The sequence below is a fragment of the Danio aesculapii genome, chromosome 20 (genome assembly GCF_903798145.1).
Source record: "Danio aesculapii chromosome 20, fDanAes4.1, whole genome shotgun sequence".
In the NCBI taxonomy this organism is placed as follows: domain Eukaryota; kingdom Metazoa; phylum Chordata; class Actinopteri; order Cypriniformes; family Danionidae; genus Danio; species Danio aesculapii.
This window is the reverse complement of record NC_079454.1, coordinates 38,195,989-38,484,346: the sequence shown is the minus strand read 5'-3', so window position 1 is coordinate 38,484,346 and position 288,358 is coordinate 38,195,989. Positions and strand designations below refer to the sequence as shown.

Genomic DNA, 288,358 nt, shown 5'->3' with positions numbered 1-288,358 from the left:
CTTGCTTGTTCTTTACATGTAATATCTCCAGTTTTACTCTGATTTCGCAGCTCCACAAATGTCCAAAGCCACTTGAAAAATGTTGGAAAAATATGTCCCCAATGAGGTCACACTTGTGGACAGATTTAGACATAGAATGAGAATTTACTGTTGTCTGACACTTGTGTTTTCAACGTCTGAAACTTGATTCCTTTCAACTATATTTTGTCTTAAGATTCATGCCTTAGATTTTTTTTATATCAATTGTAAAATAATGACTTGACTTCTAGTTGATCATTTGGAAAAGGTGCACAAGGTATTGGAACCCGCATGGACCCAAGATTCTCATAGATATCAGTCAAGTTTGGTGAAGGAAAAAATATGGTTTGGGGTAACATTCAGTATAGGGGCGTGCAAGAGATCTGCAGAGTTGATGGCAACATAAACAGCCTGCGGTATCAAGACATTTGTGCTGCCCATTCCATTATAAACCACAGGAGAGGGCATATTCTTTAAAAGCAAGCAAAGAAGGTCAAAGTGCTCCAGTATTGGCCAGCCCAGTCACCAGACATGAACATATTGAGCATGTTTGGGGTAAAATGAAGGATATGCCTTTCATATAAGCCACTTCTGATACCAAACGATCAACTAGAAGTCAAGTTATTTGTTGTTCCTAAAACTTGGATAGGTGACAAGACTTTTGTCAGGTAGTGTTTGTCTTATTTTCAAAATCTAAATTTATCTCATATTTGCTTGTTTTAATTTGAAAATAGGGCTTCAATAAATCCCTATTTCTGAGTCATTGAACATTGTTGTACCTGCTCGGTCAAAAGATCAAAAGATGAATAATAATCATTTTAACCACCTCTTACATGCAAAAAATGCCTGTATCAGTTGATTGTAATTATCAGTATACAATTAAAATAATTTTCTGGTGAAAGTCTGAACAAAAATTAACATCAGAAATAAACAAGACTAAAAAAAAGTATCTGAAAAGGCAAAAAAAACTCATCCAGCTTTGGCCAGCCGATGCGTTAAAGGCACAAAGCCAGGGGTAAAGAGCAGCCATGTAGAGGAAATGGAGATGCTGTTATTTTACTGAAGATGCCATAATTATGATGCCACAGTGGCTTCCTCTCCTTCTTCACACAGCTGTGACAGTTCCACCCTCTACGCTTGAGCCAGACACTAAAGACGCTTTGTCTCTCCATCAGATTCCTGGAAGTAAAGGCTTTAATTGCATTACACAGATAGGCTCAATTTATGAAAAAGGCCTTGCTTTGATAAAGATCTTAGCATCAAGAATTGTTTGCAGTTGGTGTCTTTAGAGAGAAACTCTGCCTGTGTTCCTCCTATGGGAAATGGGAATTCTATTTCAGGGAAAGTTGGCACCTAGGCCGCACAATTTTTTGTGTGTGGGACACAAGCTACTTTACAAGCTCTTCCAACAAGCAAAGCGTAAAGACAGGGTCCTGTTTTTGGAAATGCGACTATGTCCTTAAGACTCAAGTGGCTTAAATTTTCTCCCTCCCTCTCCGTTTCCACAGGATTATGTGGCCTGGGCTGCCAGACTTGAGTGTAGTGGGCCACTTTAGTCCTGCACTTCAATATTAATACATCAGGAGGCTTGTGGAGGGGGCTGTTATTATCTCCTGCGCATGTTTCTCTCCAGCAGAGTGACAGTTAAAGGGACAGGCGCCACAGAGCAAACAGGCTTGTGTTCTCTATGATGTGGGCCAGCCAGCAGAGCCCAGAGAAACACTGCGGGGCGACTGATTGATATTCTTGGCCCCCAGGATTGTTCCCCTGTGGACTGTATTCACTCTTAATTACTGGAGTGGTTGGAGGGCAGGACAATCTCTCTCCAGTAATAATATTATTCTATCGGGTCTTAGGGGAGAGCCGCAAAATGTCAAACTTTCTGCACTATTAATGGTTTGGTGATGCACTCTGATCATAGGTAAAATCCTCCTGTGTAGTTGGAAATAGAGCATGGTCGTGGTTGAATCAGCATATTGTCCTGCTTGCTTCACTTTTGCAGTGTGTGAGTGACTCATTTTTACGTTAACCACTGTTAGTTCTTCTCAGGAAACTCTTTGTCTTGATGTAAGGCTTTCAGTAGCGGCACCTTGACGTTGGTGTTGGTTTAAAAACAGCCCAGTGCAGACACAGCAGAGTGGATATCAAAAGGCCAAAGAATTGTATGACCGCGGCACTGTTATCCCTGCAGTGGTGAATCAGCACTTCACCCCCTCGAAACAGCTTTTTTCAGTGTTTATGGTATAGCAACTCTAGACCCACTCTTCAGCATGACAACAGGACATCAGATACACAGTTTTTTGTTTGTTTGTTTCTTAAAGTACAGTACTGTAGAAGTAGACAAATAATTATTTCACTTACTTTTAACTGCTGTCATACTCCCTTTCCTGGAAGTGTGACCATGAGCAATGAATGTGAGAGGAACTCTTGCATTAATTCCTGGACTCAAGTGTCATCTTTGACCGAGACTGAAGCATACATTTGTGTCACTGAATGTGGTTTGCTCATTGAAAATGTAATTAGGGTTATGGAAAAACAACTACTCTTTAGTTTGAAACTCCTTGACTCCTTGAAGTTGCTTGTCACACATTGAGTTTTGCAAAATTCCAAAATAAGGCCCAATTCCAATTCTACCCCTTAGCCACTCCCCTTACCCCTCATATTGCGCGTTCACATAAACAAACAAGCATATGTTTTACCGTCATGCTTTTAAAAAAATGCTAAAATAAAAAAAAAACGCTAAATTTCGCCATCTATAATTTATAATAGTAATGTATTATAGTCCTGTATAGTAGTCCTGTATTAGTAGTCCCACAACATACTGACACTCTATGACACGTTTCAGAAAGTCTAGTGGCTGGTAATGACATTACAGTGTCTGGTATAATGTTAATGTTGTTTTTTTTGTGTGTTTACATCGATGAATATGGCAAGGGTGTAAATGCACAGTACAGTTACAATCTTATTGCCACATTATATCATTATGATAACTTAATATATGCCTGAAGAGATTTCCTGAAGAGAAATACCAAAAAAATAACGCAACTGTAATAGCTACAGCAGTCTCATATGAAGCAAGAGATTGCGATGACATATGATGATGTATACAGGTGTTGTAGTGGTGTCCCATTTCTTAGGGGTAAATTTTGAAACCCTTCCCCTTCACACTCTGTTTTAAGGGCCAAGGGGAAGGTGAAGGGGTACAAAAATAGAAATGTGATTGGGCCTAAATCTATTTTCCCATTCATCCAGTACATGTTACAGATTTAACTTTATAACTTTTTTAGATACAGCCTGGATAACAGTAGAATCCCTTCTGGACATTACTGAAAAATTACAGAAATTTTTGCTTTGAGAATTTGTCCCATAAAGCTGCATTTAAATGTGGACACCCTAAATGAGCTCATGCTGATCTGCAGAAAGAAATGTTATATACTCATTCTTCGCTTGTGAATTGTGTAGTGCACATTTCATAAAATTTCATCATAAATCAAGACTGAAAGTAAGGTTTGCAGGGGTGGAAGGAGTGATGAGGTGTTACAAGACTGCTGCACAGGAAGTGCTGTTTACCACCCCAGGAAAAAGCAATAGGTTATTGGTTAGAGGATACTGGTGAAAGCAGCGGGTTCCTCACTAAATTTCTACCAAAGACCATTACATGGAGACACTCTTTCAGTTGCACTCTTCCTTTCTTCAGTTAAACAAAGAGAAAACTGAAGTCATTGCATTTGGGAACAGAGATGAGGTTCTCAATGTGAGTGTGTACCTTGGCTCTAAGGGTTAAACAACAAAAAAATAAGGTCAAGAATTGATGTTATTGTAGTGTCAGATATGGGTTTCAGTAGTCATGTCAAAGCAGTAACTAAATCAGCATACTATGATCTCAAAAACTTTGCAAGAATTAGATGCTTTGTTTCCAGTGAAGACTTGAAAAAACTTGTTCATGCTTTTATCACCAGCAGGCCAGATTACTGTAATGGCCTCCTCACTGGCCTTCTTAAAAAGACAGTCAGACAGTTGCAGTTCATCCAGAACGCTGCTGCCGGGATTCTGACCAGAACCAGAAAATACGAGAACATCACACCTGTCCTCAGGTCTTTACACTGGCTCCCAGTTACATTCAGAATAGATTTTAAAATATTATTAATGGTCTATAAATCACTAAATGGACCTCAATACATTACAGATATGCTGCCTGAATACAAACCTAACAGATCACTCAGATCTTTAGGACCAAATAAACTAGAAATTCCAAGGATTCAGTTAAAGCAGGGTGAATCCGTCTTCAGCTACTATGCCCCCCGCTTCTGGAACCAGCTTCCAGAAATGATCAGATGTGCTCCAACATTAGGCACATTCAAATCAAGTCTTAAAACACACCTGTTTAGCTGTGCCTTTACTGAATGAGCACTGTGCTACGTCCGACAGATCACACTATTATGTCTTTCTTTTTTTTTATTCTTTTAAAATCTGTTTTAACCCATTTTAATGCTTTAATCATTTTTAATCTTTGTTTTTATTTTCTTATACCTGTCTCTTTTATTCCTGTTTATGTAAACCACTTTGAATTACCATAAGTGTATGAAATGTGCTTTATAAATAAATTGCCTTGCATTACCTAGTATTCAGGAAATTTTTTAATCTTTTTTGTGATGCTCAACAGTGTGCATTATTCCAGTACTCTCTAGCCAACCATCTGGAATTTGAGTGAAGACCAAAAAGGTGGTAAATGTGTTATTTTAGGTTTCATTCTGACTGAGGCCATTGCTGATTGGGTGTTAATAGCCATTGCTGTCTGAAGACTCCTCAACCTTGAGTTGGTATGTTTATATATGGTGGGCTTCTATAAAAGGAGTGCATGTCTCTAGCATTGTAATGGCACTGCGCGGTGGTTGTGCTGTCTGAGCCCATCAATTACACAGCTGTAAAGCTCTCATTTCAGCCCAAATAGCTGCCATTGCTGTGTCAAAGTCCCCACCAAACTGCCTGGGTACTTTTAACAACCACCCTCCCCCTCGGCTGAAGTAAATTGGTGAAAAGGCATGTTAGAGAGAAAATGAGTGAAAACTGGACAGACGGGCCTGGATGTGTTTTGCAGACTGACTCAGACACCAGCTAAGCGCCAGCTTCTTGACTTGTATAACAGTGCGGAGATTGGAACAGATAGAGCGAGCTTGACTCATGGTGCTATCATGGAGAATCTGCTCTTGTTTTTCTTTAGCAGAGGAAAGAGAGAGAACAGAAGGACAAGTAGGCGGACTTGCCTTACAATGCAAAAGACAGCTGAACTCAGTGACCTCGCCGTGGCCCTCAAGGAAGAGGTTCATCTTCGGTTCCAGGCCAGCAGAGTGAAGGCTGGGATGGGGTGTTCTACAAACAGGTCCCTCAAGCCATTCTTCATGGATGCATGCAAGCATGCTTGTTACGGTTCTGTGTTACTATCATGCCCGTTTCAATGTGCTCGGCTTGTGCGATATAAGTCACACTTCCCCCATTTCAATCTCAGGGGAGGATTCTATTGGCAGCTCATGCGCTGAGGCTGGCAGAGTTCCTTTTCTACAGCCTGCCTCTGATCTGAAAAGAGTGCCTCTTGTGAAAGGGGTGACAGGGATGGTAACTGGTCCACTCATCCCCCAATGACGTAAATGTCACTTCCCCCTTTCAGTCTAGGCCTTGGGAGTCAGATGCAAAGAGAAGGGAATCGTTGGAGAAGATGACACTGATTACTTCGTTTGGGGGCGACTGTCGTGGCTTGTGCAGGATGGTCATGGCACTGTATGATTAATGCCCATTAAACACCATGTGGCTTCAATTTGTTGCAACCCAAATCCTGTCTCCCAATGCGCTGATTACAGTGTGAGAGGCCTGCTCTTCTACACCTGCTGGATTGAGGAGAAGTACATTGTGCCTAATTCTTGCCCATGTGATTCCACTGACTCTTTAGACAAACAAGCAACCAGGAGACAGCACTCCTTCTGGAGCTTTGCCTAATCATCATTGTGTGATCAGGGCTTTATAGTTCACAATAAACCATGAAACTTAAATATTTTTGTTTCAGCAGTTCTGTTTGACTAGAAAAACTCTTGAGGTATTCGCCTCATGATGTTTCAAATTAGTCGTGAGCAATGAATCAATTTCTTGCCTTTTAAGACTGGACAACTTGTAAATGACAGAATACCTAACATAATTTTCCACAGGGGTATCTGGCTGGATCTATTGTAAGTGTCTTTCATTATTGTGAAGGTCTTGCAAGGCATTTAAAACAATTGACATTGGAGCCATGCTATAAAGCGAATATATAGTTTCAAGATTTAAATATATACTAATTTACAATCTTACAATAATGTACTTTCATGTTTTTCTCTCTAAATACAAAGTATTGCCAACCCACTAACCAGAAGAGAACCTGGTCTGCTACAAAGATCAGACATATTAGTTAAAAGCATTCATTCTTGCAACCTTTATACCAGATATATCTGACATTGGAGCTGATCTGAGTACAAGTTAGCATGTGCCTTCAGGAAATCCACTTAACCCGGTTTCCCAGCTCTGGTGAGGAGTAACATAACACTGGACCCCGGCTGTCAGGGGAACACTCACCGCCCAACAATAAAATGTGTGACTCTGATGTCATGACCACAACTATGCGCCGAATTCCTCACTGAAGCACACATCTATCAGAGGTGCTCTTTCCATAAGAACGCCCTGTCATGAACTGACATGGGAATCAAAGGGTGGAAGGAGATAAAGATGGAAGGGAGGATTCGGAGGGGGATTGTGTGCAGCTGGGGCTGGAGGAGAACAACAGAGCCTACTGATTTGTTTGTTTGCACTGGGAGACATGTGATGGTTTGGCGGTATCCTTTCTTTTTTCTGCCTTCTCTTTTAAGACTACGCTGAAGGAGTAAGCTATCACCTTTGTTGGTTGTGTCATTTGTCAAATGTACTTTCCAGTTTCCTTCCATAAATTTTTAAGTCGCCCCATTAAATATAAGGTAATTGCATTGTCTCTATATGGCGCCTGGAGCTACAAGTTCTATTAAAAAGACACAATGGCAGTGAGCGTTAAGAGTATTTATTAAAAAGAATGATATTAATTATGGAGGAGAAATAAAGAGTGCGAGATGAGAATTTTTGATGCTGCAGAGGTCATGGACGCTATTTTAATGTAGTTTCAATATTGTACATACTGACGATTTGACTGGTGCTCATGGGGCAATCTATTCTGGGCGGTGACAGTTCCTACTCAGCCTATTATTTGTCCCCAGCTGGGTTTCATTAAACCAACTTCCTCAAGTAAGAAGAGGCTTGGTTTTGGAAATGATGGCATCATGGTTTGTGAGACATGGAAGAGAATGCAAAATTATGCATGGGCAAGAGAGAATGACTAAAAGAGGAAATGAGAGAGAGAGAGTGCAATAGAGGTGTCAGGCTGGGGCAGGTGCACCTGACAGAGAGCTCATTGGTTCCCATGGTTGCAGGACCAGTACAATGAGTTGAGAGTGTGATGACAGCTCCGCTGGCCCCAGGGTCCTTCCTCCTCTGTGATACATTTAGCTACCTAATGCCACCTCAAATGATCTTGCTAACTTTCCTGTATTATTCTGCATCAATTTTTTATCACCCTGAATAATGTTGTGGAAGTGAGGCAAGCAGGAAGGCTTGTTGCCATGACCATTTTTACTCGAAGGATGTGGTGGCTAACCACGTGCAACATTAGAGCCGGGTCAATGTAAATAAGACTAAATGCACTGAGGTACACTTAGCAGCTTGGTTGTAGGGCAGGATGTGCCCATTAAAGTGCCTGTATAAATGGATATCTGAAATTCTATGACTCATGCTGCGGATATTTAAAGAAAATAAGAAATAAGGCATGACATCATAGTATGCAGCAAACATTAAAAATAGAATTGGAATGGTTTAGTAGTTTGGATATTACATAAGATCCGTCTGAACAACTAGGACTTCCTCCTGGTTCACCAGGCTGCACAATCCAATTTTTATGAGGAGTTTGTGTTCTCCCGCTGAAGTAAATGAAAATAAATCAGGGTAGAAAAAGCTTCATAATAATATATTTCCTGAAATCCTATTCACGTTAAGACAAAGAGGCAGAAAACGGTGTGAGGATGTTGTGAAGGGGGTTGGAAATGCATTTATGGCTTGACATTTGGCGCATTTTCCCACTGAAATCATTTTGCAGAAATTAGTCGGGCGATTGAAATATGCATTCACTTGTCACTCTTTACATTTTAATTCATACACTGTGGAGTGGCACAGAGCATAGTTTATGAGAGCTTTGACAAATGTGCCACATGTCCTCAAGTACTTTCAAATGATAATTTGCAGGGGAAAATGTGGAGGCATATAATTACAGGCAGTTATTTATACCCTGTATATCTCCAATTCATCGCCTGTTCATTTAGCTAACAGCCTTATGTTGGGTCTCTACTTTGGATGCTTTTTTTTTAAAGATTAAGCTCTCATCATTGCCCCATCACAGAGAATGTCCGTGATAAGAATAGTTTCTCTTGTGAATTAACCCACAACAGGACTTGTTGTTGGTGATCTTCTTGCCTGAGGGTTTTGAGCTAGGTTGTGTTTGCCAAGAGTATTATAATCCTAAAGTATCATACGAGCTATTGTCCTCTAGTATTTACAGGGCTTTTGGAAAATGTACCTTGTTACTTGCCTTTAACCACAGTGCTTCTTCAGTTAATGTGCATATGGATGTTAGAACTATTTTTGAATGAATTGTCATTCTTATAATTTGTTTGTTGCTGGCAGCTATCTCTCTCCAACTCTCACATGGTCACCCACTGAGGCTAAGCAGGACTGTGCCCGGACAAGCTAGGTTGCTGCCGGAAGTGGTGTTAATGAGAACAGCGGGGGGTACCCAACCTGTGGTCTGTGTGGGTCCTAATGCCCCAGTATTGTCACAGGGGCCTCTATACTGCTCAGTGAGCGGCGTCTTTCCGATGAGACGTTAAACCGAGGTCCTAACTCTCTGGTCATTAAACCCTCTGGTGTGTAACCCTGGCATCCTGGCCAAATCTGCCCACTGGCCTCTGTCTATCATGGCCTCCTAACATCCCTATACCATAATTGGCTTCATCACTCTGTCTCTTCTCCACCAATCAGCTGGTGTGTCGTGTGCAGTCTGGCGCAATATGGCTGTCATCGTGTCATCCAGGTGGATGCTGCACATTGGTGGTGGATGAGGAGATTCCCCCCAATGTGTAAAGCACTTTGAGTGTCCAGAAAAGCGCTATATAAAATGTAAGGAATTATTATTACGGTTTAATTTAAAGAGATTGTTATGGAGTTGTTAACAATTGGAATTATGTCAGAATGATGGGAGGAACATTTCAAATAGTCTCTGTCCAACATATTCACTGCTAATAATAGACTCTGGGGCCTGTTGTGGGTTTACTGGCACCAAAATCCTGAAACACATTTAATCAAACAAAATATGCTGCACTCTATGGATAATCAAGCAAGTTGATGATTTGTACCTTTCAATTTCCTTATAACATTGTAATAGCATCTTTAAAACATTGTAAAAGTATGATGTCTTATTTGGTGTGAGGTATTTGTGAGCCCTTTTTTTCTGTTGTTGCGGGTGAGAGGAAGTGTTTACCCTGGGTGAGCTCCACTGCAGATTGTGATGCAACCACACAGAAATGTCTTGTTTTTCTGGGTTAGCTGAGCTTGTCTTAGTACAGCAGAGCAGCATAATGGTGTTTGTAATATCTCCAGCCCTGGGGCACATTTTAGATTGTGAGGCTGAAGAGCAAAGCTTGGCTACATTCACTCCAAGGCAGGGAGCATGAAAACAGTGAAGCATGTCTCTCTAGATGGGTTTTTTGAGAGAAGGCCTCAGTAGCAATGCAAAGGCCAAGCAAATTGTTCAACTACTGTAACACTATAAGGCTGGGGCCTTTGTCTTATTTTCTCAGTGTTGAATAAAAAGATAGATGTGTTTTTAATGAGATATGGATCAAAGGTGACAAGGGGTTTTCAAGCCCATCTTGTATATCATAATATTGTCAGGCATATTTACAACAAAATTGATTACATATTATAAGGATGGCAGTGTAGTAGTTACTTTGATACTATCATTCAAACCATTACTTTTAAGATATGCGTCAACAAGATGTATTTAATTATTAAAAATCTAATAAAATATACTTTGATGACTTCTTTTATATAATTTAATGAGTACAGGTTAGAATATGGCATTGTTTTTACCAACAGTATATGTATGTTACACTAAATTACATCATCTCAACCATATGTCATATTTAAAGTACAATATCATTAAGAAATGTATTTAATTTGTAGTCGTTTTCTATTATAATGATTTATGTTTTAGAACTGATATCACAAGAGATCTTTATAAAGCAATATTACAGCAAATGTCTTTCTACATCATAGACTGTTGGCTGAGTTTCAATCTTGTCCAGGCACAAACAATGGAGCCCTGTGGCCGTCGTCTGGGTTCATTGCTTTTTTAATATCTCAAGGGCATTTTTTTACCATTTAATTTTAGTCTGTTTATGACATGAAAACCTCTCAGTGTTAAGATTACCAAAATAATTATGTCATGTTTTGAACATGGCTTATATGTATTCTTGTCATTTGTGAAATGAAAGAAGTCCTAGAATAAACTAAGAATAATCTGCAAAATACTCTATAGTGTCGTGTGTACTTGCATACACTTTGCATATATTATCCTATTGACATGCTCTTTATTGCAATATGGTTAGTGCATAAACACAGGGCATTCCTATTAATAGAGCTGGATTGCCCCAATTGTAAATACTGTTCTGGCAATTACTCAGATTCAGGTTATTTATTTGATATCAAGAACTTTCAGCCCATAGTACATACACTGTACAGTCTAACATCACACATTATTAATTTAACTGGTTTCCTTTCATTGTTTCTACAGTGGTCTGCATAATCTCAGCACCCTGGCCAGGGGAACTTACTTGTCACCCCATCGCCAAGTCTTCGCCTGCCTAACTTAACTCCCATCAAGGAAGCAACACCAGGACTTTACCCTGAAAACCAAACAGATCCCCGACTTACAGAAAACTTTCGGGTGAGTTCACAATGTGACACCACACAAGGGCAAAGACAGCAGGATGTGGAATATGTAGAAGCTCATGAAGAAACCAGGTGTTTAATATGGAAAAAGCGAGGTTAGGGAGACACATGTTCTGCGGGCTGTGCATCTGGCAGGACTGCGTGCTGAGGTAGCATGCATCACAGATGCAGTAGAAAGATAAAAGTGCATCGATGATTACATGTGATTTACCACGGCTGATAAAACTCTTGATTAGCATGTAAGTGTAATCATATAAGCTCATCGATATTTACCAAGTTTTAAAATTATTTAAGCTTATTTTTAATTGTTCAAGGTCCATCTTTGACAGTAGTGTACACTTGGTACTAAAATAAAATATTAAAGATATTTTAAAACAATAGGCATCATATATGTGACGACTAAACGGTTACAAAGAAAATCTGTCGTTTCTAGGACATTCTTTAAAAACAACACTGTTTAAAATACGTTGAATTGTCTCTGAGCTGATGGAATCAATGACAGTGTTTACATGCACATGGATAATGTGGCTAAATAATGTGATGTGAATAAAGGGCTTAACTGCAGTGATTTTTACATGTCATGAGCAAAACACTTATTTTCATTTACCTGCAATTTTTAGCAATGATATTATTCCCTAAGAATTTTGGTTGTTTTCCTTATGGCTGGAAGGGCATTCGCTGCATAAAACAAATGCCAGAATAGTTGGTGGTTCATTCTGCTGTGGCGACCCCTCAAATACAAGGGACTAAGCTAAAGGAAAATGAATGACTGATTGAATTTTGGGTATTTTTCCGACCGCTGCTATTAACATGCTTCACTCCACAGCACATATGATGGACTAGACTATGTGTTACTGACCGCTGTTCTGTATAATTATTGTTTAGGGGTTTTTAACCTTTATTTTATAAGACAGTAGAGTGGAGACAGAAAAATCACAGTGAGCAGAGAGAATCAAACTAGGGTGACCATGAGCACCTCAGTGCTATTTGTGCTATTGTCGACACACTAACCACTAGGCTATTGCCACCAACCTGACCACTATTCTAATGCAAAACACTTTTTGTATGGTTGTATTCCCTGCTTTTTCAGTGCCACTGAAATAGAATGTCAATGCAACTTCAGCTAGGTTTGTCTGCACTTCAGTCATGTTCTATGCGCTGTTTGTTGATGAGGGAGCAGAGGTGGCAGGAAGTTGTTTAACAGAGTTCATCGATTCTGAGTGAAGGGAAAGTTTCAGAATATGATGGATATCATTCATAAAGCAATGTGAACTTGTTTGTCTCTGAATGAGTCCACAAGAGTTTTTCATTCCTGCACCTGACTTTTGAAAGGACATTCCACAGATGGCACACCATACCTCCAACCTCATGTACACATTGGTCAGAACAGCAATAATACAATTAAGGTGTTTACATGCCTGTATACTCGGATTAAAATCAGTGTCCAACACCTATGTTAATGCAATTATGTTTACTGCAATTTTGAGATTAATTTCATTATTTAGATGACATTTTTAAATGTACATGAAATAAATCGCAATATCTCATTATAAGTATAATCTTTAGCCTCCTTGTTACAGCAACCGAGTCCCATGCGGAAAGTCGCCGGTGAAGGTGCTGTAGGACCGGTTACATTGATACCGTGACCCTGATAGGAGTGAGGTTTAGGGGGTGAGCGTAACGGAGGCCAGCTAGTGAAGTGCTGTGCAGGTAAACTTCACTCCTCTGACCTCTAAAAGGGGCTCTAGCGACAGACGCTAGAGGCCATGGTCTTTAGGATGGATAGGAGTGAGGTTTAGGGGGTGAGTGTAACGGAGGCCAACTAGTGAAGTGCTGTGCAGGTAAACCTCACTCCTTTGACCTCTAAAAGGGGCTCTAGTGACAGCTAGAGGCCATGGTCATTAGCCTTCTTGTTAGAGCAACCGACTCCCATGCGGAAGGTCACCGGTTCCACGCTGTAGGACTGGCGGGGTTACATAGGTGCCGTGACCCGGATGGGAGTGAAGTTTAGGGGGGTAAGTGTAACAGAGGTCAGCTAGTGATGTGCTGTGCAGGTAAACCTCACTCCTCAGACCTCTAAAAGGGGCTCTAGTGACAGCTAGAGGCCATGGTCATTAGCCTTCTTGTTAGAGCAACCGACTCCCATGCGGAAGGTCGCCGGTTCGATCCCAGCTCAGAGTGGGTTGGGTGCCAGAAATAACGCAGTGTATATGTAATGGGCAGGGTTACATATTCACTGCGTTATTTTCTGTTAACTCCAAGTAAATAAAAATAAGGGTAAAGCTTATGTACTGTATTGTAGCCTTGTTTCCCCTTCAAAAGAACGAAGGCCTAACCAATGAATCTTTAAATTATTATTTTTCTTTTTACAGTTCTGTCATGTGTATGCAGACACCGCAAATGTTAGTGCTTCAGAGCTTGCACAGAGAGCAGTGACAGGGTTTATTTTCAATGGTTCTCAGGCTAGTGGCGGCCAAACATCCCACTCATCCATATTTGGCCACCAGTGCTTTAATCTTCTAATCTTGGACAGTGACTATGGAGTCATTTATTTGTTCTTCTCCAGGAGACCAGGGCACACTTGAGGCAGATGTTTCAACTCTTCCACTCGAGATCACAGCCACCACATGCTCTCCTTTTTTTTGCACCTAGTTATCTTTATAGAACTTTGGCAGTGGAAATACTTATGAGGTATACTGCTCTACTTGCTTTGGCTAGTCCTGTTCAACACCACCTTTTTTATGTACTTGCACCTAGTATGCGTCAAGGAGACCTTGTGATTGAAGGATTGACATTAGTCTTTATTATCCAAGGTGTGTCCAACAGCCTTTTAAGGTAGAACTAAGCTAAGATCTGCTATTAGAGCTGTAATTTCTCCTTGGGCTCTGTTATATTTAAATGGTCACAGGTTTTATGTGACACGACTTAACGGGGTTCTAAAGTAGGTGAGAGGAAGTGCAAAAACAAGATAAAAATTCAATAAAGCATAATGTTGTAAGTGGGAAACCAGTAAGAAGACAATTAATCAGTGCCTCCACAGCTGCTTCCTGACATTTCTGCAAAATGTTGTGGAAAATTTAATGAAGGCTAGCCTTGTAATGGTTTCAAGCTTACTTGGTGGAAAATATGACAGCCTTCCCATAGACAATTAAGACCAACATGAAGCCCTGTTTTTCACTTTTTTTTTATCCTTGTCTTTCTTTGCATAGGGCAGTGCTCTGTGTATAAGCCAAGGCTAAATGGAAACATGTACATTAAAACAGATACAGCTGTGGAGTCTGAAAAACCCTTAGGATTGTTGGCGGTTTGCTAAGCATTCTAAGCAAAGGCACCTACAGGAAGATTTAGTGTCAAATCACACGTTCACTCCCACAGTCCACAAGGCGGGTATGTTTTTAAACACCACCTCCAGGAATGTGTCATAAATCCATCTAATGACCTATACATGGTGCTGATCTTTTCCCCATTTACTTCCATGACGTTTTCCTGCATTGCACCAGTCCACAAATATGCAGCTCTTGTTTTGAGAATGGGTTATTCACAGAGAATGTTTTCATCTGTGCCGTTTTCAATTATCAAGCCATCCTGCAATTACGCTGCTCTGTCCCATGTTGGAGAGCTGGTGTGCCAGAGCCCCTGGCCAGCCCTCTATCCCAGACCAGGGTACATTTTTCCTTCTAAGCCTCGCTTTTTTCTAGTGGCAGGTTTGGTCAGTTATTCGATTGGTAATTGTATCTTGTGCTTAGGGGAGTGACAGTTAAATTAAACATGACCTCATGCTGAAAAGGATTTATTCTCTCCTTAATAGCTGTTGTATTTTCTGTCAGCAAGCACTGCCTTTTGACCCGATACCTGTGTTCCAGTGTAGACATCTTCCACTCTTCCGTGGCAAAGAGAAACAACTGAGAGACAACCTGTTTGACTATGACAGGGTACTTAGGTTTACTTAGGGCTTCTGATCAGTCCCCCCCCGAATAGTTGTTGGATTGTAGCAAATGGATATCGGTAGCTTTTTCAATATTAAGACATAAACGCCGGACATGATAACTGGGCACTTTCTTAACTGCGGTTACTGTTCATATAGATAAATCTCAACATTTCCTAAACCAAGGCAGTGCTAATGTCTTATTTAATGGCTGATGTCAAGGCCCAGTCAAATTTTAGTGCGTAGCAATTTGTTGAGAGAGCAGCCGCCTGGACAGATGATGTTATTTAAATAATCACCACTGATATGATTATAATGACAAGCTAATGGATAATGTGTCCTTTCCGCTGCCGTATCGCAAAACTAATCAGAGTAAGCGAGCGTTTTTCTCCCTCTTCTTTATGCCATGATATTGTCCTTATGAAAGAATTGCCCATCATTTCTATGAATGTCAGTGTGTTGATGTTTGATTTTTCCGGTACATTCACTCTCTCGCTCTCACTGAGTCGCTGGCATCACAGCTGCTGGATAATTACGCATTCGACCAAATTTCTTGAAGGGTTGTATGCATCTCGTTTCCGGCTGCGCACGGATTGCGGCAGCTCTGCCATCCCTCTCGGCCCACACAGGCAGAGAATTGGATGGGCTGGGTTGTGTAACTGAAGCCCCTTTCATAACGCAATTCATCAACACTATAACCCTGCATGGTATTCATGCCTTCTCCACCCACACAGGAACAGTCACCCACTCTCCTCACCCCGTCTCGAGATGGCTGTAGATACTTCCCACGCATGCTTTCTCTCTTCAGTGCACACATAAACGCTCAGGCTCTCCTGTACAGTGTTAAAAATACTTCCCCTTTGCTTTAATGGCTTTTTCCTCTCCTCCGTATAGCTTGAAAGACTGGTTTATCTGTCTGAACAACAAGTAAGGCTGTCTTTTCATGATCTCCTATCGATCCTATTTCCTCTTTCCAGAAGGCGTTCCAAGGTAACTATTGTCGAGTAGCAAGTTATGGGAGTCCTGTGTCCTTGGAATGTGATCTATAATATTGCCGATGTGTAGAACTCCCCTACACTGACCATCTGGACATGATTTTAGCAGGCCTGTGTCTCTGTGCTGGCCTCTCACCCGGCTGCATGTGGAGCTGGATGAGTCGCCTGCCCAAGATTCAACTTTGGAGTCCTAATGAGGAGTCGGTATGACACTCAAGGGGGCTGACTCACACACATTTTGGGTGATACATCCTCCAGTCCTGCTAACACAGAGCAAAATCACACCGTAAAAGTTGCTGGATGAGCAAAAGGTGAATCTTGTGGGGAGCTGAGATAAACTGCAAAGAAAAAAGTCCTGAGCGAGTGGAGTGAAGGAAAAGGTAATGTGAGGATAGCATTTGTGGGCCATAATTCAGGATTGTCTCCTTTATTTGAGCAGCTTTTTCAGTTATAGGAAGTTAAATAAAAGAACAGCAATTGAGATCCTTCCCACATTCAGTCAAGGCTGCTTAAATAATTGCTTTGAATAGACATGTGCCAGTTCCCCTAAAACAGAAGACTTTATTGTGGTATCCTAACATTAATCTATTTTCAGAATCTATTTCGTCTGTTCTGTGCCAGATGATAAAGCCAGTTGGAGTAGTTAAAGTTGCCTCCATCACTAATGAGTTGGGATAGCTGGAACAAGGTCCATGGAAAATCAACTCAGCAACCTCTCCTCTGCAAGAATAGTGGTATTTGTGCACACTTTAAATTCCCTTATGGCAGTAAACTTCCTCTTGAGACATGCAAGCAAGGTGCAAGCAAAATTAAGAAAAGCACGACAACAAGAAAAGTACAAATAAGCACCAAAATAAAGTTTGAGGGATTGACCATTTTTGTTTTAGATTAGAGATTTGTCACTATAACCTCTAGAACCACTGAAACAATTAGCAGCCTGTTACATTATTTAGTGTCTGTCCTACAAGGGACAAAAAAGTGCCACTTGGACTCAAGGGAAACGAGATCTGGCTTGTGCACCTCCCAAGCATCATGACCGTGATGTCATAGGGGAGCAGACAAAAGATGGAACCCAATCTCTGGAACATACTGCCTGGTGTTTCCAGGTACACCTCAGTGAACTACATGATCTAGTAACACTGTCTGATTCCAAAAAGTCCATTAGCTTAAGTATGCTAACTTCAGTCACATGCATTTATATACACACACACACCCACACACACACACACCCACACACACAAGTCATTTACACTACTGAAGTTGCAGATATGTGTACTCAAAACCAAAGATCACACCATAGGCGGCTTTGAACTGCAATTCCATCTCTTCAAAAACTGGAGAGCGGTAAACGGACAAGCTTGACTGAATTACCCAAGTTGTTTATTGCTATAACCCTGTAACTTTGGCAGGAGTTATCTATCAGCTAGGCAGCTGATAATCACAGTGTTAAAGAGCATGACTTAGAATATTTCAAGAACATACTTTGGCAAAAGATATTTTTTTCCAGGTCTGCTTCCATTTTATTCTTTATTTAGTAGCTCATTATATGTATTTGTTTGCATTCTCACAGTGTCCCGCTGTGAACTTCAGGGAGATTAGGCATTTCCACTGCATAATGGCTTTAAATGTGATAGAACTTAAAAAAGACAGAGAGTCTCCCTTCAAGTGAAAAGGATATCCAAATAGCTTAGAATGTGACATAATGCCTTTCTAAATCCTTTTAGGACTGCTGCACCATGCAGTATTCATTGACAAACAGACTTTGAGAAGACTGCTGTTAATCCTCTCACTGAAATCTGACGGCAGAACTGTAAAATGCATAATCCTTGCGTTAGATTAGGTGGTGTATTTATATTTATGAGCAAGTGTTCACATACAAGTGTTTATGTTTTTTATTATACTGGTATTGTGCATACAGCGTGGAGGCCTTGCTGTGCCCCCAGGGTAGGAACCTCCTACACTTTGTATGGTGAAATGGGGCAGAAAGATGAGTGGGACAGCAGGCAGCAGCATACTGATCTCAGCCAGGATCACAATAATCTTTGGACATAAACAAGTTTCATAATCATCTAGCAAAACAAGATGGTTTGAGCTATGTGCCTCGAATAGTGCATACTGTAGATTCACAGGACAACCGTGGCAAAGAGCACAGGGACTTGTGTCAAATAAGATTTTTATAACCTCTTTGATTTATGTAATATGACTTAGTCATGCTGTTCTGAATTCTGACGGATTTGCTGTGAATGGAGGCACAGCTCTTATCCTCTTCACAGTGTGCGTGTGTCCCACACATGTGGACTCAGAATGTAAGCACATTCATTTGCCTCTTCAATACTCAAAGTATTTTTAACCTCCTTTAAAAACACATATAATATAATTCATTCAGCAAGACCTAAAAACCCATCATGTAATAATGTTTTAGAAAAAAAAAATGGGGAGAACCAGAATTAAAAGGCTGGATTATGTGACCACATGTATCATGGTGATGATTTGCCTATCGATAGAGATTTTTCTATATTGTTAATACTGTGGTAGAGTAAATATATTTGCAGAATAGTACTTCTTGAATATACCAAAACATGAGTAATAGAGTAACTTTGGTGCAGTGGAAGATCTGTAATATATTCCATATTACTTGTCACTGTTATTTCAAATTACCTTTCCTTACAATACTACAGTCTTGCTAGTGTAATGCATTACACAATCATGTGTTAATTGAGTTACTTTCACCAAAATAGCTATAGAAGTAAAACTTAAAAGGCACAGTATGTGAGATGTTTTATCAAAATATAACACAAATCAATGCTAGATACTTCACTCACTTGTGTATTAACACTATCCCACATTATTGTGCACATTGTCTTTAAGCAAAGACCTATTCTGAGCAGGTTAATAAAGAGGGAAAATGTAGGTCCCATAGCCAAACAAGTCCTGTCTCTTTCTATATATATATATATATATATATATATATATATATATATATATATATATATATATATATATATATATATCTATGTATTTTTTATGTCAGACACAGAATTTCACACACATTTTATATATTTGTATTAATACCTGGCTAACTGACTCACAATTTACACTCACGCACACTTCATGCTTATGAAAGCGGCAGGACAAATCTTTTCTAATTGAACGGCAAATTTAAATATTTATTTTTAATTCTACAGGCTATACCACATATTTCATGATCTGAATCACAATAATAAATATGATTTTTTTTTATACAAGACAACACATGATGTTTCTATCTCTGTCAATGACTCTGACAGTTAAAATGAGTACATTCACTAAGTGGTTCTGTCACTGTTTTTAATCCTTTCTGTGTTTTATCTTGGTAGTTAATTTTGAAATTAAAATAGCGAATGCTCGATAATAGCTACTTTTTCGAAGAAACAGCTGCGATTATGAGATGAGCACCGAAGAAACAGTAGATGGAAACCCTGCTCCTCCATGACATTAGGGTACAAGTGATACAAGTGTATCTGTAGCACAGAACTGCAAATAAGCAGATATTATAACAATCTATCGATGAACGCACACCTTGTTCTCTCACTCTGCACAGCTGTGGTTTGCTGATCAAATCAAAAACAAAAGATGAGGAGGAGCCAAATTCTTCTGCTGTTTTCATATCAAATTTAAAGGAGACTGAGATGATAATTTAGTCTACAGTTTATGAGCTAATTGCAGACGTTTTAGAGGGGGCTGAGTAGAAATATAGGGGGGCTACAGCCTCCCTAAAATAGGCCTGGCAAAGGCCATGGTATGGAGTAACACATTTATCAATTTTAATCATTTTTATTCTTCTTGTAGTATTTTATGTTTCTTTTATGCTTTTATCATCAATATTACCACGGTGTATGAAATGTGCTATATAAATAAACTTGCCTTGCCTAAAATATTAGCGAACATTAATTAGTAATACCTTACACAATGTTACAACAATAAGTAATCCGCTACTGTAATGCATTACATTTCTAACAAGTTACTTGCATCAATGAGAAAATAAAATGTTTGATGTTAATATTTAATAAGTTAATAAAGTCCAATAAGCAACAGAAAGAACTCCATTCAGTACTTCCAGTGTCTTTATGTGACAGCAGCCTAATATAGCTTCTGTAGTCACTAATTAACTGAAAGTCAGATTGTTGTATTTACAGTTGTATCAGCTGTATCTTGACACAACCTTTCTACAATTTCTGTTGTTGCATCCCAAAGGATTTACTAATTTACATAAAATTTTGTTGTACATATTGCCGTTGGAAACTTTGCCTATCAAGTCTGCTATAAGTTCAAAACTGCTGCTTTAGTGTAACAACAACTAGGGACAGTTCGTCTTGGTTTGTGAACACATACTTTCCTGTGTCAAGCATGGAAGAATTATGAAAACAAAATGAACCAAAAGTTAATGTTTCAAGTGCTATAAATACCAGTGGTTTTTCTGCTCAGCTATTTTTAGTGCTTACATCGCCTCCCAGACACCAGCGTCACACAGTTTCCTCACTCATACTCAGGCAGTGCTGTCTGTTGCAATCAAAATAAGTCTGAGATTTAGATACACTTTTCACAGTGTGTTCAGCATCTCTGCTCTACAAACACATTCATGTTCTGTTTGCTGGTTTGAGTACATACTGTACCTTGAGGCTGTATTTTGGTAGTGTAATGTTATCACTTTTGTCCTTATGTGTTCAGTGTTATTATTTTTAAGCAAAAAAGAAACTCTTAAGGAAGAAAATGCTTAGAGTTTGCCCTTTAAACACCCACACACACACACTACGTCGAATGTCATTTGCATTTCTTAGGCTATTTTTATATGTTTGTGTCTCTTTAGGAAATGAGTGGGCAAGGTTGTTAATGATGACTCATGAGCAGGAGGTGGTAGCTCCTCTGCATCAGTTCATTGAAAACTCTTGACACACTAGGTGAGAAGAACACAGCTGTGCAGCTGCCTAGATATTAAACTGAAAGAGTATGAGAAAGCAAGCTGTAATTGAAGTATGATGAGCAACAGATCACATGATCAACTGGCATGCTTTGTTTAGACAGCTGAGTATTTTCCCCCAGCTTTTTTACATCAGCTTACAAAATCTTAGGGTAGTAGCGTTATGTCGTATTTTCATTAATTCAGCAGATTTCTTGCATTGTTTCAACTTTCTCATAACTCATGATTTTGTTTTCTTTTTCTCTCTTGTAGATTGTGAAACTTGAGGACATTAATCAGAAGAACAAGGTTGGATAAAATAATAAGTGAATGGACTGCTGAAATGAGTGACGGAAAGATACTTCCTTGATTGTCACAGGGGAACATTATTTGTATTTTAAAGTGGAGCAACACTTGAACTATGGAGGTGGAAGGACCTTTCATTTAGGAGTAACTTAGTACCTTATCTGGCATGACAGCTTTCATGAATGAAATTTAGCAAACACCCATCCTAAGAAACCCCACTGGAGTATTAAGAAAAATGGAGCCACATGAACCTACTGTTGGCCAAAAATGCACCAAGGAGCAACGGGAAAAGAACCCCTTACAAAGAAAATGGGTCTCTGAGCCATCTGCTGGAACGAAAAGAAATACCTTTGCAGATACAGATATTAAAAGGCATTCACATCGTGAACAAAGTCTTACAAGTGGTACAAACCTTTCTAGTTCAACTCAAAAGTATAGTTCAGGAAATCTGATGTCATCTACAGTGACACACTCGTCACAAGAAGGTCAATTTCAACAGGTCTTTCCTCGGCCTTACCCCTACCAGCTGCCACATTCATACCCACAGGAACCTTTCCTTGGTGGTACAAAGCCACAACCAGAGTTACAGGCCCATGCCTGGTCTTTCTCTGGTCAACTGCAATCTCTGCCTCCAGATGATATGTATCCGGTACACTCCCGCTCTCATGGAGTATTTCCTCGTCATAAGTCTCCAGCTGGTTTTGGCCAATTTTCACAATCTGGACCTGAGCAGCCAGATGAAAGTCATAAGAAGGAACAAAAACCCAAGAAGCCAGGAAAGTACATATGTCACTATTGTGGAAGAGCATGTGCTAAACCCAGTGTGCTGAAAAAACACATTCGATCCCACACAGGGGAGCGTCCTTATCCTTGTGTTCCATGTGGTTTCTCATTCAAAACCAAGAGCAATTTGTATAAACATAGAAAGTCGCATGCTCATGCCATCAAAGCAGGACTTGTTCCATTCTCTGAGCTAGCAACTCGAACAGACACTGATCAAGCATCATCAGTTGGGGAAGCAGAGGCACACTCTGATGGTGAACAAAGCACTGACACTGATGAAGAAACTGCAGAAGGTGCAATGTTCCCTGAAAAATGTAGCCCGCAGATATCATTTGAGTCAGAAAAGAGCCCAATGGAAAGGGGACCAGCATATGCAGATCCAGCAGAGGAATTGTCAGTGGCATCTATGAAAGTGCCTATCTTAATTGTTCCAAAACAAGGGCTGCCATCACCTGCTACAGAGTGCCCCCCATTTACAGACATTAAAGGGTCAGTTATTGGTGGACAAATGGGCAGAGGAGATGAGTCTCATACGGTTAAACAGAGACTTGCCTTAAGACTCACTGAGAAGAAAGACCTGGATTCAGAGCAGTCTCAAAATCTACTGAGCCCCCACAGCAAAGGTAGCACTGATTCTGGTTATTTTTCTCGCTCCGAGAGTGCTGAACAGCAGATAAGTCCACCCAACACCAATGTAAAGACTTATGAAGAGATAATGTTTGGAAGAACTTGGTACCATAGAACCAACTCAAGATCTAGACAATCAGTCACAGTTGGGATGGTAGCAATTGCTAGTCAAGACACTAATATCAACAAGTCTAGTGCCATGCAGGAGTTGGCAATGGGAAAGATATCAGAGGGTCATGTGTTTTATCAAAGTGATTGTGCAGAATCCCATTTAATCCCTGGATGTGACCCGAAGCATTATCATGCTGGCCCTTGCCAAACCAGCACAGGTCTTCTAGAAGCACCCTCTGATTCAGGGCCACTTATACGAAGTAATTCAATGCCAACACCTTCCCCAACCAACCTCAATGTACCACCAAATCTAAGAGGGAGTCACTCATTTGATGAGATGATGACTCAAGATGACGTCTTTTACACAGGAGCTGCAGGTCTAAAAAGATTGAGGAGACAGAGCGCATTTGAACACTCTGTTCAGGAAGGGCATGGAGAGTCCGAAACCTATGGGAAGATCACTGGTCCAAACTCAAGTTTGAGGGGGCATTTGATGCCAGAATTGAAAGGTTCTGGCTCAGAGATGGCTTGTCCGGAAGTACGCACAGCTTACACTTCATATGGTACAAAGGTGGGAATGACAGAGTTTACCACAAGAAAACGTCGGATGAAAAAGAGTGTCGGTGAAGAGGAAGACTGCCTTGGACAAGATGATGGCAGCCGTAGTGGTTCTACTGAAATGGCAGAGGACTATGACTTAAGGCAAGGAAGTCAAGATTCTTCCAAGGCTGTTCCACCTAATAAGGGGTCCGTTTTTAGAGCACATAGCCCTTCAGACAGTTTTGATAGAAGTTCATGTATGACACCAGAGGATGTGGTCCATGTTCAAGATTCAGACACAAAGACTGGTGGAAATGTAATTTCTGTCATTCAACATACTAATTCGTTGAGCAGGCCAAACTCATTTGAGAAGACTGAATCAATAGAACACCCATTTTATCAGCCAGATAAGCATGCTGGACATCTTTCTGAGCAATCAGACACAGAAAATATTGATGATGTGCAGAGCCCTGATTCTCATCATAGATCAGAAAGCATGGAACATCAGCAGCAGGGTGACAATGAACAGGGATCTTTCTCTTCTAACACACTTTATCATATGCCCCACAAACTTGTACGTCAACCAAACATTCAAGTGCCTGAAATAAGAGTTACAGAAGAGCCTGACAAACCAGAAAAAGAACCTGAAGTCCCAGCAAAAGAACCAGAGAAACATGTTGAAGAATTTCAGTGGCCACAACGAAGTGAAACATTGTCCCAGCTCCCTGCAGAAAAGCTACCTCCAAAGAAGAAACGTCTGCGTCTTGCAGATATGGAGCACTCTTCTGGGGAGTCCAGCTTTGAGTCCACTTGTACTAGTCTGTCAAGAAGCCCTAGTCAAGAAAGTAACTTATCTCATAGTTCAAGCTTTTCAATGTCATTTGACAGAGAGGAAAGCATCAAATCTGTATCCCCAACTAAACAAGATGAATTTGCTAAGCAGTCTGAGTTCTTAACTGTTCCAGGAAGTGGCCATTCTCTGTCAATACCAGGCCATCATCAAAGAGAAATGCGACGTTCTTCATCAGAGCAGGCACCCTGTGCTTTGCCCACTGAAGTACCAGAAATACGTAGTAAGTCATTTGACTATGGAAGTCTTTCAACTGGGTCGAGACAAGGAGAAGTATATGCAAGTGCTTCAGCTATGAAAGAGCGAAGACGAGGTTACCTTGTTAGGCAAGCATCACTCAGTGTTTATCCTGAATTAGTGGTTCAAGAGCCAATTTCAGAGTTGTCTATCAAACAAGAGCATTCTGACCATGTTTCTCAAGCTGGTTTAACTGGTACATCCTATTGTGTGGCTAATGACTTGCCAAGACCCAGAAGAGGTACACAGTCGGTTCTCGGATCACATATCTTGCTGCAACAAAGCATCAGCGAGGACAGTCAATCTGAGGATCATTTCCAGAACACTCCTCGCTTGCCTGCACAGCTTTCTTCAGATAGTGAACATTCAGTGCATGAGCACATGACCCAAGATTTATTTCAGCATTCTTCACATCAGAGCAGCCTGGCATCCTCACCTTTCTTGCCATTTCAACCGATGCTCTGGCATCCTGAATCAACACAAAGAAACAAGCAACACCTTGCATTCCAGCCACATAATTTACAAAAGCTACATATCAAACAGCCAAATCTACAGCCTTTTCTTCAAAAACCATACCAACCTCCTCACCAAATTCAAGTGCAAACAGACTCAAAAACTGATGGGGCAAGTCACAACTATCCATATCCCTCAAGAGCCTCCCCACAGCAGCTTGGGGTATTGTCATCTAAAGTACTGACTACAAGCTTCCTACAACAAGTTCAGCCTACTTTTGCAACTCAAAACGTAGGTTCACAACAATCACTCCCTGGAATGCTGGTCCCAGTCAGGATCCAGACAAATGTGCCATCTTATGGTAGTGTTATGTATACAAGTGTTTCACAAATCCTTGTCACTCATGCTCAGAGCACAACTTCTGTCAGAGTTATATGCACAGATAATGTGTCGACTGCATCAATAACAGGCACTGCATCAAAGCACCATGTAGGCATCAATTTATCAAAAATATTAGGACATTCAGGAGGGTCTATAAATTTTCCAATGTGGAAAGTTCCTGAATATTTACCCGGAAGCCTTAATACAGGAATTCCTTTGTCTTTGACATCAGGGACTATCTCTACTACAGATGCTTCCTCTAATATTGGGGGGAGTAAGAGAATGTTGTCGCCAGCAAGCAGTCTTGAGCTTTTTATTGAAACCAAACAACAGAAACGGGTCAAGGAAGAGAAGATGTATGGCCAGATTGTGAAGGAGCTTAGTGCAGTTGAACTGAGCAATTCCAGTGCCCCAAAAGACGAGTCCACTAAAGCTGAATTTTCAAAGAGAGATGACTCCATAGATGAGCAAGAGAGGATGTCCTCGTCTCCACCATCTGACTTTTTGTCATCCAAATATCTTGGGTACCCGTCTGCACCTCATTTACCTGATGTGCCACCAAAAGACAACTTCATTCCACCCTTGCAAATCATTACAAATGTGACTAGCAGAGCAGATTCCCCAGAGGAGCTTGATGTTGATGAATCTACACCAGAGGCAAGCTCAAGCCCACAATCAGTAATGTCTTCAAGTGATACTCAAGAAGAATCCAAACAGAGCATGGGTAACAAGTTTCCAGTAAACATGCTTGTGCAGCTAGCTGCCAATCAAGGCGGTGGAGTTGTTGGTAGCACACTTATGCTGACTGACTTGGCAGATGTCCATCAGTTTTTTCAATTCCCAAGTCTTCGCACACCAACCAGTGTCAGCTGGTGCTTCTTAAATTATACCAAACCAAATTATGCCCATACAACTCCCCTAACCTCTGTGTATGGTTCTTGGTGCATCAGCTCCTACAACCCCAATCCACTGAACCTCAGCACCAAGGCAACTCTGGCACTTCTTCGATCAAAACAGAGGAAGAATACAGAGATGTACACAATGGCTGCTATGCACCAACCTGGCACTGGAAAATTGGTTTCATCCTTGCGGTGGAAACAGAAGTTTGAGCAGGTAATCCAAACTATTCATTAGAATATTCAGCAGTTTAAATTAACAATATTCATTTCATTCCTCACATTTTTTTTTGTCAGAACATGAAGTTGCAGGCTGCTTATTTCTGAAGTTCTCAAATAATAATAAACAATGAATTACAAGAAAATGTAGTTTAAGAATCAACGATTCAATCCATTTTCTGTTTACATTTCCAGTTGAAGCCAGAGCATATACAGTTGGATGTTGGAAAGTTTGCTAAGAAAATGAAGGGAATTAGCTCAAGAGACAGGGGGAAAGAGGACCATGGAGAAAAAGATGCTTGTTCAAAACAGGCTGAACCCACTCGCATCAAAATCTTTGAAGGAGGGTATGTGACAATATGTGGTTATTTTTTAGAAACTGACTAAATGTTTTATATAGAAAATATATATTATATAGAAAAGTGTTTAATACTCCTGGTAACGAAACATTTGGAGTAAAGTAATCCAACATTAATCATCATACGCAATACCTAATTTGGTTGAATTGCGTATGACTATTACATGGTAATTATTTTTAATTCATAGTAATTTTTGTTTTGTAAACAACACATACTGCACATGCATGTGACAGTAGTAAAAAAACTAATACTATATATATATATATATATATATATATATATATATATATATATATATATATATATATATATATATATATATATATATGTACAAAGACTCATGTCTTCCAAATATATAGTGTGATCTTTTTGATACGCGTTTTATTCCCCATCAACATTTGACAATATATTTAATACCCTCTGAAATTATTTTAAACACATTTTATTTCAGGTACAAATCCAATGAAGACTATGTTTATGTGCGTGGCCGAGGCCGAGGAAAGTACATCTGCGAAGAGTGCGGGATCCGCTGTAAAAAACCAAGCATGCTGAAAAAACACATTCGCACACACACAGATGTCAGGCCATATGTCTGCAAGTTCTGCAACTTTGCTTTTAAAACAAAAGGTTGGTTTTCTCATATATTTCCAGTAACTACACTCAAAACATCTTGGATACAACATTTTATAGTTTGAATAAAACCAGAATTTGTATATTTATTGTTGACTTCTGTAACACACTGAGGTACAGAAGATCTCAGTACTATGTAAACAGAATAAATTGAGGGTTAGAGATAATTTTTAATGCTAGTGCAAGCAATTTAATCATTTTAAAATCTCTTTTCAGGAAATCTTACAAAACACATGAAGTCAAAAGCTCACATGAAAAAGTGCTTAGAGCTTGGAGTATCAGTGACTTCGGTGGATGAAACAGAGGCAGAAGAACTAGGTATGATTCAAACTCTGGTCACATTATTGAAAATATATGCTGGCAGCTGGACAGGTATACTAGTGCAAAAAAAAAAAAAAAACAAGTAGGCTGCTGTTGCAAATGTTTAAAAAGTATGCTGTAACCTTTTTTTAGCAAAACCGAGAGTTTTACAATATTGTTAAAAATGTGTAATTTGCTATTAAATAATTATTGATTAACCTGACTTATGTTAAAATGTTCTTGTTCTTCTTTTCCCAGACACTACTGAGGAGGTCCAAAGAGGATCAGAGAAGAAGGGCATGTCAGAGATAATGGCAGAGCACCAGTTCTCTGATGCTGATGATTCAGAGGGTGCTGAAGAGGATGGTGATGAAGTTGATGAAGACGAGGATGATGATGAGGAGTATGAGGGTGATTCAACACCGAAAACACGCTCTCGAAGCACAAGCCCACAGCCATGTTCCATCCCCTCACTCGCCATCACTGCAATTGCCGCTTCACAGGAATCTATCCCAGAGGGTTTGGCCATCTCCAAACAGCCAATTTTCACTTACTTCACTAGTTTGCCCAGTATTCAGATCACTCAGCTCATGGCACCCAGTGAGAAAGCTGGAGAAATCCAGATGGCTGAATACCAGAAGCTCCTTCAAGGGGCTCTGGGTGAAGATCACAAAAACAGACTGGATGTGCCTAGCTCTATGGATGAAGACCTGGCTCTCTCTCCAGAACACAGCTCATCCTCCTTTGAATTCTCATGCTCCCGGCTGTCTTCACCAGGCTGTGATTCCTCCCCCCTTCGAGAAAGCTCACCTTCCTCTAGGCGGTATCTGTCCCCTCGAAGGGACCTCTCCCCACGTGGCCGTTTGTCACCAAGGCGAGAAGCATCTCCCCTTAGGCATATCTCCCCCAGGCGGGATGTTTATAGAAGAGATCTGTCACCAAGGAGGGACCTTTCTCCAAGAGGACATCTCTCTCCCATCTCCCAAACAGGACGGCCAACATCCCCAGGAAGGGATCTCTCTGGCAGACTTTCTCCCAGAAGCCGCAGGGGGATGATCAGGCCTGTGTCGCCCAGAAGGGGTCTCCATTATCAAAGTGGCCCATGGGCGCTCAGCCCCAGTCCACATGCAGAGATGATATCATTAAGCCAAAAGACCAAGGGCCATGCAGAACCAGAGATGGTAAGTTATTGTTTTTGCCTCATAAGCAGTAGCTCCAGTTGTTAGTGAGTAGTAATATAGCTGTAAATAGTGCACTAGCTAGGAAACCACATCGAGTCGATATCAAAGTTTTGCAGTGCAAATGATTGCATACTTGACATGCTTGGAAAGTTTGGTAAGCTTTCACTTACATTTAAGTGTGAACAAAAATAACTTTTTATCCCTGAAGAATAAGAAAACAGTATGAATTGGAGATATATGAAGTATATCAAGCTGAATTGGGGATATGTTGACCTTTTAGTATACAAAGTTGTAATTGCAAGACAAGTGTGGACAAGCAGTGATACTCAGATTTGGGTCTACCAGGGTCCAAATAGCTAACTGCCATCATACAAAATGATGAAGCATTTCTATTTTTACTCTATACTAGTTGATTAAGAGTTCTCTGGAGGAAATTGGAAACTGCAGTGCTTGTACAGTATGTGCAGTATAGTAATTCATTTCAGTGCTACCTGGCTTGTTACCATGGAGCTAGGGGGATAATATGATAAATGAGCAATGTCCATTATGTAAGCTTGGACCTCTTTACTGGCAACTGTTATTTTTCTTCTTTGTGGTCTTGTTAAATTCTCCAAACTTTCCAATAGATCTTAAATAACTGTGAAACAGGTCTTAGCATTATTTGCTAATCATCGCTTTCAGCACAAGATTTTTCTGTAATATTTAAAAAAATGTAAATCATCCATCTCTTCCAACTGTTTAGGATCAGCGAAAGACATCTCATCTTCAAGAGGATCCTTGCAACACAGATGCTCCCAGCATCAACCAGGGATTATTTAGCCACCTTCCTCTGCACTCCCAGCAACAGATCCGCACTCCATTCTCTATGATCCCCATCGGCGGCATCCAGATGGTCCATTCTGTGCCCACTTCTGTCACAGGTCGTGCCCACCCCACACGCCTTCCACTACAGAAGAGCACCTCAGAGGAGTCCAGCACCAGTGAGGTGTCCTTCCACCTCTCTGAGGGTAAAGGGCCCACCAGCAAAGGCTCAGACGACTCACCCCAACACCAGGAAAAACCCACGTCCCACAAGGCTCCATCACTTTCCTCACAAAAGTCACAAGAGGACAGCGCCGAAATGTCAGACAAGGAGAGCAAGCAAGAAGAGTGCATCCAAACATGCACTAACGCAATAGCGTCACTGTGCATCGCCTCGGAAGAAACGACGGACAGACCGCCACTTCCCATTGATCCTTACCATCAGCGCACTTTATTTCAGTCACCCGCAGCTCAGCAAGACTGTGCGGTGAGAGCGCAGCACTACTGCAGCTCAGAGATCAGCCACCCCCTACACTCCAGAGCAGAGAGCAGTGTGTCTGCCACATCAAAGACTCCCACAGCAAGCCATCCCACTCTCTACAACACAGAGACAGCAGAGCGAGTGTCTGGCCAACAGAGTCGTGGAGAGAGGCCAGCAACCATAAAGAAGAGCAAAGATTCAAAAGACAATAGGTGAACAAGGTCAAATGAGAGTGGTATCACAGGTTTTATATTTACACATGTATATCCATGCAAACAAGATCAGTCTAAAACACAAGTGAACTGATTCAGTGGTTTCGATGTACATTTATAGCATGCCTTTTATAAGATGGTTTGCTATCTTAACTATAAGGACTTTCTTATTTAAAGTTTCAAAGAATATATATATATATATATATATATATATATATATATATATATATATATATATATATATATATAAAAACCGTTAACTTATATATGAGCCTGACCAAAATTGCTAATGGACTTTGTCTGGTACTTTTCAAATGTACAGATGTGTGTGCCTTTTCTTTACTTTTTGCTTATATTCTTATAAGCATTAAACAGGAAGTCATGTAAATATATATATCAAGTTTTGTGTATCCCGCTTTGTAATAAATGCAATTTACCGTCTTTTTGGACACTTTCGGTCTGAATGATGTGAAGTATCAATACATGTAAGGTTGCACTAAAACATATTTTTATATGTGTGAAATTAAATGGCTTTTGTGTACAGCAGCAATTCTATAATACTATTTATTGTATCATGTTTCATAAATTGTACATTTTTCTTAATGTTGTGGATGCCTTTTCTATGTAAAGCATGGGTTTTGCTATTGCATAATTAGAGCAAAAATTATGTACATGTAATATGGCTTTATATATTAGAAGTATGTGTGCATATACTTCCCAGTAAACTCGCTTTATTTAGAATAATTCTATATAATTTAAGTAAATGTTTATATACCTAGTATACAGAAAAACGATATATATATCTGCACATGTTTTAGATTGACAACCACATACTCTACGGTAGTTGGTTCTAAGTGCTTGTATCCTTCTCTTTCCTACTGGCTGATAGGCTACACTAGTTGTGATTTCACCCGTTCACATTTGAAATGTAGAACTGTTAAGCATTAAGTGAATCAACTTTCGCACTTCTGCATTACCTCCACCACTTACTGAGGTAAATGTGAAAGGTATTTGGATCTTCTGTGAAAATTATGTTGCTTGAAGTACTTGACTTGATGATTAGTATGGGGAACATTCCAACAGATGTAAATAATGGATGCCTACGCTCATAGCCATACATATTCATACATTGAAGGAGTTCGTCGTGGGCCACGCCATCAGTCCGCAAAACACATTTATAACTGTATATATGAAAACTCCAGTACTGAGAACTCCTAAAATGCACCTTATGTTTCTTAAACCTTCCTAAAGAATCCCAAATTATATCACTTTTACGACTGGGATTGGAAATAAATACAGAGTTTTGTTTTGAGTTGAAGCAACCTAACTGAACTGGAGAATGGAGCCAGTGCACTCTTGTGTGTATATCTGTATTTTGTATTGTGTGTATATGATCTATGTAATTGACTCCTTTGACATTTTTGTCAGTAGTCCCTGCTATCCACTTAACTGTATTAACATGTCTTTAAAACCTAAGGTATCAAAAGCACAAATCATTGTATTGACAGAAAAAGAATAAAAGACAAACATAATTAAAAATACAAAATCAAAATAAAAGGGGAACTTTGTGATTTTCTGTGGAAAAACAATATGTACGATATTGGTTTTGACGAATCACAGCACAGGTGAAAAAAAATATACAGATTGCTGTTTTGAAATAAATACAACTATGATAACTTTGCATGTCCGTGATGTCTTAATGCTTCTCTCTCTTTTTTGCCAGGAAACTGGAACAAAAATGTGAACGTAAAAGAAAGCTGATTGAAAAGAGACTGGGTGCATGTTCAGATTGAATAAATCAGTGCAGAGCGATGCATGTTGCTAAATTTATTACACTCAGAAACGTACTTTTGCTGCTTGTTCATACTACTTGTTTAAAGCAAGCCAAAGCAACACAATTCTTGAGATTTCTTTGGGACAACTTATGTTCAATCCACTTAAATGTGAAAGAACAAACATGAGCAATTGTTTTGGTTTACCAGTGAACCCAGCATGTTTGACAGCGTAGTTGTGTTTGACTACATGACAAACTGCAGCACCAAAACCTAAACAACACAAAAAGGTGGATGTGACATGTTTTCTGCATTTACCTTGTCTGGGACACAATCCTTTATTAAGAGGTTTTGTATAGGCTGCACACTACATTCTTTCAGCATTGACATTACAGGATATGCAATGTCAAGTAGCAGACCCCGACAGTTCAGAAAGCATGTGATTAATTGCAAAGTTGAACCATAATAGAGTGAAATAAAGGTATAATTTGCCTAGGTCTTTTTCTGTGTAAACATACAAGCTGAGTTTCAAGTGCAATAAACAATTAGGTTTGTAGCTTTAAAAGAATTTGACCATTTTTTTTAATTCATTCAGCCGATCTCCATGTCTGACACTTTTAACTTAGCTTAGCACAGATCATCTTGCTCAAAAACAATTGCTATTTTCTAGACTGAAACGTCTAGGAACTCATTCCGGCATAATAGTCAAGGAACTTTGCTGCCATACCAATGAACAGTACATGTTCCTTGTCGTTATGTTAACGGAAGTAAAATTTTCACTTTTTTTTATTCAATTTTACAGTTGTTTATTCAATTTACGTGCCTGAATACTGTTGGACTCACCAGAAAAACAAAGCACAGCTTATTTAGTTGAATCTTTGTTCTACTGTATTTAAATTCTTTTTTTCCATTTCGTCCTTCAAGAATTTTAAAGGGACATTCTTTTATTTGAATTTTTATATTTGCAATCTAAAAAGTGACAGTTTTCTGGTAACTTATGCCATTATTTGCTTCAGTTCTTGTGTTTGTGTTAGGTTAATCATTCCAAAAATAAGACATTTTCTATTTATGATCAACTACACAGTCTCATATGACGCATCAATTACTGTTAAACTGTTCCTTCCTGAACAATCAGAGGAAAAATGTGACATGGTCTCCTCCTCATTCTACATAATGAACCATTTCCCAGGCCTCCCTCTCTAACAATTTCTATTTTCTAGGCTGAAATGTCTAGGATCTCATTTCAGCATAATAGTCAAGGAACATTGCTGCCAAGCCAATGACCAGTACATTCTCCTGATGAAAATGTCTCACATTACTTAAATTAACAGAAGTTAGGCGATTTTTATTTTACACTTGTTTATTCTAACTGAATTGTATTTATCTTTTTTTTCCATTTGTGCATTCATTCAAATTAGGGCTGCACAATAAATCATTTGAACATCGATATCGCAATGTGTGTATCTGCAATAGTCAAGTCGCAATACATGCAATGTTGAGTTGGGATTACAGATAACCAGGAACCACAGGTCAAAACACATGCGATTTGACTCTGCTAAATTTAGGCATAACAGGGTGATTATCTGCATGTGTTAAGGCCTGTGACTATGTAAGCATTTTAAGAGAGTCCAAATGATTTCAGTAGAGCTTAAAGACATTTAATAAAGATTCACTTCATTTAACAATTTATATGACGACTATGCATTGTTCATTTACATTTGATCATTCAATTTCTGTAACCGAATACTGTTAGACTCTCCATAAATCACTTTTGTTTATTTCACTTTAATAGTTGTTCCATTATTTATTGTTCAGTCATTGTTTATTTATGACTGTATTTTGTTTTTATATACAGTGCTCAGCACAATTGAGTAGACCCCATTTTTATCAATTTCTCAGTGAATATAGGAAATGCATTTTGGTGCATTAAAACAAAACAGATCTATTAAACAGATATATTTATTAAAATAATATTTTAGTCACCAAACATATTTAGAAATTGAAAGATAATACAAATAAATTCAAGCAAAATATTGCAAAAACAAATTACAACTTACAAAATAAAAAAATCTATTTTTTTTGCTTCTCTTGATTTTTCCTCTTTTTTTAAATTGGTATTTAATATTTTTCTATAACCAGGGTTTCTGCAGGTTTTACAGAGTTAAATTTAAAACTTTAAGACATTTTTAAGACCATTATGAATTAAATTTTAGACTCATAAAGGGCTAAAGTCTAAGAAATTTTTCAAATGGCCCAGATGGAAAAGATTTTTTATTTGCCCTACTAAAAAAGGTATTATAATTTAATACATTTAATAATACAATAATACATTTATAATAATAATAATTTAATATTTTGTCATTCTAATATTTCTTAGCAAAATATTTTAAATATTGTGTAAAAACAAGCAAGCTCTACTTGTATCCATACACTTTTTCCAACATAAACTTTCTTTAAAATAAAAATATCAACAAATGTTTTAAAAACTAAAATAAACTAAATCTGCACAACAATCTGTCCAGGTCGGTGTCCTCAGCAGTAAATACATGGAGCACTTTTAAACAGATGTTATTGTAAGAAAAATAATGAACCATTATGATAGAGTTAAAAAAGACCTTTTTATTGGGATGGATTGTTGGTGATTGTATGGAATTTGGCCAGAAATACATGAACTAAGGAAAATTAAGACCCATTTAAAAAAGACCCAAGACCTACAACACAATATTTCAGTAAATTTAAGACTTTTTACGGATTTAAGAAATTAAGACTTTTTAAGACCCCGCAGAGACCCTGTGTAACATATAGATTTGGGTGTAGTTTTTGGACTGTTATCGTAAGTTATTTTGTTAGATAAGCTCCAGATTTGTTTTCAGTACTGAATAATCTAATGTGTTTGCACAAATATAATACTGTCACGCTTCCTATAAAAAATATGAATTTAAAAGATTTGTGAGGGGTGTACTTGTAGATACTGAGCACGGTGTATATAATAAATTACAGAAAAAGAAATTTATATTTCACTCCCCTATAAAAACATCCTAATCAATCTAAAGTCAAAATTTTCCAATATCGTGCAGCCCTAATAGAAATGATCTTTTTTTCAGATACACTCCCCCACAAAATCACCTCAATAAATCTAAAAACTTCCTTTCCTCAAATAGAGCTATTCAAGTTATCCGGTTAATTTATTTTTATATCACAATACATAACCCATCCTTCTAGGATTGTAGAGGGACATTCTTTGATTTGAATATTTTTATATTTGCGATCTAAAAGTGACAGCTTTTCTGTAAAACTATGCCATTATTTGGATCAGTTCTTGTGTTTTTGGTTTGGGTTAGGTTAATCATTCCAAAAAAAAAGACATTATCTATTTATGATCAACTAACCAGTCTCATATGACGCATCAATTACTGTTAAACTGATGAAAAAAAATTGTCCTTCCCGAACAATCCGAGGAACTCCGAGGAAAAATGTGACAAGGTCTCCTCCTCATTCTACATAATGAACCATTTCCCACGCCTCCCTCTATAGCATGATTGCACAATATAGTCTTATGCAACTGAATCATTTTATTGGGCAAGCAGAAACTCGACTGCCATCATAAAATGTGCAAGTGCATGAATACTATTGGCAATACCACCCATAATGGCACTCTTTAAAATAATAGAGCCTTGTTCAAACTGATGGTGATTAGAACTAACTGGGACACACAAGCTACAATAAATGTTTGTGATCTATTTAACCAGGACATATCTTCCTCTGCTGTTTTATTTATAAACATTTTCTGTACAGATTGAATGCGGGGGACAATAATGGATAATTAAAGTTTAAGGTCTACACATAGGTTGGGGTCCAACCCGTAGCGCTGCCCCCTTCCATGGGAACATATGTTTGGAATGGTTACTGTTTTTCCATTTTATTTTTTTCAGTCTCTTGCCAAGATGAGAAGAAAACCACAGCCCACATTTTCCATGTGTAGTCAATGTTCCTACATAGCTATATTCACGGGCGAAAATAGGCCCTGCTGGAGGTATCCGAATGTCATCTCTGATAGACCCTGAGAATAAGATCATCTCGTATCTGGAGATCATGATGGAAAAAAAAGTATGGAGAGATTTCAAGCTAAATTTGGTGTAATTTCCGACTTCTCACATTGGCAGTATGTCATAAGCACATGCTGTACTGTTACAGTGAGTTCAAACCGAAGCCAGTGTCCTGGTCTTTTCTTTAAGACATACTGCCATCTGTTGGCTAAGAGTGTCATTGCGTTTTCCCTGTCCATGAAGCCCATCAATGAAAAACACAGGCCATCTGTGCACTACAATCTATCACAATTTTGTATAATTCCCACTTCTCGGTTCATTTTGAATTTGATTCATTTTGACTTTGATTGTATTTCCATTATTATGTGCATTTTGGATGCTTCATTATTGTTTTTGTTAAATCAAATGAACTTTTTTGTAGTCACATCTCATCTTACATTAGTCAAGTTTGTATACTGTAGCTAAAATAAATTAATTGAAACCTGATTTAAGTAACAAACAAGTTTAAGTAACAAAAACATTCGTTGACATGACATCTCTTTTTTTTAAGTGTGGATGCATTAAATTGATCAATAGTGACAAGACATTTACAAATGTTTTCTTTCAAGATGAATCTCAATGTCCAAAATGTATCAAGGTTTCCACAAAACCAAACATAAATAAATAAATCATGGCTACTGCAAATTCTGATTTGTCGTCACACTATTAAATACATTTTAAAATGTATTAAAATACTATAGTTAATTAAAATTAATAATAATAAATAGTAATCTAAGAACATCTTATTTCAAGTAAATAATTGTTGAAGTTTAACAGTTTTACACAAAAACAAACATAAAAAAATAAATACATACATATATAAACAAACAAATAATAAATAAATCATTGCTTCTGCAAATTCTGATTTGTCTTAACAGGATTAAATCCTAGGGATGTCCAGATCCGATCATGTGATCATATATCGGGGTCGATTACATGGATTTTAGACTCTCTCTGAATCGAATATATATATATAAAATAAAATTAAATAAAATTGATGACGACAACATTGCCATAGAGATACGTAAACTTGGGAATTCAGGAGGTGAAGAATTTATTTTATTTATTACTTTACATAAAAAGATTAAATATAAAATATAAATATAGAATTATCTGATTGGGTTTCGGTACATGTACTCAAATTCAAATGACTCAGACTCGAGGGCAAAAAAAAAACCCTGATCAGGACATCCCTTTTAAAAACATTTTAAAATGTATTAAAATACAATAGCTAATTTAAATTTTATTAATAAATAGATCTAAGAGCATCTTCTTATTTATTTCAAGTAAATAATTATTGAAGTTTAATAGTTTTCCATAAAAACAAACAAAAAAATATGTAATAAATAAACACATTCATACATACATAAACAAACAAACAAACAAATCAATCACAGCTACTGCAAATTCTGATTCGTCATAAAAGGATTAAATACATTTAAAAATACATTAAAATATAAGAGTTATTTAAATGTTTAATAATATCTATACAGGATAAATAACATTTTCCACTTTTTTCAGAGATGAAATACTTCTGAAAACATTTTTTTTTAATAATCTTTTGAACAATATTTCTCCAAAAAGGGCTGCAAACTACACAGGGAAACTTTTTGGTATAAAAAACAACTTGGGTCACCCCAAGCTCACACTCTGGTAATGACACTGAAAACTGCTGTTTATTTAACAGATATAATAATCATCACATCCCAAAACAGCTTCTAGATGCATGCACTTTTCAATACAAAGGATTGCATTTATTTATGTTAATAGGATCACTAAACTCAATCATGTCAGCAAAACAACAGGCCAGGTCCATGTTGATCAATGTCATTATTAATTCCAACAGTCTGATGGTTTATTTAGTCTTACTGCTTTTGAGAAACACAGCATTGAACTATAAATCAAGGTAGACTACTAGGTGTGAAACAGGCCATATCAAGTTATAAAGCATTGAGCAATCCACGTTTTAAACCGGCAGTCAATAAAGGTGCATACAGCAATAAGATTTATAAGTGCTAAAGGAGTGGTCCATCAGGTGATGTGGTTGACTTTACTGCCCTTGTTTGGCTAGTCTGTCTGTATATTTAAAGGGACAGACGTATATGGCCTGGCTGGAACTTCTAAGTCATAATAAGAAGCAGATGTAAAGGAGACAGCGACGGTCTCAAAGTCAGACTTATAGCGCTGTTTATGGTCTGTTCTAGCTGTTATGGTCCCTCTAGCGTTCCTGTATTCTGAAGGCAGGGCTTCTGTTAAACTTTCCAAAATCAATTAGGCAATGATCTTTCCCCTCATATCTTGAACGCATTCACCCCAAATTCTCTTTCTCTGCTAATAAATAATAATTGTCTACTGCTGATATACATTTAAAAGTAAAATTTAAGCCCTCCTGTGATTTTTATTTATTTATTTTTTAGATATTTCCCAAATGATGTTTAACAGAGCAAGGAGTTTTTTCACAGTATGTCTGATATTTTTTTCCTCAGGAGAAAGTCTTATTTGTTTTATTTTGGCTAGAATAAAAGCAGTTTTTAATTTTTTAGACCATTTTAGGGTCAATATTATTAGCCCCTTTGTTATACACCAACAAACCATTGTTATACAATAACTTGCCCAATTACCCTATCCTGTGTAGTTGACCTAATTAACCTTGTTAAGCCTTTAAATGTCACTTTAAGCTGTATAGAGGTGTCTTGGAAAAATATCTAGTCAAATATTATTTACTGTCATCATGGCAAAGATAAAAGAAATCATGCCATAAGGACAAAAACCTTCTTTTACATTTATTTTCAATAAGTTATAGTTAATTAAACTTTTACTATTTTCGCACAACACATACAACTAAAATAATTCTCAAGGCTCATCAATAAAAAAAATTCCTATCAAGTAAACATCTACTCTAAATACTATTATGGAATACAATGAAAGTGTATCTTTAACATATCTTTAATCTGAGGTTTTGATGTGGCAGTTTCCCGACAAAAGTACAAAAAAAATCTCACAAAGAAGGATAAGACAGAGGAAAGCTGATCCAGCTGTCTAGTCAGAGGAGCTTAAACTGTGCCACTTTTAAAAGTGATTCATTTGGAAACACTTGGGGAAAGAACAACATCAGTTTTGCTTTGGTGGCTTGTGGAAAAGCTGAAGGCGTGCAGGTACATACAGTTTACTTTCCATCCACAGACGAGGGCCAAGGAGAAGGAGCAGGAGTCCAGCCAAGCGGAGGAGAACCTTTCCATTAATGCACAACTAAATCAATCCACTCATGGCCTCAAAGGCGCCATGTTTTTGCAGGGCAAGAGCCAGGAGAGGATGTTTAGCGATGCTTAATCTTCTCCTGGAAGTTTGAATTTGATCATATCTTGTACGTTATGATTCTACAGCCGAGTGGAATGGAGACATGTAATGCACAGTGGCAGAGAGGAAGTGATCAGGCAGGCAGACAAGCAGTGGAATTGAAGGGGAAGATGTGAGCCCAGCAAGACCTACATGGCATATGGTGAAAAATCTGTTCTTCGCTGTTATTAAATGGCTCTCTGGCTGCCTTCAGCCAAGGCATACCCAGTAAGTCATGGCAAACACGGGTTCTGTTCTTGTAGCACTGACGCATTTTGATCAAGTGGAGCTCTGCAGGGCTTCCCACCCTCTGATAGTCCAGTATTATTAGAAAGCTCTGTCGTCATCTTGATAAACACTGATGAATTGCATGGTACTGAATGTTTAGCATTCTGTTTACATATATAGTACAACTTGTTCTAACAGTGTACGGTATTGTGCAAAGGCATTTCATGTATGGCTCAGACTACACTGTTTAAAACTATCTGTAAATGAGCAGTTTTCCATATTTTGTGATTCATGTTTTTATTTTTCTACATTATTTATGCTTTTAAATTGAATCATGGGACCTTGTTCTTTCTTTTAATCTTAAAAAGTTAGAAAAAGTGACTTTAATTAACATTTTTATTAGTTTAAAGTGATATATTGTCTGTTTTGGTGGTGTATATTATGCTACAAATACCTTGTAATAAACCGCCAGTACATTTTCTGTTATTTTACAAACTTATTTCTCTCTATATAGTATTTATTATACATTAAATTCTTTTAATTAAACTAATTAAACTGCTAAAATATCGATAAAAGTCACTTTGTTAAACTGTAGAGTTGAATTTTCCACATCAAAAGCCGACAGAGCAGAGATCAACATCCCATAATGCAACTTACAACTATAAATAAACAGAAAACAAAATATACGAAATCTGTTAATTAACAGACACACAGTTTACAATGCGTGTATGAGATTTTGATGTCACAGTTCTCGTGTCCAGGACAATAAACATGTCAGACCAACCAATCATCACTTGTCATGTTTAACATTGTGCATTATGTCATCAAGAAGGCAAACTACTGCTGAAACACACACATATTACATACTGTATATATACTACATTGTAAAAAATATCTGCAAATAAACAGTTTTCCATATTTTGTGATTCATTTTTTTTTTTTTTTTTGCTTTTGAATTGCATTATGGGACCTTGGTTTTTCCTTAAACAACATTTGATGTTGAAACATTTTTTTTATTGACATTTTTAATAGTTTGAAGTGATTTGTTTCCTGAATTGGCATTAGTGAATTACCGTACCAAAACCTAGTAACAAACTGCCCGTACTTTTACTTGTATTTTTAGAGACCTAATTCTCTATATATTATTCTTTATACAATATATTGCTTTACACCAGGGGTGCCCAAACTTTTTCATATGAAGGGCCAAAAACCAAATATCACTGATAGCCATGGGCCGAAGGTAAATATACCAAACTACAGTTTATTACATTAAAGGTTCCATGGTTCAATTGTTAAAAGTTATTTAATATTTCAAAATAAACAGAAAACCTTACTTTAAATGGTATTAACTAATGCAGAATAACTTTTTTAATGATAACTCATTGCAATAAAAACAATCACATTAATAAAATAGATGAGTTCAATGCTGAATATATTAGTCAAGCAGAATCTGCCTTTCACTTGATTTGCTCACCAAAGTCTCTGGATTATCAGGTGACAGTATGTACATTTCAACAAAATCAGATTCATTTACACCATTTAATTGAAACATTTAATTTTAGTTAGCTTTTAACAATAAAACAAACCAACAAAAAAGGGTTACATTAAATTTGAATTCCCAATCTCGAAACCATCCCCACTGTTCTCCGTCTCTTCTCAGATGAGATGGCGGGTTAAGTTAATATGAGCCAACTTTGGCCCCGGGCTCTAGTTTGTGTATCTCTACTTTACACTATAAAATGACAACTTTATTAAAGTGCAGAGTTAAATTTTCAGCATAAAAATTTAATATAGCAGAAATAAAGGTCCCATAATACAATTCATTAAAATAAATAAATGTAAAAAAACAACATGTGAATTAGAAAATATGGAACTAATTAATTAACGGATATTTTTATAGTGAATCTATTTAATTATCAATCATTAATTCAATTTATTTCCAGTAAAAACACTTTCCTTTGGGTGAGGATGCTTGCATTTTGAGTGTCATTTGCCCATCCTGTCATCCCATTATTAAGGTTAAACATTGTTTCAAATTTCAATAATAAAAACGTATGTAAAATAGAAAGTTTTTCAAACACAATATTGGACATTTACATTTAATGCCATATCTTGAAAAACAAATGTAAATTATCTTTGTAAAAAAAGGAATTACCAGAAAAAAAACAAAAATCCAAAAACTGCAATTTGACTAACAACCTGAACAAGGTTTTGGAGTATTTAATGTGCCAGTAGGAACTATTTAAACCCACTTTTTTTTTTTTTTTTTAAAGAAATGTGCATCTAATTTGCCTACAATTTTAGCACAGTATTCAATGTATGCTAAAACATATATAGCTAAATGTGCACACACAGGGAAAGAAATCCACAGAGGTAAGTCATCAGACAAAATTTGCATTTGTAACCACTACTCTCAATGTTTGCCTCCGAGAAATTGCCCAATAACTCTTAAAGACCTTTGCCTGAGCCCAATTATCCAAATATAGCCTCAAAATCTGTTCAGTATTTCAAGTTGCAGTAGACCAACGTGTGTTTTTCTGGTTGCATAATTACTGTGATTGGGCACAAAAATAACATCATTATCTTTTGCTTAACCTTTAATTAGTTTTGTTGTCTTATCTAATTCATTTCCTCCATATGCGGCCCTTGGATTTATCAGGACCATTGCAATACTAATGCACACACGCATGTGTGACAAAGAAACTATGTAGCCGCATCAGTCACAAAATCAGTCACTCAGGAATTACTGGTAAATGTAATAAAGTACAACAAAATGGAAAAAACACACAGAATTCAACAAGAATTTTTAAAGTAGAATGACTGTATAAAATTGCACTCTAAAGATCCATTTACAACTTAAAAAAATTCAAGTCCTACAAAACAAGGATAATAAATCCAGAAATTAAATTCTCAAATCACATCTTTGTAAATATGTGTTTTAATTCATTCCCTAAATTAACCCACACGTTTAGCAAATAAGAAAAAAAAAAAAAAACAAGCAAACAAAAAAACTTTTCTTACAATAAAATGCTTCTTGAAAATCAAATTTCAGTCTGAATACTTAATTATTGCACAATAGTTATGGATCTCTACAGTACTTTTGTTGTGTTTTGTGACATTCTTGGCACTTAACAGCCTCTGATCATCATCATCCAGTTTAATTGCACAATTGTGTACCAAACAACTCTTTTTGTGATCTATAAAGAAATTTAGTCATACACACTTAAAAATAAAAGCTGTTTATAGGCTCCTTTTCATCCTTAAATCTTTATTCTAAATTCAATTCTATAAACAGTTCCTCATACTGAGAAAATCATTATTATTAGTATTATTAGTAGTAACACTAAAGGGCAACTATGATGAAAATCAACTTTAGTAAGCTGTTTTGACAGAACTGTGTGTACAGTAGGTATAGTGTGTCTACTGTCATATTGGTGTGATATAAACACAACAAGTCTCATTTATAAAATTTGCTAACGTTAAAACAGGATGCAAATCCCAGTGATTTTAAGGCCCACTGCAACGTGACATAGGAGTGCGGTTTTACCCACCCACCAAATTGATTGACAGGTTTACAAATTGAGTGACATTTTTTGCAAAGAAACTGGAATTAAAACACATGTTTGTAATAAAGAGAGTAAAATTGCTGTGTAATTCTTAGCAGCTATGATCACCACGGCCGCATGGTGTCAGTAAACGTGCATGTGTGTGTGCGTGTGTGTACTGCAAATGGCATTTGGGTGTGATTCACCATTTCACAAAGGTTTGACTAAACTCCACCACAAATACATCAAACAAACTTGATTGGTATTTTTGACTCGTTCAGCTTCATCCGTGTCTGTTTCTATCACTGACGGTTGTTTAACTGACATAACGCATGAAAAGCAGACACACACGTCAGAAACGGCGGGCATGGAGAACCAGCACATTTGGATTTAAAGCTACAGTGTACAAAAACAGCTACATTGTCATCAGACACCAAAATGGGCAGATTCTACATTATATAATAATTAATCTGATGGGTATTTTGAGCTGAAACTTTACAGAAACATTCTGAAGACATCAGAAAGGGTTAAAGGGTAAAATAAGTGACTTTTAAAATGTTCTTCACGTCATGAAAAAATAGTCACTTGAAAAACATCTCTTTAACAGAATATTTGAAGCAGCAAGAATGGCTCTTTTATGGCATCACCCCCCCAAAAAAAGTTTTGGAAGCTTTATTAAGAATGTATTCATCAATCCATTCTCCAAACCTGTTTTGTCGATGGAAAGCTGAAGCTTATGCAAGCATCTTAGGTTGAAGAATGTCAGTAATAATAAAGATCAGGGCTTGACATTAACTTTTTTGATCACCAGATACTGCGGCTAGTTGTTTTCCCACTTTACTAGCCACTTGCCATTTTCAATAGCCACAAATTTGTTCATGGGAAAATATGCTTTACATGCATAAATTTGACTTTGGTTATGTTCACATGCTCCTGGTTAATTTAAGTTTTCTGTGTGTTGTGTATGAGCTTGCTTAATGAGCATGAGCAATTGGGTTCTGGTTCCATAGTGTTGCATTGCAATTAGTTTTATTTAACATGACTTTTTAGGGCTCAACATTAAGGATTTACCTATTTTTTTCTCTGGCCACACCAAACAAATTTCTTCTTATCACAAATTTTGAATTATGCATCAAAACAAGCTAAATATAACTTTTATTTAACAAAAAAAATGTTTTTACAAAACAATTGACAATTAAAATAATTATTCTCATATATCTTAAACTATACACAGCGGTCTGTCCAGGCTAAAGGTCCCAGATCACCAGTTAACTATAAAAAATGGAGAGTTAATCTCCTATTAGAGCAATGTTATTGTAAAGGACGATAATGCAACGTGGGATTGCTATTGAAGGAGCAGCAGGGACTATGGGACTTTGTCAGACTTTGACAGGGACTTTGTCTGTAACTTTTACAGTTCAAATGGACCGGTTTCTTCTTCCTCCGGATCATAACATGTAAGTGTAATTAAAATTGTTGCTTCATTTGGTGTAGTTTGCAAAATATGTGTTCAATTGTGCGTTATAAGTAGTAATCACCCCATGCAGCTTGTAATCACGTATCGATTATAGATCAGTGCTTGTACTGTATCTCTCAGGTTAAATCTGTATGGGGCTGTTCACATATTGTGTCCAAAAGCACTTCTTCCTTTACCGATTATTTAAATGCGTTTCTGAACTGGCGATCTTCAGCTGTTTGTCTTTACTTTGGCCACCATCAGCTGTTCCTACACACGCGCAGCGCAGTCAATTTTCAAAATAGTTCAACTTTTGCCACTGTCTGTATTAATACTGAATGTGTGTCATTGGTATTACTTGGGGTTAGGGTTAAGAGTAGAGTAATATGCTGGTGTTTAACTGCATTCCTTTATTGCATTCCTGCATTGGGCTCTCACATACTTTGTGCTACTTCATACTGTAGCTGTGGTGGGCATTTCTCTATGTCTCATGCTGAACACAGTCGAAAAATAAATGCATATTATAAAACAATGAAAGAGTTTTTTGACCTTGCACGCCTATCAGCATGTTGTTGGAGACCCCTAAAACTAAAATATGACCTTTTTAAATGAAAACTTCTCTCCAAACTGGACTATTGCAACTCTCTGCTAGCCGGGCTACCAGCTAGTTCTATCAAACCTCTTCAGCTGCTTCAGAACGCAGCAGCACGAGTGGTCTTTGATGAACCCAAAAGAGCACATGTCACTCCGCTACTCACCCATTTGCACTGGCTGCCTGTTGCTTTCCGCATCAAATTCAAAGCTCTGATGTTTGCTTACAAAGTGACCTCTAGCTTTGCTCCTTCGTATCTGCTCTCACTTCTGCAGATATATGTGCCCTCCAGAAACTTGCGTTCTGTGAATGAACGTCGCCTCGTTGTTCCATCCCAAAGAGGGAAGAAATCACTTTTCCGAACTCTCACATTCAATCTGCCCAGTTGGTGGAATGAACTCCCTAACTACATCAGAACAGCAGAGTCACTTGCTGTCTTCAAGAAACAACTAAAAACGCAACTGTTTAGTCTCCACTTTCCTTCCTAATCTGCAACTGCCTCTCTGGCTATACCACTAACTGTGCCCTCTCTCTCTCTCGAGCTCTTGAAAGCAGCAGGACAAGCCAGCACTGAAAATTATTTTCAACCAGGCTAGTGGGGGTGTCTGTGTAACCCGCCACAGGTGAAATCTACCCACATTTGGCAGGGGTTAATGTCAAGCCCTAGATTGTTCATATTTAGGTTGAAGATATAATTTAAGCACGAGGTTTGGTGAAATGCACAGCAAAATATTGGACTCCAGGATTTCAATAACTTAGTTGCAGTAGTTTTTTAAGAGTTAAGCAGAAGACAAAATCAGTACCTGACAAGCTCTCCGCTGAACTTGAAATGATGGCTGACACCCTCAGTAGTGAATTCTTGTAAATGCCACCGCTGCTCCATTAGATGTCTGAAACAGTCACCCAACAGGTTCTTGTGGAACAGCATTTACTCTGAAATCAAAGAGAAAATGTATGGTTTTCTGTAAGAAAGTGTCTCAGATTGAATTTTTTTAAATAAAAATGACACTAAGCTTATTTCATTTTTTACATCCTGCTCCCTGGTTCCCTGCTGGGATAATCAGTAATAAATCACACTTAATTTTTTTCTGTGAATGCGTGTCCAAGCCCAGAGCTTGAATATGAGACAGGATGTGGTGGACTTGTGTTAGCAAGACTTTCTGCAACATTACCCTGTGCCTGAACATTATGATGCTTCAGTCTAGAAAGATGAAAGCATTAGCACTTTTTAAAATAATGTTACATGGTTGATTGTGACAAAATAGTACAGAATGTTTAGTACAGAAAATGTTTGATTACTTTAAAACAGGTCTAATGATTCAGACATTTTTGGTATGGCCCTTTTTGTTTTGTTTTCTTAAATCAACTCATGGATTACACTGAAATAAAACTGGACAAAAGTTGCATAAAACTGAAATCCTCAAATCCAGCACAAAGAATCTAAACCCAGGAAGTGACAGCAGAGTTAGGAAATGTTTGTAATGTATTACATGTGTACTGCTTATTGTTCATATGCAATAGGCTATGTGAAGTATACATGTATACATATACATGTACATATATACATGTGTGTGTGTGTGCGTGTGTATATATATACACACACACACACACACACACACACACACACACACACACACGTATATATGTGTGTGTGTGTGTATATATATATATATATATATATATATATATATATATATATATATATATATATATATATATATGCTCCTTTTTAGAATTTGTAAACTTGTAAAAAACAATATAAATTTAATAACAAATTTATAACAATATCCTTTTGTAAAAAGAAAGAAAAAAAACTCATAATACAGATATGACAAAAGGTTTGTAGTAAGTGCTGCTTAAGTAGAAAACCTATTCTGAAAAACACTGAAATCTTCCATACACCAATTGCTAGGTTAAATATAATTGTTTTGTTGTTGAAAAGCCAAAATAATAATAATAACAAGTAGCAACAGCAATAATACAAAACTCACAAAGTAATTTTGCCGATAAAAAGCCACACAGTAACAATAAAAATCTCAAAATTGTTTTAAAACGTGTGCTATAGCTAAGCGTAAAAAACACAGTACGGAAATCGGATACAGACCTAAATAACTCTACAACTCATACTGATTGCAAACAGACTGCAGCATAACGATAACAATACGGTGCAGATACCTTAGTAAATATTCAGACTTTCCTACATTAATTTAATCCAAAATGTGCATAAACCATGTGGGCATTAATGCAAGGTTTAGCCAAATGTGGGATTGCCAAATGGTTCATGCTTTAGCACTTTGAGCAGGAATATTTGAGCGGGGATATCTTACCTAGTAAATATTCAAACAAACCAAACGGGAAACAGCCTTATCTTCTCATTATCCTGGCCAGTAAGTGAAACATGATTGTAGCCAACTTATTTTTTTTTTTTGTAAAAAAAAAAAAGGCTGTTACCTGAATACCTACCTGTACAAACGGGCCTAGTAAACAGTACTTCCTGTGATTCCATCTGAACAATGAACACTAGGTGGAGTTAAAGTGCACTTTTTTTTGTGAACCTGCTCAGTTGCCCATTGAGGTATGTTGTCAACTTCATTGTATGGATAGATGGATGGATGGATGGATGGATGGATGGATGGATGGATGGATGGATGGATAGATGGATGGATGGATAGATGGATAGATAGATAGATAGATAGATAGATAGATAGATAGATAGATAGATAGATAGATAGATAGATAGATAGATAGATAGATAGATAGATAGATAGATAGATAGATAGATAGATAGATAGATAGAGCTATTTTTAAAGCTTTGGTGATGCCTTTTTATATATAAGTCTTAACTAATACAAAAATACTTTCAACATGGAAAGACTTTACTTAAGGCATCTGGGAAGAAACTACAGTAATACAGTTAACTAGATGATTTAATATCCTTTTTGCATGTATTATTAAATGTTTAAAAGGGGAAGTGCAGCTGAGGGTCAGTGAGATTCCAGGGGACTGTGTGTAAAACACTGCAACTGTGAACATGAGTCAAAGAAGAGAGCAGGAGACTGTGTGCTGCTTTTTAAGAGTGAGAGATAGTCTAGCTTTATCCTCATATTCTCTCATTAATTATGATTTTTTAATGTATTTGCTGGTTCAAGGATGGATAATCATGGACTAATTGTTTCACTGTATGCTAGGTTCCAATGATAATTCTGTTGAGTTTATAAGGCTTTCTTCTTCTACAGAGGTCAGTGTTCTGAGAAAAAAGAAAAGTTATTGATTTACTGATTGATTCGGTGAGCGATTCTGCAACCCTTCTTATTGTCATTAGACACTTTGGTCAATTAGCTGAACTCTCACTGCTTCATTACATTAATAAACACTTGCATAACACATAAACATCTACAAAAAATATATTTTTTCTCAAATACAACATAACGTGCTATAGATATGATGTAAAATTCCATACAGCAAAGATTGGAACAAAGAATTCAACCTGGTTAAACTTTATTATGACGGTCTTCTTTAGACAGTCTGTTGGCTATATAAGTAACTTTGCAACTACATATCAACTAACACTAATTAAAATTTTAGTAGAGTATTAATAGATTGATAGTTTAGAGTTCGGGCTAGTATAACATGTCGATATGTCCTTGCAAAGTTAGTGGTCAATAGAATTCCTTTTGAAGGCCATCTAAACAACCTATTAGCACATTTAAAGCAAAAAGTCTACTAATACCAACACAGCCTCATTGGAAATCCATGCTTCAGTCTAGGGCTGGGCAATACAGCAAAACAAATTGTCACATAATGTTTCATATAATTCAGTATCAAAAATTATTTAATATTTTTTAACGATCCATTTAGAAATAAAGTCCAGTATTATTTATTTTTTTATTTTTTATTATCATTTAACAACTTTATTTTAATCGACTAACAGTAAAAAAAAGTAGTGCACTCCATGGAAATAATAAACTTGCATGTTTCCAAAGCTTATTGGCATTCCTTCCAAGGTGTGTGCTCATACCGAACTTTTAGAAAAATCCCTATGGACAATGGTGAACTGTCAATAAATACTGTTACCGTTTTATTGCACAGTCCTGTCACACTTTATTTTGATGATTTGTTTGTTTAATTTAAGTTACATTGGATCTACATGCCAACCAATTCTCATTAGATTATAAGTAGACTATTAGGTTGGGGTTAGGGTTAGGGTTAGTGTGTTGACATGTACTTGCTAAGTTTCTTATAGTCAGTTAAATGTCTCTTGAAGGAGCAGTATCAACAGATGTTAAGCAGACAGTTTACTAATACTCAAATGAACCATCAAAATAAAAGTTACCCACAGGCTGTTCTGGTGCGCAGTGCTCTGTAGCGTCGACCAGAAGGTAAAAGTTCAAAGAGGCAGTGTGCTGGGTGTGAGGGGTCCAGAGTGATTTTGGCAGCCCTTCTGCACGCTCTGGATAAGTACATAATGACAGGTAGTTAACACAATGTTTAAAGGGGGCCATCAAAATGTTTTGAAGTTTCTCGTCAAAGATTTTCCAAAAAACTAGGCTACGAGACAACAACAAGAGTTTGATTCACATTTTAACCTGCATTTAGTGGCACAGTGTCCCTAGTTCACAAATTTCAGGAGCCTGAGCAGTTTTTTTTCATTAAGTCTGTCAAACTGTTCATTGTCATTATTTCTTTAATGTTTGCATTGAAAACTGTAGGGAAGTGTTTACTTGTGAACGTGTCTAAGAAGGATGCATAGCTGAAACACACAACAAAATACACACTAACTAACGCATTTCAGATTCCCAAATATGAACAAAGCATCCTCTAGTAGATTTGTCATCAGAAACGAGCATCAAAACATTTCACAATAATCTAGGCGAAGGTATACTTATAATTAACCTGGGCTCACTAATACTTTAATGATAGGTAGTTAACGATGTTTGAAGGGGGCCATCAAAATAAGTTTTGAAGTTTCTCATCAAAGATTTAAAAAAAAAAAAAACTAGGCAACAAGACAACAACAATAGTTCAATTCACATCTTAACTTGCATTTAGTGGCACACTGTCCCTAGTTCACAAATTTCAGGAGCCTGAGCATTTTTTTTCATCCAGTCTGTCAAACTGTTCATTAAGTCTCTCCCACAGCTGCAGGAAGAAACCGTTTGGAGCTGTGAAGTTCTCCTTCCTCCTCCACAGCTCCTCACCTCACATATCTAATTGCTGTAGCCAGGGGCTCTGTGACCAAATATGTTGTTTTGTGTTGCGCCCAGCCTTTAATTATCTCTCCTGAATGCAAAACTAAGCCTAATCTGGACTAATGAGAAGTCAAAAGTGAGCTAAATAGAACTACGGGTGGGAAAAAATAACCCCTGTGGTGCTGCACAGAATACATCAGTTTGCCCCTACTGTGATTAAATGACAGGCACCATTGAGGACCATTCTCGACAACTTTCACGCCACCGTTCATATCACGTATGAATGTTCACAAAGTTTGAAACGATCACTGGAGCAATCGCTTCCAAAAATGGCAGCAAGAACTGTTTTTGAACTAGAGTCTGGCACGCAGATGCTTATATTGAGATGTTTCAATTGACTTTTTATTGTTTTAATTAAGATGGAGGTTTACCACAATGGGCTTCCCTTGGTTTGGGAAAAAGACTTGGTCTGTCTAGGCTTTCCACTTTGAAAAAAAATGGGTTTCCTCTTCAGGCTGCAGTTTAGACTTTGTTCTTCAAACCTCCAATCCAAATACAGTGCATAATTTAGATCAAAATAAATTCATCAATTAGATTTAAAGCATCTTTCCAAACAGTTCTTTCTCCCTCTATTTCCCAGCGACATTCACTTTGGATGATCTCAAACAGCACCTGTATATAGCATTGGGAAGAGCAGCTTGGCAAACTGATCCAGGGAGAGTGATGGGGGTGTGGTGGAGGGCTGGAGGTGTGTAGAGAGTGGCAGGAGTTTTCTGAGAGACTCCACAACCTGCTCTCTTTCAACACAGCTTTCCTCTCTGCTTGTGGATAGACGACCAAGCGAGACTGGCTTGCCAATTAAAGAACTGTGCATCATGGATTTTTCCTTCTTATTCTTAATAAGTGCTCTTGTGTTCATACTGGAACAAGGTAAACGACTCCTGTTTTCCTTATATTTATATTCTTAAGTCTTGCTTTAAAGGTGAAAATTTCAATTGTTCATCTAGTTTCCTCTAGATTGTTCTTACGTGTCATTATAAGATTCAGTCTGCTTTGTTACTTTTTCTACTTTGAATGCATTGTAGTGTATAAGCTCTGCATACCCAGTACTGAGACTGTGACACATTCTTTAAATTTCAAGGTCCGTACTGGCCCAATACCCCCATAAGTGGTTCTGTTCTCTCATCAGTTGGAATCGAATAACTTTTGCATAGTTTATGATAGAAACATTTTTCTTTTTGTCATATGATTACTGACATGTGCAGAAATTACAGCAGCTACGACAACACAGAACCTAAAAGGTACACTTTCAAATTTTTCAAACCCCTTTTTTGGAGGGGGTTATTATAACATAGACAACATATACAATTACTTTAATCACTTTCTCACAGCACTGTAAAAAATGCAGGGTAAGTTAACGTAACACTTTTAACAAATTTATGTGTATTGAACATGAAAAATTTAAGTTGTCCCAATGAAATATCAATATATATATGGGCGAGGCAGTGGTGCAGTAGGTAGTGCTGTTGCCTCACAGCAAGAAGGTCACTGGTTCGAGTCTCGGCTAGGTCAGTTCCCGTTTCTGTGTGGAGTTTGCATGTTCTCCCTGTGTTCGTGTGGGTTTCCTCCGGGTGCTCTGGTTTCCCCCACAGTCCAAAGACATGTGGTACAGGTGAATTGTCTAGGCTAAATTGTCTGTGGTGTATGTGTGTGTGAATGGGTGTGTATGGGTTTCCCAGTGATGGGTTGCAGCTGCAAGGGCATCCGCTGCATAAAACAAATGCTGCATGGATGGCAGTTCGTTCCGTTGTGGCAACCCCAGATTAATAAAGGGACTAAGCCAATAAGAAAATGAATGAATGAATATATATATATATATATATATATATATATATATATATATATATATATATATATATATATATATATATATATATATATATATATATATATATATCAGAGAATGTCTTCTATAGGTGGTCTGTCAAGCCTACTTACCTACATGAAGTACACTAAGAATTGCATGATGCTGGAAAAAAAGTGTCTTGTGCATACACTGTAAAAAGTGATAATAAAGTGTAAAAAAATTAACCCATCGCCTTAAAAATGACAAGCTGATTTTACTTTAAAATTTTAAGTCTTTCTGTTATAACTTAGAACTATTATGTTCACTTAACCTAACTTTTATAATTATGCACTTACTTTATTTACTTAATAGTTTTTCCAAGCTTAGTTTCTGATTTATCAGAGTTTGCCACAGCAGAATGAACCCCCAACTATTTCAGCATATGTTTTACACAGCAGATGCCCTTCCAGCCACAACCCAGTCCTGGGAAACACCCATGTACTCTCACAGTCACGCATTTATACAATTCACCTGTACCACATGTCTTTGGACTGTGGGGGAAACCGGAGCACCTGGAAGAAACCCACGCAAACATGGGGAGAACATGCAAACTGTCACCCATATGTAAAAATTCTGTCATCATTTACTCGTTCTCCACTTGTTTCAGTTTGCTTTTTATTCGTCTGTTAAACACTAAAGAAGATATTTTAAAGAATGTTATTTTAAAGAACTGACTTCCATAGTATTTCCATAGTAGTAAGGAATAGTATATGTTTTTCCATATTTTTGGATCCATTTCCTCTATTAGTAACTATTTTACTAACTACTACTATAATACTACTACTGAACTACTTAAACAAATTGCTGTCAGATTGCGTTCAATAGCCATTTCACACCCAAAAAAAAAGCCTTATTTCTTTCCTCTGTAGGCTTTATAATCGTAAGGCACAATTTGGCCTTCGGCGACACGGTGGCTCAGTGATTAGCACTGTCACCTCACAGCAAGAAGGTCGCTGGTTCGAGTCCCGGCTGTGTCAGTTGGCATTTCAGTATGGAGTTTGCATGTTCTCCCCGTGTTCACATGGGTTTCCTCCAGGTGCTCATCACAGTCCAAAGACATGCGGTATAGGTGAATTAAATAAACTAAATTGCCTGTAGTGTATGTGTGTGAATGAGTGTGTAATAATGTTTCCCATTATAAAGTTGCAGCTGGAAGGGCATCCACTGTGTAAAACATATGCTGGTTAAGTTGGCGGTTCATTTCTCTGTGGTAACCGCCTGATGAATAAAGAAACTAAGCTGAAGGAAAATGAATGAAATTGACCCTCTTTTGAGTTTCATAGAGGAATGTTCTTCTTTTTTGGGGTTAAAATATCTGTTTTATATTATATTTGATAATATGTTAATTAGCTGTGTAGATTTCGAATGTTGTTTGAGCAAGTTACAATATGGAGTTAGTTGAATTAGGCTTCAATTTGGCGTAAAATACAACTTAATCCGTCTGGTTTGAGCATGGAAAGGGGTAAACTCCCCATGTGTACGCCATCTTCTATGGACCACAGAACATATAACTTCTCTCACACTGGAGCAAAAGTTGCCTCCAAATGGTCTGGGTGGAGGAAACGAGGCTTTTGCCCTGTGGGTATAGGCTTTTTTAATAGTGTGTTGAGTTCACAGCCAGTGCAAGTTTTCTCTGCAAACATTCATTCAAGCTGTGATACATTCGAAATTTAGATTGTGATCATTTTCTGTTTTAAAAGGGATACTTTCTTGAATCGATTACCATGGTTGCAAGTTGGCTTTTGTATCTTTCATTTCAGAAGTAGTGCAAAAGTCTTGGGTTTTAGGCTAGGAATAATATACTTTATTGCACAGTAATGTTTTTGCGGTTAATTACTGAAACTACAGCGCAATTTCTACTCTAGTTTTGAGTTTCTATGTCTACATTGCATTGCTACAGTAACAACAGGAGATGAGATGTTCTGGTTCAACGCTGGTGGTTATGAATTTATGGTAATCCCTTTACAATTCTATGCTGATCCACCTGGGCAGTCCTCTCTCTCTCTTCAGGGCACGGGCCACTAAATTAAATTCTTCTTGGTAAAACAAACTGTGCTAAGGAGTGTTACGGAGCTTGTCTTGAATTTCACATATAGTCTCGCTTTGGTATGGAGTAAGAGCAGTCTAGCCTTAAAATATTGCACGGATGAAGAAAACGTTTCCTGAATGTCTTTCTCATGATTTAGGATTGGATGGTATAAAGTCAGTTGAATGTGAATGATGTCAGGAATTTTAAGCAGACATTCCAATGGATTTGTAACAAATTCCAAGCTCCAAATCTGAGCTACGCATGATGATTCATTATGCTTATCTGATATATGACTATGAATCCCAGCGCTTCATCCCAACTGACGCCTCGAGGACATGAATGACAACTGGTTTCCAGCATCTAAACAAAAGTCAGTTCATGTGTTGCGTATTCCATAGTTAGTCCCTTATAGTATTGTGATGGATCACTGTGATCACTCCCAGATCACTTTCAGCCAGACCTGGGCATTCAGTTTCATGTTTCTATAAGGCCCCGGAAGCCTCAGGCCCCGCTCACTTGATTGAGCACCTCAGGAGTCATTCTGGTTACTGGGTTCCTCCGGTTAAAACAACTCAATATATCCTGAACAAAACACCTTCCTGAAGCTGAGCCTTCGAGAGGGCAAGACCTTTATCCGTCTTCATCTCACTTTGCTTTAAAAACTTTTTGATACGTATTTATTGGGTTTTACTGTGTCCAAAATGCTTTATTTACTCATGGATTAAGTTCACTGTACTCATTAGGATTAGTTTCTGAACTTAAATGGTTTGTTGCAATCGGTTTCCTCGAATGGTTTGAGTTCCTCAAATGGTTTTACAGTGTATAATGGAATTTGAATCAGAAAAATTAGCAAAAACAAATTTACTTTGAATTAATTGCATGTGCATTTTGTTTAAAAACAACTAAATAAATAAATGTTTTAACTTTAAATGAAATCTGGGAAAAACAGAACTGAATATATTTAAAAACTTAATAAAACGGATTTCACGGGTCTCTGCTTGTTGTTTGGTCTTCTCCTCTGAGATTTATTTGTCTGTTGAAGATTAACCATGCTCCCAATGAGTAAGTGATCTGTTTTTGATTCAGCTTTTAAAACCCCAGCCATCGGAAGCTGTAGTGGTGGTTTGCTTTGTAGCATCTACATGCGCTGCTGGAATTCTACAGGCATAAAATGTGGTTGGCCACAGATTCGTATTTGCTGTCTTCTTTAAACATGCTCCACATGGCTTTTTATTCACCACAACCTTAAGGAAGCCCAACCAGAAGTATTTTGTTTTTAGATTTGCTTTCAATTGTATAATATTCTCTGACAACCTATATTGAATTACATGAAATCTGGATCTGTATAAGAAAACGTTGCTGAAATGCAAGTGAAGATGTCAAACTGACAAATATTTTGACAAGTTTTGTATTAATTTAGACCTGGTCTGATGGGAAAATAGTGTTTGTGTATTTGTAAACTAGATTTCATTCTGAATTATGAGTATTGATTGTATTGATATTATTTGCTATTAAGAAGGTCTCTAGTTTGAGTCCCGACTGTGTGGAGTTTGCATGTTCTATTCGTGTTCATGGTTTCCTTCGGGTGCTCCAGTTTCCCCCACAGTCCAAAGACCTGCGCCGTAAGTTAATTGGATTAATTAAATTGGCCGTAGTGTATTAGTGTTTGCATGAACGTGAGAGTGTATGGGGGTTTCCCAGTACTTGGTTGCCACTGGAAGGGCATCAGCTGCTTAAAAAATATGCCGGAATAGTTGGCAGTTCATTTTATTGTGGAAGCCCCTGATAAATCAAGGACTAAGCTGAAGGAAAATGAATGAATGAATAGTATTTGCCTGCAATATCAAGTAAAATAAAGACAGTTATATTGTGAAATATAATCTCATGTATTCATTTGGCAGATCAGTACAAGGGATGGATAAAAATCATTTCAAATCGCCAGAGAGCAGCAATGTATAGTAAATGCTATGATAAGTCCAAGTTTAAAAAAAACCCAAACATTTCATTTGTTACACTGTAAAACCTAACAGTGAAAATCACTAAATAAAATAAGTCGGTTTAACTTATAATTTAAAAATAAAAGTTACTTTGACTTAATGAAAAAGACTTATGGGAACTCATAAACTGATTATATTAAGCAGAACTTAATATATAATGAATTTTATTTGTCATATTAACTTAACTCTAATGCTAGAAGCCATTTGAGATACCAAACCTTTGTTGCTATATAGTTATTTGGAATTTGTTTTGTTCTAACTGAACTGATACCAATTTGATAACTGAACTTAAAATGTTTAAATTACTACTATACATATTGGATGTCATCAACACAAATAATATATGTGTATATTACTCATTATATATAGCATAAGTTTACAGTACTCAAACCATTTTGTGTCAAAACGTAAATAGCTTAACGCAATCAGTTTCCTCAAACAGTTTGAGTTGAGTTAACTTAACATTGGGTTTTACAGTGTAGTTTTAAGATATTTTTTTCTCAAAGGATTACAGAGAATGTTCTACAGGTGGTTTGTCAACCCCACTCACCTGTGTGAAGCACACTCAGAATTGTACAATGTTTTCCAAGAAGTATACAGGGAGCTTTTAAGAAAGTGTCTGGTGCTGATGGAGATGAACAGAGTGTCTACAGGTGGTTTGTCAAGCCCACTCACCTGCATGAAGTAGACTAAAAATTGCATGATGCTGGCGCATAAACTGAAACAAAATGATGTCTGCAAAACTGTTGTAAACAATTTATATGGGTTGAATTTAAACAAATTAAATTTAGTAATGTTCAACTTAATTTGTTTCTTTAAATTTAGCTCAGATAAATTGTTTACAACCACTTAACTTAAAATATTTTAGTAAATCCAATAAATCATCTTTGATCAATTTTTTTCAGTGTACACTGTAAAAAGTGATTTAAACCCCTTGCCTTAGAAATGACAACTTGATTTTACTTAAAAAAAAAAAAGTATTTTTGTTGTAACTTAGAACTGTTAAGTTCACTTAACTTAATTTTTATAATTATGCATTAAGTTAATTTACTTAATGATAATTATAATTTGAAAGGAATGAGTTAACTCAATTTTCCATTCATTCTTTTATTCACTCATTTTCCTTCGGCTTGGTCTCTGATTTATCTCTGAGTTTGCACAGCAGCATGAACCGCTAACTATTTCAGCATATGTTTTACACAGCGGATCTACAGTATGGCAGTATGGCATCATTGTGAAAATTTACATTTCGGAAGTTCCAGTCTTCAAATATTGTGTTGTTAATATTATAGTAAATGTCTATTGATTTTGCAAGTGTCCTTGTTTACCTGTTCCTCAAACTTCTTTTGTTTGTCAGTCTCAGGGTCCCACACAAACAGAAGTCCATCTGCGAGTGCTGCTCCACAAATTCACCGGCGTGAAAGGCGCTGCTCCTGTGAAAACCTGAAGGACAAGGAATGCGTGTACTTTTGCCACATAGGAATTGTGTGGGTCGATACACCCAGGTACATCAGTCAAGCATTGATTTATCTGTGCTTCTTCATAGATCTCTATTGAGCAACACACTGAGTGAAGAGAGAGCAGTTGTGTGGGGGACTGATGTCGGTAACCTGTACACACTGAAAGCACGTGTCTGGTTGTGTTTAAGTGTGTGGTCTCATTAATGTGGCCCACGCATGGAGACCTGAGGACAGGCAGACTGCCTTTGGTGAAAAACAACCCAGAAATCCAAGATTGAGGGTCTGGCTCTTGGGAAGTGAATTGAGTGTGAAGGCTTTTTTATCTGAAACAAACATTCACTGTACATTCAGAGGCACACAACCTTCGAATCAGAATCGGCACAAAACTAAAAGGTCAGATTTTTAATGCCATAACACTTGACACATTTAATAAAATTGACTTAATTGTGGGAAAACCCTGTATGTTATTGGCATTCTAACAATGTTATAACAATAATCAGTGTTAAAGGGATAGTTCACCCCCCCCCCAAAAAAAAATACTCACCCAAAAGAAGACATTTTCAAGAATGTTGGAATCCTGTAATCATTGACTTCCAAGGGAAAAACAAATACTGTGGAGTTCAGTGGTTACAAGTTTCCAACATTCTTCAAAATGCCTTCTTTTGTGTTCAACAGAACAAAAAAACTCAAATTGGTTTGCAACAAGTTGAGGGTGAGTATTTTTGGGGGTGAACTATCTCTTTAACACTAATTATTGTTAAAGCATTGTTATAACGCAAATAACATATGCTATCTACCTTAAAGTGCAGAGTTTTCCAACAAATAAGTCAATTTTATTAAATGTGTCAAGTGTCTTGGCATTGAAAATCTGACCTTTTATTTTTGTGCCGATTCTGATTCGAAGGTTGTGTGCCTCTGAATTTACAGTGAATGTTTGTTTCAGAAAAAAAAAAAGCCTTCACACTCAATTCACTTACAAAGAGCCAGACCCTCAATCTTGGGTTTCTGGGTTGTTTCATATTCATATTTGGGTGAACTATCCTTTTAAAGAGCGCAAAAACTGCAGTAGCGATAGATGCAGATAGCATAGTTATGCTAATAGGTTAAAGCAAGAGGCGTATGCTCAGGAGATTAAATTAAATTGGTGATAACAAGATGTTTTTAGTGGATTTTGTGGCAAAATAATATGGAGCACATGGTCATTTTTTGTAAAAAATAAAAGCAAAAATAGTAGCGAATGAGAAATTAACTTTATGATAAAAATCAACTCAACTCCAAACACAAACCACACAGCAGCAACAACAGTAAATGGTGACAAACAACCATTTCATTGATTTATGTTATATACATATACATATACATATACATATACATATACATATACATATACACATACATATACATATACATATACAAATACAAATACATATACATATACAAATGCTAGACTGTTAGAAAATCAGAAATCTGAAGATTCAAAAAAGAAAATTATTAAAGCTGCTAAAATTAAGTTCTTAGTAATCCTTATTACTAACCAAAATTTTGTTTCAATATTATTACAGAATGAAATTTACAAAATGTCTTCAATCCATGAATTCAATTCTTTACTTAAAATTCCAATTATTTTTGGCATTAATCCTATATATATATGTTAGTTAATTAGGTTAACTAGGCAGGTTAGGGTAATTAGGCAAGTTATTGTATAATGATGGTTTGTTCTGTAGACTATCAAAAAATATATGTAGCTTAAAGGGGCTAAGAAATTTGACCTTAAAATGATTTTTTAAAAATTAAAACTGCTTTTATTCTAGCCGAAATAAAACAAATAAGACATTTCTTTACAAAACAGCATTGGCGTATACTGGCCTTGCATACATAATACATACCAATTTTTTCTACATTTATTTTAAAAGGGTAAATCATTGGACAACAGTGGTTTGATCTGAAGCCAATCGAGAAAAAAAAAAAAAAATCTTAAGGGGCTAATAATACTGACCTTAGCAGCTTCTAAATTTCTTTTATTGTTTTTTTATTCCAGCCAAATAAAAAAATAAGACTTTCCCTGAAGAAAAATAACTGAAAAAATATCTTTGCTCTGTTAAACAGCTTGGGAAATATTTGAAAAATAATAAAAAATGCAATAACTGGGGCTAATAAATGAAATGAAATGCACTTTAAAATATAAGCTGTTCTCTTTCAGTCAGGTCATTCCCTATGGCATGGGCTCGCGCCTGAGACGGGATGTTGAACGATGTCATTGCATCAACAGGAAAGATTCAAAGTGTTTGCGGTTTTGCTCCTACTTGTCTCTCCAGAAAAAGTGAGTGTCCTTTTTGAATTCACCCTGTTGAATTCACACGTGTCAGTTCATTACATTCTACTGATGCACTACTTTGTAACTTTTGCAGAGATGAAATTAGCACATTCAGACGGTACCAGCCAAGAAACTACAAAGAACGGTACAAGTTTAGCTTCCTCCAGATGTTGAGGAGACGCAATTCAACACAAACAACCTGAGTGGGATGAAAAAACCTAGTAACTTACTGTACATTATTCTGTTTGGGTGGCAAGCCTGGCCATATGTCTGAATACGAGTGCTGTGAAGGGATTACAAAGTGCAGAAATCATTTCTATGTCATGAAAAGCTAGCCTCTCATTAGTGACAGTAGATGAAGCAAATAGGAGGGATCTGACAGCATATCTGTTAAAACCATAGTGCTTCTAATTGACGTGTATTGTACAATTTGGAAGAAATGAAGAGCCCACTTCAAGATTATTATTGGTTATATGCATTTGCCATCAACTGGTTAAGTCTCTTTCAAAATATTGAGCAAAAAATTCTAAATACAAATCTTAGATATATCCAAATACAGAACTTTCTTTTTCTTTAATATTTAGAGCTACCATTGAGTGCATTGATTCAACATGAAATATTGTCCCATGATATCTACACAGTGGGTAAAGTTATCTAGAAATGATTTTATATGCTCAATGTGCTATATGCACAGCTAGTGTTTTTCAGCCAATGATTCCGAATGACTTCCGGTTACGGTGAAAGCTGTATGTGACTATTTTCATTTTCGTAAGGATCCTTTTACAGCATCAGCAGTAAGTCAAAAATAATCAGTTAAATAGACTCAAGCATGTTTGGTTATTAAAGCGTAAAACAAGAGATGAAAAACGATTTAAACGCATATCTGTCAAATAACAGTTTCTGTATTTTGTGTTTTCTGTTTATTTAGAGAATTGCATTATGGGAGCTTGATCTCTGCTCTGTTGACTTTTGATGTTGAAACTTCAACTCTATACTTGAATAAATTAACTTTTATTGAGATTTCAGTAGTTTGAGTTAATATATTGTACATGAAATAATATATAAGTCTGTAAAATAACAGAGAATTTACTGGCAGTTTATTACAAGATTTTTGTACCAAACACCGACACAGACAATATATCACTTTAAACTATTAAAAAATGTTAATAAAAGTTCCATTCAAACTCTTCAATGTTGAAAGTTGTTGGAAGAAAGATCAAGGTCCCATAATGCAGTTCAAAGCATAAATAAAAATGAAAAAAAAAAAAACACAAAAATGGAAAACTGCTATTTATATTTTTACAACGCACGGAATGAGTGATATGACATGATGCATAAACATGCATCAAACACTTATATTCAGCAGGCATGTGTTGCCTCATTAATTTTCTGAATATACGTTAAAGTAAGACGAAGTTAAACTGGCATTATGCCTCTTGGGAGTCCGCTAAATACATTTCTAATCCACATATCCCACATTTTGCATTCTGACAGGCTATCATGAGATTCATGGTTGCATTGCATTACATTTTTTATAACGCCAGTCTCATTTTCAAAATAAGAGTCCCACATACTGAACATAGTATGTATAATACAAGTTTAAATAAACACATAAATAAGGGAAATAATCATAATTATAAACGTTATGGCCAATCAAACACTGCTGTGGGTGTGCATATTAATTATGCTGTGTAGATCGTCAGAGTCTGTCTTTTGTTCTTATTTTATACTCTTATTTTATATATTAGATTTACATAAGAACAAGGAAACAATGATGTCACAGTATGCCATTCCATTAAACAGTTATTATCAAGCTCTGCTTAGGCATATCCAGAGTTTCATTCTATGGCACATTTAAGGTCTAAAAACGTGGGGTATTATGAATTCGTCTTCAAATTTTGAAAACACATTATCTACATACATTTTAGTTAAGACACATATATTACTGGCAAATCCAGAGAATCAATAATGGTTTCTGAAGTCGTCTCTTCATTTTTTCCCCGAGAGCTGTATATATATCCTCTGTTGTTTTCAGTTTTGTTTCTTTATAATGACTGTGTTTAACTATTTATTGAGGACCATAGCGACTTATGGGCACTTTATTCATGACATTAAACATGTTAGTTGCCTTTGCTAAAAATGATTCTTGAATCCAGTTTGTATTAAGAGTCACAATGAGATTTTTTTCAGGGTTTTAACTGAATTTCAGAATTTCTGTAAATTAAGTAGTATTTATTATTATTATTATTTTTAAATAAAGAGTAATTTTTACCACAGCCATAACACACTGCAGCCCAAGACCGGTTACTCACTGAAGCTAAATAGGGCTGAGCCTGGTCAGTACATGGGAAACACATGGGAAAACTAGGTTGCTGTTAGAAGTGGTGTTAGTGAGGCCAGCAGGGGGTACTCAACCTGCAGTCTGTGAGTCCTAATGCCCCGGTATAGTGAATGGGACAGTCCAGGGCTTTTAACTGGCCATACCGGGCCGTGCCAATAGCCTGGGAGCATGAGCAGTAAGGCTGAAATCATGTCGTGTTTCCACTGTTGGGCTAGTAGCTCACAGCCCGTCATGCAAACGCTGACCCCAGAACGTCCCCCGAATCAAACATCACACAACCCGCCCAGTTCAGCGGGAATCAGGCAGGCAGATGCAGCACACCATCGCAACATCATGAAACTATTAAAATGAAGACAACCGAAACAAACAAATGACACGTTACTGTACAGCATTTCATTATACTGTAAGTCCATACGCACAGGCCTATGTATTCTCATTCATTAAATTTCTTTACTCGCCGACCAACTGTTGGCATCGTGCATCGAGTGGTCTTACCACTAATGGAGAGATGACCCAGCGCACCATCCATATTATAAAACCACAGAAATTTTCCGGTAATAACTCAGTATAAAATGTATTTTATTAAATTTTGCTTAGATAAATGCCGCAAACATTCTGCCCAAATGCAGAGCGACCTAAAACATATACATTTTTGCCTAAGCTATATGACACTTAATAGGTAATTCCCCTTTATTTAAGAGAATAATTTAAAGGTGTTGGATATTATTCGGTTATCTTAAGTAAAGGAAACTGTTAAGTGTTTCTGGACATAAGAGCAAGTAATAAAACATAGGCTATAGCCTCTATTTCGTTGCGCTCAGCAGCTATACACTAATAAAGCTCTACAATTAAAATTTAATTTTTACATTTCCACATCATATAAAAACATAAACACTTGTTTGAGGACATAGAACACCTTTTTTACCTGCAGTTTTTTCCAATGTTTGTAAAGCAGCGCTGCAGGACTGAATGACAGAAAAGAAGGTAGTCTCTAATGGTTTCGCTCACCCCAACAAAAGCTCTGTTTGCACGATTTGATTATTGTCATCATATCCAAATACTTTATCAATAATATTTCAAACCTCCTCCGTTGTTTATTGTTTTTAGAAAATATCTCAAATCTTTTTTTTCAAATAGGCCTTTGAAAGTTTAAAATGGCTTGAAACGGTTTAATTTATGTATATGTAGAGCTTTTGTTTGTTTTATATTGGTTTATTTATTTAATGTGATTTTATTATATCTGATATTTTTATTTGTTAAATGATTTCAATATAGCTTATTTTATCTAGATATGACACTATTGTTTTGAGTCTACAAAAGTGGACACGTAATTTGTAAAGTTTTATGTCTTTCTGTTGTATTCATATTTTGAAATGTCTCCAAAATGAATAAAGAAAAAAGAAAACCAGCTCGCATAGCTGTCAAGTGAGCGCTTTTTCAGCCGGTCTCACATGCATCCAAACGCGCACGTTTCAGGCACAAACACATGATTTAAACTTGATAAAAACTCTTGACAACTGTTACTGGCTGCGGTGTCTTTAATATGGTGTAAAGATTACTATGCGTTATTAAAACATCGAGGAGGATGCAGCAAAGAAATATCACTTATTAAATTCAAACTGCTTTATTATTTTATGCAACACCCTTACATTTAAAAGGGAAACGAAAGGGCGATCTTAGGCAAAAAAAGGACCCCTATCCTATAAGGTGTTTTATGGAATAGCCTATCTTAAACTGACCAGCTATATGTTTTTCTTTTTCTTTTATTTATTTATTTGTTTGGCGCATGTACTCGTGTGCGATTGGAAAACTAGTGTAATGGCAGCATGCCATCTTTACCAGACTCGGGCAAACTTCGCCTCTTACTTCATCCCAAAGCCCCAGGCCCTCTTTGGCCCATGGTATTCGGTGAGCTGAAAAAGGTTGGCCGCTGCCCCGAGAAAGCCCCGCTTTGGCCCAATCAGGCCCCGGAAGTGACAGTGGAAATGCGACTGGCCCTGGCTCAACATAGCACGCTCGCTTTAGGCGCGAAAGTGGAAATGCACCTATTAAAAATATGGCACTAACCCCGATGTGTTGGCCAAATTCCCTCCATCGGCCCTTACCAAAACACACTATGCGGAGAATAACAACAGATCATGATTTATCAGTAGTGGAAAGTTGGAATTTACGATCTAATGACTGAACTGAATATTTACTGTAATGTGAAAAAACAATTAATATTAATAATAAAAATAAACATTATTAAGTCAATGTTTATGAAAATAATGACCAAAAAAATTATATTTTGAGAAAGACTGTGCACATATGCCATAATTGTGCACAGTCTTTCTCAAAATATACAATTTTTGGTCATTATTTTCATGATTTTATACTGTGATTCAGACTTAAAACAAGACAAAAATACTTTTAACGTTAGTGTCAGTGAGGTTAAATATATAGAGAAAGAGTGGCAGACATACACTTACAAGTTAAGCAGAAAATAACATCAGAGCAGTATAGTGTGAGAGAAACCGATAAAACTGTCATCGAGCCTGGAGATCAAACAGGAGTCTCATCATGGGAGAATCTAATGGCAAAGCTAAATGTTTCCACTGTGCTAGAGGCTAGCAATTTTCTGAATAGCTGCACTCACTCTTTCTTTTGCTGTTGTTGTTTTCCATGATGTGATGTGTAAAACCTTTCTGGCAAAAAAACCCAATATTGTTGGTTGGTCTGCCCTCTGAGAGATCATATATTGAAGGATCGACCATATAGTTAAGGTGAATAGTAGTCGGAATCTTTAAACGAGGCTTGCTATTTATCTCCATTCATTTTTGGCATCATCAGGAATGCTGGTTTACCTCACAGGAAGGCTTTCACAAGAAACTTCTGGAAGGAATTTGTGGCGCTCTCATTTACTACTGGGACAAAGGAACAAACACTCTCTATTCCTGTCGCCCTGTTTCAGTCAGACGCACCGAGGCAGCCACTGACCGCATTGTTAGGTTCCTGGAAACACCCCGACAAAACCCAACAAAAGATTAAAAGTGAGCTAAAAATGGACCATTAAGATTATCCAGGTACGGTGACATCACACACTGAAAAACAATGATTTATATATTATGATTTATTATAAACAATTTATATGGGCTAAATTTAAACACACAAATTAAATTTAGCAATGTTTACCTTCATTTGGTTGTTTAAATTTTTGATACAGTCCAAGCGTGTGCAAGCTCTTTTAGTACAAGATTAATTCAACCCCGGTGTTACAGCGAAGGATACAGGAAGTCTTTTTTTCCAACAGTAATCAGATTGTATAACCAAAATCATACCAGATAAATTGTGCTGAACTGAATTGGATATTAGATATGGACAAGTGTTTACTCGTTTCTGGAACTAAGGTGTGCAGTATGAAATGTAATTTTATTATTGTTTTTTATATATATATATATATATATATATATATATATATATATATATATATATATATATATATATATATATATATATATATATATATATATATATATATATGTAACTTATTTATTTTTAGTATGGAGAGCTCTGCTGTGACATGTGAATTTCCCTTTGGGGATTAATAAAGTCAAAGTCAAATTCAGCCCATACACATTGTTTGCAATCATTTACCATAATAAGATGTAGTAAATCTAACGAATCCCATTTTTTATGGTATAATCCGGTTTTATCATGATGGCTAATTATGCAACCTTGTACATTTTCTTTTTTTAACTATATAGCAAGTTAAAGAACAGCATATTGTCTCAAATTTATTTACTCACTCACTCGCTTATCTATGACTACGTTTACATGGACATCAGTAATCAAATGATTTGACCTAATCTGAATAAGACAATAATATGATGAAGGTGTTTACATGAGTTTCTTTTTGAATGTTCCTTTCATGATCCCGTTTTACATGTTATCGCATTTAATTCGATAAACATCATTGCGTCACCACACTATCCACATTTCCGTCCGGAGTTTCATGTAATTTCGGGTGTTTCATTTTAAATTGGTCGACTTTAACTGCAGTTCAGCACTTTTACTTTCATTTAGGAACATTTCATGCATGCCCCCCATGACAATTGAGATATTGGATGCAAATATGAACGGCTGCAAGAGTGTAGTTTTACCTAAAAGGTCCATATTAATACCTCAAAGGTAAATATTAGTGCCTAAATGTACAAAAGTGTTTCTCCTAAATTTTTAAGGTACTAATATACACTTTTGAGGTACCAATATGGACCCTTCAAGTGCAAATGTGTACTTTTTGAAAAGGTACCACCCCAGTGACAGCTCGCATACCTTTATTTCTGAGAGTGTACCGTACATCCTGGATGGCTTGTATTTTTGGGTGATAAAAAACCTTTAATTCTTGGCCATAATCTACTTTTCCAATTCTTTTGTAGTGACCTACTGTATATTATCATGTTAAAATTACAGCCATAAAAGCAGATTGTGCCGAATGTCCAGACACAATGCAGACACTTCAGTAGGAAATTATGTTACTGTTAAAAAAAATAAGAAAGACACCATCTGGTTTAAGTGCATTTAATATGCAGGATGTCACATTTTCATCAAACATCCATCCACGCTAAACAACGATGATCTACACTGATAACCAGAGCAACACAAAACAACCCTTGGTGAGCATAGAAATCTCTTAAAAGCATTTAAAATAAATACCAAGTCAGAACAGCATCATTAATCTACAGCAATACGAATGTCTGAATGTGTTAGATTTGGTGTATAGCTGTTGCTTTCCGTTTCATTTTGCCTTCTTGTATAGCAAGTGTATTGAACTGAACAATGCTCACACTGTAAAAAAACTGTAAAGTTAATCAGTAGTAGATCATGTAAAGACTAAAATAGAGAGCATTTAAATAATTACAAAATTAAAGTATTAAAGTTTCACTAATTTACAATGTACTGCTTAAGGTGAGGAAAGCTAAACCAAGGCTAAATTCACAAGCAGGAAAAATGCAAGCTCCAAACCATTCTTGTTCTTTGAGCCCCCAACAGAGGAACTAACTAGTATTCCTCAAGTTCGCTAGTGAGTCTTTGGTTGTAAAATGGTCCCATTTCTGTTTTTTACTTTTACTTTTTACTGCCGCAGCAACAATTTAGGCATTTTTACTGTCGCAGCAACAATTTAGGCATTTATATATACAAAAGTCTCAAAAAACAATGTGCAAAAAGAGAAATTATGCAAAACAGAAATTAGAAAAAGCACGAATAGTAAAATATATTATGAATATTTACAGATCACATAGTCAGTATAAGCTGAAAATCACAGTTTGTAAAATCCTCTTTCATAGCTTGCCCTCTCTATAGGGTTATGCGTTTCTCAACTCCAGTCAGGGAAGGTGGAAGGGCTTGGAGGGTTAAACTCAGTATAATATCCATCCCGGCCTTCTTGCTTTAGAATTTAGTGCTGTTGCTAAAGCTGTCTGACATGATAATGTTCTTGTAGAAGTTGTCCGAGCGCACAGAGCAATAGCCCTTTACCTTGTCCAGGACCTGGTGCACGGGAAGAATGGACGAGGAAGGCTCTCCGTCAGAAGGGCTGCATTTGGGACTGCTCTGATTGGAGGAGCTTTTACCTGCAAATATGCCACAATGCTTGAGTGAGGGACTGAATATACCTTTATGCTACGTGCAATTGAGTATTGATGCCAAAGTATCGATACAAGATAAATACAAATGAAATGATTTTCAAAAATGTTTGCTGCCTCAATGGAAAAAAAGACTGGAATTTACAGTTTATTCAACTTATGGTCACACACACACACACAAAAAAAAGGGTGAGTCATTATTTGTCCATGCCATTCTGTTGGTTTTCCATGCCTTTATGCAGAGTTTAGGCAAAACATTCCAATACACATGCACCTTCGATCCCATTCTATAAGAGTATGCATTCATCTGAACAAGTTAAAGAGATCAGTTCATCCCAAAATATAAATTTAGTGTTAATTTACCCATGCTCATGCCATCCAAGAGTCTTTTTTTTTTTTTTTAGTTTTAAAAAGACTCTCAAAGACACTTGTATGTTACAAATAACCAAGGACCAGAGTTTTCAATAAATGTATTTTAATGTTCTACTGATTAATAAATATCTCCTAAATCTTGAATGGCTTAAAGGTAAATTAACAACAATGTTTTTCATTTTTTGGTCAACGATCACTATAAGATTAAACCTCATTGGTTCTTGCAAAAACTTAAATGTGCCAGATGACACACAAGAATAAACCTCATTGGTTCTCACTCATCAAGCAAGTATTCTTGAGCTTTTGAGACCAAGTATTAGTGCTGAGTTTCTGCAGGTTTCGTCAGATCAAATTTTACACTTTTTAGGACACTTTTAAGACCATTATGGATGAAAATGTATACTATTACAGGGCTAAACACACAAAGACTTTTTAAGGCCTAAAATAAGACTTTAAGACACTGCAGCCACCCGGAAATGATGAAAACACTTAGCTTATCATATGTGAATAAAACACTAGATTAAATCTGTGCATCACGCTTCATTTGTTGAAAATCACGTTATTTTTTCATATATCTTTAAATATATACAGCTACTCAGCTAACACGAAAACAACAGTCATATTTTTCTAGTTCCTCCGAAGGCCCGCCCTTAAGAGGCTCTGATTGGTCTGCTAACATCTTGTGCTGTGATTCGTAGATCAGCTCCCTGTCACCAGGAAGCATCTCTGTTATAACATTACAGCACATCTGGCCATGCTCCTTCACTGCACAGGGTGAATGCACGTAACTTGAAGGGTTTATGACATCATTAACCCAGATGTATTTTTATTTTTTTTTGTAGTTCCCAAACTTCGTTCACTGTAGGCTTTGCAAAGCTAACTCTGCAAAAGCCAATGTCTCACTTTGCATTGAACTATGAGTGTATTACATTGAGAGATGTTGTTCATGTTTACACATCTACATTAGACATCAAGTTTAAAATATGATATCATTGTGGACCACCCCTTTAAGTGATCATGTCTATTCTAAAGCTAGATCACACTGCTTCATTCATATAGATTTATTTTTTATCTTATGAATATTTTGTTTTGTCAAAGTTTGGGTGAACAGACTTTCAACGGAAGGACAAAAATCCCTCAGAATTTGCTAAAAATATCTTCATTTCTGTTTTGAAGATGAAAAAAAGATTTCACTTCACAGGGGTTCAGAAAGACATGAGGGCAAGTGAATTACAAGAGAACTTTCAGTTTTTCTGCAATATATATTGTGTGAATATAATAGGTGAATATAACTATAATAGCATAACTATAATAGGTAAATATATAAATACAGTTTCACCAATGACTTAAAAAGCTCTATTTAATATAATATTACAATAAATTACAATTTTACACTCGATAAATTGTGGGTTGTTGTAACCCAACGTTGGCTCAACCAATGTTTGGGCTATTTTTTTACTCAATGGTACTAAATGTTTTGGTTTTTCCATATTTGACCAAACGTTGGAATTGAACAATCCAGCATTTTTAAATGTTTAAAGTTTAAAGTTTAAAATGGAATACATTCTGGGGACTCTAAAAGTACAGATATTAAATGAGTAAATGTAAGGAGCTGTATGGTTTAAACTGGTTTGAATCGCTTAAACAGTTACAGGCTCAAAAAACATGTTTAACCCTTTAACTGCCCCACCAAAAAATAATGTCGCTAGATAACACACTCAATGCATTTTTTTTCAACACATTCCATAAATTCTAAAACAGCAACCTCTACCAAATGGTTGATTTGTCGGTTTATGGTAAAAGTACCGAAATTACTATGAAAATCAGAAAATATGAAGTTTAAGACCAATTTATTTAAAAACATTATCAAAATAAAACATTTATGAATACCAAATCAAGTATACCATAAAATATTTCAGATTCTCATTTAACATGTTTTCTTGAACCAAAATAAAACCAAAAACCAAAATCAAGTGTAGTAGAACAACAGAATTATGTTTGTTTGATTTTTAGTAAACAAATAATTCTGTGTAGTGTAAACCATTATTAAAAACAGTCATTCTTTTAATGACTTTAACAGTCAAAACATGGTCAACCATTTTGTAGAGCAGGCAGCTAAAGGGATATGGTAATATTTGGTTAAATTTTGCAATGACTCCACAAATCAAGTGTTCTGAATTGTGGTACCTGATAAACTATGTTACTATAAATCCTGTGACTATTGCGGATGAACAAAATGCAATTCCTATGCTAAAACAATATGTGCAGCCCTCCCTGCAAGATCAAATAAAGAATAAATCTCTATTTAACACACAATCTTTCTCACTATTCTTTGCAACTACTGTAAAAAGTTCTTTGTCTTTTATTTTTTGCTAGATATGCAAAATACAGAACTAAAAAAAGTGAAAGGGACGTGTATTTTTAATATTAAAGGGAAAGTTCAACAATAAATAAAACATTGACTCACCCTCATGGGGTTTCAAATCTTTGAGTTTCTTTCTTTCTTTTGCTGAACACAAAAGACGACGTTTTGAAGAATGCTGTAAACCAGTAACCACTGACACATTCATAGTAGGAAAAACAAATTTCACCATTTCACCATTCCTCAAAATATCTTCTTTTGATATTTGGCATGTTTGGCAGAAGAAAGACACTCAAAGAGGTATGTGACGTGCGAATGGTGAGGAAATAATGGGTGAACCATCCCTTCAAATGCGTCAATGTCTTCCAGTGACAAACTATCAACCAGATGACCCCAAGTAATGAGCAGCACCAATTACACAATTAAAAATCGAATCTGACAGTGTTTTTAATCTGTGATGTTAGGTGCATTATTAGTGTCAAACAGCATGTGCATATCATCCATCATCTGCATGGCCAGCATGTAGAGTGATCCTGCTGCGATGATGAGGTTTTACTGTTTATGGTTTTACATATTTTAGTGGCAGTCGGTGCAAGCTGGGTATTTTTTCCCAGTGGGAGCATTAACACTGCCACACAAAAAGAAAAAAGAACAAAGGAGACAAATAACAACAGCCCACCGTGCTGAAAATTAGTGTCAAACAGAGTGCAAATGACATTCAGAACTCCTAAAAGACACTAAAGCTTATCAGTGTCCAGTCAAAAATGTGTGGGAATCTAAACTGTTAAGATTTTACAATTATTTATTCAGAATTGCAGTGTTTTTTTTGTATCACTATATATCATTGTGCTAGCAACATTATTAAATGTCACATGTCATCATTTCTGGGTCCAAACTCTCTGTCAGATACCAAAAGTGAACAACAGATGGCACTAATATGTGATATGACTAAACAGTGGGTCATAAACGTTCATTAGAAGAGTTCTCGATTTAAATGAACAGAGGTTTAGACCAGAAAACAGTATTTTATCCCAGCAAGCCTTTTTTGTGTGTCTAATAGATGTTTAAACAAAGATAACTCGGCTAAAACAAGACTGCATTTAGGATGTCAGTGAAAATCTAATAGATGTCTAACAATAATCAAAAGACAAAGTCATCAAATAGGACTACACATGAAGAGTGCCTTGGTTAGTTTAATTTTGGACTATTTTTACAGTAGACATTTATTAAAATTTCACTGACAGCCTTAATTTAGCCTTGTTTTAGCCAAGATGTCTATGTTTACATGCCTTTTAAACACAAAATTGCTTGTAATATGTGATATGACTAAACAGTGGTCATAAACGTTTATTAGAAGAGTTCTCAATTCAAATGAACAGAGATTTAAACTAGAAAACAGTATTTCATCCCAGCAAGCATTTTTTTGTGTGTCTAACAGATGTTTAAACATAGATAACTTGGCTAAAACAAAACAAAATTTAGGCTGTCAGTGAAAATCTGATAGATGTTTATTTAACAATACACTGTAAAACCCAAAAAGTTAAAGTAACTCAAACCATTTGAGGAAACCAATTGCAACAAACCATTTAAGTTCAAAAACTAATCCTAATGAGTACTGTGAACTTAATCCATTTGAGTAAACGCAGCAATTTGAGCACAGTAAAAGCCAACAAATAAAGAGAACTCAAACCAACTTGTACTGTAAAACTCAATAAGTTAAGGCAACTCAAACCGTTTGAGGAAACCGATTGCAACAAACCATTTGAGTTAAAAAAAAACGAATCTATATGAGTACAGTGAACTTACTTCATTTAAGTTGAAGTAATTAGGTATTTAACTAACTCATTACCTTCAACGCTGATTCCAAAACTCTTTTCAAATGAGTAGAATTAACTTTCAGTCAATTTTGAGTTAACTACACTCATTTAATTTGATAGAATTAACTGTTGGGTTTTACAGTGTAGATAAACTAGTCATCAACTAGAAAGAAATGAATGACTGCACATGTGAAGTCTATGTCTTCTATGTCCATGTCTAATTTTGGGCTTTTGTTACAGTATAGACATCTATTAGAATTTCACTCACAGCACAAATTTAGCTTTGCTTTAGCTTAGATGTCTATTAAAGAAAAAAAATGCTTGGTGGGATACATTAAAACTTATAGGGGTCGTTAACCCAAAATTGAACTACTCACCCCCATGTCATTCTATGCCTGAGACCTTCATTCGTCTTTGGCACAGAATTAAGATATTTTGAACGAAAACCGAGAGCTCCCTCTATAGAATGCAACAATCCAGACTTGTTCAAAGTCCAAGAAAGGTACTAAAAAACATTTGCTGTATCCCAATTCTCATACTATCTGTCCTAAATAGTATTCGAAAATACCATTTGTTATGTCCCAAAACAGTATGTTGAAAAGACTATGCCAAAGGTTACCAGATGGTCTGCTTCTTCTGGTAGAAATCAAAAGTGTAGAACTGTCTATACTCCAACCGTTAAAATTGTCCACAATACATTGCGGATATGTAAGACTAATCGTCAAGAAAGGCTTTGGTAGACTGCAAAAATCTTTTCTTATTTAGATTTTTCTTCTTTCTACTTCAAATATCTAAGAATTCTTATATGAATGAAGAAGCATTTTCTAGGCAAGCAAAACATATCGTCTTGTTTTTTAGAAATAATATGCCAATATTAAGTTTTATTATTAAGAAATAATCTGTCAATGGAGTAAACAAAATAATCTTGTTTTTCCTTTAGACATAAGATTATTTTGCTTACCGCTTTGGAAGATATTTTGCTTGTTTTAAGGAAAAACTCACCTAATTTTGGCATATTATTTCTTAAAACATGACAATATGTTTTGCTTATCTAGAAAATTCTTCTTGATTTAAGTAAAGAGATTTCTTACTTAAAATGTAAATGAAATGTAAAGAGATTTCTCTGCATGAATGAGTCGCGAATGGGAGATTAACCTGCTGCTTAAATCTCCAAAAAGGTAGGTGATTAAATATGAAAGAATTGTGGATGATTAACGGCATGTAACTAAGCAACATAATGGTTCGTTAATGACAGTGTTGGGGTAACGCATTACAAGTAACGTGAGTTACGTACTGTAATAACACTTTTCTAAGTAGCAAGTAAAGTAACGCATTAATATAATAATAAATAGTAATAAGTTACTTTTTTAAAAATGCAACTCGAGTTACTTCTAGATTAATTAATATGCTTTTACAATTTTTTTCCTAAATTAAAATTAGTGTAATCACGTTGAATCACACTCAATGAGAAAATGAGCTTCCCGCGAGAACAGACAAAAACCAAGATGGTGGCTTTTCTCATTATTTTGAACACATGGAGGAAAAGGGAATTGTCTCAATGGACAGTGATTTTACTGAAGTAATAAGGCAAAAATACAAAAGTAGCAAACACATTTCTTTAAACTTTCATTAATCTGTATATACGGGATGTATAGTGTCAGGAAGTTTTCAGAAGGTAACGTTTTTTAATTATTTTTTCATTCGTTTTTTTAAGGTAAATGAAGGTGTAGGTTATACACTGCAGAGCTCCTCTATTTAAAAAAAGAAAGAAAAATACCCTGCAAGTTCTGAAAGAGATCAAGCCTCAGGCAGGTATGAAAAAATAACTCAAAAGTAACATAACACATTACTTACCATAAAAAGTAACTAAGTAATGCAACTGTAGTTACTTTTTTGGGAGTAACTCAATATCAGAATACATTACTAAGTAACGTTCCCCAACACTGGTTAATGAGGTAGCAGGGTGTCCCAACCTTGCATATGCTTCACAAAATATACTTTTAGGATGTAGTATAAGTGAATTGAGACACAGCAATTGTCAAAATAGACCATGTCTTTCAATAGTAATATTATGAGGCTATACAAGAATAATTTTGTATGCACATAAAACAAAAATAACGCCTTTATTCAACAGCCTCTTCTCTTTAGTGTCAGTATAGGGAGCGCATTTACAAGAGCGAGGAGCACTCCCTGTATCACCCGCACATGACTTCTTGTTTGAAACACAGCATCCAAGCTAATATGTCAACAGTGTGACATGCATAGAGAACTGCGCTCTCATGAAAACAAAAGAAACTGTTGAATAAAGTCGTTGCATTTGTTTTATGAGTGCACAAAAGTACTATTTCAACTTCATAATATTCTAATTGAACAACTTAAGGCATATGGTTTGTTTTTAAGGATTTTTTTAGTATTTTGTTGCAGTCTATGGAGCTCTTGGATTTCACTTAAAATACCTTAATTTGTGTCCGAAAGATAAACAAAAGTTTGAGGGGTTTGGGTGAGTAATTAACAGTTCAGTTTTTATTTTTGAGTGAACTAATCCTTGAACAAGCAGATAGTTCTGACAGTGATAACCAGCAGCAGTGTGTTTTCTTGTTCTTGAATGTCACTCCACAGCTTGGATTCAATCCAACGGGCAACTATTCCATCACAACAGACACCTAATTAATTTTTAGGGGGTCAAAAAAGCATTCATGTGTTAGGAGTTAGACTAGGTATTAAGTCTAGGGCCGCTGGATTGAATTCAGTCTCTCCCAACAGGGGAAGCTGATCACATGAATAGAGGAAAGCAGTGTAAACTTAAGCTGGCTTGTGTGGTTTTACCTCAGGAAGTCTCTCCATGGCATTATTGCAGGGTACTATCTATACCACAAACATAAATACAGACACACAGCACCACTGAGTCCAGGCGTACAGTCACACAACAAGTAACATAGTATAGCAAAGCACACAAGGCATGAAGGGCAATACCATTACTAAAAATAGACAAGCATTACACATAAAAGCAATGTATTACTGAGAGCATGCTAATGAAAGCTTTCAAGCACTACTGGAATCAAATAAAAGTTTTAATTTTAACCCTTTATCGAGCAAGGTTTGGTACATATGACCGATGGAAAAAATAAAATATGTAGTCCTTCATACACTCACCGGCCACTTTATTAGGTACACCTGTCTAACTGCTCGTTGACGCAAATTTCTAATCAGCCAATCACATGGCTGCAACTCAATGCTTTTAGACATGTAGACATGGTTAAGACGGTCTGCTGCAGTTCAAACCAAGCATCAAAATAGGGAAGAAAGGTGATTTAAGTGACTCTGAACATGGCATGGTTGTTGGTGCCAGACGGGCTGGTCTGAGTATTTCAGAAACTGCTGATCTACTTTTTCACACACAACCATCCCTAAGGTTTACAGAGAATGGTTCGAAAAAGAGAAAATGTCCAGTGAGCGCAGTTATGTGGGCATAAATGCCTTGTTGATGCCACATCGAACCTTGAGGCAGATGGGCTACAGCAGCAGACGACCACACCGGGTGCCACTCCTGTCAGCTAAGAACAGGAAACTGAGGCTACAATTCGCACAGGCTCACCAAAATTGGACAATAGAAGATTTGAAAAACGTTGCCTGGTCTGATGAGTCTCGATTTCTGCTGTGATAATCGGATAGTAGGGTCAGAATTTGGCATCATCTACATGAAAGCATGGATCCATCCTGCCTTGTATCAATGGTTCAGGCTGCTGGTGGTGGTGTAATGGTGTGGGGGATATTTTCTAGCCATACTTTGGGCCCATTAGTATCAATTGAGCATCGTTTCAACGACACAGCCTACCTGAGTATTGTTGCTGACCATGTCCATCCCTTTATAACCACACTGTACCCATCTTCTGATGGCTACTTCCAGCAGGATAACACGCCATGTCATAAAGCGCAAATCATCTCAGTCTGGTTTCTTGAACATGAAAATGAGTTCACTGTACTCAAATGGCCTCAACAGTCACCAGAACTCAATCCAATAGAGCACCTTTGGGATGTGATGAAACTGGAGATTTGCATCATGAATGTGCAGCTGATAAATCTCTGTCACTGCATGATGCTATCAGGTCAATATGAACCAAAATCTCTGTGGAATATTTCCAGTACCTTGTTGAATCTATGCCACGAAGGCAGTTCTGAAGGCAAAAGTGGGTCTAACCCGGGACTAGTAAGATGTACCTAATAAAGTGGCCGGTGAGTGTATATACTAATATGTACTAATTTGGGGTCGGTAAGACAAAAGGTTTCTAGGAAAACATCTGAATTAAAAGTTAAAACAGCAATATTTTGAAATTAATCTTATTAAACATAACTTAGTTCAGAATGAAAAATAATACAATATTAGTTTTGTAATGTTTTTCTAGGCACCATTCTCAATACATATTTCTTATTATTACTAAAAATTGTAATAAAGTTTAATTCTTTCTGAATAAACATTATTTTAATCCAAAAAGAATAAAAAAATTTAACAAATCAAACTTTTGAATAATTCTGTGCAATGTGTCTTTTCTTTATTCATGACAGCAAAAATGTGAATTGTGTTAGCAGTTAGGAGTATATTTTTGCTGAATGCGATGTTTAATTACAAATAAATGTATAAGTAAGTGTATATTTACGAAATAAATCAAATATAAATCCAGTGTTGCCAGATTGGGGGGGGGGGTCCCGCCTAATTGGGCCATTTTGAATTTGATTTTGCGGGTAAAAAATAGCATTGGCAGGATGACAAAATTTGGGCAGTTTTGAACATAAAATTTTTATATGCAACTTTTTTAACAAAACATAACTGTGTGCTCCTATTCCATTCAGTTAGTAGTGATCAGTGCATAGTGCAAACCGCGTGGGCAGTTAAATACACAGTGGTTTATTATAACACTTTTATCAATAATTTTTTCCCCACAATTGACAGCAAGAACATACATAAAAGCGGTGTCTGATTGACAAGCAGCACCTAACAATGTTCAAAAGAATTTAAAATTCCAAATGGATGAATTTATACCCCATTTAGAAAGTAAAACATACTCTAATAGTAGTAGTGTAATCTACACAACATAAAGTGCAGTGTGGGTGAGAGGGGGTCAGCGTTGTGTTGTGATCCACTTATGTTGTAGGGCTATGACTGCTGGTGTTGGTTGCTGTGTGGTTAAAAATTATAACAGCTAAAGTAACCAGGTTAAACTCAATTTAAACAAATTAAAACTAAATAAAATATTAATTCATATTTTGAGCATTTTTTTGAGCAATTGGGTGGGTTTTGAACAGCTTTTGGGCTGGAAAAAGTCTGCTATATCTGGCAACACTGCATAAATCAAATATTAATGTGTGATGTGCAAAATATTTCATTTTAAAGTAAACATTCTCATTTTAAATTAATGAAAGCATTTGTTTCTCTCTTAAATTGACTAATTCATGCATCATAGGATTAATGAAAGCCGAATAATCTAACCCAAACAGTCCACATCATTACATCTATGCTTACCTGCATTACTGTGCCTGGCAAATGGATTTAGTGTGGCTTTGGCTTTGGACGTCCAGTTGGCTGTAGTGGAGCCAAAGGAACTGGAGGAGAGGGACTTTCCCAGGTTATCAGAACTCACTTTCTTTGTATTATTAGTGGCAGTCTTACTCCAGTCTGCAAAAAAATGGTTAAATGTTATCTAGAACTACCAGCCAGCTTTTATCACACAGGTGTATCCCATGCATTAAGATACGGCACAAGAAAATCCAGGAATATTAGGTAAAATACTGCAATTCCATCATCTGGAATACAGGACAGATAACTTTGTAAAAGGAAAGTTATGAGGTACTGGCATTCAATAAATAGCACTGCTGACAATTTTTTATTCTGGTTTAATTGGATGTGAAAGTACAGCTAAGTCTCCTCTGGTCCAACATTTTATTAACAGTAATTCTGTGATACTTGGGGCAAAAGAAAGTCTCCAAATCTGGGCTTTACTGAAACACATTTTGAGCGCAAGTAAATGTCTGAGGATTTCAGCACCTAAAACAATAAACACATGAGAAACGAAATCACTAAGAAAGGTTGCAAGTTTAACAATGATAATATTAAATGCATATACCCAACATGTCTTTGGGAAGATGACTGTAATTAAAATTCAATATAATAATGTTTATTATTATTATTATTATTATTATTATTATTATTATTATTATTATTATATATGCACACATATTGGTCAATCTAAATGTTTTATAGTATTGTATTTTATTTAATTAATAATAATTTATTTTAAATGTTATTTCTGTTTAACAAATGTTGGGGTAGGAAAGCACATTCTCAAATATTATAAGTTAATATTCTGTATTGTTTGCTGGGTTTTGTAATATAATTAAAATCAATAAAAACAAAGTTGAAAAAATGCATATACACAAATACAACATTGGAATAGAAATGTTCCTGCATTCAAATAGCTAATTTAAACTAATTAATTTAACAAAAGGTCATCATGAAATGTGCTCAATCTCTTTAAACAGCTCTCTGACATATGCTAGTTGACAAAATTCAAGAAAAAAATCGTAATACAATACAATCAGTTAAGATCAATGAAAAACCCAACAACAACTAGATTTACCTGAATTATCTGCCAAACGTAACTTTCCACAGCACAAATATCTCCTCCATTGTTTCTGTACGTTTTCTTTGAGGGCACAGTGGAACACAAATATGAATAATCCTGTTGAAACAAACGAATAAAACTTATTAATCTTCAATGAACATAAACCCACAGGCTATTTTCAATGCTCTAATGCTACACCGTTTACAAGTCTACTTGTAATTCCGAAGCGACCTCTAGTGGAACTACACGTTTTTACCCCAACCGCCTACAGGCCGAAATAGCTCAGTTGGGAGAGCGTTAGACTGAAGATCTAAAGGTCCCTGGTTCGATCCCGGGTTTCGGCAATTTATTATTAAATGTGACAGGACTAGCTAAATTTTGTTGTAAAAAGCATCTACATATATGAAAACACGACATTTTATAAAAGGATACTTTTAAATATCAAATTAACAAAAATTTCATGAAGTCAACATGACAGATTTGTCTTAGAATAGATTTACTCTTAACAGCATGCATTTACAGTACTAACTTGCATTATGTTCAAAATGTAGGTACAAATTTTATCTTGTGATTACAATTGACCTACATTGTATTCAGTGCAAAAAAACAGTAAACATTTAATAAATAAAATACTTCATTGTTTTATATCACACCAATAAATAAATATATTATAAATATTATATAAAATATTATTATACTATTACACAAGCTATTAAATGCAATATTTTAAAGAGGAAAACTAAGAGAAACTAAAAGTATATAAATTTTAGCTTAGATTTTGTTATTTTGATTTTCAATATTTAGCTTGGATTTTTGTATTATATATCTATTCCTAACGATGTTTGGTAATAAAAATGTTCTTTTAATAAATATATCTTTTTAATGAATCTGTTTTGTACAAATGCACTACAAATATTAACATCACTGATGGGCTGTACTCATTTATGCTGTGCACTGTATGCATGCATGTTTGTATGTATATATATATATATATATATATATATATATATATATATATATATATATATATATATATATATATATATATATATATATATATATATATATATATATATATATATATGTATGTATGTTTTTTTGAATGTTTTAGAATAGATTCACTTAACAGTAAGCATTTACTAATTTGTTTTATGTAAAAAATGTGGGTACAGATTTTATTTTGTGGCTAAGATTGAGCCGCATTGTATTCAGTGCTAAAAACACACAGTAAAAATAGTAACATTTAAAATACTTCATTGTTTTATGTTTTATCCCACTCCAAAAAAATAAATACACACACACACACACACACATGACTATTACCTATTAAATTAAATAGAAAATAGGAAAAATCAAGAGAAACTAAAAATATATACATTTTTGTTGAATTTTGTAGTTTGTAATATTTTTTAATCAATATTTAGCTTAACTATTCTAACTATTAAATAAAATAAAAAAGAAGATTTCAAACGCTCTACAAATATTACCCATCCTGGAAATGGATAAATATATATTCGTTTTTAAAATGGGGTGAACTCATAAAGTGATTCCATGGTGTTTTTTTATTAACAAGAAATATAGTGTGCAAACAGTGTACTAACCCTGCAGTGAGTTGAAAATGGTGAAGAGGTACATGAAGGCCAGACTGACTGGACCCCAGGCGAAAAATGCAAAGCCCCAGGTCATACCCAACAGGAACGTCAGGCTGACCACGCTGCGCAGGTTACGTAAGATATCCTCTCGTAGTGTTCGGTTGCTGCGCTTGCCGTTACGTCCACAGATCTGGATCATTACCACAATGAACATGGCAACATTCATTAGGAAAATCATGGAGAAGTAGGCCACACACGTCACGTAGAATACCACTGGGCTGAGAATCCAACAACTGCAGAAATAAAGATCAGAAATACCAATAGAATGATAATACTAAACAATGCAGTAAAACTTCATTCCAAAGGAAATTTCAGAATTGAAAATACTACAAATTTGTTGTGGTAATTAACTGTGAAATATAAAACAGCTTGACCTTTTGACATAAGACATCATGGTCATGTTTTAGTTTGTCACAATTTATGCTATTAATTACTGTCTTATTACCTGCCTATCATTAAGATATCATTAAGATATTAACTTGGTTTTCTACTGCTGGTGCTGGGCCGCCCCCTAGATGGCGCTCTTGATTTGAGCTTAACTGTTCCCTTATGTGCGAAGGTTGGAGTGCATTACAGGTAGGAATGGGCAAAAATACATTGAAATGTATTTTGAAACAAAATACCAAATACCTCAGTTTACGTGCATCAAAAAAAAAAAAAAAAACTACAAAATACAGCGGCCACAAATATATCAAAATAAAATACTGTATTTTGTATTTAGAAATTACTACAAAATATTTTTACACATATTTTTCATATTTTTTATATAGGCCTATAGGATCAATCTCTTCACCATGACTTAACTTAAACTGACTTAATGAAGTAAACAATGATTGATAACAACAGCCTTTTTCTGAGCAAGTTTTTAGTCATCTTCTCAACACCTCATCACCTCTACTGTAAGAATAAAAAAATGTAAGTTTTATTCATAAAACTTGTTTTTCTCTTTGATTTTAGTATAGATTTTGTACAAATTTCAAACAGAAAGTCCTGTTTTGTAGATAATCTCTTAATTCACTTTAATAACCATTTAATGCAGATAACGAGATAACTACATTAGTACTATATCAAGTACACACTTGATTGTGAAAACTGCCATTATCTCTTAAAAGTCTTACTTTAAGACATTTTTGCAATTGAAATCTTCAATACTCAAATGTAAAATCACGATTTCTGAAAACTACAAAATTTCCACGTTTAGTCATTTACATAAATTATGTTTTTTTTTTTTGCAATTGTACTCTTCAATACACAATATAAAACATGATATCTCACAAAATTGAGGAGTTTTAGACCAGTAGACTGGAATATTATTTAATATTTTTGTTTCATACTAATTAACTTTGTCAAAGTTTGTAATTAACTATAAAGAGCACCTACAGATCAGCTACTGGCATTTGAAACAGCCAATTTATTTCTGTAGGTATCGCCACTGTAGGACTTTATTTGTGTTGTTTGTCTTATTTTCCTATCTGATTTTGACCTGCCCCTGCTATTTGTCTGTTACTTTGTTACTACGTGATGCATAATTTCCATCCACACTTCAATCATTGATCAACATCTTCAATGTTAATCAATTTTCTGTTCAGATCTCAAGCCTTGGCAAATAACTGAGAAAGCACCAATAAAAGGCCACATTTTTATGATGTCATCATGTAGACTTTACATAATTGAACCTCAGAGAACACTACAAAATAAACCAAAAGCACAGTTCATGTCGCATTTAACTTTCTGCAAATGGTCAGTTTGAACTTTATGAGCAATACTTACAATTCCGATGTTCCCTGTCCATCCTTTCCTTTTCCATAATAATTTTTCCCATATGAATCTTTGCTCACAGCCAACACAATTCCAACAATAGCCGCAGGGACACCTGAAAAACAACCAAATCTTGTAACTACTTTGTTCAGTGACTCCTTCACAGAAATCGCTCACCAAATTGAATCGTAGAACAAGAAATATATAAACAAAACATATTAGTGTGGTATTTACCCCATCCCACAATGCAAAACTTGAGAATGTATCTCCGAATATAGGTGTTGAAGACCTTGACCAGGGCAATGTACATGTGGATGGACTCTAATCCCATCCAGGTGAAGGAAGTGAGAAGGAAAAAGTGCAGAAACACAGCCACGGTCACACACAGCTCCTTAATTTCATAAGAGGCTAACCAGCCATCCAGAAGAAACACCATGTTGAGGAAGAGCAACGATGTGCTGAGATTCATCAAGATCTTGGAGGGATAATCTCGCCGCAGCTTCCTACAGATTTATGTCAAAGAAAACAAAGAGGTTTGCAAATTATATTGGAGTGTTTTCCAGGTACACTATTATTCCAAAGTTTGGGGCTTGTTGTATTTTGCATGTATACTGTTTTAAACTTTAATATTTTGTTTTGCAGGATTCGATGATAACGGATTTTCAAAAGAACAACATTTATTTAAAATATAGCAATTCAAAGCTTTTACTGTCATTCTTTATCACATGAATATTTGCAGAATAGAAATATACATTACTTTACAATACATTTGAAATACATGGACAATAAAAAATAGCAACAATGTGTTTTAATGGTAAATAAGTATAGTTTAAAGAGTAAGGGTGTATGCTAAAAACACAATCCTGGAATCGTGAGCAAGCAGAACTGAACAGAGTGTCAGAACAGAGATTCTTGTAAAGCCCTGAGTAAGAAAATAAAAAATAGCTTGACCTTTTGGCATCAGAGGTCATTGAAACATAAAAACCTCATTTAACTTTCGAAATTCTTTGAGGTAATTGAACACCCAGTCAGAAATACAAACACCCAGATTTACAGCTACAGATTTATGACGAAGAAAACATTAAGTTTGCAATTTTAACGGTCTGTTTGCTATGTACATTATTGTTCCAAAATTTGGGGCTTGTCGTATTTTGCATGTACACAATTTTAAATGTTCATTCATTCATTCATTTTCTTTTCGGCTTAGTCCCTTTATTAATCTGGGGTCGTCACAGCAGAATGAACCGCCAACTTATGCAGCATGTGTTTTACGCAGCGGATGCCCTTCCAGCCACAACCCATCACTAGGAAACATCCACACACACTCATTCACTCACACACTATAGTCAATTTTAGCATACCCAATTCACCTGTACCACATGTCTTTGGACTGTGGGGGTAACCGCAGCACCCGGAGGAAACCCACGTGAACACCGGGAGAACATGCAAACTGCAAACAGAAATGCCAACTGACCAAGCGGAGACTCGAACCAGCGACATTCTTGCTGTGAGCCGAATGTGCTATCCACATTTTAAATGTTTATATTTTTATTAGTATTATTATTCAATTAGCTATTTATCAGGATTCTGTGATAGTATATTTTTAAAAGGACAATATTTATTTAAAATATAACAATTCAAAGTCTTCTTTCTTTATCACATTCATACTTGCAGAATAGAAATATACATTTGTTAGAATACATTTTTTAAAAATCAGGACCATTGAAAAACTAGCAAAAAGGTATTTTTATGGTAAAGAGTAAGGGTGTATGCTAAAAACAATCCAGGAATTGTGAGCGAGCAGAACTGAACTGAGTGTCAGAAATGTGATTCTTGGAAAGCCCTGAGTGAGAAAATAAAAAATAGCTTGACCTTTTGGCATAAAAGGTCATTGTAATATAAAAACCTCATTTAACTTTAAAAATTCTTTAAGGTAATTGAACACCCAGTCAGAAATACAAATCTTTCTCTTTAAGGTAATTGAACACCCAGATTTACAGTTACAGATTTATGACAAAGAAAACAATGAGTTTGCAATTATAAAGGTCTGTTTGCCATGTACATTACTGTTTCAAAATTTGGAGCTTGTTGTATTTTGCATGTATACTATTACATTATAAAAATCAGGACCATAAAAAAGCAACAATGTGTTCTTATGGTAAATTAGTATGGCTTAAAGAGTAAGGGTGTTTGCTGAAAGCACAATCTGGGAATCTTGAGTGAGCAGAACTGAACAGTGTCAGAATAGTGATTCTTGGAAAGCCCTGAGTAAGACTACACTTTGTTTTCCCTAGTGGGTTAGTAAAAGTAAGTTATTCTAATCAGTGGCGGCCCATCCAACTGGCAATATGGGTGGTCGTTACGGACTGCCCTTCATGAAGGGCCCCATGGATGCCTACCTCAACTTATTTATCATGACCGTTTCTCAGTATGTGTTCTTATCTGTTCTTGGATACCCATGAAACATCATCACTTGTCACTGAGGTACTTTTGCATACCCAAGTTCACATCTTGCCAAGTACTGCTTAAATCCCAGATGTGTCTTAAATCCCTCCCTGTGCTGACGCCTTTATTAAATATGCATTAAAAGGTGACTTGATGTGAACCTGTGAAAGACAGGTGGAGTAAACTGCAGAAGAGAAAAGCCACAAAATATGAAAAATAAATAGGTTTTTGAGGTGAATTTAAACTTAAATTGGCTTCTCAGACATGTCACAGGATCTCACCTCATTATACAGTTGAAGTTAGAATTATTAGCCCCCCTGTTTATTTTTTTCCCCGATTTCTGTTTAACGGAGAGAAAAACAAAATTCAGCACACTTATAAACATAATAGTTTTAATAACTCACTTCTAATAACTGATTTATTTTATCTTTGCCATGATGACACTAAATAATATTCTACTAGATATTTTCCAAGACACTTCTATACTGCTTAAAGTGACATTTAAAGGCTTAACTAGGTTAATTAGGACAACTAGGCAGGTTAGGGTATTTAGGCAAGTTATTGTATTACGATGGTTTGTTTTTTACTATTGAAAAAAATAGCTTAAAGGGGCTATTCATTTTGACCTTAAAATGTTTTTAAAAAAATTAAAAACTGCTTTTATTCTAGCCAAAATAAAACAAATAAGACTCCAGAATTTTTTTTTTATCAGACATCCTGTGAAAATTTCCTTGCTCTGTTAAACATAATTTGGGAAATATTTAAAAAAGAAAAACAAATTCAAAGGGGGGCTAATAATTCTGACTTCAACTGTAGTTGTTAAACTGATTTACAGTTAATTGTGTAGAATATATATCTGTAATTTCAAATGTAAACCATGCACATTGATGCTATTTTAAATTTTAAATGAATCAACCCAAATATATAGTAGGCTATACATGCGCAATGTATTCATTTAATGTAGATTCTACTTATATAATATTTATTTATTGTGATTCATGTATATTTATTTAATTTAATGTCTCCAACATTCACTCTCATTTGCAATATTTTACAATACATTGCAGTACTACTCGCAAAACTATTTGTGCAAATACGACACAAAAGTTTCATACAGGTATTGTATGTTGAATATACCTTACAATTACTATAATACACATTTATACACTTCAAAAAAGAACAATTGTCTTTTTTGGGCTCTCCCCACTGTTTTTAGACAATCTGGCCCAATTTTCATGATCTCGCTTAGGGTGCCGCAACCCTACAGGGCGGGTTTTATCTGCTCTACTCAGAAAAGTGCTGAAAGACACTCACTCAAAAGCGATGTACGTAAGCAGTGTTGCCGCTGAAAAAATGGCTGAGATCCCACAGCCGATGTAGGTAATGAAGGTAAGTATCTTGTTGTTCTTCTCATCTATCCGCCCAGCAGCACTAGACATGTCCTAAAACACAAAAGTAAGAGTTATCTAATAATGCCATTTATCAGACTGCTTTAGTAGTATTTAATACACACTCTCTGCATAGTTCATTCTCATTGGTCAGTCAGTAGGGTTTTGATATCCCTTGATAAAAGCTGATAACGCCAGCTCAAGTGAAGTCAGCACTCTACACTTTACATTTGATGAACTAGTAAAATAATATTATAAGTATTTTTTCGAAAAAAAAATTGTTCAAATGAAGCTGCTGCAGTCGTGCGTCTCTGTTAAAGTTAGTAATTATCAAATTATGGATTACTTCAATGCTGTTTTTCTGATTTCTGTGACCATGTTTGCACACTTAAATGTACTATAAGATGACAAACATGTAAGATTTTAAAACTGTTTAATCTGAAATCACAATATCTTGTCCTCTAATAATTTATATGGTGAAAATCTATGCAAAATGGTGATACTATCATATCCCTTACATGAGCATATAGTTAACACTTGTTAGCGCTTTGGGTTTTACAAAAGCGCATTATAAATAAAATGTATTTTTACATTATTATTACTGTTAGTAACTTCTTTCATCATGGAAGCTTTGATTTCATTGATATATGAATACAGCAGTATGACTCAATTGAATACTTTCCATCCAATTATTTTACAAATGTCAGAAGCAGCATTGTAAAAACAGCATAATGAACATCTATCTGGTTGATACAAAAAAAAAGTATTTCCCCACTAAACAGATTTTGCACAATGACATTAATAGTACATCTAACCAAATAAAAACAAAAAAAAAAAAACTGCTATATTATGACTACCTGTGAATATAAAAGATATTACATAATATTAGTATTAATATATTAAATTAATATTAGTGACTTATATTATAAATCACACAACTGCTATATAAAGTAGCACAAAATTAAACAAGTACACATTTAACATTACCAGAATATAAACATTTTCCGAGGGGAAATCCTGTTTTGAAACTAGTTGAAACAAATTTTCACAATGCAATCAACATCAGACATGCAAAACATTCGCAATGTATGCATAAATTTGGATTCCTGAATTAAAGACTTGTGTTATCTGTATAGCGCAGTTCACATGCTGTTGTTTTTAGTTTTGCTTGATGTCTATAATATAATGCCATGGTAATTTTGGCTGTTACTCATACTGTATACACTTACTGGCCACTTTATTAGGTACACCTGTCCAACTTCTTGTTAATGCAAATTTCTAATTAGCCGATAACATGGCAACAACTCGATGCATTTAGGCATGTAGACATGATCAAGACAATCTGCTACAGTTCAAACTGAGCATCAGAATGGGAAAGAAAGGTGATTTAAGTAACTTTGAACGTGGCATGGTTTTTGGTGCCAGACGGGCTGGTCTGAGTATTTTAGAAACTGCTGATCTACTGGAATTTTCACGCACAACCATCTCTAGGGTTTACAGAGAATGGTCCTGAAAAGTGAAAATATCCAGTGAGCGGTAGTTTGATGCCAGAGGTCAGAGGAGAATGGCCAGACTGGTTCGAGCTGATAGAAAGGCAACAGTAACTCAAATAACCATTTATTACAACCAAGGTATGCAGAAGAGCATCTATGAACAGCATCTATGAAACCTTGAGGCGAATGGGTTACAGCAGCAGAAGACCACACCTGGCGGCACTCCTGTCAGCTAAGAACAGAAAACTGAGGCTACAATTCGCACAGGCTCACCAAAATTGGACAATAAAAGATTGGAAAAACCTTGCCTGGTCTGATGAGTTTCGATTTGTGCTCCAACATTCAGATGGTAGGGTCAGAATTAGGGGTCAACAACATGAAGGGATTTATACATCCTGCCTTGTATCAACGGTTCAGGCTGGTGGTGGTGGTGTAATGGTGTGGGGGATATTTTCTTGGCACACTTTGGGCCTATTAGTACTAATTGAGCATCGTGTCAACGCCCCAGCCTGAGTATTGTTGCTGACCATGTCAATCCCTTTATGACCACAGCGTACCCATCTTCTGATGGCTACTTCCAGCAGGATTAGGCACCATGTCATCAAGTATGAATCATCTCAGACTGGTTTATTGAACATGACAGTGAGTTCACTGTACTCAAATGGCCACCACAGTCACCAGATCTCAATCCAATAGAGATTGAGATTCGCATCATGGATGTACAGCTGACAAATCTGCAGCAACTGCGTGATGCTATCATGTCAATATGGACCAAAATCTCTGAGCAATATTTCCAGTACCCTGTTAGTTCTATGTCATGAAAGATTAAGGCTGTTCTGAAGGCAAAAGTGGGTCCAATCCGGTACTAGTAAGGTGTACCTAATAAAGTGGCCGGTGAGTGTAGATCTATTATAGAGATGACTTTACATTATTTCTGAAGTAAATTATCAAATATGACATATTGTAGACCTACACAGTAGAACTTATCCATGTTTATGTCTAACATCTGTTTATTCCCATTATTGAAATTTGGCCCAGTGCAACCTTTTCCCGGAAAATAATGTATAAGTGTAAGAAGTCTTGATAGTTTCAGTTCTACACAATTGTATAGTGAAGCCCCAAAGTATTGGCCCTGTCTGTTTCAGAAGTGGTTGACATATACCGTAAGACACACACTAGCATTGCTACAGCCTGTCATATTGGCTTATGCATGAAACCACTGTTGGGTCATTCTGCTGCCAATCCCACAAATCTCACCATTAGAATGCCAAAGTGTGTGAGGTGATTACACAAGCAGACTGTCCTGTTGCTGTTGGAGTCCGGACCGACCTCGCAGCCGTCACTGTTCCAGCCCCCTGAGTAATCTAATGGAGACCAATGGATATTACATGATTACTGTAAGCCTGCATGCACAGCGTCCTATGGGACTATTTTAATGTTACAGAGTGACTAAACATATCATTTCTCTTTCTCTTACTTTGGAGGTCAAAATCCCAAAACACACAACGAGGCATCGGATCTTTCTGAAGAGACAGATACATTAAGATATGTTAGATATAATAAATGATTTGTCCACGCTACAAAAGTTATTAAAGAAAATGTCTGCTTTAAAGTTTCATTGATGAGAAGGTCAAACAAAATGAGTATTTACTATAATTAAAATGTACTGCTTTCTGTCAAAACTCTTCAGTTTAAACTTTGAAAGGCAATTTTTTAACAGACCATGACACTTTAACACATCCATATTTTGTGCAATACCGTATTAAACACTTTCTCTTCATATTCAATCACTGTGTAGTATTGTAGCAATACTTCATTCATATTTCACATTTTGTGTAATTATATTCTTATGCATATGAAAACTCACCAGTCAATTACTGTGCAACGATTTATGCCAATTATTTTTCTTTTTGGCACTGTAATGATTGCACTAAATTCGCTGTACTAAGTACTTGAATATTACTAAGTATTGAATATTGATAAAACTGCGCACAATCTTAGAAATAAAGGTATCAGAATGGACCAAACAGGGTTTTTTGTACAGTTTTTAAATGCTTTAAATTTTTTTCATTTATAAAATACATTTTGAGGAATGTAAAGATGCTTTATTGGTGTTAAAGGATCATAATGGAACCATCAAGCTCAATAAAGAATCTGTACTCTGTACCTTTGCTGACAAAATATGAATACCTTATACTCCAAATGTGCAATCTCTATCCTGACAGGATCCTGCAGGTTTTTGATGGTGAAGTTGCCAACACTGCTGGCCACAACATAGCTGTTCAATGTCATGCCTTTGTTTTGATGATCCTAAAAAGAAATTAAACAGTGTCAAGACAAACCTACTTGTGTTTTAGGTTGAGTAAGACACATGTAAAATGATTCCTCAATCTTTTTATGTTGTATAAATCTGTCATTTCTGTAAGTGTGGGCAGATTATATTACTTTTGTTAGCAGTAAGTAATTTTAAAAATGGTGCTTTTGGGTAAAGAACATATAATGAAATAGATATGTTAATCAAATTAATATTACACCATTCAAAAGTCTGGAGGAGGGAAACCTCTTTTGTACTATCGATGATGAAAAAAGTTGCTTAATATTTTTTTGACGAGCAGAAGTGACCTTATACGTTTTATTAAATAAAAGGGCTGAAGGAACGTAAATTATCATATGCATTTGTTTTTATGGCAAAACAAATTTTTGGCCCTTACAGATTCCAAAGACAGATACTGATAAGATCAGGGCCTGGTTAATGTGTGTTGACTTTGTGGGTTTTACAATGTAGTCACATATTGATTGGTCAGTTTCATAGGTCATGTCTATGACCACATGGAATCTGCGCGTGCAGAATTCTGCAGATTTCCGCAGATTTTTAGCCCATCATTGATTCTGTTTATTTACTTGAGTAAATGTGTGTAAATTTATATTTATTCAGTTTTAAATTAATTTCAGTATAATTATTGACTAATATTAAAATGTTCATATGATTTATTTATAACAGAGTTTGTAGAGTAATATTTTCTCGTCTTTTAGAAGATATATTAAATGAGAAACTTTCTTTGTTTACCAAATAAAGTGGATCTAATTGGATTTGCATTGTAAACATTAAATACAAGTTAAAAATGTGTTATTTTTTATTTCATATATTAAGTTTTTAGTTATGATACTCCCAAAATCATTCTGAATAAATCCGCAGATTTTTAAGAAAATTCTCAGCAGAAATAGCAAAAAATGTCTGCAGATTCTGTCTGGCTCTAGTCATGTCTGAGTATTAGGGCTTTGGTCACATGGTCAAGAAAAAGATACAAAATATGTGGTAAATTTTGCCCTGTCTCTTTTACTGCCACTCTCTCTCCCGCTGTCTCTCCCTCTCCCTCTCTCTCTCAGGTAACTTTATTTTACATTTAAGCTGGGTACATTTTATTTCATATGTTTTTAGAATTTCATGTTTAATCATTTTATACAGTTATTTTGCAAGTTATTGTCATTAAATCATTTCATTTTCAAGTATTTGTGAATTACTTTTGATTAAACATCAACCCTTAATTGCTCCATATTGCAATACAATACAATCACATAATATCAACGCTCTCCCACATTTTTAGCTATTAATGCTGCCCTTATTTTTGTTTTTGGTATAAGAATGCAGAGGGATGGTTTGACTAGAAATGTACAGTTTTTTACCATCATACTGTACTGATAACTTAAGCCATTTGGCTGATTTACAGTTGAACTACGCTGTAGATAAAATCCTATTCTTACAGGGCCAAAAATCAAGCTTGATTGAAAGCCATTGCCCTAAAGTATATGATGCATTATATGCATCAATATTGTATTAAAATGATCAAATTAAACGTATAGATTTAAATACAAAAGGGCAAAAAGGCTAACAAGGAAATGAGGGGGAGGAGATATATTATTATTATTATTATGGCAAATAACAAGGGTAATCATGGTGATAAATGAGTTGTGGCACTGAGAACAGGGAGGTGTACCAATGTGAAACAATGCAAAACACAACACAAAGGGCAATATGTTTACATACTGTAGGCAGTATGTTTACATGGACAACAATATTCTGATATTAACACAAGTAAGACTATGAATAATATTAAGACTGATCAAGAATCTACCATGTAAACAGTGATCTCTGGTAACTTTAATCCAGTTTAGCGTAAATCATGCTAGAAGTAAACAGAAATCGAATTAAGATGTGAAGTTTTGCTATTTTAGGTGCATTACTGAATTGCAGTGTAAAAACCTATACGCACATTAATCACTATATTAGTGTTGTGTAAGACTTTGTCAAATTCTTCAAGAGGGAAAATTACTAATTTAACACCCAAAACCCTATATGGTACCATAACAAACTGTTGATATGGATGGTGAAACATGCACTGTAAATATAAGTTTGTTAAGTGTTCTTACTGAATTGTACGAACTCAATAATTCATTAATTAATTCACTTAATTCAATGAAGTAATTTGAACTTTATTGTACAGTGTGAATCAAAATGCATTAATGAGTTGATGTCACTCGAGTGTCTGGAGGTGGTCATATTGAACATCTTTGAACTTTTTTCTACTGAAAAACTTTAAGTACACTTCACATTAATTAATTACCCAAGGTTCCATTAAGTTTTTTTTTTATTAAATACAGATTTTCAAAGTTGAGATATTCTTTTTGAATAATTAAGTATTAATTTCTTAGTAATATATGAAAAATATTCCTCACTTATACTAAGTGTCATTTACTTAGTCCTTTTAAGTTTTGTTGACTTAAATGAAACTGTAATCTGATTTAGTACCGTTTTACAACTATATTTTTACAGAAACCTCTGTAAACTTCAACATAACACAACATTAAAGTCTAAATCATATCTCCCTATGTTAACTGTGTTAAAGAAATACACAATACTTTTTACATTTATTTTTTAGTCTGAAACAAAGCATGGTAGAAATCTGCATGATTAACCCATGCAGTTTAAGTTGTCTAATACAAATTTTTTTGAGTTCACATAACTTGTTTTTATTAAGGTCAGAGGAATTAATTTCATTGAATTAATTTCACTGGATTTCACAGTGTGGGAACATAAGGACATGCCATTAATCGATCTACAAACTATAATATGTAAAAACAAATCACGTAAACAACCCTTGTTATAATATTGTCTTATTCAATAAAAGGAAAATAATTAGATTACTGAAGTCCATGTAAACGTAGCCTGTGTTAACAGAATTTTAATGTTGACTACATTCTGGGAAGTTAGTTTATTCAGTACTGACAGAAAACATCCAGACATAAATTAACATACCATCAATGATCCAAAGAGCTAGTGACAAAAAATATCAATCAGAACTGTCAATTTTATTTTGTTCTTCAGCCCCCCATACGGCCATTTTTAAGTGAAGGAACCATAAAATACATCAAAAATGGTGTTTAGAGAGAAAGAAAAAACTTGATGCTCACTTGAAAGAGCCCCGTCCTGCCAAAGAACATGAAGTTGATTCTGGACACTTTCTCAATTTGTGAAAGACTCAGGTTTTGCAGCAGCGTGGGAGGCAGAGTGACCACAGCCAATGCATTATGCGCCTCTGAGTCAAAATCAATCTGTGGAGAAAACAATACTTGATGTCATGATAATATTTGTCAAAATAGTTAAATAAATGATCACGCATGGAATGGGGGAGCAGTTCATGAGTAACAAACACAGCCATGTACTCAGTTTCTGTAACAAGTTTCTGTAACAATGATAACATCTCCTTGGTGTGTTTTCCAAGCTATAAGAGCTACATGGACGTAAACAAAAAAGCAGAGGAGAGTTGACTGCATCTGAAGAACTTAATGCGCCCTCTGCCAGAATCAATCAAAAGACCTCAAGGTAAAAAAAATAGACTGAAAAAGCATCTGGCTGTAAAAATATTATGTTTCCCTAAAGAAATAATAAGAAAAGGCTTCCCAAAAACCTTCAGGTGATATTTAAATTGTTGTTATGCTTGCACATTTATTAAATCATTCATTTTTCCTTCGGCTTAGTCATTTTATTTATCAGGGGTCACCACAGTGGAATGAACCGCCAACTTATTCAGCATATGTTTTACGCAGTGGATGCCCTTCCATCCGCAACCCAATACTGGGAAACACCCATACACTCTCACATTCACACACATACACTATTTAGTGTATTCAGTTCACCTATACCTCATGTCTTTGGACCGCTTGCATATTTAATTCTTTAAAAACACCTTAAAATTTTAATGACTGATTTAAAACTCTAAGTGCATACAAAAACATCCCTAAATACAACAATTTAGTGTTGAAATCATGAAATCACAGACAATTCTCTTTAAAAATATACATTCTCATTGGAGTATCTGAGAATAGAGAAAATGTGTCACTTTCTGAGTCACTCTACAATGTTGCTTTTTCCTCCCACAGACTTTCCAGGAACTGCTGGCTCTTAATCAATGGGTGGGCACAGTCCATACATGTCACCTCTCATTACACTGCTTTAATCGCTGAAAATCACTTTAAAACTTTACATGTAACATGTTTGGGCAGCAAAAAGACAGCTAAAATGTTTGGGCAGCCCACTTAAGGAAGTCTTAAGCAACATTTATCCCTAATGCATATTTACATATAAACCAAAAATGCACCCAATTGAGCAGGAACACACTCACAAATGTGTGTGAGAGGCATTTACCTGAGGGTCTGTTGTGTTTGTGGCTATAAAGGCACTTAAAGTGCTGCCGTTAAAATTGCTTGTGTCGAGAGCAGAAACTCCTACAACCAGATTTTTGGACGAGATGGTCAGTGAGGGTCCATCAAACTCAATCTTCTGCACCAGTTCATCCACTGCTTTGAGAGCTCTGTACCAAGACACATGATGATTATATTTTAATCAGTTAAATATTGAAAACTTTTTGATTGAAAATACAAGACTCAGATTAATATGATACAGACATTTCAGATTGAGTCAGACAATATAATATAATAAGGATATAATAAAAGAAGCACCCTAAAAGAGCCAGGAAGTAGCAACAAGTTGCTGTCTTAAATGGATAGTTTACTCAAAACTGAAAGTTCTGTCATCATTTACTCATCATTTACTAGTTCCAAATCTCTACGAGTTTCTTTATTTTGTTGAATTAGTTGAGTAAATGATGACAGAATATTCAGTTTAGTGTGAACTATGTCTTTTATAAGTGATTTGCTGAAACATTAACTTAAACAATTCATTTAATAGGCTGAAATAAAGCAATTGAGCCATATGAATGGCTAATTAAATCATTGCCTCAGTCAGTTTGTTAAAAATAGATATTGACTGAGAAATGAAACACTAGTGATGTGACATTGTGCACGGAGGCTTCGAAGCATGTATCAAAAAATGATACATCTCGCAGTGAAGCAGTGTACCGGAGCTTAATTTGTATTGCCAGAATCATGTGATCTGTCCGAAGCATCATTTTCGCCTATGCCCACATGACTGCTTCGAATTTTGATTCAAAGGTTTAAACACCGTTGTGGGTTAGTAAAGTATATAGCACGAGATTAGGCGTCGATTACATACATTTCTGCTGTTTCAAAGCACTGCACCGGTCCCACGCACCAGTAATTCAACTAAATTACAATGCAAATTTAAGCTTCTGAACCATACTAAAGTGTATTAGGGTTATATTTACAACTATTTTTTTTAAAAGGCCACTGCATGCTGTAGTATGTCGGAGGCCAGCTGGCAAGTGCAGAGCAAAAAGCCTCACTCCCATAGCCCCTCTCTAGAGCGTTCCCATCCCATGCAGGAATCACCAGAATCAGCTGGAATATAATTAACGTAAATACCTTGGATTTTACAGTTGTCTGTGCTGTAATGTAACATACCTTATATGTTCAAAAAACTACAGTAATTTGTTTATATTAGTATTGTTGTATTACTACATGAAAGAGTTGGTCAGATGTGAACGTTTTACATTTTTGCAACACAGTGCTTTCCCAATACTTTATAAAGCAGAGCTCTGAGTCCTCATCGAGCTCTGATTTGGAAAGCTTTAAGTAGCGAACATTTTTCCGATAAAATTGAGTCGAACGGTCCCACTGGTTCAGAAAGCTTCATTTCCCCATCACTATGCACAAATGTTCTCCTCTGGCTTTCTTCTGAAATATTTTTAGAACTACTAAATTATAATTAAAGATCTGCGGTAGTAAGCCATAACAACAACATCCTTCAGAAAAACAAGTAATATAGCAATTTTCTAATATGATAAACACTTGTTTTAAACTGAGACCAAAGAGTGACATAAAAAATGTGATATACCAAAATAAACCAGCTAGCAAAATAAACATCTAAAACCAAAAATAAAGGAATAATTGGACAGACCTTTTTGTTTTTATGGCTCCCTTTAGACCAGGGGTAACCAACCCCGTTCCTAGAGATCTCCCTTCCTGCAGATTTCAGCTCCAACCCTGATCAAACTCACCTGCCTGTAATTATCAAGTACTGTTTAGGTCCTAATTACTTAGTTCAGGTGTGTTTGATCAGGGTTGGAGCTGAAATCTGCAGGATGGTAGATCTCTAGGAACCCCAGCTTTAGATATAATATTACCATTATTTCAACTCCCATGAGAATTTAGTACATTGTCAGGGTTAGAAGAATATATTGATGTACTTGCATCAGTTGAACGGCCATTGAGAGTCCATAAAAAAGTCTGCCAGTCAACACAATTTCTAAAGGAGACCATCAAAATAAAGTGTTCTTGAATAATTTGCATAGAAGATGATAGGAAACCCAAGGCTTACTTCTACCCCTTAGCCGTTTCCCTTACCTATCATTTTGCATGTTCACATGAAGGGGTAGGGGTGTCCCAATTCTCTTTAGCTTGAAGGCGTATGGCTAAGGGGAAGGTCTAGATAGCCCTTGAAATGTATATTTTTCAGGACCACACTTGAAACCAAGGGGTACAAAAATTCCTCAGAATACACCATCTACAATGGCAAGTCCTACAAATTTAAACATACGTTTCTGAGGCATCCTTCTGGGCATCCTCTGAGCTGACCATGACGTTAGAAATGATGGTGACCACAGTGCTGGCCAGGGTGGCGTTGATTTTGGCTATGTTCACCAGCTCCATCACTTTGGTAACAACTTGTGTCAGTTCCTCCTTGGACAGCCCATTATTGCTGATATCCGCAAGCTGCACAGCCACATCCATCGCATTCTCTGTTGGATTTAAACTAAGCATTAATAAGGTCAGTTTTGATTTCAGAGCCATGTGTAAAATGTGCATTCAGATCCAACCTTGTGAAACAGTAATGCTGGTTATATTAGTGCAGTTTCCACGGTCAGGCAGGGCCCAAAATGATGTATAATTATCCTGGTTAATCATGCTTAAGAGAGAAAAAAACCAATACAAAATATTGAACTGATTACTGGAGCACAGCTGCTAAAACATAATAACTGAATGTAATGCTTCAGTTAGTAGATTATTCCTATTTACATCTACATGAGAATATATCAACATCTACTCACCAAGTTCTGGATGCGTTTCGATCTTTGTAAGGGAAACAGGGGACATACTGGGTGACGGTGGGTCTGCTCTCTGGCCATCTATAGTGGACTGGGAACTCATCTGCCTGGCAATTTTCTGAGGAAAAGCCGAAACTGCATTTAGTTAGAAATGTTGTTGGCCCATTGTGACATTTTAGCACTTTTAAGGTTTGATCATTTAGGCTACAACCCACTTTTTGAATTCAGACTTGAACATGATATGCTGTATGATGCAGTCTATATATATATGATGTATTTAAGTTTGGTAAGATAAGTCCAGGCTTAGTCCCTTTATTCATCAGGGGTCACTTATCCACCAACTTATCCAGTATATGTTTTACAAAGCGGATACCTTTTTAGGAGAAACCCAGTACTGGGAAACATCCATACACACTCATTCATTACCCTAATTAGCCAAGTTAACCTAATTAACTTAGTTAAGCCTTTAAATGTCCTAAGTTGTATAGAAGTGTCTTGAAAAATATCTAGTAAAATATTATGTACTGTCATCATGGCAAAGATAAAATAAATCAGTTATTAGAAATGAGTTATTAAAACTATTATGTTTAGAAATGTGTTAAAAAAATCTTCTCTCTGTTAAACAGAAATTGGGGAAAAATAAACAGGGGAGCTAATAATTCAGGAGGGCTATATATATATATATATATATATATATATATATATATATATATATATATATATATATATATATATATATATATATATATATGTATGTATATATATATATATATATATATATATATATATATATATATATATATATATATGTATATGTATATATATATATATATATATATATATATATATATATATATATATATATATATATATGTATATGTATATATATATATATATATATATATATATATATATATATATATATATATATATATATATATATATATATATATATATATATATATATATATATATACACCCCTCACAAATCCATCTATAAAATTCATATTTTTAATAGGAAGCTATACAATATTATAATTGTGCATACACATTAGATTAGTTAGTACTGAAGCCAAATCCGGAGTTAATCTAACAAGATAACTTATGATAACACCCAAAAACTAGTACACCCAAATTTATGTAAAAGAAAAATATTACATACAAATTTTATGAAAAGAGGAAAAAACAGGAAAAGCCAAAAAAATTGAAACATTTTGTTGGTTGTCAGTTGTTTTTTGATATTTTGCTTGAATTTAACTGTATTATCTTTCAATTTCTAAATATGCTCGGTGACTAACACATTATTTTAATAAATATATCTGTAATAAATCTGTTTTGTTTAAATGCACCAAAATACATTGCTTATATTCACTGAGAAATGGATAGAAATATTCATCTTCACAATGGGTTATACTCATTTATGCTGAGCACTGTATATTTCAGCTTTAATGACTAGAAAATTCACCCTGATAGGTATCAAGACAAATACAACATCACCTATATTTAAGAAGAATATTATTATTTCCTTTTTTTATTTCCTTGTATTTGTATTTAAACGTACATGTACAATTGCATATTTGTTTATTTTTGGCTAAAGTGAGCGCTATCCCGCTGTTGGGTTGGTATGGGTATGGGGTTTGTATTGTTGTTGTTTCTCATTTGAAAATTGAAAATCAATAAAAAATATCTAAACCAAGAAGAGATCAGTAATATTCACTTGTATTCAATAATATTGATTAAAACATTAAAAATATCACTTTTTTTAAACAATATGCAAGCGATAACACATAACATTCATGGTTACTGAATTGTCACTGTAAAGCATGCCATACCCATTAAGTTCACGGTAACACTGTCTAAAGTCAAGCCATTTCCAATTGCAGGGGCACTTCTCAGCATGCTCTCAATCTCCACCTCAGCCAGATTCACATCAGTGGTATTCTTATACACCAGCAGCGCCAGGTAGGTTTGTCTGTGAAAAATGCAATTTCATATCAACAACAAAAAAATCAATTAGGAGGCCCATAGATTAGTAAAAATAAATGAATGTGCATATAAATAGGCGGTCACACTTTATTTTGATGTTCTGTTTATTGAATTTAAGTTACATTGCATCTACATGCCAACTAATTCTCATTAGATTACAAGTAGACTGTTAGGTTGGGGTTAGGGTTAGTGTGAGTTGACATGTACTTCAAATAAGTTTCTTATAGTCAGTTAAATGTCTTTTGAAGGAGCAGTACCAACAGATATTAAGCAGACAGTCTACTAACACTCAAATGGACCATCAAAATAATGTGTTACCAAATGGGCTAATGAAATATATTTTTTAGTAAAAATAAAAATAAATAGTCTGAAATGTTTTACCGTGTGGTTGCGGTCCTTGACGGAACAGTGCTAAGCTGAAGACTAAAAAATCAAATTGTAAAAATCATTAGTTAAAGGAAAAATTAATGTTTACTGATATAATTTAATTTAAAAAACAACAATACCTGACACCATCAACATAAACTCTGTACATCCAGTTCTGAAATGTCTGATTGAGCTGTAAAACATTAGAAAACAAGTTAATGAATGCATTTTACAAAGTGTATAATAATTTTCATTAGCTTTATAACACCCATTTAAAATGCATTTAACAGTAAAGGCAAACAAATAGATAACAAAAGTATAAAAAATATACCCATTGAGATAACATTGCTGTAACATCTCTATCTGGAGTTTGTTCATCAGTAACCACAAGGGATGATCTGTAGAAAATATCCTCTGTAATAGGAGATGAAGGTATTTTTAATTACACATCAAAAACAGTATTTATTTCATTTGCTTTATTTCTGTGATGCATAGCAGTAGTCTATTTCTTGGTAATTACCAAAAAAAATGTAATCTTCAAATCAATCTTCTAAATCGAATCAACCCAAAGTCTTATAAAAACAAGTTCAGTATAGAGGATTTGCCATTAATTACATTCTTGGTACATGAAGCAATGCATTTTGAGAGCTACTGCTATGCTGCACTTCTATCACAAGATGGCTCTCACGTATCTTGAGTTGTTAGTGCTGGACTACTTTATGATGCAGTACTACACCATGCCAAGGCTTTCTTAGGAGACTCCAGATATAATAACATTTCAAAAACTAACTTCACAAATTGAAAATATGAGACAGCTTCTTAAGATAGCACACTGTACTCAATCCACACAAGGAGTCTCTCGTAAAATTGTCAGAGAGCAAATCCTTCTTGAAGTAAAACTAAAATGGTCAACGTGAAATAAATGATTAAATATGGCAGTCTCCTAAGAAGGAAGAATGATATAAATCTGGATAATTACAAGAGAGCTATGCACTCGATCTGAGTGAGCAAATCAGTACATTAAGAGGGCTGAAAATCAATGATTGTTAGAACTGGCTATGGTTAAAATACTCTAGTAAATCAAATAGAATCAAAAATTAAAATCTGCACAGCAAGAAGACCCCAATTTTCCCCCAGAATTGGGTAACCATCATTCTACGATTCATTCACTTGCTCAGAAAGTCAGGATTCAGTAATAAAAGAAACTATTTCTCTTTCTAAGGTCTAGATCGTTATTGGAAAACATACTGTTCCCGGCTGAAAGTCCACACAGACATGTAATATGAAAGGGAGCTTTACATGGACATGGGGCCAGTTCATGGGGGTCTGTAGTGGTCCCATTGGTGGCACCAGCGTGCACCGAGCCAAAACTTGGGATGACTCCGTTTGCTGGGGTGTCGGCTGTGCCATTTGTTGGGACAAAAGGCTGGTCGTCAATAGCTGGAGTCGGATGCGTCTTGGTATCTGTGGTGGCGGGTTGAACAACGAGCACATTGTGGCTGTGGCTGGAGGGGTTTGCTGATTCATTCTTGGCCCAAAATGGCCACTTTGTTGTTGAAGAGTGGACATGTTTAGCGTCCAGCAGGTCTTCACTGTAGCTGCTTGAGATGTCTATTGATTTGGATGGTTGAAAGACTGAAATGGAGGCAGTCAATTCAAGTACTGATGGGATGCTGCTTATAGAGGTGTGAAATTGATGAAGAGGAGTGTTTGGTTGTGTATGAGATGACAGATCTGCATAAGTCATGGTTATTTGCAAAGGAGGTTGAGTGTGGAATGATTCAAATGTGTGCATATCTGTTCTAAACATTTCATAGTCTTGAATAGTGTTTGAAATCTGCTTTTTCTTAAATGACTTAGAGACATCTGGGTTATTCAGAGTTGTTTTCAAGGGCTGTGTGGTAGGGGTGGCTTCAATGTTTTTGTGGGTTGTACTTCTTATTCGACTGTTTGCGTTAGAAATAATAAATCTATCATGGTAAACCTCCTCTTTAGACTGAGAAGGAAAGATATTGCCTGGTTCTATGAAGTTAGAAATGTCCATTGTCTCTGACTGATATCTGAATTTGGTTTCATAAGGTGAGGCCTCATCTGGTCTATGGTTTCTTATTGAATTGAGGAAATGTGAGGGAAATATTTCAGTTGATGAAATTTGGGAACTTTCCCTGTCAGCTGTGGTGTTGGCTGACCATGTCGATGTGACCATGCTATGTTCTGTGTCCAAAATGTCAAGGGAGGGCAAACTGGGAGATATATCAATCCTCTCTGCTTTCTTTTGGGCATCTGAAGTAACGGGCCAAGACTGAGAGCCTCTCTGTTCATCTGTCAGGGCCACTGCAGAACTGTTTGGTAATTCGGAACTAGCACTGACAGAAATATGAGTCATATGTGACAAGTCCCTCAGATCAACCTCTGAAGGATTAACATCGCCTTGCCTGCTTAAGCCTCTGAAAAGGGTCTCTGGCAATCTGTGTATAAGCGACGGCTCCAGCACCAAAGGTGAATTTAATTTGGACCAGCTGCCGTCTACTGACGTAGATATGCCACCTGCGATGCTCGGATACAAAGTGAAAACCCTAGAATTTGGGAATTGGCTAGAGTGAACGACTTGAGGGTTTTCAGAGAGGATAAACTGATTGTTCATTGAGGGTAAAACCAGGTCAGTGTTGTTTTTGGGATCCGAGATAAAGAGAGTTTGGGCTGAGCCAGGTGTCAGAGATGGGAAAACATCAGTGTGCGGCAAAGAAGACAACGGACTGGGTCTGATGGCCTGTGTCATTAAGGAGTCACTTTGAACCCCTTCAGTAGGCATTGAACTCTGAGGCTCAATAAGAGTGGCAGCGCTGTGGGTTGAATCCATAAGCAGTTCAGCCACTGGTTCAACAATATGAGAGGGGGAGAGAGAGGAGATAACAAGTGTCTCTGTTGTGAGGGTATAGCTGCCTTGAGGAGTGAGAGGGCTCGCTGCCAAAGGCTCTATGAGTAAAATAGTATGATTGGGGAGATAGTCGAAAGAGCTCTGTTGGGAGGCTGATGAAAAAAGAGAAGGGGTGGTATCGGTGAGACTATAATCAGTTTCTGACAAGTTTGTCCTGCTGTAACCTTTTGCTGAAGTTTCCATCTGGTCATGTGTAACCATTGTGGACTTTTTCTGATCATGTTGCACATCTTTTAAGGTGTCCTTGGTGGCAGTTTCCTTCAACAGGCCCCAGGACAAAGTGCTTGTTAACTTTATATCCACAAGGTGTGTGGGCGACCACTCTGGCGGTGCTGCTGTTTGGCCAGGGAGACTCTTGAGCTCAGACTGGATCATTTGCACACCTGTTACTCCCGGACTCATGGCGGAAGAAGGGATAAGTGTCCAGCTGCTGTCTGTCTCCTGCTGCTCTGAGACCTGTGCCAACTCTGACATAGCCCAGGGTAAACTAAGGTCTGAGTGACTTTCTAAATGTTCCTGTTTGCTAACAGCCTGTCTCACCGGTCCAAAACTTGTAGTGTTGACAGTAGGCACACTTTCTATTTCTAGGAAAGACATGTTGTGGGGGGTGGCAGGGGCCAAGCTTTCATCCAGGGAGTAGGTTGAATCAAAGTCAAACAGGCTGAAGACATCATCATCATCCAAGTCGATGTCATAAAAAAACGCCTCTGGGCCAAAACCAGATGGGTAATCGAGTATCTCTGTGAGGTTTTTGTCACTGTCACTCACAACCACTTGGGGAGCTAGTGGCTTATTCTTACGATTACTGAGTGATGCCACCTGGAAAGACTCAAAGTCTTCAGTCTGATTGTGAGCGTCTGGTTGCCATGGAGGGTTCACCTGGGAATAGGCCGGCCTCATGATTGTAGAGTCTGTTTTCTTGGCAACGGAGGTCATTGTGGATGTTTTCAGCCAGTGGGATTCATTAGTCATGCTTATTGTCGGTTGGGAAGGCGGCTTGGTCAGATGGATGACGGGACGTTTGTGTGGCCGAGTGACGGCAGCTTCTACTTTCTTCCTCACGGGCCAGATGAGGGGTGTGGAGATGAAGCCGAGTGATGTTTTGGGCCCCCGGGGTGCAGGAGCAACAAGAGGCCTAGCGAGGGGAGAGCTAGTGGATGGAGTCTCAGCGTGAGGAGTAAACCGCAGTAGTGACCACAAAAATGCAGCCCTCTCTTTTTCTGCCCCAGCTCAAGTATTTAGCAGAGGATCCCGGATTTGGTAAAAATGAAGAGGTCAGAGCAGGCTATTATTTATCTTTGCAGATATAAAAAATGAAGAGGTCAGAGCAGGCTATTACTTATCTTTGCAGACACACAACATTACAAAACACAACAGTATACAGGAAAATTAATTGCAGACACAATACAGAAGTTAACACAGGGATTGTTTGAAATAGATAACGCACAAACATAATCCAAAGGGTAACACCTAAGTGAGGACTAGTGTAAATAAAGAAATAAGAAAGGTTTACAGCAGAAACATAGGTTAAGGATTTCAGGAAGTCTGTCTGGAAGCAATATTGATGTTGAAACATAAGGGAATGTAGAAAGATAATATTACAATCATAAATGAGCCATTAATTCATTGCTCTAAATGAACTGGCAGTGAAGGTAAGGGACTATGAATATAAATGATAAATTATATTAAATAATGCACTGCCAGGAACGATTTTGAACTGAATAGATTTAGAAAATTTAATAATATGCAATGAAAGAGAAGAGAGTAGTTCTGACTTGAAACAAGAAAAAAACAGATACATGCTACGATAGATTTATTATAGTATCCATAGTATTTATACATCCAGTTAATTCTTAACATCCTTTTAGGTAAGTACTGTATATAAAACCTAATTAAGTAAAAGTACAGTATGGCTCCTTTCATTTGCACCCGGAAAATTTCCAAGCAATAAACCAATTGTTTAATTCCTTTTCCCCTTCAGAAAAAGCAACAGTAGCATCCCCTGGTAAGCAGAAGCAGGCCATGTGTAACGTGAGATAACAGGTTTGGCTTACCATTGGTTTTGCGGATGGACAGAGGTGAGTTAGTAGCAGCAGCTGCAGATGAGGGAATGGATTAAGTGAATGGTGGATGGTTTGGGTAATCAAACAAACACAGTAAAAGCTTGAGATACACGAAACAAGACCCATATAACAGCATGCAATTATTCTTCTATTTATATTTGTTTAATTGTATACTTCTTTTTTGACCTATTAAATATATCTGTCAAGCCTGTTTCCCTATTTCATCCAGTTCAATATTCTAAATGCTACAAAGATTTTTCATATATTTGTCACCCTGGAGGACAAAACTTAAGTCTTAAGTTGCAATGTACATGTCAAATCTACACTGTATAGGTCATAATTATTAGGTATATAATTATTTCCAAAATAATTAGAATATCAAGTTAAAGTTATTTTAATAAAATATATTTTGTGAATTATATCACTGTGGATATATCGAAACAATTTAAAGGCTTTTTTCTCAGTGTTGTTGTTTTTTTTAACCCTCAAGATTTCAGATTTTCAATAGCCAAATATTATCATGTTCTAACAAACCATGCATCAATGTAAAGCCTATATATACAGCTTTCAGGTGATGTATCCCAGCAGGCACAGGGCATCTACATGATTGACGTTGTACCCCAACGTCTTGGGATGTTGCATTTTGATTGGAAAAGAAAATCGTGTTGACGTCAGAACATCAGGCCAACATCAATGGACATCGGACAGACATTACATTTTATTTACATTCCGACGCAACCTAAAAACAACAAAATATCAACGTCTAAGCTTGACGTTGTGTGGACATTACCAATATGACGTCTATCAGACATTGGATTTTGGTTGCCAGACCTGACAAATAAATGTCAGCATCTCTAAAACAGTGTGTATGTTCATTTCTAAGAATGATAGGTTAAGTGTAGTACCAGATGTATTTGTATCAGGGGAAAGATTACAAGTTGTATCTGAGTACAAGAACCTTGGTGTTTTGATAAATTCAAAACTATCATTTAAGTCACAGGTTAAAAAGGTTTGTAACCGGGTCAGATTCAGTTTAGCAAATTTTAGATTTATTCGTGATCAGATGTCATGTGAGGCTGCCCTAATCTATTATCACTCCATGATCATTTCTCATATCACTTATTGTTTAACCACTTGGTCTCAAGCTAGCATTACTACTTTGAAGCCACTTTAATTATTATACAAACAATCCTTAAAAACCATTGATAAGAAATCAGTTCAATTTCACCATTGTTCAATATTAAAGAAATACAATCTGCTTAGTTGGGAAAATGTTATTAAATATGTACATATTTGTTTAACGTTTAAGACCTTACATAACCAGACTTCACCACTAAATTAGTTTGTGAAAGTTAAAATCACTGCTCAGTAAACTACTAGAGGTGGTGTAAGAGGGGATTCAGTGAGTTCCAGCTTCCAGCCTCCGGGGCTTGGACTACAGCTCTGCACAAAACGTTTGGCCAGTGATAAAATGGTTGTGCCCGTCTTAGCCTGGTTATCTTGAAGTTTTTTTCTTCACCTTCGCCAATTGGTGAAGTTTTTTCCTCGCCACTAGCTTGCACGGTTTGGGATCTGTGGAGCTGTGCATCGATGGATTGCCTTTCAGTGTTTGAACTCTCAGTAGTGATTATGAAACCACACTGAACTGAGCTGAACTGAACTGAACTTAAACTTTGGAAAATGAACTACACTGTTTCAATTTACTATGATCTTTTATGTGAAGCTGCTTTGACACAATCTACATTGTAAAAGCGCTATACAAATAAAGGTGAAATGAATTGAATTGTATTATTGCTCTCAAAAAAAGTAAATTCAGTCAGTTGGTACTGTCAGTAAAGGCTGGTAGGGAATGGAACTCCATCCCACCAACAATTAGAAGATCATTTACTTTTCCGTCTTTTCAGTTTAATGTTAAAAATTGGTTATTGACAAATCAGCATTGTCAGCATTAGTACTGTATTGTTGACACTTATTTGTTCTGTTTGTCTTTGGCTTTTTGTCCTCTTCTGCTGCCATCAATCTGTTTTTGATTTTATTGTATTTTATAAATGATATGTGTATTCTATGTTATTATGCTGTGCTTCTATTTTAGTTGTGACTTTTTAACCTTCTGTAAGGGGACTACAGATGAAAAATAGCCATTCTTGGCTAATTCTGGCCCATTTTCAGTAATGTTTATTAATGTGCATTGACCCTGTAAACAACTAAACTAAACTAAACTAAACAGTATTTGACATCAATATGACATTGGTTTAAGATGTTGGCTCGACGTTGGATTTTGGTCACTTTCCAACACAACCTGAAATCAACAAAACATCAACGTCATTTCACATCTTTATGAATTATGACATTGTGTGTCTGCTGGGATAAATCTCAATTTCTGAAATTGACATTTCTGATTGTTTTTGTGGTCCAGGGTCACATCAAGTATGACAGAGCAATAAATAAAGGTAAATACATTAAAATAATCAGATCTTGGAAGCATAATGGCAAATTCTAGACAAGATTAAGCATTTTGCATAATAAAATTGGTTTGATAATAAATCTTCTGCAGAACAGATATCTTACCAGGGTGGATGGGTGGCAGGTTAGATGTAGTTGGTACTACTGATAGTACACACAGACATGTTTAAAGTTTGGTTAGTAGGTAAATAAAAAACAGCACGAACGCACATTAATGGCTAAATGAAAAGGAGTTTGTTACTCAATAAGTGTTAGCTTACCAGTGGTTGTTTTACCAATAGCAGTAGTAGTTGTTGCTTTAGCACTAGTAGCTGTTGGTGTTTCTGTATGAGCACTAGTAGTTGTTGTTTTAACAGTGGTAGTTGGTGTGAGTAGAGCTAAAGAGGCAGAGCCGTGCACACGTATTAGGGCATTTATCATACCTCATTAAATGAGAATATAAAACAGTAGGAAACCTAGAAATGTGCTTACCAGTTGAGGTTAGAGGCATGCTAAAAGTAGATGGGTGTGAAATAGTAGTAGTAAGAGCTGATAAAAAAAATCAGACAGATAATAAGTTTTTATACATCCATCTCTAAAGTTAAGATAGCTAAATAAAGTTTAGCTTATTTAATCTACTTTTTGAAAATATTTGGCTTGGAATATGATGGGGGGGAAATAATAAGGAAGAAAAGTGTTTAACAGATGGCATAACTTAACATAAGGATGGATAATTTGATTTTGGATACACTATTCCTCACTTAACTAGCATCTGTTTAAATGAAGACACTGTCCCGACATTATTAGATGCCAGAACAGAAGAAATAAAAGAGGAAAATACAGAAAAAAGACTTTAAAAAGTAATGAATACAGCCTACAAACTTTTAATATAATGGTAAAAAAATGACACAACAGACAATAGCTTTTCAACCAAACAAACCATATATATATATATATATATATATATATATATATATATATATATATATGTGTGTGTGTGTGTGTGTGTGTGTGTGTGTGTGTGTGTGTGTGTGTGTGTGTGTGTGTGTGTGTGTGTGTTTGTGTGTGTGTGTGTGTGTGTGTGTGTGTCTGTGTGTGTGTATATATAAAATAAAATTATGCTGATTCACCATACAGAGCAACCACTGATATTGGCATTTTTTCAAATCTACTTTCGAAAGTCTCTGAACATTCTGGAATATGGCCACTGCCGTTAATATAACATCCTCCGATTTTAATGGAACCTTACTTTCGCAGTTCTCCAAATGAGTTGACCACCACCTGTTTTGCATTATAGGCAAATTGCATTTCTCCCATAAAAACAAAAGGAACACAATGATGAAAAGGCAGAGGTGAATGCTTACCGTGGGTTGTTGCATTAGTAGGAATGATGTTAGTGGTGGCAATGGATGTGATGGTAACAGTTAATGTTGCTGGTGGCAGGGATGGAAGAAGGGCACACTGGCATTAAATGAAGGTTAGAGGGAAACCAAAAATGCAAGAAAAAATGATGGAGCAACTAAACAGCATAGCGTGGGGTGAGATGGATATGGAAACAAGCGATTAACCAAAAATGAGAATGACTTGAAACTATTTTATGACAAGAAAAATTCACCTTGCAAAGTTAATGATCCCTTGAAAACAAGGATGATTTGTGGGAGCTTGATAGTTTCAATGCGGTTAACAAATTCACACAATGTATTGATAAGAGAGGTGTTCCCTTACTAGACAGAATCTGCGGACATTTTTAAATATTTGTGCGCAGAATTTTGTTAAAAATCTGTGGATTTATGTGGAATGTTTTTGGGAGAATCATTACCAAAATCTTGATATATAAAGTGAAAAATATTACCTTTTTAACTTTTATTTAATGGTTACAATGCAAATCCAATTAGATCCACTTAATTGGTAAATAAAGCAAGTCTCTCATAAAATATTTCAACCAAAAGAGAGAAAATATTACTTTACAAACTGTATTGTAAACAAATCATGTGAACATTTTCATATTTGTTAATAATAATGCTGAAATTAATTTAAAAACTGCATAAATTTAAGTTTACACACGTTTACACAAGTAAATATATAGACTCAATGATGGGCTAAAAATTTGTGAAAATCTGCAGTTCTGTCTATACCTTCATCTATACCTTTATCCTCTCTCAAATATGACAATCAGACAGATGTATACAACGTGGAATTTCAAGGAGGCAATTACGAGAGCCTCATCAAACTTTAGAGATAGAAACGTTATATTTTAGAAGGCATTTTCAGACTCTGTCTTCAACTAAAAACAGCAAACTATGCTGCATTTTGACTGTTGCATTATTCATAACAATTTGCTTTTGTATCATTATTAGCAGTATTATTTATTATATGCATATTTATATTTGTTTTATTAAAAACAAGCTTAGATTTGCCCACCTGTCAGGTTTTACACCATATGGGGTATAACATGTGTATTTGGATATAACACTTCGTTATTATTGTTCATTTATTCGTTTGCTGGAAATTAGAACTGAATTTAGAAAAAGTTTTGAAACAAATCTTTGTGCTTAACAAACAAAATAATTATTTATAGGCTAATTGATGTCTGTTCTTACAAGAAGTTTCCCTATCCACTAGAGTGAAATCGAAAGTAAACAATGAGGGGGCTCATCTCTCATTCTCACGCTGTAGATGCTCTATTTAACTGTTTTCTCTCTAGTGAAGGGTTCAATTTTTACACTTACAAAGACCGCCATGTAAATAGCAAATGCGCTATGGCGCGACGCAACTGACTCTTAAAGGGAATGGGTGATGAGACACTGATTGGTATACTCTCAAAACACACCTATAACTCATTAAGAAAATAAGCTCAACCCTTTTAGACCAAACGCCATGGCGCAATGCGTACTTTTCCATCCTTATATTAGCAAAAGTGGATTGTGATACGCCCTTCATGCGTTTGCGCCCTGCGCGCTTTGCACCTTGCGCATGGATCGTCAAAGTAGAGCCCCTTGACTTCAACTATAAATGGCAACTGCATTTTATGGTCTAAACACACACTTTTGAACAGGATACAGTTATTGTTGTCTCCATTAAATTTACAAAAACACACTTTTGTAACATCTGTTACAACATATGCAGGCGTTTGACATGTTCAGTTTATGAGCGAGTATTTGACAAAAACTAAAATAGCAAACGTTTTTTTAAATCAGGAAAACTAACTTCACTGAAACGATCTACAGGCATGAATGTGCCATTTTTGTACTACATGGTAAGAAATATCATGCAATAAACTAACCGGTGGGAAAGAAGCAAAACTGTTCAAATGGGACGATGTCCTTTAATGGACATTACTAAAGACAGGAGGCCTGAGGATTCTCATGGTTGCCAGCTGATGATGGATGTTTATTGGCCATCAGTTCAGTTTAGTGGTGTCTTAATGAGAGGAAGGCAAGCTGTTTTTGTTTTGCATGCTCACCAACAAGTGTTGCAAGTGTCTAAGTGTTGCAAATTAATTATAGTTTTTCATGTATTCCTGTTTAAGTTGCAACAATAAGAATCAAAGGAATAATGTAACAAGTGAGGGGTGGGTTTTCATTTTTGGGAATTCAAAATTCTGTCATTATTTACCCACCCTCCACTTCTTACAAATTTATTTGAGTTTCTTTCTTCTGTTGAATACAAAAGGAGATATTTTGAAGAATGTTGGAGACATTTGACTACGGATATCAACAGTATTGGGGGTAATGCATTACAAGTAATGTGAGTTATGTAATAATATTACTTTTCTAAGTAACAAGTAAAGTAACATTTTACTTTAAAAAAATATGTAATAATATTTGAGTTACTATTTTGAAAATGTAGTGCGAGTTACTTTAGTAGTTAGTTTAATTAATTTGCTTTTAAAAAATAAGTTGCTGAATTAAAATGAAAGTAGTCACAATAAATCATACAGTCAATGAGAGAATGGGTTCATTGTTCTGAACACACCGAAGAAAAGGAAAAGGGGATTGCCTCAATGGACAGTGATTTTAATTCAAACAAATAGTAGAAAAGTAGTAACACATTGTTTTAACTTTCAATAATCTGTAAATGCGGCATGTATAGCTCTGGGGTCAGGAAGTTCTCAGACAACATTATCCTAAAATATTTTTTAATGTGTTTTTTATAAAGGTAAATGAAGGTGTAGGTTATACAGTGTGTTGTTATTTGCAAAGCTCCCTGATTAAAAAAGAAAGAAAGAAAAAAAAGAAGTTCTAAAAAGAGGTAAAGCCTCAGTCAGGTAATAGAAAGTAACGCAAAAGTAACTGAAAAGTAATGTAACAACTAACTTCCATAAAAAGTAACTAAGTAACGCAACAAGTTACTTTTTTGAGGAGGAACTCAATATTGCAATGCATTACTTTTAAAAGTAACTTTTCCCAACACTGGATATCAATGGGTAACGGTAACCAACAAAAACAAAAATTTCTTATTTTGTGTTCAGCAGAATGAAAAAAATAAAAATAAAACCATTGAGTGTGAGTTAATAGTGAGAAAATATCATCTTTAATTAGCAAAGTCACAAAATACCACAAAAGAGGTACTTTGATGTAACCAAAACTTTTATAATGGATCAACTAATTATCCAGGAAACAAACACATGTTTTCAGCATGAAAAAATATAATATAGATATTTCTTCCTACCTGGGCAGCCAAGTCCAGGAGAAGCACAACCTGCAGTTCCTGGTGAAAGAGTTGTTATGGCAGTACCTATGAAAGATTTACACATTTGACATTTTTAAATCAATGTTTTAAAAAAGAAACTGAAAAATGTTTAGCATGAAAATGACTCATGAAATGAGAAAACACACATAGCATTTTAACATTTAAAGGCAAAACGTATGGAAACATACTTATACATTTCTAGAAATATAATGCTTTAAAATATCTATAAATATTTCAACTGAACCAGGTTTAAGATGGTCAGGTAAACTTTCCCAAAGCATCATAAAAAACGTTCAGTTTTTTATGAGTTCATTCTCTCTCGTTTAGATCCACAAATAGCAATTCAAGTCTAACTTAGGACAAGAGCTGGATTGCAAAAAGTGTCATAGATTTCCCATCACTCCTCTGGGCTTTGACAAAGGAATGTGACCTCAAAATGTCCATGCAGAAACTTGAACATCAGCCACGACTCAAAGGTGGAATTTAATAATTTGCCACAGCTGAATGACAGAAATGTTTTGCCAGCTGATTTGATCGAGGCCCAGGAATGCCACCTTTTCTCAACACAAATCCATTAGGGATGTGTGAAATACCAAATTGCATCTTATGTTGCTCCTCAGATCGGTCTGATTCATCCGCTAGTTTCTGACATGAGGCTTAAGCTGTGTCTAAACAACATGCTTGAATTCATGAAGTGACACCAAACCTTAAACACAATTTGAAAGCCAAACATTCTATAAAAAGGAAAACTTTGCGATGCAAATTTATTAGTTAAGCTTTAGTCAATGAAATCCTCATCAAAGCATGTCTGAGCATTCGGGACAGACCAAAAGTTTGCCTTTCCCAAACAATGTTCCCAAATTTGCATATTTTTGAAGGTTTTTAATTTCAAAACGTAAAGCAAACCTCAACTTGTTCCAGCAGAAGAAGATTATTTTTCAAACACAATATAACTGGCTTACGCTCTGAGTTATTTGGGTAACACTTTATAATAACAGTACATGAATAATGATGTATTAATGATGTAATACTCCTGTTTAAACTGTTAATGTAGACAGAACACTTTTCTATTGTTATTGAGTGTAAACGCATTAGATGGACATGCATACGCAGTTCATGAGTAGTTAAAAATAGGTTAATGATGATGTACCCCTTCAAGTAAAGTCATGATATAATTATACAGTTCCAGCAGATTGAAGATTATTTTTCAAACACAATATAACTCTGGCTTGAGCTTTGGAAACAAGTTGTTTGGCTAACACTTTACAATAACAGAACATGAATAATGATGTATTCAATATGTAATAATTAACTCTTGTGTTTAAACTGGATGTTGATGTTGACAGAACACTTTTCTATTGTTATTGAGTGTAAACGCACTAGACGGACGTGCATACGCAGTTCGTGTTAAAAATGGGTTAATGATGATGTGCCCCTTCAAGTAACGTCATGATATAATTATATAGTTCCAGCATAAGAAGATTATTTTTCAAACACAATATAACTCTGGCTTATGCTTTGAGGATAAGCTTTTTGGGTAACACTTTACAATAACAGTACATGAATAATGAAGTATTAATTAACTCGTGTGTTTAAACTGTGGATGCTGACAGAACACATTTCTATTGTTATTCAGTGTAAATGGACTAGATGGAGGTACATACGCAGTTCATGAGTAGTTAAAAATGGGTTAATGATGTTGTGCCCCTTCAAGTAAAGTCATGATATAATTATACAGTTCCAGCAGATTGAAGATTATTTTTCAAACACAACATAACTCTGGCTTATGCTTTGAGGACAAGTTATTTGGCTAACACTTTACAATAACAGTACATGAATAATGAAGTAATAATGTATTAATTAACTCCTGTGTTTAAACTGTTGATGCTGACAGAACACATTTCTATTGTTATTGAGTGTAAACGCACTAGCAACTGTGCATACGCAGTTCATGAGTAGTTAAAAATGGGTTAATGATGATGAGCCCCTTCAAGTAAAGTCATGATATAATTATACATTAGCATATTATGAGTTCATGATGGTTAAATTAAGCATAAACTAATGTGGTAATTAATACAATAATGTACTAATTAAGCATGTACTAATTAAGGTAGCCATTTATTCACACATGAACTCATGTGACTCATGTTGTAGTTAAAGTTAGTTCATGATTAGCGCATGCATTAACTCATCATTAGTTCATAATAAAGTAATGTTTAGTTCACATATAAACACATCATCATGTACTTTTATTGTAAAGTGTTACCGTTATTTGTGAAAAACTCGACACAGAGGAACTAATCCATAGCACGTCACAGAAAAGAAGTAGCAGAAGAAGTCTTAATTATATTAACAGAGACATCACATTGTGGCAACTGTCTAGCATGATACAGTAGCAGAGTCTCTGATCTTCTTGAAGTTCTCCGCTAAAAGGCAGGTCTAGGAAAAAAACACTGTGCTGATCTAAGGAGAGTTTCTTCCGTTGTGTTTTCATGCAAGGTGGGATCACCGTCTCCCACAGCTCTTGTCAAAGGATGAGAGGGAAGCACACGAGTAGCCAATGGAAAGAAGGGAGGGTAGCATTTTAAAAGCATGCTTATTAGTGACAGCATTAGTTTTGCTCTGGGCTCAACTTCACGGGCCTCTTGACTTCATGCCAACATCACAAGCACAGCTGGTTTTAACTGAGTGAAGGAAATAGTTATGTGTCATAGGTTCCAGCGTCTAACTGTCTGCAGTGGGCTGAGGGGGTCTTACACTGCTTCTGTTAAGGTCAAGGCAAGCTAGCTAAAAGCAAAATTGGTCAGGAACTGGTCTTGTACTGAAATAGTAAGGATTTTTAATGAATGAATGGAAATGAGAATGAAGTTCGAATAAGAAAAGAGCATTCATTGATTATTTCTTGAGCCTAATGCCGCTCTGGAACAAAAAGGTGAACTTCTAAAAATATACCCATCCTTCTTTTCGAAATATTAAAAAGACACACAATTAAAAAGAGATCTTGAACCACAAAACCAGTCAAATTTTGCATTGGTATTCTCAAAATGTAAAGAATTTAGAGTCAAAATTATAGATTTTTTCGTTTTAATTATTGAATTAATGATTTTCGACCAAAATAATTAAACAATTACGATCACGTTCCATTAAGATATTTTGTAAAGTTACTTCAATACATTAAACTAAATTTTTATTAGTAATATGCATTTCTGAGAACTTAATTTGGACTATTTAAACCCAATTTTATCAGGTAAAAATAGGTGGCTCTCAGTCAAGTTTTGTACTACCCTAACAAAATATACTGCAGTGAAAATCTTATTTATTCAACTTTCCGATACTGCACAAATGTCAATTTCCAAAAATTGACACTTATTGACAGGGGCGTCACTAGACCCAATTTACTGGGGCACGTGCCCAGTAAAAATCTCCAGTGCCCCAGTACATGCACTGAGAGATGATTTACTTCATATGCAAGTGTATTTATTAAGAGTGGTAATTCAGAAATAAAGACGTTATTCTCTATGTGCAACTGAACCAACGCTGATGAAAGCAGTGTAATCAAAAAGCAAACTGACGCATCTCTGTATGTGCGAAGAGAATCTGCGCACCTCTCGCACGCACTGCTTTTCTGTGCGCCAAAAAAGCAGGCTACTTGCTGCTCACACGCCGCTCATGCGTTGTAAAACCGGCATAACAGACTTTTTTGTTTTGCAAGTCGATAAAACTAAAGTTTAAACAATATGGTGGTGATCTTACTAAGCATGCCACCTGATAGATTTATTTGTATGAAGCAAAAAGGAGGGATGACGAGTCAGGGAGGTAGGACTTAATAAATCTAACGTTAATTCTCTGCCATGTGTCAAGTCTAAGACAACAGATAATTCTATAACACATCTTTTTTGTATTTTATTGAATTTTCTATAGAATTTCATTCAAATGAAAATAATATTTATGCAAAAGATTTCTTAAATGATCTTTGCATACCACTCCAGTTGTGTAACATTGTTTTCCAGTTACATTTAAGATTATTTAGAATAATTGTATAACAACAATACTTTTATTTATAATAAAAAAAATAAATAAATAAATTAAAAAAAATATATATATATATTTTTTTTTAAATAATTATTTTTTTTTTTTCAAGGGAGGTGGGGTAAGGGGTGCGTGCCCCAGTAGAGCTTTATGTCTAGCAACGTCCCTGCTTATTGACTTATGTGGTGCAGGGTCACAAATATCTAGTCAAATTCTAGTTTATGAATGAATCTTTCTTTAAAGTTAGACCTCAGTGAATCACTTTCATATATTGGGGAAAAAATGTAATGGTTTTAATTTATAGTAGCTTTGGCTATTTACTGTTATTAAGTAGGATATTTTTTTATTTATTAATAGATAGCAAAAAAAAAATTTAAACCATTAACGTGAAAATTTATATATGATATTAGAATACGTGTTCGCTTTTTGTAAGTGGTTTTATGTTTTAGAATAGAATATGGAACATTCTCAATAATATTTGTAAAGGAAACATAGGCCCTATATGTGCTGTTTACAAATATTTCAATTAATATGGAAAATGTGTGCATGTTTTTACTAAAACTAATATTGGATTAAAATCTTTTTTAAAAAGTGTGTGCGTGTAAAACAATTTGCGCAAAAAAATTATGGGGATTTTTTCTAAAGAAGTTGTTACTTCACCCTGTTCAGAGCATCATTATGGGCGTTTTACGTTATAACTAACGGTTCAAAAGATGGATCTGCTACAGAGAAACTATGGTTTTGGGAAACTCGTCACTACATTGATTTTTTTCCAAACGATGGATCGTACTATAATAGTTCAGCCACAAGTTATGTCGTTATTTGGGAAATGCACCCCATATCACAAGTGAATGAACCTAAATACATATGCTAATGGGGTATAACATATTTTAGGCTTGTCAACTTCAAACCACTTTCTGAAACTGTTGAAAATGTGCTTGATTTTGTGAAAGTGATGCCCAATGTATTGGTGGGCATATTGGTATAAAAATTTGAAAACTCAAAACTCTACAAGTACACTGGAAAAAACAAATTTACAAAAAACATGACTATTAAACGCATCTGCAGGTACAGGAAAACATTGAATTATATGTTTCTTCATGCATGACCTTCACAGAGCAAAGCTAGCAATTACACACATACTGTATTAGGCATGTTAGCAGTAAACTCACCACTAGTTGAAGCTTTTAAGTGAATGCAATTTGGGAAACAGACTGCAAAAGAAGATGAGAAATTAGTTGCTTTTTTAAAAAGGACAGTTAGTAAAGGCAATTTACTCAATTTAAGTTAGGGAACGGCAGTGATATGTAAGTAGCATCTGGTGAAGAAACACAACACTTCTCTTTTAAATGAATAGATAATCAAAAAAAATAAACCTCGGAAAACATGAATCACACTTTATGCATTTATACAGCAGGACTCCACATTGGAAGTCAATATCCAGTTAAAATTACGAATGAATAAACAAAATTTTGTATAGCCTAAAGATTTTAGAAAAACAGTCGGAATGTCATGTCGCAATTACCTTTTCCTTTAATCAAATAAGACATTCAACACTCAGACGTCTTTAAATGGGTCCTATTATGCTTTTTAGACTTTCTTTTTATTATTTGAATGTAAAGCTAGTCTACTCCAAAGAGGGTTACTTTCAAGCAAGCAGTGTTTCTGAAATCCTTCTAATAAATGATTTGCTGTAACAGTTTACATTCAGAGACACAAAAAACTAATAGGTTTAATGTAACATGTCATCTGAAATACTACTTTGTGTACTATTGCTTTGTGTTTGTACACTCAGAAAACTGCCTAGAAGGAGTTTAAATTGACAAGACTTCATTTTCAAACACGACGTGTCCATTAGCAACACTTTTTTGAGTTATGGCTATTTGAACACATCTTTTGTAATTTTAAATGATTAAGAAAGAAAAAGTGAAAAAACTACACAGTGTGCTCAACACAATTTGTATTATTAAGTATCATCCAGATTGCTGCTTACGTCACTCCGAAATGCTGAGCAAGTTGGCGCCTTTTTTTCATCAGTGCGTAGCTACATGTCAGGTATTTGGAGTAATATTTTTAATATTATGAACTCTCTAAATATATGTTGTTATTGTGAATTATTTAGACAGTCAATAGCTATGTTTTCATCCACCTATTTTACTGTTCTGTTCAAAATTTATGTTAATCTTGCCATTTCCGTCAACCATTTTGTGTGCGCATATCCAAAATGGCCATAAAGAATGTATGTGCATAACTGAGTAGAATAAACATTTTATTCGATTAAAAAATTCACATAAACTATGATGGAAACACTTTTACCGAACAAATTAAAGTACGCACATTAAAAAAAGTCATGTGATTTTGTTATTTGAGATCACGTGATGATAAAAATGTGTGTGAATGGACAAACCAGCAGGCTGAGCATATTGTAAAACATCTGAAATGTTGTTTTGGTCATTCTAAAACACCTTAACCATTTCTGTATTATTGTTATTACATTATTAATGACCTCCAGAACTGCGTCTGTGCTCTGCATTTCATGCCTTCAAATGCCACCACACGTTAATTGCGTGTCGGTATTGTCTTCTGAGGTGCAGGTCATTTATTAAATGAAGAAAAGATTCATGCAGCTTCTACCACAGCAAATTTCATTTTTACTGTTGATATTTGGTGTCAGTTAATCAGGAAGTCATGACTTTGTTCTCTTAGACTCGTTGGATGGAAACGCTGCTTTTTCTCTCGCCTTTCATGCAATATTCCAGTTTTGCGCATACATGTAATTCACATCTTTGGATGGAAACAGCTATTGTGCATTCATGTAGCACCATTGTAGCAGTGTTAAACAAATTGTTTAAAAATGTCTTTATGATAATTATTCAGAAGAAATGTACTGCAAATGCTGCAGTCATGTAATAAAGGTATATGTATTAAAAAAATTGCTTTTTGTATGGCATTAACCATGTTATTTTATATGGAAGTATATCCCTGACAATTTACAAATGCAATTGCAAATAGGATTTGAGGATACCTCTCACATTACTCGTTGTTTTACGTATAATGTCCTTTCTTGAACAGCAAATCAGAATAGTCAGCTGGGCAGCACCTCTAGTTTCATTTTCAAAGCTCCAATCAGGCCAAAGAAAGAAATAAATGTGCTCAGTGGGGAGCAACAGTTGGACATTTTCATTTTCCTGCAGTGGAGGGGGACTTTAAATGTATTTTATTTTATTCTACCCGCTTGTTAGGTGTGATGTTGCGCGAAGCAGCTTTCGGATCCAAGCGCTCTATCAAATTATATGGTGTTACGTCCTGTGATTTGTTTATTTTGGTTTCTATATTGCAGTGTTCTTTTTTTCTGTTGTTTGCTGATGTCTTTTGTTTGCAGATTGCTGCCACCTGATTCCACTCTGCCCAGCTAATTTTCCGAGCTATATAGACTGGTTGCAGCCGACCCGAAGCCATGAGAGAGATATCTCAATTGAGCTGCTATAGTAGCAGACACAGTGGCTTGTGACTTGTGCGCTACTTTTTTTTGTATATATATATATTGTGAATTAGTTTATGACGGTATGAGTAAGGCGTAGGGTATCCTTTTTTAATTTAAAACCCTTTTCTCCTGTTTTGGTGGGTAGGCAGGGAGAAAGGGAAGTAAGTTGTATTATTTCATTCTTTCGCGAATGTTTATTTTGTTAGGGAAGTTAGTTTGTCTTTAAATTAGTTGTTGGATTTTTTTGTTTGTCATTTTGAACTCTCATATCCTGAGGTATTATTTTTGTTTTGTATTATGTTCTTTAAATTTCAAGATACATATATTTTTATCTGATAGCAAAATAAACCAATGATTGCCTGATGGTGATCAGAAATTTGACTAAGAATGTGTTGTCTGGAGGCAGTACTCTCCCCCCTTTATTCATTTGTTCGTTCCTGTTTATATTATTTTACCCCTAGTTTTTTTGTAGGAACGTAGAAGTTGGAGACTTGACGAATAGTATTGATGAATGTTTACAAAGTGATGTATTTTCGAAAATCACGATCTCAATATATATATATATATATCCATGACTAATGTCCAATGGCCAGAATGTGATCAGTTATTTATAAATTGTTAAAATATTGATGTCTGAGATGCAGCAAGTCCAAAGACTGTGTACACCGTGATTTTATATAAAATTTACTTTAATGTGTGGTATGACTTAAAAGTGGTCATAACGAATATTTTCTCAATTCAAATGAGTAGCTGCCGGATGGTCTTTAACTACGTCGACTGTGAGTGACGCACCCAATGAAGTAGTTCCATCCCTGTTGTTTGATTGACAGGTTTCAGTGTAAACATCGGAAATTCAAATGCAAAACTATTTGCGATTCTATTTGAGTTTTGGCAGGTTACATGCAATTAGAATTGCTATTTAGATATGTCAAACTCACAGATCATAAGACATAGGAAATGCATTTGCAAATGGATTTTCATTTGAAATGTGGCAGTCACTGCGCGTCCGCGAAAGTAGAACTGCAAACGATAATGCAATTGAATTTGGATTATGTCAAAATTTATGCAAACCAGGCTCATTCTGAAAACGTAGTCCCATGGACGTTTCTGGAGATAGCGAAATACATCCCAGAAGGTGTGTATTTTTGCAGTTTTTGTTTTCGCGAATCCGCGAGAGGCCGTTGTGTGCGCTGTTTCATATCTCAAATTTCTCTTGCGAGTGCCGTTCGCGCCCGCTGTTCTCGCGTAAACCAACCAGAGGCCGCTGTCGACCGACTGAATGACTGGATGACTGACTGGCCGGCCGACCAATCGACTAACCCACCCTCCTCCTTTCCTAAACCCAACCAATTTTATCAATTGACCAGTCCACCCACTTACCTCACTAAACCAAACCTATTATTTACAAAAGACGTCCAAAAAAAGATAAGCCCTCGTCTGATTATTTCCCACATCTTGGGATTTTTACCACATTCTCACCCTGTTATTCACTTGTTCGTTTTATTTTTTTGCATTCTGTTTTTGTCTTACCTGATTTCTGGAACCTCTCTTCCCTGGACTCAAACCCTATCGTCGTCGTGGTCAACTCCTCTCTGTATCTCAAGTCCGCCAACGTACACAACGACTGCACAAACTGGTTACCGCGGGAAAACCATCCACACAGAGGTATGCGATCAGCTTGTAAGCGCGAAACGGAACGGCATCATACCGCCCAGTAACGTTCGTTTAAAAAATGAAATGCAGCCATACGTACCCCCGGCTATATAATTCGCGGTCTCCAGAAACGTTTTCAGAATGAGCCTGTGTTGAATTTATGCATACACATACTGAAAATACAATTGTAAATCCTATTTAAAATCAGCAAATCCTATTTGCAACTGCTTTTGAAAAAATGTCCAGGATATACTGCCACAATTTTATATAAAAGTACAAACCATAAATATATTTGAGCTGAAACTTCATTCAGAAGATGCCTGACACTGAAATGAATTCTTATGAACATAATAGGACCCAATTAACATAAAAAGATAATGTGTCACGATTTGCAAATGATCTGTTATCTAAAGGATGAGGAATCAGTGCTCTCTCTGTTCTTTAGACAAGGAGCCTTTAACAGGGATATAAACTATTGAGTAGGTTATGAGGGGAAAATAATTCCAACTGAACTTCCAAGACTAACACGGACCAAATGTTCACACAGGACGTATAGCTTTATCTGTCTTAGGAAACAGAAAGTTACTGAGCGAGTTAATGCTTTTGATCTGAGGCACCGTAGTTTAAAGTGATGCTTTTTTCCATGGGCTTCTGACCCAAGCTGTGCTGGGCATCTAGAGTTTCAGGAACCTAGCAAAGTGGAAGAAAGCAGTCCCTGGTGAGGCTTGTTATGCATGTGAGTCATGACTGCTTCTGCTATATTCCACCCAAAAGTTGGAGAGTTGGAGGGCATTTGAAGGACTTTAAAAGTGCTGTCTTAAGTGGGAGGAAATTTGGTTCTCAAGACTTTCTGTGCATATTTTTATTTTTTATCAGAAACAGAACAAGTAGCGGACAAAGTAAAATCCCATATAAATCTAGTTTAAATATTAATTTGTTTCTGAAAGTATATGCAAATACTTTAGTTGGATTTTATTGACACCTTGGATTCCAATACATTTCCAGCGGGAAAAGAACACTGAAGAACTGTATCCAGAGCACTTATATTATTTGCAGGGTTACAAATACACATAAATACACAGAGTTTAATATAGTTTTGTTGCAACTTGGTGCATTTAAACATCTACCGTTAATAAAACTGCAGCAACTAAAAGTTATGCCAACTGTGCGCTAGCTTGAAGTTAAAGATTTTCAGGATAATTTTTTACTATGAAGTTAATTTAAAATTATATATTTTACATAAATTACATCAACTTACTCAAATTGCATGATTGTGTAATTAATGCATAATGCCACTTATAAAGGTAAAGTGATTAATGATTATACTTGTGCTTAAAGATTCATGCAGGACAATCATCTACAAATAAAATGCAATCATTCATGAATGATTTTTTTTTTTTTTATGGTGACATGTTTACAGTATTGTCAGTAAATTAGTCTATCTATCTATCTATCTATCTATCTATCTATCTATCTATCTATCTATCTATCTATCTATCTATCTATCTATCTATCTATCTATCTATCTATCTATCTATCTATCTATCTATCTATCTATCTATCTATCTATCTATCTATCTATCTATCTAGTTAGATATCTAACTGTTTATCTAAGAAACATTAATTGTTCAGTCTATCTATCTACAGTGCATACGGAAAGTATTCATAGCGCTTCACTTTTTCCACTTTTTTTATGTTACAGCCTTATTCCAAAATGGATAAATTAATTTTTTTCCCCAAAATTCTACACACAATACCCCATAATGACAATGTGAAACAGGATTCTTTGAAATTGTTGCAAATTTATTAAAAATAAAAAACCTAAAAGGTCACATGTACATAAGTATTCACAACCCTTTGCTCAATACTTTGTTGATGCACCTTTGGCAGCAATTACAACCTCAAGTCTTTTTGAATATGATGCCACAAGCTTGACACACCCATCTTTGAGAATTTTTGCCCATTCCTCTTTGCAGTACCTCTCAAGATCTATCAGGTTGGATGGGAAGTGACGGTGTACAGCCATTTTCAGATCTCTTCAGATATGTTAAATAGGATTATGTCTGGGCTTTGGCTGGGCCACTCAAGGACAATTACCGAGTTGTTGTAAAGCCAGTCCATTTCTTGTCATTGTCCTGCTGGAAGATAACAGTCGCCCCAGTCTGAGGTCAAGAGCACTCTGAAGTAGATTTTCATTCATGATGTCTCTGTACATTGCTGCATTCATATTTCCCTCTATCCCGACTAGTCTTCAAGTTCCTGCTTCAGAAAAACATCACCACAGCATGATGCTGCCACCACCATGCTTCACTGTAGGGATGGTATTAGCCTGGTGATGAGCGGTGCCTGGTTTTCTCCAAACGTAAAGCCTGGCATTTACTTCAAAGAGTTCAATTTTAGCCGCATCAGACCAGAGAATTTCGTTTCTTATGGTCTGAGAGTCCTTCAGATGCCTTTTGGCAAATTCCAGGCTGGGAGTGACTTCCGTCTGGCCACTCTACAATACAGGACTGATTGGTTGTTTGCTGCACAGATGGTTGTCCTTCTGTAAGGTTCTCCTCTCTCCACAGAGGAATGCTGGAGCTCAGACAGAGTGACCATCGGGTTATTGATCACCTCCCTGACTAAGGCCCTTCACCCCCGATCACTCTGCTTAGATGGTCGGCCAGCTCTAGGAAGAGTCCTGGTGGTTCCAAACATCTTCCACTTACGGATGACGGAGGCCACTGTGCTCAATGGAACTTTCAGAGCAGCAGAAAATCCAATTAAGCTGCTGAAACATCTCAAAAATGATCAGTGGAAACAGAATGTACCTGAGCTCAATTTAGAGCTTCATAGCAAAGGCTGTCCATACTTTTCAGATTTTTTTTTTTTTAATGAATTTGCAACAATTTCAAAGAATCTTTTTTTCACATTGTCATTATGTAGAATTTTGAGGAAATAAATGAATTTAATCCATTTTGGAATAAGGCTGTAACATAAAAAATGTGGAAAAAGTAAAGCGCTATGAATACTTTCCGGAATGATGGATGGATGGATAGATGGATCTACGTACCTACCTACCTACCTACCTTCCTGTCTGTCTGTCTGTCTGTCTGTCTGTCTGTCTGTCTGTCTGTCTGTCTGTCTGTCTGTCTGTCTGTCTGTCTATCTATCTATCTATCTATCTATCTACAAACACATCATATATATTTCCTAAATTCTCATATATTTATCAAATATTCTATTACTGCTGTGCAAAACTCTCCAAAATAATATCTTTTGAATATGAATCCAATATAAACCAGAATACATTTGATTCGGTATACTCACTGCAGCTGAGTGTGCTGTCGGTCTGCGTGCTAGAGCCTGGGATAGTCCAGTAGGAATGATCCCAGTCAACGACATTACCCACAGTATCACAGGTGAGCGCGGACAGCTCGCTGCTGAGCATGGCATGGTCCCACAAGCGGAAGTTATAAATGAAGCCATCCAAATTCTGATCATCCACACTGACCGAGCTTGACCCTTTTCCAGCAATTTGGAGCAATCCGCCACTCTGCAGTGTGTAAGTCTGAGAGGCCGAGCAGATGCTAGAGAAATAGTGGCCTCCAAAATACACTCCTATGAGGCCAGAAGACTTGGTCCAGGTGAGGCAGAGCGGTTTCATAGTGGCCGTAAGGTCTGAGCTGGTGAGAAAGTTATTTACTGAGCAGTAGGAAGTGCCAATGAACAACTCCATACCGTTTGATGTCTTTTCAAATGCCAAAATAGACGTCCCGGCAGCATCACTTAGGGTAAATATGGTCTCCGTGGCCTTCTGTGCAGTGCGGGCAATCTCAAAGCACACCGTGAAGGCAGTCAGAACAGGAATGGTGATTGAATTGGACACTCTCAGTATAGTCTTGCTGCTTTTTGGCATCGTGACCTTCTGGTTCCTCAGTGTCACTGCCACTGCAAAAGTAAAGAAGACATGTTAGATTTTGGGATATATAACACAAATGGACGTATTTAGTTATTGTGGAATGAATAAAATTCAAACCACTTGATGATCTGGGCTTGAAATTTGCCGATTACGCAATAATTCAGTCCAACTTTAAATTAAGTGGCTTTAACTAATAAGTACTGAAATAATTAATTTGTTACAGTGTACTTATTGTGTAAATACATTGTACTTATGATTGAATAAATACATGCAATTACATCTGTAATTAATTTCAGTAATTACATGTACATCTTTAATTACAGTACACTGTTGACCATCTCTTACACCTTTATCCACCCTTAAACCTACTATTACCACCAAACATGTTTCTAACCTTATCCATATTCCACCTCAAGAGCACCAGAAGTGCTCTGCAATACATTACGCACACAATAAGTACATTGTATTTATTCTTTGATGCAAGTACATAGTAGTTAAGGCCACTTTTTATAAAGTGGGACCAATAATTCAATACATCATTATGATGAACATGAATAATATTAATATCGCGGACACTTCTAAAGTAGCATAAATAATTATCTATTATTTAAACTTTGAGTGTTTTTTTTCTTCAGATTGTTGTATTAGCAGTAGCTGTTCATCACAAAACCAAAGGTTTTAATACTTATAAGGCCATTTATTTTCAAACATTAACATTTTCACATGTTAATCTTGCCTACGACCTTGAAATATCTGTGATTATTTCTATGCTTTTTGTTCGTTAACTCTGTACAGAAAGGTTTCATTCACTCAAAAAATGACTTTTGTTGCTTGTTCAAATTCTTGAAACAACTACAAAAATGAAAATCCATCAACAGTTCTTACGTTTTTTTGGGGGGCAACTTAATTATTTTATGTTCAATCCACTTAAATTTGTAAAAACCATTCAACTTAATCGATTTGTGATGTGACAGCACGGAACTGTGTGGAACCCAGCACTTTTATTGCAGTGCTTATTAACATCAGTTAATTCAACTAAAGTCAATGTAATGAAAAATACAAAAGCATTTATAAGTCTTAGCTAATGTTAATTTAGGCCTACATGGAATCTGCACACGCAGAAACCCGCAGATTTCCACAGATTTTTACCCAACCATTTATTTACCTGTGTAAATGTGTGTAAATTTATTATTATTTATTTTTTAAATTAATTACAGTAATATTATTGACTAATATGAAAATGCTCATATGATTTATTTACAATACAGCTTGTAAAGTAATATTTTCTGTCTTTTAGCAGATATATTAGATAAGAGACTTGCTTTGTTTAACAAATAAGTGGATCTAATGAATTTGCATTGTAAACATTAAATAAAAGTTTAAAAGTTTTTTTTATTTTCTATAATATTTTTAGTTAAGATACTCAAATATCATTCCACATAAATCAGCAGATTTTTTTTTTTAAACATCAAAAAATGTCTGGCCTTAATGGCTAAAAACCAGGCCCACACGGAATCTGTACGTGCAGAAATCCGCAGATTTTTAGCCCATCATTGAGTCTATTTATTTACTTGTGTAAAAGCGTGCAAATTTATAATTATTTAGTTTTTAAATTAATTACAGTAATATTATTGACTACTATGAAAATTTTCATTTATTTACAATACAGTTCGTAAAGTCATATTTTCTGTCTTTTAGTAGATATATTATATGATAGACTTGCTTTGATTACCAAATAAGTAGATCTAATTGGGATTGAGTTGTAAACATTAAATAAAAGTTAAAAAGGTATTATTTTTATTGAATATTTTATTTCATTTTTAGTTACAAAATTCCAAAAATCATTCCGCATAAATGTGCAGAAGTTTTACAAATTCTGTGCAGAAATAGCAAAAAAAAAAAACACACATTAAAACTACTTATAACACATAAAAAATTTGCAATACCTAATAAAATCCAGTTGTGTTTTTTATTTACTTTATCATATAACTATAATATGGCTATTTCTCTGCTGATTTTAAAGCATTAGCTAACATTCACTAATGAGACTGTATTGCATGTGTTAAATATTGTACTTTATTATCCTTTTGCAATTTAACTTGTCTAAAACATTAGTTTACTCTGAATATGTATATACAATAAAGAAATACACTAAGCAAGTAGTATTTTTTAAATATTGTGATAAAACCATATATCATGATAATAGTTTCTTTTATACATTGCAAGTAGAAAACGTAATACCGATGATCTGTCGATTTGTCCTTCTTCAAAAAGTAGGTAGCATGTTTTGATAACGCAATATGCTACCCATCAGATTTTGCTACCAGTGTAAATTTTAATGTGGATTAGATTGATATGAAGCTGTAATATCACCCTAACCTACCCAATCCCTAAATCCAACCTCAGAACCATTCAAATACAGTGTTGGTAGCATAATCTGATGGGTAGGATAAAATGTCAGGACACCGGCAGAACATTTGCTAACTCAGACTAAATTCAAAAGTGAATCAACTGTTTCATAATATGTTTCGTCAAATGAGACATTAATGTCTAAAATCATCCAAGTTTGTCAGGAACATTATATTAAGTATTCACTCTTAAGACAAGAATATTAAGCGTCTTCCAAACCAGACAGTCATATTCCTTTGCCCACGTTAAAACACCGCTGTTGAGGCCTATTTGCTGACATACTTTATTTAAATTGGCGGATGTTTGTGTCTGTTGGCCGTCTCAATATAAAAACCACAACCAATTTGGAATGGAAAAATACACCTCCAGTTGCACTATTAGATCCCTGTGCTTTATATTTGTGATGCTTTCTGACATGACCAGATGTCTGACGCTGACGAAGCATCAAAGGCTTTGCTGAATGCTAAGCATTAATGAGCATGGTCTCAGAGGTGTTTCATTTTCAGACTTGTTTCACTAGGAAGATATGTAATATGCTGCTGTCTACATCTGTAAAAAAGAAGGTTGGGTAATGATGGATACTTTCACACCTGTCTGTCTTAATTACAGAAGGTTGTTTATTGTGAGTTTCATTTGGAGGTGTTTTTTTTAATTGCAAGAGAACATACCTGTTTCTGTCAATTTATCCAGGCACTCTTGTTTCTGGATTATACGGTTGAAATCAGAAATATTAGCCCCCCATTGAATTTTTTTTATCTTTTCCCAAATTATGTTTAACAGAGCAAGGAAGTTTTAACAGTATGTCTGATAATGTGTTTTTATTTTGGAGAAAGTCGTATTTGTTTTATCTTGGCTAGAATAAATGCAGTTCTTAAATTTTTAAACATTTTAAGGTCAAAATGATTAGCCTCTTTAAGCTATATATTTTTTTCGATAGTCTAAAGAACAAACCACCGTTATGCAACAACTTTCATAATTATCCTGAATTGGGGTGTGTTTCCCAAAACCATCGTTAGCCAACTAAGGTCGCAAGTTCTGTCTTTACAAACATAGTTCGTTGATTTGCAATTTCCCAAATCCATCATTCCAACGAACATTCACAAACTGCGTCGCAAACTTGTGCACTTGCAACTACACCTATGGAGCTGTAGTTGGAAACATAGGTCCTGGCTGTGTTCTATTCCCACTTATCCCCCCTATGCCCTATTCATTTAGAACATTCTAACATTCAAAGTTGGAATGACTAAAAATAAAAAAGCATTAAAGTCATCTCTCTTAGGTGTAATTATCTTTCAAACTATTTTTACAGTTCAGTTTTAGCGATCTTCATGTTTACAATTGTGCTCCCTTAGCAGTGCACTTTGAAAACATTGATGTCATTTTGAACATCTAAAGGTGACCTATTATTTAAAAACGGAATTTATGTTTCGTCTCCAAAGCTTGTGAAAACAAAAAACATAGCATACGTTAATTCTTTCAATTTATAGTGGGTTATTTATTAAGTATCTGTACTGTATATGACATGGGCCTGTTGGTTAGAACTTTCTGCTGTGGTTTACATGTGTCAAATTGTAAAAGTAGACTTTTCAAAAAAAAAAACAAAAAAAAAAACAAAACGATATCCTACTTAATAATAATAATCATCATAATCATCATCATCATCATCATCATCATTAATATTATTATTATTATAATTACAGTAGGATTTTTTACATTTCTTAATAAATAATAAATATTAAATTCCATTTTATAATAAATAGCCTCATTATTTATTTTTTATTTATTTATTTATATGATATATAAATGATATTAGAATACGTGTTAGCTTTTGTAAGAGGTTTTATGTTTTAGAATAGAATATGTAATGTTCAACTTCTCAAAAATATGAGTAAAGCAAACATAGGTCCTATATGTGCCGTTTACATATATTTCAATTGGTATGGCAAACAAGTGCATGTTTTTACCATAACTAATAATGGATTTCATTTTAAATGCCTGTTTGTGTAAAACAATATAACTTGCACAAAGAAATGATGGGGTTCTTCTTTAAAGAAGTTGTTCCTCCACCTTATTTAGAGCATAATTATGGGCATTTTACGCTATAACTAACGTGGTTCAAGCGATGGATCTGCGACAGAAAAACTAGGGGTTTTGGGAAACACTCGTCACTACATCGTTCTTTTCCCAAACGATGCATCGTACTATGATAGTTCAGCCGCGAGTTCTGTCATTGTTTGGGAAACGCACCCCAGCCCAGTTAACCTAATTAACCTAGTTAAGCCTTTAAATGTCACTTTAAGCTGTATAGAAGTGTATTAAAAAATATCTAGTCAAATATTATTTACTGTCATCATGGTAAAGATAAAATAAATCAGTTATTAGAAATGAGTTATTAAAACTATTATGTTTAGAAATGTGTTGAAAAAGTCTTCTCTCTGTTAAACAGAAATTGGGGAAAAAATAAACAGGGGGGCTAATAATTCAGGGGCTAATAATTCTGACTTCAACTGTATATGAAAGTGTATAGTGTCACATATGTTCTCTTCAAGTTTTCCTTTTGCCTCTGTGCTTCTGCAGTTTAGTTCCAACCCCAATCAGACACACCTGGGCTAGCTATTCAAGCTCTTATTCTGCAAGAGTTTGAGCATTTGAAATTCTGTTGTACGGCACTGCGAAAGGGGGCGGTATAAAATGGGATAATTCGACATTAAAAAAAAAGCAAACGATTGGTCCATATTTTACATTTCTGTTCAGAGAGGTCATGTTTTGATCTTCGATTATGTGATCTTATGTGATCATGCGATGCGATTTCGCAGGTCAGAGTTCACCAAGCTTGAACTTTGCAATGCAGCAAACTGTGAAACTTGTCGCATGAGCTTGCGTTTCCGGTCTGTCGTATTCGCTTGTGTGTGAATGGAAGTGTACAGCTATGTTTCTATCCAAAAATGCTAATTAAATTTATGCGCAAAACTGAAATATTGAGTAAAAGACGTGCGAATAAAGCAACGTTTCCATCCAAAGAGTCAAAGAGAACAAAATCGTCACTTCCTGATTAAATTTCGCCAAATATCAACAGTAAGAACTGAATTTGCAGCGGTAGGAGAAGCTGCGTGAATCTTTTCTTCATTTAATAAATAACTTGCTTCTCAAAAGATGATGTCGACACACAATGCCCCCATGGTGGCGTTTGAAGCCATGAGACGCAGAGTGCGGACGTTCTTAACAGTTCTGGAGGTCATTAATAATATGATAACACTAATACTGAAAGGGTTAAGGCATTTTAGAATGACCAAAACAACATTTCAGATGTTTTACAATGTGCTCAGCCTGCTGATTTGTCCATTTTCATACATTTTTATCATCACATGATCTCTTACGACAAAGTCACATGACTTTTTTTAATTCGCATGTTGGAATTTGTTCGGTAAAAGTGTTTCTATCGCAGTTTACGCACATATTTTCTTATATTAAATAAAACATTTATCCTACTCAGTTATTCGCATACATTTTTTATGCGCATTTTCAAAATTGATGCGCATCTTGACGTTTTCATCAATAATTTTGTTATGCACATATCCAAAATGCACATAAAAAGGTGGATGGAAATGTAGCTTATGGGGCGAAAAGTGCAGTGTGACTGCAGCTTTAGGCTTTCTAGAAACATTTTTGTAGGGGTGTTGAGGCAAGTTGGAACTAATATCTGCAGACCAGCCCTCTCCAGGACCAAATTTGTTGGACACCCTTGGTTTAAGCTGACCGAGTTTGCTTTTTTTCAATTACCGAAGGTAGATTTTTGGATGTAACAATTCACCTGACTCACAATTCACGATATTAATCAATAATCAATAGGTCCTCTGCTCCAGGCAATTGGCCACTGGCATAATAAAACTTTCTACATATAGTAGAATAGAGACAGGAGTTAAACATGATTATGAAGGTGAATAATTACTATTACTTGTATAGTTAATTAGTATAAGTATCAGTGTGATACATTTAAGAAGAGATAATCTTGAACGTTTTTTAAATATTCAATAAAAATAAGCAAATTATTAAACTATGCATAAACTAATTTAAAAAGGAAAGGGTAAAAACAATCTAATACCTGGTTCTGTTACAGAACAACTTACTCTTCAGTCAGAAAAACATCTTCATCTTCACTTTCGCTATGAAAACACTGATGTACCGTGTGATCTCTGTAGCACTCGTCAGAGCAAGCAGTGCTGGAAATCACCCGGTCCACTTGGTTTGGCTTATAAAATTATTTTTTGTATATAGATGTCTGTGACTGCAGTTTTTCACCGTGCTTACGGTTTATGTGCATCATATACGCTGTTCTGTTAGTGTAAGTAAACGTCTTTCGCAGTATTTGCACAGTTTGTGTTTTGTCTGGCGCACCTTACTACTGTCATTTTACTCTGCCGCCCCACCTCTTGCTCGCCGCTGATGTGCAGGTAAAGCGGGTTTGTGCCTGCAAACACAGCGCCCCCTCTGTTCAAAACATGTATCATGATTCGTTCAACATTTTTACCCATTTCAATCGTCACACATTTGAACCGATTTTCAACCGGCTCACGGTGAATCGTTACATACCTAATTTTTGGATTTATTTACTCTAAATTACTGATGCTTCAGTAGTACACAAAAGTAACATGAACTGACTTTCTGTGGTAAAATAAATAAATAAATAAATAAATAAATAAATAAATAAATAAATATTACTCACAAAGTTCTGCCATAATTTTGCAAAATTGCCAGTTTAAACATTTAGATTTTGGTATATTTTTTCAACTTTTAGATTAAAAAAATTTATTACTCAAATCTGCTTTTTTATTTAATTTTTATAAACAATCAAAATAAAATCTCCTTTTTTCCATTTAAAAACAAGACAAAAATACTGATTAAAAAATTATTTTCAGGATGAAAGTAAGAGAATGGTGGAAGGCCTTAATAAATAACTGGATAGTTCAAATGAACTAAATGTTTGAGGTTGTGGTCATAAGAACACAATGAGATGATGCTGATGATAGAGAAGATACTAGCGTGAAAGGCAAAGTAAAAATTGTGAGCAGCTGTGAAATGAATCAGCACGGTAGAGTTTAGCTATGCTATCTCCATCATACTGTCAGTGAGGTTGTATAATATGTTTATTAAAACTCATCTTGAAAGATTATCAGGATTTTTTTCCCTCCCAGCTACAATTCCAAAGCAGAGCATAATTAAATGGCATCCCGTGAATGACAAAGGGGCACAATCATAAATTAATAAATATGACAAAAAAAATTATAATCATAAATGATTAAACACCAGTCAATAAAATATTCATAAACATAAAAAAATGAATGAATTAATAAAAGAATAGGTAAATAAACATGTTGTGCTAAAGCGCACCAAATCATAAACATACCTTGCTTGTAACTGATATGGAAGCCTTTCTTTTGGACACTAAAGTCGGAGTTAAAGAAAACCTCCATCACATTTCCAGTGGAGTTGAGAGTTAGTCCATTGGCCGTTAAGCCACAAAATTTGGCATCATTGGTGCCGGTCTTGACGACAACGCGGTCATAGATGCAGCCTTGTGCTTCCTCGAGCTCAAAATCAAGGAAGGTGATTTGTACTATAAAGCCAGCCGGGGCCTGTATGGTCCAATTGCAGGACTGGCTGGGTGGGTAGTCATTGGGGTAGCAGGGGGACGTAAAAGAGCCCTGGGAGTCGGTGAGCACCACATTGCAGCTGGTGCTACTCTGGCAGCTTTGTGCCACTGCAAGCAAACAGGGCACATGTCACTTTACCTTGCATTGGTGAAGGATAAGAGGTTTTTAGCAGAGGCTGAGGACAGGAGAGGAATCAGCCGACAGGAAGATGCGTTTAGACAACCGCTTGGTTAGTGCATTGACAGAGACAAAGACAGAACCAGAGGAAAACAGATGTCAAGCCTGGTCGAGATCTTGGTTGAATTGGCTTTCAGTGATTATATCAGACCTGAGCGCAAATACCTAAATCCAAGAGCTGTATGAATACATTATGTCTATGATGGTTTCGTTTTTTGTAGGATACTAGTGCTAAATTGACAGTTTCAAAATCAGCACCAGTGCCAGAATAAATGTACATGAATAAAAGCCTAAATGATATTTGTTAATCATATAAAAGCTTTCTATGCTTTTTATACACAAATAAAAGCCGAAATGAAGCTACCATGTCTCCTCAGAAGACTAAAAAAAGTGTTTTGGGTGAATAGAGTTTCAATTGAAGGACAGAATTGTCTCACGTTGCATTGAAAATATCATTTGCAATCCAATGATCAATTTACTCATAAATTTAGAACACAGTGAGGGTGAGAAAATGATGACTTCATTTATATTTTGGGGGTGAACTAATCCTTTAATGGCTATGATTAGTTATTCACCTACTCTGAGCAAAATGGCAGTTAGTAAAGCTACAGTATCTTCATGTTACAACCTGCTGGACAAAATGCAGCTCTTGCTTCCTTACTAATGCCAGTGTAAGAGTGCACCCCGATCACAACAGGTTCCATAATATAGGCCAGAGAAGAACTGGAAGACAGAGTCTAGTTTCGCACAAGGTTATTTTTATTTCATTTCATCATTCATTCATTCATTTTCTTTTTGGCTTACTCCCTTTTTTAATCTGTAGTCGCCACAGCAGAATGAACCGGCAACTTATCCAGCATATGTTTTACGCAGCGGATGCCCTTCCAGCTGCAACCCATCACTGGGAAACACCCATACACACTCATTCACGGTCAATTTAACTTACCCAATTCACCTATAGTGCATGTCTTTGGACTTGTGGGGGAAACCGGAACACCCGGAGGAAACGCAAACACAGGGAGAACATACCAACTGACCCAGCCGGGGCTTGAACCAGCGTCCTTCTTGCTGTGAGGCGATTGTGCTACCCACTGCGCCACTGTGCTGCCCTGCTCTTATTTCATTTTATTTTATGTTATTTTATTTTTCATGAAGTTTGTCAGAGTTTGGGTTTCTTGTTACAGTAGTCATTAGCTTGCTTATGCATGGTCATATATTCAGTAATAACATCAGTTTAATGCTACTGAAGTTGTTGTTGATCTGTACATGAAATAGTTTATTATGAATAAACCAAACTGAATCAACAGCGAACTGAACTGAGTAAAGGCAGGATCTTATTACAGCAGAATTTAGAATAGTTCAATGCTTAAATTTGCATCACTGTTTACTTTTATTTTGATACAGTGAAGTTGCTTTTCTCTATTAGGGCTGCACAATACTGGAAAAAATAAATCATGAGTTGAACAGGTCTATCTGGAAAGACATTATGATTCTATATAAGAAAGCATCAGTATGAAATATAAATAAAAACTTAAAATCTTAGAATAATAAACTGATCAAAGAAAAATGAAATAAAAACAGTGCTTAATGTTTGTATTGATTTATGGAGAGCGTATTTAGGTGCAGAAATCAAATAGCAAAATAAGAACAGTGCTTTATGTTTTGTTTTTATGGGCAGTGTATTAGTATTTAGGAACAGAAATCAAATAATCAAACAGTAACAGGCCTTAAAAACTTTTACTTAATTAAAGCTAAACTTTACCATTAATCCACAAATCATATTCTATAACTATGACTTGTACTTGAATTTACACATCCTGTAATGTGATTCTTGCATTTGTTGCTGCTAAAACAACACATTGTGCACCTCTAAAATTTAAGTTATATAGACTATATAAATACAGGAATCCCGAAGCCATTTGTAAACTGTCATTCAGCCATTTGATAGAAATGTGAACCAGTAACCAACCACATCCTTTAAACTTCCTCAAGGCAACACTCGCACATGAAGACTTCAATATAGTGAGAAAAAAAAGAGATCTGACTTAGAGACAATAGCGTTTGTTCATGCAGTCCTGAACAGCACATAAGAAGAAAAAAACACAACACAATTTGGCAAACTGAGCAGTTCAACTTTCTCAAGACGCAGTGGCTTCCCCCGGACAAATCTTGTGCATGTAAACAAACATTACTGAGGGTTATATTTCATAACCAATTCCAACTGTCAAAGGACAAACTCATTTCAGTGATTTACAATATGTTCTCCATGTTAATATTACTTCATATGTCTCTCTCTGTCTCTCTCTCTCTCTGTCTCTCTCTCTGTCTCTGTCTCTCTCTCTCTCTCTCTCTCTCTCTCTCTCTCTCTCTCTCTCTCTCGAACAACAAATTGAATTTTCATCCATGAAATTGTAAAAGTTTTTGCATGAAGGATTTCCAAGCATTGTGGTCTATTAGTAACCATAAAACAGAGAACTGACTATTCACATCTACAGTGACAGTTCCTCTGGAGAAACAGGAAATTTGGGATTTGATGGCTTTATACAGATTTCAGGTGGGGGACAATAAAGTTAGTATATTTTAATCATGGGAACTGCTCTTTAATAGAACCATAAAGGGCATCCACCAGAGAAAGGGAAAATGATCTCTTGTTTAAGGGGACAGAACCTAAACCACAGACTACGCAGTCTTCAGAGAGTCATTACATGCCTTGTGTTCACCAGAGTGGACAGTTGATACTGAGGCTGGATTTCAAACCACTTACAATTCGATCCAGCCTGCCAACGAGCCAAAACTGCAAACTTTTTCTCCTTTTTTATTCTGCTTAGAAGCGGTCGGACATTTAAAAGCATGCACAGAATTAAAACAAGTCTAATTACAGAAAGCCATGGTTATTAGCATGACTTTTGAACATTCAAAAAGGTTTCAATACAGGTCTTTCATTTCAAACAATTCAAACAATAAAATCTGTTTTGATGCTTTAGAGAACATTTCTTAATATTTGCACTGTATTAGCCTAAACGTGTATTAGATTTTACTTACACTCTTAGGGCTCTATTTTAATGATCTAGGCACAAAGTCTAAAGTGCATGGCGCAAAAGCATCAAGGGCATGTCTGAATCCACTTTTGCTATTTTAAGGACAGAAAAATATGCTCTGCACCTCAGTGCATGATCTAACATGGTTGTGCTTATTCTCTTAATGAGTTATGGGTGTGTTTTGAGTATAACGTGGATTAAACCAATTAGAGTTTCATCTCAAGTTCCCTTTAAGAGTCACACAAGTTGTGTCACACCATGGCACATTTGCTATTTACATGGCGGAATTTGTAAGTGGAAAAATGAATGGACAAACTGAATGCTTCACTAGCAAGAAAACAGTTTAACACACTATCTGTGCAAGCATAAAGAATAAGCCTCCTCCATCCGGCCTCTTTACTTTCTCTTTACTTCATTTCTTTACTTGAGGAAAGAAAACGGTGTTGTACGCACTCCACTGAAGACAGCCATTAGCCTACATATTTAATTTTGTTTGTTAAGCTCAAAGATTAGTTTCAAAACTATTTCTAAATTCAGTTCTAATTACCAGCAAAGCAATAAATGAACGGTAATAACGAAGTGTGGTCAAAAAAGCTATATCCAAACACACATGTCCTATTCTTATGCTCCATATGGTGATGCATACATCTTTAAAACCTGACAGGTGGACAAATCTAAACTTATTTTTATTAAAACAAATATAAATATGCCTATAATAAATAATACTGCTACTATTAATAACGTTATTCTAATGCAAAGTGTCATGAATAAACTGAAAAAGTCCCCATTTACATTTTAATCTTTTATTTTTTTCATATGTAAAGATATTTGTGTATTGCTGTACATCTTGTGTGTATTAAACGTTTGAACCTGCATAGGCGCATAACTAACACACTCTATGCTGGACTTTAGACCAGCTTTTACTTGGTCAATGGCACGGTCTAGTTCAGTTTCTCAAAAAAGCATCGCACCAACAACACACCTTAACACACGTCCTTTTTAGATCAGCACACCCATGAGTCCACAAAGTAGTGCAAAAGGATTTGCTTTTGAAACAACGTGGCACAAAACGTGAAAAGTAGAGTTGTGCTGGTCTGAAAAACGCAACAAATTGCATCATGCACATCTTGCACCTTATTGCACTAGGTGTATGATAGGGCCCTTAGTGTGTCTTAATTATTGTCATGAAAATGTACATTTCTTCAAGAAACTAGACTACAACTATAATTTGAATGATCAGATTTTTAATACAGGCAAATGTTTTTGTTAGCTTGGCATTGATAATAGACAACATGTAATGTTGCTGGCTTTTTCAAATATTTGACTCTTTGGGATATTTTTGAGATTGTTTTGAAAGCACAATGAGCCTCTGGCTCTTTTTTAATAATTAGATTTAGACACATTAAAACCTGCTTTGTGTGCAGTTAACATTTTCCCATGCATTGTGTTTTATTTGACTGTTGATTATTATTTCTGAAAATAATTATCAGCTTAATTTAATAGTTTGGGGTCTGTTGTTAATTGTAGCCATTACTATTATAATAATGTGCTAGTAATAGAGCTCCCTGCATAGTTTACAGCGTTAGTTGAGCTTTTTTTTTTACCCTTAAGCAAATTTACTGTATGTTTCATCCCCTGCTATATCTAAAACATACTTGAAAACCAAAGTATACTTTACTGTAAGATACATTTTGTATACCATTACACACTCCGAATGTTTAGCCATCTTAAGCCAAGTATATTTATGACTTTAATTCAATCAAATTACTTCAAAAAAAGAAAAAGGTTTGGAGCGATGCCACAGAAGAACCATTTTGGTTCCCTTAAAGCAATTTAGTGAACAGTCCTGGTGAACCATGTTTTTGAAAAACATGTTACTAATCTAAAAAACTTTTTATTATTATAAAGAACCTTTGAGGAATGAATGGATGTTTAGGGTTCTTCATTGTGCCAATATTGATCCTTCATTTTTCACAGTGTATAGGAAGTAAAACTTGACAAAACGTCCATAAAGAAACGATCAGCAACAGATGCACAATTCTTACAAACGAGTGACTATGTGTTAAAACTAACAGATTACTTTTGAATGGAATAACACTAAAACAATCTAGAGTTTGCTTCTCATAGCCTGTGCCAGCTTTCAAGCCAAATTTAAAACTAAATAAGTCAGGAAAAGGCAAAATATGTAATAAAAAAGTGACTTTTTGGACAGCAACTCTGAATTTAATAAAGTATTCCACATTGAGTGTTACGACTACAAGGCAAAACGATCTTTGGCTGTATTGCTGCAAGTAGTAAACTGTAAAACAATTAAACTAAATAGATTTTAGCTCACGCTTGATTTTATGTTAATGATAAATAGCTAGCAGACATTCTACAAAACATCACTGTGTAATATAAATGTACAGCAAGCAGTCCCATTTAATTGGAGCGTTCTTACACATCTGCATTCTCATTCACCCTTCTGGGAGATCAAATACACCACAGAAAAATCACAACGTTAGACCAGGCCAAACTGGGTCACTACAAACCCACCACAACAAGACCCCATCGGCACACCTGGGACTGAAAACGCTGGAAAATTCATAACGCTTGTCCAGCAAAAACAAGGAAAGAGGTGAGAGGGAGAAAGATCACACTTTCCGCCAACATGCCTGGGGTTTAAACAAGCAAGGAATGGGATCAGCTTTTGACAAGTGGCCTGTGAGGCTGAAATCACTATTGGCTGGAATCACGCTACTGGAATATCCTACTGTTTTATAGATGTCGGACCGGGCTGCAGTAAAAAGCAGCATGACCAGCTGAGCTACTGAAGCCACAGCTACGGCCTGGCAGATTGAAGACAGGGTTCATCTCAATACTGCATCAAGGGGACCAAACACGTCACCTGCCTTTTTTAATGAATCAAGTGTATGAAATAAGACACGGATCACTCCACTCAAAGGTCAGTTACTCTCCAGTGATGTCATGCTAGAAAACAGTAACAGTTTGTCTATTTTATATACAGTTGAAGTTAAAACTATTAGCCCTCCTGTGAATTTCTTTCCTCTTCCCAAATGATGTTTAACAGTGCAAGGAATTTTTCACAATAATTCCTATAATATTTTTTCTTCTGAAGAAAGTCGTATTTGTTTTATTCTGGCTAGGATAAATGCAGTTTTAGTTTTTTAAGGTCAATATTATTAGCCCCCTTAAGCAATATTTTAGTTTGATAGTCTACAGAACAAACCATCGTTATACAATAACTTGCCTAATTATGCTAACTTGCCTAGTTAACCTAATTAGTTAAGCCTTTAAATTAAACTTTAAGCTGAATATTAGTATCTTGCAAAAAAAATAAAAAATCATCATGGCAAGTTTAAAAAAACATCAGTTATTAGAAATGAGTTATTAATACTGTTATGCCAATAATGATCCGTTAATTTTACAGTGTATAAACATCCATCAAGAAACGATCTGCAACAGATGCACAATTCTTACAAATGAGCGATTGTGTGCTAAAATTTAGCACATTCGGATCCCTTCTGAATGGAATAACACTAAAACAATCTACAGTTTGCTTCTCATAGCCTGCGTCAGCTTTAAAGCCAAATTTAAAACTAAATAAGTCAGGAAAAGGCAAAATATGTAATATAAAAGTGACTTTTTGGACAGCAACTCTGAATAAAGTATTCCATTTTGAGTGTTACGACTTCAAGGCGAATTGATCTTTGGCTGTATTGCTGCAAGTTGTAAACCATACACAATTAAACTAAATAGATTAAACTAAATTAAAAACTCATCATGACAAATATAAAAGAAATCAGTTATTAGAAATTAGTTATTAATACTATTATGCTTAGGAATGTGTTGAAAAAAAAAACTTCTTTCCTTTAAACAGAAATTGGGGGAAAATATACAGGGGGCTAATAATTCAGGAGGATTAATAATTAATTATGACTTATACAACTGTATAAATATATGAATGATTTTTTAAAATTGTTTTATTACACTGCTCCGTGGAATACTTGATTGTGATTGGTCTGTCATGACTTCCCAAGGTATGTTAAGTTTAGTTCACACTATAAGTTCATAAGTTCAATTTAGCCTTATATAAGTTCTAAGTATTGTGAATTACCTTGATTGTTCACACACATATATAAATATATATATACAGTGTATATCTGTCATGGCACTGTTTGGCACCATCTTTCGAACGAACAATAATTTAAGCAGGTTAATGTAGGATGAGTTCGCCCATTTTTTTTTTCTGCAAGCTATAAGCTTAATTTAAGAGTTGGTAAATTGTTGCAACTGAGGGTTTATCAATGTTTTGCATACAAGTTCTTTATTTTTGTGGCAACTAGATATGTAATTTTGCAGGTCATCTCAAAATAAAGTTAATTGCACACTGAATCTTAAATTTTTGACTGAAATTTAGCAAGTTAACAAAAATACAACTTCACGTTGTAATAATAATAAAAAATAAAAATTGTATTTAAAGTCATACATATTTTACACATGTGCTAAATATATATTAATGACATAGCACAGAGGGATTTATTGATTAATTATGGCATATGTGTCATATTTGAATACCAAAAAAGGCACGGGATACCCAAACATACTTAAAACAAAAATTGCTAAAACAGATGATAAAACAAAAATAACAACACCTATGAGCCCATTCCAAGTAAATAAAAAATAAATAAATGAATAAATAAATGGGACATTCAAGGGCAAAATAATAAACAAAAAGTAAGAGACATTCAAGAGCAAAATAAAACAACAAACAACAAAAACCTAATAATAAAATATAACAAAATCTGTCAGAGAACGACAATTTAAGCCCATAGTAGACAAGTAAATAAATAAATAAAAAATAAAATAAATTAAATAAACAAGTAAATTAATTAATTAATTAATTAATAAACAAACAAATAAACAAACAAACAAACAAATAAATAAATAAATAAATGAGACATTGAAGGACAATATAAACAAACAACAAAAACATTAATAAAATCTGTGAGAGAAAGACCATAGTAAGTAAATATATAAAATCAACAAATAAATAAAATAAATAAATAAAAATTAAAAACAACAACAACAAAAAATAAATAAAACAAAATAAAATTAAATTAAATTAAATTTAAAAAAAATACAAAATTAAAAAATAAAATAAAATAAAATAAAATAAAATAAAATAAAATAAAATAAAATAAAATAAAATAAAATAAAATAAAATAAAATAAAATAAAATGCTGTGATTTGAGCAGTGTTGTGAAGTGGCTGCTGATGAAGTGAAGGTCAATGAATGAATGCCTGGCTAAACAGCAGAAAAGAGCAGCTTTGATCTCAGAATGTCCTTTTAGCAGAAGGAAAGATGCCAAAAGATGCAATGCCAGATACACGGATCTCAGACTAAGAAGAGCTGGAGATTATAAATAGCGCTTTCAGCAGCATCACATTCTGTGAAAGCTTTAATCCTCAAGTGTCTCATTTCTCTCACTCTCTGCAGTTCCCCTGTCTTTGTACTTCAGGTGTGCTGTATTAATCTGCCAAGAGTCAGTTAACAGTTCACTCAAAAATGTAATCCTTGTCAACATTTATTCACTTCTCTGGTATTCCAGGTCCCTGTATTATAATTTTTTTCTTTCATGAAGTGTTCAGTGTTTGAGCTATATTTTTCATACAAGTATTGAAAAGAAAAGAAAATTATCAAATAAAATAAAATAAAATAAAAAATAAAATAAAATACATTAAAAAATCATAAAAAAGGTCAGATACAGAGAGTTTTAAGCCCATGCTAAATAATCAAAAAAACAATAAATTACATTTAATAATAATTATAAAAAAATTAAATAAAATAAATTAATTAAATTAAAAAAATTAAATAAATAAAATAAAATCAAATAAAATAAATTAAAATATAATAAAATACATTTAAATAAATAAATAAATAAATAAATAAATAAAATAGGTCAGGCACAGAGATCTGTAAGCCCATACTAAATAAACAAACAAACAAACAAACAAAAAAAATATATAAAAAATAAAATAAAATAAAAAAATAGGTTAGATACAGAAATCTTTAAGCCCATACTAAATATACAAACAAACAAAAATAAATACATACATAAATAAATAAATAAATAAATAAATAAATGAATAAATAAATAAATAAATAAAATAGGTCAGACACAGAGATCTTTAAGCCCATACTAAAAAAACAAAAAAATTAAATAAAATTAAATAAAATAAAAAATAAATAAATAAATAAAATAGGTTAGATACAGAGATCTTTAAGTCCATACTAAATATACAAACAAACAAAAATAAATAAATAAATAAAATAAAATAACAAATAAAACAAAATAGGTCAGATACAGAGATCTTTAAACCCATACTAAACAAACAAACAAACAAATAAAAATAAAATAAAATAAAATAAAATAAAATAAATCAGACAGAGATCCTTAAACCCATACTAAAAAAACAAACAAAAAAAAATATATATAAATAAAAAAAATAAATTAATAAATAAATAAAATAAATTAATAAAATAGTTCAGATACAGAGATCTTTAAACTCATACTAAATAAACAACAAAAAAAAAAAAATAAATATAAATATTTAATAAAATATATTTGTATTCCATGACTAACACATAATTTTTATTCTGCTTCTCATACAAAGCTTTAAATTTGACTACTGTCATGACAGATTTATGAGTCTTTTTATCATTTTAAACCCATAAACATTCACTGTATGGAAAAAACTGCTCAGATTCTTTGCCCAGCATCACATTTTATGCTTTATGAGAGGAGAACAAAAAAGACCTGGAACGACATGAGGGTGAGTAAACAATATCATATTCAATTTGGGTGAACTATCCCTTAATTAAGTCCATCACTTCAGCATGTATTTTCTGTATTTCTCTTGATCAACACAGCGCATCTGATCTATAAGGACCCAGAGAGTTTCAAAGTAAAGTATGGGTATCCAAGCTGTGTGTACATTTGCGGTTTTAATACAAACACAAACAACAAAAGCATATTGTGTACGTAAGCACAAAATGGTGTTCCCTCGACAGCCCATATTCACATCTGGTTTTAATGACACGCTCTCACACGAAGACAGTAAAGAAGAGTCCCAAATCTGTTTACAGAACGTGACAAATCACATCTAATCAACAAGTTATTTCATCACCAATTTTCCAAGTTTGAGCAACATCTGATTTAGGCGTGATATAAATGAGGTTAGGAATGCCTTCCAGAGGCGTATCGTCCAATAAAATGATGTGCGAAATTACTCCTGGCTCTCTCCGCACAACATTATTCCGCTATTTGTTTTAGCCACGGCTTAAATGAATAGAATTTTATTGTTTCGAAAGAGTATTAGCTCTCGGTTGTCTGTTGTTTAAACGATTAAAGCGCTTAAGAAAAATTCCCTGATGCCGATTCCCAGCATTAAATCTGATCTTTGCTCGAAACCATTTCTGACAGGCATCCAAGGACTGTAAACGTTCCTACTTGGACCAATATAACAGTACGAACAAATCAGGCGAGCTGTGGTATGCTACTAATATTAAAAAGACACATGCTTTTCATATGCAGTTCATAGGCAACTTCAATTCAGCAACAGAAGAGCGATTAAAGTTTAGAGCACATCCATGTGTTTCTTTGGTGCTGAAATCATGAATACTTAGTCTGTCTCTGTCGTGACAAAGATTAGGTCAGTTTCACAAAAAATTGCTACAAATGTAGGACGTAAGGACTGGCCTACAAACAGAAGCAGGCACGGTAAACAGTTTAGTCGGCTAATGCACACTGTTAGACCACTGAGGGAGCTGGCAAAATCTCACATCTCACCCCGGGGTACTGTTTCTTTTTCATAGGTAAAAGAACATGAAGGATATTTCCACACAACTGATTGTGGCATCCCAGGCTGTATGAAAAAACCCATGTATAAAAAATACATGCCTTTGGCGACACTTTGTCAAAAAGGATATGACTTTGTGGATGTTTAAAAGGAAAATGTCCAAAGAACAGGTGAGTAAAGTGTGAACAGTTTTCTTATTCATTTTCTTTTCAGCTTAGTTCCTTTATTAATCTGGGGTCGCCACAGCAGAATGAACCGCCAAGCCATCCAGCATACGTTCCACGCAGCGGATGCCCTTCCAGCCGCAACCCATCACTGGGAAACATCCACACACACTCATTCACACACACACACACACTCATATACTACAGTCAATTTTAGCATACCCACATTTCATATTTAGGAAACCCACACGAATACGGGTAGAACATGCAAACTCCACACAGAAACGCCAACTAACCCAGCCGAGGCTCGATCCAGCAACCTTCTTGCTGTGAGGCAAATGTGCTACCCACTGCACCAACCGCTCATCAACTGTTCATCAGTACCTAACTGAACTAAACTGAACCCAGTCCAGCCCAACCCAACCCAAGTGAACTTAACTTAAGCCAACCCAAGTGAACTCAACTTACCTCAACTCAACTGAAGTGAATTCAACTAAACTTAACTCAAGTGAACTCAACTAAATTCAACTCAAGTGAACTCAACTAAACTCAACTAAACTAAACTCAACTCACGTGAACTCAACTAAACTAAAGTGAACTCACCTCAACACAAGTTAACTCAACTAAAGTGAAGTCAAGTCAACACAACTAAACTCAAATGAACTCAACTCAACTCAAGTCAACTAAAGTGAACTAAACTCAACTGAAGTGAACACAACTTGACTAAAGCGAACTCAACTCAACTAAAGTAAACTCAACTCAACACAACTAAAGTGAACTTAACTCAACTAAGGTGAACTCAACTCAACACAACTAAAGGGAACTCAACTCAACACAACTAATGTGAACTCAACTCAACTAAAGTAAACTCAACTCAACACAACTAAAGTGAACTTAACTCAACTAAAGTAAACTCAACTCAACACAACTAAAGTGAACTCAACTCAACTAAAGGGAACTCAACTCAACACAACTAAAGGGAACTCAACTCAACAACTCAACTAAAGTGAACTTAACTCAACAACTCAACTAAAGTGAACTCAACTCAACTTAACTAAAGTGAACTCAACTCAACAACTCAACTAAAGTGAACTCAACTCAACTAAAGTGAACTCAACTCAACTAAAGTGAACTCAACTCAACTCAACTAAAGTGAACTCAACTCAACTCAACTAAAGTGAACTCAACTCAACAACTCAACTAAAGTGAACTCAACTCAACAACTCAACTAAAGTGAACTCAACTCAACTAAAGTGAACTCAACTCAACTCAACTAAAGTGAACTCAACTCAACTCAACTAAAGTGAACTCAACTCAACTCAACTAAAGTGAACTTAACTCAACAACTCAACTAAAGTGAACTCAACTCAACTTAACTAAAGTGAACTCAACTCAACAACTCAACTAAAGTGAACTCAACTCAACTCAACTAAAGTGAACTCAACTCAACTCAACTAAAGTGAACTCAACTCAACACAACTAAAGGGAACTCAACTAAAGTGAACTCAACAGCTCAACTAAAGTGAACTCAACTCAACAACTCAACAACTCAGCCTAGCTTAGCTTAATAATAATGCATAATAATGATACATTAAGGGCTAATTCATTACACAATAATTTAAAATTATATATAGTAAATTGCTAAAAGCTGAATGTATCTCTTCAGTTTTCAATTCAATGCTTTGTTTTCTTTGCAAAAACACAACATTAATACGCTTTATTTAAATTGAGATCAATCAGTATTCTTTCCATTAAACCTGTACATATTAGTACTTATACTCTATATCTTAGTGTATTTTAACTGTACACATTAGAATGCACATGGATGCAAATTACTGTAGATTATTTTTTTAAACTCAAATGGTTTGTAGCAATTGGTTTCTTCAAACAGTTGGAGTTGCCTTAACTTATTTGGTTTTACAGTACTCAGTTGGCTTGATTTCTCTTCATTTATTGGGTTTTACTGTGCTTCAATTTATTTACTCAAATGTATTAAGTTCACAGTACTCATTAGGATTAGTTTTTAAACTGAAATGGGTTGTTGCAATCGGTTTCCTCAAATAGTTTGAGTTACCTTAATTTTTGGGGTTTTACGGTGTACATTTACCTGTATGTAAAAGGATGGGGACAATAATATTGTGAGAACAATAAATTGCATCAGTTTACTAATCATGCACAATAGTAAACGTGCTTGACAGGGTTGAAAAGAATCTTTCCGAAATAAGCCTTCATTAAGTCAGTATCTGCCTCCTCAATTTGCGCACAAAAAGGAATACAAGTTGTTGTTTCAGTGTCTCTAGTGGTTTGCAAAAATCTTACTTGCCACATTTTTCAAATGAGTCTGGGCAGGACTGTAGCATTACTTAATTAATAAAGCATTTATTATGCCTTTGAGATATTTTTCATGGACAACTGTTGTGACTTCTAAGCGAACAGAATGCAAGGACAAGGACAACAAAAGCATGTTAATGGTGGTAAAAAAGCATAACACGAATGCAACAATGCAGACATAAGAATGCTGAGAGAAAGAAAAACTTCACTACATTCATTAAATGAAAGGGAGATTACTGAAGCAGTAGAAAATATGAAATGAGAAATTAGGAGTGGAAAAAGAAGCATTAATGAAATGAAAGCAATGTTGATGAGAAATATACATATAATATCAGATCAGAACTTAAATATGGATTTACAGAGAACACACTATTGGCATCATAACATTTTACACTTCAAACTGAAGAGCTCCTTTACCTGAGGTGGAAAGGCAGATCAGCAGCAGAAAAACTGCAAGAGTATTCTGGAACTTCCATCTCCACCACCGACCACTGATGAACGAAATCCTGCCAATCAGATTTAGCAAATTAGATTTCAAAACAAAACCACAACTCAATTTATTACTTACATGCCATTTTAGCATAGTGTAAATATACAAATACCGTAATGACATTAGAGGTTTGATTAAATGGACCACAGGACATATTTTAATGCAAGCGATGCTTTAAAAATGTACTTGATTTGAAAAATAAATGCAAATATCATCTTGAACTGTTGTTGCATCTGGTTTTCTTAGTCACTGACTCAAAACACTTTAACTGGCATAAACTTCACGCATGAGCTTTTTTCACTTTGCCTCACACACAAGAGCACAATATCTTTATTCATGCATCTATAATTTGAGAGAACTTTGAAGGTTTAAATGATGTATTTGTGGCATGGAACAATTTTATTATTTTTTTTTCATGTCAGAAGAGTGACCACAGCCATGTGAAAAACTGCCCTTACATAATGACTAATCACTCTCCCACGTCAGCCATAATAGGTTTGCTGAAAAAGATCACGGACGATGAGGTTTACAAAGGGTTTGCAAAGGACAGCTAAAAATGACAGGAAACCAGAGTCTGAAAAAGTGCATAAGAGACTTTGACATTCAGTGTGTTATCTAAAGTAGACTGTTGCACTTATATACTTTGGGTACCGTTCATGCTAAAATTATACCTTAAACATGCATTGAAAAGCAAGCACTGCAAAAAGAAATATGTGTTACTGAACATAAAAAGTGAGTGAACAAGCTGCCCTAAAAATTAAGTTGACTTTACTTCAAATAATTGAGTACACCCTTTATAACTTGGAGCTGTTAAGTTTATTACTGTTAGGTACATCTGCACATGGTTAATTTACTTAATAATTTCAAAGCAATTGTTTTACTCACTTTAGGTAGAGTGAACTAATCACTTTAAAAGCAACAGGTTTACACACAAATCAATTAATTACTGAGACCTGGAAGGGACGTGATAGTAGGGAAAAAAATGGGTGGAAGAAAAAAAACTAGGTGGGAGAAAAAAAATGGATGGGAGGAAAGAAAAACTGCGTGACAGGATAATATATTCATTTTTAAGTTTTTGCGTTCCCTCGCAAAGATGATGTTTGGCGAACACTTCCTGTTCACTTCATACTGTACGTGACAACCCTCCCATTTTTGCCGGGATTCTCCCGAGTTTTTCTATTCTTATCCCGCTATCATTCCATAATTTTCCCATATTTCTCCTATATTTTAATCTTGAAAGCACGTTGAAATTAATATAAAAATGTCTGAATTCACTTTCTTTCCATTAAAGCTGTGCGTCGATCGCCCTTCATATGCAATCTCTGAATCAGCGAATAAACTGAACCCAGATCAGCTTCTGTACACGCCATTCAAAGTGACACCTCTGTTATCAAACAAGTGAAGAGCAGCAAATGAATCTCTCGTTTTGTTTTGTTTGATAACAGAGGTGTCACTCTAAGAATGCACAGATCTACAATGAAAGATTTTTTGCATTTAATTACTTTAGTAACTGTTTGTGCTCATTTAAGAGAAAATTAGTTGTGTTTAAAATAAAACATGCAGGACGGACATGTTTACTTATTATTAAGTGTATTTGTCTGTTTAAACACACACCTGAATCCTAAAGTGTCGCTCCTTTTTAAATGGCGTGTACAGAAGCTGATCTGGGATGAGTTTATCATACAGAGCACATCCGTTGGTCAGCGCTTATACATGTATTCACTGATTCAGAGGTTGCATAGCAAGAGTGATGATCGATGAACTGATTTGATGAATAGATAGGGAATGCAGACATTTTAATATTAATTTCAGCGTGCTTTCAAAATATATCAGAAATATGGGAAAATACTTAATGATAGGTCGATAGCAGGATAGAATGGTAAAATACGGAAGAATCTCAGCAAAAACGGGAGGGTTGACATGTATGAAGTGAACAGGAAGTGTTTGTGGAACAACAGTTTTGAGAGGGAACGCAAAAACAAAAAAAAAATCTTTCTATCACTCCTATTTTTTCTCCCATCTATTTTTTTTCCTCCCACCTAGTTTTTTTTCTTCCACCCATTTTTCCCCCATCATAACATCCCTTTCGGGTCTCCATAAGTAATCACTGTTTACAGTACAAAAAGCAGTATCAACATCATTAAAAAATCCGTAACATTTATGGTAAAATAAACAGCAGCTTTTTTTGCCAGAATTTTTGTATCAAAATATGGTCTAAACATAAAATTAATAAAAGAAATATCAACCCATCGTTCTTTGGTTACACAGACAAAAAAACACAACCAAAATCAGATCAGCTGGTCAAAAGCATATCTGCTAGGATAAACAAATACCAATAGAAAGAAGGAGCTCAGTGTCGTTCATATCTTTAATACCATCATGATAATAAACTTGATATTAAGTATTTGAATAAAACATTAGATGCAACATAAAACTCTAATGAACAAAGCAGATGAGAAAAAATAGTATTGCCAGAACTTTTGTATTAAAATATAGCCTGAACGTAAAACTGATTTGAAAATTTACAGTAAATTACCGTATTTCATTGATTTCAATTCATACAGTGTTGAAGAAACATCAACCCATTGTACTTTGGTTACACAGACAAAAAACACAACCACAAGCAGGTGGTCAACAGCATATCCGCAAGCATGGAAAAATACTAATAGATAGAAGGTGGCTTCATGGAAAGGCTTTATGGAAAGGTCATTCACGTTTATTCACTGTTTAAGTTTTTACTGTAGTGTTTTTACAGTTGTAATTACCAATTTTTACAGTATAAAAGAAATGCTTTTACCAACTCATTCCCAGTGCCATTTAAAGGGATAATTCATCAAAAAAGTAGCGTATAGCTTCAATCACTTAGCTTCATATCTTATGACTGTGTAATTTTAAAAGTGAATAGGGTGCAATTGTGTGCATTTTGTCTATGCAGTGAATTACATGAACAAAAATAAAATGTTTTAAGCTTTAGAAAAGTACAAGTTTGAGTGCATTGCACCTTTTTAAACTTACAACACACAAAAGCTTTTCATACTTGAAGTAGTTAACTCTGGGTCAGAATAAATCATGTGTTTCTTTAGCCTTGTAAATCCCAAACCCATGAGTTAGCATCTTTATTTGCAACACTTGTTCAAATTGCATGTTGCTGACTGCTATTGATTGATTTTTTTTTCCTAAACAGACTTTTCAGATTATTAGGGGAAGAATAAAACACTGTCTTAACTCCAATTGTTATATTTTCCATCAGTATTTTCCTTCCAAACACTGAAATAACTGATTTTAACACTCAAAACTTCTTTGAGATTTGAATAGGAAGCACGAAATGCATTGATTCATAAACATCTATTCATAACATAAATTTAGCATAAAAATCACTTAAAAAAGTCACTTAATCCCTAGTTTAAAAATGGTGTCCAGAATGACAATAACGCCGGGTTAAGCTCAGTGTGAAAAGCCATATAGTGTCCTTATATGTCCAAAGAGAGGTCACAAAATATATACATAGGAACATACTCCGCAGCACCTTAAAAGCAATGACCGCACTCTAAAACCTGTTCAGAATGGATCACTTTGTTGGTGCTTCAGATCTACAATAATGGATTGTATGGAGCATTGCCCAGGTGTCCCTTGCTCTCATTCCTTCATAAAAAAAGACTGCGTTGTTCTAGCAAAAGTTAGTGATGGTATCAGCCTCAGTCTTCAACTTTGTTCTGAAAAGCAGCCAAAGCAGAACGAAACACTGGCTACTTGCTTGAAATGCTCGGCACACGGACCATTTATCGGCTCAGTTCAAGAGAAAGCTTTTAGCGTGAATGCATTTTTCTAGAACACTTATTTACATGACCACTAAACAGTGCTGTTTAAGTTTGTAATGGAGCTCTTCAATATGAGCGACAAATTTATCTGGTTTTATAACAATATTATCCTTCTCTATAACAATGAAGATGATAACGGCTGAAAGATTACACAAAAGATCAGGTTAGAAGACTTTTAATTCCACAAATCACCACCTATTATCATAGTTTTACTGTAATAACAATGACAACTGGCATACACTTGGAAATTCATGTTAAAATTAGATTATGTTATTAATAGAGATGCACAAAGTTATCAAAAATTATATGCAGAAAAGGCATTTTTGTATTTCGTCCAAAAGAGAAAAAAGGATGTAAATATGAGACAAAATAAAATTAAACCATTTAAAATAAATACAATTATTTAAATTTCGGTGCATCCCTAGTTATTAATGTATTAAATATATGAAATGAGTAATGCAATATAATTAGTGTGTTTTTATTATTAAGCATTATTAAGCTACTCATATCTATTTGTATAAAATGCAGTACAATTTTTGATTTCCATAAGATAATTAAAGCTACTTTTTACTATTGTGGTGGTGTTGATATACTTGTAGTTATCATGATTTACGAATGTACAAAATTTGAGGCTACTATAAATTCTGCAATTTTTTTCTCAATAAGAATCTAAAGTACTGAATTCCAACTAAATCAGGTGTTGGTGCAACCAACTGTAGAACTTAGTGCTAACAGTGTTCTCAAATGTTATCAGGAGCTGTTGCTATAGATTGCTTGCTTGCTTATTGCAAAAACAACACAAAATTAAAGGGACAGTTAACCTAAAATGAAAACTATATCATCATGTACACTTCTTTATTTGTTTTTTTGGGTAACAAATGTGGAAGTAAAACAAGTCCAAATGCAGTGCTCAGCATAATTGAGAACACTGAGTACAAAATGAATATTTTTATTCATTTCTGTGAATATAGGTCATTTATTTTAGTGCATTTAAAGAAAGCAGATTTATTAAACAGATATATTTATTCAAATAATATTATTGCTACCAAACATATTTAAAAATTGAAAGATAATACAATTAAATTCAAGCAAAAATATATAAAAAAAAAAACATTTCAACAAAATTTGTACTTTTTTGCTTCTCTTGATTTTTCCTCTTTTTTAAAAAGTTTGTATTTAATATTTTTCTCTAAAATATAAATTTGGGACCATTGCTTTTAGACCATTATCGTAAGTTATTTTGTTAGATAAGCTCCAGATTTGGCTTTAGTACTGACACATCTAAAGTATATGCACAAATATAATATTGTATAGATTCTTATTAAAAATATGAATTTAAAAGATAGACTTGTGAGGGGTGTACTTATTTATGCTGAGCACTGTAATAATAGCGGATAATGACAAACATCAAGAAGAAAAGAAACAATGCAAAAGTATCACAAACTTGTCCCACACAACTCATCATCTTTGTGCACAACTGTGCATTTATGAAACTATTTCATACTCTGACTCACTCAGGAAAAGCACTCAAAAAAGCACACTCTAATGAATCAAGATTTATCAAAATGCAGCATTGCCAGATGGAAAACAAATTGACAGATGACTCAACAGATATATATTTTTTACCTCAAAAAAAAGTACACAGAATGTATTTTGATGTGTTTCTACTTTTATCTTGATTTTGATTTCTCACTGTGTGTGTGTGTGTGGCGATGCAGTAGCGCAGTAGGTAGTGCTGTCGCCTCACAGTAAGAAAGTCGCTGATTCGAGCCTCGGCTGGGTCAGTTGGCGTTTCTGTGTGGAGTTTGCATGTTCTCCCTACGTTCGCGTGGGTTTCCTCCGGGTGCTCCGGTTTCCCCCACAGTCCAAAGACATGCTGTACAGGTGAATTGGGTAGGCTAAATTGTCCGTAGTGTATGTGTGTGTGAATAACTGTGTATGTGTTTCCCAGTGATGGGTTGCAGCTGGAAGGGCATACGCTGCATAAAACAAATGCTGGATAAGTTGGCGGCTCATTCTGCTGTGGCGACCCCAGATTAATAAAGGGAAAAAAAAAAACGAACATCAATAAAATATAAAAACATGTCTAAAAGATATTTCTATAACATTCAGGTTGGCAGATTGTGTTCAATACATTAAAGAATAACAGCTGAATTTTTCATGCTCTAAATTGGAGCTTCGTTTAAAGAAGAAGCATTCAGATGTTGATAGACTTATTTGGGAATTGTTTAGTTCGGGCTAGGATTGTAAATGGTGTATGGATTGTTGTAAAATGTAAAGTGCTATTTACAAGACTAAAGATTCTATGATAATAAAAAGAAAAAGCAACAAAGCATTTATAATATAGTTGCACATATATGTAACTTTTCCCCATACCACATGAAGAACTACTATAGGAAGCTGGATATCACCAAACAAGCTTCAATCTGAAATCTTCAATGAAAGCAAGTTCTGGTGAGTCATTATTGGAAGTTCATGGAAAACAAAGATTTCAGAGGGAGATGATAACCACCGGAGACCTCATAAGTTATTCTGATGAAGACATGATTTGTATAATTGGGCACTGATTGTCTCCATTAGGATTGGGTTTGATAAATACCTTCATTATAACAAATGGAAAGAAAATTCCCTCCATTTGAGACTGAGTATGTTATAATGAGATTATCGCAATGCTTCATTTGATACTATGGTTAATAACACCTAAGACTGTAAGCTTTTGTTGTCAAGACTTAAAGTGTGTGAAGTTACAAGATCCTGCGTGAGGTCCTCAGATCTTCTTTCATTTTAACAAGCATTGTGGAAAGATAATAGAGATCTCTATTACCAGCCCACAATGCAGACTGGCAACGGCAAAATCAGTCAGGGGAAGAATAGAATTCATATTTTATTAAACAACCCCAACAGATTAATTCATTAGCTGGCCACAATGATACAATAAAATCCATTAATTAGGACACTATTGCTTTAAACAAGAAAGACATCTTATCTAATAGGAATGCAAGTCAACACCCTGAAATAAATCATTGGTACAAATCATAATGTTACTACATATTTTTCAGCCCTAAACAAAGTCTCGCCGCATTTCTATAAGGTGGAGCACTTGTTGACACAGAATGAGGCCATTTATTTTGACCGCTATATAAAATTCATGTAATGCATGACATTATAGGACATATGAATATTGTTCTGAAGACTCTCTTAAGCATATGTAAATACTCATGAATGGAGCGACTACATGCAAGCAGCATAAAGAACTTGATTCATCAAGCCAAAATGAGTTGGAAAAGCAGAAACAGTGGCATTCATAAGTCTTAGACTCCAGAAATCATAATGAAAAATAATTTAAAAAATATCAACATTTTATCATCAAATTTATCAAGGAAGGAGTGTTGAATATTTATATATTACATAAAATAAATGTATGTGTTAATAGAAATTAATTAAAACCTTGATTGTTGCTATACTGTTGTTATAAAATCTAAAACCATTACAAAAATTACAATTAGAGGTGACCTAAAAACAAGTCAGCAACTTTAGAAATGTCACAGATGTCAACACAACATGCAGGTAAACTAGATATTTATCATCCATTATTTTTTCTCACACATAAGAGAAAAAAAAACTTTATAAACTACGTCACTGTTGTACCTTAAACTCGTGTAAACAGTCGGGCATCAAATGTCTCAGATGCCCAAAATCGCTGTGTAGGCAGACAGCTCACTATACTTTAGAGACACCTTTCAGTGGGAGCTATAATTTAAAGGTAGACATTTTAAGCACTATTCAGTTGTTTACCGTTTTATTTGCGGTCATCTAAAAGTCCAAAAACCAATTCATCTGCCCACCAACATTGTAATGTGACACCCATTCTTTTGGGCCATGGATATTTCACTGTTCTTGGTAAAATAACTGAGGAACATAAAAAACACAACAGAATATGGACAATATGCTAATTACATCAACAAACAAGACTGCAGTCATATTGTTGATTATACTTATAGTGAACATACATAGACTATTCTATAATTAAAACTCATAAGTGTTCTCAAATATATATATTTCTATAAATATATATATTTCTATAAATATATATATATATATATATATATATATATATATATATATATATATATATATATATATATATATATATATATATATAATGATTATTATTATTATTATTATTAATAATTTACGCATAATCTGAATACGATAATACAATTTTGTTCACTTACAAAGCACATACGTCTGGTGTAGCCTAATTCGACTTTTACAAAAACTAACCAGAGAGCTTCATTGACGTCGAAAGTTAAACAGAGTTTATTAATTTACTACATATTTACTTCGAATATCGCTTATAGTAAGTTTTAAAAAGTGACTTACATTGTTTCATTGAAGCTCGTCTGCTTGAAGAAGCATGGTATCTCTTCTGTTTGAACAACTTTAGAGAAGTTTGAGCGTCAGTCAGTCAGTTCACCGTCAATTTACACGAGCCTCTCCACAGCTCAGCTAAAACACATCATCTTCTTCATCATCATCGGAGATATTCTGAAATCAAATAAAATGTCTTTTTTTTGTCAGATGAACCTGTGCTCCAGGCAGACAGATGCTGGGTTAAGCGTTAACAAGAGTTTACTAGACAATACTGTGCTTGTCCAACCGCTGGAGGCAGTTCAGACTGGAGCCCCACCCTTCAGCAGAGAAATCCCGAGGAGACCCCCAAAAAGAAGACAAGTAGGCTAAACAGTTAAATACTAATACTTTACAATAGTCTACATCTATGAACAATGCATACCAAAAGTATTGTTCCTAGCAGTAAATAGGATAAGGAAGTATTTGTCGTGCCAAACAGCGAATAGAAATGTAATTAAAAGTAACATATGATTATGTATAATTATGTTTATTTACAAACAAACCTACACATACAATTTATATATGTTTTAAGAAAAAAAAACAATGCTTTATAAACATTGTATGTGTAAACAATATATATATATATATATATATATATATATATATATATATATATATATATATATATATATATATATATATATATATATATATATATATATATATATATATATATATATATGATACAGCATAAATGAGTACACCCTATTTTAAAAATGAATATTTTATCCATTTCTCAGTGAATATGGGTAATATATGTTGGTGTATTTGAACAAAACATATTTATTAAACAGATATATATATATAAAATATTATATTTTAGTCACAGAACATCTTTAGAAATGTAAAGATGGTACATTTTAATGCATGCAAAATACAGCAAAAAAAAAAAAAAAAACTACAACATTTCAACAAACTTGTATACATTTTTTGTTTCTCTTGATTTGTGCTATTTTTGAACATTTTATTTAATATTTTTCCCTAACATACAAATTTGGTCAACAATTTTTTCAACCATTATTCTATGTTATTTTGTTAGATAAGCTCCAGATTTGGCTTCAGTACGAACTAAACTAATGTATATGCACAAATATAATATTGTAAAGCATCCTATAGAAAATATTAATTTAAATGAGGGATCTACACACACACACACACACAAAATGTTATATTATAATCATGTTCTAAAATACTCTTTTCTGTTGTGTGCTATTCTTTTTATTTTGTTAATGCTTAAAAATAAAATAACTACATGAAATTAAAACAACAAATTTGCCATTCATCTGTTTCAAAGTTGTGCTTATGCAAAAGAAAAAATATATATAATTTATTTATAATTGTTTTTACATTTAAATATGGAAGTCTGTGAGTGTAGAAAGAAACAGAGAGCAGATATTAATAAAGCATTTGCCTTTTTGTTTATACAATACTGGTCAAAAGTTTGGGGTCAGTAGGATTTTTTAAACATTTTTAATCAAATTTAAAACAAGCTTATCCTGCTCACCAAAGCTGCACTTATTTAATTAAAAATACAGTACAACTGGTAAAATTGTGAAATGTTATTGCACTATAAAATAGCTGTTCAAAAGTAGTTTATAATTTAATTTATGAATTTATTCAAGTGATTTTTATTGATGAATTTTCAGCTTCATTACTCCAGTCTTCAGAGTCACATGATCCTTCAGAAATCACTCATGAGTATAATTAATTAGTATATAGTATTATCATGAGTATTATTAATGGTAATAAAAGCAATATTGACTGGACTAATAATTTAATTTGATACTACATACAATACGAAAGCAGTTATTTAAATTTTTAATAAATATTTAACAATATTTTTTTATATTTAATAAATGATAAACAAAATAATTTTCATTAAAAAAAAAAAAAAAAACATGAGAAAAAAAAAACTAACCCCAAACTTTTGACCGGTAGTGTAGCTTGTGCTTAAATTTTAAATGACACAATTCCATCACTACTTAATATGTATAAATATAATTACTATGATGAAAGTACCTTTTTAAATTAGATTTTTTCTGTTAGCTTTATAAAAAAAAGAACATTTGCTATAATTCCATAAAAAAAACAAACTTGTCAGAAACTTGTTTGCACTGTTTTGTCCTCAGTCAGCCATGCTAGCTGCTTTGTTTTCAACGTCAGAGAAGATCTTCCAGTTAGATAGCTCCTACAAGTCGGATAGCTGAATTTGCATGTACCTCTGATATTTACATTACAACATTCAGGTCAAATAGCATGCTCGACAGAAATCTCAGGTTATGTAGCTGTTTACAAGCCTGTGAGCTGGTAGATTAATGATAATAGCACACATTTATTCAGATGAAAATCTGCCTTTTTGTTTTTCGTCCCTGTTGGGGATTGTTTTGGTTTTGATCAATTGTGGGTGTGAGAATTCATGCACAATAACATGGACATTTATTACAGGTTAGCTTCATTTATGTGTTTTGTTTAGCGTTAGATTTACAGCCACGGTGACGTTTTATCACCATAACACAGGAACTTGGATGAAGATTCTGAATGTAAAACAACTAAAGTGCCAGAAATTACAATTTGGACGATCCTTCCTAGTGCTTTGCTCTTCACAAATTACTCAATTATTCTGCTCGATAGCCAATATAAACGTTAATGATAATCCTGCATTTGCAATAGAGAGGAAAAAAAAAAAGAAAATAGAAAAAAAAAGACAGAAAAAAAGGTGAGCTTTCTCGATTCCCACAGAACAGATAGCGATCAAGTAATAAACGTTATCTCTTTGAGCGTCAAAGTCAATATCTTAAACACACGTTAAACACTAAAGAGAGATTACAAGTTACAAAATCACTCAGGATATAAGGTTAATTTTTAAAAGTTAAACGACAAAATGTTATGGACATTGTGGTTTATTCCTGTTGTTTAAATGCATATGCAAGATGGATTGCATCTGAAGCAATAAACTGCTTTGTAAATTCACTTGAGCCAATTGAATACAAGGGAGCGAAACATGTAAACGGAAAATAATCACAGGTGATGTTCATCATTTGCATCCACAATGATGCAGGAAAGGATTCAGGCAAATGCACGCAGTGATAAAGCTCAGTCTGCTTCCAGATAAATCAAATGCCATTTGTATTACACAGGCAATACTGTGGTTGAAGGAAAACTGGCATCGCTAATTCAATGTATTTCAATGAATCGGAGATTTGAGAAAAAAATGACAGGAATTTGCATTTAATTGCTGAAAATGTCAATATGCGGTATTAGTTAACAAAACTATTTTAAATAAAGATTTAACATTACTTAATCCTCATTAATGAATGTGTTTCATAGTTTACATTTGTTATTGCCAATGAAGCGGACTGTTTTTAAATGTGTTCAGCGAGATGTGACAACAATGTTATTTAACACTAATATTTAAATGAAAAATAATCAGTTTTTCAACTTAACTTTTTAAAAATTATTACTTAATATTTTATGTAGAAAAATAATGGATTTAATTATGAAATTGTCTCTTTTTTTATAAATTCTTATTCACAAATAACATAAATTGCTTAAAAAAATGTAGGTCATCTGAAAAAAATGAGGTAACAATTTATTTTGATGGTCCATTTGAGTATTAGTAGACTGTCTGCTTAATATCTGTTGATACTGCTCCTTCAACAGACATTTGACTGACTATAAGAAACTTTGCAAGTACATGTCAACTAACACTAACCCCAACTTGCTATGTAACTGAAATTAAAAAACAGACCATCAAAATAAAGTGTGACCAAAACGGAATACATCTAATCCACTGTCTTTATGATTATTTTGAAGCTAACAATGTTTCACCACAGATGCAGAAATCTTTCAGGTTGTATTATTCATTCATTCATTTTCCTTGCAGCTTAGTCCCTTTCTTAATTAGGGGTCACCACAGCTGAATGAACCGCCAACTTATCCAGCATATATTTTACACAGCGGATGCCCTTCCAGCTGCAACCCATCACTGGGAAACACCCATACACTCTCATTCACATACACACACTACGGCCAATTTAGCTTACCCAATCACCTACCACAAGTGTTTGGACTGTGGGGGAAACCGTAAATGCCAACTGACCTAGCCAAGGCTTGAGCCAGCGACCTTCATGCTGTGAGGCAACAGCGATACCCACTGCACCACCCCAGGTTGTATTAATTCTCTTAAAATTTAACAATTTTCGAAAGTCTTATGGGTGTGAAAGGACACGAGGGTGGAGGGTATCTGAAATTCATGTGCATATTATAATCACTAAAACAGTTTAATGGAGCAAGGAAATATTTCACAGAATTTCCTTTTCATTTTATTTTTCTTCTGGAGAAAGTTTTTTTTTTGGCTGGAATAAACGAAATTTATTTTATTTTTATTTTAAATTTTTTAAGGTCAATATTATCAGGCCCCTTAAAAACAGTTTTGCCCAATTGGCTATAGAAGCACTACTTCTTTAATAATTAAAAGTTCAAAGGAGGGTTAATAAGTTTGACTTTAACTTTATACACTCACCGGCCACTGTATTAGATACACCTTACTAGTACTGGGTTGGACCCACTTTAGCCTTCAGAGCTGCCTTAATCTTTATAATCCTCAGAGATTTTGGTCCATATTGACATGATAGCATCACGCAGTTGATGCAGATTTGTCGGCTGCACATCCATGATGCAAATCTCCTGTTACACCATATCCCAAAGGTGCTCTATTGGATTTAGTCCTGGTGACTGTGGAGGCCATTTGAGAACAGCGAACTCATTGTCATGTTCACGCTTTATGACATAGTGTGTTATCCTGCTGGAAGTAGCCATCAGAATATGGGTACACTGTGGTCATAAAGAGATGGACATAGCTGTGGCGTTGACACCAGCCTCAGTTTATTGTTCTGAGCTGACAGAAGAGGCACCTGTTGTGGTCTTCTGCTGCTGTAGCTCATCCGCCTCAAGGTTTGACATGTTGTGCATTGAGAGATACTCTTCTGCATACCTCGGCTGTAACGAGTGGTTATTTGAGTTACTGTTGCCCTTCTATCAGCTTGAAACAGTCTGGCCATTCTCCTTTGACCTCTGGCATCCACAGGGCATTTACACCCACAGAACTGCCGCTTACTGGATATTTTATCTATTTCAGACCATTCGCTGTAAACCCTAGAGATGGTTGTGCATGAAAATCCCAGTTGATCAGCAGTTTCTGAAATACTCAGACAAGCCCATCTGGCATCAACAACCATGCCACGTTCAAAGTCACTTAAATCATATTTCTTCCGCATTCTGATGCTGCAGCAGATCATCTTGACCATGTCTATATGCCTAAATGCACTGAGTTTCTGCCATGCGATTACCTGATTAGAAATTTGCGTAAACGAGCAGTTGGACAGGTGTACCTAATAAAGTGAGTGTGCATTTCCCTGAAATAAATAATTATACATAATCTGTAATTTTACATGACTACCTCAACTGCAACAGAGAGAAAAATCAATACACACCTTAATGACGATAAACACAACAAAGGAACTCCATGCATTCCGTGCCTGTAAGAGTGTGATGGAAGGTGAACAGCATAATGAATTAATTCCTCATTATGTACAATATACTCTTCAACTTCACTGATACATATGACTGACTAGGTAAAATTGCCAAATATAATATACTATGCTAACTGCACTACCTTTAAGTATCACCCCATATTTTAATCTTGTTGAAATCTTACCTTCTTATACTGCCACCTGAAACAAACATTTTATTCAGACTTGAGCATTTATCAGTGTAAATCAACAAAAGAAAATGCCTGAAAGTCTTTGTAATTTATTTTAGCCAAATTCCATGAATATCCAATTGATTTGGCTTTTAATTGATAGTGATTTGATCTCTGTACAGAGGCCACTCTTATACATCTTAATCATGCATAGAGAACAAGCATCTTGGTTGGGTCAAGTCCTATTTGTAGATTTCAAAAAAGAAATAAATCAGATTTTTGCAAAAATGTCTACATATCAGTTCTTGCAAAAGTGATGTTAAGCATGATGAAACCGCCTGCACAATTGAATGCACGTTAATACCAGGTGAACAGGATAATGCATTTTGGCTGACCAATTGAGCTGGAATCATTAAAAATGCACAATAGACCCTTTTCACGTTTACAAATTTCTCAGCGGAAGACATTGTAGATGGGTAAACTTACAGCACAGTGAACTGGAGAGTACAACAAATATATACTTAGATGGGCTGTGGTGTTGACACAATGCTCAATTAGTACTAATGGGCCCAAAGTGTGCCAAGAAAATATCCCCCATACCATTACACCACCAGCCTGAATCGTTGAAAGAAGGCAGGATGGATCCATACTTTCATGTTGCTGATGCCAAATTCTGACCCTACCATCTGAATGTTGCAGCAGAAATCGAGACTCATCAGACCAGGCAACGTTATTACAATCTTCTATTGTCCAATTTTGGTGAGCCTGTGCAAATTGTAGCCTCAGTATATTGTTCTTAGCTGACAGGAGTGGCACCTGGTGTGGTCTTCTGCTGCTGTAGCCCATCCGCCTCAAGGTTAGACATGTTGTGCGTTCAGAGATGCTCTTCTGCATACTGCGAGTGGTTATTTGAGTTACTTTTGCCTTTCTATCAGCTCGAACCAGTCTGGCCATTCTCCTCTGACCTCTGGCATCAACAAGGCATTTGTGCTCACAGAACTGCCACTCACTGGATATTTTATCTTTTTCATACCATTCTCTGTAAACCTTAAAGACGGTTGAGCGTGAAAATCCCAGTAGATCAGCAGTTTCTGAAATACTCAGACCAGCCCGTCTGGCACCAACAACCATGCCATGTTCAGAGTCACTTAAATCACCTTTCTTTCCCATTCTGATGCTCAATTCGAACTGCAGCAGATCGTCTAGATCATGTCTACATACCTAAATGCAATAAGTTGCTGCCATGTGAATGGCTGATTGGAAATTTGCGTTAAAAAGCAGGTGTACCTAATAAAGTGGTCGGTAAGAGTAATGTTTAAAAGAAAAAATAAATCTAAATACTAAAAACTTTCAAGGATTAAAGATGCTGATGACTGTTAAGCAAACCATAACAGTCTTGTGAAAAGGGTCTATAACACCAGATCCCAAACAGAGGTCATCTTTACTATCAGTATAAAGACTGGCACAACTTTTAATATTTTACTACAAAAAGCTAAAATTATTTTTAAATTATATATATATATAAAAAAAAAAAAACATGCACAGCAAATGCCAAAAAAGGGGATCAAAAAAGGTTTATTCTTGATCATAATCCAGAATAAAACAGAATCCTTCCACCTTAAGCATATACAGAGAAGCAAACGGAAAGTAGTAAAAGTAGTTAAGGTCATAAAGTCTTCAATGCTTGTGTTTCACAGAGCCTGAGGTAAGATGAGAATTTTTATTTAAGAGACATCTTCAGACGGACTGTCATGTCTATGCATATCTACCCCAATTTTTGTCAAGGCCAGAACAAAAAAAAAAAGCAAACACCCAAACCATAAATATGTATGAACTCCTCCGAATTTAAGAAGATTCTTACACATGCACCTGACTCTTTGTGTGTGTGTGTGTGTGTGTGTGTGTGTGTGTGTTGCATCTTTATCTCATGGGTGTAGTAATGAATAACTATTGGCATCTAATATGCGAGAAACAGATGTTGTATTGAGTGATGTGGGGGTGTCTTCTTTTTGATTCAGGCAGGACTGGGGGAAATGGCCCTTTTTCAGTTCCTCTGAGCCAGATCTCTGATAAAGTGGTGTTAAGGGGACGGCACAATGCTCTCATTCTTTGCCAGTGGTGAGTAGCTTGAGGGCCTTCTGCAGATTCTGGACAGCGGTGCCCACGTCCTCATATTGCAGTGCGCTGCCTGCGTATTTACAGTATTTCTGAGCCCGAGTAAAGTCTTCTGGTGTGAGCCGCACATCACCTGCAAAGAAAAAAGAAACCGAGAGGATGTATGTAATGTGAAAGCATTTTAAATATGAGCCTAATTGCGGGTGTGTGAGAACAATGTACTTCAACAATTGTGGTTTGTGCCGCACTCCTACCCAGTTTTATTTCACTTGGTGCTTTAATCTGTTAGACTGCTAATACAAGAAAGTAGTGAACTAAAATAAATGTTAGAAACTATTTGTGTAGGGACAACAAGAAGCTTATTAGGCTTTTTATTTTTCATTTAATTTTTTACAAATTTAAGTGGATTGAATAAAACAATTAAGTTGTCCCAAAAAAACCCTCAAGAATTGTGTTGTTTAGCTCATTTTAAATAGGTAGTTTGAACAAACGGCAAACGTAATTATTTGAGTCAGATCCAAACTCATTTTTTGATGTTTACATTCATGAGGAAACAAACAAAAGTTTTGGCTCAAAGTCTTCCTTAGTGTGTAGAGTAATTGAATTCCACCATCTTCTTTTTAAATTACTAATTAGGTTGACATCATCATTAATTAGCCTGCGTTCAATTATTAAGAACATTAATTGTTTTCATTTCAATAATGGACAATTTTCATGTCATAAAGACAATATAACATCCATGTACACTATACAATATTTCCATAAACATCAACATAAAAAAAATATATATATATATACTTTTTTTTCTGCTGCTTATTCAAACTACTTAGTAAAATGATATGAAACAACAATTCTTGAGATTTTTTAAAGACTGTTTTATGTTTAATCCACCTAAATTTGTGGAAGAAATTACACTTAAACTTAATCTATTTGTGTTGAAGGAATTCCCTGAAACCCAGAATTTCTTTTTAATCAGTGTACATCTTTATATAACTGAAACAGACAGTCAACAATAACCAGACTTAAATACAATAAATTGTTATTAAATACAATAACTTATTGTATTGTGGATGTGATATTCCAGTATTTAAAAGGAAGCAAACATTTTTTTTAAATAATTCAATATTTGCCAAAGAACATTCATTTGATTGTAAACTATGTACTGTATCTGTGCATAAATACGATGCATGTTCTGAGCATTAATAATGTATATACTGTGCATTGTTTATTTGTGCATTAATATAACAGATCACATATAACATAACATCATTTAATTAATATTTACCTTGATTACAAACCTTATACATCAAAACCTTACTAGTGAGACGCTGGTTTGCTTTATAAAGCCGAGTAACATAGTTTGTACCTGCGTTTCACACAAAGTGATGTGTGAAAGCAAAACAAACACTGAAAATAAATAAATCGATGAAGTCAATGTTTTCTCTGGCATCTAATCAGACTGGTTTTCTCTATATGTGATTGTATTTATATATCTCCATATGTCTCTATTTCTCAATAAGTTGCATGGGTATATTTGTAACAATAGCTGACAATACATTGCCAAAATAAAAATCTAAATAATTGATTTTTCAATCGTTCAAGTCAAAATAATCAATTTGTCAAATAATCAAATTACCAATAGATTCAAAATACTATATTCTAAATCACTAAAAGAAGTCAAAATAATTTTAATGCCAAAAATCCTTAAAGTATTAAGTAAAGACCATATTCCATGAGGACATTTTGTACATTTCCCACCATAAGCATACTTCACTATAAAGACTAAAAGCACAACTTGCAAAACTTTAAATGGAATATTTTCTCAATATTTAGATTCTCCAATTTTCCAATAGTTGTATCTTGGCCAAATGCAAACTAATAGAAAGTTTATTTCATGTATAAATCTTTTTTTATTAACCCTTATGACTGATTTTGTGATTCAGGGTCACAAATTAGTGCCATTTTGGACCAACAGTTTGAATAGATTTGTCAACTTGTGTGTTGTGATGTGTATTTCTATGTAACTTTGTCCTATGCTATGTCTGTGCTATGACTCCCTGGTAGAAGATATATTGCATCTCAATGGGACTGGTTAAATAAGTAATTAAATAAGTAATGGGACCAGGTTAAATAAGTAAATAAAAAAACTAAACCATGGATCTGAAAGCTTTCAAAGGAGTTCATTCATTCATTCACTGATTTTCCTTTAGGTTAGTCCCTTTATTCATCAGGGGTCGCCACAGCAGAATGAACCGCCAACATATCCAGCATATGTTTTACCTACAGCAGATGCCCTTCCAGCTGCAACCCAGTACTGGGAAACATCCATACACACTCATTCACACACATAAACTACAGCAAATTTAGTTTATTCAATTCACCTATAGCGCATGTGTTTGGACTGTGAGGGAAACAGGAGCACCAGAAATGCAGAGACTCGAACCAGCAACTATCTTACTGTAAGGCAACAGTGCTAACCACAGAGCCACTGTGTTGCCCTCAAAGGAGTTTAGTGGCTTAAAAAGATATGAGAACAGAGAATCAAAATTGGGCAAATTTATGGAGTTAAAGGTGTACCACTCTAGAAGCTCTGTGTGATAAAACCATCAACATAATCTAGCTGTGCAACATAAAATTTAATAGTTACACATTTACATTTAGCCATTTAGCAGACGCTTTTGTCAAAACAACTTACAAATGAGTATGTTTGTGTTGAATTATTTCAATGGATTGTTCCAATCTATTAGTTTTCTTCTTGTGTTGAACACAAGAGGTGATATTTTAAAGACATTACCCTTTGACTTCTTAGTAAATGATTATAGTCATCTATTAAGTCAGCAACATTCTTCAAAATCCTTCTTCCAACAAGTCGAATGAAAGCAAGAAAGAGAAGGATGTATTAGTCACTCAAAGGTAATATCATTCTTGCATCTAAAAACAAAAGTTTCCATCGAAGATTTTTTTCATCTGTTGAACACAAAGTAAGATATCAGGGTTTCTGCAGATTTCATCAAGTCAAATTTAAGACTTTAAGAATAACATTTCAGACCTCTACCGGGTTAAACACTAAGAATTTTTAATAGCCCATAAGAAATTGTGTAATTATTTTTAGTTTTATTTTTAGATTAGGGAATTTAATTAGGAATTTGCTGTAAAAAAAATCTCCAACCGTTGTTGTGAATTGTATCTCTTGTAAATATAATTTTTTATTTTAAAACGTAAATACAAAAAATAAGGTTTTATTGAGATGTGTTGTTGGTCACAGGATGATGTCAGCCCGATTGAGAAGCTTAACTTGGACAAAGGGGAAATTAAGACCTGTTTAAAATAAATTAAGACCTACAACGCAAAAGGTTGTTTTTACATGATGTCATTGAAGATGCGTGAAATTCAGATGGAGGACAGGAAGTGATTTTTCTGCATATAATCGCTATCAGATCATCAAAATGTTTATGTTTTATAGAGATGTTTAAATTGGACAAAATACGAAATGATATAAATGATAATATATATATATATATATATATATATATATATATATATATATATATATATATATATATATATATATATATATATATATATATATATATATATAAAATGTACCCTGCCATGTAATCGCTGCAAAGAAATATGCATATTGTTTTGCAAAAATCCAAATCTTTACTGGCGTTTCGGCAAAAAAAAAAAACAACTGTAACGTTGACATCAAGACGCGCAGCAGCGGTGAATGTTTGTTGATGGTGAGTTCATCGACCGAACACAAAAGAAATGCAACCTTTGTGACAAAACTAGCCAGTTATTATTGTGGAGCACTTTTTCCCCCCTTACAAAAATAAATAATAAATAATTTTGTATGCTTTCATCTGTCATTTTGTAATGTCTGGAAGATATCCGCACATGGAAAAACTACAGCAATTTATAATAAACAAGTTTTTAAACCACATAAAGTGTATAATGCGTACAACTCTTTGTTAATGAATGCTACAGAACACTGTAGTATAGTAAACTGATAAACTGTAATAAATACTGTAACATTAGTGTAAACTGTGGTGCATTGTGATGGCGTAAAGCGAAGAAAACTGAAGCCCACTGAATTATTTGTTTGTTACAACAGTTGTGCTGTACCACGGCAACAATATAATTACTATGAAGGTTTAATTCTAGTAATTATCTATAGTGTGCTTCCAAACACTAGTTACTTTAGTATTTTTCCATTTAATGTAGTAGCTTATACAGTATCTACCACCTTGATGATAGGCAAATATATTTTAGTCTAGTAGAAAACTTGGCCCTCTTCATGATATAAGGATCATGCCCAATATATGAGGTTATTTTCCATTTATGTCTCCTTTGAAATATGGTATAAATCGCAAAAATACAGGCTTTCCTCTATGTCTCCCATTCAGTTTTTTACTTCCTGCCCTCCATCTGAATTTTAACGAGTCATCAAAACTGCGTGATTGAAAACTCCTATATTTCAATGAATTTAAGACTTTTTAAAGGCCTAAAATTTAGTTTTTAAAATTTAAGACTTTAACACCCCGCAGATACTCTGAATATATTGAATATATACCTCCACAGTATTTTTCACACAATACTACAATCAACTGTTTAGTCATAAACATTCTTCTTAATACTACACTTGAGTGTAAAATCAGAGTATAAATGTATGTGCTTTATTTTAATTTTTGTACAGTTTTTATAATCTGAAAAGTTTCATGAGCACCAAATTTACATATTGGTTTCTGAAGGATCACGAGACACTAAAGACTGGATTATCATGATCCTGAAAATTCTCAGCCATTACCTTTAGGGGGAAAAAAAAAAAATTCACATTTTGTAATTTACAAATGTATTAAAATGGATACAGATATTTAAAAATGGATACCACCTAACAAACTGCAGTCTCCATGAGCATAAGAATCTTTTGAAAGCACTAATAAATATTAAAGGCATAGTTAACTCAAAACTGAAAATTATTTACTAACCCTTAACTTGTTCCAAAAACTGTTTGACTTTATTTTTTCTGTTTAACACAAATATATTTTGAAGAAAGCTGGAAACCTGTAACCATTGACTTCCATAGTATGTATTTTCCTACTACAGGAGCTGATGATTACAGGATTTCAGCTTTATTAAAAATATCTTCTTTAAGACGCATTTAAGAGCGGAAAGAAAGTCACGTTTAGAATCACTTAGGGGACAGTAAATAGTGAGTAAATTTTCACGTTTATTCTTTTAAGAAGTATTATACATGCAGTTGAAGTCAGAATTATTAGCCCCCCCTGAATTATTTTTTTAGCCTCCCTGTTTATTTTTCCCCCAATTTCTGTTTGATAGAGAGAAGATTTTGTCAACCCATTTCTAAACATAATAGTTTAAACAACTAATTTCTAATAACTGATTTATTTTATCTTTGCCATGATGACAGTAAATAATATTTGACTAGATATTTTTCAAGACACTTCTGTACAGCTTAAAGTGACATTTAAAGGCTTAGCTAGGTTAATTAGGTTGAAAAATTAAAAACTGCTTTTATTCTAGCCGAAATAAAACAAATAAGACTTTCTTCACAAGAAAAAATATTATCAGACATACTGTGAAAATTTCCTTGCTCTGTTAAACATCATTTGGGAAAGATTGAAAAAAGAAAAAAAATTAAGGGGGGGCTAATAATTCTGACTAACTGTATATATGAGTGATTATTTAAAAATCTGATTAACAAAATATAATAAAAACACTGGTCAATATACAGTATAAATAAGACATCATCAGACATAAATAAGATATCATCAGAAATTCACTACTAGTATTTAAATGATTCCTCATGGGAAAATTCTGGAAAAGCGAAGCACCCATTTCACACATGCATGTCTCTCCATTGCCCACCAGCACATTAAATTATAGGGAGAGCTGAGCTTGGGCTTCTTTATGAATACTTAAGTTCAGGCATTTGCCACTGAGCATTTGTAATATTATAGTGATGGTGCACGAATGCCTTTACCACAATGTAAACTATGCTGGCTCCCAGAACGACACTGAGTGACAGTTTGAGCTGAATCCATAATGTGGAAACATAGTAATGAACTGGACATAGACGATCACCGCAGCACATGTGAGCCTTTAAAACAGCATTTCTGGGAAGCTAAAAATCCTATCCGTCTCCAATATTAATATTTAACCAGAATACATTTCAGCCTCATTCAATAGCATTGCTTGCACCTCCATTACTGTAAAATACACACAGACGGGGAAGATTTAAACCACAGTTCTGTCTCAACTGAGATGCATGATTTCAAGAAAAATTTAATAAGTAATAATAACAGTCATGTTAAGACCTTGGTTGTAATTTGTTTTGGCTGTTGAAGGGGTGAAATGAGGAACAGAAAAGGTGAGTTTGGGCACTCATATCTTTTGTTGTCACAAAATACTGCTATATTGCCACAGCAGCATTAATTAAAATTACGATATTTATACATGTCAGAGAGTTAATCCTCAAGCATGGCTCATTGTTATGGATTTTTACTACTGGTCGAATTAAGTGGGTTGATTATCTTTTCACTTCACTGGCAAAACCGTCACTGCCCAAAGTAAAAAAAAAAAATGGATAAAACAAACAAACAAACAAAGATTTTTACTACTGGTCTAATGAGGTCAGTGGTTTATATTTTCAATTTCATAGCCAACTTTAACTGACCAAAGTGAAAAATAAATGACAAAATAAAATAAAAATTAGTGCTGGACAAGGATTAATCCTACTGGGTGGGACCTCCTTTTGGCTTTAGAACTACAGGTACTGGAAATATTCCTCAGATATTTTGGTCTAGATTGTCATGATAGCATCACGCAGTTGCTGCAGATTTGTCCGCTGGACATCCAGGATGCGAATTTCTTGTTCCACCATATCTCATAGGTGCTCTATTGGATTGAGATCTGGTGACTGTGGAGGTCAATTGAGTACAGTGAACTCATTGTCATGTTCAAGAAACCAGTCCGAGATGATTCGGGCTTTATGACATGGTGCATTATCTTGCTGGAAGTAGCTATCAGAAGATGGGTACACTGTTGTGTATAGGGACGAAATCGAGACTCATCAGATCAAGCAACGTTTTTCCAATCTTCTATTGTCCAATTTTGGTGAGCCTGTGTGAATTGTAGCCTCAGTTTCCTGTTCTTAGCTGACAGGTGTGGCATCCGGTGTGGTCTTCTGCTGCTGTAGCCCATTCGCCTCAAGGTTTGATGTGTTGTGCATTCAGAGATGCTCTTCTGCATACCTCAGTTGTAACGAGTGGATATTTGAGTTACTGTTGCCTTTCTATCAGCTCAAACTAGTCTGGCCATTCTCTTCTGACCTCTGGCATCAACAAGGCATTTGCACCCACAAAACTGCCACTCACTGGATATTTTCTCTTTTTCGGACCATTCTCTGTAAACCCTAGAGATGGTTGTGTGTGAAAATCGCAGTAGATCAGCAGTTTCTTAAATACTCAGACCAGCCAGTCTGGAACCAACAAAAGTCATTCAAAGTCACTTAAATCATCTTTCTTCCCTGTTCAGATGCTCAGTTTGAACTGCAGCAGACCGTCTTGATCATGTCCACATGCCTGAATGCATTGAGTTGTTGCCATGTGATTGGCTGATTAGAAATGTGCATTAATTGAGCAGTTGGACAGGTGTACCAAATAAAGTAGCCGGTGAGTGTATATTTTATATCTAATTATAAAGCATTTTCTTACATATATGGATACATGTGTGTATTTATATAAACACATTTTATGTTAATACAAAAAAGTACAATGAGACCATATTTTTACTTGTTCTGCAATAAAAATGCACTGCTCAAAATAAAAAAAAGATTATAATAGTATTTTATAATATAAAATAAAATATAAATATTTTTTACTACTGGTATGATCTGAACAGTTAATCATATTTTCACTGGCTAAAGTAAAAAAAAAAATACTTCTGACTTGGTTAGGCTACTTTCTCTGATTTTCACTTCAAAATATTCACTCGCCCATGAGAAAAAAAAAGTTTAAATTTTTTTAAATAAACTTTACAATCCTTTAACAATGATGACTGACATTAAGAACAAGTCTCTGGCACGAGCATTTGTTTGTTAACAAAGACTCACATGTGAGTTGCACTGAAGCGACATGATCTACCTTGGGACTTGTTGTAATTGGTAATAGGTTTGTTATTGTTTGGTGAGTTGAGCGGTTGTCCCGAGGGCATGTCGGTGTATCAGCTTGTTTTCTGGCCTTCTTAATCACTGTACTGCAAGTATTGATCACCATTAACTACTCTAAAAAATGCAGATTAGCTTAGCATGGGTTGAGGAAAAAGGATTGAATTCATCAAGTCTTTTAACTGGTTTACAAAACAACAACAACAAAACAGAAATCAATCCTGTTTTCAGAATGATAAAATATTCAAAGACTAAAATGTTACAAAACAAACAAATTAATCAACAACAAAAAAACAAATGAATAAACAAAAAATATTTTTCATTCAAAAGAGTTTTATAATAGTTATAAAATGTTTACAAAAGACTAAGAATCTATGTTATTAACTAAAGTGAAAACCATAACAATTGTTTCCAGTAACTTAAACAGAGCTTTAAAAAATAAAATGTATGTCAAAGTACAGTAAAATTGTTACAATTAATAAATATATTTTGGCTAAACAGAAATATACCAAACTAAATCTAATAAAAATGACAAATGACAAACTACTTAAACTGAATTAAAAATTAAAGTAGAGAAAAGCTCTTTCATGAAATTTTATATTACACACTATTATAGTAAATAAGTAATAAAAAACTGTTAGTATTAAACCATACTAAAAACACCTCTTTATTGTTACATTCTGTAAAAATAAAACAAAATAATTGTTGAACAGATTCTAACCTGTTTACTGGTTGAATGCTTTTTATTTTGGTCTGTGTGTCATCAAGCAATCAGGTTTTTCAGTTACTGTAACCCTGAGAGAACGACCCCTACCAAAATCATCTCACCTTCAGGGCCACGTTTCACATCCCCAATTAGCGCCTTTTTGTTGCTCAGACTTTCCCTTCAAACCAATTAGACGATGTCATGGCTGATCTGTTGTTATAAAAAGACCTTGAACGGCTGAGAGAGAACTCGGAAAAGCAATTTGCCATATGACATTGCAAACTTCTCATATTTAAAATTTTGGGGGTCATGTGATTCCATGCCATCTTAATAGCAACTAATATTTGTGTCATCTTCCCATGTCTAAACGCAGTTCATGACAGCATTATGACAGACTAGTCTAAACAATATCAAATGATAGTCTGTTTTCAATGTATACAGATCTGGTTTGGCTAGAAAAGCAGCTTTTGTTTTGTCAGAGAATTTGTAACTGGACAAATTATGTCTTGCACTGAAAAATGTGCTTTATTTCATTAATTTTTTTTTTTAACAATAATGGACCTTTTTTGTGTACATAATATGTCCTCACTCATAAGCCAAATTATTTAACCCCAACACAATCCCACGAAAATTTGTAAATTGCAATTTTGTATGATCTCACTTGTACTTTTTAGTACAATTTGGCCCAATGAAGGTTAGGGGTGGGGTTTGGAGACACACCTCCTTTTGAAAACCGTACAATTTAATACGAATGAAATGCACAAATTTCTATGCATTAGTCACTTATCTGACAATACATAAAATAGTTACAGTGCGCTGGCCACTTTTCTGACAATACGCAAAACAGTTATGTTAGTCGCTTTTCTGACAATACATAAAACAGTTACGTTGACCACTTTTATGACGAAATGTAAAACGGTTACATTGGCCACTTTTCTGACAATACGTAAATTAGGTCCGCTGGGCACTTTTCTGACAATTCATAAAATTTACGTTGACCCCTTTTCTGACAATCTGTAAAATAGTTCCATTGGCCATTTTTTCTGACAATAGTAAAATAGTTACGTTGGCCATTTTTTTGACAATACGCAAAATGGTTACATTGACCGCTTTCTGACAATACTTAAAATAGTTACGTTGGATACTTATCTGACATTATGTGAATTAGCTACATTGGTCACTTTTCTGACAATACGCAAAATAGTTACGTTGGTCACTTTTCTAACAATATGTAAAAGTTACGTTGGCCACTTATCTGACAATATGTGAAATAGTTACGTTGGCCACATCTGACAATACGCAAAAAAAATTACGTTGACCCCTTTTCTGACAATCTGTAAAATAGTTACATTAGCTATTTTTCGAACAATACATTAAATAGTTACGTTGGATGCTTTTCTGACAATATGTAAACTAGTTACGTTGGCCACTTATCTGACTATACGTAAAATAGTTACGTTAGCTACTTTTCTGACAATACGTAAAATAGTTACGTTGATCACTTTTCTGACAATAAGTAAAAGTTACGTTGACCGCATTCTGACGATACGTAAAATAGTTACATTGCTACTTATCTGACAATATGTGAAATAGTTATGTTGGTCATTTTTCTGACAAAATGTAAATGTTAGTTGACCGCTTTCTGACAATACGTAAAAATGGTTATGTTGGCCACTTTTCTTATAATATTTAAAACAGTTACGTTGGCCACTTTTATGACAACACATAAAATAGTTACGTTGACTATTTTTTCTGACAATATGTAAAATAGTAACGTTGGCCACTTAACGGACAATACAGAAAATAGGTGTTTCATCAGGAGATCGCGTTGGTTTTGTAAGTAAAACACATGCTTTGGGATGGAGCAGAGTTTAAGTAGTTCACTGATAAGCAACATAAAAATTGGTTTTAAAATCTAATTAAATTTAATCTGTCAGTAACATTTTTTTAATAATGACAGCTGTTTGCGTAACTTCTCAATAAAGTACCGCTCTTTGTAGTAAATGCTGTATGTGAAACTACCACATACAATAACATGGTTTTACAGCAAACTCACCGCATAACTTCAGTCGAGTGTTTGAAATAAATCCTTCTGTCAGATGATTTCATGGTCGTGTTTATTAGTCACGCTGAATCAATGAAAGCGTTTAATCTTATGTTTATTCAACAACCGCTATGTGGCTTTCCTGGGTTCCTTTGTGTGTATTTGGAGTTTCTGAGGAGATTTATTACAGATCATACCATGCTTCCCTGACAAGATGTGCATGACAATCTCGGCTTTGCTCAATCTCATATGAGATTTCGCCCAGGAATTTTTATTAAAGGTGCATTCCTCTGACTGGTAGTTAAGGCTGTGGACATTCTCTTCCACTATGAAAAGCCAAACCGTGAATCTGCTTCCCATAAAGCTTTCATTCATTTAGAAAAGCCAGTGCAATGTCTGTTTTTTTTCCATCTCTGGCCTTATGTTCAGAAAATGAGCTCCATCACATTGGAGAAATGAGGTTCTATCCTTTCTGTCACAATTGTTTGGCTGGGTTCAATGAGATTGAATTTCTGTGAAGAGGAGTCCTTTCTACACACGCATACACACAATCACACACACAATGCTTACCTTCCTGTGTATTGTTTAGAAGTGAAGGGTCGACCACTGGCATGGCTCGAGGAACAGGCACTGGTTTGACAGGCTGTGCTGCTTCAAAAGTAGGAAAAAAATCCATTAGATTCAACCATAAATGCTCTTCTGCATTTGCAGTTATAGCTGAGTGTTAGCAATGCACACATGTACCATTCCATATATTTAACACCACTGTTAAAGATTCAAAGCTAAAATACTCCAGTCTTTAGCATTACATGATCCTTCAGTAAGTATTCCATTATGCTGATGATCAATACTTATTGGTGCTGAATCAATATTAATGATTCTAATAATTATCAAAGCTGAAAATTTTGTGCTTCAGGATTTTGTGGAAACTGTGATGCAGTTTACTTCTTAGGATTCTTTTATGAAAAGAAGTTCAAACTAATTGCCTAATTTTAATTATGTCTTCATTCTTGAACAATTTAATTTTTCTGTGACAAATAACAGTAAATGCACTTAAAAGTATGTATGAATGTTACTGGATCAAAGTTTGCATAAAACAGCACAGTTTTTACCACTGATAAAACTGTAATATAAATATAAATGCACATAAATAATTAATGTTTTTGAGCAGGAGATCATCATATTAGCATTTCTGAAAGACCATGATACACTTAAGACAGAAGAAATGATATTGGATAGTAAGCTTTAAACCAAAGGAATAAATTACATGTTAAATTAAATTCAATCAAATAACTGTTATTTTAAAAGAGCAATAATATTTTTGTATTTTTGATCAAACAATTCAGTCTTGGTGAGCAAAATAGGGGTTTTAAAAAAAAAAATTATAATAAAAAAATATATATATATTTTTTTTATCCCAAAATGTTGCTTGATAGTAGTGTGGACATACAGCTATGTCTTAACCTAACTTTTAACTGGAAGAAATTAACAAAAAAGTACATTTTATGTGAAATAAGGTTCATTTCGGTTTAAACTAGAGTCAAACACAGGAGCAGGGAAATGAGAGAATGCTATGCATGATCAAATTAAGTGTCGGCACCTCTGGGGTGCCATGTTCAGATTAGTCATTTCCGTGTCTGGGAGCCGGAGCACTAATCACAGAGGACAGCAGTTACCAGGGGGAACATGACCCTCATGGGGACCCTGAGCCTGCTTTTCTGCTCTTTAAAGGAAAACAGGAAACCTGAATGGGAAATATACTAGCAAACACACGACTCTGTGTCAGCCATCTGAAAAGTACTAATTAACTAATGAATGGTAGACGGTGCTGCAGTGATTCATTCTGTCATCATCTACTGCTTTGCTCAAATAAATTAAGCAAATACACTCAAATACTTTAAAATAATAATAAAAAAAGAGTTATTATTAAATTCATGGCTCTCTGTTAAAATAAATGAATAAATAAATTCATACACCTAAAAAATAAATAAATATTATTGCTTCTGATTTAAAGTCCGGGGATGGTAAGATTTTTTTTGTTATTCAAAAAATACTTGTATAAGTAAAAGTATGTATAATTGAGTCTGATGTTCAAATTTAAATCCTTATTATTTTTAAAATGCACCATTTATGTTTTTTCACATGGAGATTATTTTTACTGTTTGTTTTGATCAATTTATTGCATCGATACAGAAAAAAAGTAAAAACTAACAACATTTCACTTATTCAAAATGATTATTTTGTATTTATCTATATAACATTTTGCTAAATGTAGAATAATATTTTAATAAATGAGCTCAAACATAAGAAAGTAAAAAAAAAAAGAAAACTTTCTGGTCACACTACAATGAAGTGTTTACTATAAGTTTATTCATTATATCAGTATTTTTGTCTCCTTTTGCAGTCCAAAAGCCTAAAGATTCTTTAATCGAGATACATTCACTCAGAAACAACATGACAAGAAGTTTCTGAAGTACGTGTATTTTGTTCAAGTATGTTTAGGGATTTGCTTTGAAAAACAAAAACCCTAAGGAACCTATGAATTTTTGCAGCACATAACATATTCAGCTTTATGAATTTAAGACCTCCGGCTCAAATTCTGCACCAATAGTCTAGTGGTTGAGTGCGCCAACATATAGCAACATGGTAACAATTCAACTCAATAACAGTTCAATTCCTGGCTCGAGGTCCAATGCTGATTCTTCGCCTCCCTCTGTTACCAATGCTTTCCTGTCTGTCCTCCACTATCCTATCGCAATTAAAGGTAAAAAACCCTAAAAATATATATTTAAAAAAAACACTTGTGGAAGGATGAATTCATGCTTTTTAAGACCTACAGACCTGATGTAATTGCACTAAAGAGCTCAGCTAGCTTACCTTCTGGATGGGGAATCTCTGCAGGTGTATTGGCTGGAGCATGTGACCCAGGAGGTATCTGAATATTGCTGAAATTGGAGGTTGGGGGTTGGTCTGATGGATGGCCATGGAAAGAAGGCTGGGAATGAGGAGGATTGTCAGGAGCTTGTGAAGGACCACCACCCTCAGCACCAAATTCATCATCTAAAGTAAAGATGGGAAAACGTAAGCAAATATGTTCATGCAAACAGCATTATGCTTTGTCAACACTACTGTGATGAAAGATTACAGAAAGTTTTGACATCTTTATAAAAAGCCATAGCTTTGAGAAATCTGATAAAACGAATGTAAAGATGTTCTTCCTAGAATCCTTTTTCCACAGCTAATGGAGTTCTGATGAGTCGGGCGCCAACACTACTCAGGCTTTTCTGTTTTCTCACATTATCCCATCTAGAGTTGAATGCTCACAGCATTATTTTCTTGCATAATTTTATCATGAATACAAATCGTGGAACAATTGCCAGTCAACTGTTTAAGACAAGGCAAGTATATTTATAGCACATTTCATACACAATTCAAAGTGCATTACATAAACAATAAAAGAAAGAAAGAAACATGAAAATATAAATGATTAAAATAATTAAAAATGATTAAAAACAGATTCAAATGTGTTAAAACTAGGGGTGCTCCGATCAGGAATTTTGCTGCTGATACCCAGTACCAATTCCTTGTCATTGTAACCAGCCGATACCAAGTACTGATTCTGATGCTTTAAGCTTTTTATAACTTTGCCATTGCATAAGAGCATATTTTCCCTCTATGTATGAGATCTCGCCTTACCTAAGAGAATAAATTAAGAATGTTGCATACATGAAATGGTCAGAAGCAGCTTTAGAAAAAAATAACAGATACAACAGGTAAAAAAAATGGTAAGAAAAATGACTGACAACGCAATTTGGAAACATTGCTCACATGTTGTAGCGCTGTGGATGTATAACCCGGGTTGTAAACTCGTAAACAAACACTTGCGATTGGTCCATGAGATTGGCCAGATCAGCAAGTACTGATCGAATTGAGAAATGTGATTATCGGCCGATCGATTGGAGCATCCCTAGTAAAAATAGGTAATAAAATAATTAAAAGAAAGACATAACAGTGTGATTCGCTAAACAGATGTGTTTTAAGTCTTGTTTGAATGTACCTAATTAATGTTCAGCACATCTGACCATTTCTTGAAGCTGATTCCAGCAGCGGGGGCCGCAGTAGTAGTAGATTTGTATTCAGTAAACCTATCTGTAATGTATTGTGGTCCATTCAGTGATTTATAGACAAGTAATAATGCTTTAAAATATATTCTGAATGTAACTGGGAGCCAATGTAAAGACCTGAGGACAGGTGTGATGTGCTCGGATTTTCAGGTTCTGGTCAGAATCCTGGCAGCAGCGTTCTGGATGAACTTTCTAACTGTCTTTTTAGGAAGGCCAGTGAGAAGTCCATTACAGTAATCCACTCTGCTGGTGCTAAAAGCATGAAGTCCTCATTGGAAACAAAGCATCTAATTCTTGCAATGTTTTTGAGATGATAGTTTGCTGATTTATTTACTGCTTTGAAATGACTACTGAAACTCTTATCTGACTCCAGAATAACACCAAGATTCTTAACCTTATTGTTTGTTGTTTGACCCCTAGAGCCAAGGTGCGCATTCACCTTGAGATCCTCATCTCTGTTCCCAAATGCAATGCCTTCACTCAGGGCTTTGAAAAAAGCTCTGATGAAGTGCCTTCAATCTGAACGTGCCATTATCCTGTAACCAAGGAAAATCTTGAAAAATAACTGCTAAATAAAATGTGAAATTTGAACGTGGAACTTGATCAGCGAATCTGTTATACAAAGTGACATTTAGCTTGATTTGACACATTTTTGTACCTTAAATCACTGGAATAAATGAATGAAAGCAGTCATTGTGTGGAACCAATTTCAATCAATTGCAAGCTGAACTTTCAGACACCTCAAAATGAGTGAGGAATATAAATAAATACAGTAAGAAAAAAAGGCAAGAAGTTTGAATAAACTGGGGATAGATTCTTCCACTGTAACTACAACTCCACATTCATAATGTAATTAAAAACCCCTGGGCTTATTTGATTTTGCAAAACTATTACATTACAGTTAAACACAGTTTAGAGGTTTGAACTATAAATACACACATGTCTGTATCAGCAACATTTAATAAGGTAAAGCTTCAAAATATCATTTCATCTCTAGGAAGACGTAAATGAAGCGTATGCCAAACACATTTCCAAATTTGGCTGATTTAAACGTGACTTTTTGAAGATTTTCCTTTCTCCAGACATGTGCCAGGGGGGTTATTTTCATAACCGACAGTGAAATAAGAAGGTGGGGCAAATCAAACAAACATTACGCTCTTATGAAAATATGGCCGTCATATGGTTTCTGTGCAGACAGAGGAGCTTAATTGGCCACAGTTCCTAGAGGAGAGTTTTGTTCCTGAAATGATGCCGCAGGAAGATGAGGAATTGTGAAAAAGGCTATACCCTAGCAGGCTACAACCAGGAAAGTCTATACTCAAGATAGCTTTGTAGCGCTATAGTGAAAAGAGAGGTTATGATTACACAATGATAGCTTCACAATAAGCCATCCCTTCTGTTCTTAAGAGCTATAATCCACATTGAGGAAGAGCTGAGCTACGCATGAACACTCTGCGCCTCTGGAGAAAACACCTGAATACATATGCGTATATCAAGCTTTCCCCATGAGCAATGAGGGAATAAATACCATTTGTGTATAACAAACTATACCGCACATAGAAAATATATGTTCTTTTCTTTTTCTATGGGAGTAATTGACACTGAGAACATGATTGTTGAGCATCGAGGGCCTGGATTTAAAGCCAAACTGCTGTTGACAACTCAGCAAGAATGGACAGTTAAAAAAAAAGAGAGATGCACTCATTTCAGCAATGCAGACTAATAATATAATGTAAGAGCTATACTTTGTATAGCCTTCATTTCATTTAAGGAAGGACTCAATTCAATTGCACAGGGAAAAAACTGGACAGACAGACATCTGCAACAGACATTACGCAACTGGGTGCCTTCACACAGCAGAATTAATGCAAACAGACAGGCTCAAGAAAAGCATATAAAATTGATTAAAAACCTCTGAGCTCACAACAGGTCTGTCTTCAAAGGTTTGTCAGTTACTGTTAAAAATAAGTTTTCCAGTGGAGTTTGCGATTCGGGAGCTTCATGGCTCGAATGCAGATGGTTATAAACAGATCAAAAACAGCTGATTAATATTGGTGGATGACATGTCTAATAAAAAAAAAATAGATATTCATTTATTTTGTGATAGAGATGTGATTTCAAAGCAATATCTTCACATACATATGCATGCATGCATGCATGCATGCACACTCAAAGGCCACTTTATTGGGTACACCTGTCCAACTGCTCGGTAACGCAAATTTTAGTCAGCCAATCACATGGCAGCAACGCAGGCATGTAGACATAGTCAAGATGATCTGCTGCAGTTCAAACTGAGCAACAGAATGGGGAAGAAAGGTAATTTAAGTGACTTTGAACGTGGCATGGTTGTTGGTGCCAGACGGGCTGGTCTGAGTATTTTAGAAACTGTTGATCTACTGAGATTTTCATGCACAAGCATCTCTAAGGTTTACAGAGAATGGTTCGATAAAGAGAAAATATCAAGTGAGCAGCAGTTCTGTGGGCGCAAATTTCTTGTTGATGCCAGAGGTCATAGGAGAATGGCCAGACTGGTTCGAGCTAAAAGAAAGGCAACAGTAACTCAAATAACCTCTCGTTACAACAGAGGTACGCAGAAGAGCATCTCTGAATGCACAACACATCAAACCTTGAGGCAGATGGGCTACACCCGGTGCCACACCTGTCAGCTAAGAACAGGAAATTGAGGCTACAATTCGCACAGGCTCACCAAAATTGGACAATAGAAGACTGGAAAAACGTTGCCTGGTTTGATGAGTCTTGATTTCTGCAGCGACATTAATAGAGTCAGAATTTGACGTCAACAACATGAAATCATGGATCCATCTTGCCTTGTTTCAAAGGGTTTAGGCTGGTGGTAGAGGTGCAATGGTGTGGGGGATATTTTCTTGGCACACTTAGAACAAATTGAGCATCGTGCCAACACCACAGCCTACCTGAATATTGTTGCTGACCATGTCCATCCCATGTCCACAATGAGTTCACTGTACTCAAATGGCCTCCACAGTCTGCAAATCTCAATCCAATAGAGCACCTTTGGAATGAGAAATTCGCATCATGGATGTGCAGCCAACAAATCTTCAGTAACTGCGTGATGGTATCATGTCAATATGGACCAAAATCTCTAAGGAATATTTCCAGTATTGCCAGTTCTGAAAGCAAAAAGGGGTCCAACCCAGTACTAGTTCGGTGTACCAAATAAAGTGGCCAGTGAGTGAGTTTGTGTAAGAGAGTGGGTATATATATATATATATAGGCTTTAATATCACATTCCAACTCAAAAATAAATCTCTAAATAAATGTATTGTCATCTGAAATGATGGGTTTTTCCTCAAGATTTTCTGCAATACTTGTGGCCCTTCTTTTGCTGCACAAATACTTTGACCTGTAATCGTTTAACTTAAAAACCTTTTATATCATACGTGACATTTGTACACAAAACCTTGTAAAAAAAAAAAAAAAAAAAAATGTTCTTCTACATAAGCAAAAAAAAAAAAAATATGGCATTAGTAAAATCATGCTAAATGTGATAAGAAAAAATGATGTATTGAACAGTCATTATAAGCACTACAAGCTAGGGCTTACTGCACATTTGCAAAGTCCTGGTGGGACTGAGATATATAGGACCCACCTTTCTTGGTCAAGTCCAGATATAAATATTGGTAAAATTATCTGCTAAACTTACTTTTAAACTCCCTTAAACTTCTCTCTGATAAAAATGCAGCAACACGCTCTAATTTTTAAGTGGAATGGTGATGGAGAGAGACGTGCACAGATTCTAGCAAACTATGGATTCCAGAAAGTCAACAAGAGGCTTAGGAGAAGTGCTTTCCCAACGTCTCGTTATTTATTATTGATCTTTGCTGATGGCTGAATTATAAAAAGTTTCAATGGGTGTGTTTGACCGAACTCTACTGTTGCTGGCCAAAAATTGTGACCTACTTTACACTTAAAAGAAAAAATGTATTCTACGCTAATTGGAAACAGGGCGGGAATGGATAAATTGTTAACAGATGGAATTGTTTTAAGACGCAAGATGAATGATGCAGTCGTGTTTATCTGGAGGGAAATGTCATTTGTGGAATCGTAACATGCAAGCAACATTTCAGGAAACACAGCAAGATTCTGTAATAATAAAAACCAGCGGCAATCAGTTATGGGTGATTTACTTTGCTAGGGCAAAAAGGGTTTATTATCTGTAATAACTACATTTGCGGCACCATCCAAATCACGTTTTTGCAATCAGCCATGCTACATGTAGTTAAAATATTACAGATTATTATACTGTACATGGCCATTCATGCTATATTCATCTCAATTTGGGCCATCCTTGGTTATATAATCTACTTAATGCAAAATGAAGCAATACACCTGAATAATACAGAAGAGTCATTCAAACAATGATTTCAGCATGTTACTCGCTGACTTTTTAAACCTCTCACTTTTTCCAAGTAATACTCATCCTGACACCAGAGTCCATTTTTGTTTGACCTTAATTTCTCAACGAGCTAATATAGAGACCCTTTATTTCCATGGAGTCATGGCACGGGTGCAAAGCCTGCTCCAGAAAACAAACGGCTACTGGTGTAAACATTGCAGATGAGTCTTTGGAATAGTATACTAATTGAGAAAGTTGTTACAGATCAGTTCACTTTCCTTCAAATAGGCCCTTTTCCCATGCCCTGGGGCGTGCTTGCAGTGCACATATTCCCGTAAGTGGGAAAGCCAAACTCATATGGCGAGGAGACAATACCACTAGTATGGTTCTTAAAGGAATATTCCAGATTCAACAAGTTAAGTTCAAGCTGCAGGCATGCTGATGATTACCACAAATGTCATTTAGTATTCATCCTTCATTTTTTTCTAATAAAAAGGAAAAATCCTGAACTAAGAATATTAATTTAAGAAGACCACACACTTTTTTGAGGTTTTCCTTTTTTTAATGCATTGTATTTGTGCATGTATAAGATCTGAAAATTTTAAAAGGCATTTATTCGATCTAACAAACAACATATTCCATACCTTCCCAACTCACCAGACTGTCAATATTAATATAACCCAATATTATTTCTTTGTTATCTCTTTATCAATAACAGTGTATTGCAAAACATTTGTCCTTGCAGTTAAAGATTAACAAAGAAACAATATACAGAACTATCATTACTGAAGATGTCCATTTTCATATACAATAATCTATAAAAAAAATAAATTAAAAATTAAAAAACAGTACATAAAATATAGATATAAAAGTTAACATTTTATATTAGCTCACCAAATACAAAATTACAAATAACACTTTAGAATAGGGCTGTGCAATTTGGGATTTTTTTTGACAGATATTGCGATTAATTAATTTTGTAGTCAAGCTTCAGCTAAACAATCTGTAAAATTGACTTGTTTTTCTTTGGTGTCTATGACTTTGAAACCAAAATATTCCCATATTACAAATGGGCTGTTTTTCTTTGATATTAATTCGTCTATTAATGCTTCTGAAGCAGCAGATGCCATAATCCCACTTGTCAGCATTTTCCTGTTTGTTTTCTTTTTTTAATTGTGGGCGTAGTTCGGTTTTGCGGGCAGAACGAAAGTGTAGCAAGGCTGTCACACACAGCCGGTGTTCTGTCGATTTGTCTTGTGTTGTCAGATTGTCCTACCTCCCATTCAAAAAGTAGGTAGCACATTTTGATGATGCAATATGCTACCCATCAGATTTTGCTACCAGTGTAAATCTTAATGTGGATTAGTGTGATATGAAGCTGTAATATCGCCCTAACCTACCTAATCCCTAACCTCAGAACCACTCAAATACAGTGTTAGTACACACTCAGAAATAAAGGTACAGGAGCTGTCACTGTGGCAGTACCTCTTCTAAAGATACATATTTGCACCTGAAGGGTCCATAATGGTACCTCAAAGGTACTTTTTAGGTACATTTGGGTACTAATATGCACCTTTTAGGTACCACTGTGGACTATTTGAGTACAAAAAAAATATCTTTTAAAAAGCTACTGCCCCAGTGACAGCTCCTGTATCTTTATTTCTGGTAGTGTAGCATAATCTGACGGGTAGGATGAAATGCCAGGACACCAGCAGTCACGCATTTGCTCTGGGCGGGGAAATTTAAATAATACATATATATTTCATATTGCAGCCTCTTGCGATTAACTAATCACTTGTGAAAAAATGTAACGGCCAATATGGCGAATGAAGCCCTGCCTACTAGTACTAGTAGGAGTACGAACCAACACACTTGAAAACAAATGTTTTTTGGTTTTGTAATCTGTATGAAATGACTGTAATCTGTCAATCGCACGTCACATAACCGTAACTACTCAAACGTCCACAAACAAAGAGTCGCTGTCATTTCTGAGATTCGCCATCAAGACCAAGTTGTGGATTACTTCAGAAGATCAGCCATATCAGACGATCTTTATTCACAGGATGATAATGTGTAACACAGCCATAAATGAGGTTGGTGCCGTGATCTTGTTCATTTCGAGTGCGCATGCACATTAGCTTGGGCAACCTGAATATTGCAGATTTTTTTTGATGCAGTCCTTTAGAAACAAAACTTATTTCCCCATTCAGACAGAATGCCCAAGCAAGTGAATGCCAAGTGAAATTACTTCCCTTAAAGGGACTTTGGTTTGGCTAAGAAGACATGTCAAATGTGCAGAGCAGGTGGATGCAAGAACGTGGTTGAAAAACACTGTAATAAAAGTGTTACCAATTCTAGTACACCAAATAAGTCAAATAATGTCATTTTAAAATATCATCATATGGCCTCTTTAACACAGATAAAACTCACTTAAAGAAGCATACTAGTTGACCCGTTAATCAGCTGACCCGAATGCAAGGCTGACCTCAAACAAAATATCTGGTGTTTGTTAAACAGTACAGAGAGATCGTGGCATATTGCTGTAATCATTTTTCTAAGGGACATCCATGAAAAAGGCAGTGTGACAGACATGTGGAACGAGACAGATACTGAGATAAGGTACTTTAACTCAGTGAGTCAAAGCATGCTATCATTTTTCTCTTGGCAATGCAGCACATCGGTGGGAATAACCAAGCATGAGGTCACTACATAACAAAGAGAGGCCCAGCTGCTAGATGTAAAGTTAAAGAAATAAAAGTGAAAATACCATTCTATCTTGAAGAAAAGACATGAGCTTTAAGAACAGTTAGAAAATTAAAAGTGTTAGCACTTTAAAAAAAGCAGTGTTACAGAGACAACACTATAAGAAAAAATAGCAATGTCACATACTACATGAACAGTTCATGCATGTGCACGTCCCAACGGCTCAGCCTATTGATGACTTCATCTCTGACATGAGCAGGTCAGGTCAAAAAGCAGCACGCCCAGCAGATGTGGAGGGAACAGTGATCTAACTGAACCCCACCACCAAGCACTATTTTGACCCTCACATGAACGAAGAAATTCTTCACTTAAAACACAAGCAAACTTCTAAAACACATTATGTTGCAGTCAACTATTCTTACACACACCATCTACATTAGATTTGGCCATTAAAGTTCCCGTGAAGTGCTTTGAAATGTGAAATTTTGTATTCAATGTTTGAAGTAACATCAACTGAAACATGAAGAGAAGGTCGGATATAGTGTAGCTGCTTCCCTTTTTAAATAAAACAGCCAATGGCATTTTGTTAGATCACCGCTCTGCCAGTGAGAGTGGTTGAACTCAAGCGCATCAAATATGAAGTATCTCGAAGAGGCCGGGCATGTCAGGGCCATGTCAGATACTAGAGATCTTTTGATTGGTCATGATTAAATGAGAAACTGAAGTAAGTGGTGATGTCAATAAAAACCGTTGATCCAGTTAGGCAAAAGTGACAAACTACAAATGTTTACGTACATGTTTATATCAGTATTTTATCTTCTAAATGCGAATTTTGTCACCGTTGTGGAGCACACTAGCTAATAGATATCCTAAAAACTAACAACACTGATACTAATATCTAAGAAAAACTTTAAAGGTTGCATGAAATTAAATTAAAGCATCAACACCATATAACTGGTATTAGTAAACAGAGTCTTTCAAACTTCAGTTTACTTACTGCAAAAGGCTTTTAAATGTGTAGACTAATCATTCAATTAGCTTATTCTACTTTTAAATAGGTCTGGAAAATAGCAATGAAATCATGCAGCTTCTAACTGGTGGTGCAAGTGCAGGCCTTGGTGCTGGGGACTATTTTCGGGTGCTGTAGTAATTTCATTTCTCCCACTGCACCCATAAGGCAGCAAAGTATTTTAATTATTACCCAGTAATGAGAATATAGTTAATAGCCATATCAGTCAAGAAAATAGCAACTTTTAATTTTTTCGCCTTTTACTAGTACACAATGTGAATTCAAAGAGTCAAGATTTAAATAGTAAAATTGACGAAACTATATATATTAACTTTCATAGTGCACAGACTTGCATTTTACAAACTGGCAAGGACATGTGTAAAAAAAAAAAAAAAAAAAATCTAATGTACTGGATAAAAAAATAATCATAAAAATTCTACTTCATCTCGGATGACCTGAGGTATTTAAACTAATCAGCCAATTTTCTTTTTTGAGTGAATTCCTCTTTAAACCAGAGGGCAATCTGACCTGTAAAGTAAAAAAAAAAGGGTTGCTAGTTTATTTGAGGTTGCTAGTTTTCACACAGTCAACTTTTTTTGCGATGAAAACGCTCCACACTCTGTGGAGTATGTGTGTGTCATCTATCAGTCTTTCAGCAGTTTTAAAATCAGTGAAGCATCTTTCACTGTCTCAGCAAATCATACGAACCAAAAAAAAACTGAAAAAAAAACTTAAGTTCCAAACTGAACTTAAAGAGAAATTCTTGCTCAGATTAATGAATGCAATTAGCTGTCAAAATGTACTTCATTATGCAAAAATACTAGAAGAGGCACTTTAAAATATGTACAGCTCTAGCATTAGCCAATGCCCCATTAGTCTGATTTATTTTCATTTATAGACATCATTTAAAAACTAGTTTACAGAATTGTCCCCCTAGGTGGAAATGTTTCTCATGAATAATACAAAATGCTATAAAAGAAAGTATATAAAAAAAAGAAGCAGCAACATAACTCAGCTGATTTCATTCACTAAATATTCGAGCTCATTTTTGCCCTAATGAACGTTTCGTTTGGCCAGCTTCTTGATGAAGTTGAATCGCCCTGCTATATGCTATTGGCACAACCATACTGTTCTACGTCTTGCTATCATTTATTACAAATAAAGCTTCAAGAGGAAATGGGTTTAGTATTGCTGTTGCTATTGTGTAAACAATTTCTGGATAAAATTACCTTTTCCTTTACTTTCCAAATTCCAAACCCTGGCCTTGTACAACGTGATGCAAAATGAATGAATTAACCCTTCAATTTATTTTTATTAAAGTAATAAATCTATTATAAATCTATTATGCTGGAATTGATTACAGAATCACATCAAAGATGAAAGAAAATGTCAAGATCCACTAATGGTTTGAGAAATCAATTGCATATTGTTCAATTTAATCAATTTCTATTAAGCAATAACTAAAAGCAGACATGGGATGATAACTGGTTTCTAGGTTTAAAAATGCAAAACAAATCTATTATACTGTTCCTATGGTGTCAGCAAGTTTCTTATTTAATGTGTTTTTTAAGATAATAAAAAAAAAAAAGTTTTTTTATGGCAACAGTATCTCTAGTAAAAAAGGAGCATCCACATCAAAAACTATTGGTCAGCCCACGATTCAGCAAACATCTGAAAAAACAAATTGCTTATAAAATAACATCCAAACATGCTCTAGACCAGAACAGTGCAGTGGCTTTACTTTATTTCCAAAAAAAGAAAGATATCCAAAGATGCTTTTTCAACTTGCAAAGAAATCTGTTTTTTAAACTAATGAAGATAGCAGAAGTGAATGATTTCTTTTAATTATTAAGCCTGACATGTTTATTGTTCCAAAATATTTTAAATGTTTCTTAAAATAAAAATATTGTTTAATGAGGGTACATATTTTACAGCAGTAATTGCAATACCGTGATATCGTAAAACAAAATATTTTTATCCAAGGTTATCATAACATAAGAATCTTTTACCAGCTCATGCCTAACTAAAAGCAATAAAGTTTAGAAAGTAATTATATATATATATATATATATATATATATATATATATATATATATATATATATATATATATATATATATATATATATATATATATAAATAAATATATATATATATATATATATATATATATATATATATATATATATATATATATATATATAAATAAATATATATATATATATATATATATATATATATATATATATATATATATATATATATATATAAATAAATATAAACACTCACTTTATTAGGTACACCTGTCCAATTGCTCTAACGCAAATTTCTAATCAGCCAATCACATGGCAGCAACTCAATGCATTTACGTGTGTAGACATGGTCAAGACGATCTGCTGCAGTTCAAACTGAGCATCAGAATGTGGAAGAAAGGTATTTAAGTGACTTTGAACGTGGCATGGTTGTTGGTTCAAGACAGGCTGGTCTGAGTACTTCAGAAACTGCTGATCTTCTGAGATTTTCACCCAAAACCATCTCTAGGGTTTACAGAGAATGGCCCAAAAAAGAGATTATATCCAGTGAGCGGCAGATCTGGGTGCACAAAGGCCTTGTCCATGCCAGAGGTCAAAGGAGAATGACCAGATTGGTTTGAGCTGATAGAAAGGCAACAGTAACTCAAATAACCTCTAGTTACAACTGAGGTATGCAGAAGAGCATCTCTGAATGCACAACATGTCAAACCTTGAGGCGAATGGGCTACAGCAGCAGAAGATCACACCTGGTGCCGCTCCTGTCAGCTAAGAACAGGAAACTGAGGCTACAGTTAGCACAGGCTCACCAAAATTGGACAATAGAAGATTGGAAAATTGCTGCCTGATCTGATGAGTCTCGATTTCTTCAGCAACAATCGGATAGTAGGGTGAGAATTTGGCGTTAACAACATGAAGTCATGGATTCATCTGCCTTGTATCATTGGTTCAGGCTGGTGGTAGTGCTGTAATGGTGTGGGGGATATTTTCTTGGCACACTTTGGGTAAATTAGTACCAATTGAGCATCGTGTCAACACCACAGCCTACCTGACTATTGTTGCCGACCATGTCCATTCCCTTTATGATCACAGTGTACCCATCTTCTGATGGCTATTTCCAGCAGGATAACACGCCATGTCATAAAGCACGAATTATGTCAAACTGATTCTTTGAACATGACAATAAGCTTGCTGTACTCAAATGGCCTCCGCAGGCAACAGATCTCAATCCTTGGGATGTGGTGAAATGGGAGGTGGAATATCATGCCAATATGGACCAAAATCTCTGAGGAATTAAGAATTAAGGCGGATCTGAAGGCAAAAGGGGGTCCAACCCGCTAGTAGTAAGGTGTCCCTAATAAAGTGGCCGGTGAGTGTATTTGCTTCATGAGGGTGACAAAAAAATGCATTTATCAGAATGTTAACTAAATTAAAATAAAAACATGAAATATTAGAATATAAAATTCAAACTAAGAAATCTAATTCCCTATACACAATAATTTGCTAATTAAAACATTTTTTCATACTTATTACTGTTAGACTTAAAAAAAAAAAACTTAATGAAAATAATATACATTTACAGTTTATTTTACACTATTTCAGAATGAAACCACCTTAACATTTTTCCTGACCTGGCAGGCTTCAGACAGTTGTGGACTTATTTTCCTGAAAATCTGTTAGATACGTCTGCTATCAAACTACTCAAGATCTCAGACTGCACCCCCATAAGTAACAGCAACACATTTTTTAAATACTTTCTCAATTTGTTCAGTTCTAATCTTAATCAGCTATACTGGCAACAGCACTGTGTACACAACGCACTGCATTACTTTGTCGAATCCTTTTATTTATAAAGCCGCAATTCAGCTGTGACTCAATCTGTCCGTAACCCTAACTTGACATGATGCTTCAGCGCTTTCCTTCCTAATAACTATCCTTTGACCTTAAAATAGTTTGGTTACCCAACAGTGAATAATTTTCACACTATTAAAAGGGGTGGCAACCCTGATCCGCTCCGTGATTGTTCAAATAATCACTACATAAATAGCAGCCTGTGCTGACTCGCAGGGGCGAGGCGGTCATCTCCTGTGTTCTTCTCAACTTTGATAAGCCAAACAATGTGCTAACATTTACTGACTCAGTAACAACAAACCTGCATCGAGGAAGCCACTCAGTAATGCAACTGGGAAAGACCCCCAGGCTGGTGTGTATATTTTGTTAACAGGAGTCACAGGATTGTTCTGGGGGGGAGGAGATATAATATCAGCACCTACCATATGCTTCCCCCTCCATTCCAATAGGCCCGGGCAGTGGAGTCTCGCCATTCTTCAGGCAGTTGTGGATGTAGGCTGCTTTCCACTTGGCGTACTTCCGGTGCTGGAGGTTCTGGAAAGTGGGGAGTCGATCAATTAATCATTTAGATAAGATGTGCTCAATTAATGAACTTTACCGGCCACACAATAGGTGATAAAGGATATGAAAAGAATAATACTTGACTGATGATCGATTCAGTTGTGACCATAAATATGGAGCATTTGGTAATGAATGGGAGTTTAATGACTGGTGTGGGGTTGTCACGATACCAAAATTTTTGTATTTGGTAGTAGGCATGTGCCGGTATCACATTTTCATGCTGCATTAATTGATTGAGCTTTTATCACGGTATACGGTATTATCACGATATTGTAATTTTACTAGAGAAACAGGTAAAAAAACACAAACTTCAGTTTCATCAACTTAGTAACTTTAATAACTTTTTAATTAACTAAAAGTACTTTAAACATTTAAATACAAATAAATATAAATAAAACAATACACAATATAAAAGTAAACTTGAGCAATTATATCAAAGTGAATGTGCAAAGGGAAACCGTCTTCGATCAGCAATCCCTGTGCATTTTTTTGGAACCCAAAATATTTCCAAACCTCTGACTTTTTTTTTGAAGGGGGATAAATTGTCGGCAGCGTTCCTCTTTCCGCCATGCTTCTTCTTCGTGTGAGTATTAGTGAGCGGTGGCATCAGCGGCGCGCGCTGTGTGCCACAGTGCTTCTACATGCGGGGATTGTTTACATCAGAGTGCGCATCAGTTCTGCGCAGCATATACGCAGTGTTTCTTCAAGCGGTTGATGGAAAATAAGCTGAAGGGGGATAAATTGTCGGCAGCGTTCCTCCTTCCGACATGCTTCTTTTTCGTGTGAGGATTATAGTGCGGTGGCAGCGGCGGCGCGCACACAGTGCTTCTACATGTGGGGATTGTTTACATCAGAGTGCGCATCAGTTCTGCGCAGCATATACGCAGTGTTTCTTCAAGCGGTTGATGGAAAATAAGCTAAGGCGCGTTCTAAGAATCTAAATTCGGATCTATTATTTTTCACGGTATTTTGAAGTGCCCGCGATAACAATATCGTGCATATTCATTACCGTGATTTATCGCATTACTGAATACCGGCACAAGCCTATTTGGTAGTAATACCAGAGAACTAAAGCAAAATAAATATAAAAATATATACTAAAATGAACAACATGCTATTTTGATGAACAAAGTTGAAAATTATTTGAAATGTCATCTAAGTAAATTTTATAATGACTAAAAATTAATTAATAAAAAAATCTGCTACAGTAAGAGAGAGAGTGAGGGATCTTTTTTTTTTTTCAAACTGCATTAAATGTAATAAATTTGACATTTAAATATGACCAAGCAAAAATAAAAGTTAAATAAACAGAGCTTAATGGTTTTCTGGGGACAACTGGACAATCAAACTTAAAATAACATGGTGATCATTGTATAAATAATAGTTTAACATAAAAAACTATATTTAATAATATCCTCTGATATTACTGATATAGATATAATCTACTCCTGCGATGTGACTATTGCAGATACACACATGGCAATATCAATGCTCAAATGAGGTATTGTTCAACCCTTGTACACTGTAAAACACAACAGTCAACTTTATCAAATGAAATGAGTGTAGTTAACTCATTTACTGAAAGTTAATTCTACTCATTTGTAGAGTTTTGAACTCAGTGTTGAAGGTAATGAGTTAATTAAATACCTCCCTACTTCAGTTTATATGGAGTAAGTTAACTGTACTCATACAGATTTGTTTTTTAACTCAAATGGTTTATTGCAATCGGTTTCCTCAAATGGTTTGAGTTGCCTTAACTTATTGGGTTTTACAGTACTCAGTTAGTTCTCTTCATTTATTGGGTTCTCTGTCATTTATTGGGTTACTTTGCTCAAATTGCTTCATTTACTCAAATGGATTAAGTTCACAGAACTCATCAGGATTAGTTTTTGAACTTAAATGGTTTGTTGCAATCGGTTTCCTCAAACGGTTTGAGTTACCTTAACTTTTTGGGTTTTAATATAGTGTAGCTATATAGTACAGTTACAGTTATAGTACAACAATGCATATGATTACGGTTACAAATCTGTTATAAATGGCATAGATAAGTCTGTGGTCTTATGTGCTTATTTGCCCAGATAAATTTACACTGATCATTAAATCTGAAACTACACCTCTCGTTTGTCATAATTATGTATTTATACTTTCGGTTAGGATTCCTGTTTTTACCCAGGCGGCCTGGGATCGACTCCTGGTATGGGAACCATGTGTAACCCACCTGTCCTACTGCGCCCAAGCTGGTCTGAGCTGGGATCAAACCAGTGATTCTTTGCATGGGAGTCTATAACTTTATATACATACAGTCGAAGTCAGAATTATTAGAATTACAAATCATCGCTTTACAATAACTTGCCTAATTACCCTAACCTGCCTAGTTGACCTAATTAACCTAGTTAAGCCTTTAAATGTCACTTTAAGCTGTATAGAAGTGTCTTGAAAAATATCTAGTCAAATATTATTTACTGTCATCATGGCCAAGATAAAATAAATCAGTTATTAGAAATGAGTTGTTAGAACTATTATGTTTAGAAATGTGCTGAAAAAAATCTCTCCGTTAAACAGAAAATGGGGAAAAAAAATAAATATGGGGGCTAATAATTCTGACTTCAACTGTATATTTCAATATAAATATTAATTATTATGAAAACAAGGGTTTTGTACTTTACGTGTGTTCCAGGTGAAATCAACTGTAAAAAAAACGCAACAAAAAAACCTTGGTTTTACCAGTACCATAATTTACCATACTTGGTACCAAAGTACAGTTTTTTTTTTTGACAACACGACACTGGCGGAGTGCATCCTCACTGCAGCCTGTACAACGATGATATACTAGATCAGTTCCACTAAGTAGTGGATGTGCATGTGCGAGCAGTTATTGCTATAAATGAAAAATATTTATATCAATTATTAAGTTACCCATTAATTGTGTGTTATTAACATCTACATCTACACCTACCCCCAACCCTAAACCCACACGTCACAGTAGCAGGGGGATTACAATGTTCACTACGTGTTGGACCTGATGCAGCAAGTCATGTTTTTTTTCACATCTAATCAGTCTACATATTTAGTTTAAAATTTTTTAATAACCAGTGAGAAATATATTTATTATATCACTATATATAAAGCAATGGTAACACGGTGTTATTTTTATAAGAGTTTTAATTACTACATTTGCACTACTTTTAATGGCTTTAGAGAGTATGAGCTTTATTCTCAACAACCTGAAGTGTGCTGAAACCTGTAATTACACCACCAACTCACATCCCCTAAAAAGCTTTTGCAGACTCTTGAAGCTCTCACACATTGCAACTTCCACTTTTACCTACATTAGATCTGAGTTCTCTTAAGTCTAGCATTAAGAAAAAAAAAAAGTTCCCTTTCCTCATGTAATCCAATATGGCACAAGTCCTAGCGGCATTGTCTGAGAGAAACGGCACAGTAATGGAGGGAGAGATTCTGAGAGCTCATTGTCTGGGTTAGTGTTACACAGAGAAGGCGCACTGTTGAAACAGTCAACCCAATGAGCTCTCTACAGTAGGAAAATGTCTGGCCCTTAGGGAGCGAACAACACTCAATGAAACATTGTCCATCTTCGGACACAGGTCACTGATCATCTGTATAAAAGAGACATCTGCAGCCATGGAAACCAGTAGAGATGGTCTCATGGGCGCACTGGAAATACACAGATTCAACTGGAGGTATTAGCAACACTTTCCTGGCACAAGTTGGCCAAGAACTGGCTTCTCAAAACCTCTGTGTACACTGAGACTGGTGAGGCGTTGTCAGTCCTTGGGCTCAGCTTTATGGTTTCCCATTAATTTCCACGTTTTGGTGTTTTCGTAGCAGTTTTCAGATTTGAACATGACTCTAATGACGTATTTGATTCCATTAGATGTTTTCACGTACCACTAAATTAGGTGTGCTAGTGTTTGTGCCATTAGAAACAGGGGGACTGTATCAAGAAACACATCTCAGGCTGATATTTATGTCGCTTCAACATACTAGTCTTGGCAAAAATCATACAGCCAGTCAGTTGATGGTGTATGTAGGAGCCCAAAAGACCCCAGTGACTCACCTCTTCTGACAATTCACCAAAGACACTCAACACATCAAACAGGAGACTTGAGGTGTAGAAGGACTTGATCATATTCCTGTAATCAAAACACACATTAAAGCGTTAATGTTACATTGATGTGATCATTATATTCCGTTATAAATAAGCACACGAGGATGCATCTGAAAAGCCAATTGGTCATCAAAAAAAACTAGAATAGCGGTTATTTCTGGAAAAATAAAGAACTCGAGAAACTAAAAGAGAAGAATCATTACATCAAATCACAAATCAGTCGCAATGCATTTATTTTTAATCCAAGTTTTTTTTTTCTAAAATGTTGTTTTATTTGTTCTCAAATGGCACATTAAAAAGCACTGATGACATAATGAGTGTTCTTTTTTGCTATGAAACCCAAAGTACACTGTAAAAAATGAATCCTGAGGCTTGTAATTTTCATTAAAAAAATTAATGAGGTCATTAAAAATAATGTGCATATTTTCTTTAAAAAATTGATATTCTGGATTTATTATAAAATATTAAGAAGATTTCGCTAATATAACTAAGATTTAAATTTTACTTATTTTTTTAAGCAAACTAGTGCAATTACTAAGCTTAATTTGAGAAACCAGTTAAGCTAATAAAATTGAGGAAAGATGGCTTCACGTTTATTTTGAGAAAATTCACTCAATTATGTGGATTTGATTGAGATGTTTGCATTTGAATCTCAACAACGGCAGTGATCAGACGACATTTTGAAGGAGCAGATCAACAGCGAGCATGTTAAGAGGTAAGCATTAACAGTTTATCATTTTATTGTCTTAAATAGCCTAAGCTCTTTCAGGAAAGACACATGCTGTTCAAACTTGTTCAGGAGCTTAGTTTTTGCCATATGATGTATATAGGGATACACAGGTATTTTTAACCACCCATTCCTATTTGAAATTGATTTGCTTCAATGTTCATTCTGAATTATATAATGAAGTTAAACAAATTATTTGCATCGTAATATTTAACAGCAATGATCAGGCAACAGTTAAGCAGACGAACAACAGTGAGCTTGTTAAGTGGTAAATCTAAGCTAAGCTAAGTTAGCTAGCTATTCAATGGGGTTTATGTACAGCTAGTGCTTTTCCATTTCATAAGGTTCCTTTTACAGCATTGCTGATGTAATGTAATGAACTGTTTATATATAATACTGTACATAAATACTAATATTTGTTTGCTTCATTTTTCAGTTTAATGAAGAAAACTTTCGCAGTGTTTTCCCACTAAAGAGGAGCAGTTTATTGAGGCAGATTTTGCTAAAGAGAATGGGTGCCATACATCAGGTATTTTTAATAATGTTATTTGTGTATTATTATTATTATTATTATTATTATTATTATTATTACTAATTTCTACACTTTTTTTGCATCAGACCTCACATTAAATCAGGGATGAATCGAGAGATGTCGTCCTCTGTTGCTGGTTTATCTGTATGAATAAGATGAAGAGCTCATCCAGGAGTGCAATGTAAGTGTCTCAAACTGTTTCAGATATTTATGATCTTCCAAAAACTGCATTTTATATTTTTGCATGCTTACAAAAATATATATAGCTCAAGCATTACACTGTTGAATGCACTATTCCTTGTATAAACATGGTTTGTTTTTATAAATGTCTGTACACTAGTATACATTTGAACACCCTGTCCATTATAAGTCAAAATACTCAAACATTATGAAGAATTACTGTTCACAGATATAAAAAGAAATGATTTATTTCATTAATATATTTCCTTAATGTGTTTTAGTAAACCTTAAACATTTGAAATGTACAACTGCATAATTTCAATATAATAAACGTAAATGTTTATTTTACAGTGTGGGAATGCACAGAGAATTGCTGTCTGTCAGAGGGATGACCAACCATGAGGACTTCTGCATTGTCTTGGAGGATAAGTGAGTCATGGCTAGCCTGGAAAATCTAGAATCGCTGAACTGGATTTATACAAATATTCCACAAATTAAAATCACTTACAAAGAAACGAATAATAAGTTTGCAATACACAAATTCTGTCAAATATTGTCTAAAATGTGACTATTCCTACAAAGGAAAGTTGACAGGTCAGTTTTTTCCATGACATGGATAAAGGAATTTTTATCAGAGATTAACATTGCTGTAAATTTTACATAGATTTGTTTAACATATTGTACCATTTTGTTATCAGTGTAACATGTAATAAAATGATATTTGGCCTAAATGTATTGTGTATGTATTTCATTATACATTAAATATTTTACATTTTATGAATGAGTAATTTTCATTAATTAATTTGAGTAAATGGTGATTTATTTGCTTATATTATAAAAGCACATTCCACTAATAATATTAAAATCATCATCTATCACTTAAAAAAACAAGTAATTTTCACATGATTCTTTCAAGTGGTTTTTGTTAAAAAAAATAAATATGAGTAAATGGTGGTGGATTAGCTTAAATTATAAAAGCACATTCCGCTAATAATATTAAAATCTTCATTTATCACTCAAAACATTTAGTAATTTTCACATGATTCATTCAAGTGGTTTTTGCTAAAAAAATCAAGTCTTGAAATTTACTTAAAAATAATACGTGCAATAGTGTTACCACAATTTTTTTTTGTAAATAGCACATAAGATTTTTTACAGTGTAGTTACATAAAATATCAAATCAAATTTTGGATTATCAAAGACATGTTTGGTTATATTGTTTTTACATTATTTCACTTGCAAAGTCAGGTTTAGAGTCATTGTCATACAAAGCTCTATGTTAACATCCGAGCATTTCCAGATTTATGGATGTGACATTTGCTGCACAAACTCAAAACTATGTGAATTCACATAGATAGTATACGTTAACATTATATTGAAACAACTGCTTCTATTTTACAAAGCAACTGTACACAGAGTTATGGAATCAAAAAATATCAATCTGTAAGCATTTTTTATATTTTAAATGAGGAAAATATACATGTTATGGATGTGACTTAAAAAAGTCTGCAAGTTTACAGTGTACAACATCATGTGTAGAAATTCTATGAATTAAACTGCACTATCCAAAATAATGATAATCAACAGGATAAGAGTTGGCTCTCTATAAAACAAACATGATTGATTTTATACGATTTGACATTTTTGCATTTATGAGGGAAAAGCTCTGTTATGGATGTGACACCTCTCTATTATGGATATGACAGATGTGAAATTGGCACTTGTGTGACTGTAAACCAAATAAATAGTTTGAAAACATTGACAGAGACATTGAGTATTTTTAAAAGTACAGTAAAATACTGGCATACACCAAAAATGTAGAAACGGTTTATCTGTTTTGGTGAAAACTTATTTTCATGGCAAGTTTGACAATTTAATGGAATTGCTCATCCTGAAACAATTCTGTCAAGTAATTTAAGAGTGTACAAAAAACTGTACTGTTTTTAACTTTTTTTGAAATATTAGTAACAACAACTTCTATCAAATTGTATATAAAATGAAGACTTGGCAGTTTTATTTTACATTTTATTATTCAATTACTGTATACCTGAATACAGTTCAATAAAATGCTGTTTATGTAATTTGTTTCTTTTTCTTCATTGAATATTTCTTTATGCTAGTAGATTGTTTCTTATATTTTACGCATATGCACTCCCCTCCAGAATCGTTCAAGTCAATGTAAATGTAAAAATTCTTTCTAAACAATTATTCAACACATCTAATGAAATTGTATTCATAATAGCAATATACACTGCAGAATCAAAAAAATATCGCAATGTTAGATTTTCCCAATTTTCTGCAGCCCTAGTTCGAACCAATGTTTGTTCCGTGTATTTAGAAAGAAATTTATAATCATAAAATAAAAATAAACAAATATAATTTAAAGTGATTCATGTACATTTTCGTGTTCAGGCACACTAGTCATTGAAAATCACTCCACCTTTAAAATAAATCCTTATTACACATACAGCTGAAGAAAACCTAGACTTACAAACAATACATCCCTTGTTTTTTTCCAAAATGTGAATAAATGTCATGAACTAAAGTATCTTAATAAAAGTAAAACCATAAAGTACACAATGATTCACCTTTTGCACTGTTAGAACAAACCCTAAATATGCGAATACATCCTGAAGAGTGGCCTCTGGACAGGGAGTGGATGAAGGTCTGACAGCTTCCTATGGTAAGACTGATCCTCAATCTAAACCTCATCGGCAGGAAGAGGACAAAGAGCATAAGGCCAAATGTGGCACAAAATGCCAGAGTTCATCCATTTCAGAATGTATTTTAAGACCTCAGAGGGAAGCTGCTGTTTCTCTTGTATCAACTTAAGGTTTTGTTTGCAAGCAAAACAGAGGTATTTCCAGCATGACCGCATTGTGTACTAAACATCTGATAACATCCTGGAGTGCGTTCTTCTAGGAATTTATAACAATAAATGGTTTTCAATGATCAAATTAATCAAAGTGTAAACTAAAAAAAAGTTACAGTGTAATATTTTCCCAAGTGCATTAAAATGAATCCAGTTTAATTTGATTTATCTCTGATAAGAAAAAGAATGACCTTCAGACATTTTTATCATGATTTGCCAACTAAAATGTCGTTCAATCCACCGCTAGTTTACATAGTAAATATAATTAGGTATGTTTAGAACAAGAATGACTTGATGACATATTAAGGGTGTATTCACACTAGCACTATAGGTTTGTTTGACGTCAAAGAATGGTACGTTAATATAGTGTAACTGTTGTCTTCTGAACTTGGGTTTGCCTGAAAGAGATGGAGGACTGGGGTACAGTTCGCATGAATAGAGTGGAGGAACAATGACGTCAATTTGTATGCAAAAACACAGAAGCGAGTTAGCATTTGAGCAGTTCCGGTTCCCTCGTCCCAAAGTCAAGGTTTTTTTCAATGGGATTTTGGTTAAATCGGTTTATTCTACGACATAAAACATCAATTACATCACACTCTTGATTTTTTAAATCGGTTACGCGTTTAAAAAAAAATGTTGGTCTGTGATTTAAGTACTTTTGTAAATAGTATTTTATAGTTTGTAGTAGTTTTCTGATTGGGAATTCATATTGTGTGTAGATAATACTTTCAATACTTTCTTGTAAAGACTGTCAAGACAGATTAATTTGTTGATCATTTATTTTACGATAATATGGGGATACTGCTTACATTTAAATTACATTTAGTCATTTAGCAGATGCTTTTATCCAAAGCGACTTACAAATGAGGACAAGGAAGCAATTTACACAACTATAAGAGCAGCAGTGAACAAGTGCTATAGACAAGTTTCAGGTGTGTAAAGTCTAAGAAGCTAAAGCATTAGAATTTTTTATTTTTATTTTTTTTACTAGTGCAGCCTGTCTCTTTCCTGCTTCCAGTAATGCAAATATGTGAATAAATGTGTAAAAAATACATACATATTACCTGATTTTTCATCAGTTTTTTTCTTCACCCGAACACATTTAACTGCAATATTTACACTCAATATTTATAGCAGATCTGATTGTATGGGCTTCTTTTTGCTGTAAAAAATATTAAATGTTGTTCTGCATCCAAGATGGAACTTGCAGGCATTTGAGAGACCTGTTCCTGACGCCTCATTTCTGTCGTCTATTACGACAAGCGGTAAGTTGGCTGTATGCACGCGAGCGATACACTTATTTCAATATGTCTTATGAAAATATTATGCAGGCACATTTATACATGCAGTTTTAAAACTTTTACAACAACCGTAAAGCAAAACAAAACATATTTCCCACGCAAAAAAACTATCCAAAAGGCACGTAGGTTTATGTGTTTTTGCTTTTTTTTGTTTATAATATATAGCGTGGATTATTATATAAGAATACGAGAGAGTAAATCTTTGTCATGGACAGTATTTATAAAAATAAGCTTAAACAGTTGTGTGTAGCAGGGTGGTGCAGAAGTTACAAGCAAGCGCCCCGAAGGCACTGTAGTCCGATTACAGCCTAATGTTAGCATTTCAGTTGCTGCTTTTGCATTTAAGATCCAAAAGTGCTGAAAAATATATTTTTATGTGAGGATTATCCGGTTGGATAAAAAGTGTAAGTGTAATGAACTGTGTTTGAACACAGAGCTTATTATTTGCAATCTTCGAAAAGCCTATGGGGAAATCCAATGGGGATTTTATCGAGGGAACCAGTTTTATGCTAGCAGCCGATTAGCCTACAAGGTGACGTCATAGTTCCTCCACTCTATTCTGGTATGATTCACTTCTGATATGAATGCAATTGAACCAAATAACGAGGTGAACTGCCAACTGTACGTTTTCATAAGGTTCATTCATGTGGTTGTGTCTATGTCTGTGTATCACCTACATTGGCGACAAGCGGGACTGACCCAGTGCAAACACAGTGATAATGTCTGCTTGTCTCCTTCTAATACATTTTTATTTTGACTGAGCTATATAGCCATGCCTCCCTTACTCGTCTGCAGATGGTGCAGAATGCTGCTGCTCGTTTGCTGACGGGGACATGCAAACTAGAGCACATTACACTGTAACTACATTCTGGCTTCTCTTCACTGGCCTTCTGTACAGTTTAGGATATATTTTAAGATTCTAGTTTTGGTGTTTAAATGCCTAAGTGGACTAGCACCAAGATATTTTGTCTTTATTAATTCAATTGTATACTCCATCAAGGGCACTTAGATGGGCTGATGGGACTTTTTTCTGCTCCATGAACAAGGTTAAAAAGCAAGGTGAACCGTGCCTTTGCAGTAGTGGCCCCCAAACTTTGGAATAATTTGCCTCTCCATGCCACAACCCTTTTAGTTTTTAAATCTAGTCTTAAAATCCATTTTGGCTTTTAATACCAGTGTTTCATGTCTGTTGTATTTGTCCTTTGTTTTAGGTACTGTATGTGTGTACAGCAGGTGGTAAGCACTTGTTGTTTTTAAAATGCGCTTTATAAATGAACATTGACTTGAACTGACTTGAACATGACTTCTGCGGACATCACATGATGATCTGAACATTTTTACTAATTTTTGCAGCAAATAACACAAGTGGCACTCTGTATTTTGGTTTTGGTAACAATCGAACATGGGTTGGGACCAGGCAATTGAAGCAAGTGTGAAAGCACCTTAAAAGACTTAATGGTCCACAGTGCAGCTTCAAAATACTAATTAATTGCCAATTCATATCTTTATACTTTGCCACCATACTTTTACCACTACATTTTACCCATTTGCCAGAAAGAATTTAATAAATATATAAAATACAGGTCACACTTTATTTTGATGGTTGAATTTAAGTATTTTCTAGATGAGCTAAAATATTGTCTTGTTTTTAGAATTAATAAGTGAAAATTAAGAGAGTTTTTCCTTAAAACAAGCTAAATAATTTGCCAATGGGGTAAACAAAACAATCTTGTTTTCGTTTTGAAATTACATTTAGCTCACCGCATTGGCAGAGTGTTTTGCTTGCTTCATCACTTAATTTTGACATATTTTTAAAAACATGACAATATTTTTAGCTTGCTCTTTCTTGATAATTTATATATATATATATATATATATATATATATATATATATATATATATATATATATATATATATATATATTTATTTATTTATTTTTTTTTTTTTGACTAGAAAAAAGGCAAAAACTTGTAAGTAAGAAATGTTTTTTTTTTTTTTGCAGTGTATACACCTCACTTGAATTTTATGTTTTCTGTGGAAAAAAAAACTTGTCTTTGATGCTACAACCAAACTAACAAACACTTAAAATATGTTGGGTAGTGCCAGTCCGAATAACCTGAGGCCTGAGTCACTGCCAGGTATTCAGCTCCAGGACACTTTTACCAGCATTGCACTGCTTTTGACGTCACTGTCCACAACAGTTTCATTATACTGTTGTGACCTGTAATGCTACACCTGGCTAATCCTTGCCGTCTCACTCCCAGGCAACTGCCCTGTACAGAGCCAGCTTTGTGGCTAATTTTAGCCTGCTACTCACTCCTTGTATGTGCAATAGTTACAGTGGAATTATTTTGTGTCACACTTGTGCATAAAAGTACACTGTAAATAAAGAAGAAATATAAACATTTAGAAGGGCCAAATAATCAAACCCCGACCATTGACTTACTTGTGGAAACGTTCGGATCGATCTTCATTGTCTGCATAGAGGAACATTTTCAAGGCGTAATTCTCGATATGGGCATTGCCGACTATTTCCTGTGAGATGGATTCGTTATCACCGAGTTCCTTCTTCATCTGAAAACACAAAAGAAACACTTAAAACTTTGTTGAGCGCTGACGTTAATGGTAAACTGAAGTGTCATGCAAATTATGCAATATTAGCATGTTTCAGTGTGGGCAATATGCTAGTGTGTTTACAGCCGCATTTACAATGATTACTCACTAAAGCTCTGGTTTCCATAGCATGACTCATTAATTCCTGAGACGCATCAACCACTTTGATTCCACTCCAGAAGACTAGTGTAATTATTATTATTTTTCACAAAACAGGGTATCTTTGGAGAGTTGCCCACGCGCAATTAGTGGACTCATTCATCCAGCTGTTATTATGATCCTTTCAGCGACACCAGGTGAATGCATTTGAATCATCATGATTCACAGAAAACTGCGAATACAAATGCACTGAATGGACTAAAATAGCCTGACGCTGCCCTCACTTCTACTAACACCAAACCCAAGAATATCCATTTGTTTTCCTGGCCTGAGATTTCAGCAAGTCTTAATGGGCTTCATCATTCTCCATGTTGGTACATTGATTATAAATGTGCTGTGGATTCATCTAAAATAAATTTTAGACTGGGATTATGTAACTATAACCAATTTCAGAGGTGGTCTTTCATCAAAAAATAAACTTAGTTGCAACATAAAATGAAATGGCAGGTTTCAACACATCTGCAAGTTATACCCAGTGGTGGAAAGAGTACTGAAAATAATACTTAAGTAAAACTACTATTACTTGCCTAAAAATGTAGTGCAAGTAGAGTAAAAGTATCTGTCGTGAATATTACTCAAAGTATGAGTAAAAAGTAGCCCTTTCAAAAGTACTCAAGAGTATTGAGTATTACGCTGTAACAAGCTGAGGCATTTACACGTAATTTATGAATGTGTGTAAAGTAACATTCTGTAGTGCATCTAGTTAGAAGGTGTCCAGCAGGCACATAACATCATAAGATGTTAATATTTGGTTAAATTTAAGCCTGGTTTATAATTCTGTGTCAAGTAAATGGCATGACCCATAGCGCATGCCTTGCGCATAGCCGTGCATTTATACTTTTGCATGCTGTTCGTGTTGCTCTACAATAACACTTCCGAAACGCTAGCTGACAATGAGGTTTTTATGTTCCTTTGTGTCGAGTTTCTTCGCTGGCGTTTTGTTTTTCTGAATGCTACCTTAATGTACAACTTTAATCATAAGGTAAACACAAAACAACAGTTTTCATCTGGAGCTCCTTCACAGGACTCGACACTAGTAAACATTCGCTCCAGTGGGTTTGCGCTGCTCTCAGTCCCGCCCACACTCGTCAGCGCTACCAAGCAGACTAATTACGGAGCTTGCGCTGTGTAGTTACATTTTTTAGAGGTGTGCGTCAGCGTCCGCCACTGCCACAGAGAGGGCTATGCGACCACGCAAAGGCTGCGTCGATGCATATGCGTGCACTTATTTAGTATTGCACTAAAAATGTACTCAAGGGAAAGTAACAGTACACATTTTTAAAACTACTTAGTAAATTATAATTCCAATTACAGTAGTTTGAGTATTTGTAACTTGTTACTTTACACCACTGGTTATACCTAACACATAGAAGGTTGGTGACTCATTTTTTTTTTTTTTTTTCACTCCGAGGTTTGGAATGGCCAGTACCCAAACGCCAAAGCTTTAGCCAGTCAGCGGCCCCCGGGCTCTGCCTTCCTCTCTGTGATGTTACAGTCTGCTAGAGGGCATCAGGTTTCCTTGTAAAATCAGTAAAGCAAATACGACTGGTTCCATTTCAACAGGTGGAACCTGGGCGGCCTGAATGGTCTCACTGTTCATGTTTTAATGAAAGTTTTTCGCTATTCCATGAAAAAGGCACACTACATCACTTGTGCTGCACTGCAAAAGAATATAAAAACATAAGTTGGAAGGAAGCGTGCAAAAACAGTGCAGAGAGGGGGAGAATGTAAGATTGGACGCTTTCGGTTGCCAGTGAACACTAAATCAAAGCCCTGAAACTAGATCTAGTCTCTGCACACCGATTCCATGGGGTTTACTCAAAATCCCCCAGGAAAAAAGGAACATTTTTACAGTTACTAAAAGAAGCTTGTTCTGTTAAGAAAAATGAAGACGGTAGTATGTGTTTTTTGGCAAAGAAACCTGCTGATATTTAGAACAAGAGCATGATATAGGTGGTGAACACCTCTGTGAAAAAAAAATGCTGTAAAAAGCAATGACTTCTACATCTCGCACAAAAAAAAATTTGACATTCAAGTAATATTGTTTGTTTTTGTGTGTTTAAAGCCATGCCAGCTTCTATGGCCATTTTGAATATATAGATTATTATTTACTTTTAGTTCTACTATTTATTTTTGCCAAAAACTCTGAAACTGTATTTAGATTAACAGTGTTAAAAAATGCTTCAAAAGAATGACATTCAAATATTATAATGAAGTGCTTCAGATGATGCCAGATATTTAAGCAGTTTCATGTTCTGGGCAGCCCAACACTGACTTTACAAAACACATTGTGGTCAGCACAAATCATGTTTACCCTCCGTCACAAGTGAACCCATATTTATAGTAGTCTGGGTCATATTTTCTTTCACCATGAGATATTTTGTTCATGGTTTTGAGAATATGGGCATATTGTTGCCCATGTTGCCATCTTTCTACTTTGTACAGCATCTACCAGTTGGCAAATGAATTTGTGCAGAAATACTTTTTGAACATGTACTACAAAAATCTAAATACTATTTGAATCTAAGGGTTTGAAATAATTGAAATTGAGAAAATTCACACAAAGCTAATAAACAAACAAAGCAATTTCTGAGTAATACATATTACTACTCAAATATTAAGTTGTGATATTTATACAGTAGAAAATCCTTATGACATGACTTTTACTTAATATTCTGATGATTTTGGCATAAAAAATGTATAACTTTGACCAATACAATGTATTTTTGGCTATTTCCAAAAGTATACCTGTGCACCAGAAAACACAAGCTTTTTTACATTATACTATTTCAATTTAGCCTTAATTTTCAAAACAGACCAGTGAATCCTTTATTTTACAGTTAGGCTGTACACCAGTTTACTTTAAAGCACTTCAAAACACGTCAAAATGGACAAGCAGAATAAGTTCAAAACTTGCATATAAAAATGTATAAATGGTTTAAAATCATGTATTTCTATCTTTTTATTGTAAAACTGTGGACATAATGCCCTAAATGACAGGTGGATGACTCAGACTGTAATTAAAGAGTGGAGCATCTTTTCACACGGGCTGAATGGTGTTCACTAGAAAGCCCACTTCATGTTTTAGACGTTTTGACCGGATGTGCCCACCAGGATCTGGGTCTCAGCGGGTTGTTGTTTCCTGTCTCTGTGACATTTAATGAACAGAGCTAAGGCAATAGTAAAAGCGAGCTCTGGGGACTGCAGGGTCTCTACTTTCGTCTAATTGGTCCCTGAAATGTCTATAACAGTGCCTCGGTATAAAAGCAAAGCTTTTTCCATAGCTTCCGGCTCCCCTTTTGAGAAGACCTATAAATTCAACCTTCTGAACTGTGATGAGAATACAGTGGACTTAGTACAAAAGGTCACTCATCACTTTTTGCAGACTAATGCCATACGCACACAAAAGAAACCAAAGCCAAAGTTAAAAGTTACTTGCACATTTCACCATACCACAAGAGAAGCTCTTTTTTTTAATAAAGGCCACATTACTGTGACCTGCGGATTAATAACTTTTTTTATTTTTTAACTTGTAGGTTAATCCAACATTTATGACAACAACGGAGAGAGATTGCTTCCCACGTCATTCAAATCACGTGAGGGAAAGCATTTTGGCTTCCCTGTAAAATATAATGATAAATAAAACAAAGTTGTGGTGGGACCTAAATGCTTTCTTAGATTATTATTTAAAGTTGTTTTCTGTCACTGTTTGTTTAGCCTGCATAAATGCATTTAGTGCAAAGCTGCATAATTAAAAATTAAAATATCGCAATCTTAATTTAAATCTACGAAACATGAATGATAATGATTTGCATATGTTTATTAATCATTCAAAGCGATGCATTCAAATCTGCGTTTGATAGAGATTCTTTTTTTTACACTTCTTCAGTTACTTACAAACAATTAAATAACACAGAAGTACTGGGATAAGTTTATAGTTCAGATATAAACACTGATGTTCATGGTAAAGAGTAAAATCACCGTTTAATGGAACTTGACACTAGTGAATGTTGTAGCAATTGCGTTGTGTAACCAATGAGTGGTGACAAACAACCATCAAAAGGATGTTACTGAATAGGTTTTCAAAAATGATCCACCTATAATGAAATCTAAAGTGTTGTGTGTGAATTGTTGAATCATTAATTGAAAATAAATATGATATGTTGTAATGTTAGATTTCTATATTTAGCATTATCAGCAACAGTAGCAAAGATCATTTTTCGTTAAGAATATTTTCTTTTTTTCAGCTGGTTCTTTCTTGATTTTTATTTTTATTAAAATTACAGGTTCTAAGTTGTTTTATAAAAGCAATAGTTTTTGCAGTAATATTTTTGTATAAATGGAAAGCAAATGACATTTGTCTCCTTCCTTTTTTGATGATTTAAAAAATGGTCCAATCCATGACTCAAAAACCATAATGTGATCCGAACCAAAACTAGTTTAAAATAGTTTTTCAAATGTGCTGAGATGACATCACCTGAATAGTGCAGTAATGATATTGAGATAAAACATTAATTAAAAAACTTTTCAAACTTACCATTTCCAACTGATCCATTAGTTTCACAAGAAACTTTCGACACTCTGGAGTCTTGCTATCTAGTTTCATTCCTGTCTGCATGGCATAAAGTCGACCTGAAACAAATTACAAATGAAAGGAGTCTTTTACTTTAAAAGTTTATTAACAGAAGTGATGTCATGATTGTGACGGTGTAAATGTGATGTTTTATTGACTGAATTTACATATTCATTTTTTTAAAATTGTATTTTATTTAAATTTTCTCTTCATTATATAAAGATGGAGGCTTTAACTGTCTTTAATGATAGCCAAGCCGGGACATTTAAAGTCGTAGTTAGGGATTAGTTTGGGTTGGGTTTGTTAATAGGGTAAAATGTTGATTCTTTGTATTCTGTATTCCATTCTGTAATTTGCCTGAGAATCAATAAAACTGTTCATCACAACAGAAGTGATTTCATGTTGGCATCTATATTACCAGTCACATCCAGACACAGTCAAAATATTTTGTTTCTCAAAATCTTATAGCTTAAGCAAGATTGTTTTAGAATACATCTACAAAATGCACCTTCTTTATTTTGTACAAAGCAGTTGTTTTTTATAAGATAGCAAAGGAAGCCCATGTGTCCTGCATATCAGATTTCCTTCATTTCTGTCCAAGACAGGAAGACTATTCCAGACAATCTCATGGAGTTGGTTAAGAGACTGCCAAAAGATTGTGCAAAGCAGTCTTAAAGAAAAAAAATGCTAGAATAAAAGGTTTTGTTTGCATCTGTGACTTTGGTCACTGGACAAATTTCACTTTTTTTTTTTTTAATGATACCATCACTTTGCTGATGACAATAACAAAACAAAATATGAATTACATTTAAATATTTGCTGCATGAAACATTCAAAACTGCATGAAAATTTGGGGCGGGTGAGAGATGCTTGCAGGGAAAGAACTCCATGTTGCCATATAACTGCATAAGAAGGCAAGGCAAGTTTATTTACAGTTGAAGTCAGAATTATTAGCCCACCCCCAGCCCCTGTTTATTTTCCCCCTCATTTTCTGTTTAACGGAAAGAAGATTTTTTCAACACAATTCTAAACATAATAGTTTTAATAACTCATTTCTAATAGCTAATTTATTTTATCTTTGCCATGATGACAGTAAATAATATTTTACTAGATATTTTTCAAGACACTTCTATACAGCTTAAAGTAACATTTAAAGGCTTAACTAGGTTTATTAGGTTAACTGGGCAGGTTAGGGTAATTAGGTAAGTTATTGTGTAACAATGCTTTGTTCTGTAGACTTTGTAGACTAAAATTTTAAACTTATTTTTTTTTAAATTTAAAATGCTAAAATTCTGACTTCAATTGTATATAGCAAGGGTGGGCAAACTTGGTCCTAGGGCCGGTGTCCTGCAACGCCAACTCTAATCAAACACACCCGCTCATGGATTTCTAGTGATCATGAAGACACTGATTAGTATGTTCAGGTGTTTTTGATTAGTGTTGGAGCTAAACTATGCAAGACACCGGCCCTCCAGAATCAAGTTTGTATATAGCATTATAAGTTTATATAGCATTTCATACACAATGGTAATTCAAAATGTTTATATAAACAAGAATAAAATAAACAAGAAAATAAAAGAACAAATAATAAAAATGATTAAGAACAGATACAACAGATAAAATGCGTTAAAACAAGAAGCCCAAGTCCTGCAGCAGAAGACACCCCACTGCCATAATAATTCCTGCTCCACCTTTCACTAGCTTCTTCATGCACTGTGGTTCAGTCGTTCCCTAGTTTGAAATCCAACACCATGTTTCCAATCAAACGCAAGTAAATTAGTCTTGGGAGCAGTTTACCTCTGTCCACAGCAAAGGTTAGCCTACCCTTTGGATTCTGTAAAATGGGTTTTCAACCAAAATTCTTTTTAAATGCAAGACACTGTATGCAAACCATGTTCAGTGCTGAACCGATCAATGCGCTAAACTGATTCCTGCACTAATCCTTCACATTATTCTAAAAAAGTTGTTGGCAGCTAAATAGAGGTTGTCAGATAATTAAGAAAATTAGAGCTAAGTGTCAGATTATCACCAATAACTAGGGGATATCTAAAATTGGTCTTTAATTTTGATCAACCTTCTTTTAGTGCTTGAGAATTGATAAAATTTGTGAAAAATGCTTAAAAACTTTCACTCTGTATCCAGGATATGCAGTTAAAAGCATGTGACCAATTAAAAATGTAATTAATGACAACCCTAATATGAATGTGACCCTAAAGCACAAAAATCTGTCTTATTTTGCAAGGTTATATTTTTGCCAATATACAAAAATACATTGTACATTGTGCCAATGATCTTTAGAATAATAGGTAAAGCTCAGGTTCTACTAAATATTTTAGTAAATTTTCTACAGTAAATACATTTCAGTATTTTTTTAACTCTTCAGATTTCAGACAATTTTTTCCAATATAATAAAGTGTATAAAAATTATAAAACATTTCTTTATGCATAAATTTCAATTTACCAATATGTTGGGTTTTGCGGTCCAGGGTCACATACAGGGCCTGACATTAACTTATTTGATCACCAGCCACTATGGCTAGTAGATTTCCACCATAACTAGCCACTCGCCATTTTCACCAGCCACAATTTTGTTGTTGGAAAAATAGATTTTATATGCATAAATTTGAAATTGACATGCTAAAATTTCTTGAATTAGATTATGTGTTATGTCCACATGCTGCCTCATTCATTTCATTGTGTGTTGTGAATGAGCTTGCTCAATGTGCATGAGCAAATGGGTTACTCTAGTCAAAAAAATCAATTAATAATTATTTCTTAGCCACAAATACTATCAAAACAAGCAAAATGTAGCTGTTTACATGTACTTTTTGTTCAACAAAACCTTTTTTTTTTAAGTATTGACATAAAAAAAAAATGGTGTCATGTATTGAAAGGTCTCAGATCACCAATTAACTACACACAAATGGGGAGTTAATCTCCTAATAAAACAATGTTATTGTAAAAAAAAAAATTACTGTAAGCAAAAGAAAGCAGGTGAAAAACATACTGTGTGTGAATATGAAAGACGATCACATGAACGTTCACATTAGGCCCAATAATAATCTGTTCAAAGAATGGTTAAAGCGAAAGTAGCAACCACTGCTGCTTACAAAAAGACATCTGGAGATCTTGAAAGCAGCAGCACTGTGGGTGCACGAGCATCGCTTTTTGTACCGTCTATTTCAAAGACAACCGATCACACCAGTTGCGTTTCCAGGCACGGTTGCTTCACGCAAGGAAACGCACATCACATCACCTGTGCTCGCGAGTAATCATCCCTCATTCCGTATTCACCTGTTTTCTTTTGCATGCGCAAATGCAATTATTTTTGTCAGTCATGCTGTTTCTCGATTCTAAGATCGTATTTGCGCGCATATTGGGCCATCCTGATTGTTGAACCTAGAAAATTACAATTTAAAAGTTATTTTTAACCAGCCAAAGTGGGTAGTAGGAGCGGCTGTCTTACCCACCACAGCTGAAATCTACCCACATTTGGAAGGTATTAATGTCAAGCCCTGGTCATATATATTAACTTATAATATGCAAGACAGTGCTATGTAATTTAAAAAAAAAATCTATTTTAATCTAGGGTTGTATGATATTAGGAAAATCTAACATTGCGTTTTTTTTATTTTATGATATATATTGCGATATTTATACAATTTCACCATATGACATATTACTATAATATCTCTATTTGGAAAAAAATTATGTTATATCATTTAGGATAATTCTGCAGTGAGAGCACATCTCCATAAAATCTAATAATCTAATTTATAAACTTTTTCAGGGTCCCCCAACGCATTTCCGTTGTTGTCTGTGCTACTTGCAATGCGTTTCTCTATTTGCATGTGTTGTGACTATTTTCATGCACGTGTTTAGTCAGAGATTGATAAATAAACATTTAGTATTTACATCTTCATAAAATCTAATAAACAGTCAATAAACTTTTTGGGGTTATGGTCTGTGCTATTAGCAGTGCATTTCTGTATTTCCATGTGTTTTAAGTATTTTCCTGCATAATAATCTATAAATACAATTAAGAAAAAGATACAATGAAATAAAGTGTTTTATCATTTCCCAATTATAACTATTTTATAATTTCTTATAATTATAGAAGTACAGTAACTAAATGATAAAAATAAAAATAATTTAATAAATTAATTGTAGTTAAGGTCACAAATGGTACCATTTCTGATCCCTGAATGTTTTTAAAATCATTATACAATCACAGGCATCAAAACACATGCAAATGATAAAGTATAATACAAACTCAACAATGCATATTCTGCGATGTGACTATTGCGAATGAACACACTGCGATATCGAAGCTGAAACGATATACTGTGCAGCCCTATTTTACTCCCCTTTCTCCATGATTCTTTAATACCTTCTTGCCAGTAAACTGCATCCTTTGCTTTTAAGTGTCATTGGACCACTGGAGTCTAGCTGTCAGTAGCTGAAGTTACAAAACATGGTCTAGCCTGCACATCTGGCACAAGTCTTCAAGGTATTTTACTGGCCATATGTGTCCAGTATAACAGAATTCCCACTGCCTTGCTCTTTAAGTACAATATACAATGTGAGAAAGGCTGAAAAGCAGCTCACGAGCCTTTGATGGACACTTTAAATACCAGAGCAATGACTGCCAGCCCAAACAACTCTAAAAGATACAGATGCTGCTGCTGTGATAGTGTAAAACTACATTTAAATGCAGAGTGAATTACCTTAACCTTACATAAGAATAGGAAACATTAACTCGAGGGTCAATTTTAATATTAATGAATGCAAGTCTTGATTAGTCAACAGACTTTAATAGAAGAAGAAAGCGAAAGCACACAGAAGAAATGAAGCATGAAACTGGAAGCACATTCATTAGAATTCAAGAAGGATCGCAAACAAGCTCTTCATTATAGGGGTGGCTGGAAGAAGACAAGACAACAATCAATTGCTATTGCACAAGTTCAAAGTCATTAAGTTAAGAAGGAGTGTTAAGAGAGACATTCTGGAAAAAAAAAAATCTGGTAAGCCCAGAGCCTTAGGGATACGCTCCACTAATGAAGATAATATCAGGTCCCACCCACACTTTCACCAATTTAAAATCTCACCTAGGTGAACCTACGCTGTCCCAAAGGAAATTAAAAAGATGAGGGCTCACAAACGATTCCACAGCTTGCTATCACGGTTATGTGATGAAGAGGAACGGAATGATCCCCTCATGGCCAAATATCAGCCAAAATCATTTTGCACTAAATATTAAGATGCATTAACGTGACAAGGCTAAATGTCACTACAAAGACAAAACTAAGAGAAAGAAAACTAGTAGAATTAAACTTATGAACTGTTCGCTTTGTCTTTAAATGGTATGCATTTGCAATAAGCATCTTGGAAATAACCTGAAGACTGGCTTACTTATTTGATACTGCCAAAGTCAAGATGTAGTTAAGCAATTTCAGCATTATGGATGTGACATTAGAAGTAAGAACCTGAAACACAAATACCTAGATTGATAAATCCACCCCAATGTTAATGTTAAAAAGTGTATTGATTTTATACTTTCTAAAAAACAACTAACCACAGAGTTAAGGGATCAGAAATAAATCAATCTGTAAATGCGTTTTCTACAAGCGGTGCGATTAATCGAAATTGAATTGCAATCGCGATTTGAAATGTTGCAATTAGCTAAATAGCAAGAGGCTGTGATATTAAATATATATCATTTAATTTCCCCCACCCAGAGAAAATGCGTGTGTGATAGTCTTACTAGCCAATTGAGTAAGCACACTTTCGTTCAGTCCAATCGAAAGCGCGACCGAAGTGTGCTGGGCGCCCACAATAAAACAGAAAAATAGGAAAGTGCGAACAAGTGGGATGATGGCATATTTTGGTTTCACAGTCACAGACACCGAACAAAAAAAGGTAATATGTAAGAGCGGTTGCAGAATTGTTGCCACAACAAGAGTGAATACAACAACCAGCACCTAAAAAAGCACCACAGGTGGCTATAGACCTTTTTCTTAGAATGCAAAATTACCCATTGTGCTTTGCGTGTATGCGCAAGGAGAATGCTAAGAACTTCCGGTCGGCAGCTGATGCGTATAAAGTCACATTTGGACAGCTCTGAAAAGATAGTTTTAATCTATTTTATTTGCTTTTAACGTCATTGAACTAATACTGCTGCGATCAGCGCCACCTCCTGGACTGATCTTTTTTTTTTTTTAAATATGATCTAATAGAATGGAAAACCACTGCTGTGAGGCATTATCCCCTCGTTGTCAGACAGCATCTTGTGCCATTTAAATGGAGCCTTGTCATCGCTAAAGTCAACATTTTCTCTTTCTTTCAAGTATATAACCAACCCAAACAAATGTAATTCATCAAAATGTTTAACACACAGTGCCTGTCCCACTGACACATTGATTTAATATTTGTGAAAAAGAGAACTTAAAAGTGACGTATTGAAATGACAGAAAAACACTAACTGTGGTAAATACTACACAACACAAACTAACTCAATGAAACCTATAAACTGCTCCCGATTAGAATCAACATGCACATCAGCCAGCAGAGAGTATCAGTAACGGGCTTTTATTGGTTATTTTTGTAAATTGTATGACTTGCATACCTGTAAAGTTTCATGCCAGTAATCTGGTTTGCTCAATAATGCAGTGAAGTATTGCATGTGTGTGTGAATTGAAGAGCCGCTAAACTAACAGGTCTGGAACACGCACGCACGCACACACGCACGCATGCACGCACGCACGCACGCACACGCGCGCACACAATTTCTGACGGCATACAGGTGAATTAGGAGAGCGTTCTTCCCGTGCTTGACCCACATCTGACTGATCATAACGGCTTTAACGGAGTTAGACTTTCAAAGTTGTGTGTCACAAAAACACTCCGTAATCCACTCAAAACGCTATCGAAACCCATTTTCGGATCGCAAATTACCTGTTGCAAACGCTGTAACCGGAAGTTCTAAACATTCTACCGGAAGATGCTGGTCGCTATGGAGCCCTCCATGCAGCAGCCAAGAGAAAGGTCTATATGAGGAGTGTCTTGCTAAAAAGTCAACGTAAAATTATTGCCAGTCACACTGAATCTAGTAGCGAGCAAGTACAATTTAGTACAATTTCAGAGTTGTTTGCGGCTGTTACACCAAATTAAAAAAAAAATTAAAAAGCGCAAGGAGATAACTAACGCCAAACATTTTTGTTTGTTTGTATAATAAGCTACACTATCTCCCTAATTTGAGTTCAACTTCTTTAGAGAAAGGTAAGGTCATTTTATTAGTGCTTACTGTTTGCTCTAGAGAAAAATAAGTGTTTAATTTGAATTAATATTGGTGTAAGTTAACATCTTTTCAGTTCCTTTTTTAACTAACACTTACTGCATTTTAGCAGTAAGAAGCTAAACTACAGATTATTGAGCAGAAGTTTAAAAAAAAATTGCAAATCAAATAGAAAAATAGCAATATCTGTCAAAAAATTGCAATTAGATATTTTCCCCAAATTGCACAGCCCTATATACAACATACTTTGTAAAAATTCTGTGCATAAATTGGCACAAGCTAAAAAAAAATAAATAATACTAGTCAAAAAAAAATACAAGCTCTCTACAGCTCTCTCTCTAAAGCGCAGTACAAGTCGAGATCGCATTCATGTAATAAGAGCATGCGAATCTCACCAATTTCCTGTTCATGCACAAAACTTCTTGCACGCCCTTTACTATACACTGCTCAAGTGCAGATTTTCTTGTACGCTCTCAAATAAACGCTGCTGAAATGCGTTTATGTAACAAGTATGTCTCCAACATGTATTAGATTTGCTTGAAATATTTATCAATGTCTCTAATAGACCTACAGAGCGGCATTGATGCGTCCTGAAGTAAAGTGAAATGGCCACAAACTCCAGCAAGATGAAGTCACTGTGTGCAGAACCACAGACCTTTATCTATACATAAAGTATAATTATGGAAACTGTGTTCATCATAACTGAAAGCTACATTGTGTTTGCTGGCCTCAGGCATCGCGCAGCCCTGTCTGTCTGTCTGTCAGTCAGTCAGTCAGTCAGTCAGTCAGTCAGTCAGTCAGTCAGTCAGTCAGTCAGTCAGTCAGTCAGTCAGTGTGTCAGTCTGTCTGTCTGTCAGTCAGTCAGTCAGTCAGTCAGTCACCTTAAAGGGTTAAACAAATAACGCACAGCACTACTACGATCACAGAAAAGTTCACTTTGTTATAATTCACTTGCATTTTAATATGTTTTGGTGTGATTATAACCTGCTATAAGAAAAATTAATTTAAAAAAACAGCAACAACTGAAGATTTTGTAATGCTGTAATGTAGCCGTGGCGGGAATGGATTTTGGTGTGGCGCCCACACCTTGGAAGAATGAATGTAGTGCATGTATATTTATCTTATTATATTTTACTTTTTTGTATTCATAAAAAAAAGCTTTGTTGTGGATGTTATGGATGTGACTAGTGTGAAAAATTAACACTTGTGTGACTATGGTAAATCAAATAAAAAGATAGAAAAAGTTCAGCTATTTTGGAGAAAATGTGCTTTTTGTCCATGGCAAGGTTGACATTGCTCAGTTATTAATAAGAAAAAGTAGAGATAAACGTTGTAAAAACATACATAAAAAGTCTGCATACTTACAAGGACACTTGGAATGTATATAGTAAATCATATTCAGCTAAACATGTTTTTAGACTTATAGTCATTTGTTGTAAAAGCACTTAGGAAAGGTTAGAAACATTTCTCCCTATTACAGCAGTCTGATATATCCAAACAAAATAACCAATTCCACATGCTTTTCTGAAGCGACATCTGTCAAGCCAAGGAAGGACTTTGAATAGCACTTTTTGTGCGAGACAGACCTTGAAATCAGTTACCTAATTCCGATTTTAAACATATTAGCCAGTTATAAAACAAGCATTCAATTACAGCTTCCTGAAGAAAACAAAAAAGCAAATATACCCAGCTGTGAGTGCTCACACCAGGGCAAATACATCCTGTGTGTTAGTCCTCATAAAGAAGTCTATGCTTCTGACAAGATGTCTGTAGTTTTTGGCCACTTGTTGAGCCGCTTTAAGATTTACAGTAAAAAAATTTTAAATCTGTGCTCTTTTTCTTTGTCCTTCCCTTTCTAGATAAATACCATTGTGATATATATGGCTTTCATGCAATTTGATAATAATAACAATAATAATAATAATAACTCCTTACATTTATATAGCACTTTTCTGGAAACTCTTAGCACTTTATACATTGAGGATTCCCCTCCTCATCTACCACCAGTGTGCAGCATCTACCTGGATGACACGATGGAAGCCATATTGCGTCAGACCGCACACCACACACCAGCTGATTGGTGAAGAGGAGACCAATTATGATATAGGTTTGGTTAGGAGGCCATGATGGACAGGCCAGTGGGCAAATTTGGCCAGGATGCTGGTTAAACCCCTACCCCACATCCTGGGACCTCGGTTTAACATCTCATTCGAAAGATGGCGCTCACTGAGCAGTTTAGAGTCCTTATCAATATACTGGGGCGTTAAGACCCACACAGACTGCAGGTTGAGCGCCCCCTGCTGGACTCACTAACATCACTTCCGTCAGCTACCTAGCTTTCACACGTGGTACTGACCGGCGCAGCCCTGCTTAGCTTCAGTGAGCGACTATGTGAGAGTTGCAGAGAGCTATAGCTACCAGCAATGATGTAATGATGTAATATTATACATATAAAAACATGTACAAGAAAAATAATGTTAAGCAGGTTAGATGAGAAACTTCTTGTAAATGACTGTAAAAATGTATTTCAGCAATATTACAAGACAACCCCATTTTAAAATGCAATAAGGTTATGATAAATGTGATAAATATTATTGCGATCAAAGCTGGACCTGCAGCCCTTGTAATATAAATGAATGACGAAATTATATTATCATAACATGAAAAATAGGAGGCTTAAAAATTTCTGACCCCAGGTGTAGTTGATAATGCAGCTTTTTCATTTGATCTTAACAGGTAATGTGTTTATTAGCAAGTTGTATTTGTCAAATCTAATGGCAAGCAGTTTTTTAGGGGGGGATAACTGTCATCACAGAGGCTGAACATGTGCACGCATGCATTTGTACCATTCCTTCAACTGGCTGAGACTCATTTAGTGTTTTATTAATTAGATGAATAAAGAATCTAATTAATTAAACACTAAATCATGAGCCAGTTGAAGTAATGTTACAAATGTAAGCCTCAGTTAGACTTTTAGAATTATTACATTACCCCTAGAAAGTTATCACATCAGTACTATTATTACAATAGTATACAGGTATGTTGCTTTCTCCTAATTTTAACAGAATTTTTCATGACAAAAAAAACTGCATGTCGCTCACATTTTTCAGCTTGAGTGAGTTTCTTATAAAAGTGAAAGTAAATTTGATCATTCATTATGCAGCAGTAATTAAACAGTGCATAGACAGTTTAATGCGGAATAAAAACAACATTTAAATTGCTAATTTCATAACTTGTGTTAAAAGTTATGATCTACAAAAGCAAAAAAATATATTTCTTTGTAACCAGTACATTTGCAATGATTCATATTCCATTTTGTTCTAAAAATAAATAAATCAAATCTCCATATTGAGATTTGGAAGAAAACAGGTTACGATTCAAAGTTAGATAACCCTGCATGAACGAACAAAATAAGTGGGCTGAAAAGAAAAGCTCATCCAGTATTTGATATATTTGTGTCAAGTACTTCCCGTCCTTGTTTCTTTAAAAACAGTCCATTTCCTCTACCATGAGGCCCAATTTGCAGAGGCCTGATGTCTATCAGAATAGATCACAGCATACAGGGACAAAGTCCTTCTTTGTAAGAGTATGACGCCCATACTGCTCAACATCCAATTTTCCTCAACAGAAACAATGCAACAACGAAGCCATTCAAAGTTGTAAAGAAAGAAAATTAAAACCATAATCTATTTTTTCCATGGATTTTTTTTCTTTGTTTTAACGAAAGTGAAATAGGAGTGAGAGTAAGAGTTAGAACTTTATGACAACAAGCTTTTTGTTATCACAAAGCCTCATCAAGGACTCTACGTTCTGTTGTTTGTTTTCTTTATTTAGGGTTAAAAATTGCCAACATCTCAAATCTGCCCTGATTGCAGAGAGTCACAATCAATTAAAAATGCAAATATGTTCAGCCTGTTTCTCTCAATAGAGCTGAAAGATTAATCGAATTGAGATGGCAAATGCGGAGTAAAATTGAGATTGTCAAGCATTTGCGGTCAGAGAGGCACCTTGCGATCTGTGATTATTTTTTAATCAGCGTTTACATTTTTTCTCACTTGTCCTGCAATGAAATAGGCTGGCCAGTTAGATTTGAGTTTTATTATGTGCCCAGAATTTTTGTAGAATATTGCAGAGGTAATGAAGCATAGCATGTAATATTTGCCACTAATGGATGTGCATTCACAACCAACAAAAACATATTTTGACGATGCAGTGAGTGACAGTGCGGAATCATGAGAGTTGTCATCTTCATTACATCCTAAGGGACTCCTAGAAATTATGTTCAAGAGCTAAAGTATTCAAAACTTATTATAGTAGTATGAAGCAGAGTAAGGCTGAAATTGTCATTGAAGTGAAACAAGACTCCTAAAGCAATTGCTGATGAGAGACGAGGACAAGATGGCACGAAAACAGCAAAGCTTTTATTATGCCACAGTCCACTGCTTGGAAGAAATTGTACTGCTTTATCATACCAAATATATTTTAAGGTTCCGTTATAATGCTGTTCTAGCAGTCTAATAAAACACATGATATATTAAAGTGTCTTTGATGATAGGGTTGGGCGATAAAATCGGTATCGATATTATTGAACTTCATTGCCAATAACGATAAAAAAAAGTTTGGTATGAAGTTTCGATATGAAGGCTATAGCCTTCGAAGGAATGCCATAAGCTTAGGGCGCAAGTTTGTCATTTCCAATGAAGGTGCGCGACTGGCGCATGTTCACATTTTCCAGGTACACCTTGTAAAAAAAACATCTGAACTTTGCCGAATGCAGCAAGCACACCGCAATTCATGTGATTCAACAATCTGCTTCACACTTTGTTTGAAATATACACATTTCAGTAATAACAGCAGACGTATACATGAGACAAACACAGCACACCCAAACACTGCAGTGCTTTTTACTTTTCTCCATAAACTTGGATCGGAGCTGCAGCAATGATTTGTCATCCTCTGCGAAAAAACGCCTGAATAGTTTTGAGTTGCGAGAAACGCAATAGAAAATGGTGAAGGAAATCACATGCTCGTGCTTGTCACTTCAGGTCAGAATAACCACACATGCAAAAGAGTGCCATGGCTAGCAGCAGTGAGGAGACTGCAAATAAAAAAAAAGATACAAGGATGCCTCCACTCGCCAGTAAGGATGTCAACTTTTTGGTTTATTTTCTTGTGCATCCCAGCCACTAGCACCCCATCTAAAAATATTTTTTAGCATAAGGGATAATCTGGTCATTCAACTTCACAATTTGTAATATTACAATATGTATTTGAATAATGATGGCTCGTTCCTTTACTTGAAAGCTCAGATTTGATTAACATAATTTCGTTTGTTTACAGAGTTTGAGGTTTACTGTATCATTATAATTGACACCTTACAGATGCTGATCTACCTTTACCATTGCACACACTTTGTAACATTTTTTTATGAAGTTTAAGAGTCTCTTTAACACTTATGTTTATTTTATGAGATGAGATATTTTGTTTAAATATTTTTGTTTTTGACTATTAAAACTATTTGCCTTAGTAATGTTGGTAAATTAAAATAAAGTGGTTAAAAAATTGTAATATTCGTAAATGTATTGTTTAAAAATATCGAATGGTATGAAACATGATATTGTGATAATTTTAATTTTTTTTTTCCAATATCGCCCAGACCTATTTGATGTTTCCTTGTTAATAAATCCAAACCAGAAACTGAGGGTTTGTGATGTCATTAGCATAAAGGACACCGTCCATTTTACTAGTCTGGGATAATACAAGAATATAACTCGGCAATACATTACACTGTTATGTATGAAACTAGTTGTTTTTGGTTATTGTAATGGAAAAAAAATACATATTGTGCCTTTAAAACCAAATAGAAAAAAAACCTGAAACCTTAGGATGAGTGTGCAGACAGCCAAAAATTGTAGTGTTGAATTTAGTTTAGGGGAATGAATTTAATAGGGCTGCATGGTGGTGCAGTGCGTCTCACGTTCGCCTCACAACAAAAAGGTCGCTGGTTCGAGCCTTGGGTGGGTCAGTTGGCGTTTCTGTGTGGTGCTGGCATGTTCTCCCCATGTTCACGTGGGTTTCCTCTGGGTGCTCCGGTTTCCCCCACAAGTCAAAAGAAATGCGGTACAGGTGAATTGGGTAAGCCTAAATTGTCCATAGTGCATGTGAGTGAATGGGTGTGTATGGATGTTTCCCAGATGGGCTGCAGTAAAACATATGCAAGATTAGTAGGCGGTTCATTCCGCTGTGGTGACCCCAGATTTATAAACGGACTAAACCGAAAAGAAAATGAATGAATTTAACATTTGACTATTCTTTTTTTTTTTTTTTTTTTTGGTGTGAAAGTACAGTTTGTCAGCCGTTCACCTCACTTTTTTTGTGTTGTGCTCAGTGTAACAGGGCTTTTAAAGTGTTAAACATGAAAAATCTGTGTTTCTTCCGATTAAAATCCCATTTCAGTTTCTACTAAAAAGCATACTCTGGCGGACATGATCAGAGAAAATGAACTTGAAAAAGTTTCATGTAAAGGAGGCGGAGTCCTAAAGCACACCTAGCTATTACTCAACCACCAATGACCAATGGTAGTTTAAAGGAGTTTACCAGTCAGGGTGTACCTTTCCAGAAAGTTCACTTTGGTAAACAGTTTCAACCTCGTGAAACATGAAAATTTGAAGTTCATTCTTTGATTTTAACTGAAGTATATGAGGGCCTTTAGCCAATCTGAGTTTAATTCAGAAATATGGCCTGAATGAAAAGTGTTGATCAGGCTACTTGCGTGCTCAGGCTAAACACCAGATTGCACCCATTCAGTGACAACAAAGCGATCTACAATATTTCAGAAGCTCATTATGGCCGAGTAAGCATCAACGCAAGCTTGACGTTTGACAGACGAAAGACAGCGTGACTCTTCAGTCGAGGACATGCCCGAGTATTTCACTGACATCTGCAGTAAGACCCGAATTGTATATTCAGGAATGTCAGCCCGCGCACACTGCTTTCCCTACTACAAGGATGTTATTATGTAGCTGCTGCTCAGTCTGAAGACTGGATAAGGTCCAGCGAGAAGGAAGGAAAACAATGTCAAAGAGGGCCTTTTCCATAGGTTTACAGCATGGTGCCAATCAGAGAACTGAAGCTCTGTCAAAGAGACAGAAGCCAGAGCAGAAACAAGCATCAGAAAAGCATTCTGCTTCAAAAACCACAAACAACTGAAGACTGCCGCATTAATCTGGCACTGCGCACATGGATGTTGCACATTACGATGCCTTCATAGGAAACATTAATCCTTTTAATCCCACAAAAACAGTTCCCATTACCAGCACAGTAGAACAAAATTTGTCCTTTCATTTATTATATCATATAATGAAGTTCAGCATAACTTTCAATATGTGAAATAAAAAAAATTCTAATACTGTAGAAGACACAATAGAGCATTAAAAATAACTAATAAAATAAGCAAAAGTCTTGGATGTATCATCATAATATATAGTGTTCAGCATATACAGTTGAAGTCAGAATTATTAGCCCCCCTTTGAATTTTTTTTCTTTTTTTAATATTTCACAAATGGAATTTCCCAAAGCAAGGAAATTTTCACAGTATGTCTAATAATATTTTTTCTTCTGGAGAAAGTCTTATTTGTTTTATTTCGGCTAGAATAAAAGCAGTTTTATTTTTTTAAACCATTTCAAGGTAAAAAATAATAGCCACTTTAAGCATTTTTCCCAAATTACCCTAACCTGCCTAGTTAAACTAATTAACCCAGTTAAGCCTTTAAATTGCCCTTTAAGCTGAATACTAGGGTCTAGTAAAATATTATACACTGTTATCATGGCAAAGATAAAATAAATCACTTTTTAGAAATGAGTTATTAAAACTATTATGGTCACAAATGTGTTAAATGTCGCTAAACAGAAATTGCGAATAAAAAATAAACAGGGTGGCTAATAATTCAGGGAGGCTAATAATTCTGACTTCAACCGTACAAGTAGACCCCTCATAAATATATCTTTTAAATGTATATTTTTAATACGAAGCTATCAATTATTATATGCATATACATTAGATAAGTCAGTAGTGAAGCCAAATCTAGAGCTTATCTAACAAAAGTAGTTATGATAACAGTCCAAAAACTAATACACCAAAATATATATGAAAAACATTAAATACAAATTTAAAAGAGAAAAAAAATAAAAAACTTTTTGCAATATATTGCTTGAATTGAATTGTATTATCTTTCAATTTCTAAATATGTTCAGTGACTAAAATATTATTTTAATAATTAATCTGTTTTGTTTAAATGCACCAAAATACATTGCCTATATTCACTGAGAAATGGATAAAAATATTCATTTTCAAAATGAGGTGTACTCAATTATGCTGAGCACTGTATATTTATATACACAGGCAAGATTAACTACTCAAGTTCATTTAAAAAACAAAAACAAATAAAGTGTCAAGTGAATGAGTCTGATGAGCTAACAACAGAAAGAATTCAGTAAGGCCCGATTCTTTGAGTTAAATGTCAATGCTGACCTCCAGTGGCACACTAAATTCACCCTCTGTGAAAGAAACTATTTAGACTCTATATAGATATTATACAAAAGTCTCTATGCATGAAACAATCAGTCATTATGAACTGGCAAATAAACAGCACAATCATACACAAAGCAATTATGTACTTGGATACAACCTAAAGAAAGAATGAAACAAACATAATTGCGTGATTATAAAAATGAATTGTGCTTTATATAAGTGCAAATATAAGTAAGAATGAATATATTATACCTTGGAATAGAAACAAAACCAACCCCCAAATCTTTAAATGGTAATATATGTCAAAGAAATAGGATTCATTTGCAACAATTACTATTCTTTAAGAATACATGATGATTATATTAACAATGAAACTAAAGTGCTAAGCTTGTGACAATGGCCCTGGACTGAAACCAGAGTTTAATCTTCTCAAAGTAGTTCCAAAACAGATATAAATTGATCTTTTCTACAGTATTTTACCCTTGAAGCATCAGGATAGCATTAGTCTGGAGCTTTAAATGTAGTCTTTGTCAGAGTAATTGGACTGCCTTTCTCCTCCAGACTTCAGAAATAGTCCAACAAAGGAGAGAGATTATGTCTAACATTTTCTTAAAGTTGCCCCTTTACCCTCGTGGATCGCTTGGGTCATTACACAAATACCAAGTTTGACATTTAGACTCAGAAAAGAAAGAACATAATATCTCACTACTCAAAAATGAAAAATTGTGGGAGCAGCGGGGGGTCTCTATTGAAGAGGCTAGACTCCATAAGCATTCTGAATGCAGTCTACCTGAAAAGGTGCTCCACTGGTTTCCATGACAATAAGAAAGCAACAGAGCACACAGTGGCCAAAGTGGGATGGTGTCACTTGCCTTTTCACTAGGGTTTTCGGTAGAAAATAGCTACAAGACACCAATAACTTTAATGTTTTCAATTAAAGCCTATCCATCAAGGCCAATTCACAGCAGCGACAGAACTAGACAAAAGACTTGATGGATCAGAATGTTACCTCTGAAGTAAGTTGGTGTTTGTTGCTGAAATAGAATGTCTGTGTTATCAGAACGGTGTTTCTTCAGGTTTAATGAGGAAAAATTAAATGTATCATTTTTAATAAAACAAAATGTATCATTTTAAGGGAGCACATAGAGTCGCATAGCAACATTTCAAAGTAAGATTACCAACAAACTAAACTTACTTTTAACTTAACACACAACAAAGTACAATACACACTCGTACAGTCAAAGTCATTTACTCTCCTAAATTTTTAGCTTAAAGGGGCTAATAATATTGACCTTAAAATGGTTTTTAAAAAAATTTAAAACTGCTTTTATTCTAGCTGAAATAAAACAAATAAGACTTTCTGCAGAAGAAAAAATATTATTGGACATACTGTGAAAATTTCCTTGCTCTGTTAAACATTGTTTGGGAAATATTTAAATAGAAAAAAAATTAAAAGAGGGGCTAATAATTGTGACTTCAACTGTACACTGCCTAAGGGGGCTACTAATTTTGATCTTAAAACAGTTTATAAGAAAAAAAAAACTGCTTGTATTCTGGCTGAAATAAAACATATGTGACTCTCTAGAAGAAAATGTGTGCCTCTAGAAGAAAAAATATTAAAGGAAATACTGTGAAAAATCCCTTGCTATTGGAATAAAAGAAATTCTATTTTAATAACTGATTAAATATTTTAATCATACAGGTTTATAGTACTTGCAAAACTGCCTTGTAATGGTGTTAGATAAATGTTAGATAAAAGCTACACACACCACCACTAGAAGATGCCACTAACTTTTGAAGCGTGCGTGTTGCAAAACTCAAAAACACATGCAGATTATAGGGACTACACATTATCATGGCATACTGCATCCTTCTGACATAAGGAAATAGGGAAATCTGTAACTACGTACAGTCACATTCCTGAATCCAGTAAAGGTAGGGCGCACAGATTTGATTTCTGTTGTGGTCAAAGGAAGTACCACATTTTTTTTTTTTTAAACGCCAGCAGCATAGTAAGCATACATTTTTCGCAAAGTGTTGAGTTCTCTAAGGCCCCGTTTACACTGTCAGGTCTTGATGCCCAATTCCGATTTGTTGCCTATATCTGATTTTTTGCCTGTCCGTTTACACGTTCTTTTAATTGACCTATAACTGATTCATGTGATTACACTTGCTATACAATTGTCAACATCGCGCAGGCGTAAAAGCGGGTTCTAGGATCTGTGCCACACTAGCCACGATGGAAGATATTGTCTTGCTTTTAGTTGTGCAAAATATGCCAAGTTCCTCCAACTTTAAAATGATTAAGGCAGAGGAAAAGGGCCAACAAAGCAGCTTGCGCCTATGGTTTATATATGGTGCCCTCCACCATTCAGAGGAATTTGTGGGTACGAGAGAGATCTCAGGTCTGGTGGGAGCAAAATGTCGCGGGATTTAATGAGGAGCAGTGGGTCCTACAATGACATATTATTTCGTCGGGCCATCCCTTTGGAGATGCACGTCAGGGTTGCGCTCTAGTGGCTAGCAACAGGTGCGGACTATCGCACGTTGGTACATCTGTTTGACACAAGCAGTGCATCTGGGTGCCTAATAGTGAGCGAGTTCTTTCAAGCCGTGCGAGATGAGCTTTGGCATGATTACATCCAGCAAAGGTCATAAGAGGTTTCAAAATCCAATGGGGGTTCCTGCAGTGCGGTGGGGCTATCGATGGTACCACATAGTCGCAAGTTTAATGACGTACAAAACGGAATGCCTCAATAAATCCGAACTAAATGATAGTCGCATTGTCACCGATTTATTTCCACATATGAAGGAGGCCTGAAACAGATCTCTGAATATCCAAATCCATGTGTTTTTTTTCTGTTTACATGGTCATAAAACAGATTCAATCTGTGTCGCATGTAAACAAAACATTCGGAATTGGGTCACATATAACTTAGTGTAAACAGGGCCTAAATGTTTCGAAATGTTCAGACAGTTGGAGAAGCGCTCACAGCTGATCATTTTTAGAAGAGCACCGTTGTTTTCAGCTGCATAAAATTGCTTCGATACACAAGCCAATACAGCTCATTCTGAAGCACGGTAAAGACTGAAGTCAGCAATGATGAAGACGATGGTCACTGAACAAATTACATTTACGGTTCACATTAAAATGAAACAATTCTTCACAGAAATTTATCACATTAATTTATGACTTGCTGCAATTACTTAAGACCTTCATAAGGCCTTAATTCACTGAAAAGTAATTTAAGATGTTTTAAGACTTTAGAAACCCCTGGAGAAGTGAAACATTGTGATCCAGTGATTATTGATGAAGTGTGAATTTGCCATCTTATAAAAAGCCTTTAATATTTTAATATGTCAAAAATGATTCTTGTTCTAAATATGTACATAAACTAATGCATGTACATTGGGGTACGAATCTATGCCGTTGTTGTTGTTGTTAATGATGTTTTTTCAAAAAATAAAAAGGACATATTCTAATGCACAAAAATGGAAGCGGTTTACGTTTTTGTAGCTTTCATGCTTGAAAATCCATTTATGTTTTGACACAATCCCGTGCAACAAATGTTTGCTTTTCTTTTGCTGTTCAGCAAAAAAAAGAAAAAGAAAGGGCTACCCATTTTATAATTTCTTCAACATAGGCTGAAGCTAAAATGCATAAGCCAGGTAAGCCTACCATAAAGTCATGCCATGTAAATATAAAATGAATACCATGCTACATCTGCCTCAGACTATGTTCTGCAAACCTCAAAGAAAGGGTAGATTTCTGCTTTTGTTGCAAGACATCTGATTTGACTGCATGCATGCAGTCTACGCAGCTATTAATTAACATTCCAAATTGTTACAATGCCCCTTGAGGACTAATTAGATGTTAATTCATTAGGTAACAATCAAAAACATGTGCAGTTAAAACAGTATGAATGAAGTTGTCAAGTATTTGCCTGAATTTCATTTTAAGGAGTACTTTGTGTTTTTAGTTTTTGTTTTATAGATTGTAGAGAGAACACTGTTCAAAGATGTTGACTGCTCTCATTGAACAATCCATCAATTCAGATTGAAAACTGTCAGATGATTGATGGTCTATTGTTTATTATTTTTAAACTTATATAAGGTGCATCTTTTACTCCAACATAACAGTTGGGATATAAGACTTTTTTTCACTTATCAGAAAACGTTGTATGCCTTGTTAAGAGAATTAGTCAGATTTTATTGCAATGAGTTTTTTGCTATTTTTACTGAAAATAGTTTTTAAAAAATTCAAATTTTTTAAATTTTACATTTAATTTCCACTTCATTGTTTTTTGTAGTACAATTTTTTCAAATTAAGTTGTTTGCATTATTATTATTGTGCTAATTTGACAGACAATGTTTTGATCAATACAATTTGTGACATCACTAGAAGCATATGGCTATATAAAATGCATCTGTCCTGCATCACATGACGTGAGTCCAGTCCACCTGACTAAAGGGATAATGGGAGAGGAGGATCATCTAAAGCCTCAAGGACCACAGATGATCTCTGTCATCTGTTTTGTGGTGCAACTTTTCAAATTAAATTGTTTGCATCACTATTATTATGCTAATTTGACAGACAATGTTTTGATAAATACACTTTGTGACATCACTAAAACATATGGCTTCATAAAATGCATGTGTCACGCATCACATGACGTGAGTCCAGTCCAGCTGACTAAAGGGATAATGGGAGAGGAGGACCATCTAAAGCCTCAAGGCCTGCAGAAGATCTCTGGAGGCTCATTATTATCCATGCTGATCACCTTCCTGTGACGTGAAGGGTCCAAACTCATCTCCTTTCACACTGCACAAACAGTCTGTATGAAAGTATTACTGTACTGCTAAAAATAGATGCACCACATGCAAAGTGTGACACACCTATACCTAAATGATGAGTCATCGCTTGCACTTTACCAAAGTCCTTCAAAAGCCTTAAAGGAACTCTACTTTTTTGAAAAAGGCTCATTTTATAACTCTCTAGATTTAAACCATTTTTGAATCTATTCAGCTGATCGCTAGGTCTAGTGTGACCATGTTTAGCTTAGCATAGATCATTGAACTTGATAAGACCATTAACATCTCATTTTAATATAAATATGACCAAAGAGTTTCAATAATTTTCCATATTTAAACCTTGACTCTTTCTGTAGTCACACTGTGTACTAAGACCCACAGAAATTACCATGGCTGCAGCAGGTGTAATGATCTTAAGCAGATTCTAACTGGTGGTGCAAGTGTAGGGCTTGGGACTGGGGACTATTTTAAGGAGCTGCATAATATCATTGTGCCTGCTGCAGGAATGGTATGACAGCAACGTTCCTTGATTATTGTACTGGATTGAAAGTATCCTAGCCTTACTGACCTAGACAACAGCAATTTCTTTTTTTATTTTCCATAGGCCTTAGTACACAATAAAACAACAGAAGTGTCAAGCTTTAGGTAGAAAAATGATCAAATCTCTTTGGTCATTTTTGAGCAAGATTTTTATGGTCTAATCCTATTCAAAGCTCTATGCTAAGCTACACTAAAGGTGTTTAGCACTTGGGGAGCTGTAAAAGGAGTCTATGTTTTTAAATGGAGTGTTCCTTTAAAAAAATTTTCCCAAATATTAAAAAAATAAAAATAAACTATTCATTTGATCAAAAGCATAAAACTAAAAATGTAAATTCCTGTGATACCTGATGGTGATACACTGAGTTTTTATGAAGCATAATGATTAGTCTGTGCAAGAAAATAAACATTATTTACGAGATTATTAAAGATAAAATTATTACAGATAATCCTAAACACGTTCACAGCAGTCTGGAGCAAGAGCTTCCTATCGTATATAATGATGTATGCATTTATGCAGTCTATTCGTAAGATTGTATCACCATGAGCCATGGGAATTCCATTTATTTTCCAAATACATGTTTTGACTCAAAGCAATGGTTACCATTTAATGATCAATTTACAAAATCACAAAGAATCACAATTTCAGCCTATGGTATTCTCTAAAGGGATAGTTCACCCAAACAATTAAAATCCTGTAATTTCCTCACTTTTGACTTGTTGCAAACTAGTTTGAGTTTTTTTTTTTGAATGCAAATATTATAGATGTTTTAAGAATGTTGGAATCATGTTCCATTTACATTCCTACATAGTAGGAAAACACAAATGCAATGGAAGTCAGTGGTTACAGGTTTTGAAAATTATTCAACATTTATTTCTTTGTGTACAGAGCAAGTGTGGGGTGAGTATAACTGTAGAATGAGTACAATTTTCACTTAACTATCCCTTTATTGTTCTACTGAAGAAGCAATGAGGTAAAGCTGGATTTATATTCGCACATTCAGACTTTCACCTTCATAATATAAAATTAAATAGTGTTTTGTTCAAATAATGGATTTGACTTCTAACTTGCATGCGATTTCAGACCAAATATTCAAAGCATTTTGGTAAACAATGTAGGGACTGTCTCTAAGTGTGTGATTAAGTGTGTATGGGTGTTTCTCAGTGATGGGTTGCAGCTGGAAGGGCATCCGCTGCGTAAAAACATGTGCTGCATAAGTTGGCGGTTCATTCTGCTGTGGTGACCCCAGAATAATAAAAGGACTAAGCCAAAAAGAAAATGAATGAATGAATTAGATATATATTATTAGCTATATATTAGATCTACTATAATTATATCATTATAATTTTTAGCCTTTTTAAAATTCTGCTTTACCATTTTATTGAACGCAAAAGTCTGAATCTGTGAATATATGAAACCAACTTTCTCAAAGTCACCTGTATCTTGACTGACCTGAGACTAGTGTACATAATATCTTAACACGCCTAAAGGAACTTGTTTTCCCAGCTTCATTGTGAGAATGACATCAATAATCAGTATCTATTGCATGATTCAGCACATACCTGATATCTTAGTTTTACTAGTCATTTAGAAATAAGCCACTAAAAAGTATCAGTATTGTATGACTACATCTGAACTAGAGATATAAGAACTGAAAGAAAAAAAATCTAGCAAGTGAAAGCCCTTGTCATATACTTATGATGCAGTAGCTTCAACCAAACCTCTCAAAACAAAACTGTTAGCTAGCCCTACAGTTACATTTGTTGCTAAAGTTGCAGTGCTTCTTGAAAACTATAACTATCCAACTATGAAACTATTTACACGTTTAAGACAGACATAGTTATACTTATTGCAAACATTAGACAGTTTAAAACAATATCACAACAGCAGCTGGCAAGTAGCTTAGCAAGGAAACCGAAGCTAATTTCCACACCCGACTGAATAAATATAATACTACTAAATGTAAACATTGAGTGCTTAAAATCATTTAATTCTAATTATTCTAATCTGTTGTAATCTGAAAAAGGCACATTTAAATTAGCCAATGGGAGGGGAGTGGTTGCTACATGACAAGCTAACAAACAAAGCGATGTTTTCTCAGACTTACAGTAGTAAGCAACCACCGGGTCTCTTTTCTCGTGCTCCTGCGCTGTTCTTAAGTAATGCTGGATCGCCTTCAGCTGCGGCGGGAGCGCCATTCTGAAGAAAACTCACTGTTACAAACTTCTACGATTAGCAAGAGCCGAAAAAACGGCTAACAACAAAGATGACTGAACTGCTTCCGCGTTGTCACGTGAGCGCGCAGCCCCGCCTTTACTGACCTCCATAGGTGAGGAGTAGGAAATTACATTACTTATATTCAGAGAAATCTATTAAAAAGTTTTGTTTGTGTCAGACGAAAAGCATCAAAGCAATATAAGTGTACATTATAGATTTTCATTTTTCCGCATACCATTTTTAACATATTTCAGCAACATAAAAATACATTTTACAGAACACACTGAATAAAATGTCATTACATGTGTAAGTTCAAATATCAATAAGACATTCATTCATTCATTCATTCATTCAGACTTAGTCCCTTTATTAATTTGAGGTCGTCACAGTGAAATGAACCGCCAACTTATTCAGCATATGTTTTACGCAGAGGATGCCCTTCCAGCCACAACCCATCACTGGGACACATCCATACACATTAATTCAACACATATTGACTACTGCCAATTTAGCTTACCCAATTCACCTGTACCGCATGTCTTTGGACTTGTGGGGGAAACCGGAGCACCCGGAAGAAACCCACGCAAACGTCAGGAGAACATGCAATATCTACACAGAAATGCCAACTGACCCAGACAAGGCTCAAACTAGCAACCTTCTTGCTGTGAGGCGACAGCACTACCTACTGCGCCACCGCGTCTCCATCAATAAAACAATAAAGATTATTAATTCATTCATTTTTCCTTCAGAGTCCCTTTATTCATCAGGGGTCGTGCCACAGCGCAATGAACCACCAACTTATCCAGCATATGTTTCACACAGCGGATGCCCTACCAGCCACAACCCATCACTGGGAAACAATAAATATTAGACCAATTAAAATAAGTTGCATGCAAATGTTTATTTAAAACAAGTATAAATATGACATTTTCTATTTCAAATCCTATTTAAGGATTGCAGGAGGGCTCCAAAATATATATTTTTATATTTTATTTTAGTTATTTCAAATCTCCAGTATTCAATATAATCTAATATAGAAGTTTGTAATCATGTAAAGCATAAGTAAATAATTTAATACGATCACTTATTCTTTTATTTTTAAAGTTACTAATCATTCTTTAATTTGACTCATTTATTTGATCAAACATCACATTAGATAAGATTAGATTCAGCTTTTTATTTAATTCTATTAGACTTTTTTATTTTATTGCCCTCATTTGTATAAGATTTATTAATATGACTGATTTGTTATTGTGTGCTGTCAAGGCGGCGCAGTGGGTGGCACAATCACCTTACAGCAAGAAGGTCGCTGGTTCGAGCCTCGGCAGGACCAATTGGCATTTCTGTGTGGAGTCTGCATGTTCTCCCCGTGTTCATGTGGGTTTCCTCCTGGTGCTCCGGTTTCCTCCACAGTCCAAAGACATGCGCTATAGGTGAATTGAATCAACTAAACTGGCCGTAGTGTATGTGATTGTGTGCAAGAGTGTGTGGGTGTTTCCCAGTGTTGTGTTGCTGGAAGGGCATCCGCTGTGTAAAACATATGCTGGATAAGTTGGTGATTCGTTCTGCTGTGGGGGACTAGGCCAAAAAGAAAATGAATGAATGAATAAATGAATGAATGTATTGTGTACACTGTAAAACTCAACAGTCAAATTTATCAAATGAAATGAGTGTTGGTGAGAGCGGGGCACAAAGTAACCATTTTTAGGTTTTGTACAAATAATAAGCAAAGTAATGGGGTTAGAAAAACCATATTTTTTTCACAAACAACACACAAGCCGCAGTATGACTGTCGGATCTATGGTTTCTGTGCAGTATTGCCAAAAGTGCCAGGAGTAAAAATGTTACTATTTACCCCACCTGTGTGGCAAATTGTAACAGACAGAGGGTTAGTTGTAACGCATGCTTAAATAGTCAGATTTCACACAATTAATTTAAATTCAGTTTACTTTAAATAGTATTTTCCTCAGTACTTAACTCAGTTTTTTTATTCTACATAGCACTGCATGTTTATTCATTTATCTATTGGATAAACACATTTGGATTTATTTGCATTATTACAATGCACTTATTTGCCTTATTAGCAATAAAATTATTTTTTTCTACTAAAAAATATTTTCTATTAACAATTTTTTCATACAAACAATTTTATATAAAAAGTTTTCAAAGTAGTCAACATTACACTCAAAAATTATTTTGTTAGTTTAATTGGTGTTCAACAGTGTGTGGCTTATTTTAACACCCTGTTACAACTAACCCCGCTGTGTCATGTTTTCCCCAAAACTGGCTAACAGTCTCTGTGTTTTTTACACCTTTCAAAATTGATCTTTTAGCCTAGAAGACTGTAATCAAAACAATATAAGATTTTACTTACATACTTTCACTGTTTTTTTTTTTAAATAAAAAAAATTTGTGTATAATAAAAAAATACTTTTATGCTGCAAAAATAGTTTCTCCTGTGTTCTCATCCAAATCTGCCGAAATTTTCCAATAATTGTCAGGAAGATGTCTGCCGACACTGTGGTGAAAACCTCGGAAGCATGCCGTGGTTAACTCTGAGCAAATATCTTAAAACTCTGTGTTACATTTTACCCTGCGTTACTTTGTGCCCCACGCTCCCTTATTTAACTCAAAATTTACTGGAAATGTATTCTACTCATTTGAAAAGAGTCTTGAACTCAGTGTTGCTGTGTGAAGCTGCTGATAATGTTTGTGGAAATGTTTTCTCTGCTAAAATTTTAGGAGATCGTGTTTTACTTTAACTTCTTTTAATGATGTGAGTGAGGTCACTGTAGTTTTGTGTTTCTCTTCAGTAATACTGCTAGCAAGGGTTCATCATTAATGCTCAATCAAAGTAATTATCTTATTACTTCAACTTAAATGGAGTAAGTTCACAGTACTCATATAGATTAGTTTTTGAACTTAAATGGTTTGTAGCAATCGGTTTCCTCAAACTGATTTGAGTTGCCTTAACTTATTGGGTTTTACAGTACTCAATTGGTTTGAGCTCTCTTCATTTATTGGGTTTTACTGTGCTCAAATTCTTTCATGTACTCAAATAGATTAAATTCACAGTACTCATTAGAATTTGTTTTTTTTTTACTTAAATGGTTTATGAAACTAGTTTCCTCCAAACGGTTTGAGTTACCTTAACTTATTGGGTTTTACAATGTAGAAAACAATAGCTGAAGTATTTAAAAAAAAAAAATTTTATGAGAACAAAACTTCACAAACAATATAGAGACACACTGTATCACACAACAATGGATTCACAAGCAGATCTGTTTATTCTGACCAGGAGTTACTTAACACTAAATATCTCCATAGACATGATCATACATTACGGAAGTCATAATATATGCACCAATGACCTATAGATTTTCATGCATAACCATATCATAAATCCCACAGACACTGATCAGAAACCAATAGAAATGATCAAATCTCTAAACATAAAAGCTATTACTCAAACAGCTGTGGTGTTGAAATAGTGGGAAGGCAACTGTGGGAGGATTTACAGGCCAGATCTGCTGTCAGATCCCCTCAGATGATTGTATATTGCATAAAGAGTAGATTTGTCATATATTAAACAGTTACCCGCTGACACAAGAGTTTACAGTATGCCATTTTGTTCCTGAGATGAAACACTTAGCTGAGAATAATAACAAAAGTTGGATGGATGCCTGATAAAAACATACAGATACAAATACTACAAGCACACAATATTATACTGAAAACTATATGGAAATCAGCTGCATGGTGAATATATTATCTACGTGCATGACTGTGGCAAAAGTTGTGCAATGCTATGAACCAATCAATAAACTTTTCAGAAAATGCTGTTATGTTTTATAGCCAATGCGTGTTGAAATTTTAATAAGACTATATTTGTCAAAATAGTTCTCGCAGTTTGTATAGAAAATAATCATTACTTGCTAAATATTTTGTTTAAATTAACTTAATTGGTCGATAAATGTAGCAAACAAAAAAAATAAGATGTTAAAAAGATTAATTCCTTTTCAAAAATTAAATATCTCAGTTAAAATCTCTCAGAAAATATATCATAATTTGTTTGTTTTGTTTTTGAAAAGCATATCTTTCTGTCTCCACCACCAGAAAATGCAGAGGTATGTAGGTTTATGTCCAGTTTGTCATTCGGTGATCCGGAAGACACAAAACAAACACTGTTGAAGCAGCATCACTCAAACACGTGCTAAGTCATCGGCTGGTTTAAATAGCCAAGTCTTCGGAACAGAATCTCAAAAATCTCAGCGATACAGAGGAGTATGGTGATGATAGTGAAGGTGTACATTGCGCTGAGGAAGATGGTCTTCTCGAAGTGTTCAGGGACCATGCACTTTGAGACGTTGAGGATCTTTCCGAGGCCGGTGACATCGCACATGAAAATAGGATCAACCAGGAAACCAAAAAGGTGGCTCTGAAGCCAAAACGCTAAGACTTCCAGAATTATTCTCAACAGGACAGAGATGATGTAGAAGACTGTAGACATCGGCCGCTGAAGGATCTCCTCCTGGTCTATATTCTTACAGGCAGCATAAAGATGAAACACTGCTCCAGGTACCAAGACAGTAACTAGCTGCAACGCCCAGAAAACCTGCAAGAAATTACATTTTAGGTTACTTTGCAGTATTAAAGTTTGTTTCTTTTTTATTTAAGTTGGCCGTTTTGCCAACTGATATGGCTTTTATTCAAGTTTCCACCAAAAATATTACAAGAGATTATCACAACGCAGCTTCAAGCCACATTCACACTACGAGCGACTCGCAGTGGCAAATCGACAAGCGACCGTTCACTTCAACAGAGACTGAGCGACTTCCGGCGACCTCTGTCTACACCATAGATATTTACATAAGAGTCGCCTACCCTGTTGTTGTCTATTGGAAGGAATGCACCAACAGAGCCGCCATTTTAGTACAGGTTAGCGCTCCTTTGAAATGAATGCAGGACCCTGGTGCCGTGGAGGACTGTGGCCATCCAGAGCCAGAGATATACACAAATATGCATATATCTATGATCGGGAGTTTTCCCGGTGGTCATTATGCGAATATTTTTTTAATCATGAAAATTATCATTTTGCATAACTTTTCCACATCGATGGATAAGTGACCGCACGGGCATTCCTGACAAAGAGCGTGTGTTTGTGTGCATGGAAATCCCTGTTAAATTTTTATGTAATACGTGTCTTGAAACACACCCACTTTCCTGCATTCACTTCTCATTCTAACGGAGGGAGTGATTCGTTTGTGAATGAATCTCCGTTATGAACAACTCGTTCACTTAGCCGACAATAATACAAGTTTCTGGCACCGCAGCATCATGTTTTCATATTTCATTTACATTTTTTGCAAATTTTATTCAACAAAACCAGCATAATCCTAGTATTTAATGCGAATCGATGCTACTTTGCCTTATGGAGAGTGCTGTAGGTAACTGTATTATCATCAATAACGTTACTTGTTTAGCATAAAAGTTCATAACATACATAAACGTAAAAATGAAATCTTAACTATGAAATGTTCTGCCTTTGTGTTTTTTTTTTGGTTTTCTTTGTTTGCTCGTTACTACACCCGTAAGCAGCAGTGCAAAAGTCCAGCAACTTCCAGATTGGCACACTGTCTTGAATAGTGCGGTTCAATGACTTTTTTCCTGGGAGCACTGTACAAATGTGGTGGCGCTATTGACGCATGCTCAGGGTCCGTATGTGATATGTATTCTATATATCTATGTGCCTACACAAGCCACAGCGACTGCTGGGTGTGTCAAGCGACGAGACAAAGTTGAGAATCCTTCAACTTTATGCAAATGAAGAGCGAATTTCTTGAGCGACAGCGAATAAGAGCACCAGTAGAGAGCTACTCTAGCCGCCTTTCCACTGCACACGACATTTGGACACGACTTATGGAATACGCCCCCTTGTGGCTGTCACACAGAATATTCAGTTTTGTCAAGCACCATGGGAGAGAAGCTGTTCTCACTGTGTCTGAAATAATGGAGTGCAGAAGCAAGAGGCTTTATTCTCTGTGTGTTCACCATGGTTGAATGAATGAATACTAGAAACTCATAGACCACTAAAAATTTTGGAGGGAATGTGGAGGCAACATTTAAAATATAACTTTTTAATACTTATTTATGAATAGAAATGTTTTTTTTTTAATTTAGACTTATTTCTGATAAAAAAAAATAAAGAAAAAAATATTACTCATCTCGCATGCACAGACCTGCTTGGACAACACTGGAATGCATCGTATTCGGTAAGCCGGTTGCATGCGGTCTATTCGAAGGAGTTCAAATATTTCAATGTATCCGCAGCTCAAATCGGATCCGAATATTTACGCATACAGAAAAATGGAAATGAATGACTTCCGGTATGTCACTTGTCATTTGTTGTGTGCAGTGGAAAGGTGGTTACAGACCTGCGTTTGCAGCAAGTCGCCACCTAGAGCGACAGGCAGCTACAAAGTCGCCGCTAGAGTGAATGAGGCATCAATTAGCTTGTCTGAGATAGAGCTTTACATAGCATTCTTAATTTTGGGGTTTTAAAATTTTTCTTTAAAATAGCGTACAGTAGAAAAGAGTAACAAATTACCTCAGTTAAACGGCGGACAACAAAAGTGCTTTTAAAAAATAACAGAAATTTTATTTGATTGTACATTCACAACAACAATATAAACTATAAATACTAAATCTAAATTAGAATCCACAACAATGCACAATAAAGCTCTGTGTATTGTATGCGTGTGGGGCATTTTTTTGTGGTTATGGTTATACGGTTATGGTTATTGGTGTATAAGAGGCTTTTTATTTAAATTCTGACTTTTTTTCTTATAACCATAATCTTTGGTGCACTAGCATTTAGTGTGGACACTACTACAGTTACCGGTTTTAGGCTGCATTTACACTGCAGATCTTGATGGTCAAGTTTTATTGAGATTTATTGTTGGTGATTTAATGTGTTGGATCAACTGGGTAGCTTTACATAAAGGAAAATTAAGACCTGTGTAAAATGATTTAAGACCTACAAGTTAATATTTCAGTGACTGTTTAAGGCTTAAAATTTTAGTTTTTGACATTTTTAAAGACTTTTTAAGACCCCGCGGACACCCTGTATGAGGTGTTTCCGTCAAAAATACACATCATATTCAAATTATGCTTAGTATTTTAAATTTGTTTACAGTGTGAATGCTATGCAAGCCAGGTCTAAATGTATAATTTCAGTTTAATCCAGACTAAAAGAACCAAGTGAACCAAACTACAAGTGTGACAACTGTCACATCACCAGCACGTAATGAATCAGGAACAATTCTTTTCCAAAAAACGTCTTTGGTTCTAAATATTTCATAAATCCACATTTAAAAACACTTTAAGCTGCATTTCTTGATTGTATTATAAAAGTAGATTATTAAATCCAAATTCTTTAATGCACTTTTACCTGAGGTGTTATAGGCCTGAACTGGTTGTAACAGTAAAGGTTTAATTCCCTTTTGTCCGGATCACAGCTGAAATGCAGGGCCTCATTGCCGTAGACAGCGAATCCAAGGACTCCAAGAAAAAAGGTACGCACAGAGCCAAAAAACAGCGTGTGGAACTGGCCTATCACTGTCGGAGGCCTGAGCTGAAATATGCAACAAAGAGATCTTAACATGCATATGAAAGTCCAGACATGATGCATCCACTGAAAACAGATAAGGTAAACTGCATACTTACACATCCTTCATAAAAGTTTTTGATGTAATTTAATGACATAATTTGGCTTCATAACTTGACATCATTCTGTGATTGCTCGTCACCATTATTGCCAGGCTTCTGGCCTCGGACAGTGGCAGAAAGCAGCTCTGAACCTCCAAATGACCTTTCACTTTAGAAACCCCTTGTCAGTGCATTCTCTTTTATCCACACCAATTTACTCACTCAGTGCAAAAAACAAAAAAAGCAACAAAACAAAGGCCACGGGACATGTGGTCAGCCCATAGGCTAATCCCTGTTCAACACAGTCAGCGAAAAAAAACAACTCTTGCATCTCACAATAGAGCACAGCAAACATGACAATTACAACAAAATGCACTTGTATAACCGGGAAAATCACATAATTGAAACAATTAACATAACAAATTAATTCCTAATTCATATCATAATTGTCTATAATTCATAATTTTAAGAGCCAACTGAAGTTAAGACAGCAAAAAGGGGTCTTTAATAAACCAATGAAAGATGGTTGGGTGATTTTAATTACACCAGACAACCATAACTTCTATTTATGTATTCAGCTGTACAAAAAAAATATGTATTTCTTGCACATATCTAAATATTCCATTAGATATGTCAGATAGAGTAAAACCTAATAAGCCCCCCTACAGGTTTCTCTAGACTTCCCTGAAATGTTTTCTCTGCAAAACTACAGCACAGCTAAAGTTCACACGGCAATAAAAATTTCACAAACGATAAATGGTCCATTAAAAGTCCACACACCAACCGTAATCCAGGCGGAGTGTTGTTCATCCCCCTTCCTAATCAGAACCGAGGTCCTGCTCTCATGTCACTGCGTCCCGAGGGAAAAACAGACCTGCTGGAAAAGCAGCATGTTGGGGGCGCCTTTCTGACGGCAAGCTTTTTCGACTAATAAACCAAAGGGCCAACAGACAGGCAAGACATCAAAGAAACGTAGCAAAGAATAGATCATTATGGCCACAGTGATGCTAATTACCGAAATAAGAGTGCGGGGTCTCCCTGTCATACGGTCATTGCGCACGTGGTGCACACGCAAGCATAGCTGTCAGTCAAAGTGATGCTTCATGTATGACCACGCTTGATTGTTTTGTTTGCTCGCTGGCATAATGAAGGACTCCGTTATACGAGTTTTAATAGTAGTATGATGCCGTTTAATAAATGTTACATTTTGGGAGAAGTTCTGATACCGATAAAAAATTCAATTCAAGGGGGGTGTAAACAAAAACAATGGTATTTTCTGTTTTACAATTTTAATTTATAAAGCTTCCGAGAATCCAAAACGAGCCACATATTGATAAATAATGTTATGACAGCTGTTTTAACATTAAGTTATGATTGAATTGCCTCTTGTTACAGTTACATAGCACACATAGCAAGGAAATGTTCATGGGCCAGTGGCATCACCACATTGAAATTGTCTATAGCGCTTTTAAAATGTAGATTGTGTCAAAGCAGCTAAAAGAAGTTCTAGTAAATTTAAACGGTGTCAGTCCAGTTTTCAGTTCAGTGTAATTAAATTTCACTGCTTGAAGAAGGCACAAACCCATCGGTGCGCATCTCCAAACCAAGTCCCGAACCAAGCAAGCCAGTGGCGACGAAAGTGAAGCGAAAAAAGTCTAAAAATATACTGTTACATTTTTAAGAGCATTATTATCTTCTACTTTCTGCATTTATTTGATCAGGCATTAACAATTTAGTTTGAGTAAACAAATTTTCTCTTAATTTATTTTATAATAGATTGTATTCATTTATTGATAAAACGGAATCTTAAGCATCATTACAGTCTTCAGTGGAAAAAATACAGTGTTCAGTGTCACATGATCATTCCAAAAAAAGAGAAAAAAAAAACATAATTAATATTAATATATATCCTAATATATATTTTTTGAAAATTCATAATATATGTCTCAAAAACATGTTATTCATCAAGGTTCAACTTTTAAAACTAATATATTTTACACAGTGAGAGTAAAACAATACTGCACATATATGCTTTAAAATGTATTAGAAAAAAACGAGTGGTTTCATCTTTTCATAAAAATGAGAACCGTTACACAAAGAGACCACCAATGCATTTAGATGTTCACATAAAAAAATAGCATCACACAGCCAGGCACAGCATTGTTATATGGTGTTTCCATCACAAAATACACATTAAAACATGTAATAACTCTTTAAAAGCTTTTTATTCATCATGTATGCATTAAGCTAATTAAAAGTGACATTTAATACATTTTACAAATTGACAGTATGTATATACATATAAACATATATGCTTCCACAATCACTGGCCACTTTATTAGGTACACCCACTCGTTAACGCAAATTCTAATCAGTCAATCACATGACAGCAACTCAATAATTTAGGCAATTAGACAAGGTCAAGATGATCTGCTGCAGTCCAAACTGTGCATCACAATAGGGAAGAAAGTTGATTTAAGTGACTGAGCGAGGCATAGTTGTTGGTGCCAGACGTGCTGATCTGAGTATTTCAGAAACTGCTGATCTACTGGAATTTTAACGCACAACCATCTCAAGGGTTTACAGAGAATGGTCCGAAAAAGAGAACATATCCAGTGAGCGGCAGTTCTCTTGCCACAAATGTCTTGTTGATGCCAGAGGTCAGAGGAGAATGGCCAGACTGGTTTGAGTTGATAAAAAGGCAACAGTAACTCAAATAACCACTCGTTACAACCGAGGTATGCAGAAGAGCATCTCTGAATGCACAACTTGTCAAACCTTGAGGCGGATGGGCTAAAGCAGCAGAAGACCACACCGGGTACCACTCCTGTCAGCTAAGAACAGGAAACTGAGGCTACAATTCGCACAGGCTCACCAAAATTACACCATAGAAGATTGGAAAAACGTTGCCTCATCTGATGAGTCTTGATTTCTGCTGCCACATTCAGAGGGTAGGGTCAGAATTTGCCCTCAACAAAATGAAAGCATGGATCCATCTTGCCTTGTATCAACTATTCAGGCTGGTGGTGGTGGTGTAATGGTGTGGGGGATAATTTCTTGCCATACTTTGGGCTTATTAGTACCAACTGAGAATCATGTCAATGCCACAGCCTACCTGAGTATTGTTGCTGACCATGTCCATTCCTTTATGACCACAGTGTACCCATCTTCGGATGTCTACTTCCAACAGGATAACGCATAAAACGCAAATCATCTCAGACTGGTTTCTTGAACATGACAGTGAGATCATTGTACTTTAATGGCCCCCACAGTCACCAGAACTCAATCCAATAGAGCACCTTTGGGATGTGGTGGAACGGGAAATTCGCTTCATGGATGTGCAGCTGACAAATCTGCAGCAACTGCGTGATGCTATCATGTCAATATGAACCAAAATTTCTGAGGAATATTTCCAGTACCTTGTTGAATCTATGCCACGAAGGATTAAGGCAGTTTTGAAGGCAAAAGGGGGTCCAACGTGGTGCTAGTGAGGTGTACCTAATAAAGTGGCCGGTGAGTGTATATAACATATACTTTCTGAAGGAACACGTGACACTGAAAACGGCAGCATTTGTTACATTGCATACATGACCGCTGCCTTGATAAGTAGATGAGATTAAGAATAAACAAATCTGTGTCTTTGAACCAGCTAACATTCATTCATTCATTCATTTTCTTTTCGGCTTAGCCCCTTTATTAATCTGGGGTCACCACAGCGGAATGAACTGCCAATTTATCCAGCATATGTTTTATGCAGCAGATGCCCTTCCAGCTGTAACCCATTACTGGGAAACATCCATTCACACGCATTCACACTCATACACTACGGAATAATTTTAGGTTACCCAATTCACATACAGCGCATGTCTTTGGACTTGTGGGGGAAACCGGAGCACCCAGAGAAAACCCACGTGAACACGGGGAGAACATGCAAACTCCACACAGAAATGCCAACTGACCCAGCCGAGGCTCGAACCAGCGACCTTCTTGCTGTGAGGTGACATCGCTACCCACTCCGTCACCGCGTCGCCCCATCAGCTAACGTCACTGAAAATAAAAACACAATTATTTTTTTTCTTTTAAAATCGGACAGTAAATCAATTAGTTCTCTCTCACATTTAGCTGATTTTTTAAACTTAAGGAGTATTTCTATTTTGATATGTGTTCAGTTTTGAATTAAAAGTAATTTCTTCAAATTTAAATGGTGAAGAAAATCTCCTGAAAAGGCTGGATCCTTGAAAAAAGAAAGAAAGAAAGAAAGAAAGAAAGAAAGCAATAAAGACATTTCGGTCGTGACAGCCATGTACTTCACTGCTGGTTTTACTGCAGATAATGGTTAAGGATATCTGCTAGAGGCTAAACTCGCAGAAACATAGTTCAGTGACATTCTACTATAATTAGATTCTTTTTGTCTCTGAATTATTAACACAGTTGCTTCAAGAGCGTCATGAATACCAGCAGATGTCACTAAATCAGCATATGACATTACCACATGCAACTGTGTCAGTGGCTTATTAGCTAGCAGTTTTGTCTATTACCATGGGCCACATTTGTGTTGTGGTAAACACACCCAATTAGAACAGAAAACAGAAACGATTGCGTTTCCGAATCCCGGATGTGAGTCAATAACACGTCAAAATGAATGGGATGGTTGTCTTATTCAGGTGTGCAAGGCTTTGTTGATTATCCATTGGATGATCTTAATCAAAGCAAAACCAGTAAAAGTTGTCAAAACACCCAATCTTTTCAGAATAAGTTGAATTCAGTGTTTTAAAATGAGGCTCCTGAGAGTTAAAATTTTGGTATTCAACATTAAGGCGCAAGGACAAGCTGTGCAGACCAAAAGCAAGGAATAAGACAGGCCTGTGATAAATTGGTTCTGTGACCAAGGCCAAAAGAAAATCCGATTTCAAGATCTGTCTGGACAAGGAACCTTTGTCATCAGCACTTAATGCATAAATGTCTCTTTGTGATGCCTGTTTATTTTACCCCTACATGGATGAAAAAGCTAAGGTAATAAATGGTTAGAATGATAATAATAAAAAAACAATCTCAAGTGACACACAGAAGCAAGTCTTTTCGTGTTTTAAACATTTTTTTTTTTTTGCAAGTGACTGGAGCATTTCTTTTCCCCTACATGTTTTCTTAGCTATCCAGACCCAGTTGGTTTTCTGATTACGTATTTATTGCAACTCTTTCGCCAGTAAATCCCCTTGCGAGTCATAGAAGGAGCATGAAAGCGCTGAACTCTGATAAGGGAGAGCGTGGGGACAAAAGCTGCACCTGACGAGTCCAAAATACACACAATCCTAGTTCACGCTATACTGATGTATGGCTGTAGCTCATGGACAACATCATTCTTTCAGATATGGAGCTTCAGAGGTTTAATTTTACACGTACACTTTCAAAACAGGACGTGAATGTTGTTAATAATATTTTAGAGACATGAAATCTGCGTGCACTTTTTTGGAATTAGAGGAGGAATCAATAAAACATCTGTTTTTTGACACATATACCCAGATGTTTTGGTTTGATATCTTATATTTAAACTTACAAAATTTAAAATTCAGTTTTCTTGTAAAGATATTTTTTGACATAAAATAATAATAAAACTTTGGAGGAAAATGTGTTTATTAATTTAATGATTATACAGTGCATGCGGTAAGTATTCATAGCTCTTCGCTTTTTCCAAAAAAAATTTTGTTACAGCCTTATTCCAAAATGGATTAAATTCATTTATTTCCACAAAATTCTACACACAACGGCCCATAAAGACAATGTGGAAAAAGAGTTTTTGAAATTGTTGCAAATTTATTAAAAATAAAAAACCTGAAAAATTACATGTACATAAGTATTCACAGCCTTTGCTCAATACTTTGTTGATGCACCTTTGGCAGCAATTACAGCCTCAAGTCTTTTTGAATATGATGCCACAAGATTGGCACACCTGTCTTTGGGAATTTTTGCCCATTCCTCTTTGCAGTACCTCTCAAGATCTATCAGGTTGGATGGGAAGCGATGGTATACAGCCATTTTCAGATTTCTTCAGAGATGTTCAATAGGATTTAGGTCTGGGCTCTGGCTGGGTCACTCAAGGACATTCACCAAGTTGTGAAGTCACTCCGTTGATATTTTATCTATGTGCTTTGGGTCATTGTCATGCTGAGGTCACGCCCCAGTCTGAGGTCAAGAGCACTCTGAAGCAGGTTTTCATTCAGGATGTCTCTATACATTGCTGCATTCATCTTTCCAGTATTTTTTTCATGGTAGACAGATAGACAGATAGATAGACATACATACAGACACACAGACAGATGGACAGACAGACATATAGATGGATGGATGGATAGATGGATGGATAGAGAGATTGATAGATAGACAGACAGGCAGATAAACAGACAGACAGACAGACAGACAGACAGACATATGGGTGGATGGATGGATGGATGGATGGATGGATGGATGGATGGATGGATGGATGGATGGATGGATGGATGGATGGATGGATGGATGGATGGATGGATGGATAGATAGATAGATAGATAGATAGACAGACAGACAGACAGAGCATAACTGGCTTGCTCTGCAACGCTACACACACTTAAGTGATGATTCCTATGGCAAGCCAGTTTAACATTCAGAGACACTTTCACTTTTTTAATCGCTACACAAAAACTAGATGCTGAATTTCAGTGAATTTTCAGGTGATATTTATTTTGATTGTGTACTAAAATATCACTAATTTAAAATAGCCATAAGTAGTTTAAATGTTCCACAATTAGGTCATAAACATAAGGTAGATTTTTGTCTCAATTGTACCCATATAGAGTACAGTTGAAACAGTGCCAAGGTACAGACTAGAGTAAAATCAACCCAAATAGTGAGTCACAGTCAATTGAGAAAAAAAAAAAAAACACAAATAAAAGATAACCTAACTGGAGTATTGATTTATACGAAAATATAGCCTTTCCATGTTTACAACTTTCTGTTGCTTTGTGAATCTTTCTTGCAGGGGTGGATTTAGTGATTTTGGGGCGCTAAGAAATTCCAGCCATAAGGGCCAAGTCCTGAAATGCACCCTTTTAACTTTTATTTAATATTTATTTATATTGCAGTTTTTTTATATCACTCAATTTTCTTTTCAACATTTTAACCTCTTAGCCAGCAATAATGCAATCTCTAAATTTCATTGATTAGTTTTCTTAAAATAAATTTACAACTAAGTATAATAAATATTTTTTTATATAAAATTGACTGCTGGACTGCTCCATGATGGATATTTTATTTTGTAATATTATTATTATTACACAACATTACTATAATAATATTATATACACTGTAAAACCCAACAGTCAACTTTATCAAATGAAATGAGTGCAGTTAACTCAAAATTGACTGAAAGTTAATTCTACTCATTTGAAAAGAGTTTTGAGCTCAGTGTTGAAAGTAATGAGTTACTTTCTCGAGTTACTACTCGAGTTACTTACTGAGTTAAATACCTCATTAGTTCAACTTAAATGGAGTAAGGTCACGGTACTCATAAAGCTTAATTTTTTTAATCAAACGGTTTGTTGCAATCGGTTTCCTCAAACGGTTTGAGTTGATTGGGTTTTACAGTACTCAGTTGGTTCTCTTCATTTGTTGGGTTTTACTGTGCTCAAATTGCTTCGTTTACTCAAATGGATTAAATTCACAGTACTCATTAGGATTAGTTTTTAACTTAAATGGTTTGTTGCAATCAGTTTCCTCAGTTTGAGTTGCCTTCACTTTTTGGGTTTTACAGAGTATGATTGTATTAAATGATATTTAATTACAATAAAAATGTATTTGTTTAACTTTCACCAAACGAAATACGGTAGAAAATGACGTTATATGTTGTTTGTAGGTATAATTTATTTCTAGATATTTATTGGGGGCCCACAGATTTCCTGGAACCCTAAGCGGCCGCTTATCTCGCTTATTGGTTAAATCCACCCATGCTTAGCAATTTCTGAGTCAAAATTAGTTCTGCACTACGTTAATAAAACTATAGTTGAAATCACAATTATTAGCCCTTCTTTGATTTTAATATATATTTCATAAACAATGATTAACAGAGCATGGAATTTTACACAGCATTTCCTATAATTTTTTTAAATTAAAGTCTTATTTGTTTTATTTTGACTAGAATAAAAGCAGTTTTTAATTATTTTTAAAACCAATTAATAATATTTCTGTTTTCAACTGTGCACTATATTGAATTTGCAATCTAAAAAATGCATTAATAAAATGAACACCTATTATTTGATGTGAACGGTCTAATGTTAAAACGGTTTGCCACACACTCCCCCTTTAGTTGTTCCTGCCTGTCAAAGAAGCCAGTCAACTTTCGGGGACGTGGCTGAAGACATCGCTCATTTCAGCACTAAGTTGGGCGGACAGCATCTCTCTCGTTCTCTCTCTTGATCTCTTCACACTCGCTGAAACTTTTTAATTCCTTTCATCTCTTTTGCTTTCTAATCACCAAACCGAAATATGGATCATACTTTCTCCGAGGATACCGCAGTCTACGAGAACTTCACAGAGGACTGGACGTCAGATGGAGGGGAAACCGTGCATTTTATCATTCAATGCGTTATCCCGTCGGTCTACATTCTTATCATCACGGTTGGTTTACTGGGAAACATCACTCTTGTGAAAATATTTATCACTACAAGCGCGATGCGAAGTGTGCCAAACATTTTCATCTCCAGCTTGGCTGTGGGGGATCTTTTGCTTTTAGTCACTTGTGTGCCAGTGGACGCGTTCAGGTATTTCTACGAGGAGTGGATCTTTGGAACGGTGGCTTGTAAGATGATCCCGGTGATCCAGCTCACCTCGGTCGGAGTCTCCGTGTTCACTCTCACGGCACTGAGCGCGGACAGGTGAGCGAGAAAATCATGAATGAACTGCAATCAGTCACATTCACTACCGCACACTCAGAAATTAAGCGTGTGAAAGGGAACAGCAGTAGTGCCACTGAAAAACTCCTTTTTGGTTATTTGTGGTATTAATGGTGTAACAAACGAGAGAAAATATTTATTCAAGAAAGAGTTCAGATGCAAAAACGTCTAAGTGCTGTCTGACATTTTCTTCTGAAATTAGCTTTTCAGAAGAACATCCTCCCATATTTATATTCAGTTATTTCACTTTAAATGCAAAGAAAACAACATATTGTTTGCATAAACACGAAATTACTATTCATACACACAAGTAAAATGATAATTTTAGAAAATATAAAAATGTTACATAGAGGAAATGTTACTTACTTTTGCATCTAAACTCTTCATTTATATATATATATATATATATATATATATATATATATATATATATATATATATATATATATATATATATATATGTATGTGTGGGTGTTTCCCAGTACTGGGTTGTGGCTTGAAGGGCATCCTCTGCGCAAAACATATGCTGGATAAGTTAGCAGTTCATTCCACAGTGGCGACCCCTGATTCATAAAGGTACTAAGCTGAAAAGAAAATGAATGAATGAATGAATGAATAAAAGAGTTCAGATTCAAAAACAGCGCTGTCTGAAATTTTGTTCTGAATTGAGCCTTTTTAGAAGAACAGCCTCCCATATTTATATTCAGTTATTTCACTATAAATGCAACGAAAAAACATTGCATGCGTGAACATGAAATTACTCATCATACAAACAAGACCCTCAGAAAACGCAAATTTTAGTAAGTAAAAAAATGTTACTTACACTGTAAAAAAATCTGTAATTTTATGGGGTTTTTTTCTGCCGTTAAATAATTTACTGTAAAATAAGGGACGTTAAATTACAGACATTTTCTTTTCATTTTCATTTACTTTTTATTTTTACTTTTTTTTTTTTTTTACCTTTTTTTATTTATTTATTTATTTTTTATTTTACGGTTTGTGGCTGGAAGGGCATCCATTGCATAAAACATATGGTGAATAAGTTGGCGGTTCATTCTGCTGTGGCGACCCCTGAAAAAATAAAGAGACTAAGCTGAAGAAAAATTAATGAATGAAGATCCTGTTAACTATTTGCAAGACACAAAAGTGTATGAGTGTTTCCCAGTACTGGGTTGTGGCTGGAAGGGCATGTGCTGCGTAAAACATAGAAAAGTTGACGGTTCATTCCACTGTGGCAACCTCTGATAAATAAAGGAACTAAGCCAAATGAAATGAATGAATGAGTGAAGGAAGATCCTGATAATGACATGCAAGACACAAAGGCATGTCCCCATAAACCACCTCAACATTTTCATGTCAATTCACTGATTTGGGTCCTAACGTCTTTCGGATGAGACGTTAAACCGAGGTCCTGACTCTCTGTGATCATTAAAAATCCCATGGCACTTCTTGTAAAAAGAGTAGGGGTATAACCCCGGTGTCCTGGCCAAATTCCCTCCATTAGCCCTTACCGGTCATGGCCTCCCAATCATCCCTATCCACCGAATTGGTTGTATCACTGTCTCTCCACTCCACCAATAGCTGGTGTGTAGCGAGCACACTGATGCCGTTGTCCTGTGGCTGCCGTCGCACCATACAAGTGGATGCTGCATACTGGTGGTGGTGTGGAGAGACCTTCCTCATGATTGTGAAGCGCTTTGGATGTCAGGCCATACACAATAAATGCGCTATATAAATACACATTACTTACTTACTAGTAAACCACATGAACCAGTACACACACAGACACTCTCACACGTACACCTCATGATGTACCTGTAGCTAAGAGCGAATGCAAATCTCTTTGATTTACAGAGGAATTAATCATGATGCTGTAGATATTATACAGTTATTGGCAAACAGCCTGAAGGGGTTGAGCATCACATTTGAGTCATAGCTCAGATATATCTCTCAATAGCACAAACGCAGCTCATTTCTCTGACATTACACGGAGTGATGGGGTTAGGTGAGCAAAGACTTGGGCAGATAATGAAAGATTTATCAGCCAGTTTGTTTTTTATACATTCTGTACACATAAAAATAGTTTTGAAGGCTGAAAGTCAGACCACTGAAATTATTATTCAGATTTACTCTCACCGCAGTGAATTTTATGAGTGAAATGCAGCATTTTGGACCAAGGCAAATTGGACCAAGGCTGCAGTAAATAACAGAGGCATCATTATAGAGCATAAGAAAAAAGTTCATTCAGGCAAATCACTGCCCAGCATAAAGGAGTACACCCCTCACATATATCTCATTTATATTAATATTTTGTATAGGATGCTAATAATATATTAGTTTATATCCATTTTATTAATCAGTACCAAAGCGCCTTCTGGAACTAATCTAACGAAAACAAAATATATACGAAACGAAATAACTTAAAAGCCTTCCATTTTACTGCTTTTACAAAATGTAAAATAAGTCTTTGGTGTCTCCAGAATGTGTCTGTAAAGTTTCAGCTCAAAATATCCATCAGACCATTTATTATATCCTGCTGAAAAAATACATTTTGGGGTAAAAGGAAATTATAGATGTTTTTTGTAGCTTGTTCCTTTAAATGCAAATGAGCTGGTTCTCCCAGCCCACTGTTCCTACATGCATGTCTGCTTCCCCTGCCTTATGTCAGATCAGTATTGTCGCAAGATTAACTGGTGCTCTAGGCCAAAGACGATTGTGCCGCACTCATGGTGTTCATGCCGCCCTTTTGTGGATAAAAGTGAAGAGTAGAAGGGGGGGGGGGGGGGGGGGGGGGGGGTTGTGGGAGGCGGGGTTTGGGTAGGTGGTCAGAGGGGGGGGAGTGTTTCCATGCCACCACTAGCAAGATGCCGCCCTGATCGGCCATATTGCCCATGCCTAAATTCGCCACTGTGTCAGATAAACAGCAGTCAGTGACAGAGACAGACACGGATGAAGCAGAGATATTTGATGTATTTGTGGTGGTTTATTTAAGCTCTTCTGCAACAATGAGTTGCATACACATGCAGTTATACACACACACACACACACACACACACACATTTAACTTTGCACTGTTTTCGCAAAACTTATTACAATAGAGACATGTTAATTAGCACCTGTCAATCAATTTGGTGGGTGGGTAAAACGTTGTGGTGGGTTTTGGATCCTATTTAACATCAGGAAATAAAAAAAAAGAGAGAGAGGCTTGTGTTTCTATCAGTCCGATATGACTGTTGTGTGGACACTTTAATTACACATAGTTCTGTCCAAATAGCTCCCAAAAGCTGATTTTGAATAATAGGTGCTCTTTAAAGGGATAGTTCATCCAAAAATAACATTTCAACCTCAAGTGGTTATAAATTATTCTTTCACCTGTTAAATACATCCATGCAATAATTTTCCTTTGGTTAATCCCTTATTTATCAGAGGTCACCACAGTGGAATGAACCGCCAACTATTTCATGCAGTGGATGCCAATTCAGCCACAACCCCATACTGCGGAACATCCATAAACTCTCGCATTCACACACACTCATACACTACGGCCAAGTTTAGTTCATCCAGTTCACTTACAGCGCAATATTTTTGGACTGTGGGGGAAACTGGAGCACCCGAAGGAAACCCACACGAACACGGGGAGAACATGCTAACTCCACACAGAAATGACAACTGGCCAAGCAGGGACTCGAACCAGCAACCTTCTTGCTGTGGGGTGACAGCTAACCACCCCTGTTTAATATAAAAGAAGATATTTTGAAGAAAGTTGAAAGCTGAAATAACTTCCATAGTCGGAAAAAAGTCAATGGTTACAGGTTTGCAACATTTTCCAAATGATCTTTTTTTGTATTTATCAGAAGAAAGAATGTCGTAAAGGTTTGAAACAAGTATTGGGTTGAAGGATTAGGATAGCAAATTATTTTTGGGTCAACATTTCCTTTTTAAGGACAGGGTCCAAAACTTAGTAGATACATATTTTGTAATATATTGTTCAAATTAATAATTGTAATTGTACACGTAATTATGAAATAAAAGGTTAATAAAGAGGGAAAATCTAGAGAAACATAAAAAAAAATTAAAATATACAATTTTGTTGACATTTTTAATTTAGAATTTAAATGTATTATCTTTAAGATGTTAGGTGACCACACTCTTATTTCAATGAACACACACACACACGCACGCACGCACGCACGCACGCACGCACGCACACACGCACACACACACACACACATAAAGATTGTAATTCCCAATTATTTCATTTCCATAAAACCCCAACTGAAAAGTAGGAGTATAAGCAGAATGTACAGATTACAGTGCTTTAAATCTTAAATAATGATGAAAGGTGCAAAACAAATGGATCAAAACAAATGCAAGCGCAGGTTGCCAGATTGAGGACCATCAGGAGCAAACCTAAAGGCTGATTTAAATTGTGTTCTAAATAAAAGCAACGGCACATGATAGAAGGAATATTTTCCATATTAAAAGCAGTTTTTGTTCTAACTAACACCTCAAATTGATATAGAAACGGCTTTTATTTCTTGCAACTGAACAACAGAAAACTGACAATGATCACCTCAGGTACACCTCATGTGCTTTATTCAGTGCTTAATGCAAACAATGTGAGTTTGAATGCTATTTTACATGACATTTATTGCCATACTACTGAAACAGCAGCAGATCTTGAAAATAAAATTAACCGTTTTAAATTGAACTTTAGACTGAAAACCAACATATATGAGTGATTCAGCATGCACATTTAAAAATGTTAAAGAGGTTTAATATGTATAAATTAGATTATAAACCTTACCATTTCTTGAGTGAGTGCACATGCTGTGCTTCTGATTGGCTGTATTTAAATTTCGTCAGCCAAATTCTTATCACTCCAAATCTCATCACGTAAAGTGTTGTTTGGACACAGAGTTACAATGTAACCTGCTCACCTAATGTTTACGCTCGTAATATTTATATTATTTGCTAATTAATAACCTCATGTGGAACTCTGAATCTGCGTCTCATTTCGGAGGCTGCTACTGTCCACCGGAGGCCGCATTTCAGTCACGGACGCATGCTTTCAGAGACTTTCTGAATGATGAATGAAATACGTGGTTTTCCACCAAGGCAACTCGGGTGGTGAAATATATTTGGCTAAAGTGGCATTGGGCGGGTTAAAAGAACCAAAACAAAGCCGTTACAGCATGTAACAAACATTTTCAAAGCAGAATATCTGACTTCAGCATTGTTTTTCAGATAAACAAAAATGTCCACTTAGCATGTTTCTTAAATATCTGCAGACTTATTATGGTATTTTTATGCTTTAGAAGAGGCAAAAACTGACATACGGCACCTTTAACAGCTATTTTCTCATTAAAAACAAGCTACATTCAATCGACATGACTGCAAGCCTGTGAAAGAGTATTAAAAATGTATCCAAGTATCTGTGGTGAAGATGAACAATCCCCTCTTCCCTTCACATACTCTATCTTATCCCTCACTGTCGTCTCAGTGCTTCAGGGCCCCGGCTAAAGGTGATGACCTTTCCTAGCCCGATTTGTTGCTCTGTCTGTTTGTTGTTTGGAGCACCTGAAAGTTCATTTGTGTCACTCTGATTATGCCACCACCCTGGGGTCCGAGCAGTTCCCATTTATTGCTATCGATCTGTAGCGCTAACAGTTCCCATTCCCCAAAACCACAATCGCAATGCAAAATGTAGTCAATTGTTCAGCCACTTGCCATAATGAATCTCCTGGCCGGAGGTGTTAAGTCTAAAATTATAGATCTGAGTGTTTTGGCTAGGAGATTATTTGCATAATCATCATCACACAGACAATTGTTATGAAGACTTAATCTGATTAGGACTGACTCAACATTCACAGTCATGCGTGAAATACAGTCAAGTTCATTTGCATGTTAGTCATCCGTACTGTATTTTCGACTTACTCTTGTTTACTCATGGAGAAATCAAGCTGTGATTGCTGCACTGCCCGGCTAACCCACGCCTCAGGCAGGCCGGTCTGTTTTCATTGGGAAAAAGAAAGCAAGCCCGGGGCGGTGAAACCTGGTGGAGGAGAGAAGTCGGGGTGAGGAGGCTGTCATATAACATTTCCATTTACCTTAGAGATGACGCCAGCAGAATGTCTGAAGGACAGTGTCAGATAGATCAGACTGCACCAGTTTGTCAATAGCAGAAAATAGACAATTTTCTTGGAACAAAAGCAAGCAATTTTTTCCAACCATGAATTTGCTCGATTGGGTTTTTGAGTATTCTGTTTGTAGGTTTTTGCAGCTCCTGCGGAATATCTGCTCAGGAAATATCAGATTTCCTACAGGAAAGCTTTTCTTTTAGGGGGAAAAAAACAGTAACCTAGAGATGAATCATTTATGACTTTGATCATGTAGTTTTAGACTTAGCACAGATGTTTCCCATCGGAAAGGATTTTAGGTTTAAGAGGAGTAGGAAATGTTGTATTACGATATCTTGTAGTGTATCTGTAATCTTTTATTTGGAATGATTGAATGAGACTGGCAGAGTTAATGAAATATTAAGAGGAAAAATCAACTGAATTTGTGAAATATGCAGTGTTAAAAACTGAATATTAAATAAACTGCTTATAAGGTCTTTCAAACTGTCTCAGAATTTTGTGATATTATTTCTAAATGCCCCAATATTTGTTTATTGAATGATGATTATGATCTTAACTTAAACATTTACCAACGTAGGATATTTCATACACTAACTGCAGCCAAATTTGGCATGAACCCACATTCCCAAAAATAGCTTTTAAAATAGCTAACTAAAAACATTGCATTGTTACAATGTTCTACAGCAAGAATTAACAGAGCTAAACCCCAAACAATCAAAGTACGTTCTGAATTTTGAACTCATTCATTTTCTTTTCGGCTTAGTCCCTTTATTAATCAGGGGTTCCCACGGCGAATGAACCTCCAACTTATCCAGGATATCTTTTACGCATTCACACAAGCATTCACACACATACACTATGGCCAATTTAGCTTATCCTCTTCACCTAAAGCGGATGTCTTTGGACTGTGGTGAGAACATGCAAACTCCACACAGAAATGCCAACTGACCCAGCCGGGACTTGAACCAGCAACCTTCTTGCTGTGAGGCAATTGTGCAAGCCACTGTGCCACCGTGGCGTCCTTAAAAATAACTAGATAGACTAAAGTGTATTCGTTAATTCATTTTTCTCCACAGCAGAATGAATCGCCAAATTATCCAGCATATGTTTTACACAGCGGATGCCCTTCCAGCTGCAACCCAGTAGTGGGAAACATCCATACACACTCATTCAGACACTATGGCCAATTTAGTTTGTTCAATTCACCTATTGCGCATGTCTTTGGACTGTGGGGGAAACCGGAGCACCCGGAGGAATCTCATGCAGACAAACACGGGGAGAACAAGCAAACTCCTCACAGAAATGCAACTGACCCAGCCGGTGCTCAAACCAGCGACCTTCTTTCTGTGAGGCGACAGTGCTAACCACTGAGCCACCGTGTCGCCCTAAACTAAAGTGTAATGAAAGATAGTATTATATTAGAGGTGTATAAAGGTCACTTCTCACCCCAAAGTTTTTTCTTTTCCTGTTTATTGTTATTTATTTAACTTTGTATGTATTTTTCCTTTAATGCAAACCCTGACCTGTATAGTTGTGGCTAGCTGTATACAGTATGCTGGCTTTGTTCTCATTCATTCATTCATTCATTCATTCATTTTCTTTTCCACTTAGTCCCTTTATTAATCTGGGGTCGCCACAGCGGAATGAACCGCCGACTTATCCAGCATATGTTTTATGCAGCGGATGCCCTTCCAGCTGCAACCCATCATTCGGAAACATCCAAACACACTCATTCACACATGGACAATTTAGCTTACCTAATTCACCTATAGCACACGTCTTTGGACTTGTGGGGGAAACCGGAGCACCCGGAGGAAACCCACGCGAACACAGGGAGAACATGCAAACTCCACACAGAAACGCCAAATGACTCAGCCGGGGCTCGAACCAGCGACCTTTCTTGCTGTGAGGCGACTGCGCTACCCACTGCGTCACCTCTGGCTTTGTTCTGTAATACATAAACAATCACAAAAAAAAATTAAATAAAATAAACTGCTTTTATTTTTAAAAAAAAAAATAAGAGAAGAAAATTAGTTGATAATCTTTATGGCTTGACACTGACTATTGAAAAATATGTCACAAGATTTGAACAAAGTGTTATGTTTTAAAAATAAATATTACAAATAATTACCTAAAGTTAATCAGGTAATTACTGCATTAAAGCAACATTAAATAATAATAACCCGTGGCCCGTAGCCAGCCTGGTGAAAAGGGGTGAAAGCAGTGGTTCTTTTTTTCTCAAAAAGTGGACCTTTTTGCAGTTAACCACCCCATTTTCTAATTAATTATGAGAATTAAATACTGCTATTTAATGACATTATGCACAATTTTTCGCTGGATTTGCTTGTCGGATGGTGATCATAACCACATGTTCTTTAAACCAAAAATATTTCCTAAAGGTTTAGAATAAAGAAATATGGAAAAAAAATTAATATGAATTTATTACATCATATATCATTAGAAACTAGATATTAAAGTTTGAGGACAAACTTTATGGTGGCTTGAAAAGCCGAGTCTGAATTAGCATGTTACTAGCATGAATTAGCAAGTAACTAGCATGATTCTAACATAAATAAGCATGTAACTAGCATGATTCTAGCATGAATTAGCATGTTACTAGCATGTTTCTAGCATGAATTAGCATGATTCTAGCATGAATTAGCATGTTACTAGCATGTTTCTAGCATGAGTTAGCATGTTACTAGCATGTTTCTAGCATGAATTAGCATGTTACTAGCATGATTCTAGCATGAATTAGCATGTTACTAGCATGTTACTAGCATGTTATTAGCATGATTCTAGCATGAATTAGCATGTTTCTAGCATGAATTAGCATGTTATTAGCATGATTCTAGCATGAATTAGCATGTTACTAGCATGATTCTAGCATGAATTAGCATGTTACTAGCATGATTCTAGCATGAATTAGCATGTTACTAGCATGTTTCTAGCACGAATTACCATGTTACTAGCATGTTTCTAGCATGATTTAGCATGTTATTAGCATGATTCTAGCATGAATTAGCATGTTTCTAGCATGAGTTAGCATGTTATTAGCATGATTCTAGCATGAATTAGCATGTTACTAGCATGATTCTAGCATGAATTAGCATGTTTCTAGCATGAATTAGCCTGTTACTAGCATGATTCTAGCATGAATTAGCATGTTACTAGCATGATTCTAGCATGAATTAGCATGTTATTAGCATGATTCTAGCATGAATTAGCATGTTACTAGCATGATTCTAGCATGAATTAGCATGTTATTAGCATGATTCTAGCATGAATTAGCATGTTTCTAGCATGAATTAGCATGTTATTAGCATGATTCTAGCATGAATTAGCATGTTACTAGCATGATTCTAGCATGAATTAGCATGTTACTAGCATGTTTCTAGCATGAATTAGCATGTTACTAGCATGATTCTAGCATGAATTAGCATGTTACTAGCATGATTCTAGCATGAATTAGCATTTTACTAGCATGATTCTAGCATGAATTAGCATGTTACTAGCATGATTCTAGCATGGATTAGCATGTTACTAGCATGTTTCTAGCATGAATTAGCATGTTACTAGCATGTTTCTAGCATGAATTAGCATGTTACTAGCATGATTCTAGCATGAATTAGCATGTTACTAACATGATTCTAGCATAAATTAACATTTTACTAGCATAATTCTAGCATGAATTAGCATGTTACTAGCATGATTCTAGCATGGATTAGCATGTTACTAGCATGAATTAGCATGTTACTAGCATGTTTCTAGCATTAATTAGCATGTTACTAGCATGATTCTAGCATGAATTAGCATGTTACTAGCATGTTTCTAGCATGAATTAGCATGTTACTAGCATGATACTAGCATGAATTAGCATGTTACTAGCATGATTCTAGCATGAATTAGCATGGCATGTTATTAGCATGATTCTAGCATAAATTAGCATGTTACTAGCATGATTCTAGCATGTTACAAGCATGTTTCTAGCATGAATTAGCATGTTATTAGCATGTTTCTAGCATGAATTAGCATGTTGTTAGCATGATTCTAGCATGAATTAGCATGTTTCTAGCATGAATTAGCATGTAACTAGCATGATTCTAGCATTAATTAGCATGTAACTAGCATGTTACTAGCATGATTCTAGCATGAGTCAGCTTGTTTCTAGCATGAATTAGCATGTAGTTAGCATGATTCTAGCATGAATTAGCATGTTACTAGCATGACTAGCATGTCACTATCGTGTTGCTAGCACCTTTCTAGCAAGATTAGCATGTCAGTAGGAAGTTTAAACTGTTAGCATGTGTTAGAAAAGCTAGTCACAGTCTCTGGGACAGTTGCTAGGGTGCTGAAATTGGTTGCTAGGGAGTGGCTAGTAAGTTTAAAGGTAATCAGTGATTGGCTGCTGGCTAGACTGAGTTGAATGAGGCCAGACTCTAGTCTGTAGGACAGTCTGATGCAGAGTTATGAGCTTACAAAGGTTGATCCAATGTTAAGTAAATGGGAGTCTTTTACAATGGAAGTCTATGGGACAGTTGCTAGGGTGCTGTAAGTGGTTGCTAGGGAGTGGCTAGTAAGTTAAAAAGTCATCAGTTATTGGCTGCTGGCTAGACTGAGTTAAATGAGTCCAGTTAGAAGTCTGTAGGACAGTCTGATGCAGAGTTATGAGCTCACAAAGTTTGACCCAATGTTAAGTCAATGGGACTTTTGGGTTTTTTCTGGGTCGTTTTTCGGAAAACCCAAGGTCGGATCAGTTAGAAAAGATATAGCAACCCGAGTCAGACCAGTTTGAAGGTTTGACGAAAGTTTGAAGTATGTAGCTTGAAAGGCCTAGGAGGAGATACACTTAGAAATTAGTCTCAGAAGAATAAGAAGAAGAAGAAGAAGAAGAAGAAGAAGAAGAAGAAGAAGAAGAAGAAGAAGAAGAAGAAGAAGAAGTTTAAGATAGATAACAGTATGCTGGCTTTTCAAGCCACCATAAATATAGCAATCTGTTAAAGTTTTAAATTAAAAACTGTAGTCTATAGTCATTTTTTAGGCAAATAGCAAACTGACTTGTACATTCAAGTTTCCTCAGTCAGAATGTGGCTCTTTGAATAATAAAAAACTAAACCTAATAAGAATGTAGAGATTCATAACTTTTCAAGCTTCGCATGTAAAAAAGCCCATTTGAAAATTCATGGATAACAACAATACATGGGCCACTTTTTTCTTTCAAGAATAAGGTCAAAGATTTAGAATAAAAACTAAGTAAATTAAAATGTTTTCTCTACAACAACAGCAGGTCAGTAGTGAAAGACGGCCACTTAAGTCAGTTTGTATGTTTTCTTGCACAACTGGATATTGGACTCATGAAAAAGAGGTGTTTGCATTAGCCAAAACTGATTAGCTGAAGTCACACTGAAGCGACACCCAACAGAGGATTCACCTTGGTCTTAAAGACTTTTTTCGATGGGTTTTTTGACTATTTATGATGACATAGCAGTCAAAATGGAACAAATGAGCTCATGTATGGGACAAACTTTGTTCCTCAGAAAAGGGTGGGTCTTTCGAACCACCCAAATTCCTTAGGGTACAAAAGTGTACCCTAAAGGTACTAATGTCCACTTTTTTGTACCATACAGGTGGTCATTAGCACTTTTAGGGGTTGCTTTTGTACCTTTCTCACCTTTGTACCTTTACTATACTGGGTAGCTAACTGTAAGGTACACATTTGTACTTTTTATGTATTAAATATATACCTTTAAGAACCTGTAAGAAACAAAACTGTACTTTTTAAAACTGTACTTTTTATTTCTGAGAGTGTAACTACAGCCAGCTGTCTTTTCTTTCCTCTCTCACAAAAAAATAAAATTAAATAAACACATCAGTAATAATAATCCACCACCATTGTGCAGGCATATTGCGGAGAGGAGACAAAGTGATGAAGCCAATTATGATATGGGGATGGTTAGGAGGCCATGATAGACAGGACAATGGGCAAATTAGGCCAGAATGCTTGGGTTAAACCTCTACTCTTTTTCAAATGACATCCTGGGATTATATAATATTAATAATAAAAAAAAAAAAATAAATAATAATAAAAATAATAACAAATTAAATTAAATTAAATTAAATTAAATTAAATTAAATTAAATTAAATTAAATTAAATTAAATTAAATTAAATTAAATTAAATTAAATTAGCTTTATACATATTTAACCTGTGTAAAATGTATTAGGATGTATCCCTGCATGGCAAAATATAGCTGTAGTTTTATTAACATGCAACAGTTGTGCAGTGAAGCTGAATAAAAATGGAGATGTTGCAGATGAAACGCCTAATCTCGAAACTGTTGTTTCATTAATAACAAATCTAGTATAAACAACCAAGCATCCCGGTGTGAACAATCCATAAACCTCAGTCAGCGCAGAATCAAATCTGACTTCAGATAAGAACCCACAGCGTTTTCCCCCCAAAGCGATGATAAATTGATGATAAACAAGGCAATTTTCTCTTTCATCCATCCTCACTTCGGATGAAAGGCATTGCAATCTGTGCGCTGATAATTCTTCACATGTGTTTCTCTTAGACACAAAGCTATTGTGAATCCCATGGACATCCAGTCCTCCAGCGCGGTGTTCTGGACCTGCTTGAAGGCTATCACTATATGGGTGGTTTCGGTGCTGCTGGCAATCCCTGAGGCGGTTTTCTCACAGGTGGTTCATATGCCAGACAAGAACACTACATTTACCGCCTGCGTGCCATATCCGCTGTCCAACGAGATGCATCCTAAGATTCACTCCATTATGATATTCCTGGTCTACTTCCTCATCCCTCTGAGCATTATATCTGTTTACTACTACCACATCGCCAGGACACTTATCAAGAGTGCTCACGATATGCCAGGTGAGATTAGTGAGCACTCAAAAAGACAGGTAAGAGCTTCCAGGGGATGAGCGTAAAGCTTATACTGCATGCATGAATGCCAATCTTCTGTGTTTGTCAAAACAAATTCTTCACGGGCTGTTGTGTATTTTCCTTCTATCATGGGAGGGATCACGATATCCACTTCTATTCTACGCTGCATGATGCTGTATGTCAATTGTGGGAGTAGCTTCTGTTAAACTGTAAAAGATGTGTGTTATTTGAGTGTAACAAGCATTTAAAAAAAACTAGGTGCAATGAAGTGACAAATTGCTTTCAGTATATCATGAATAACCCCGAAAATCTTGATTATTACTGCAGCCATATACACTGAAAAAAAAAATTCACATTTTTTTTAAGATAACTGGTTCCAAACAATTTATATGTGCTGAATTTTAACAAACAAATTACATTTAGAAATGGTCGACTTAAATTGTTAGCCTTTCCTGCTAAATGTAAATAATTTTTCATATGTTTTCTGTGAAGTTTAACAGTGCAAGGACATTTTCAAGGACAAGTATTTCATAAAATAGATTTTTCTTTTAGAGAAAATAAAATACTTTAAGTTATTACAGGTAATATTATTATAAGTTAATGTATATAATAAGTTAAAATATTAGCCCCTCCTAAGAAATCTATATATTTTTTCTGTTGGCAACAGAACAAGTTTAGGTTCAAGTGTGAACAAAACAAGCAGTACGGACATAATAAACAAAACAGCAATAGGCAAAAATGTAAAAGATAGCATAAAAGATGTAAAATAGATTATACAAAAAAAAAAAAGTTTGGATTCAATGCCTAAAACAAGAAAGTAATTGACCCTTAAAATAATTCTGCCTAGTTTAAAGACACAATTGACCAAACTAAACAGGACAGAACTATAGTCTATTGACTTGCCTATTTAGCTTAACTTTCCTAGTATACCAAATTAACCTAGTTGGGCTTATTTGCACATTAATCTTAATACTAGTTTCTTGCAGAATAAATACTAAAATATTGGTATCATGGCAAAGACAAACATTTTTATTAGTAAACAAATGTGTTGAAACATTAAATGACACTTAGGGAATCTAAAAAAAAAAAAAATATATATATATATATATATATATATATATATATATATATATATATATATATATATATATATATATATATATATATATATCTTATAGATAATAATTTTGACTGCAACTGTGTGAATAAATTATGTAACATACCTGACAAACGTCTTGTCATCAATCCCAGTTGTGGACAGAGGCATGGAGACTTGGGCTACATTAAAGTACATTAAACCAGGATATCATTCAGCAAATAAAAAGCATACATCATATTTCTAATATTGTTACAAACAATGAAATAATCTGCAGGGAAAAGAGCTCTTGCAATAGATACAATTGTTGGACAAAAGATAACGTTCTCTCTTACATCATTCAGTCAAAATAATGCATTTGAATTTTGTTGTTAGGCAACATTATGACATTAAAATATTTGTTTCAGCATTTTAATGGAAACTTATAAAGTTCCTCCCATAAGCTCAAACTTAGTCTCATTAAAGGTGGATAATTGGGAAGATTAAGGAGCTGTTAACGTTAATGGTTTTGAATGGACACAATTGTACACTTTGGCTTTGGTTTCCAGCTGATGTTTGTTCTGTGTATGGTGAGCAATTGTACTGAGTGCAGATTTTGGAGACAGCCTGTCTGTCTATTTATCCTGTAAAAACCAATTAGTTAAAATAGTGAGGAAACCCATTGCCTTAAAAGCAACAACAATACTTTAAAAAGTGAGTAAATCTTTTACTGTTCAGTTAACTTAACTTAATTTTTATAATTATGCAGTTTATTTACTTAATATTTCTAAGGCAGCAGGTTTATTCATGGCGTTATGGTGGCTCAGTAGCTAGCATGTTTGAATGAAAGTGTATGGGTGTTTCTTAATACTGGGTTGCGGCTGGAAGGGCATCCGCTGTGTAAAACATTAGCCAGAATAGTTGGCGGTTCATTTTGTTGTGTGTAAAATAAATGAATGAATGAGGTTTACTCACTTTAAAGTCAGATAATTGCTTTTTACAATGTAAAGCATTGAATAAAAGGGGTAGTTCATGCAAAAATAAAAATTTACACCTCATACACTCAAATTGTTTTATAATACTAATGATAATTCTTTATATAGCACTTTTCTGGGTACTGAAAGCTCTTTACACAATTTTTGGGGGGAATCTCCTCATCCATCCACCACCATTCTAAACTTTTATGTATTTCTTTTTTTCACAAAACAAGATATTCTGAAGTATGTTGTAAACAAGTTTCCATTGACTTCCATAGCACAGGAACAATAAATAATAATATGGAAGTTGATGGCTGCTACTTTTCAACATTCTTCAAAATATTTTAATTTGTGTTTAAAACAAAAGAAACTCAAACCAATTGAGGGTGAGCAAATCATGGCTGAATTTGACATTTTTGGGTGAACCTACCCCTTTAATGTGAATGTAGGCTATGAAATACCACAGGAAGTATTATATTGTAATCTTTTCATGATTTCACTGAAACTCAGGAACTGAAGATAAGCCTTCATACTTCAGTTCAGAATGGAACCCTAACTCATCATTTACTATTAAATTTCAATTAGCAGTAACAGCTGTTCTAAATGTTATAGCCCCTTAACACTGATCTACGACCAGAATCTTTCTCAGAGAGCCAAACCATAAACATTTTAAGAGAAAGCATCAAATGAGCCTCTGCTGAACTGAGGGACACCCTTCATAAAATGCCCCCTTGACAGTTTTTTAGAGACAGGGCACTTAATCTTTCACTAGGCTGTGAATCATCAGTTAACCATTGTGCCAGGGGTCCTTAAGGAAGACAGATATTCTTGTTAATATTCTCTTTTAGCAGCTGTTTCAAGGCAGCAAACATCCTCTGCTCCCTCTTGCCCTTGATAACACAGTATATCATCCTGGGTGAAGATTACAGCAGGTCTTATCTCTCTTGGTTATGAGTAATTATGCATTTTATGAGACAAAATAACATGGTTTTGCTCATCCATCTTTCATTCCTTTCTCTGAACGGTATTAGGATTACATCTTTTGAATTGCACTGTACATATGTGTGATTGAAATTATTTTTTATCGAAAGTGCAACATCTCAGGATCCGACTGATTAAAAATAAAAGGAAACACATTTCAGTAATTACTCACCCTCACGTCATCCCAACCTTTTTTTTTTGGAGAATACATAAGATACATTTAAAGCAAATACTAACAGTCACAAGTTCATATTTTTACATGATTTGTAAATAAGTCTCTTATGCATCTTTGTCATTTAAATATATTAATATATATTTATATATATTTTTATAATTATATGCTCTGAATGATATTCAAATTAGAAATTTTTAAATCATCAACATTAAAGGACTAATGAATATTTTACTCAAAATACATACCTATTAATGTCAAATCCAAAAAACTGAAAATAATTTGGAAGATGAATTTAAAACAGCAATATCGTGAACTGTTTTTACTATTTAAACTAAATACCTTCATTTAAAATATTTTTTTAAATGTTATTCATTACTGTGATGACGAAGCTGAATTTTTTTATTTGTGATTTCAGAAAACAAACTTCAAAAGTCCTAAGTAATGTAATAATATTTTATCATAAATCACGAGTAATACAATAATACTTTTATTTAACAACGATGCATACAATAGTTTTTGTGGATGATCTAAAGTCATTTATAACACTACAAAAATACAAAAATGACTGGCGGTTTAAAGAGATGGTACACCCCAAAAATGATACTGTCAAATCATTTACTCACCCTTCACTTGTGCAAAACCTATTTGAGTCATTGACTTCTATAGTAATTTTTTTTTTCTACTAAAGAACTAGTCGGTTGTTGATCGCGTTTGAAAGTGAAGGGGGTTTGGGGGTGGGGGGTGGTAGGGGAGTGGGTGTAGGAGCAGGCCCTTGGTAATGTCTCTGGGGGCCCCCTAAATGTATGGGCCATTAGAATTGTCATTAACACTACAAAATACTTATCATTATTTCTAATAGATGCTTTTTTTATATATAATAAAATGTTTTGACTGGTGGTTTAAAGGGATGGTACGCGTAAAAATGAAAATATTGTCAAATCATTTACACACCCTTCACTTGTCCAAACCATATTTGAGTTTCTTTCTTCTGTTGAGAACAAAAGAAGTTCTGAATCTGCTGGTTTTGGACCAACTGACTGTTCTAATCTTTTTTTTCTTACTATGGAAGCCAATGTGTGCCAACAACCAATATTTGTGTTTAACAGAAGAATGAAACTTATAAAGGTTTAAAACCACATGATAGAGAATAAATAGAGAGATTTAAGGTTCAATTTTGAATGAGCTATCCCTTTAAGCTGAAATTTAATGGTATGTAGTTTACATAACCACAATGTAGTTAAGTTTAAGTATTATGGATGCAAGGCCAGTATTTGGCAATGCCACATTGTAAAGAAATTCTAGTAATACAAATGCAGGTCATCCCTATATCAATAAAATCCTGTTTTTTTGTAGTTTATACATATACAAAATTTATAATTAAAAAAAGTAAAGCTGGTCCCCAAAACCAGTTTTAAGCATAATTTTTATTAAATGCCAAATAAATAAGATTTCTATTGTTGTATACTTTGTTAAGATATGACAATCTTAAGCAGAGATACAACATTTTAAATATTTGGAATCTGAGGATTAGAAACAAAAATACCGAGATAGTATTGGTATATTAACAGTACGACATTTCATCATGCCTTATTGATATTCTGATGATTTTTGGCAAATAATTTGACCAATAATTTTGACCAATACAATGTATTTTTGGTTCTTGCCAAAAATATACCCATGCAACATAAGACTTTGCAGTGCTCAGCATATATGAGTACACTCCATTTTGGAAATGAATATTTTTATCCATTTCTCAGTGAATATGGGTAATATATATTGGTGCATTTGAACAAAACAGATTTATTAAACAGATATATTTATTAAAATAATATTTTAGTCACAGAACAACTTTAAAATGGAAAGATAATACATTTAAATGACAAACTACAACATTTCAACAAAACTATACATATGTTTTGTTTGTCTTGGTTTTTGCTATTTTTTAAAATGCTATTAAATATTTTTCCCTAACATATAAAGTTGGCCTACTAATTTTTTAACCATTATTGTAAGTTATTTTGTTAGATTAGCTCCAGATTTGGCGTCAGTACTGACTAAACTAATGTATATGCACAAACTTAATATTGTTAATATAATAATAAGCAAAAAATATATTAAAAACTATATTAATTTAAATAAGAGATTTGTGAGTGGTGCAGTCATTTATCCTGAGCACTGTATATAAAAAAAGTCATGGTACAGGCTCACAAATGTAGTCTTTGAGACATATTTTTAAAGACATTTTAAGACTATTGTCATTTAAATAAGCAGCCAAAACATGTAAAAAAAATTAGTTTTTGTAAATATTACACTGAAGTTCACCTCTACAAGAACTAAACCTGATTCCAGCAACTGAAAACAACCAATTACCAAGTTCAAACTCATTCTAAAGAGCAATGTTATCCAACCCTGTTCCTGAAGGCACACCAATAGTACACATTATGAACCTCTCCCTAATCAAACAAACCTAAATCAACTAATCAGAACAGTAGAATAAACTCCAAAACCTAAAGTTAATGAATCAGATAAGGATGACATCCAAAATAAATACTGTTGGTGTGCCTCCAGAAACAGGGTTGGGAAACACTGCTAAAGAGTATGTGCTCCTGAACTTGCATGCATGTTATTGACTTTTTCCCTCAGCTAAAATGCACTTATTGATTTATTTTTTTTTTGCTCTATTCTCAGACGGAAACGAGGAAGCGTCTGGCCAAGATAGTTCTGGTATTCGTAGGCCTCTTTGCGCTGTGCTGGTTCCCCAACCACGTTCTCTACATGTACCGCTCATTCAACTATCGGCAGATCGACTCCTCGCTGTCACACCTCATCATCACACTTGTGGCGCGCGTGCTGAGCTTCTCCAGCTCCTGCGTCAACCCGTTTGCCTTGTATCTGCTGAGTGAGAGCTTCCGACGCCACTTCAACAACCAGCTGCTGTGTAGACAACGCAAATACCAAGAGCGCAACACTAGCTACCTCCAGAGCACCTCTGCCATCCGCATGACCTCCATCCGGAAGAGCACACCTGCCGTCGCCAACGGCCATGGCCAAAAACAAGGAGTCTGCATTTAGCATCTGTTCAGAAAAGGGTTGGTGACACACGTTTGGGTTGGTAACTGGAAAAAACCAAGCGCTTATTGAAGGGAACACAAAAGGATTACTGTTTGCTTTGATTACTGTAAATATTGCATGTGTGTTTCTTGTTTTTATTTTTTTTTCTCAACGGTCGCAGCATCGCTTGAGCTGAAGAATGAATTTAGCTTCCTCCCAAAACATTATGCTTATTGCAATCTGAAAAGGAATGGATATCCGGCCCTAATTTTATTTCTCATCAAGCAAAGCACAATTTCTGCTTGTTTAAAATATCAGATGTGCATAAAATATCGGACTGATATTGCATAATGTTTGCTTTTCAGCTCATATTTGCTTTATTATGCAGTCAAATGATGAAAATTCTACTTTAACTGATGGAAAGTGCACTTAATACAGGCAATGAATGTTTGGTAAAGACGTTTTGATTCCACGAGAGTATAATAGGCATACCATTTAAGTCATTTACATCGTATTCTATGTCTCAGACAAAGACGATATATTCACAGTATATTCAATCTAGGAGCTCTTTCCTGTGAATGTTAATGTCTATCGATGGAACAGACAGGTCTCATACTCAAGGGTAAACCATGGTGATTAGATTAATATATGCATAAACAGATTAGGATTCAATGTGAATATCATTTTCTCGTGCAAGTTCTTCTATAGCGTCCCACATATGGGTCATAAGAATGCCGATCTTCCAATAATATCCAGCTGCAGCCCCCCAGACCCACACACATTTCAGGCACACACAATTTAGGCAAACCATATATGGTTACGACGGATGTTAATGTTTTTAACATCTTCTCGGACATCGTTATTAATATATTTATATTTATATTTATATATATATATATATATATATATATATATATATATATATATATATATATATATATATATATATATATTGTTAATAAACAACAGTGTATACTATTTCACAAATATGGTGATCGAGACGGGCGAATGGGGAACATTGTTTCTGATCGCCATTCAATTTAATGGACTGAACAGTTTTTTATCAGTCATCATAGATGATCAGTCATTTTTTATCTGACAGAGTCAGTATAGCAGCTACTCGTTTGCTGGTCTTGCTGAAACATTTTTTCAGAGATATATAAACAATCTAAATTGGACAGGTTTAATTTATATAATGAATTCATTATAATGAAGGAAATAATAGCAAGTTAATATGTATAAGCTATAATACATCTTTTTGCGAATCTTTTTACATGTAATAAATGTATAACAATATATTAATATTTTACTCTAGCGATTGAATAGTATTTATTTGCTTAATTTTCTAATAACTTTTTCGATAATGATTCCAGCATTAAATAAGTAATATATTGTTTTTATATTGTTTTATAGTGTTTTTAAACCATAAAGTACTTGTTATTTGTGGTAATTATAGTTGCAACAAATATAGTAATACAAACAAATTAACTATATATATATATATATATATATATATATATATATATATATATATATATATATATATATAGGGGCTGCAGGGTGGCACAGTGGGTAGCATGTTTGCCTCACAGCAAGAAGGTCGCTGGTTTGAGCCCCGGCTGGGTCAGTTGGCGTTTCAGTGTGGAATATATATATTTGTATTACTAATAGTTGCTACAGTTCAGTAAAAGATAAAGTATTTCATCAGTTTATACAGTAACTATGTTAATTTTAATTTATTAACTATAGTAATTGATTTTAATGTGACACATTATTGTTTGTTTTTTATATTTGACTACAAAATGATTTTAACTAAGTATGACAACATTAAGATCCTGAATTAGTTTATTACACTTAATCCTACAATTAGATGGTCTATTATGTTTTCTATGCGTATGTGGATACGTGAATAAAGTATTTTAATTAATTATTTTTATTTACATAATTTGAGTTCCAAAACTGCGCAGATGTTAAAATGATTGTTACAATGTAATAATGAAATAGTGACTGAAATGGGAAACCCTAAACTGTTCACAGACTAATGAATGGCAATCATAGCATGGGCGGTCTCGATCGCCATATTTGTCGAATTCAGTAGGTGGCGATAATGCTCTAAAGCAGTTAGTCATCGTTAAACAAGAAAAAAATAGAAGAAAACTGATTTGTCATTAACAATGGCTGCTTCCGAAACCGCCTACTACTCAGTAGGTACTGCATTTGAATTTAAACGTACTACTCGGCCGTTACAAAAGTACGTTCTATACAGTACGTTCTATGAATTTGAGAAGTATGAATGGAATTCAGACGTACTACATCCACCATTTTGTCATGGTCATGTGACCTAGCTGCATCAGTTGCACCGCTTTACTCCCATTGATAAAATCTCTCACGGGGCATCATGGGATAGCATGGGATGCACACTTCAGAATCTCACCGGAAGTAGTAAGTCATCTGAGTACTTCTTACATGCTGATTTTCGAATTCTATGAATTCAGACATACTCGGCTCACATACTGACATACTGCGGTTTCGAACGCAGCCCATATATAGATATATATAGATCGTATGTGCTAGATTGTGCGTGTGCCTGAAACGTTTGTGGGTCTGCGGATCTGCAGCTATATCTCAGATCTTCGTGGCAAACTAATATCAATAATGTGTGCTGTGTTTTATTCTAAGAGACACCAGCATATATTAACACCACTGCTTTGCAGTAAATCCCTTTTCTCTCTGAAAAGTTTTGTATTCATATCTCATGGTTTGGATTAATCGTTTAAATTGTGAGGTGAAAATATTACCCTTTAATGTTGAGACTGTCATTAGGCATTATCAGGATGTTTTACGAAAGCCTTTCATAAGTTTCCAAACTGGCAAAAAACGAAAGTTCAAACATTAACTTTACATGACATTGTGAGATCATTAAGCTTTTTATTTAGTCAAAATGATAGAGTTTTGTTAAAATGTAATGCTTGCACTTTGAATTATTTTTCCTTCTCGCAATTTCATGTAGACCTCCAAGTACATATTGCATTGATCATCATAATATATTTTGGTCTCTCTTACTCAAGTCAAGTCACATTTCCATTAATTTTAATTAACTCTTCCTCAAAACAATGACATCCATTTTAATGGAAGTGTAGTTACTGATAACTAATTACAATAATTTGCCCTTGTAAAGACATCTCTTCATTCCCCACAACACAGAATCTTTGACCTAAAGCAATGTGTTTTAATTATACTGAAAATTAACTCACTTTGCCAGACACTTGACTTGGGTCAAATCAAATCTGCAGAAAAATGTAAAGGATGTGAAATTGATAGATGTTTAAGAGCTGAAATAAGAAACTTAACAACAACAACAACAACAACAATAATAATAAGAATAATAATAATAATAATAATAATAATAATAAGAATAATAATAATAATAATAATAATAATAATAATAATGATAATAATAATAATAATATGTATTTAACAGTTTGATTTCCCAATACTGGGTTGCGGCTGGAAGGGCATCCGCTGCGTAAAACATATGCTGGAATAGTTGGCGGTTCGTTCTGCTATGGATGAATGAATAAACAGTTTGATTTGATATTTGATTGGTGCCCATGCATCCTTCATTTTATTTCTACTTTTTACACCTTGCAAAGTCAGATTATACCATAATCATACTTCAGAACACAGTAATCCATGAAGTGGAACAAAACATCAAACTTACCTCCACTTGAATCGATTATGTCTGTTCCACAGAAGCCGGATCTAAATGCAATTCGGAAAGATTGATTAAAGAGGCACACTAACCATTCTCCATCTGCTTTATTGGGATTTCACTCCAAGAGTAAATTAAACATATGGATTGACCTAAACGGTGTTCTTAAAATAGATCAAGAAAAGTTCAACCGAATTGGTTATTTGTATCTTTGAGGACACATGCGAAAAAAACCACTAATAGGATGAGGATAATCCACAAAATAAGGGTTTCTAGCACTTTGCTACAGAAGCTGCTACTTACATTCATTATTTTGCAGTGTTTTGCTTAAGCCTGAAGCATACTTCAGTTTTCAGTCGAGCCTTGCTAAATAAAATCCATTTGATAGCTTTAGTAAACAAAGGCAATGAACACATGCACACTCTTAAAATATCTTATGTAAAAATAAAATGCAATATATTGTTTTGGAATGCAGTGAAGCAAACTACAATTTCTTGAGAAAAAAAAGAGTGCAAATCTTTCAATAAACGTACTTGAAGATACTGTCCACCTCTTTTCTACAAGTTTAGCATGTATCTGCATCTACATAATGAATTAAAGGCAATTTAGACATGAATGCTGACCATTAAAAGACAATGAAATGCTAATCAAGATCTTTTAATTAAAAACATCAATTGCCAAAATTTAATCAAGCTGGGATATAATGATTTTGATTAGACACTACTTGAATAGGAAAGATTTGTTTACTTCAGGACTTTAAACTGAATTTGATTAAGCAGTTCATTTTTATTTCAAGAGGTTACACTTTAATCAAGGTTGTCCAAATCCAGCAAATGATGAAACCGCAGTTGTGCTTTAGCGTTCTATAAATATACAAGTTTTAGGAACAACAAATAATTGATTGACTTCTAGTTAATCATTTGGCATCAGAAGTGGCTTATGTGAAAGGCAAAGGTCTCTAGATTATGCTTATTTTACCAAAATAAAATATGATCATGCTTTGATTTTTAATTATTTAATTAGGACAGTAAGGACTGACTTTGCTTAGACAAAAGTCTTGTCACTTAACAGAAATAATGTACAGTACAGAATATAAAGTCATGGTGCAGTGGAAAAAGATTTAATATCATGTATGATTTCCCATGAGCTTGGAGGACTGCATCCATACATCTCTGCAATGACTCGAATACCTTATTAATAAAGTCATCTGGAATGGCAAAGAAAGTGTTCTTGCAGGACTCGCAGAGTTGGGAATAAGCAAGATTATAATCAAGATCATTTGGATTTATCTTCAGTGCCTGCTCCATCTTACCCCAGACATGCTCAATAATGTTTATCTCTGGTGACTGGGCTGGCCAATCCTGGAGCACCTTGACCTTCTTTGCTTTCAGGAACTTTGATGCGGAGGCTGAAGTATGAGAAGGTGCGCTGTCCTGCTGATCCTGTGGTTTGTGATGTAATGGGCAGCACAAATGTTTTGATACCTCAGGCTGTTGATGTTGCCATCCACTCTGCTGATCTTTCACATGCCCCTGTACTGAATATATAATACCCCTAAAACATGATTTTTCCTTCCAAACTTGACTGGTTTCTGTGAGAATCTTAGGTCTATGCAGGTTCCAATAGGTCTTCTGCAGTATTTGTGATAATTGGGATGCAGTTCAACAGATGATTCATCGGAAAAATCTACCTTCTGTCACTTTTCCAGATGATCAACTAGAAGTCAAATTGTTTTTTGTTGCTTTTACAACTGGGATCGATGGATACATATGAATGAATGCAATGTAAAGGTTCTATGTGCTGAAATATTGCTAGTTGGCTTTATGTAAATTGTATGCATTCATTGCAAATGTGTATTTAATGTATATTTTGTGAGATTTTTTATTTAATTATTTGTGAGTCATAAATTGCTCAGTCAAGATGTGTTTACTATACTGCTTAGTTATTAAAAAATTTAAATAAAACAGATTTTTGGACCTAAGTCTGCAAATGCTTTATGATCTCAGAAACCAGATGTGGAAGATGCAAAATGAGTTTGATTTATTTGCAGGCAACGCTAACTTCCTTAAGCGGCTGCAGTGCAAATTCCAGTTTTAAAGACTATAATCTGCTCATTCACAGATAAAGTTAACCTTATTATTCATAACGTTGCTGAATGAGTCATGCCACGAAATATTTGAAAGTCAGATGTAAAGAATTTTTATGATGTTTTATCTCTGTCTCCCAGATTCCCTTTGCATTTATTTGTCACAAGGCAAAATGGAATGCAAATAACTGCCAATTATATCAAACAAAAACAGTGCAAAAACACATAACATTTTTTAAATTAGTCTGTTTTCTATTGAAAAGGCTGTAAAAAGTGTAATAGTTTTTCTCTAATAATATTGTGCATCAAAATATAACTGAAAAAAACAAGATGCTTAATTTTTAATAAATATTAATACTTCTAATATATTTCTCAGAGTCCTGGCAATGAAGGGCTTTTCTTACTGTATTTGCAAGCATAATCATAAAACACTGTCAGACTGGAATAACATTTTAGGTCCTGCTTATACATAATAGAAACTGTCCTTTATGAAATAGTAATGAAAGTGTATGAAAAGCCTCATTCTATATAAACACAGTTTAAAGAACATGCTTCCTGTTTTGTGTTCATCGCTATCCCAGAAGCTTTTTGTCTTCCTTTTGTGGAGAAAGCTTAGAAAACTCTAACATTTGTTGGCCATTGTTTTATAAGAAATAAGCAATGATGTATCATTTTCCCTACAAACCTCAGTGAAAGGGTGAACAGTGTAGATGATTAATGACTTTTTTCTTGTCCTTTATGCAGAGCCAAATTCTAGTCATGCTGACTTGTGGTGTTGATTAGACACAGCATATATACTGTTTGCTATTATTCGCTTCATATTGATCCCTAAACTGATATTTTCTAAAAATTCTGTTTGTGAATTTAATTAATTACATCAGTGGAGTTTAATTAAAGCAAATACTAATTTGCAAGTTCAGCATAACTGGGTGCACATAATTCTCTGCTAATCATTAGGTTTTTTTGTTTATTTATATAATGTTAGCACATTTTACTACAACTCCAGAATGCCTGAAGTGCTTCATAATATCACAATAAAATGAAAACAGCAAACATGGACAAAGAATAACTGAATAAACTGAATAAAAAACTGAACAAAAACACAGTTCAGAACAATTGAACAGCCATCACAACAGCTTCATAGTTGTCTTTAAAAAACTTTTAACATACAGACACTTTTAATATTGGTAGTGAGTTTACAGATGATCATTAGGGGCAGACAGAATCTGCAGACATTTTTGCTATTTCTGCTGAGAATTTTGTAAAAAAAAAAATCTGTGGATTTAAGTGGAATGATTTTGGGAGTATCGTAACTAAAAACTTAAAATATGAAATAAAAATAATATCTTTTTAACTTTTATTTAATGCTTACAATGCAAATCAATTTAGATTCTACTTATTTGGTGAACAAAACAAGTCTCTCATATAATATATCTACTAAACAGTCGTGAAAAAGGTATACTGAAAAATCATACTTAAGTAAAAGTACCATTACTTGCCTAAAATGTAGTGCAGGTAGAGTAAAAGTATCTGTTGTAAATATTATAAAGTATATAAAGTAATAAAGTAGACCTTTCAAAAGTACTCAAGAGTAGTGAGTATTACGCTGTATAGAGCTGAGTTGTTTAGAGCTGAGTTGAGCTGAGCTGAGAGTTGTTTAGTTATTGCCCAATATTAATATTAGTAGTAATATTAGGTTAGATTTAGGTCGTAATATCAGGTGACCAAATTCAATGTCTAAGGACAACGTTTTTTTTTTTATGTTTAATAATGACGTCAAATGACGTTGATATTTGGTTGATTTTAGGTTGTGTTAGAAACGGACCAAAGTTCAACATCAAGCCAACATCTTAAACCAACATCATATTGATGCCAAATACTGACATTTATTCGTCAGGTGTGGCAACCAAAATACAACATCTGAAAGACGTCATAGTGGTAACGTCCACACAACATCAAGCTGTAACATCATAGGACGTTGATATGTGGTTGATTTTTAGGTTGGACCTTGACGTCGGTCTGACGTTGGGTTCTGATGTCAACCTGATTTTCATTTTCAAACAAAATGCAACATCCCCATAACCTTGGTAAAGTCAATCTGACATCATGTTGATGTCTTGTGCCTGCTGGGTGTTTAAGACCATTTCGGTCATCAAACAGTAAACATCTGTCATCATCTCATCAGTGACATGCATTTAAACAGTCTCTGGGTCATTGCGTGTAAAGATTTTGGACATCTTTTAATGCTTCCAAACAGTTTGCTGCAATTATAAATCGCCCATGTGTTGAGGTAGTTCATTATGATGCGATTTACCTTCTATGTGCGACTTGATTGGATGAGAATCACAGGACTGATTTTTCTAATCCTCATAGACAGGAAATAATAAAGTAGTGACTGCAGGTTGAAGGAAAAAAGTGGAGTAAAAGTAGCGATACAGCACTAAAACGGTACTCAGGGGAAAGTAAAAGTACACAATTTTAAAACTACTTAGTAAATTACAATTCATGAGAAAACTACTCTTTCAACTTTACACCACTGCTACTAAAAGACAGAAAATATTACTTTACAATTTGTATTGTAAATAAATCATATGAAGGTTCATTTTAGTCAATAATATTACTGAAATAAAAAAAAAAAAAATATATATATATATATATATAAATTTACACACATTTACATAATGAAATATATAGACTAGCTATAATGGGCTAAAAATCTACAGAAATCTGCATGCACAGATTCCATGTGGGCCTACTGATCAGTGTTTTCCACTATTTAGTACCAGTTGAATAAAGAATTTGCTGTAATTAAATATTACAATGTCATAGTAATTTTTTTTTTTTTGGGGGGGGGGGGGGGGGGGTGCAGAAATTTCAAGGTTGATCTGCTTAATCCTATTTAAAGTTAAGTTTTGACAGGAATAAAAGAGTCACATACAAGGATCTATTCTGGAGTACAGTATGAAAAAACTTAAATTACATCAAAATGATCAAAATTAGAGAAGAGTCAGAGTTAATCAAGCACCTTGTGGTAAAATCATTCAATTATTCCTAAATTCTTTTTCCTTCAAAAGACAACCTTATTTGCTTGGCAGCAAAAACTACTTTTGAAGAAGTGCTTTAAAGTAACTGAAAGCCTACTAAAGTAGGTGGTCCAGATGAAGGGCAAAAGATTGACCTTTTCAGCCTGTTTTGTGAAATATTATTCTACTGTGGTAAATAAAAAACAGAGCAAAAAGTGTTCAAATGTAAAAGTTTTTATTAACCAAATTTTAAGACCTACCAAAGATCAGATATTTTATGTCCTGATATGGAAAAACGGCAGCTGAATGGTGAATGGGTGTTTAAATGTTGATAAATGTAGGCAAAAGGCAAATGTATTAGACTTCCTCTGAATGTATTATATTATTTTTCAAACATTTCTCAAGTGCATGATGTTTAACAGAGACACAGTTTTAAATTCGTTTTAAAAAATTAAGATCAATAATAGTGCACTTAATTAAAATTGTTCATTTTTTGGATTGGCTACAGAACAGACCACTGTTGTCCAATGACTTGCCTAATAATCCAAATAACCTACACTGTCAAAACATCGTTTAATTAGCAGTTTTGAGATTCATGTATTTTATTTATTTATTTTATTAATTTGTGCATTTATTTATGCTTTTGAAATGCATTATGAAAACCTTGAACTTTCTTCCAACAACTTTTAACCTTTAAAAGTTTGAAAAAGTGACATTTATAAGCATTTCTAATATAGTTTAAAGTGACATATGGTCTGGTTTTCTGTTGTACATAACAGTACAAAAACCTTGTAATAAGCTGCTAGTAGATTTTCTGTTATTTGTCTTATTTTTCTATATATATATTATTTTGGTAACACATTATAATAACTACACACTAGGAATCATTTATTAAGCATAAACAAATAGTTAGTTCATTATTTGTTAAGCATTAGTTCTACATTAATAGACGTTCATAAACACAGCTCCAAATGCTCTTGTCTTAACCTGCAAGCACATGTATTATATGCTTATTAATTGTGTTTTTATACTTTGTAAATGATTATTTTTTCATTACTTAACGAAATATTGCATTTCTTACAAACTAGTCATTTAAGAATAGTTGGTGCTATTTAAAGATCGATCAGAATGTTTAGGTAAATGATTAAGGAACTATTCAAATAATCATTTATATATCTTATTATTCAGACATATATTAATTTGTAATGTGTATGTTAAATGCTTTATTAAATCAACTTTATTCACTTTTGTGACCTAATCTAAAGTGCTTTATAAATCCCTTATAAATGACAACTGAATGCTCAATTATATACTAAATAGAAAAAATAAATTAAACGATTTTATTCATTTCTATTCATTTGAAGATCCACAAATGAAACTATCAAATGAAAAATAAATCTTTGCAGTCTTACGTAAAATAAAATTACTTATAACATATTGTTAAATTATTATATTGTTGTTGTTTTATTCAATTTTATTTAATTGTATTTATTTCTAATTGTATTTTGACACTCCTGTTACTCTGCAATGTTTAAAGTTTACAGTAATTTAGTTTTTTAGATATGATTGCAAAGATGTATTGTTCATTAGATACTGAGCCTTTAATTGTCATTTACAAGAGATTTACAAAGCATTAATAGCCCTCACTTTAGATTAAGTCACAAAACGCGATGAAGTTGAGTTAATAAAGCATTTATTAACATACATAGTAACCATTACTATGTGTCTGAATAATAAAATATATAAATGTTGATTTGAATAGTTTATTAATCATTTACTAACTTATTCTGAATGTTTCTAAAAGCCACCAACTACTCTTATATGCAAATTGTTTAAAATAATGCAATACTGAGTTTAGTAATAAACAATTAATAAGTAATAAAGTATGAAAATACAATTATTAAGCACATTACAAATGTGCTTATAAGTCAAGAACACAGCATTTGTAGCTGTATTCATAAACTGCTTATTAATGTATTTGAACATAGAGTTACTACTTAACAAATAATGAATTAAGTATTTGCTAATGCTTAATAAATAATTCCTAGTGTGTAATCATTATTAAGTGTTACCATTATTTCTTATACAATATACTTCAAACTACTGAAATGCCAATAAAAGTCACTTGTTTAAGTGCAGAGTTGAATTTTCAACATTAAAAGTCAACAGAGATCCCATAATGCAATTCACAACTGTAAATAAACAGAAAACACTTGTGAATAACAAAATATGAAAACTGTTAATTAACAGATTTTTTTTTTTACTTTGGATTGGAATTGGAATTGTCTCCAAAGGGCAATTAACAGGCAGTTGTCTCAGACAGTTAACAGCAGCAGGTCACACTCAACAACATAGAAATAACAGTAAACAATAAAATTAATCATAGTAAAAAAAAATAAAACAATAATAAAAAAAAACATTCAACTTAAAGCTTGTTAAGTAACCCAACTGCAGTTGGAACAAATGAATGCAAATATCTGTGGAACCTTGCCCATCTAGAATAAGTGTACCTTCTGCCTAATGGCAGGATGTAAAACTTTGAATAAAGTGCGTGGTTCTCATCTGCTAAAATAGACATAGCCTTCTTTATGATATCTCAGTGTAGTTAAGACTTTTAATGACAATTAAAGCTGAATGCCAGTATTTTGTTAAATAACTAGTAAAATAGCATGTTCTGTCATCATGGCAAAGGCAAATATTATGTTTCAAAATGTGTTGAAAAAAATCTCTCTGTTAAACAGCACTTAAATACTTAAAAATATTTCACAGGAGGGCTAATACATTTTATTTCAACTGTTTATATAGTACAGATTATGTTATATACAGTATAACCTCAAGTAAACATCAATGGTTAAGTGTATTTTATATACTCTGAATTTTGCCTGTTAATGAATATAGAGGCCAGGGCTTTGTGGTTGTTCTGATAAGGCCAATGCTCAATCAAGAAAAATAATTGGATGTCACTCCATCATTGAGTGTCATAATTTCAGTTGACACATGTCTTTTGTTTGCACCTATTCTATCACTTTTTACATATTTATTAGTTTGCATCTGAAAATTGTCTAAAGGCTGATGGCTTATATCAATTTAAGACATGTCACAAGCACTTACAGTTGAAGTCAGAATTATTAGCCCTCCTGTGAGTTTTTTTTTTCTTTTTCTTTGTCAAATATTTCTCAAATGATGTTTAACAGAGCAAGGATTTTTTCACAGTATTTCCTATAATATTTTTTCTTTCTGGAGGAAGCCTTATTTGTTTTGTTTCGGATATAATAATAGCAGTTCTAATTTTTCTTTTTCAACAATTTTAAGGTCAATATTATAAGCCCCCTTAAAGCAATATATTTTTAGATCTACAGATATCTTTAGGTCTACAGAATAAACCATCGTTATACAATGACTTGCTTAATTACTCTAACTTGCCTAATTACCCTAGTTAAGCCTTTAAATATCACTTTAAGTTTTATAGAAGTGTCTTGAAAATATCTAGTGAAATATTATTTACTGTCATCATGGCAAAGATAAAATAAATCAGTTATTAGAAATGAGTTATTAAAACTATTATGTTTAGAAATGTGATGAAAAAAATCTTCTCCCCGTTAAACAGAAATTGGGGGAAAATATAGAGGGGTGGAGGGGCTTATAATTCAGGAGGGTTAAAAATTCCTTATTAATCTTATTATTATTAATTTTAATAACTATTAATATAATATTTTAGCTTAAATAGATGATAGAAGCCGTAGAAGATCCAGTTGTATCATGTTTTGTTATTTTGAACTCTTATTACATTAGAAAAGTCCCAGAAGTGCCTTTTTTATGCATGCATTATTCTATTATCATTGTTACATGTTAATTAAAATCATAATATTTTACATATTTTTTTAACCTGTAAATTACAAAACCAACAACACTGAAGCAACACTGAAGGCTAATACACAAACCATTGAATATAACACAGTGACTAAAAGGTTGCTTGGTTACATGCTAATTGATGTCTTCTGCCAAAAGAAACATAAGTACAACCTTCCTGTTCAGATCAGGGGTCCCCTTCAGGGGGGCCATGACAGTCCACCACTTCTTATTTTTTCTTCTATATAAAAGTGACAATGGAATAATAATAATAACAACAACAACAACAACAACAACAATAATAATAATAATAATAATAATAATAATAATAATAATAATAATAATAATAATAATAATAATAATTCATTCGCTTTCTTTTCAGCTTAGTCCCTTTATTAATCAGGGGTTGCCACAGCGGAATAAACCGCCAACTTATCCAGCATATATTTTACGCAGTGGATGCCCTTCCAGCCACAACCCAGCACTGGGAAACACCCACACACTCTTGTATTCACACCCGCACATACACTATGGCCAATTTATCTTATTCAATTCACCTATAGCGCATGTCTTTGGACTGTGGAGGAAACCCACGCAAACACAGGGAGAATATGCAAACTCCACACAGAAATGCTAACGGACCCAGCCGGGGCTTAAACCAGCGGCGTTCTTGCTGTGAGGTGAAAGCGCTACCCACTATGCCACTGTGTTGCCCAATAATAATAATAATAATAATAATAATAATAATAATAACAACAACAACAACAACAACAACAACAACAACAACAACAACAACAACAACAACAACAACAACAACAACAACAACAATAATAATAATAATAATTTTTATTATTAGTAGTAGTAGGTGTTATGTTTTAATAAGGTGTCTAGGGAGAGAATGTAACATTTCGAAAATTAAATTATGACCGTAGAAAATGGATGGAAATAAACAAGGACAAACAATCTTATCATCCAATTTGTTTATTCCTCTACAAGGGAATGTGATTAGGCCAACAAAAACGTCTCAGGTTACGTATTATACCATAGTTCCTCGAGAGGGAACTAGAGACACTGCGTCTAACCAGAATGCTAGGGGAACATCTCTTTTATACGCGTCTTGAAGCACATGTGAAATCAATCTAATGTAATTAAGCGGTGACGTCAGACCAGAGAATATAAAAGCCTGCATTCAGTGTTAACTTCAAATTTGCTTGAAAGAAGCAACAGGCAGAAGAGAGTATGGTGGAAGACGCAGTGTCTCGTTCCCTCTCGGGGAACTATGGTTATATACGTAACCAGAGACATTCCCCATCTTCAACACTGCATATAACCAGAACGCTAGGGGAACGCAATATCCACTAGGCCAGACTCACTGCTGACTGTGAACGCATACTATGCAGTGAGAACAGAGGACCCTGGGGAGGGGTCTAAATCAAGTTGATAGTGACACACAAATGTATGTGGCATCGACCATCCTGACACTAAACAAATGTTAGAAAAGGGCAGAGCTCGAAATAGAAGCTTTGGAGGCCAATTCAGCTCTAGTGGAGTGGGCCCTAACAAATTTAGGTGCGGGACGTCCAACAGCCTGATAAGCAATTGAGATAGTCTCAACTATCCAATTACTTATGTTCAGCTTATTGCCCCTCTTTGATTGTCCAATGCAGACTGCTCACTTTTTCTCCAATGGGCAACTCTGTTGACGTATGTATCTAGAGCCTCAACTGGGCAGAGCAGATTCTGTTTCTCCTGGTCTAACGACTGAAAAGCGGGCGGAGCAAAGGCTTGCTGCACAGCAGGTCTTGCCACGTGAGTGGAAACCTTCGGCACATAGCCCGCTCTGGGGTAAAGAAAGGCTTTAGACATGCCTGGAGAAAACTCCAGAAATGAAGGTGCAACCGACAGAGCCTGGGAGGTCACCAACCCTTTTTTTAAGATAAGAAATAGCTAACAAAAAAACAGTTTTTAGTGTCAGGAATTTATCTGATGCCTCCTGTAGTGGCTCAAATGGGGGAATTAAGATGCCCACGAGCACCAATGTTAAGTCCCATGTCGGTACCCTGCTTGTGCTAACAGGCCTTAGCCTTATGGCTCCACGGAGGAAGCGACGAATTAGCGGATCCTGCCCTAGTGATTCATTGTCTTGGGGAGAACGGTAGGCCGCTATGGCTGCCACGTACACTCTCATAGTGGATGCAGCTAACCCAGCAGACAGGCAGTTTTGGAGAAATTCCAGCACTGAGGCCACCTGACAGCTGACTGGGTTCAGCTGGTGTTCTCTGCACCTAGCTGAAAAGAGAGCCCATTTGAGGGCATAAAGCTTACTTGTGGAGGGAGCCCTGGAGCTTAGTATGGTCTGAGCAGCCTCGGTTGACAGTCCATACTCTATGAGGTGGGCCCCCTTAGAGGACACACATAGTTTCCACAGGTGGGGGCGAGGATGAAGTATCGTCCCTCCTGCCTTAGACAGAAGGTCCCTCCTGATGGGGATCTCCCACAGGAGACTCGCCAGCAGGGCTGTGAGGTCTGAAAACCAAATTAGTAGTACCAGTAGTAACTGGACTTCGTCTTGATGGACCCTCTCCAGGATTCCTGGGAGCAGAGCAACCGGGGAAAAGCGTACAGACGTAGCCTCTGCCACATCTGCACCATGGCATCCAGTCCCAGCGGCTGGCTATGTTCCCAGAGAGAAAACCACAGTATGCAATGCGTGGTCTCTTGCGAAGCAAACAGGTCTACCTGTGCTAGCCTGAATCTGCCCCAAATGATCTCCACCACCCTGGGGTGAAGTCTCCATTCCCCCGGATCTCAGCCCCTGCCTCAACAGGAGATCTGCTCCCATATTCAGATGGCCCGGGACCTACATTGCTCTGATAGACAGAATTTTGTTCTGGGCCCACAGGAGGCTCAGATGTGCCAGCCTGCATAGCAGTGAGACCTCAGACCCCCCTGATGGTTGACGTAAGCGACCACCGATGTGTTGCCCATCCAGACTAGAACATGATGGCCCCTTAAATCTGGGAGAAAGTGTTTTAAAGCCAAAAAACACAGCCATCATCTCCTGGCAGTTTATGTTCCAAGATCGATGATGTTCTCCCCATTGTCCCGCTGCGGGAAGTCCCCTTAGGGTTGCTCCCCAGCCTGTGAGAAAAGCATCTGTCATAAGCATGACACGATGACCCACAGCCCTCAACACTGGGCCCTGAGATAGGAACCAGGGTGTTTTCTACATACTTAAGGCCCGAAATCCATTCCGATCATCCGGAAATGATTCCCCTTGAGGGAAAACCCCCTGGATTTGAGCCACCACTGCAGGGGTGTCATGTACACACACCAAACAGAATCATGCTGGCCGCTGCTCTCTGAAAGTGTTTCACAGTGATGAACTGGCCTAGTTTGTCTCTACGGCTGATTGAATCGAAGCGATTCGTGGCAGGGACAGACGTGCTCACATCGTCATGGAGTCCCATAGCACACCTAAAATGGTCGTCCTGGCTGGAACAAGCACACTTTTTGCAGTGTTCAACCAAAACCCCAACCTTCTGATATGGGTGAGAACGACATCTCAATGTCTAAATGCCATATCATAATTCTGAGCTAGAATTAGCCAATCGTCTATGTAGTTTAGGATATGTATACCCTGCATACGAAGTGGAGCTAGTGCCACTTCGACTATTTTGGTGAAGGTTCGTGGTGTCAGAGCTAGGCCAAATGGTAAAAAACGATACTGGAACGCTTTGCCCTCAAAAAGCGAACCTCAGGTACTTCTTGTGTTGGGGAAGGATGGATATATGGAAGTATGCGTCTTTCAGGTCTATTGTGACAAACCAGTCCTCGGACTGAATTTGTGACACCACATTTTTAATGGTTAACATCTTGAACCTGAGGGCCCTGATGGACCGATTCAGATTTCTCATGTCTATTATGAGACGCAGTCTCCAATCCTTTTTGGGAACTATGAAATACGGGCTGTAAAACCCTTATTCTCTGTCGAGTGGGAGAACACAATCTATCGTGCCTTTTTTAATAGAGCCAGTACTTCCTATTCCATAACCAGAGCCTGTTCTGGCTTCACTACACTGGGTGTAACACAGCTGAAGTGAGGTGGACATGCACAAAACTGTATTTTGTTCGGCTGGTGTTTCCACGCTGCCAAAAAATGTGCTAGGGGTACCAGCCTCTCCAGACTGGCCTCTGGTTGCTCTAGGGCCCTCCGAAGAGAGCCCTCAGACACTGAGCAATGCCCACTCCGGGAGACATAGAACCCCACACCACCATAAGTGGTGAGGTGGTCTGCCCCTTTCTCAACAGACCCATGGTTTAGGGAGGGAGCTGAAAGGTGCTCTCGATGTCCAGAGGCGGCCCTGGGAACCCTGACTCCCAACACGTCTGGACTTCCTTTTATCCTTTGCCTTGCTTGAAATTACTATTGTACTTGTGGGTAATCTCGAGGAAGGCTCAAGCTGAGAGTGTGCTCTCCAGGCTCTCTTTTTTTGAGGGGGAGCCTGAGAGGTGACACTCTCTTTTTGTACCGCACGGTATAAGGAGCTGGTCGATGGCTGGGGCTGTTCTTTAGCAGCCCCCTAATTTTTAGGTTGTGGGGGGAGAAAACCTTCGAGGGAGCCAGATCACTTTTTGATCCTGTCAAAGGAATAGCCCTGAGCTCGATATTGGCCCTATCGATATCTGTTTTGGACATCTCTGCTTGCAACAGCTAGAAGTGCCGCTCAGCAGCCACCAGGATTGCCATGGAGCACCACAAATTAGAGGCCACCTCCTTAGTAGCTCTCAGAGCTAAATCTGACGCCCAAAGAGCTTCTCGAAGCTGTTCAGGTGTCGCTCCCCCACCATCCAAACATTCTTTTAATAGGTCAGACTGATATGTCTGCAACACTGACATCATGTGCAGCCATCCATCAGACTGACCAGCCATCATTTATGCTTTCCCTCCACCAGACCTGAGGTGACTCTCATTGGTCTAGAGGACAAGGGAGGAACTTTTGCAGATTTTAAATCTCAGCGAAAAGATCACGCTCTAAATCCTCTTCAATAACTGGCATGTTTTGCATGCTTTCTCCCCCAGCCCATGAACTGCTGAATAAATGACTGTTCTCTGTGTCATTAATCTAACTGAATATGGATTATTTCATGATTTTGTCACATTAGTATGTAATTCAGGGCAAAAGGGGAGGTCTCTAAGTGGAGGATCGATCCTACTAGGTAATTCCCTCTCATCTAGCAAACTCGTAAGACGCTGCTGTTGTTGTTCACGTACTTGCTGCCAGTCAATGGCATCAAACCTATCAGCAGCACGCGACATCATCTCCACTAACACATCATACTTAACTGACTGGGGCTGCAGTTGTCCCGACCCTCTTTACCTTTGCTGCAGCGGCATGTCCGTTTCCTCGGAAACGAAGGATGCTGCCCTCCCACGAGAAGAAACCGCAGAGCGTGTCACCAGTCATAATAAAACGAGTACATGGTGGCACACAGCGTTTAAAAGCTCTTTTCTGCCATATTTCACTTGAGGGTAAGTTTGTCAGTTTTTTTGTTATTTCTGTATCCAATATCAGTAATGAATGGCTACAGAAAGAGGATATTTTGACGTGTGTGCTTCTTGAAAGCAAAGAAGTTAACACTGAATACTCAGTGCAGGCTTTTATACTCTCTGGTCTGACGTCACTGTTTAATTACATTAGATTGATTTCACATGTGCTTAAAGATGCGTATAAAAGAGGTGTTCCTCTAGCATTCTGGTAAGACGCAGTGTTGAAGTTCCCTAGATGGGGAACAGCATGTATCATCTATGTTCAGTGCAATTGAAACAATCACAGAAATATAACCAAACCAAAAATTACAGGGGGGAAAAGGAATTAAACTTACTAAAGAGAATAAAAATGAGAAAAATATGAAAAATGTGAAAAAGAAACCGAAATCTTTGGTGCAGTTGACGCCAACAAAGTACCCTCCCTAAAATAATAAACAAAAAAATAAACAGACCCTCACTTACCTAATGTTTCTGAACACTTCAAATATCTTTGGCCAAAATGTATGTTGCACGACCTGTTAACCTATTACCTTTCCCCCCCAAAAGGAATGATACATTTTTAAACCATGTTGGATTTACAGATTTTGGGATTAGTTCAGAGACGAAAAGGATCAAATCATAATACAAAAAAAAAAAAATAAACCACCCTAGTTAGGACTGACAGGCTCGGAATCCAATCAATAATAGAATTTAGAAACAAGAATAATTAAAAAATAAGCAAGCTTATTTTCCAATTATTTTTATTACATTTATTAATTTCTTAATTGTTTGTTTTTTTGTTTCATGTGAAAAAACATTTCTGAAAAGAAAAACATGTTAATAAAAAATTTCTAATTTGATGTTATTTTATTATAATGTAATTTTATTTTATTTTATGTTTTTTTTTCAAATAAATATGTGAAATTTGTATTCATAAATACAAATTAAAAATGAGTCATTTATTAACAAACAATTAATGAATAAATTAAAAAATAATCAACATTAAAATCAGCAGTGCTTTCATTAAATGTCGTCTCGTCCACACATCAAAACATTTATCCCATGTTTTCTGATCATACATACTGAAAAAAATGAATGTTTCAAAAGTTAAAATATTTTCCTATCCGCTTGTTAAGTCGTGACGTATGGAATACTGTTCCTGGGTCCAAACTGCTACACATTTGAATTGAGAAAATATTCTTTTATGGCCACCTTTTAGTCCTATCACACTTTAAAGTGAATTTTATATAAAATCATCGATCTCTGGACTCGCTGCATCACAAATACCAAAATTTTAACAATTTATACACATTTTTCGCTTTCTGGCCATTGGATATCAGGCATGCATATACATATATTGCGATTGTGATTTTCAAAAGTATAACAGCACTTTGTAAACGTTTATTATTACTATTTGATGAGTCTTCCTATACAGTTTGACAGAGCACTTAGACCTGGAAGCCGCGTCGCGTGACGTCACACTTAACAAGTGGATTGGCCTTTTCTTATAATCTAAAAAATAATAATCATATTTGAAATGTTTCACAATTGGATATTTTACTCAGAACACATACTAAAACATTTTTTTTTTCCAGAATTATATATATATATGACAAATAGTTTGACTAAATACCACAGTGCAACAATTATTTTAATAATAAAAAACCCTGCTTAAGATATATCTGTCTGTGCTTTTTCAACACTTGCGTGACAAATGTTGCCAGATTCTTTCTGGGTTGCTAAATTCAGCTTCCCTTTGGCACATCATTTTAGTGTGCAAACATACACACAAACACACTTTCAAACTCAAACACATATATAATTCTTCACTTCCTACAGATCAAGTTTTATTTGGACATAACAGATCAATCTTTTCTAGAAGTCTTATGTTGCTAACAGTCTAGAAAAAGTTAAGCAGGACCATTTCATAATGTATATTATGCTCATTCATTAATTTTCCTCAGGCTTAGTCACTTATTTATCAGTGGTCACCACAGTGGAATGAACCGCCAACTTATCCAGCATATGTTTTACACAGCGGATTCCCTTCCAGCCACAACCCAGTACTGGGAAACACCCACATTCACATACACACACAGTAGTCAATTTAGTTAATCTAATTCACCTATAGCGCATGTCTTTGGGCTGTGGAGCACCCAGAGGAAACCCACATGAACACGGAGTGAACATGCAAACTCCACACATAAATGTCAACTGGTCCAGCCGGGACTCGAACCAGCGACCTTCTTGCTGTGAGGCGACAGTCCTAACCACTAAGCCACGGTGCCGCCCCATTTATTATACTGTATTATATATATTTTAATATATTTATTTCGACAGGTGCTAATGAAGGAGAGCCGACGTTATGATTACCTTCGTCTCTGCTCTGGAAATAATTTTATTTGAATGGCTATGTGACAATCAGATTAATGTAAGGTCATTGAAACATTAACATAGGTACATTTTTAGAACTGTATCCGAACTCATTTGGGTACATTAGAAAATTAGTTTAACTGCTCCCATTATACATATTGTAATTCCTTATGAGCAGTGGGGAAAATCTAACTCTGATCTCATGGTAAAGATATCATTAGTGCAATGACAGCTATTAAACCATTTATTCCCAAAGACATGAAAATATCAGGGCGCCACGGTGGTGTAGTGGGTAGCACGATTACTTCACAGCAAGAAGGTCGCTGGTTCGAGCCTTGGCTGGGTCAGTTGGCATTTCTGTGTGGAGTTTGCATGTTCTCCCCATGTTCGCGTGCATGGGTTTCCTCCGGG

General features: G+C 35.3%; 6 protein-coding genes and 1 non-coding gene across 25 annotated transcripts in view; 4 read left to right on the top strand and 3 right to left on the bottom strand.

Moving 5' to 3' along the window:
• hivep2a (HIVEP zinc finger 2a) overlaps positions 1-30,543 on the top strand; it is a 115,342-nt gene extending 84,799 nt beyond the window's left edge. For all 6 annotated transcript variants that reach the window (XM_056481310.1, XM_056481312.1, XM_056481314.1 and 3 more), the window contains 7 exons: positions 10,970-11,122; positions 21,257-26,384; positions 26,582-26,733; positions 27,197-27,372; positions 27,592-27,693; positions 27,934-28,856; positions 29,599-30,543. In XM_056481310.1, coding sequence (XP_056337285.1) covers positions 21,525-26,384; positions 26,582-26,733; positions 27,197-27,372; positions 27,592-27,693; positions 27,934-28,856; positions 29,599-30,354 — 6,969 coding nt within the window. In that variant the 5' untranslated portion in view covers positions 10,970-11,122; positions 21,257-21,524 and the 3' untranslated portion in view covers positions 30,355-30,543. The remainder of the gene's footprint in view (positions 1-10,969; positions 11,123-21,256; positions 26,385-26,581; positions 26,734-27,196; positions 27,373-27,591; positions 27,694-27,933; positions 28,857-29,598) is intronic.
• Positions 30,544-51,347: 20,804 nt separating this feature from the next.
• Positions 51,348-62,444, top strand: si:ch211-202p1.5 (uncharacterized protein LOC103909337 homolog). The gene is made up of 4 exons (XM_056481565.1): positions 51,348-51,483; positions 57,843-57,990; positions 60,146-60,265; positions 60,354-62,444. Exons 1-4 carry the CDS (start codon positions 51,429-51,431, stop codon positions 60,460-60,462), a joined length of 432 nt encoding a protein of 143 aa, XP_056337540.1. The 5' UTR covers positions 51,348-51,428; the 3' UTR covers positions 60,463-62,444.
• A 4,697-nt stretch (positions 62,445-67,141) lies between these two features.
• adgrg6 (adhesion G protein-coupled receptor G6) lies at positions 67,142-155,801 on the bottom strand. Of its 13 annotated transcripts, XM_056481064.1 has the most exons (32): positions 155,528-155,801; positions 147,254-147,342; positions 133,017-133,370; positions 124,612-125,232; positions 117,335-117,376; positions 112,113-112,178; positions 108,806-108,874; positions 107,934-107,990; positions 107,723-107,839; positions 107,568-107,606; positions 104,991-105,032; positions 100,330-100,412; positions 100,139-100,191; positions 100,014-100,055; positions 99,479-99,618; positions 97,650-97,764; positions 97,419-97,507; positions 97,139-97,340; positions 94,829-94,994; positions 93,595-93,735; positions 93,440-93,457; positions 90,316-90,435; positions 89,603-89,648; positions 89,383-89,489; positions 86,559-86,686; positions 83,034-83,302; positions 82,812-82,914; positions 80,991-81,274; positions 79,405-79,506; positions 78,291-78,443; positions 75,599-75,637; positions 68,119-68,209 (listed from the first exon to the last, which is right to left on the bottom strand). In XM_056481064.1, coding segments are annotated over exons 1-31 (3,876 nt in total). In that variant the 5' UTR covers positions 155,530-155,801; the 3' UTR covers positions 68,119-68,209; positions 75,599-75,620. The 13 variants fall into 13 exon arrangements, with proteins under 13 accessions (XP_056337034.1, XP_056337035.1, XP_056337037.1 ...); XM_056481059.1 differs by lacking the exon at positions 75,599-75,637 and having other exon boundaries at positions 67,142-68,209; XM_056481060.1 differs by lacking the exons at positions 75,599-75,637; positions 93,440-93,457 and having other exon boundaries at positions 67,142-68,209.
• Positions 79,661-79,733, top strand: trnaf-gaa (transfer RNA phenylalanine (anticodon GAA)). The gene has a single exon. It is a non-coding gene; the product is annotated as a tRNA-Phe (tRNA).
• Positions 155,802-162,807: 7,006 nt separating the features above from the next.
• Positions 162,808-231,514, bottom strand: vta1 (vesicle (multivesicular body) trafficking 1). Of its 2 annotated transcripts, none has more exons than XM_056445368.1 (8): positions 231,335-231,514; positions 208,018-208,112; positions 203,155-203,282; positions 195,045-195,120; positions 190,828-190,939; positions 177,192-177,374; positions 174,885-174,965; positions 162,808-163,506 (listed from the first exon to the last, which is right to left on the bottom strand). In XM_056445368.1, exons 1-8 carry the CDS (start codon positions 231,423-231,425, stop codon positions 163,361-163,363), a joined length of 912 nt encoding a protein of 303 aa, XP_056301343.1. In that variant the 5' UTR covers positions 231,426-231,514; the 3' UTR covers positions 162,808-163,360. The 2 variants fall into 2 exon arrangements, with proteins under 2 accessions (XP_056301343.1, XP_056301344.1); XM_056445369.1 differs by having other exon boundaries at positions 174,885-174,962.
• A 4,080-nt stretch (positions 231,515-235,594) lies between these two features.
• gje1a (gap junction protein epsilon 1a) lies at positions 235,595-239,208 on the bottom strand. Its single transcript, XM_056480571.1, has 3 exons — positions 239,170-239,208; positions 238,895-239,077; positions 235,595-236,059 (listed from the first exon to the last, which is right to left on the bottom strand). Exons 1-3 carry the CDS (start codon positions 239,206-239,208, stop codon positions 235,658-235,660), a joined length of 624 nt encoding a protein of 207 aa, XP_056336546.1. The 3' UTR covers positions 235,595-235,657.
• Positions 239,209-247,665: 8,457 nt separating this feature from the next.
• On the top strand, positions 247,666-267,395 carry nmbr (neuromedin B receptor). The gene is made up of 3 exons (XM_056445350.1): positions 247,666-248,054; positions 260,787-261,132; positions 267,012-267,395. The coding sequence occupies exons 1-3, from the start codon at positions 247,666-247,668 to the stop codon at positions 267,393-267,395; spliced, it is 1,119 nt and encodes a 372-aa protein (XP_056301325.1).
• Positions 267,396-288,358: the final 20,963 nt, after the last annotated feature.

Coding starts and splice junctions, on each gene's coding strand:
- si:ch211-202p1.5 (XM_056481565.1), top strand. CDS start 51,429: ATGGATTTTTCCTTCTTATTCTTAATAAGTGCTCTTGTGTTCATACTG. Junction 57,991..60,145: donor GTGTGGGTCGATACACCCAG/GTACATCAGTCA, acceptor GTTCTCTTTCAG/TCAGGTCATTCCCTATGGCA. Junction 60,266..60,353: donor TACTTGTCTCTCCAGAAAAA/GTGAGTGTCCTT, acceptor TAACTTTTGCAG/AGATGAAATTAGCACATTCA.
- adgrg6 (XM_056481059.1), bottom strand. Junction 125,233..133,016: donor CCATATCAGTTACAAGCAAG/GTATGTTTATGA, acceptor TTACTTTTGCAG/TGGCAGTGACACTGAGGAAC. Junction 107,840..107,933: donor CATGCCTCTAACCTCAACTG/GTAAGCACATTT, acceptor CTGCCTCTTTAG/CTCTACTCACACCAACTACC.
- vta1 (XM_056445368.1), bottom strand. CDS start 231,425: ATGGCGCTCCCGCCGCAGCTGAAGGCGATCCAGCATTACTTAAGAACA. Junction 208,113..231,334: donor CCCGGTGGTTGCTTACTACT/GTAAGTCTGAGA, acceptor AATTTGTTTCAG/GTCGACTTTATGCCATGCAG. Junction 190,940..195,044: donor TTGGTGAATTGTCAGAAGAG/GTGAGTCACTGG, acceptor CCCACTTTCCAG/AACCTCCAGCACCGGAAGTA.
- gje1a (XM_056480571.1), bottom strand. CDS start 239,208: ATGTCATTAAATTACATCAAAAACTTTTATGAAGGATGT. Junction 239,078..239,169: donor AAAACTTTTATGAAGGATGT/GTAAGTATGCAG, acceptor TGCATATTTCAG/CTCAGGCCTCCGACAGTGAT. Junction 236,060..238,894: donor TCAGGCCTATAACACCTCAG/GTAAAAGTGCAT, acceptor AATTTCTTGCAG/GTTTTCTGGGCGTTGCAGCT.
- nmbr (XM_056445350.1), top strand. CDS start 247,666: ATGGATCATACTTTCTCCGAGGATACCGCAGTCTACGAGAACTTCACA. Junction 248,055..260,786: donor ACGGCACTGAGCGCGGACAG/GTGAGCGAGAAA, acceptor TGTTTCTCTTAG/ACACAAAGCTATTGTGAATC. Junction 261,133..267,011: donor GTGAGCACTCAAAAAGACAG/GTAAGAGCTTCC, acceptor CTCTATTCTCAG/ACGGAAACGAGGAAGCGTCT.